This window comes from Alligator mississippiensis, chromosome 15, assembly GCF_030867095.1.
Source record: "Alligator mississippiensis isolate rAllMis1 chromosome 15, rAllMis1, whole genome shotgun sequence".
NCBI classification, from domain to species: domain Eukaryota; kingdom Metazoa; phylum Chordata; order Crocodylia; family Alligatoridae; genus Alligator; species Alligator mississippiensis.
In genome coordinates this window covers 24,945,434-25,212,284 of record NC_081838.1, presented here as the reverse complement: position 1 = coordinate 25,212,284, position 266,851 = coordinate 24,945,434, and the positions used below count along the sequence as shown (strand labels likewise).

The 266,851-nt window shown below is 58.5% G+C and overlaps 23 protein-coding genes, 2 long non-coding RNA genes and 6 other non-coding genes across 59 annotated transcripts in view; 15 read left to right on the top strand and 16 right to left on the bottom strand.

Annotated features, from left to right (window-relative positions):
• Positions 1-18,221: 18,221 nt before the first annotated feature.
• TRNAR-CCU (transfer RNA arginine (anticodon CCU)) lies at positions 18,222-18,294 on the bottom strand. The gene has a single exon. It is a non-coding gene; the product is annotated as a tRNA-Arg (tRNA).
• A 10,079-nt stretch (positions 18,295-28,373) lies between these two features.
• On the top strand, positions 28,374-28,455 carry TRNAS-UGA (transfer RNA serine (anticodon UGA)). The gene has a single exon. It is a non-coding gene; the product is annotated as a tRNA-Ser (tRNA).
• Positions 28,456-29,593: 1,138 nt separating this feature from the next.
• On the bottom strand, positions 29,594-31,482 carry ADAT3 (adenosine deaminase tRNA specific 3). 2 transcript variants are annotated; one of them, XM_006271851.4, is made up of 2 exons: positions 31,347-31,482; positions 29,594-30,693 (listed from the first exon to the last, which is right to left on the bottom strand). In XM_006271851.4, exon 2 carries the CDS (start codon positions 30,677-30,679, stop codon positions 29,687-29,689), a length of 993 nt encoding a protein of 330 aa, XP_006271913.3. In that variant the 5' UTR covers positions 30,680-30,693; positions 31,347-31,482; the 3' UTR covers positions 29,594-29,686. The 2 variants fall into 2 exon arrangements, with proteins under 2 accessions (XP_006271913.3, XP_059575332.1); XM_059719349.1 differs by having other exon boundaries at positions 29,594-30,690.
• Positions 31,483-31,583: 101 nt separating this feature from the next.
• Positions 31,584-42,145, top strand: LOC102562897 (dnaJ homolog subfamily C member 3). The gene is made up of 12 exons (XM_006271852.4): positions 31,584-31,716; positions 32,105-32,215; positions 32,380-32,504; positions 33,772-33,846; positions 33,999-34,142; positions 34,848-35,029; positions 35,308-35,427; positions 35,759-35,864; positions 37,785-37,905; positions 39,413-39,545; positions 40,281-40,429; positions 41,256-42,145. The coding sequence occupies exons 1-12, from the start codon at positions 31,611-31,613 to the stop codon at positions 41,396-41,398; spliced, it is 1,515 nt and encodes a 504-aa protein (XP_006271914.3). The 5' UTR covers positions 31,584-31,610; the 3' UTR covers positions 41,399-42,145.
• Positions 42,146-42,585: 440 nt separating this feature from the next.
• Positions 42,586-46,177, bottom strand: CLDN15 (claudin 15). The gene is made up of 5 exons (XM_019485314.2): positions 45,943-46,177; positions 44,939-45,103; positions 43,904-43,985; positions 43,709-43,822; positions 42,586-43,622 (listed from the first exon to the last, which is right to left on the bottom strand). The coding sequence occupies exons 1-5, from the start codon at positions 46,160-46,162 to the stop codon at positions 43,526-43,528; spliced, it is 678 nt and encodes a 225-aa protein (XP_019340859.2). The 5' UTR covers positions 46,163-46,177; the 3' UTR covers positions 42,586-43,525.
• A 7,943-nt stretch (positions 46,178-54,120) lies between these two features.
• FIS1 (fission, mitochondrial 1) lies at positions 54,121-64,819 on the bottom strand. Its single transcript, XM_014601685.3, has 5 exons — positions 64,711-64,819; positions 55,433-55,565; positions 55,151-55,227; positions 54,544-54,649; positions 54,121-54,458 (listed from the first exon to the last, which is right to left on the bottom strand). Exons 1-5 carry the CDS (start codon positions 64,753-64,755, stop codon positions 54,364-54,366), a joined length of 456 nt encoding a protein of 151 aa, XP_014457171.3. The 5' UTR covers positions 64,756-64,819; the 3' UTR covers positions 54,121-54,363.
• A 76-nt stretch (positions 64,820-64,895) lies between these two features.
• On the top strand, positions 64,896-66,106 carry LOC132245664 (uncharacterized). The gene is made up of 2 exons (XR_009457365.1): positions 64,896-65,046; positions 65,373-66,106. It is a non-coding gene; the product is annotated as an uncharacterized LOC132245664 (long non-coding RNA).
• A 95-nt stretch (positions 66,107-66,201) lies between these two features.
• Positions 66,202-67,944, bottom strand: ZNHIT1 (zinc finger HIT-type containing 1). Its single transcript, XM_006271844.3, has 5 exons — positions 67,835-67,944; positions 67,432-67,602; positions 67,192-67,271; positions 66,478-66,647; positions 66,202-66,299 (listed from the first exon to the last, which is right to left on the bottom strand). The coding sequence occupies exons 1-5, from the start codon at positions 67,854-67,856 to the stop codon at positions 66,278-66,280; spliced, it is 465 nt and encodes a 154-aa protein (XP_006271906.1). The 5' UTR covers positions 67,857-67,944; the 3' UTR covers positions 66,202-66,277.
• A 679-nt stretch (positions 67,945-68,623) lies between these two features.
• On the top strand, positions 68,624-80,737 carry PLOD3 (procollagen-lysine,2-oxoglutarate 5-dioxygenase 3). Of its 2 annotated transcripts, XM_014601683.3 has the most exons (19): positions 68,625-68,759; positions 69,962-70,053; positions 70,257-70,393; positions 70,795-70,961; positions 74,735-74,847; positions 75,035-75,098; positions 75,202-75,299; positions 75,598-75,699; positions 75,934-76,065; positions 76,677-76,798; positions 77,169-77,273; positions 77,348-77,473; positions 77,660-77,801; positions 77,894-78,007; positions 78,960-79,025; positions 79,278-79,382; positions 79,530-79,676; positions 79,839-79,964; positions 80,302-80,737. In XM_014601683.3, exons 1-19 carry the CDS (start codon positions 68,654-68,656, stop codon positions 80,455-80,457), a joined length of 2,220 nt encoding a protein of 739 aa, XP_014457169.1. In that variant the 5' UTR covers positions 68,625-68,653; the 3' UTR covers positions 80,458-80,737. The 2 variants fall into 2 exon arrangements, with proteins under 2 accessions (XP_059574331.1, XP_014457169.1); XM_059718348.1 differs by lacking the exon at positions 79,839-79,964 and having other exon boundaries at positions 68,624-68,759.
• A 101-nt stretch (positions 80,738-80,838) lies between these two features.
• SLC25A35 (solute carrier family 25 member 35) lies at positions 80,839-83,471 on the top strand. The gene is made up of 5 exons (XM_006271846.4): positions 80,839-81,688; positions 82,018-82,083; positions 82,251-82,403; positions 82,489-82,623; positions 82,914-83,471. Exons 1-5 carry the CDS (start codon positions 80,963-80,965, stop codon positions 83,088-83,090), a joined length of 1,257 nt encoding a protein of 418 aa, XP_006271908.3. The 5' UTR covers positions 80,839-80,962; the 3' UTR covers positions 83,091-83,471.
• Positions 83,472-83,976: 505 nt separating this feature from the next.
• PFAS (phosphoribosylformylglycinamidine synthase) lies at positions 83,977-95,702 on the top strand. Its single transcript, XM_059718347.1, has 29 exons — positions 83,977-84,054; positions 84,530-84,679; positions 85,055-85,190; positions 85,293-85,398; positions 86,205-86,391; positions 86,675-86,780; positions 86,947-87,087; positions 87,263-87,387; positions 87,498-87,626; positions 87,885-88,016; positions 88,142-88,270; positions 88,560-88,633; positions 88,916-89,072; positions 89,174-89,235; positions 89,567-89,728; positions 90,166-90,285; positions 90,437-90,568; positions 90,688-90,918; positions 91,440-91,620; positions 91,727-91,810; positions 92,160-92,315; positions 92,461-92,580; positions 92,906-93,051; positions 93,265-93,475; positions 93,656-93,747; positions 93,946-94,060; positions 94,168-94,338; positions 94,493-94,645; positions 94,752-95,702. Exons 1-29 carry the CDS (start codon positions 83,994-83,996, stop codon positions 95,072-95,074), a joined length of 4,092 nt encoding a protein of 1,363 aa, XP_059574330.1. The 5' UTR covers positions 83,977-83,993; the 3' UTR covers positions 95,075-95,702.
• A 5,933-nt stretch (positions 95,703-101,635) lies between these two features.
• On the bottom strand, positions 101,636-101,717 carry TRNAS-CGA (transfer RNA serine (anticodon CGA)). Its single transcript has one exon. It is a non-coding gene; the product is annotated as a tRNA-Ser (tRNA).
• Positions 101,718-107,955: 6,238 nt separating this feature from the next.
• KIF22 (kinesin family member 22) lies at positions 107,956-113,891 on the bottom strand. 5 transcript variants are annotated; one of them, XM_059717803.1, is made up of 14 exons: positions 113,811-113,891; positions 113,381-113,454; positions 112,191-112,376; positions 111,986-112,113; positions 111,591-111,751; positions 110,399-110,833; positions 109,923-110,076; positions 109,725-109,815; positions 109,449-109,623; positions 109,188-109,287; positions 109,006-109,070; positions 108,676-108,876; positions 108,410-108,469; positions 107,956-108,279 (listed from the first exon to the last, which is right to left on the bottom strand). In XM_059717803.1, the coding sequence occupies exons 3-14, from the start codon at positions 112,370-112,372 to the stop codon at positions 108,211-108,213; spliced, it is 1,821 nt and encodes a 606-aa protein (XP_059573786.1). In that variant the 5' UTR covers positions 112,373-112,376; positions 113,381-113,454; positions 113,811-113,891; the 3' UTR covers positions 107,956-108,210. The 5 variants fall into 5 exon arrangements, with proteins under 5 accessions (XP_059573786.1, XP_059573784.1, XP_059573788.1 ...); XM_059717801.1 differs by having other exon boundaries at positions 113,769-113,871; XM_059717805.1 differs by having other exon boundaries at positions 109,188-109,284; positions 113,769-113,871.
• A 1,817-nt stretch (positions 113,892-115,708) lies between these two features.
• Positions 115,709-115,780, top strand: TRNAA-CGC (transfer RNA alanine (anticodon CGC)). Its single transcript has one exon. It is a non-coding gene; the product is annotated as a tRNA-Ala (tRNA).
• Positions 115,781-125,059: 9,279 nt separating this feature from the next.
• Positions 125,060-137,704, bottom strand: PER1 (period circadian regulator 1). 3 transcript variants are annotated; one of them, XM_014610315.3, is made up of 23 exons: positions 136,770-137,702; positions 134,331-134,675; positions 134,093-134,191; positions 133,650-133,804; positions 133,420-133,541; positions 133,141-133,342; positions 132,949-133,000; positions 132,533-132,675; positions 132,364-132,442; positions 132,172-132,278; positions 130,718-130,871; positions 130,525-130,633; positions 130,307-130,438; positions 129,926-130,034; positions 129,676-129,832; positions 129,414-129,538; positions 128,959-129,153; positions 128,186-128,425; positions 127,271-128,031; positions 126,922-127,102; positions 126,453-126,648; positions 126,110-126,260; positions 125,060-125,789 (listed from the first exon to the last, which is right to left on the bottom strand). In XM_014610315.3, exons 2-23 carry the CDS (start codon positions 134,558-134,560, stop codon positions 125,595-125,597), a joined length of 3,894 nt encoding a protein of 1,297 aa, XP_014465801.1. In that variant the 5' UTR covers positions 134,561-134,675; positions 136,770-137,702; the 3' UTR covers positions 125,060-125,594. The 3 variants fall into 3 exon arrangements, with proteins under 3 accessions (XP_014465801.1, XP_019341169.1, XP_019341170.1); XM_019485624.2 differs by having other exon boundaries at positions 129,676-130,034; positions 136,770-137,703; XM_019485625.2 differs by lacking the exon at positions 128,959-129,153 and having other exon boundaries at positions 129,676-130,034; positions 136,770-137,704.
• A 2,761-nt stretch (positions 137,705-140,465) lies between these two features.
• VAMP2 (vesicle associated membrane protein 2) lies at positions 140,466-143,059 on the bottom strand. The gene is made up of 5 exons (XM_019496925.2): positions 142,881-143,059; positions 142,295-142,415; positions 142,030-142,188; positions 141,853-141,904; positions 140,466-141,435 (listed from the first exon to the last, which is right to left on the bottom strand). The coding sequence occupies exons 1-5, from the start codon at positions 143,042-143,044 to the stop codon at positions 141,419-141,421; spliced, it is 513 nt and encodes a 170-aa protein (XP_019352470.2). The 5' UTR covers positions 143,045-143,059; the 3' UTR covers positions 140,466-141,418.
• Positions 143,060-143,446: 387 nt separating this feature from the next.
• AURKB (aurora kinase B) lies at positions 143,447-146,015 on the bottom strand. 3 transcript variants are annotated; one of them, XM_019498403.1, is made up of 9 exons: positions 145,876-146,015; positions 145,614-145,665; positions 145,314-145,431; positions 145,165-145,222; positions 144,776-144,967; positions 144,530-144,668; positions 144,187-144,335; positions 143,925-144,099; positions 143,447-143,709 (listed from the first exon to the last, which is right to left on the bottom strand). In XM_019498403.1, the coding sequence occupies exons 1-9, from the start codon at positions 145,998-146,000 to the stop codon at positions 143,545-143,547; spliced, it is 1,173 nt and encodes a 390-aa protein (XP_019353948.1). In that variant the 5' UTR covers positions 146,001-146,015; the 3' UTR covers positions 143,447-143,544. The 3 variants fall into 3 exon arrangements, with proteins under 3 accessions (XP_019353948.1, XP_019353949.1, XP_019353951.1); XM_019498404.1 differs by having other exon boundaries at positions 145,356-145,431; XM_019498406.1 differs by having other exon boundaries at positions 145,892-145,967.
• A 166-nt stretch (positions 146,016-146,181) lies between these two features.
• On the top strand, positions 146,182-150,975 carry LOC109285908 (uncharacterized). The gene is made up of 2 exons (XR_009457584.1): positions 146,182-148,692; positions 149,551-150,975. It is a non-coding gene; the product is annotated as an uncharacterized LOC109285908 (long non-coding RNA).
• On the bottom strand, positions 150,050-158,048 carry TMEM107 (transmembrane protein 107). 6 transcript variants are annotated; one of them, XM_059719002.1, is made up of 6 exons: positions 156,921-158,048; positions 156,250-156,317; positions 155,876-155,976; positions 155,692-155,788; positions 155,002-155,156; positions 150,050-150,906 (listed from the first exon to the last, which is right to left on the bottom strand). In XM_059719002.1, the coding sequence occupies exons 1-5, from the start codon at positions 157,005-157,007 to the stop codon at positions 155,051-155,053; spliced, it is 459 nt and encodes a 152-aa protein (XP_059574985.1). In that variant the 5' UTR covers positions 157,008-158,048; the 3' UTR covers positions 150,050-150,906; positions 155,002-155,050. The 6 variants fall into 6 exon arrangements, with proteins under 6 accessions (XP_059574985.1, XP_059574989.1, XP_059574988.1 ...); XM_059719001.1 differs by lacking the exon at positions 150,050-150,906 and adding an exon at positions 154,778-154,924 and having other exon boundaries at positions 156,921-158,047; XM_059719006.1 differs by lacking the exon at positions 155,002-155,156 and having other exon boundaries at positions 156,921-158,046.
• On the top strand, positions 152,081-164,806 carry HES7 (hes family bHLH transcription factor 7). The gene is made up of 3 exons (XM_059719000.1): positions 152,081-152,196; positions 162,676-162,940; positions 164,137-164,806. The coding sequence occupies exons 2-3, from the start codon at positions 162,715-162,717 to the stop codon at positions 164,469-164,471; spliced, it is 561 nt and encodes a 186-aa protein (XP_059574983.1). The 5' UTR covers positions 152,081-152,196; positions 162,676-162,714; the 3' UTR covers positions 164,472-164,806.
• Positions 152,091-152,219, bottom strand: LOC132245939 (U8 small nucleolar RNA). The gene has a single exon (XR_009457637.1). It is a non-coding gene; the product is annotated as a U8 small nucleolar RNA (small nucleolar RNA).
• Positions 164,807-167,131: 2,325 nt separating the features above from the next.
• TRNAG-GCC (transfer RNA glycine (anticodon GCC)) lies at positions 167,132-167,202 on the top strand. The gene has a single exon. It is a non-coding gene; the product is annotated as a tRNA-Gly (tRNA).
• Positions 167,203-170,486: 3,284 nt separating this feature from the next.
• On the top strand, positions 170,487-203,868 carry LOC102564763 (zinc finger protein 789-like). Of its 5 annotated transcripts, XM_059718215.1 has the most exons (6): positions 170,487-170,643; positions 194,436-194,525; positions 195,707-195,859; positions 197,580-197,712; positions 202,128-202,244; positions 202,837-203,442. In XM_059718215.1, the coding sequence occupies exons 3-6, from the start codon at positions 195,851-195,853 to the stop codon at positions 203,103-203,105; spliced, it is 528 nt and encodes a 175-aa protein (XP_059574198.1). In that variant the 5' UTR covers positions 170,487-170,643; positions 194,436-194,525; positions 195,707-195,850; the 3' UTR covers positions 203,106-203,442. The 5 variants fall into 5 exon arrangements, 2 of the variants coding, with proteins under 2 accessions (XP_059574198.1, XP_059574197.1); XR_009457293.1 differs by lacking the exons at positions 170,487-170,643; positions 195,707-195,859; positions 197,580-197,712; positions 202,837-203,442 and adding exons at positions 178,703-179,874; positions 203,455-203,868; XR_009457292.1 differs by lacking the exons at positions 170,487-170,643; positions 195,707-195,859; positions 197,580-197,712; positions 202,837-203,442 and adding exons at positions 178,703-179,874; positions 203,452-203,868.
• LOC102564525 (interferon-induced very large GTPase 1) lies at positions 173,614-191,460 on the bottom strand. 2 transcript variants are annotated; one of them, XM_019493814.2, is made up of 7 exons: positions 191,394-191,460; positions 187,866-187,972; positions 187,428-187,775; positions 186,885-187,169; positions 185,136-185,276; positions 184,500-184,556; positions 173,614-178,707 (listed from the first exon to the last, which is right to left on the bottom strand). In XM_019493814.2, exons 2-7 carry the CDS (start codon positions 187,921-187,923, stop codon positions 174,026-174,028), a joined length of 5,571 nt encoding a protein of 1,856 aa, XP_019349359.2. In that variant the 5' UTR covers positions 187,924-187,972; positions 191,394-191,460; the 3' UTR covers positions 173,614-174,025. The 2 variants fall into 2 exon arrangements, with proteins under 2 accessions (XP_019349359.2, XP_019349360.2); XM_019493815.2 differs by having other exon boundaries at positions 173,614-178,704.
• LOC132243320 (gastrula zinc finger protein XlCGF57.1-like) lies at positions 203,249-205,423 on the top strand. The gene is made up of 2 exons (XM_059718118.1): positions 203,249-203,279; positions 203,861-205,423. Exons 1-2 carry the CDS (start codon positions 203,249-203,251, stop codon positions 205,054-205,056), a joined length of 1,227 nt encoding a protein of 408 aa, XP_059574101.1. The 3' UTR covers positions 205,057-205,423.
• Positions 205,424-212,243: 6,820 nt separating this feature from the next.
• GUCY2D (guanylate cyclase 2D, retinal) lies at positions 212,244-227,355 on the bottom strand. 2 transcript variants are annotated; one of them, XM_019493802.2, is made up of 21 exons: positions 227,269-227,355; positions 222,728-224,006; positions 222,263-222,564; positions 221,385-221,739; positions 220,962-221,046; positions 220,113-220,209; positions 219,597-219,704; positions 219,215-219,298; positions 217,728-217,808; positions 217,171-217,347; positions 216,938-217,097; positions 216,679-216,828; positions 215,950-216,098; positions 215,094-215,257; positions 214,602-214,794; positions 214,350-214,524; positions 214,003-214,101; positions 213,701-213,795; positions 213,459-213,544; positions 213,206-213,328; positions 212,244-212,848 (listed from the first exon to the last, which is right to left on the bottom strand). In XM_019493802.2, exons 2-20 carry the CDS (start codon positions 223,878-223,880, stop codon positions 213,241-213,243), a joined length of 3,801 nt encoding a protein of 1,266 aa, XP_019349347.1. In that variant the 5' UTR covers positions 223,881-224,006; positions 227,269-227,355; the 3' UTR covers positions 212,244-212,848; positions 213,206-213,240. The 2 variants fall into 2 exon arrangements, with proteins under 2 accessions (XP_019349347.1, XP_006271922.2); XM_006271860.4 differs by having other exon boundaries at positions 216,938-217,094.
• On the bottom strand, positions 227,191-234,377 carry CNTROB (centrobin, centriole duplication and spindle assembly protein). The gene is made up of 18 exons (XM_059718211.1): positions 234,084-234,377; positions 233,936-234,041; positions 233,787-233,859; positions 233,120-233,276; positions 232,812-232,928; positions 232,300-232,416; positions 232,094-232,192; positions 231,781-231,984; positions 231,405-231,539; positions 231,188-231,321; positions 230,902-231,027; positions 230,615-230,777; positions 230,191-230,344; positions 229,965-230,080; positions 228,415-228,673; positions 228,211-228,319; positions 227,992-228,079; positions 227,191-227,487 (listed from the first exon to the last, which is right to left on the bottom strand). The coding sequence occupies exons 1-18, from the start codon at positions 234,360-234,362 to the stop codon at positions 227,368-227,370; spliced, it is 2,556 nt and encodes an 851-aa protein (XP_059574194.1). The 5' UTR covers positions 234,363-234,377; the 3' UTR covers positions 227,191-227,367.
• Positions 234,378-234,435: 58 nt separating this feature from the next.
• TRAPPC1 (trafficking protein particle complex subunit 1) lies at positions 234,436-236,090 on the top strand. The gene is made up of 4 exons (XM_006271849.4): positions 234,436-234,620; positions 235,207-235,277; positions 235,478-235,616; positions 235,797-236,090. The coding sequence occupies exons 1-4, from the start codon at positions 234,522-234,524 to the stop codon at positions 235,923-235,925; spliced, it is 438 nt and encodes a 145-aa protein (XP_006271911.1). The 5' UTR covers positions 234,436-234,521; the 3' UTR covers positions 235,926-236,090.
• A 1,589-nt stretch (positions 236,091-237,679) lies between these two features.
• KCNAB3 (potassium voltage-gated channel subfamily A regulatory beta subunit 3) lies at positions 237,680-243,329 on the top strand. Of its 3 annotated transcripts, XM_019493809.2 has the most exons (15): positions 237,680-237,834; positions 237,968-238,011; positions 238,093-238,130; positions 238,210-238,289; positions 238,514-238,558; positions 238,937-238,981; positions 239,152-239,195; positions 239,407-239,493; positions 239,608-239,643; positions 240,353-240,438; positions 240,514-240,634; positions 241,299-241,393; positions 241,476-241,596; positions 242,220-242,308; positions 242,514-243,329. In XM_019493809.2, the coding sequence occupies exons 1-15, from the start codon at positions 237,824-237,826 to the stop codon at positions 242,601-242,603; spliced, it is 1,032 nt and encodes a 343-aa protein (XP_019349354.1). In that variant the 5' UTR covers positions 237,680-237,823; the 3' UTR covers positions 242,604-243,329. The 3 variants fall into 3 exon arrangements, with proteins under 3 accessions (XP_019349354.1, XP_059574195.1, XP_059574196.1); XM_059718212.1 differs by lacking the exon at positions 239,608-239,643 and having other exon boundaries at positions 237,681-237,834; XM_059718213.1 differs by lacking the exons at positions 239,407-239,493; positions 239,608-239,643 and having other exon boundaries at positions 237,681-237,834.
• A 76-nt stretch (positions 243,330-243,405) lies between these two features.
• Positions 243,406-248,594, top strand: RNF227 (ring finger protein 227). Of its 3 annotated transcripts, XR_009457295.1 has the most exons (3): positions 243,773-244,417; positions 244,729-244,973; positions 245,209-245,295. XR_009457295.1 is itself a non-coding variant. In XM_019493810.2 (2 exons), exons 1-2 carry the CDS (start codon positions 243,997-243,999, stop codon positions 245,424-245,426), a joined length of 639 nt encoding a protein of 212 aa, XP_019349355.1. In that variant the 5' UTR covers positions 243,406-243,996; the 3' UTR covers positions 245,427-248,594. The 3 variants fall into 3 exon arrangements, 2 of the variants coding, with proteins under 2 accessions (XP_019349355.1, XP_059574200.1); XM_019493810.2 differs by lacking the exon at positions 244,729-244,973 and having other exon boundaries at positions 243,406-244,417; positions 245,209-248,594; XM_059718217.1 differs by lacking the exon at positions 245,209-245,295 and having other exon boundaries at positions 244,729-245,011.
• A 9,104-nt stretch (positions 248,595-257,698) lies between these two features.
• CHD3 (chromodomain helicase DNA binding protein 3) overlaps positions 257,699-266,851 on the bottom strand; it is a 36,079-nt gene continuing 26,926 nt past the window's right edge. For all 4 annotated transcript variants that reach the window (XM_059718615.1, XM_059718618.1, XM_059718617.1 and 1 more), the window contains exons 29-41: positions 266,848-266,851; positions 266,280-266,424; positions 265,592-265,757; positions 265,362-265,468; positions 265,065-265,209; positions 264,477-264,581; positions 263,787-263,927; positions 262,223-262,331; positions 261,523-261,655; positions 261,065-261,260; positions 259,454-259,617; positions 258,431-258,557; positions 257,699-258,222 (exon numbers count right to left, since the gene is read on the bottom strand). The exon at positions 266,848-266,851 is cut by the window's right edge and continues 130 nt beyond it. In XM_059718615.1, coding sequence (XP_059574598.1) covers positions 258,119-258,222; positions 258,431-258,557; positions 259,454-259,617; positions 261,065-261,260; positions 261,523-261,655; positions 262,223-262,331; positions 263,787-263,927; positions 264,477-264,581; positions 265,065-265,209; positions 265,362-265,468; positions 265,592-265,757; positions 266,280-266,424; positions 266,848-266,851 — 1,646 coding nt within the window. In that variant the 3' untranslated portion in view covers positions 257,699-258,118. The remainder of the gene's footprint in view (positions 258,223-258,430; positions 258,558-259,453; positions 259,618-261,064; positions 261,261-261,522; positions 261,656-262,222; positions 262,332-263,786; positions 263,928-264,476; positions 264,582-265,064; positions 265,210-265,361; positions 265,469-265,591; positions 265,758-266,279; positions 266,425-266,847) is intronic.

Below are 266,851 nucleotides of genomic sequence, written 5' to 3'. Positions count from 1 at the left end.
GGCCAGGTAAAGGGCAACCTCCTGCCTGATTAACATCTGATAATCTGGAACATCAAGGTGTGGCAGGAGAGACGGGTGGTTGGCTTGTCTGGAAACAAGTAGGCAGGCTTAGATTGAGATCAGCCTGGGATGCCCACTTGTTACAGCCTCCATACAGGTTGAGTACATTGAGTATTTCACCATACCACAGAAGCCATCTCTCACAGAAGGCTGACATCAGTGAAGAAATACAACATAACCTCAAATGTGCAAGTGCAGTCTTTGGACACCTAAAGAAACAGGAGTTCAAAAATCATGACATTAGATCCAAAACCAAGCTCATGGTTTATCAAGAAATAATGATCCCCACTTTGCTGTATGAAGCTGAGACATGGACAATCTACAGGAGACATCTAAAGCTGTTGGAGAAGTACCATCAATGCTGCCTGTGAAAGAGCCTCAGAATCCAGTGAGAGGAGAGATCCACCCATGTTAGCATCCTCCTGCAAGCAAACACCATGAGTATTGAGGGTGATGATGACCTGACATCAACTTCATTGGGCTGGCCATACCATATGGATGTCTGACTCCAGACCCCACAAAGCAAGTTTTATTCTCCCAACTCTGCCAAGGCAGACCGTCAATAGGAGGGCAGAGAAAGTGCTTCAGGGACATCCTCAAGGCCAACTTTAAAAAATGTAATATCAATATCAACTCATGAGAGAATATCACTCAGAACTGCCCCAAATGGAGGAAGAATCGGCTATAGGGATCTCAGTACTTTGAAACTTCATGACAACAACAGGAGATGGAGAAGTGGTAGTGGCAGAAACAGAGCTGGTTGTGCATTTTCCTTACAGGTTATGCTAGGGAACAAGATAATTTTGAGCTTGGTATTCAGAGCAGAGATGGGAATCTGTAGTCAGCTCTTTTCTTTTCCTACATCAGATGTCCCATCATCACCGCAGACCAGAGCTGAACTGGTGAAGTTTCTTAATATAGATTCATAGTTTCATAGGTGCCAGGGTCAGAAAGGACCTCAACAGATCATTGAGTCCAACCCCCTGCCATGGGTAGGAAAGAGTGCTGGGCAGAGATGACCCCAGCCAGATGCCTATCCAGCTTTCTCTTAAAGACCCCCAAGGTAGGGGAGAGCACCACCTCTCTTGGAAGCCCATGCCAAATTTTGGCCACCCTTACTGTGAAGAAGTTTTTCCTGATATCTAACCTAAATCTGCTCTCTGTCAGTTTGCGACCATTGTTCCTTGTTACCCCTAGAGGCGTCCTGGTGAACAGAGTATCTCCAATCCCTTGCTGCATCCACTTAATGAGTTTGTAGGCGGCCACAAAATCACCTCTCAGCCATCTCTTGCAGAGGCTGAAGAGGTCTAGGTCCCTCATTCTCGCCTCATAGGGCTTGTCCTGTAAACCCCTTTTCATACAAGTGGCCTCCTCTGGACCCTCTCGAGTCTATCAACATCCTTCTTGAAGTACGGTGCCCAAAACTGGATGCAGTACTCCAATTGTGGTCTGACCAATGTCGCATAGAGGGGAAGTATCACCTCCTTGTATCTATTTGTCATGCATCTGCTGATGCATGGTAAGTGCAGTTAGCTTTGCTGATGATTTTGTCACACTGACGACTCATGTTCCTCTTGGAGTCCACTATGACTCCAATATCCCTTTCCGCTTCTGTGCTGCTGAGAGGGTCATTCCCCAGCCAGTAAATGTGCTGGATATTTTTGCACCTTAGGTACAGCACTGTGCACTTGTCTTGTTGTACTGCATCCTATTGTGTTCTGCCCACTTTTCTAACCTGTCCAGGTCTGCCTGCAATCGTTCCCTACCCTCCAGAGTGTGTACTTCACCCCACGGTATAGTATCATCTGCAAACCTGGACAGAGTACACTTCACACCCACATCCGAGTCACTGATGAAGATATTCAAGAATACAGGTCCAAGGACTGAACCCTGTGGGACCCCACTACCCACATCCTTCCAGGTCGATACTGACCCATCTACTACCACTCTCTGGGTGTGACCGCTAACCCAATTTGCCACCCACCGGAGTGTGTAAATGTCTATGTCACAGCCTCTTAATTTATTTATGAGAATGGGATGGGATACCTTATTGAAGGCCTTGCTAAAATCTAAGAAAATGACATCCACCTCTACTTCTGCATCTAAGCATTTTGTGACCCTGTCATAAAACAAAACCAGGTTGGTCAGGCATGATCTACCTGCTACAAATCCATGCTGGTTTCCCTGCTGCATTATTTTTCCTGCTGGACTCCCACAAATATGATCCTTCATAATCTTTTCTAAGACCTTTCCAAGGATGGAGGTGAGACTGACTGGCCTATAATTACTCAGATCCTCCTTCCTCCCCTTCTTGAAAATAGGAATCACACTGGCCCTTTTCCAGTCCTCCGGGACCTGACCCGAGCACCATAAGCACTCAAACAGCCGTGACAGTGGTTCTGCTATGACACCAGCCAATTCCATCAGTCCCCTCAGATGCAGCGCATCTGGGCCTGCTGACTTGAACATATCCAGTCCATCCAAGTGACTCTGCACCAAGTCAGCATCAACAGTTGGTGGGCTGGTGTCCCTCTGATACCCACCTAAGAACCCATGAGGAGACTTATCTTGAGCCCTGTTCAGGAACACTGAGGCAAAAAACTCATTGAATAGCTCAGCCTTGTCCCTCCTCTCTGTCACTAATTGCTCCTCCTTGTTCAGTAGGGGTCCTATGCTGCCCTGCACCTTCCTTTTATTCCCTACATACCTAAAAAAAAGACTTTTTGTTGTCTTTAATTTGTGTTGCCAGCCTCAGCTCTGTAGTTGCTTTGGCTTTCTAACTGCCTCCCTGCAAGTGCAGGCCAAGTAGGTACACTCCTCCTTGGTAGCTTCCCCCTGCTTCTACCCCCTATATGACTTCTTTTTTGCCCTTGGGCTTCCCTGGATTTCCCCGTTTAGCCAAGGAAGCTTTTTGGCTCCTTTTCCCCTTTTCTCTCCTACTGGGATAGTCTCCCTCTGTGCCCGAAGGATCGCTTCCTTTAGGAACGACCACCCTTCCTGGACTCCCATTTCTCCAATACTCTTCTCCTGCAGTGTGTCATTGGCTAGACTCCTAAGCACACTGAAGTTAGCCTTCCTAAAGTCAAGTGCTTCCACCCTACTAGTTATCTTACCCACCCGACACTACATTGGCCCTTTTCCAGTCCTCTGGGACCTGACCCGAGCGCCATGAGTGCTCAAACAGCTGTGCCAGTGATTCTGCTATGACACTAGCCAATTCCTTCAGTACCCTTGAATGCAGTTCATCCAGGCCTGCTGATTTGAACACATCCAATCCATGTAAGTGACTCTGCACCAAGTCAGCGTTGACAGTTGGTGGACTGGTGTCCCTCTGCTGCCCATCTAAGAACCCACGAGGAGACTTATCTTGAGCCCTGTTCAGGAACACTGAGGCAAAAAAACTCATTGAATAGCTCAGTCTTGTCTGCCCTCTCTGTCACTAATTGCTCCTCCTTGTTCAGTGGTCCTCTACTGCTGCTCAGCTTGACATTCAGCTGCCAAGAGTGGACAGGGGTAAGGGACAGATTTGGGGATCTGAAATCAAATCTATCTATTTATGTATTTAATAGTGTAAGAGTGATTATTGTCACTGTGATGATCCAGAAATGATGTGAGAGGCAAGCATTTCTTAGGGCAATGTCTTTTATTGAACCAACTTAGAAGCTGGGATAAACTTAGACAAGCTTTCAAATGCAAGTTCTTCCTCCAGTCTGATCACAAGGAGCCAGACACATGTATTTATTTATTAAATTTATATGCCACCCTTCCCAACAAAGGCCTCAGGGCAGATTACATTGGGTGCATCTACACATGCAATAAATTTGAAGTAAGTTTTCCACCTCAGGGAAAAAGCCTGCAGCATGCTCATAGGTTCAGCTGTGCTACACTCACTAGTACCACAGCTGAAAGAGACTTGAGGGTCGTGACTGACCACAAGATGAACGTGAGCCACCAATGTGATGTCGCAGCTGGTAAAGCAAACAAAACCTTGGCTTGCATCTATACATGCTTCTCATTTAAATCTCAGGATGTCATCCTCCCACTATACTCAGCCTTGGTGAGGCCTCAGCTGGAGTACCACATCCAATTCTGGGCTCCACAATTCAAGAAGGATGTGGAGAAGCTTGAGAGAGTCCAGAGGAGAGCCACATGAATGATCAGAGGGCAAGAGAACAGGCCTTATGATGACAGGCTGAGAGCCATGGGACTTTTCAGCCTGGAGAAGAGAAGGCTCAGGGGTGACCTGGTGGCTGCCTATAAGTACATAAGGGGTGTGCATCAGGATCTGGGGTAATATCTGTTCACCAGTGCACCCCAAGGGATTGTCACAGGGCACTAAGGTGCCTGCTCCATTAATGGCAGAAACTGCCTAGAGAGAGGGCCCTAGCAGTCAAGCAGGAACCCCACAGGTGCAGGTTACTGTGGCAGCAAGCTAATGAGGGAATTAGCCTGCACCTGCAGCCAGACAGCTGACCAGAAGAGGCAGGGCCCTGGGCCCATATAAACCTCAGGGCTGGGACTAAAGAGTCAGGTCCCTGCCAGCAGCCAAAGGGGAAGGAGCTTCCAGGAAGGAATCTCCCAGAGATGCTGCAGCTGCCCACTTAGAGCTAATGGGGCTTCAGGAGCTCACCAAGTACCCTTGCCTACAAGGCACTTAGTGCCAGGGTAGTTGTTTGACTCTTTTAAAGGGGCAGAGCACACCCTGAACTTTTTGTGTTATGTTATAGCCCAGGGGCTTATATTTTGGTTGCTGTCTTATAACACCGGTGGATTGGGCTGAGGCTATTGGGGAAGGAGGAGGCCTCATTGGGGACCCACTACAGTGTAGGGACCCCAGCGCCAATGGGGGCACTGTATTTGGAGTGAACAGACCCCAGCACCAGTGTGGGCACAGGATTTGGAGTGAAAAGACCCCAGCGCCAGGGGTGCAATGACAAAGGGGGTGTGCGGACCCTAGTGCCAGAGGGCGCCAAGAGAGAGAGAGACAGGGCTGTGGAGAGCCCAGTAATGACCAAAGGCCAAGCTAAATTAAGGCCTTGGAGGGACAATGAGTGAATGCCATCTGCGAGGCTTGGGGCATGGTAAAGGAGTGGTTTGGAGCCATGCATCTAGCCCATAAGGCTAAGGGTGTCCTGAGAGGGATCTATTTTTGGAGCGGGACCCAAAAAGGGTCCGAGAACCCACAGGATTCAGTGGGGTCCATCAGGACCGTGCCTGACATAAACTCAAGGGCAGCCTCCCTATTCATAATAATCACCAACAAGACATGGCAGGAGAGAAAGAGGGTGCCCATTGGGCAGGATTGGCACAGTCAAGGGAACCTAGAGGTGTCATGGCCATCCCTGAAGACCCCATCCCATGACAGGGATAACAAGGAATAATGGTCATAAACTCCTCCATGACCTTCAGAAATGGTACAGACGCCTACTCTGGATTCATTCAAGAAACATTTGGATGCTTATCTTTCTGGGATCCTTTGACCCTAGCTGACTTCCTGCTCCTGGGGCAGGGGGCTGAGCTTGATGATCTTCAAGGTCCCTTCCAGCCCTAATAGCTATGAAATCTATGAAATCTCTGGCTGTTACAGGCAAAACTTGTGACATAGGTGCTGGTGCAACTGTGTCTCCCTTAATGCTCAGTGGGGTAAAAAAACTACTGCAGGCCTGCTAGGCCCTGCTGCAGCCATGAAGCCTGCCAGCTGCCAAGGAGATTAGTACAGAGGGGTTCTGGGGCCCTGCACCTCTGGCCGTAGGCAGGCAAAATTCGTGACATCGGTGGGTGACACTGTCTGTGCTCAGGTGCGCCCTCCCTGGCGCTGGGGCCTCTGCACAACATGGCATTGTGCCCCAGTGAGGTCTTCTCCTCCCCTACAGCCTCAGTCCAGCCCACCACTGTAAATGGCAGCAGGTAAAAATAACATAGGTGGCTCAGCACCAATTACACCAGCAGCATCTAAGGTAGGCAAATGAAAGTGTCAGGCCCTTCTGAAGTAGGAGCATCTAGTGAGTAGGAGCATCTAGTGTATGTCTGTTAGGTGTGCCTTCACTGTGCAACTCTGTGTGTGTGTGTGTGTGTGTGTGTGTGTGTGTGTGTGTGTGTGTGTGTGTGTGTGTTCAGGTGCACCCTTCCTGGCACTGGGGCCTCTGCACAACACGGCAGTGTGCCCCAGTGAGGCTTCCTCCTCCCCTACAGCCTTGGTCTGGTCCACCACTGTAAACGGCAGCAGGTAAAAATAACGTAGGTGACTCAGCAGTTAGCACCAGCAGCATCTAAGGTAGCCAAACTGAACTGTCACAGAGCCTTTATTTTTATAAAGGAATTGACAGCAAGAAGTAAAGATATTGTGTTGGATATATGTTACTCATGGTGTGTGATGCCTTATCTTGTGTTTTTATGTTTATATGTTTATTATGGAAAAAAATTGAATAGTTAGAGAAATATACCTTGGAATGTTTTCAGGTTGAAAAATACTTTGCCAGGCTAAGGCAGTACCTGCAGTTGGTGTGTCTCCTGGTCCTGGATGGAAGGAATAGTGAAGAAGCCAGAGGCTGGCCTGGCCCGCTATGCAGGCAAGAAAGTCAGTCAGTGAAAATGGAAATGGAGGCATCAGGGGGTGAGGGACAGGCTGGGGTGGGGGGTGTGGCTGGCCAGTAGGGGGAGCTCCTGCGTTAAGCCTCCCACCTCACTATGCCCATCCACCTTCCAGACTCCACGTGTCTCTCCAGGGGCGCCTAAGCCCTGGCAGACCTCCTTTTGAGCCCCACCACTGAGTCTGGGGGTAACGTGTGCTGCCACCACCCTGAGAAGGGACTGTCTGGGTCCTGTATCCTCGGGGAAACACAGGCCTAATAGTCCTACCAGTACTCGACCCAATACAAGAACTTGGGGCACTTCCCCAAGTTGGGGGCTAAAAAGGATAGTCTCCCTTATTCCGCAGACCCAAGGGGCCTCCTAGGCATAATTAAACCCACCCCTCAATAAGTCTCCTACACCAGTCACAAAGGAGAACTTTATTGGTTACAGAGGGTAGGGTTAGAATAGGGTACAGGGTAGAGCAATATCAGAGAAATCCCATAGAGCAAACTCCTGTGGTTGGGGTAGCCTTTGATCACGCATCTGAGCTACTGCAAGCTATATATCTAGTTGGATCTCAGTTAGCTTACTCACAAGTATCATCCAGAGGCAGGTGGAGATTCCCTCTGGAGGCAGGCAGTTCCTTGATCATGAGTTTTGAGAGAGAGAGCAAGTTTCAGATGGCTCAGCACTTCTTTGGGGGCACATTCCTCACCAAAAAAACACTCTGCCTCCAGTCTCTCAGGTCCTGACAGAGAACAATTTACAAACCACTTTTCACAGCTGGGCCTATGAACTTTACTTCATCAGCCTCCTACGTACAGAAACTCATGGACTCAGTATAGATTAGACAATGGAATTCTGACACACTGCAACCTGCCGGACATCTGACTCGCCAGGTACCTCTGCACTTTTGCCTGCGCTACTACATCCCCCACCCCACCACCCCCCACCCCAGCACCACCCTGCCCGGTGAGCCAGTCCTGCACCAAGCAGTTCACGGCTGCCATGATCTCTGCTGCTGTGTGGGACTCATCATAGATTCATAGAGTCATAGATGTTAGGGTTGGAAGGGACCTCAATAGATCATCGAGTCCGACCCCCTGCATAGGCAGGAAAGAGTGCTGGGTTTAGATGACCCCAGCTAGATGCCTATTTAACCTCCTCTTGAAGACCGCCAGAGCAGGGGAGAGCACCACATCCCTTGGGAGCCCATTCCAGACCTTGGCCACTCGAACTGTGAAGAAGTTCTTCCTAATGTCCAGTCTAAATCTGCTCTCTGCTAGCTTGTGGCCATTATTTCTTGTAACCCCCAGGGGCACCTTGGTGAGTAAAGCTTCACCAATTCCCTTCTGTGCCCCCATGATGAACTTATAGGCAGCCACAATGTCGCCTTTCAACCTTCTCTTGCAGAGGCTGAAGAGGTCCAGGTGCCCTAGTCTCTCCTCATAGGGCTTGGCCTGCAAGCCCTTAACCATACGAGTGGCCCTTCTCTGGACCCTCTCCAAGTTATCCACATCCCTCTTGAAGTGTAGCACCCAAAATTGCATACAGTATTCCAACTGCGGTCTGACCAGCACCCGATAGAGGGGAAGTATCACCTCCTTGGATCTGTTCGTCATGCATCTGCTGATGCACGATAAAGTGCCATTACTTTCCTGATGACTTTGTCACACTGCCGACTCATGTTCATCTTGGAGTCCACTAGGACTCCAAGATCCCTTTCCACTTCCGTGCTGCTGAGCAGGTCGTTTCCTAGGCAGTAGGTATGCTGGACATTTTTCTTCCCTAGGTGCAGCACTTTGCATTTCTCCTTGTTGAATTGCATTCTGTTGTTTTCTGCCCACTTGTCCAACCTGTCCAGGTCTGCTTGCACCTGTTCCCTGCCCTCTGGCATGTCCACTTCTCCGCACAGCTTTGTGTCATCTGCAAACTTGGACAGAGTACACTTCACTCCTTCATCCAAGTCGCTGATGAAGACATTGAAGAGTATTGGTCCAAGGACCGAGCCCTGAGGGACCCCACTGCCCACACCCTTCCAGGTCCTGACCCATCCACTATGACTCTCTGGATACCACCCTCCAGCCAATTCACCACCCACCGGACTGTGTAGTCATCCAAGTCACAGCCTCTTAACTTGTTCACCAGTATGGGGTGGGATACCATATCGAAGACCTTCCTGAAGTCTAAGTAAACGACGTCAACCCCTCCTCCTGTGTCCGGGCGTTTCATAACCTGGTCATAAAAAGAGACTAGATTGGTCAGGCACGATCTGCCTGCTACGAACCCGTGCTGGTTTCCCCTCAGCATAATTTGTCCTGCCGGGCTCTCGCAAATGTGAGCCTTGATAATTTTTTCAAAGACTTTGCCAAGGATGGAGGTGAGACTGACTGGCCTATAGTTGCCCGGGTCCTCCTTCCTCCCCTTCTTGAAAATGGGGACCACATTGGCCCTTTTCCAGTCCTCCGGGACCTGGCCCATGCACCATGAGTGTTCAAATTTTACTGCCAGTGGCTGTGCAATGACATCAGCCAGTGCCTTTAGTACCCTCGGATGGAGCTCATCCGGGCCTGCCGACTTAAACACATCCAGTTCCTCCAAGTGTCTCTGCACCATCTCAGGGTCAATGCATGGAAGTCTGGAGCCTTGCTGCTGCCTCTCTACAATCCCAGTGAGAGCCTTGCCTTGCCCCTTGCCTAGGAACACTGAGGCAAAGAACTCGTTGAGGAGTTCAGCCTTGTCCCCCCTGTCCATCACCAATTGCTTCTGCCCATTTAGCAGGGGTCCTATTCCACCCTGGGCCTTCCTTTTACTCCCTATATATCTAAAAAACAATTTTTTGTTATCCTTAACTTGGGATGCCATCCTCAGCTCCATGGTAGCTTTGGCCTGTCTAACTGCCTCCCTACAAGCATGAGCAGAGGAGGTATACTCCTCTTTAATAATCTCTCCCCGTTTCCACTTTTTATATGCCCCCCTTTTTGCCTGTAGGCTGCTCTGTATTTTTCTGGTCAGCCAAGGAAGCCTTTTGGCCCCTTCCCCCCTTTTTCCCCACATCAGGATCGCCTCCCTTTGTGCCCGAAGGATCATCCATCACCTTGGCTTGAAAGAGAGCCCACCAACAGCCTGACTGTTCAAATCAGTGCCTTGTGAGGGAGAGGTAGGCATGATCTCCACCCCAGCTGCTCCAGATGTCCAAGGTGAAATGTAAGGCCACCTGTGGACCTGCCTTGTGCAGCTCCTCCCTCAAGTACTCCCTGCATGCCTCATACAGGGATGGCACCACCGTCCTAATGAAGGCAGGGCATGTGGGCATTTGATATGATGAGGCCACGAGCACCATGAGCCGTCTGAACCCTGGCTACTCAACTAGGGAGAATGGCTGGCCATCAATAGCAAGCACCTCCCCAGTGATCTGGGTGAGCTCGCTCGCCTTTGGAACGCACCTCACTTTCTGTCTGCTTTTCCCCCATGGATCCAGAGTGGCCTGCCTCTGCTTTGCGGGGACAGGGGCTTTGGAGTAAGAGGGGGACTTCCCTTTGGGCATGCTCCTGCTGGTGCCAGGCTGAGGAGGAGCAAGGGTAAGAGGGTGGTGCCTGCAGAGATGCATCAGCATCCCCATGGTGCTCATATATTTTGTTCCCTTGCCCCGGCTGGTTTTGGCTCAGCAGTGCAGGCAGATGGCATACGTGGGATCATCTGCCAGCTCAGAATGATCCCAGACTACACTACCCGCTCACTTCTGGGGTGTGGCTGCATCTGTGGATGCTGCTGTACTTTCCCTGTCTTTAGCAGGCAAAGGCACAGTAAGAGGAGGAGCAGACCGGCTACGCCGCTTGCCTCCACCTGTACAGGAACCTCCTCCAAAGTGCCTTCTGGGGAAGGAGACCTGGCTCTAGGGGAAACTTAAGGGATGTCAAGCACAAACTCAGCTGATTCCCACTCCTTCCCCAGAATTTCCCTTGCTATGGCACTGAGATCCAGTTCCAGCACCAGCTCTTCCTCTGGCACTGGAAGGCTCAGTATGGGAAGTGAAAAAGGGATGAAGTAAGCTGCCATGCTGTTGCTGGTGCTGATGCTTGTTGTTGCCATCATGGTGGTGGGGGGGGTGGTGCTCATGGAGTGGACGCAGTCTCGGGCACAGGCAGCGGCAGTGGCACTGCTCCCCTCTCCTTGCTGCTTGTAGCAGCCTCATCCCTTTTAGCTGGAGGAAAGAGGCTGTGTCTCAGTTTGCGGCGGGGAGGGACTTAAAACTCTCTCTCTACCTCCTCTTCCGCCCCTCCCTGAAGGCTGGCCAGTGTGGCCACCTGCCTTTCCACCATGCTTCATGGTGTGTTTCATGTCTTCCTTTTCTACAAATATATAAATGTATTTGCATTCCTATATAAATTCAAAAATGTAGGTGTCTGGTACAAATAAGAAATGTTAAATGGCAAGTTATATGGCTTAGCACCTGTATAAATTCAAAAGTGTGGGAGCAAGAGCACTAGTGGTAGTAGTAAGGGTGTGTGTGATGCAAATAAAAAATGTGAAATGAAACAGCAAGTATTGGCTTAGCCCCTGTGTGACCAGGTGGGGTTGACTGATGAAATCTCTCTCCCTGGGCTCTCCTGCCACGCTTTGGAATGATGGAAGAATAAGAAGTTAATTCCCCAGTGAGAGAGGGTGTAGTAAATCTCCCCAGAAGCAAGATAAAAGAAAATTGGTTTATTAGTAACTTCCCCACAGGTTGTGGAGAACCCTGGCTGTTCTCACAGCTCACGGTCTTCCTTTTGCCCTCCACCACTGTGCAACCCACTCCCCCAAGCCAGTCAGCTCCACGCCAGTCCCACTCTCTTTTCTCTTTCCTGCTGGTACCAGCAGATCCTTTCTCCATGGAACCTACTTTCAGCCAATCAGTTTCTCCTTTCTTCCTCACCTTGCTTTGCTGTTCACCGTGGTTACATACACAAAGTCGGCCAGTCTTATCAGCAAGTTGCTCCAGCACTGGGTCTGCCACTCCTGGCATCCCCACTGAATCTCTCCACACCGTGCCCCAGAGAGCAAAGGAAAACCCCTTTTGGGACTTAAGTAGCTGCTGTTTCCTAATCAGTTAACATTCACCCCGGGTGTAATCCCCTTCTCAACTGTGTTTACTAAGTAGTTAACTTTTCCCTGTCCCTGACCTGACTCTCCCCTGCACTTGCAACTTTGCAACATCAAAGGAACAGGGTTGTCTCTGCCCTTTTACACCCTGTATAAATTCAAAAGTGTGGGGGCAAGAGCATTGGTGGTACTAGTAGGTGTGTCTGTGATGCAAATAAGAAATGTTAAATGACAAGTATATGGCTTAGCCCCTGTATAAATTCAAAAGTGTGGATGCAAGAGTGAGATGCAAGGTAGATGTGTGGTGCAAATAAGAAATGTATAAAAGCAAGTAGAAATATGGCTATGTCCCTATATAAATTCTATAATGTATGCTGCAAAGCTTTACATGTATAGAAATAAAATATAAATGAATTTCACTTCCTATATAAATTAAATCCTACGGTAATCCTATCCAATATAATTATAGAATTCAAAAGAATGAATCAATTAATATAATAAAATAAAAGAGCCTCAAAGAAAAAGGTATTCTGAATCTGAAATCCCTCTTGCTAGCAAGTAGGGAATCCTTTAGAAGACCAGTGCTGCTAGCTGTAGTTGTCTGACACTGAGCTGCTGGAACATACAACTCACTAACTGACACCAAGGCAGAAAGCAGGGCAGTTCAAACAATGCGGTCTTTTATCCATCCCTCCCCCAGAGCACTGGGATTGGAAGGGACCTCAGGGAAGGATGACAGTCACTGGCCAGCTACACAGTCAATAATGAGAGCACTCCTTCCCCCCTCTTCCCCCTCCCTCTCCTTATAGTTTCTGTTTCCTTGCAGGCAAGCCCAGCTTGAGCTTCAAAATTCAAAACATTTCGAAAATGTCAAAACGTTTCGACTTGCCTCATTTCATTTTGAGGTAGTTTCAAAGCTCTCTGTTTCATTTTGATGTCACTGTTTTGAGCTTGAAATGAGTCAAAACAGCATCAAAACGAAAGTGCTGGTGAAATTTCACACAGCCCTACTGTCCAGCTCCACCAGGCTGTGGGTGGTGGCAGGAGGTGAGGGAGGGGATGTCTGCGGCACAAGGATGCAGAAAGCGTACAGTCATGTGGCTAGGCAGCAGGCAGGAATCTGGCCCCTGGCTGGCTGGGATGACTGGGTGCAATTTATAACTATGGTCAATGTCTTCATGTGTGTTTAATCATGATAAATTACCCCAGTGTAAAATAGCACTGTCCCTGACAGTACTATCTTACTGTGGCATTAATTAGTTTACTGCAGCTTAATACTGATGAACATGTAGACAGTGATGCTTTACTCCCTAGCTAATTAGTCTACTCTGTAGATAAGTACATGTGTAGATGCAGCCACTAAGAGAAAAACATAACTGATAAAACAGGAGAGCAAAATAATTTATACAAAAAAACCCACTGAAATAAAAAATAAAACAATACCCCTGTAATAGGGCGTCTCTGGCTCCCTGTTACTTTAAGGCAGGGATGGGCAAAATGATGGATCTGCCCATGCAACTCCTGGTCAGTCTCCATGGAAACTCTGGGATCATGGGGTCATGACAGAAAGGAGCCATGACACCACAGATATGGGGCTCTGCCCTGGCCTTAAGCTGTCATGGCCCCATGATCCCAGGATCTCCATGGAGACTGGCCAAGAGCCACACAAGCAGGGCGAGCAGCTAGGCAGGGAGCTGCTCCAGAACCAGGGCCAGGGCTGGGGCCAGGGCCAGAGTCAGGATCTGGGGGCCATGACAGCACAAGGCTGGGGCCAGGGCAGAGCCACAATCAGCTTGCTGCACGCCCCTGCCCATGGAACCCACGCTCATCTTAGGGGCATGTGGGGGGTAAATCACAGTTCTGCCCCAGCCCTGGCCCGACGCTGTCACGACCCCAAGATCCCGGGTCTCCATGGCCCTGCCCACCCACTTCGCTCCTGGCTGTGGCCCCGTTCCAGTCACTTGGCTGCATGCTCTACCCTCATGGGTCCCTCCCCCGTTGGTGTCCGAGAGAGTAGGGCTATAGGTCCTAGCCCAGCTGAAGATTTGGCCCTATTCGTTCTCTTGCAGAGATACGCCCCAGGTACTTCAAGAGGGAAGCTGGTCTGATGGGCTTTGGCAGCATGATGTCTAAAAAGCAGTGGTTTAGGGTTTAAATCTGAGGGGCCAAGGGTTACATTTTTGTCCAAGTGACATGTTTTGGGGGGCTTGGATGGGATGACCTCATGCGGCCTCTTCCTACTCAGCACTTCTGTGCTTTATGATTTACATCAGCTGGGTGCCTGGCCCCATGGATTAGAGACAAAAGGCAGAATTTATTTCCCAGGGTGAAAAATTCCCTCCTGAAACCTGGAGACATGGCTATTCATGGTGGGGTCCTGGACACCCCTCACCCCTAGTTGCTGTGCTGTGGGTGTCACTACATTCCTCCTCCAGATACTCTGATCCCAGAAGCAGTTCAGTCTGAATCACAGCCATGAGCAGTATGAGAGCAGGAGACTTTACACTGAAATGGTGCATTTATTTCTCATGCATGTGTGGGCCAGTGTGGTCATTACTAGGCACAAGCTTCTAACTAGCATCTAGCTGTTTAATCACATTGATGCATATACGTCAACCCTCTAGTTGGACAGACCAAACTCCTCTTTCTGTACCCCCTACATACATATCAGGGAAAAGTCTTCACAGTTAGAATAATGAGGCAGTAGACTAGATGCCCAGGGAAGATGTGGACACTCCATCACTGGAGCTGTTCAAGAAGAGGCTGGACAGACACTGATCAGTGTAGTGATATAGCTGTAGTGATGCCTCTGTTCTATGCAGATTTCCCAGGCTTCTGGCCTTTGCTGCTTGACCCCCTTCCCTTCTTTCTTGCAACATGAGTCATGGTGTTTGTAAGCCTTCCTCAGAGGCATTGAGTTTTTGCCACAGCCAGGGCTGGGGATGGGGACTGGGCTGTGCCAGTGCTTCTGCTAGGACTCACCCCCGAAGGGTCCTAGCTGGAGGGTCGTGCCCCCTCTGCTCATGGTCAGACCGATGCTGCACTGGGGTCAGGAAGGAATTTTACCCCCATAGCCACATTGGTACAGACTTTGGGGGGTTTCATAGATTCATAGGTGTTAGGGTCAGAAGGGACCTCAGTAGGTCATCAAGTCTGACTCCCTGCCCTGGGCAGGAAACAGCGCTGGGGTCAGACAACCCCAGGTAGGTGCTTGTTCAGTCTCCTCTTGAAGACCCCCAAGGTACGGGGGAGCACCACCTCCCTTGGGAGCCCATTCCAGATTCATAGATTCATAGATTGTAGGTTGTAGAGTCAGAAGGGACCACAATGGATCATCATGTCCGACCCCCTGCCCCTGGCAGGAAAGAGGACCAAGGTCAGATGACCCCAGCCAGGTGACTATCTAGCCTCCTCTTGAAGACCTCCAAGCTAGGTGATAGCACTACCTCTCTTGGAAGCCCATTCCAGATCCTGGCCACCCTTACTGTGAAACATTTCTTCCTAATATCTAACCTAAATCCACTCTCAACTAGTTTACACCCGTTATTCCTAGTCACTCCCTGGGGTGCCTTAGTAAACAGCACTTCCCCTATTCCCCGTTGACCTCCCCTAATAAATGTATAGGCGGCCACAAGATCTCCCCTCAGCCGTCTCTTGTGAAGGCTGAAGAGATTCAGCTCTCTCAACCTCCCCCCATAGGGTTTATCATGAAGGCCACTAATCATGCGAGTGGGCTTCTCTGGACCCTCTCGAGATCCACCGTGTCCCTCTTGAAGTGCAGCGCCCAAAACTGGACACAGTGCTCCAACTGCGGCTTGACCAGTGCCGCATAGAGGGGGAGCATCGCCTCCTTTGTTTTATTAGTCATGCACCTGCTAATGCACAACAAGGTGCAATTGGCCTTGTTGATGGCCTCGTTACACTGCCGGTTCATGTTCCTCTTGGAGTCAATTATGACTCCAAGATCCCTCTCTGCCTCCAAGCTGCTGAGAAGGACACTCCCCAACCTATCGGTGTGCTGAGGGTTCCTCCTTCCCAGGTGGAATACCTTACATTTATCTTTATTAAAGTACCATCAACCATGACACAACACAAGACGACACACCTGAATCTGCCACTAGCAACCCTTACCGTAAAAAAGTTCTTTCTAATGTCCAACCTAAATCTGCTGTCTGTCAATTTGTGGCCATTGTTCCTAGTTACTCCAGGGGGTGCCCTAGTCAGTAAGCATCTCCTATTCCCTGCTGCCCTCCCCTGATGAATTTATAGGCAGCCCTAAGATCACCTTGTGTCTGGGGGGGTTGCCTTCCTCTGGAGTTGGGGCCTGGCTTCTACCTGGGATCTCTTGAGCGTATGGAAACAAACTTTTGTAGAAGCAGGACATTGGCTGCCATGGTCCCCCTGCTTTGCCTGTGGTCGTCAGGTGTGTCGTCTTGTGTTGTGTCATGGTTGATGGTACTTTTACTGAGGGTGTGTCCACACATGCATTTAAGTGTGCCTAAATTTAATGCACATTAGCTTAATGCACATTAAGCAGGTTAAGGCTAGAGTCTACATGTGCAGGCTTTAAAGTACATTAATGCTGTGTGTGGACTGACTTGGGACTAAAGTTAGCCCCAAGTCAGTCAACACACAGGATTCATGCGTTTTAATGCGTCTACATGTGCGTTAATGTGCTTTAACTATTTGCACCTAAATTTGATACCTACATTTGCAGGTAGACTCAATTAACTGAGTCTGTTCCACATGCAAGCTGACGCACACTGTGCTGCATTGCGCGCAGTTGTATAAGTAGCAAAATGCGCATTAGTGCACAGAAAATGGTGGTGGTACACTTTTGAACTAAAACACCTTTGAGATGTTTCAGTTCAAAAGCACGCTGCCACCATTTTCTCAGCGCTGACACACGTTTCGCCACTTATACAGCTGCATGTGCCACAGCACCAAGCGTCTTTAAAAGTGCCTGGGGCTGCAGTGCAAGCATATGTACAAATGCCCAAATAGCCTAAATTCATCATTTTAATGCACATTAAAGGAGCACACATGTAGACACACACCCTTACTACACATTAATTTAGGCTAATGTGCATTAAAGCCTCACATGTAGACACACCCTGAAAGTTTAAATTATGGGTTTGTCTAGGGTGACTTGGATAGAGATATTCCCGCCTCAGGCAGGGGGTTGGACTAGATGTGACCTCTGAAGGTCTCTTCCAGCTGACTTCTCTAGGTTTCTATGATTTTATCATAGAGTCTAGCCAAGTTCACACAAGATTAAATGGTTCAGCGTTAAAGCTGGACACATCTGTATTAGAAGTAAGGCATACATTTTTCACTCTACATGGCACTAAACAAGTTCCTGAGGCCTTGCCCTGCCCTGTCATGGCTCCCCCTGTTGCATTTCAGAGATCCCTGGGCTGTTATACTGAACAGCACATCACTGAGGAGGAACCCAAGTGGCTCATTGCAGAGGTTCAAACTCCATCCATTTATATATACCATAAGTTTGAGATTGAGATAGACAGATAGGTGCAGTATCTTCCTGTTCAGGTTGAAATCCTCTTCCCCTCCCCAGTAGCACACCTGTTTTTACAGCAGCTTCCCTTCCGTGAAATTAGCCAGTGAGACCAAACCAGACCCTTCCTAAAAGCACTGCCTGCAGGATGTGCTGCTCTTTGATTATCCTGATCCAATCTTTATCCATGAATCCTAGTTTTGCCATTTGGGTAGTGCAGTGTCTGCAGTGTCTGGACATGACACAGAGTGGGTTCACAGAGACATGGTTCCAAATAATACTTGATTACCCAGGGGTATGCTTGAAACCTTCCAAGAGGTTTACACTATTCTAAACCATGTGGATGCTTGCAGTTCAGAGCACATAAAAATAGCCTAGGGGTTCCCTGCATCTGTACCGCCAACCTCAGGGGTCCCTGCTAGCAGCAGAGATTTCCACACCCCCCTCTGCGATTTCAGTACTTGCTATGCAAAATGTTATCAATTGTATTGGGAGCACCAAAGAGACCACAGAGATGAGCTGAGAGTGATTAGTACCTAAACCTGGAAGCTCCTGCCTATTGTTCCAGCTCAATCTGCATACTCACAGAGCTCCAAGTGCCTCAACACATGAGACTTTCCTGCCCAGGAGAACATCCATCACATCATCCTCCTGAGAAATATGAAATATCATAATCGGAAGGAAACATAGTTCAACATCCTGCTTGACACCAGAGAACATTGAAGTAAATAGACTGTTCTAACTTTTATGTGAGCCTAATTAGCACAAAATGAACTATTCCAAACAGGAAACCTTATAGCACCTGCAGCTTGCCTGTAAAATATGCATTTTCCACTTAGGAGAAAAGTTACAATCTTTGCATTCTCCTATTCCTGAGGAAGGCTGTGTGTGCCCAGAAGCTTTCAAATAATTAATTTTTTTGCAAAAAAGTTGACCTAATAAAAGATGCAACTTCTGCCATGAGTTCTAATTCCTAAAAATCACATCTTACCCCAGGTGGGACTTGAACCCACAATCCCTGGCTTAGGAGGCCAGTGCCTTATCCATTAGGCCACTGGGGCTACATGAAATATATCAATTATTTGTTGTACAGGCAATTTTCTTGGGTTGGATCAATCACATTTTCCCCTACACAGGACTTAGAGTAATGTAGACACTGCCTCTCACTCTTCTCTCCAGCCCCAGTGACCCTAGAGGACATCATCCCATCTCTTCCAAACCTCTGATAATGAGGCCTCTGACTCAGGTGCCTTCCAACTGCTCCTAGCTGTCCTTGTTCTGGGCTGTAGGCTGTACTGGGCAGGAAAGTTCAAACAAGAGTTTGCTGGGAAGTCATTGTTTCCCAGGACATTTAGGAGTCCCTTCTTCCTTAGGGCCTTGTCACACCTTCATTTGAGGTGGCTTCTGGAGCTCTCAAGCCCTGGATTGTCCACACATAGTTTTAACCACACTTTAAGCGGCTTAAATTTATGCTACTCCAGGGCAGACTTATCTCTGATCTGTGTTACCCAACTCCTGTTTCATTAATGTGTGGCCGCTTCCCACAGATGAGCTTCCCAAGTTGCAGTCCTCCAGCATCCCAGGATGCAGAGTCCCCTCTCCTACCCTCCTGTTTTGTGTAGGTAAACTTTCCACCCTCTGAACTCTACTGTCCAGGGGGTGGTTCTGGCACCAAACCAACTCCCTGACCCCAGAGTATGAGTTACCAGCCTCCAGGGTGCAACCCGTGCAAACAGGCTGTAGAGGACATGCCAGCTATCCAGGTTGCAGGACACAGACAAGTCCATAAGTGGGATCTAAGCTGGGTGGGGAAGGGGAAAGGTAGGGGGCTGGATTAGGTCCCCATGAGCTGGGACTTCCTTCCTGGGGCAGGATCAGTAGCTCCCCCAAAAGCACCTTCCCTCACTGTTCCCAGCTCACGGCCACCCTGGGCATGCAGGCAGCAGATCTCAGTTCTGCCCCTGCTCTGGACCACTGCCACAAGATCCCAGCCCCCGGAGTAGCTCCCCACCCAGCTGTGCACCCTGCCAGTGCTGCTGAATGGAAACCCTGGCCCCACATTGTCAGGACCCCACAGCTCCTGGGTCCCCATGAAAACCGACCACAGTGATGCAGGAAGGGACTGCTGGGAAATGGAATCTCACGTAGGCCTGATCTGGCCCATGGGCCAGACTTTGCCTGTCCCTGTCCTAACCAGTATCCCAGCCTGGCTTTGTTCACTAAAGGCCTGCCTGAAGAGGGGAGTTTCACAGTGCTTCTGGAAGATGCCCCGGCTTGGTCCTGGCAGCCTCAAGAGAGGGGGGTGTTCTGGAGCTGAGGAGTGACTGCTGAGAGCAGTCTCCCACGTTTGCAGGGAGCAGGCCTGGTGTAGTGATGGCACTTTCAGGTGGTTGCTTTGGGCTCTTACATTTTTTAAGATGATGTATCTGATGAGCTAAAGGAACTTGCCATTCAAAATGGTATCACATGCCCTAGGTAGGGGAGAGAAGAGACAGGTGAAAGAAACAGAGGAATGGATAACTCTACCTCTCACCTCAGGTGGGACTTGAACCGCTAATCCCTGGTTTAGGGAGGGATTTGGCCACTAGGGCTAAGGAAGAGAAGGATTATAAAAGGAGACTCCCCAAATGAGAAGGGAGTGAGTGACCAAGGGGAACAAACAGGGCAGTTTGCAAGGAGTTCACTGGGAGCAAGAGGAGGAAGGGGAAAAGGAGCCAGTGCCAGGCACCAGATCCTGCCCTAGGAAGGTAAGTGAGCCAGGGCTGCTTGTGTTTGGTTTGCTGAGTGTTAATTCAGCTGTGTGTTTGGGTGGACACCCTCCAGGTCCTGAGAGAAGGACTACCACAGGTCAGCATAGGTGACCAGGACCATCTGGAGGCTCCTCTCACCCTGGCTGACCTCTTGGATGCCCTCCACCTGCTGCCCACCAATGCAGTGCCAGGCATCAGTGGGCTGACTGCAGAGTTCTTCCACACATCTGGACGTCGTTGCATTTTGAGCCAAGTCTGAAAGGAATGGGGAGCTCCCCGCATGAATCAGGAGGACTCTGCTAAGGCTTCTGCTCAATAAGAAGGACCTCTACAACCTGAGGAACTGGTGTTCAAGCTCCCTCCTCTGCACAGACTGCAAGGTGGTAGTGAAGGCCATCTCATTGTGCCTGAAGTCCACGCTGGCAGTGGTGATCCACCCTGACTAGACATACACTGTGCTGGGGAGAACCATCTTTGACAACCCGGACCTGCTCCGGGACCTCCTGGAGCTCATGTGCCAGGAGGGCCCGTCATTCGCCCTCCTGTCTCTCAACCTGTCCCTTCCAGCGGCCCATTCTTTGCTCTTCGGGCCATAGGAATGTGGAAGGTGGGGCTGGTTTAAATCATCACTAAGGCCCTAGGGCAGCTCTCCTACATCACTGTCTGCCTCCCCAATGGCTTCCAGGCCCATGGCATTGAGTCTTTCAGGAACTACTACTTCAGGGATGATGCACTGAAGACATGGGAGGCCATGGAGAGGTGAGGGGATTGGTAGATCAGGCTGTTGGAGGGACATCAGGCCTAGAGAGGATTATCCCACCTGCCATGTACCCTGGCATCCTGGCTGTCCCAGCCCCTGGTCTCTCCCCAGCTTTGTCTCCAAGATCATGGGGTTCTACTACAGCAGCGATGCTCTGATGCAGGACAACCACAAGCTGCAGGCCTGGGTGGGTGAGGTCTTTGTCAAGGGCTTCCCAGGCAGACAGTCCTTCGGTAAGGCCCAGAGGTAGGTCCTCATGCCCAACAAGGTGCTGCCTCCAGGGTCCCATAACCAAGGCCAAGCTCAGCCTCCCCTTTCTTTAATACCAGCTGGTGGACCTTTCTTTAATAACAGCCCTTTCACAGCACCAAAGGTAGTCTCACATTTGGGTAACCACTGAATCCCCTGCAGTGCTCCTTTCCTCAACGGCTCAGTCAGTGGGGCTGTGATAGCCACAAATCATCGGATGAAATGCCAATAGCAGCTGGCCAAGCCCAGAAATGGCTTTACCTGCATTTTCATTGTTGGCACTGGTGCCTCCACCAAGGCCTTTACCTTGTTGACTAAGAGTCTGATTTTACCATTGCCTAGTATATGTCCCAGGTATTTAGTCTCATGGCTGCATCTACATGAGACACAAATTGCGTGGTTGTTACTGTGCAGTCTTTTAGTACTTGCTTACCCAAGTACTAAACAACTGTGCGGTAACCAGTGTTACTGCCCAGTAGCATCCCGGCATGGTTTCATGGTGATGCCGACTGCACAGTAGCTTGTTACTACCGCTCAGTAGCATCACATCACAGTTTATGCCCTGTGACGCTACTGCACAGTAGTAACAAGCTACTGCACAGTAAGCGTTTTGTGTAGACACAGCCATAATACCCCAGGTGATACTTAGCTGGATTAGCCACTCATATTGACTGCAACATTTCTTTCATCCGCTGGAAGTGGTCCACCCACATACTGGTAAATATGACCATGTCCATCCAGACAAACAGCCACTTCGTCTGTTGACTGTTGGAAGGTGACCAGGGCTCCATGTAGACTGAAAGGTAACGTCTTGAAGTAGTAGAGTCCCCAGGGTGTTGCAAAGATTGTAACTCCCCGAGACGCTGGATCCGGAGAGATTTGCCAGTGTCCCTTGGTGATTATATACTTTCCATTACATATTCCCTCCACCATTTCATCTATTCTGGGCATAGGTGTACACGTCACATTTCAAAACTGCGTTGACGTTTTGGAAGTCCTTGGAAAAAAGGATGGTGTGGTCAGGCTTTGGCAACAATGGGCTGCTCCACTCACTGCCCCATTCCTCAATTACCCCTAAGTCAAAGATCTTTTTATCTTCTTGTTTTAGCATTTCCCTCAGTCAGACTCAGATTCTCAAGTGTCCATTTTAAATTGCCCAGCCTAGCTTGAGGTTAATCCAGTGTTTTATTACTGTAGTCTGGCCCTGACGCCCAGTAAACACCTCTTTAAATTCTTCCAGGAAGCTTTTATTTCCATCCATTGAGTCTGGATCAACATCTCCCCTAGCTTGAGGCCCACTATCAGACCTGAGAGGGGATCCAGAATCCCTAGGCCAGCTTCCAGTAGACACATAGAGACCAGACAGGCCTTTTGGGCTTGGTTTTAGCAGGTTAACATGGTTTATCTGTGAACCCCACCATTTGCGCACGAGGGCAAATTTCATAATTTACCTACCCGCCAACAGGACCTCAAAAGGTCCTTGACACTTAACTAGTAACTTACTCTTGGAAGAGGAAAGTAATATTAGGACTCTATCTCCTGGCTGGTAGACCCAGAGCTGAGTATTTTTTTATTATATTGCTGTTCCTGTTAGGCGGCTTCAAGATGTTTCTTTGCAAGGGCCCCCACCAAGTCTAACCTCCCCCACAGTTTTAGAACATATTGAATAATGTTTTGTGTCATGGTCCCCTGGGCCTGCCAGGACTCTGGCAGGAGGTCCAGCATGCCCCAGGGCTGCCTCCCATACAGTAACTCAAAGGATGAAAAGCCCATGGAAGACTGTGGAGCCTCTCATGTGACAAACAAGTAGGGCAATTTTGAGACTTCTCTGAAACCAACTTCCTCAACATCCCTTTCAGTGTTTGATGAAACCTTTTGACTAGGCCATCCAGCAGAGGTTTAGAACAGATGGGATGATGTGCTCTAGGATCACTGGGGCTAGAAAGAAGAGTGAGAAGAGGTGTATGCATTGGCTGGGATGATCTAATTGGGGCTGGTCCTGCTATGAGCAGGCGGGTGGACTAGATGTGACCTCCTGAGGTCCCTTCCAACCCTCATTTAATACAATTATATGATTCATTGCTAGGGTGTGTGTAGGAAGGTGTATTCAATTGAATCAAAGACAGATGCCTACACAACAAATCATTCTTCCCCATCAAATTAAGCTTTCTATATAGCCCTGGTGGCCTAATGAATAAGATACTGGTTTTCTAAGCCAGAGATTGTGGGTTCAGGTTCCACCTGGGGGGAAATAGGTGCTTAGCTTCAATACTCTGAGTACAATTAAAAATATTTTAAATAGCAAGTACTAAGGGAGAGGTCAGAAATCTCAGGTGCTAGCAGAGTACAGACACGGAGGACACTTAAACTATTTTTATGTGCTTTTGAACTGCAAGCATCCAGATTCATAGATGTTTGGGTCAGAAGGGACCTTAGCAGATCATCAAATCCAACTCCCTGCACTGGGCAGAAAACAGTGCTGGGGTCATAGATTCATAGATACATAGATGTTAGGGTTGGAAGGGACCTCAATAGATCATCGAGTCCGACCCCCTGCATATGCAGGAAAGAGTGCTGGGTCTAGTTGACCCCAGCTAGATGGTTATCTAACCTCCTCTTGAAGACCCCCAGGGTAGGGGAGAGCACCACCTCCCTTGGGAGCCCGTTCCAGACCTTGGCCTCTCGAACTGTGAAGAAGTTCTTCCTAATGTCCAATCTCAATCTGCTCTCTGCTAGCTTGTGGCCATTATTTCTTGTAACCCCCGGGGGCGCCTTGGTGAATAAATCCTCACCAATTCCCTTCTGTGCCCCCGTGATGAACTTATAGGCAGCCACAAGGTCACCTCTCAACCTTCTCTTGCAGAGGCTGAAAAGGTCCAGTTTCTCTAGTCTCTCCTCGTAGGGCTTGGTCTGCAGGCCCTTAACCATACGAGTGGCCCTTCTCTGGACCCTTTCCAGGTTATCCGCATCCCTCTTGAAGTGCAGTGCCCAGAATTGCACGCAGTACTCCAACTGCGGTCTGACCAGCGCCCGATAGAGGGGAAGTATCACCTCCTTGGCCCTATTCATCATGCATCTGCTGATGCACGTTAAAGTGCCATTGGCTTTTCTGATGGCTTCGTCACACTGCCGACTCATGTTCATCTTGGAGTCCACTAGGACTCCAAGATCCCTTTCCGCTTCCATGCCACCCAGCAGGTCATTCCCTAGGCTGTAGGTGTGCTGGACATTTTTCCTCCCTAGGTGCAGCACTTTGCATTTCTCCTTGTTGAACTGCATTCTGTTGTTTTCTGCCCACTTGTCCAACCTGTCCAGGTCTGCTTGCAGCTGTTCCCTGCCCTCCAGCGTGTCCACTTCTCCCCATAGCTTTGTGTCATCTGCAAACTTGGACAGAGTACATTTCAGTCCCTCGTCCAAGTCGCTGATGAAGACATTAAAGAGTATCGGTCCAAGGACCGAGCCCTGTGGGACCCCACTGCCCACACCCTTCCAGGTCGAGACCGACCCATCCACCACGACTCTCTGGGTGCGACCCTCTAGCCAATTCACCACCCACCGGACTGTGCAGTCATCCAAGTCACAGCCTCTTAACTTGTTCACCAGTATGGGGTGGGATACCATATCAAAGGCCTTCCTGAAGTCCAAGTATACGACATCAACCCCTCCTCCTGTGTCCAGGCGTTTTGTAACCTGGTCATAGAAAGAGACTAGGTTGGTCAGGCACGATCTGCCTGCTACGAACCCGTGCTGGTTTCCCCTCAGCATAATTTGTCCTGCCGGGCTCTCACAAATGTGAGCCTTGATAATTTTTTCAAAGACTTTGCCAAGGATGGAGGTGAGACTGACTGGTCTATAGTTGCCCGGGTCCTCCTTCCTCCCTTTCTAGAAAATGGGGACCACATTGGCCCTTTTCCAGTCCTCCGGGACTTGGCCCATGCGCCACGAGTGTTCGAATATTCCCGCCAGTGGCTCTGCAATGATGTCGGCCAGTGCCTTCAGCACCCTCGGATGGAGTTCATCCGGGCCTGCTGACTTAAAGGCATCCAGTTCTTCCAAGTGACTCTGCATCATCTCAGGGTCTACGCATGGCAGTCTGGCGCCTTGCTGCTGCCTCTCTACAACCCCAGTGAGAGACTTGTCGTGCCCCTCACTTAGGAACACTGAGGCAAAGAACTCGTTGAGGAGTTCAGCCTTGTCCCCCCTGTCTGTCACCAATTGTTTCTGCCCATTTAGCAGGGGTCCTATTCCTCCCTGGGCCTTCCTTTTACTCCCAATATATCTAAAAAACAATTTCTTGTTGTCCTTTACTTGGCATGCCATCCTCAGCTCCATGGTAGCTTTGGCCCGTCTAACTGCCTCCCTACAAGTGCGAGCAGAGGAGGTATATTCGTCTTTGGTGATCTCTCCCTGTTTCCACTTTTTATGTGCTCCCCTTTTGTGCTCCACCACATACACCCCTTTTGTGCTCCCCTTTTGGGCCTTAGGCTGCCCTAGATTTCTGCGGTTAGCCAACCTCGGTTTTTCTGCGGTCAGATAACCTCAGCCAGGTGCTTGTCCAGCCTCCTTTTGAAGACCCCCAAGGTAGGGGAGAGCACCACCTCCCTTGGAAGCCCATTCCAGATTCTGGCAACCCTCACCAGAAAGAAGTTCTTTCTAATATCCTACCTAAATCTGCTCTCTGTCACTTTGTGGCCATTGTTCCTAGTTACTCCAAGGGGTGCCCTGGTAAACAGAGCATCTCCTATTTCTTGCTGCCCCCATCGATGAATTTGCAGGTGGCCACAAGATCCCCTCTCAGGCTTCTCTTGTGGAGGTTGAAGAGCTCCAGGGCCTTCAATCTCTCCTTGTAGGGCTTTGCCACCAGGCCCCTAACCGTCCGAGTGGCCCTCCTCTGGACCCTCTTGAGGTTGTCCACATGCCTCCTGAAGTATGGCGCCAAAACTGGATGCAGTGCTCCAACTGTGACCTCGCCAATGCCATGTAAAGTGAAAGTATCACCTCCCTAGACCTGTTCCTGACGCGCCTGCTAGTACACGATAAAGTGCAGTTAGCTTTACTGATCGCTCTGTCAAATTGATGACTCATGTTTATCTTGGAGTCAACAATGATCTCAAGATCTCTTTCCACTGCCGTGCTGCTGAGAAGGTCGTCCCACAGCCTGTAAGCATGCTGGTGATTCCTTCTCCTCAGGTGCAGCACTTTGCACTTGTTCTTATTGAACGGCATCCTATTCTGTTCCACTCACTTTTCCAATCTGTCCAGACCCACCTGGATTTGTTCCCTATCCTTTAGTGTGTTAACTTTATCCCATAATTGGGTATCATCTGTGAATTTGGACAGGGTGTTTTCCATGCCCTCATCCAAGTCACTGATGAAGATATTGAACAGCACGGGTCCAAGGGCCAAGCCTTGTGGGACTCCACTGCCCACATCTTTCCAGGTTGATACTGACCCATCTACCACCACTCTCTGGGTGCAACCCCCAAGCAAATTTGCCACCCACCTCACCACTTTATCTGTGAGAATAGGATGAGATACCATATCGAAGGCCTTCTTAAAATCCAAGAAGGTGACATCTACCTTGATTCCTGTGTCTAGTACTTGCTTAATGAAGTATTAACTAAATGTGCAGCAACTAGAGTTACTGTGCAGTAGCACCAGTGCATGGTTATTTTGTGACACTTACTGTGCATTAGCCTAATAATGCTATGCTATTAGCTATTCACACAGCTTTTAACTACAACTCTACTGCACAGTGTTATTAAGCTAATACACAGTAAGTGTCTTGTGTAGACGCACCCAGGGAGCACAGATGACATAAAAAGAAGCAGTGGGCTCAGGCTGCAGCATGGGAAGTCAAGGCAAGATATTAGAAAGAAGTTACTCCTAAGGAGGGTAGTGAAACACTGGAACCAGTGGAGTCTCCATCCCTGGAAGTTTTGAAGACCCAGCTAGACAAAGCCTTGTCTGGGATGATCCGGTTGGGGCTGGTCCTGCTTGGGGCAGGCTGCTGGCGTCCCACTTGGTGGGGGTAACAATGATGTTTCCAGTGCCCAGGGATGATGCTTGGGAGCTGAGGTAGGCAATGCCCAGTAGTACCTGCCTGTAAAGGCCCCAGACTTCTACAAGGCCTTCCTGCGGGTGGAAGCCCCAGACCCCAGAGGTGGCTGCACCTCAGCACTGCATGTGGGGTCCCTGAACACCCAGCCTGCAATGTTCCACCCCAGAGCCAGCTGCATCTCAGTGCTGCAGAGGGGCTGAACACTCAGCTCTCTGCCCACCCCAGAGGTGGCTGCATCTCCAAACTGGGTGAGGGGTCCCTGTACACCCCACCCCGCAATGCCCCACTCCAGGCACCTATCCAGCACCCACAGCTCCAGGCAGTACTCAGGGGCTGTAGGTGGCAGTGATGGTGCAGTGGCCCTGGCCCCATGTGGTCATGTCCTTGATCCACAGGGAATAGTTCCTGTGGCAAAAGAGGGTCCCAAACCCACTCCTGTGTCCCTGGAGCCCATAAGAAGAGACCAAGTGCCTCCTATGGCAACCCCAAGGTCCCCAACCCCCAGCCATAGAGCACCCAGACTCACCCTTTGCCCCAAGGAAGAGGAGGAGAGGACCACCCAGCCCCGTAGTTGGAGCCATCTCAGTGCTGTCCACGTGGCCAGATGGCAGGGGCTCTATTCTCCTTCCTTTTATGGCACTGCGTCACCTGGGGCCATAAAACAGTCTGGCTGAGGGAGTACCTCTTGCCTGACCTGGCTGACGGGCCATGGAGGTGTGGGCAGGGCCGTGGGAGCCCTTTCCCCATGACCGTGGTGCTGGGGCAGAGCTGGGCGTGTGGCCCTTTAAGGCTGTGGGCCCGCCCCACAGCCTCCTGGCTCCACCTCTTCCAGGGTATATAAGAAAGGAGGCGGCAGCAGGGAGGCCATTTGCAGTCTGGTGGAGAGGTGGGGTGCCTGCTGCTTGTCATGGGGCTGGGCAAGCTGGGGTCGGTTGCTGGTGCCACAGGCACTGCCTTGTGCTGGGGGTCTTGGGGCTCCACAGAGGCAGGTACCCAGATGCCTGGGACCCCTTAGCCAGTTGAGGGGCAGGTCCTGGAGAAACTGGTTCCAGGACTTGCCTGTCTGCACCCAGCGCCCTGCTCCAGCCCCTGCCTGTCACCTTCCTCTAGTCGCAGCCCCTACCTGTTTCCCTGCCTGAGATGCTCCCTGTTCTGCCTAGGGGAGAAAGATGTTATATCCTATACTGTACTAGGACAGCTGTGTGGAAGGGCCCCACCCTCAGTGCCCAATCTACACTAGGGCAGCGATGCAGGGGACCCTGCCCCCAGCTGCACTAGATAGACTTCCTTCCTCAGCTGCTTCTCACACCTCATGCCCCAGCTGTGATGGCCGAGTGGTAAAGGCGTTGGACTTGAAATCTGATGGGGTCTCCCTGCGCAGGTTCAAATCCTGCTCACAGCGGCTGTTAGTTTTGGGCTGTAGGCAGGGGCATTGACTGCCATTGCCTGCTCCTAGAGACCTCCTGGCTCCCTGTGGCCTCTACAAGCTCCCTCACCCTGCCCTTCTTGCTCTTTTTGTCCCGACTCTACTCTGCAGGAACTATTGCCTCCTCGTACCCCTCTGGCCCCTCCAGTGCATCCCTCTCCTAGCTATTCTCTGCACCCAGCCTAGACATCCAGGGACACAGCTTCCTTCGCTGGCACCTGCAGGCAAAGCCTCCCCCCTACAAATATGAGGCTCCCCCAGTTGTTCTCTTCCCTGCCTGGGTAGGAAGGGATTAGATCACAGGGCAAAGGTCACAGAAGGGGCAAGTAAAGGTCAAAAAGGAAGGAGCAAAGTCAGAAGGGAAAATGTCACAGAAAAGGGGCAAGGTCAGGAGGGCAAAGGAGGGGGAGGTAAGTCAGGAGGGCAAAGGTCACAGACCTGAGGTGGATCCCAGGGTGCCAGTAGAACTGGGAGCTGATGGCCCATGATGGGGGTATGGGGCACTAGGGCCTGGCCCACCAAGGAGCTCAGCCCGGGAAAGGGGTCCCACCCCGTGACTCTCCGATTCCCTCTAGATAAGCCCTGGATACAAGGTGCTGGACAAGGATGTAGGGTGCAGAGGACCCACCCCCATGTCTGTGAATCCTGAGACACCAGCCTCCAGCAGGCCCCTCCCAGCCAGCTTTTCCTCAACCTGGACCAGCAGCAGGGTCTTCCCCCTTCTCTGGGGCAGGAGAAGGAGGTAAAGGAACATTGGGACCCAGCCCTATCCCTACATCCTCCCCCCCAAAACCAAAACCCAGCTTCCCCACTGAATATGCACACCCCAATTCGGTTCATTTTCTGGAGGAAAGTGTACATGGTACACAAGGAAATACGGTAACGCCAGAACCACAGGAGCTCCAACAGCTGCTAGGCCCAGCCAGGTAGGTATCCCCCAACCATGATGAAGCTTGTTTCTCCCTGGGAAGCTGGGTGGGAGGAGCAGGGGTGTTTCCATAAGCCCTTCCCATCTCTCCCAGCCCTGAGAGCAGCAGGCATGGGCAGGAGGTGCAGTGGCAGCCGGAGGCCCCATTAAAACAACAGCTTGAATTAAAAAAGACAAGGCAAAAGATTGCAAACGAGCCAGCCGCAACTTTAAAACAAAGGGTTAAAAAAAAGAAAGAGGCACACAGCCCAGTGAAGGGCAGAGGAAGGGGTACAGAGGTCACTGGTCCAGCCTCTCCATACCCAGGCGCCGGCAGGGCCCCTCCAGCACCCCACGGAAGACCTCATAGCGGTGGTTGAGGTCGCGGCGGCTGTGCATGTGATAGCAGGAGCCCAGGGCGCCCTGGGGGGCCGGCACCCCATAGAATACCCGGCGGATGCGGGCATGAACAAGTGCCATGGCACACATGGCACAGGGCTCGCGTGTCAGGTACATGTCATAGCCAGTGCAGATGTAGGGCAGCCCCTCGTGGGGGGAACCATCCACCAGGGGCTGGAAGGAGCAGGAAGCAAAGTCCCGGTAGCTGTAGGCGCCGCCACCTTGTCCGTGGGCCACCAGGTCAATGCCCACCATAGCAGCATGCAGCAGTGGGTGCAGCCCCCGGCGGCAGTCGTGCCCCACGGCCAGTACACACCCCGTGGCCGGGTCCACCACGGCCACGCCAGCCGGCACCATGCCAAGCTCAGCCCCATGGCAGGCAGCGTCCAGAGCCTGCTCCATGTGCCTGGCCATGGAGACGCACTCCTGGGCCGTGAAGAGGGTCCCATCCAGGGCCCGGCTGGTGCGCTTGTTCTCGTGGAAAGCCGTGGGCCAGTGGGCAGCCGCCTCCTCGAACTGGCGCCGGGTGAGAGGCGGGCGAGCCGGCACCCGCACCAGGAAGGGTTCGCCCAGTCCGTGTGTGTGCACCCGGCTGTGGGGTAGCAGCTGAGCCAGTGTCTGCGGGATGGCCCCATCCTCAGCCAGGCACACCAGGACCTCCAGGCCAGTGGCTCGTGCCCGCACCCGCTTCAGGTGGGGGAGGCCGGTCAGGGGCAGGGCAAGTGCCAGCTCCTGGACCAGGCGCGAGGTCTCAGCCTTGAGCAGAATGGGGGCAGCGTAGGCCGACACCAGCTCCACGCCCCGCGACTCCAGCTCCGACAGCACCGGCTCCGGCACCCACGCCACAACCTCGCCCCCCGACTGCCGCCGCCGCCGCTTGCAGTCCGGCTCCATCCTCCTGCCCGCTGCTGGGGGGGGCAGGGCATTCATGAGGAGCCCCCCCTCCCACATGGACTCTCCAAGTTGGGACCCCCCCAGCACCCGAGACTTCCCCCAGGCTAGGACCCACCTCCTCCAGCCCAAGCACAAGGAACCCTGCCAGCCCCAGGGTCCCGTCCTGGGTCAGCACCCCAAACCCTAGAGACCCCCCACCCAGGGACCTCAGATCAGCACCCCAAGCTCCAGCCCCCACCTCTCCCCGCTGAAGCCCCATGCCCCCCCAGCCCAAGGACCCCCCCCCCGCCAGGTCAGCTCCCCCAAAGCCCAGGGACCCCCCCCCACCCCAAGCCCAGGGACAGACACCTCCCCCTGCAAGTCAAAACCCCCTAAACCTCAGCACCCCGCTGCTCAGCACCCCCAAACTCCAGGGACCACCCCGGTCAGCACCCCCCAACCTCCGCCCCCCCAGCTCCAGGGCCCAGCCACGCCCCAAGCCCGGGGGGCCCCCCAGGTGGGCACCCCCAAACCCACAGCCCCCCTGCCCCAGACCCGCAGGTCAGCACCCCCTCAAGCTCCAGCCCGCCCACCCCTCAAGCCCAGGGCCCCCAAACTCCAAGGGCCCCCAGCCCTGGGACCCTCCAAACCCCGGCACCCCCCACGTGGCTGTTACTCTCGCCCTCACCTGCCTTTGGAGGGGGGTGGAGCTCCGGCGCGGGCCCCGCCCCCTGCCGCCTATTCGCTAGCGGCGCCGTTCGTCCTCAAGGAGCTGGCGGCGATTGGCCAGGAGCCGCCAGGAGAGGCGGGACCACAGAGGCGTTCGGGCAGAGCGGCCCCGCGGAGGGGTGACCATCGAGCGGGGCGGGGCTGGGCAGAGCGGCGGCCGGAAGTCGGAAACGCGGCAAGCGGAAATGCGCGCGGGCCGGGCTAGGCCGTAGCGGGGCAGGGCATGGCGGTGGCAGCGGCGCGGGGAGCGGGGCCTGGCGGCGGCGGCGGGGCGCGGCTGATCTGGGCCGTGTCTCTGCTCTGCGTCCTGCTCGACCTGCAGCTGCCAGGTAACCGCTGTCATGACGATGGGCCCCTAGGCTGCCACGTCACGGGGTCTGGCCCCGCCCGCTCCCCCCACACCCGGTCAGATGACCCGCCTCCTGCCGGCGACTGGTGGCCCCGCCCCCTCGCGTGGTCCCTCCCACTTCCGCCTTCTGCCCCTGGCCCCGCCTCTTGTCTCCCTGGCCCCGCCCCTTGCCTTTTTCTCCCCGTCCCCAGTTATTCTGTCCTGTTTCCCTGGGACGCCGTGACCCCGAGTGACCCTGGCCTTCCGCGGGAGATACCGTGTGGCGGGGCAAGGCTGGCGGGGGCAGGGGAGGGGGAAGGAGGCAGGGCGCAGGATCAGGAGCGCGCTGGTCCCAGCCCATCCCTGAGCCGCCCCCTGGCGCCATGCAGGGCTGCTGGCGGCCGGGCAGGCGGAGATCGAGAACCACCTGGAGATGGGGCGCAAGCTGCTGGCGGCCGGGCAGCTGGCCGAGGCACTGTCACACTACCACTCGGCCGTGGGTGAGCGTGCGCGTGTCCTTGGCTCCCCCTTCCCAGTGGGAGCATTTCCCTGGGACGGGGTGGGGGTGAGGGGCAGCGGCTGCGGGGCGGGGCGGGCGGAGGTGGGGGTCGGTGGCAGAGGGGCTGGGCGAGGCCGGGACTCTGCTGACGCGCTTCCCCCCCAGAGAGCGACCCCAAGAACTACCTGACCTATTATAAGCGGGCGACCATCTACCTGGCCATGGGCAAGTTCCGCGCGGCTCTGCCCGACCTCTCCAAGGCCATCGAGCTGAAACCCGATTTCCTGGCTGTAAGTCCCATCCTGCCCCTGCCGCTCCCCACCCCCCTCCAGCCTGCACACAGCTCCAAGGCCCGGCCCCAGGGGGAAGCCTGGTCTCTGCACCCTGCGGGGGGGGCGCTATGCGGCTGCCAACACGCTCCTCCCCAGCAGGGGTACAGTCCCCACCAAGGCCCTGTCTCTACCCCAGTCCCCCAGACCCAGAGGGAGCCTGGATGTCCTGGCCCCTCCCCCCCCAGTAGAACCCAGGTGTCCACCCCCACCACCACCAAACTGAACCCAGGTGCCCTACTGCGTGGAGGGCTGGGGGGGAGGGGGGAGGATTGTGGGCAGGCTTCCATGTCTTGGAGAAACCCCAGGCAGAAATGGTGTCCTTTGCAGAGCAAAGCAAGGTGCCCTCACCCCCAGTCTGCACCAGTCTGACCATAGGGTAAAATCCCTTCCAGGCCCCAGTGCAGCATCAGGCTGACCCCGAGTAGAAGAGCAAGACCCTCCAGCCAGGTTCCTCAGGGGTCAAGTCCCAGCAAGGGCCCTGGCCCAGCCTGGGCACCATCCACATTAACGCTACCCTGGGGCAGTAAAGAAAACCCCAGACCTGTGTAGTAATGAGGGGGACATTCCTTCCTGGGGTAACCCCAGGGACCTGGGAGACCCCACATCCCTCCACTCTGCTTTATCTTGGACTTGCAGGTGTCTTTGCTGCTGCCAATGCTAGTACCAATCCCTCCTGCTAGGACTGGGTGTCAGGAGCCTGGTACCACTCCCTCCTAGCCCCCCCACACTGGGATTGGGCCTCAGAGGCCCAGTACTGCCCCCGCCCAGCCCTTTATGCTAGGATGAGGTGCTTGGTGCGAGGCTTGGGGCTGCCTGTGGGTCCGGAGACTGGGCAGCAGGTCAGTGGTGGAGGGCACCTAGCCAGGGTGGGCAGGGACAGGGTTGGATGTGGACCTGAGCTCCCACAGCCCAAGCTAGTGTCCTTCAGAGCCTGGTCCATCTCCTTCCTCCCCACCAGCCCATTATCCCCTTTGAGGACCTAGGGCAGACGAGCTGCCTGGTGCCCCATCTCCCTCCTGCCTGGCACTGAGCAGCCACCCATGGGGCCCTTGAGCCACAGTGGGGAGCTCCAAGCTGTTTCTCTTTTCTGCCGCCAACTCCTGACACAGCCTGGGGAGCCCCCCTGGTCCCTGCCACAGCGAATGGGAGGGGCCCATGAGGAGGTGGGGAGCCCAGGAGTGGCCTGATGCTGCCACCCCCAGAACATGCCCCCTCTGCCCTCCAGGCTCGGCTGCAGCGCGGCAACATCCTTCTGAAGCAGGGCCACACGCAGGAGGCCCGGCAGGACTTCGAGGCCGTGGTGAGCACCACAGGGGTCGAGCTGCCCTTTTGGGTCCCCTGGGACTTGGCCCCTGGCCCCAGCACTGCTTCTTCCCCCCCACCCCAACCAAGGGAGTTGTGGGGGAAGTGAGAGGCAGAGGGGGATAGCCCTTGCTTTACCTCCCCTGGCAGCTGCGGAACGACCCTGGGCATAAGGAAGCTGAGAGCCAGCTAGCCCGAGCCACCGAGCTTGAGGTGTCCATGCAGGAAGCCCAAGCAGCCTATCGGAGAAAGGACTACGCTGGAGCCATCGGCATCCTGGGACATGCCATCGAGGTAGTCACCAGACTGGGGAGTGGAGCACTGCCTGGCTCTACCGGCCCCACTTCTTCGTGGCCTTTGCCTCTTGGTTGGAGACTATCTCCCACCAGTCCCCTGCCAGGTGGTGGCATGAGACTAAATAGGGAGCCCAGCCCACAGGGATCAAGCTTCAGCCCCCATAAGGCACCGCAGCTGTACTCCCTGACAACAACCTGGCAGCTCCTCCCCCCCCCCCCCCCCCCCCCCCCAAAAATTAACTCCTGGGGTCACTGCTGCTCTCAGCCAGATGCAGAACTGTGGCTGCTGCCCTGGTGGATGGGGGCCGGGAGAAGGGAATAGGTCTGTCATGACCCAGATGCTGCCTGGGGCAGGAATGTCTGTAAAGTAGATGGGCGCAGGAGCCGGTGTGGGCTGAGATGGACAGATGGAATGGAGCAGGGAGGCTGGGGAGTGCCAGGATCCTGTTCCAAAGGTGGCAGAGCAGGGGCCAGAGGTCTACTACCCCCTGCCCCAAGCTGCTTCCAGTGCTGCTGCAGCAGCCAGGGGATTGTCTAGTCTGGCTGCTCTTCTCCAGCCAGGCCTTGGGGTCATTCCCCAAGGGCAGTAGTGGCTCCCAGGAGGCCCATGAGCAGCACGCCCCTGTCCTGCCCACCCCAGGTGGGTCTCATTCTCTGGGGTGGGAGGAGCAGTCATCCTTATGCCGGGTGTCCTCCACCACAGATCTCACCGTGGGACCCCGAGGCGAAGGAGCTGCGGGCCGAGTGCCACCTGCACCTGGGAGACCCCACCAAGGCCATCCTGGACCTGAAGCCCACCACCAAGCTACGCAGTGACAATCGGGCTGCCTTCCTCAAGCTGAGTCGCCTCTACTACCGCCTGGGCGAGCACGAGGAGGCCTTGGCGTGAGTCGGGAGCTGCAAGGGGGGGAAAGCAGGTGTGGGAGTCTGGCAAGTCAACCTAGAACAGTGCTGGGAGCACAAGAGGACCCCTTCCCTGCCCCTCTGTATCCCTCAGTCTAGTTCCATGGGGGCCCAAGGGAATGCCTCTCAGCCAGGAGAACCCCGCTGCCTTTGTGTGCATGGCCAGTGTTGGCTTCCTGGGGGCTGTTCTGGCTCTGAAATGGCTGTGGCACCCTGCTGTGCCATTACAGTGATGTGGGATCTGTCCCTCCCTCCCCCAGCCAGGTGAGGGAGTGCCTGAAGCTGGACCAGGATGACAAGGCCTGCTTCTCCCACTACAAGCAAGTGAAGAAGCTGTCCAAGCAGCTAGAGTCTGCGGAGGAGCATGTCACGGCACAGCGGTGGGTGTCACCCCTGGCCCCTTTTCTGGAGGGGCAGGGGGGAGCATCTCTATGGCACTTGGGCATCCTTCCACTTTGGTGTTGCTTTCCCAGGGTGCAGCCCTTGCCTCCCACTGGTACCCAAGGACCCTTCGCGTGCTCCAGCCTTGGCATTTCCATCTCCAGCGGCTCTGGGCTTTCTTGTGCAATTCCCCAGCATCCTGGGCTGGTTGGCACCTGGCTTGTTTTGGGCATTGATCAACCCCCCCCAGTCCTGCTGCTGCCAGCGCCTCCTCCCCACCCCATTTCAAAGCTCCTCTATCAACATGCGTCTCTGCTTCCCTGCCGACAGGTATGAAGATGCCATAGAGAAGTACAAGGCAGCTATGAAAACTGAGCCCAGCGTGGAGGTCTACACCACCAAAGCCAAGGTCCGGATCTGTCACTGTCTCTCCAAGGTGAGCCAGGCTGCTCCCTCCTCTCCTACTCTTTTCCCTCAGCCCTGACCCCTTCTTGTCTGGGCCAAAGGGGACAGTGGAACATAGGGACTGGCTGCCTGAGGAAGCCACAAGCTCTCCCCCTGGTGTGGGGTGGCTCAGGGACTGCATTTCCCACATCTATGTGGGAGCCCAGAGGTATTTTCCTGCCCCCAGTGCGGGGTCTGCACACGCAGCACCATGACTGCAGCCCCACGCAGGACCTAGATGTTCTTACAGCACAGGGCCACTAGGTGGCATAGCCGCTCGTTTGCATGGAGCAGGCAGCTGGTACACGTGAACGCACACGTATGCACACACGCACCCACTGTATATAGTGTATGCACTGACGCATCCTGCACTCCATGTAGGCATCTTCCCCGGGGGTTTTTCCCCCTGGGACTGGCCATGTGTTGGGAGGGAGCATGCTGCTGCATGTCCGAGGCCAGAGGAGGAGGTTTGCTCATCTCTTGCTCCTGTCCAGTCCTGGTAGGATCGGGAGCTTTCCCCAGCTCACTGTAAGCTCTTTCTAGCTTCTGCAGCGTCCAGGATGTCTGAGTGTGCATGGAAAACTCAAGGGCATCTCTCCAGCCCGGTTGGGGCCAGAAGGGTTGTACCCCTGGGTCAGACCAGTGAGGCCTGTGAGGTCCCTGACCTCTTCTGCTTCCATCTGCTGTGTGTCCCTGCTGGGCATCTTCCTCTCTCAAGACACATAGCTCCCAAGACTCTTGCCCCCCATCCCTCTCAGTATCCCACAGCCTGCGAGAGGCAGAAACTCAGAGCAAAGGCTGGGCTGGGGTAAGGAGAAGAGAATCCCCACTGACCCTGATCTCTGTGATGCTCCAGTTACAGCTGTTCTGGTCCGAAGGTGCCTACTCCTAGTCTGGCTCTTGACACCAGGGCAGAAGCAATGGCTGAGCCTAGGAAAGAATTACAGACCAGCTTGATGGGGGAGAGGGAGGGGGAGTCACATCTCATCCAATCCTCTTCTCGGGGCAGGACCAGCCCCAGCCAAACCCTCCCAGGCACGTCCTTGTCTGACCTAGTGCTGGCACACCCCCCAGCCTCATTCACAGCTCTGAAGCCCAGTGGATATAGAGCAGGGGGCTCTGGGCCAGGGGAAGCTGGGGCCAAGTGCTGGCCGTGCCCTGCTGTTGCTCAGGGCGGGTCCACACCCTCGAGAGACGTGAGGCAGAGGCTGTGCCCTCCTCTGCAGAGGAAGACAAAAGCTCTCACAGACCAAACCAGTCTGCCCCCAATGCAGCATCAGTCTGACCCTGAGCAGAGGGGCAAGACTCTAACCAGGACTCTCCAGGGTTGAGTCCCAGCAGGAGTATCAGCACAGCCCATACTCTGTCCCCAGATGGGCTGCAGCCAGCACCCAGTGTCTCTGGGGAAAGCAAAATAAAACCCCTGTAGCAACAAAAGGGAGGGAAATGGCTTCCTACATATTGACCCACTGAGCGCAGTACAAAGTCCCTCCCTGCCAGCACAGCCATCATCATGCAGGTGGTGTATGGCCAGGCAGTGTCTACACGGGGGCATCGGGAAGGCAAGAGATTCCCTGCCAGGACGCATCCTCAGCCCTGGTAACAGAGGTAGTCTCAGACCCACTAGATTTTTTTTCTTTTTGGTAGGAGAGGATAAACACCCCACAACTTTGCAGCGGATGGAACGGGGGGAGGGGGGGAACCCTCCAGGTGCTTGGGAACTAGGGGTTTCACCAAGAGGCAAAGAGGGGGCTGTTCTCTAAGCACTGACAGGGCCCAGAGGTTTATTCTGCCCCCAACAGCCAGTGGGATCTACTCGGGGACAAGCCAACAGGCCCCAGGTGTGTGCATAGCTGCCCTCCCCCACCTCCGACTCAGCCCTGCCACTCACTCTCCTCTTCCCTCCCCCCAGAGCAAGAGACCCCGGGAAGCCATCGACATGTGCACAGAAGCTCATCAGCGGGACCCCCGCAATGTTTTCGTGCTACGTGATCGGGCTGAGGCCTACATCCTAAATGAGGAGTTTGAGAAAGGTAGGGCACAGGCATGGGCAGGGAAAGACCGGCTGGAGAGCTGTGGGACCACAGGGTCTTCCCCCAGACTCCCTCCCTCTCCCTGGGAGCCTTTGGGGTGCCCTGCCAAGGCAGCCTGGGGCCTGGCAACTGTCTAAGCACAGTGCTTGGGAGAGGACACCTTTGCAAAGCATCAGAGTGCTGGAATTGGGACTCCCCTGGATTTGTCTAGGAGGAGAAGGGAGATGTGGGACTGAGAGTCAGGACACCTGGGTTCTAGCTCTAGTTTTGCCACTGCCAAGGATGACAGCGTGGCCCTGACACTGTCCCTCTAGGGTCAGGCCTTGGCCTGGCACCAGTGACAGGCTCCAAGGAGCTCTTCCTATAAGGAGAGCCAGGATAGGGGGACCCCTACCATTGGCTCCCTTCATGCATCATGGGAAATTAGAGGCCGACTGAGAGACTTGGCCTGGAAATGGGGGTGAAGCAACACGGCCGGGTAGCGGGAGACAGCTTGCGGCTTGAGAGCAGCCTTCAAGTCCCGGCAGGGCTGCCGAAAAGAGGGGAAGCTTCTTTTGTCTCTTACTGTGGAGAGGAGGACACAGACCCATGGATTAAACTTGCAGCCAGTTGCAGGGAGAAAATTCCTCGCTGGCAGAGCAGGGAGGCGGTGGGAGACGCCAGGGGCATTGTGAGCTCTCCATCACTGGAGGGGTTTGAGAAAAGGTTGCACAGCCACTGGTCGGGGATGATCCAGGCGTAGTGATAGTAGGTATAGCTATAGGATTTCCCAGACTTCTGGGCTTTGCTGGTTGCAGCCCCCCTACTTCTGCTATGTGTCACGGTGTCTTTTAAGTCTCCCTCAGAGGCAATGGGTGTTGGCTGTAGCCCAGGCTGGGGATAGCAACTGTCCTGGACCAACACTCAAGCTGGAGGGTCCTGGCTAGAGGCTCTTTCTCCTCCACTCTGGGTCAGACCGATGTCAGATTTCAGGTTCAGAAGGGATTTTCTCCTTGAGCAGACGGGTATGGACTGGGAGGGGAAGTTTTGCCTTCCTCTGTATCAGGTCTCTACTTGGGTTCTCTTGAGCATAGATTCATAGATACTAGGGTGACAAGGTTCTCTGAATAGATGTGATATATTAGGCCAACTGAGTAGTTGGGGGGAAAAAAAATATTTTAATTAGGTGACCCTAATTAGATGTTAGGGTCACCTTTTACAGAAGCAGGATGTTGGTGGCTGGAGTCCCCTGCTCTCTCTGGGGCAGGTTCAGATTTGATGCCTGGTGCTGTCTGGGGTGACAGTTGCTTTGCTCAGAGGTTGGATAATGGGTTTGTCCAGTATGCTTTGGACAGGGCTGATCCTGCCTCAAGCAAGGGGTTGGACTCAAAGTGACCTTTGGAGCGCCCTTCCAGCCCCACTGCTCTAGAAGTCTATGGTTTGCTCCTCAGAAGAGGTCACATTGGCTGGGAAAGCAGTTGACAGTCACCCTGCATGCATGCCTAATGCATGTTTTGCATGTTTGTAGCTGTGGATGACTACCAGGAGGCCAAGGAGTTTGACATGGAGAATGAGGAGCTGAAGGAGGGGCTGGAGAGAGCCCAGAAGCTGCTAAAACAGTCCAAGAAGCGTGACTACTACAAGATCCTGGGTATCCGGAGGTGGGTATGCAGGCGCTGCCCCACGTCATACACTGCCGCATTCCTCCCTCTTCACCCCCCCCCCCCCCTTTGCTGGGCACAACGGTCCAGGTTGCTGGCAGAAGGGACGCCACCGCCTCCTGGCTCTGCGGAGGTGACTCAGCTCCCGTCACACTCCACTGGGGCCCCACTGAGCTCTGCACAGCCTTTCCCCCAGTGCCCCCAGCTGCAGAATCTCAGTGCTGAGGCCTTTCAGCTCTCCGCAGCGCCTGGCAGATTGTGCAGAGTTAGCACTTCCGCCTTTCCACGGGGTCAGAGCAGTGCGGGGTTCTCCTCAGCCTGCCATGCCCCAGAACTGGCTGCATTGGGCATGGGCTGCTTCTGCTACGGGGGGCACGGCCTTTGTCTGGGGTCTCTGCAGGGACAGCCCTCGGCCCTGGCTTTGCCTGGCAGCCATACACAAGGAAAGCTGAGCATCAGGAACAAATCAGACCAGGACAGGTTCAGGCTGCTGTGATGAGGCCTGCCTCTGCCCTGAGATGGAGCTTGAGGGCCCAGCCCACCCAACTATGCTATGCCTATGAAAGGGGTCATGGGAAGTTGCTGGCTGAGCTGGCTTATTGGTGGCCACAGCTCTGCTCCAGGCCTGGGCAGGCAAGTGCCTGATCCTCGATAGGTTCCTCATTAAGCTAATGCGGGGCTGGGCTGGCCTCTGGGCATCCCATCACCCCTGCATCTTTTCGGGGGGCTCCATAGAAACGCCAACAAGCAGGAGATCATCAAGGCCTACCGCAAGCTGGCACAGCAGTGGCACCCGGACAACTTCCAGTCGGACGAGGAGAAGAAGGAGGCAGAGAAAAAGTTCATCGACATTGCAGCCGCCAAGGAGGTGCTGACAGATCCAGGTACAGTGATACCGGGGGGGCGGCGGTGTCATGCACCCATGGCACCCAGTGACATTCACTGAGCCTAGACAGCAGTATGTGAGCAGGGCCCAGAGACGGGAAGAGACTTACCCAGAACCTAGGTATCCTCACCACTGGCACAGCCCCTAGTCCCTTCCTATTACCTGTCCTAGAGGTGGGGAATTCTTGATGCTGTAGCATGCCAGGCTGGGCCACAGTCCTTAGGAGCATAGACCAACCAGGACAAGACCCACATGGGCTCCTGGCCTTGTAGCACAGCCCTGCACCCATATTCCCTCTGGATGACAGAGCCCACACCTTCAGATGTGTTCTTCTTCCTCCATAGATATGGGTGTAGGCTGTATCCCAAGCTGGGGCTTCCCTGTGAGCAGAGACTAACAAGGCCAGGCCCATTCCCTGTGGAAAAACACACTTGCGGGGGGAAGAGTAAGGCAGCAGGGACTGATCGTGGCCTGTCTTGCCACACGAGACCTTCTTTTCCACCCCCCAGGGAATTCAAGGCTGGGGCTTCACCCCCGTGCACCGAATCCAAGAGCTTGGCCCAGGGCTGGGACATGTGCTTGGAGGAAAGGGGTAATGGGAGGTACCAAGCAGGGGGTGAGGGACACGAGAAGCGCCTTATTCTTCAGCTGCGCCAGGGACACATCACAGGGTGGGGAGGGAGTATTTGGGAGCCACGTGGCTGGCTGCAGCATGTGAGGGCGCTTCAGAAAGCATTTACAGGCAGGTCAGACGGGTGCTGGGCTGGCTGGGGCCTGGCTCGACTCTCAGTGCATCCCCCCCTCACCTCCCCTTCTCCTCACAGAGATGCGGCAGAAGTTCGACTCCGGCGAGGATCCCCTGGACCCCGAGAACCAACAGGGAGGTGGGGGCCATGCACACCAGTGGCCTTTTGAATTTAATCCCTTTGGCTCTGGCAACTTCCACTTCAAATTTCATTTCAACTAACTCCAGGGCCCATGGGCCCTGCCCCACCCCACACCACGGTGACATGGGGGAGAGAGAGAGAGAGAGCGGGACGGGAGGCAACCACACGCTCCCTGTCTCCATCCACGTGTCAAATGTTCTTTGCCATATTCCTGCCTGTCGTGGGGCACCAGCTGTTGCACTTGGCTGGGACGCAGAAAGAGTCGGAGGCTTCACTGCACCAAGGTTTGGGTGGAGGCCAACAGCCTCTCCCAGCACCCTAGGATCTCAAACTTAGAGGAGAGAGGTCCCACCGGTTGATGTTGGAGAAGTGCCGGGTGCGACTGGCCGCTATTGAACGTCTGGAGGGGGCCGTGGCAACGTCCAGCAGTGGAAGGGGTTGTTGCCTGCCATGGGGGCTCCTGTTTCCTAGCCAGACCCCAAATACTGTCCTGGGCCCTGCTGTCTTCCCCTGGCACCTCCTGCTGCTACTGCCCTGCTGCATGTGTGGAGAATGGGGTGCCGGTTGCCCCACCTACCCCCAACCCCTTCCAGTCTCCAAGCTGGGCAGCGGGGGATGACTGGAAAAGGCGCCTTGGCTCCTCACCAGCCTCCAAGGAGACCCTAGTGGCATTCCCCCACCTGTCACCCCAGCAGTGGGGGGCTGAGGACCCGTGTGGAGCTCTCCCCACCTCAGGCTGTGCTTTCTCCTGCTCTTCGATACTGCCCCAGGGGGTAGCTCAACTGAGCTTCCCCCTGGTTCTTTTGTAGATACACTTTGGACTCTGGGTTCTCGGCTCTGCTGGTTTGTGGGGTGGTAGAAGCGTCCCTAGGGCTGCCTGCAGGGGCTTTAACTCTGCCCCCTGGCCCGGGAGTTTTTCCTCTGTCCTCTGCGTCCTAGCCCATGTCCTCCCCCAGAGTCCAGATGGTGCTGGGGGCAGACCACTGGCCATGGGGCACTGCCCATCTTCCCCACTGTGCCAAGCCGCAAGCTCTGTACCACCAAGTGCCTTTCTCCAAGAGGTCATCTGGGCCTTGGAGCACACAAGCACGAAGAAGGCCAGTTACCCTCCCAGAGCCAGGATGCCACCTGGACCCTAGCCCAGAGCCAAAGGGCTGCACCAGGAGTCAAACATGGTAGGGAGGAGTTGTGGGGAGGGTCTTTGTGAGGTGATGCTAGCTGCTTCCTCCCCCACACACACATGCACATAGAGCCTGGTCCCCACATCTCCACTAAAATAAAACTTTTATTTTGTACAAAACTCCAGGCCGGTGGCACCTGGCACAAGTCCCCCCCTTCCAGGGTCAGGTTTCGTGTCACCTGCTGGAGGGAGGGGAGATGCAGAGACCACCCGCCTACACACTCTGCTCCACAGAGCACCCCTGGGGCAGGGGGCGGGCAGCAGGCTGCGGGGCATGAGCACGCACAGGCATTGGCACACAGCCCCAAAGCCACATATAGGCACTCACAGGTATGTGCACATGTAGCCATATGCAGGTGCCCATGTGCTTGCACATGCATGCACTAGCAATGTGGGTACTTGCGTGCTCACCCATTCACTTGTGTGCACACAGCCATGCATGCACTCCTGCACAGGCATGTGTGCACGCACATGCACTCGGGTATACCCACAGGCATACACCCATACATGCAGGCCCTTGCATGTGCACACAAGCATGCACTTGTACGCATTCACACCACACATACGTGTGCGCCTGTGTACATACTGGTGCCCAGCAAGCATGCAGTCACATGCCCTCGCATGTGTGCACGCAAGCATGTACTTGCATGCATTCACGCCAGCACACACACACATGTCTACACATGCATACAAGCATGCAGTCACATGCCCTTGCACACATGCACACAAGCATGCATTCACACTAGCACATACGCTTGTATATACTCACATGTACATGCAAGCACGCAGTCACATGCCCTCACGTGTGCGCACAAGCATGCACATGCATTCATGCTGGCACATATATATACTCATGTGCATGCACACACACACACGCACTCATACATCCAGGCACACACCCTCACAGGTGTGTGCCAGCTCCCCCTGGCATGATGCCCCTTCCCACCCACCCCTCCAGCTTCTGCAAGGATCAGGGCCATGGCAGGGGCAGCCCGTGGGCGCAGACGGGCCCCCACATGCCTCCCCATCAGACGTAGGCGTTCTTGCCGTATCGCCCCATGCTGCTGGCAGCAGAAGCACCTGTTGCAGGTGCAGGGGCACCATGATGGTAGCTGTAGCTGTAGCTGCAGGGCAAGGAGGATCAGTGGTCAGTGCCAAGTGTGACCCCCCCACCCAAACCTCTCCCCCCCCAGCCTCACCCCTGCTTTACCTCTTGTCCTGGGGGCCATGGGCAGCCCGGCAGGAGCCCAGCAGGCAGCTACCCCCCACCATTGCCAGCAGGGCCCCACTCCAGCCCAGATACAGCGCTGGCCCGATTTCATACCTGCAGGGGCAGGACACGCGTGAGACCATTGGGTGGGGGGTAGCCCTTGACCCCCCCCACCCCACTGCCATGGGGACTCACTTTGTGCCAGGGTAGAGCGGGTCGAAGAAGTCCCGTGTGATGTTGAAGGCATACCATGACAGTGCCACCATGCCGCACAGCCCTGCAGGGGGCCAGGAGAAGGTTGTCATGCAGTGTGGGTGTGGGGTGGGCTGCCCCCAGACCCTTCCACCACTGTGGGGTGTCCCCCATGGCCATGAATCCTGTGGGGTCTGCCTCCACCATGTGGGATATCCCCTGTGACCTGTAGGAGGTCTCCCCTACCTGGGTTGGTGTCCCCCATGGCCCTGATTCTCCCTATGGGGTCTTCCCCGCCCTCTCATGGGATGTCCCCCATGGTGTGGGAGGTCTCCCTGCAGCCCCAACCCACTGGACCCTGTTCCACCATGTGCAGGGTGTCCCCGGGGCCGTGATGCCCCTCCATGGGGTCTTCCCCTCCTTATAGGATGCCCCCTAAGGCACTATTCCCCTGCATGGGAGGTCTCCCCAGGGAACGCCCCCTGTGTCTGCATCTCCCTTCCACATGTAGGGTGTCCCCCATGGCCTGTTCCCTGTGACTGATTTGGCCCTGTCCCTTGGGAGCATGTACCCTCCTGCATATGGGGTGCCCCCCATGGCTGTGATTCCCCCCATGGGTCATCATGGGATGTCCCCCATAGAATGCCCCTGGGATCCTCACCCCCTTGCACATGAAGTGTACCCCGTGGGCTGTCTCCCATGTGGGGAGGCCCCTGTGGCTGTGATTCCTCCCATGGGTCATTGTGGGATGTCCCCCGTGGCCCTGTCCCTCGTGACTGTGTACCCTCCGGCATGTGGGGTGTCCCCTGCAGCCATGATCCCCCCCATGGGTCACCATAGGATGTCCCCTGTGGAACGCCCCCTGGGACTGTGACCCCCATGCACATGGAGAGTACCCTGTGGTCTCTTCCCCTATATGGGGTGTCCTCTGTGGCCATGATGCCCCCCGTAGGTCATGCCCCGTGACTGTGACCTTCCCCCTGGCATGAGGGGTCTCCCTGCCCCCCCTGACCGTGTGCCCCCTGTGGCCATGCTCACCAGCCAGCAGCAGCAGGGCTCCGGCAGCCACTGCCATCCGGGCCTTGAAGCCAGGGCTGCCCTCAGCCACACGTGTGCAGCGCAGTCCCACGGCGCCGGCTGCCAGCCCCAAGAAGCCCAGCACCAGCGCCGCAATCATCAGGGCCCGGCATGCCTGCAGGTATCCTGTGTGGGGAGGGGGGTAATAGGTCACGCATGGGGGCAATGTCCCACTGCAGAGCTCTCTACCCCCCGCCCCAAGCCCATGTGGGACACGGGGCAGGAGGGGACCCCAACCCCCAACCCAGGACAAAGCGGGGGGGCAGGATACCTGGGTCCTCCGGGCCCCGTGCCAGGACACCTAGGTCCCTTCCCAGCTCCAGGCACTGCCCCCCACGCGCCACCGGTCCCGTTCCCACGGGGAGGGGGAGGGGGAGCAGGGTCGGAAGAAGGATCCCCCCAGCTGGATGGGGTCCTGCGTGTGGGGGGATCCCTGGCTCCATGTGCCCCATGCTGGTGGGGGGAGAGAGGGGGTCCCAGCCCCACGAGTGTCCCTTGGACCTGAACAGGGACGCATGGGGAGAAAGGGATGCCACACACCCTGGGGGGATCCCTGGCCCCACGTGCCCTATGGGGGGTTCCTGGCCCCACCCGTGCTGGGACCCCACGCGTGTCCTGTCACGGGGGGCAGAGGGAAGAGGGGGGTTTCCCAGCCCCACGCGCCCACTGGGGGCTTTCCGCCAGAGCCCCACGAGTGTCCGGCGGGCCGGGGTGGGGGCCAGGAGGGGCGTTTCCCGGTCTCGCGCCCCGTGGGGACGGGCTCCCTGGTCCTACGAGCGGCAGCCCACCATTGCCAGCCCCACGCGTGTCCCGTGATCAGGGCCAGGGGGCCCTGCGGGTCCCACGCGCCCTGCCGCGCAGGTGAGCGGCCCCGCGCGTGCGCAGCGGGCAGGCGGGACGGGACGGGACGGGACGGGACGGGGTGGGGGTCCCCGGCCGCGCGTGTCGGGGGCGCGGGGCGGTACCGGAGAGCGCGAGCAGCGAGGGGAAGTCGCGGCAGTTGTACACGCCCGTGGAGTCGGTGGCGCAGCTCTGCCACAGGTTCTCGAAGAGCGTGGACGTGGTGATGACGCTGCCGTCCACGGTGGACACGCGCCAGTAGCTGTTGGGCAGCGTGAGGCCGAGCAGCCCCCAGCCCACGGCGCCCGCCAGCAGCCCGCCCGCCTCAGCCGCCGCCGCCGCCATCGCCCCGCGCCCGCGCCCGCGCCCGGCTCCGGCTCCGGCTCGGGCGCCCGGCCCGGGTCAAGGCAGCGCCGGGGCCACCCCCGGGCGGGGCTCGCCGGCCCCGCCCCGCCCCGCCCCGCCCCCGGGCCTGCACCGCAGCGCTGCGGGGCGCCGCCCGCCGCCCCCTGTGCCCCGGCGCCAGACCCCCCCGCCGTGCGGAGCCCGGGAGTGCGGGCTGCCAGCCCCGCGGCGCTGGGGTCAGGCCTGGGGGCACGTTTCCTTCAGGGCCTTTTCCTGTCAGTCCCTTGCCGCCCCCGGGAAGAGTGGCCTTCCCCAAGCCCCCAAGTGGCAGCAACGGCCGGGCAACACCCCACGCTGATGGGGGCCCTGTGGGCCCGGACAGACCGGTCGCCCGCCCGGAGACGTGGGTCAGGCAGGGGGTGGCTGACGGGAGAGCTCTTGTTTCGGAGGAAACCCTCGAGGCACGGGGCAGGGCCGGCGCTGGGCTCTGGAGGCCGGGGCTGTACAACAGCCCTGTCATGGACCTTAGCGGAGAACTGGAGCAGGGCTTTACCGACCTGCAGGTCATTATAGACATGGAGAACGTCATTATGGACCCAAGGAAGGTCATTACAGACCTGGAGACAGTCCTTATAGACCTAGACAAGGTCGTTATAGACCTGGAGAAGGTCGTCATAGCAGTAGAGCAAGCGATCATACACCTGGAGAAGGTTATTTCAGAACTAGAGACACTTATTATAGACCTAGAGAAAATGATCATAGACCTGGCAAAAGTGATTACAGACCTAGAGAAAGTTACTGAAGAACTAGAGAAAGGTGTACAAGAATTACAGAGAATGATGAATGCGAGAGACGCGCCTCACGGAAGAACATGTAAACGGTGACACTACTGTGCAGTAAATTTACCGCACCAGAGACTAATCTGCTGCACAGTTAATGCCCTGCATGTGTAGACAGTGACGCTTTACGGTGCTGTAGATTAGTCTAGTGTGCAGCAAAGTGTCTCAGGTGGACAGGGCCAGAGAGAGTTATGGAAGGACGAGAGAACTGGGCTCTGTCCCTGCAGTGAGGGGGGCGTGGGGGCTGGGAGGACCCCGCACGCCTGGGATCTCTCCCCACTCGGGGAAGGGAGGGTGCGGGTGAGTAGGTAGACAGATGGATGAGAACGGACAGATAGGCGGACAGGTAGGACAAGCAGCGAGATGCAGGGGGTGGGAGCGCGTGGGGCAGACAGACAGACACACGCCGGCCTGTTCTGGGAAGGGTGCTGAGGACATGGGCCCGTCACAGCCCCTGGGCCCAGGGCAGCCACAGGATGTCTCGGTGGCAGCGTGTCATTAGCAGTGATGGATGGGCCTGTGCCTGCGGGCCCCGCCGGGGGGGGGGGGGGGGAGAGGATGGATGGACACGGCCACTCCTGCCTGTCGGCGCCCCCGGGGCTGGAACTGCAGCTGCACCGCGCTGCCCAGGAACCATCTGGCCGTCCCCAGCGGGCCCCGCGCTCCCGCCGTCCCCTGCTTGTCCCAGCTGTTTGCTATCCAGCTTGTCTGTCTGTCTGTCCTCAGCTTCACCCCCTCACCCACCGTCTGTCTGTCTACCCAGGTGGCCCCCTACCCGCCCACCAGCCGCTTGCTCGTTCGTTCTGTCTTCCTTCCTTCCTTCCTTCCTTCCTTCCTTCCTTCCTTCCTTCCTTCTGTGGTTCCTCTCACCCTGCCGCACTTCCACCTTCTGTTTTCACATTTTTAAGATGTCCAAGCCTCCCCCCCCCCCCCTGCCCATGGCAGCCCCCAAACGCGGGGCCACTTCTGCTGTGAGAGAAGCGAGAGACAGACCCTCGGTGCTGGGGGACACTGGGTGCCCCCCCCGGTCTCCCCTTGGCCCAGGTGGAGGGGGGGAGGTGCCCATGTCACTGCTGGGCTCTTCAGGGTTGATCATGGTTGAAGTGCTGGGCGGTGCCCCAGCAGAGGGGGGGCATTGGGTGGGAGCGGCAGGATCTGGAAGGCCGGACACCCAGGTTCTCCCTGCTCTGGGAGGGGAGCGGGGCCGGGCGAGCTAGGAGGACTGGCTCTAGGTGCCCGACACCTGGGTTCCCGCCCCAGCTCGGGAAGGGTTGTGGGGCCCAGCAAGTCTGAGCAGGGGGAGCTGGGCGCCTGGACACCTGGGTTCCTCCCCAACCAGCTAGGGGTACTGGGGGGTCAGGGAGGTTCGTTAATTAACAAAGTGCTGGCGTGACCAGTGAGGGGTTTACACATTAATCCAGACCCAGCTGTTCCCTGCCTGCCCCCCTCCCCCGGGGGTCAGCAGGGAGGTGGTCACGTGCACACACGTGTGCGCCCGGCGGGTACAGGCTGTTCGGTTCCGTGTGGCTGGCAGTGCCCACAGCGGGCAAAGGCCAACAGCTCCCCCCAGGCTGCACCAGGCCGGAGATGACCAGCGCCGGCTGCTCCTTTCCTGTTTCGGAGGCCGTGGCAGGGACTGGGGGTGGCGGGGCAAGGGGTAACGGCCCCCCAGGGTCCCACAGGCCTGGGTTGGGCCCGAGCCTACGTTGTCCGGACCTGGCCCATCGCCAGTGGCTTGTTACGTTCATCAGCGCTGGCGACGAGGCCCCCACCCAGCCCGTGGGGGTACTGGGACCAGCCCCTGCTCCCAGCACCACCCAGTTGGAGGCCCGGACGCCTGGGTTCTCTGAGATCAGAGGGACTGGGGGGCGAGAGCAGGGGGGCTGGGAGCCTGGATGCCTGGGGTCTCTGGGATCAGAGGTGGGCTAGCACTGGGACGGGGAACCTGGACGCTTGGGTTCACTGGGAGGGGAAGGGGCTGGGGAGTGAGAGCTGGGGCCCCAGGAGCCCGGACACCTGGGTTGTCTGAGATTTGGGGGGGTCCGGACACCTGGGTTCCCTCCAGCTCTGGGCCAGGCCCACCGAGATGAGGCCAAGGTCATGGGCGACACCAGAGGAAGCACACAGGTGTCCCCACTCCCTGGCTCTGGCCTCACCACAGCTCCGCCCTTCCTCCCCGCCAGCACCTCGGCCCCTACATCCTGCCCACAGGCAGTTCTCTCTTCTCGCCTGGCCCCAGCCCCAGGGTCAGCCCTGTCCATCCCTGCCCCTGCAGACCAGGCATTGCCTCCTTCACTGAGCTTCTAGGACAAGGTCGCCAGCTTCGGCAGCCACATGCCCTCCCAGAACCCCTACTTGCCCACCCCCTGCCGCCTTTCATTTCCCAGGGAGGCTTTTATTTCAGGAAGGATGAAAGGAAAAGGGACAGACAAGGTAAGGGCAGGCAAAGGGGATCCGAAGCCTCGGGCCAGGCCCAAGAGCTCGTGTGTGAGGCCAGGCCCTGGTAAACCCCTCGTCCCCATTGTGGGGCACTCAGCGCTGGTGCCAGGACCGAAGGGAGGGCAGGGGAGTTGCTGCTCGGGAGCCTGGCTGGGTCTGCCACAAGCACAGCTGGGGACGGGGGCGGCCGTGCTTCTCTCGCCATCCTTGGCCTCGCTGCTAGCATCATTGTCATCAGCAGCATCCTCCACCTCATTGTTCTCGCTGCCGGTAGTGTTGTTCCTACCCCGGTGCCTCAGGCACGGAATTGGAGCCCAGGGACCCAGTACGCACGCACACACACACCACATGCACACGCACACACGTGAACATGCACACACATGTTCATGCAAACATATACACATGCATGCACACACCCACATGTGCAAATATACATGCACATGTGCACACACTCCCAAGTGTACACACATATGCACATCCACAGCCACATGTGCGCACACACATACACACACATGTGCATACATGTGTACCTTGTCTGGCTATGCCCTTAGGCCAACATAGCTGCAACAAACAACCTTACACACACATGCACACACACGTGTACACACATGCACACACACATATGCACATGCATGCGTGCACACACATGCCCACATGTGACACAGGCACACGCACAAGCCCATGTACATAAACACATATGCACATGCATGCACCCCCACACATGTGCATACCCATGCGCACGTGCACACATACACACCCCCCTTATGGCTTTGCCTTTTTCAGGAAATTTTCCCCCTGAAAAAAGGCGCTGGCCTTTGTGAGGTCCAAGTCCCTGCCACGGGGAGCCAGCACGGGAGCCCAGCGTCTCTGTCTTGGTCTCCCTGTAGCAGGAACCCCTGGGCTTGGTCTGTGCTGCGCGGCATGGCCTGGGGGGACACAAACCCCTGCCTGCCTGGCTGCAGCAAAGCACCTGGGGGGTTTCCAGGCAGTCTATCGCAGGCTGCTGGGCCCGGCTGGTGCCACATGGGGCTGGGAGGGAAGCTCCTGCAGCGACCAGGCTGGGCCTGTGCCCCTGCTAGGACTCAACCCCGGAGCAGCCTTTTGTGGCTCCCATAGGTCTCACTGGGGCCACCATGAAACCTCGAACTGCAGGACAGGCAGACAGGATGCGCTGCTCAGGGGCCAAGGAAGGATACTGCCAATGTCGCCTGTTCTCAGGCTACCGCAGCCACCCACGGGTGGAGAACGACCAGACAGACAAACAGGGGGATGGACGGACAGTGCAACCATCCTGTAACTGGAGGGAGGGATGGGTTGGGGGCTGGCTGGATGGATGGTTGGGTGGGTGGGTGCCAGGGTGGCTGGATGTATGTGTGCATGGGTGGATTGGTGCACGGGTGACTGCCTGGATGGATGGAGGGAGGTATGGCTGGATGAGCAGGTGTATACACTGGTGGGTGGCTGGATCGGTGAGCGGGTGGGTAGATGGATGGGTGAGTGGGTGGCTGGCTGGGTAGATGGATGGATGGGTGGGAGGCTAAATGGATGGATGGGTAGTTGGGTGGGTGGGTAGACAAGTGTGCGTGCAGGTGGCTGGCTGGGTGGCACAGCCAGGTTCAAAAAGGGCCCAGCCCGATTCTCAGCACCTGGCTCCGCTCCTGGCTTTGGAACAAGGTGGAGATAGTGTCGCTGGCATCTCCAACCCTGTGGCGGCAGCTTCCAGGGGGGTGCTAGAGACGAGCTGGATTGTGCCGACACTCCTGGACCCCTTAGCCCTCCGGGGCGCAGCCCCAACCCTGCTGGAGTTTGCAGAGACCCTGAAATGTCTGCTGGGAGATGGGGAAGATGAGGCAGAGGGGGTGGGACTGAGAGCTGGACCCCCGCTGGGGCTGCCAGATGACCCAACCCCACTCCTCCGTGGCCCCTGCCCCACCTCAAAACCCCTCCCCCCCAGCCACTGCCTGGGCCAGGACAGCACAGGATGGGGACCACTTTTAGCCCAGGGCGAGGTCCACGGCTGGGCCCAGAGGGTCTGTCAAACCCCACCACCACCAGAGCCTGGCAAGAACCCAGGCATCCAGGCTCCCAGCCCCCTCTGCTCTGGCCCCTACTGCCCTCCTCCCCAGGCTGGGAGACAAACCCAGCATCCAGCTGGCAGGGCCCCAGGGCCCTTCCCCCCACCCTGGGAACGCTGGGCTCCCTCCCGGCTTCCCTCTGTCTCCGATTACTTCCTCAGCTCCCCGGGTTTTCCCTTGTCAGCACCTGGGCCCCATCCAGCCCCAGTGCAAACACCCGGTGGCTGGAGGGAGGGGTCAGCACTGGCCCTGCCCCACCCACTGCCCTGTCCCCCCTGCCCCATCCACTGTTCTCATCTCTGCCCCATTGGCTGCTCCGCTCTCCGCCCTGTACTCCCTGCCCCACCTGCTCCATCCATTGCTCTATTCTCCACTCACTGCCCTGGCCCCCCAGCCCCATCCACTGCTCCACTCTCCACTCCCTGCCCTAGCCCCCCTGCCCCATCAGCTACTCTCATTTCTACTCCATCCGGTGCTCCGCTTTCCACTTGCTGCCCTGGCTCCCCCTGCCACATCTGCTGCTCTGCTCTCCACAACCCACCTGCTTCTCTCCCTGTTCTGAAAAGGGAAGCAGGGGTCTTCCAGGCTTAGGGCAGGGAGGCCAGGCAGCCTGGACACCTGGGCCCCACTCTCACCCTGAGCTCAGGGAGCAAGGTCAGGTAGGTGGAAGCCAGGCACCCAAACCTGGGTGGGGGGCAGCAGGGCCTGGGGGTGAGCGCAAACGGAGGGGGCTGAGAGCCCAGACGGCTGGGCTCCCTCCAGCTCTGGGTGGGCAGTGGGACCTGGTGGCTTGGAGCAAGAGGTGCTGGGAACCTGGACACCTGGGTTCTCTGCCCTCGGGGGGGGGGGGGGGGGGGGGGGGGGGGGGCGGATCTGGGCATCCCGGTCCCGGAAGTGGAGCAGGCCCGACCCCGTGGCCTTGGAGGCTCCACAAGTGCCGCATTGTCTGCCCCGAACCGGCTGGACCGGCCCTGTCAGCTCAGCCTTGGCCTGATGGGGGCGGGAGGGAGGGGGTGGGGGGAAGCCACACAAGGGCAGCTCTGTGCCCTTGCGTCTGAGCCCCTGCACCGCCCAAGGAGAGTCCCTGGGGCTAGGCCCAGCACGGTTGGGGTCACCCTGAATTCCCAGCTTCCTTCCCGGATATCCAGGCCACCCCTCCCCGCTGTAACTACCCAGCCTGACTACCCTCCCACACCTGGAGAGAACCCAGGCATCCAGCTCCCAGCACCCACTGCTCCAACCCCCAGCCCTCCCCGAGCTGGAGAGAACCTGGGTGTCTGGGCTCCCACCTCCCCCGTGCTCTGCCCACCAGGCCCCACTGCCCTCCCCGAGCTGGAGAGAACCCAGGCATCCCTGGCAGCCCCCCACCCCACCCCACCCCACCCCACCCCACCCTCCAGCCCCACTCCCTGAGGCTCTGGCCTCCCCGCTGCATGCTGGAGGCCAGTACCAGGTCCCGCTGCAGCCGGACACCTGGGCACTCTGCCCTCGCATGGCCCAAGGACTGAGCCCTGGGCCCCGGAACACCTGGGCTCAATCCGGCAAGGGCGGGCTGGGGAGGTCACAGCAGGGAGGCTGGGAGCCCAGCGCCTGGGTTCTCTCCAGCTCTAGGAGGGCAGTGGGGCCCATGGGGTTCGAGCAAGAAGCTCCCAGACAATGGGGTTCAGTCCCAACCCTCTCCATGCTACAGCCCCCTCTGCGGGGACATGGGCAGGGCCTGTAAGGCCCCACTTGCCCCCTGGGCATAAATAGGGCTGGCACAGGCCCCTCTGCCCCTTCCCTCCCCCAGGAACAACGAGGGACCAAGGCTCAGAAACTCTCGTCCTATCCTAGTAAGGAGTTGCCCACTGGTGTAGTCTCTAGGTTCCAGAGTGAACAGGTGAAGCACCAGAGTGAACAGGATGAGTCAGTAGGTTACAGAGTAAAAAGGGTAGTCTAGTGAACAGGGCCGAAGCAGCTCTCACACCCCGTTTGGCCCCTGGCACTCACCCACACGTGTGCAGGAGACGCGTGAGCAACAGCCTGGATCCAGCCCCCACCCCCAGGGCCCATGGGAGAGGCCTCGAAGCTGCTTCCAGAAGCCTCTGGAGCCTACCGGGACAGGTGCAACAGACAACACCCAGATAAGGGGATGCCTGGAAGCCGCCTCCCTCAGCCCGTACCAAGCCTGGGGCAGGGCCAAGCCAGGGGCGGCTGAGGATGCTCCCTGCCAGCCGCAGGGGAAGGGTGTTTATCTCTCCTCCCCTCACCCCCTCAGGGAGACAAATTCAAGGAAATTCAGAGCGGCAATTCCCAGCTGGCTGCACCAGGGCCCTTTGGGGAGATCTGAACCCTGCCCCAGGGCCTGAGATGGAAGCCTCCACCAGACAGGGGGGGGGTGTAAGGAGGCACCGACTGCTGCACCTGGGATCCAGAGAAGCCCCAAAGCAGCTGTCTTCACCCTTCTCCTGCTCCCCTGGAGCCGGGGGAGCACGGTGAAGGGGCAGGACAACATTTGGGCGTGATCTTGTCTTTATGGCCCAACAGTCTGCGCGGGGCCAGGGTCCAAGGGCAGCGGCAGGGCTGGGCCGTGTGGGCAGGGGGATCGAGGAAGAGCACAGCCCCATGAAATCCTAAACAACCTTTATTTACAGCCGCAGGGCGGTGAGGGGGCGGGGGGGAAGAAGGCAGCATGAGACTGAGACCAGAGACTCGAAACGGTGAAGAGGTCCCACACTGCCGACCTCCATGCCTCCCCCCCCCCCGATGTCATGGTCCAGGACCAGGACATCCCAAGAGCCCCTACGCCCGGCCCTGGAGGCACCAGAGCCAGAGAGCCGAAAGGAAGGTCCGCAGGGAGGAGAGGCCTTTACTTGGACTTGGAGACAGCCAAGCCAATGAGACCAGCCAGGCCAGCAACGCCCAGGGCCATGCCGCCCACGATGGCCATGCCCACCAGGCCATCTGTGGAGAGAGCACAGGGTTACTGGGGGGACAGACCGCCAGGTAGGGGGTGGCCAGCCCAGCAGGGTGGACAAGATTCCCTGACCTTTCTGCATGGCCTTGTTGATGAGCTTCTCCAGCTCCAGCGCCTGCGTGTTCTGTGGCTCTGTCTTCAGCAGTCCCCGGATGTACTTCAGCGCCTTCTCATACTCCTGGGATCAGTGTGGGAAGGAAGATGTGGGGAAGGTTGGACCATCGAACCCTGCCCTCAGCCCCCCACCACAGCTCTTAGCCCAGTGGGTGTTCCTCACTCCAGACCCAGTCCCCACTGGGCCCAATTGGTGCCCCTCACTCCCAACCCACAGCCCCCCTGGGTCCTGCCGTTGCCCCTCCCCCCCAACCCGCAGCACCTCCCCACAGCTAGTGCCCCTCACTCCTGACCCCCAACCCTGGCCCCCACCCCCCATCACACTGCCTTCTCCCCCAACCCCGGGCACTGTGCCCAAGGCCACCCGCCCTTATCTTGGCCCTGCTATCAGGTTTAATGAGCTCCTCAGAGTCCATAAATTCCTGATAAGGGGCCCGGGAATGAAACCAAGGCCTTTTCCCTTGGCACGTTCGCAGGGAAAGTCTTGGCCTTGGTCTTGGTCCAGGATGCCCTAGTCCTGCCTCCCACCCCCCCATGATCCTGATACCCCACGGCTTCCCCTCACCTTCAGGCGGTAGTTGGCCACAGCCAGGTAGAAGATGTAGTCACGCTGCTCCTCCTTGCTCCCTTTGGGCATCAGCTCTGTAGGGTGCAGGGGACCCCATCACAAGGGAGAAGCGACCCTGGGCCCCCTGGCACAGCTGGGTCCAGCACCGTCAGCTCCGCAGGGTCTTGGTACTGCCCTGACACCCCAACCCCATCCCACTGGGGGGTCTCAGGGCTGGTGATGCCTGCCCTGCCCCGGGCCCCATGCCCAGCCCACGGGAGCAGGGCCAGGCCGCCTCACCCTCGAGCAGCACAGTCCCCTTGCGGATATCATCTGTGTACTTGCTGCGCACCAGGCACCAGGCATACTCGAACTGCGTCCCCCGCGACACTGAGCCCTGGCTCTGCTCTGCTGCGAACTTCTTCTCGAACCGCTGCAACAAAGGGGGGGGGGGGAAGGTGGTCAAGGTGAAGACAGGAACAAGTCGTGACAGAGACCCCTGCTCTATCCTCTTAATGACCCCCGACCCCTCCAGAACCTCCTGTCCAGCCCCCAAACACCTCCCCTGACCCCCCCCCCCCCAAACATCCCCCTGATCCCCACCATGATCCTTTGGCCAACCCTCCCAGCCCAAAAAAGTCCCTGATCCCCCATGACCCTGAACCAGCCCCCAAACACACCCCTGACCTCCCACAGTCCCAAACACACCCTTGATCCCCCCAGGAGATCTCAGGAGACCTAGCCCCCCAAACACAGCCTGACCCCTCTACAACCCCAAATCCACCCCTGCCCCCCCCCACTCCCTGCCCAGACCCCCAGTTCCCAAACACACCCCTGACCCCCACAGGATCCCCTGCCCAGGCCCCCCAAACCCACCACCGGCTGGCCCTGGGGGCCTGGGGCAGCCATAGGGTTAACAGGGAAGTGGCTGGGGCCACCAGATCCAGTGACCTCACACGTGGCCACCACTGGCACCTGCACCTGCACAACCAGCCCAGCTGGCCCCATGGTGTCCCCGCCCCCCACGTGGTCCCAGGCCTGCCCCTCCAGCCAGGGGGGCCCTGTCCATGGCAGCCCCCCGGCGCAGAGCCAGACTAGGCTGCCTTGGCTAGGGAACCCAGGAGTCCAGGCTCCTAGAGACCCCCAACATCCCATCAGACCCCGCTCCCCTCCCTGAGCTGGAGAGAATGCAGGCGTCCAGGTTCCTACAGACCTCAAGGGGCTCCAGGCCCACCCCCGGGTCACGTGTAGCGCAAGCCGTAGGGCACGGGGCTGTCAGCACCTGGTCCTGATTCCCCTCCCTCCCCCACCCGCCTGCCTCTGATGCCAGAGGATGCCCATGGCCCCCCCCGCCCCTTGGCCCCACGCCAGGGCCTGCCCAGGTGGAGCTGTTGCCTGCAGGTGCCAAGCCAAGGCCCAGTCCACGTGCCAAGGCAACCAGGGGAAGGGAGGGGAGGGGGGACCGTCCCCCCCACACGCTAAGTCCTTGTTTAGCAAACAGTGGCGATGAAGGGCTCCTTTCATGCCAGCCCCGCCCCCCCCCACCCTAATCCAGGTTTGCCCCTTCCAGGGATGATGCCAGGGCGGAGACGCTGGCGTAAGACAGGGCACCAGCATGGAGGCCCTGGATGGGCGCACACACAGTAGCCCCCTGCCCCCCTCAATGTACACACATCCACCTGTGCTAACCTTTCCCACCTTGTGCACACGCTAACCACCCCCAATGCACGCACACAATCCCTCCCCCAAGTGTGCACAAGCATGTCATGCACACTTGCTAGCCCCCACGCACATGCATGCCCATGAGCCAAGTTCTCCCCACGTACACACCAGCTATTCCATAACATGCACACATATGCATGCAATAACCCCAAAACCCACACACACATGCATACGCTAACCCTAACACACGTGCAAACCCCAACACACGTGCATGCACACACACACTAAGATGCCCCAACGCACGCACACAGGCTAAGCCTCCCCAATGTGCATACGCAGCCCCCCCCCCACAATGCACTGCACACACGCACTAATCCCCCAACATATATGCACACCCCTTGTTGACCTCCTATGCACTCATGCACATACACATCCCCATAATGCACTGCATACATGCATTAATTCCCTACAATATGTATGCACAACTCTTGCTAGCCCCCCCAACACACTCAGGCACACACCCAATCCCCACAATGTACTACACCCCACCCTCCACAATGCACTGCACACAGGCACTAACCCCCCCAACAAGCACCCGCACCCGCACCCCTTGCTAACTCCCCCACACACTCATGCATACACGCCCACAATGTACTGCACACATGCACACCCCCTGCTAAACCAACACACTCATGCACATGCACAATCCCCACAATACACCGCACACATGCACTAACCCCCAATGTACATGCACACCCCCTGCTAGCCCAACACATACATGCACACACACAATCCCTACAATACACCGCACACATGCACTAACCGGGCCCCAACATGCAAGCACACCCCTTGCCAAGCCCCCCTATGCACTCATGCACACATGTACACCACCACCACAATGTACTGCACACATGCACTAACCCCCCAACATGCATGCACACACCGTGCTAACTGCCCCCCCCCCCCCCCCCCACACACACACACACACACACACACCCTTCTGGAGAAGGGCTCTGGTGCCCCCTTGTGGCCACTCCCTCCCCACTGCCTGCAAGCTGCTTTTCCCAGGGAGCCTGGGCATGGGCACAGATGCTCCGGGTGCCCTGGGCCTGTATCCTGGTGCACCAGGGAGCTGCAAGCCAGGGGCACCAGGGGCAGCTGGGATGGCAGCAAGAGCCCAGCCATGCTCCGAGTAGCAGGGGCCATACGGGGCAGCGCAGGCCAGGAGCTTGGAAGAAGCCCCAAGCCCAGTGGTGGGTCCAAGCCAACAGCTGGGGGTACCCAGCCCCCACTGCTCCCAGGGGGAGGCCTGCAGGGCCAGGGAGATCCCGACCCACAATGGAGCAAGGAAGGAAGGGACCATAAAGGAGAAGCTGCCGCATGCAAGGTCCATTGGATCAGAATTCAGTGGGGTCAGACCAGGTCTGCGGGACCTGCATCCAGGCCAAGCCCCCTCCAAGGCAGGACTGGCCCCATCCAAACCAGCAACACTACAGCAACAGCCTGCTCCAGGCATCACCCCCAGCCACAGGGAGAGCAGCCGTGGTCTGCTGCTGCAAAGGGGAATCCAGGCCAACGTGGGCAAAGCACCAGGGGCAGAGTGCAGAAAGGACCTGGATGGAGCCCAGCTGGGTTCAGCGTCAAAGGCAACGAGGCAATGCAACGGTTCATCACAGCTGCCTCTTCCATCTGAGGCAGAGGGGACTGGCCTCGTGGACAGGGAAGGATGCATGGCCGCAGATTTCTGCCTAAACCGAATCCTGGACTCAGATTAGCGACCGTATTGGGGATGTCAAAGGGGTTACTAGACCCCACCCCAGCCCACACCCAGCTGGGCTAGCAGCACTGGAAAGAGAGGTTTAAAACAGCTGCTACCCCCAAGATGTCTCTCTGGAGAATTTTATTTCCTCCAGAGAAGAATGAGAGAAGCCAAAGAAAGTTGCTCTGAACTAGATGCCAGTTATTGGGCTATCTGCCATCGAGAAATGAAACCCAGCAGAGATGCACTTGCTGCCGGGGGGTGGGACAAGATCCCAGCTAAAAACCCCTTTGGCATGGAGATTTATATCGCTTGGGTCCCACCGTCTGTAACCCCGGAGACAACAAGCTCCGGGCCAAAGGAGAAGGGAAACCAAGTCATGACCTCTAACCATGGCCCTTTCCCGGGGTCGCCTCCTTAGCGTGGGGTGTGCTCATTGGGGATGGGTGTGCAACTCTGTTCCCTGGACGCTGCCCCCCACCGGCTCTCGCCTGCCAACGGAGACAATTTGGACCCAGCTATTGCTGGGATCAGAGTGCAGGGAAGAGGAGGGTTGCAGCGACACCCCCAGGGGTGAAAATCGGGACACCCCCACACAGCCATGGTGGGAGAACCCGGAGGCAGGCAGTGGATGTAAAACTGTGGCAGAGAACAAGCTGGAGTCTCTGGAGACAGGGCCAATGGTGCCAGACATGGTGAGGAGAGGAAATGGTGCCTGCGGGAGCACAGGGGGTGCCCCTGCCGCACTGCCCTGCATTTGGGGGGCCTTGCCTGCAGGAGCCCATCCCCCTTGGGATGCCACAGGCCAGGGCAGAGCAGGACCCACTGGAAAGCAACAGGAGACTATTAGCACTGCCCTGCCCTAGGTCAGACCCCAGCTCCGGGCTGCCTGGTCTCCTGCTTCCCCCAGTAGCAGAGCATGAAGGCTGGAAGGGAGAGAGCCTGGGTCTGAGCAGGGCTTTCCCCTCCCCACCCCATCCCTCTCCCACTTACAGACCCCGGCATTTCCAGTCCAAGCAGTCCCCATGTCCCTCACCCCCTGCTCAGTACCTCCCGCTGCCCCTGTCCTCCAAGTACGTGTCCCAGCCATGGGCCAAGCTCTCGGCTTCCCCCACGTCCCTTCCCCGCAGGCTGCAAAAGCAGCATTAACCCTCCTGGTTTCCTGCTGTGAGCCCCAACTCCCATACTATGAGACAGGTAAGGATCAGTCCCTGCTGCCTTGTTCTCAATGATCAGCACCCTGATCCTGCCCCACACCAGCAGGATATGACCAAGCCTCACTACTCACTCTTCACAGGAAAGCCCCATAGTGCTCCAGAACAACCTTGACACACTGCCAGATTGGGCCAAAACCAAGCTCATGAGGTTCAACAAGGACAAGTGCAAAGTCCTGCATTGAGGACGGAGCACCTCTGGGCCCCAGGGCAGGCTGGGGACCACAGCAGCTCTGCAGACAAGGACCTGGGGGGAGACAGGGGATGAAGAAGTTGAGTAGGAGCTAACAGGGTGCCCGGGTTGCCAGGAAGGCTCAGGGCATCCCAGGCTGCATGGGGAGAAGCGGTGCCAGCACATAGTGGGCAGCGATTGTTCCCCTCTATGGGGTACTGGGGAGGCCACATCTGAAGTCCTGTGTCCAGCTGTGGGCAGAAACGATGGCAGAAAGTCCAGTGGAGGGCAATGAAAGTGGTTCGGGGGCTAGGTGAGGAGGGGGCTGAGGGAAATGGGCTGATTGAGCTGCAGAAGAGAAGACCGAGGGGGGATTGAATAGCAACCGTCACCTCCCTGCAGGGTGGCTCCAAAGAGCATGGAGCTGGCCTGTCCTCTGATGACAGACCAAGGAGCAACGGGTTCAGGCTGCAGCAAGGACAGTTGAGGTTAGATACAAGGAAACACTTGCTCTCGAGACTAGAAGAGGCTGCCCAGAGCGGTGATGGAGTCTCCACCCTTGGAGGTTTTGAAGACCCGGCTGAGCAAAGTCTTGGCTGGGCTGATGTAGTTGGGGCTGGTCCTGCTTGGAGCAGGGGGTTGGATGAGATATGACCTCCTGAGGTCCCTTCCAGGCTCAATTTTCTATGATTTTAAGCCCCGAATCAGCTTTGCTGCCCTTCTCCGCACCCTCTGTGCCTATCGGAGGTCCAGCAGACAAGCCCGCAGGGCAAAGGCACAAACTGAGTGGGCTTTATGTGGAGAAAACGAGGTAGAGGGGACATCCTCCTTGGAGTTGGCAGCTCTCACCTACCAAGGGTGCAGCAAGAGAGGTGGCTAGGCCTGCGACAGGAGGGCACACTCCACAATGGGTCCATGGGCCTTGCCCTGACCCCACCTCCCAGCCCCTGGAGGGGACCTGCAGAGGTCACATCTAGAGCCCTCCCAGCCCTGCCCCAGGGGATGCCAGGGGGGGCGTGCAGTGCCCTGCCACCCCTAGCAGGGTTTAAGGCACTTAAGAGACCCCATTAGAGACTTGACAGATCCAGACAGAGGTGAAACCCCACCAAGTCCATACCAAACTGAGCCCGGGAGTGGGCAACTCCTCCCTTTCAGCCCCAGGAAAAGACAGCAGGTAGATCACCCACTTCCACAAGGCAGAGGCAGCTAGCGTGCTGGACACAGCACCCCAGGGCCTGGAGGATCCCTCACGATATCTTCTACCGTGCTTCTCGGTGACTAGAGGGCCAGGAGGCGGCCATGTCAGGAAAGACACAGCTCGGCAGCAAAGCAGCCACAGAGGTGATGCGCATACCCGCTAACACCCCCAGCATTCACACAAATCCCTTGCTACCCGCCCCCCCACACTCATTCATGCATGCACACAATCCCCACAATGCACTGCACACATGCACGAACCCCCCCAACATGCACGCACATCCCTTGCTAATCCCCACCCCACACACTCATGCACACATCCCCACAATGCACTAACACATATACATGAATCCCTGAACATGCACGGACACCCCTTGCTAATCACCCCAACCAACCCACACATGCACCCCTCCTGGCAAAGGGCTCCAGTGCCCCATTTGTGGGCGCTCCCTGCCGCCCGCAAGCTGCCTTTCCTGGGAAGCCTGGGCACAGACGCTCCTGGTAGCTCAAGCCTGGCATCCAGGCCCCCTCCTCAACCCCAACAACCTACAAGACCACACTGCCCTCCCTGAGCTGGAGAACTCAGGCGTCCAGGCTCCTAGAGACCTCCCCACATCCTACTAGACCCCATTCACCTCCCTCATTCACACAAGGCCATAATGGCTGAAGCATTTAGTGCCACTTTTGCTCTGCTCTTGGCTGCAGGCGTTATCAGAGCCAGCACAGCTGGTGCCCCCAAGACAGGGTGGAAGCCAAAGCGTTTGGTGCCACAGTGGTTATCAGACCCAGCGCAGATGGGGCCCACACCCAGAAGGGACAGGGGGAGGACCCAGAGGAGCCAGTGCTTTTTCCAGTCAGCTGGGCCCGGAGCAGACAGAGCACTGCGAAAGTGGCTGCTGAGGCATCAGCGATGACATGCGAGCCTGCATGGGGCGGGCAAAGTTCAGAAAGGGTCTAAACAGAGCCCAGCCAGGCTCAGACATCAAAGGCAATGAGGTGACACAATGGGCCACATACACATCGCGTCACAGCCTGGGGCAAGGGGGACCTGCCATGTGGGCCAGGAAGGACGCCGCACGGCTGCAGGTATCTGCCTGGACCCCATGCACATGACATTAGTGGCTGCACTGTGGGGCTTCAAAGGGGTTTGGCCCCCCAGGGAAGATCTAGACCCCCCAGCCCACACCCAACTGGGCTACTGCCACCAGGGAGGGGGTATAAAGCAGCTGCTACACCCCAGACGGCTCTCTGGAGACTTTTGTTTTGTCCAGAGAAGGATGAGAGAAGCCAAAGCAAATTACTCTGAACTAGACACCAGTTATTGGGCTATTCACCAGAGAGATGGAGCTGCAGCTGCAGGGGGACGCAACTACGGCACCCATGTAGAAACGCCACCCTCCGCCCCAAGGAAACTGTAATAGAGGAAGGCTGAATAGGACCTTCCTGCTAGAAGCTACAGTTGAGAAGCGCTGGAGATGGCAGAACATCAGGCAAGCAAACTCAAGGGTGGAGCCATCCCCCAAGGCTCCCAAACCCCCTAGGTCACTACATAGCCAGTAACACACAGGAGCTCGGGCCAGAGGAACCAGTGGCCCCTGAAGCACAATGTGTTCTGCTCCCCTGCATGGGAAGCCACCCCCCAGCACAGCTCCTGCCTGAAGCTTTGTCAACAAGCCCCCAGTGTCAGCTGCGGCAGCCGGCGCTCAGCCCCGCCAGGCCAGGGAACAATGAGCCCTTCATGCCCACGGGTTGTTTACAGGGGAGCCTCTTGGACACACAATGGGAGGAGGTGTCGCAGCTTTGGGAGCCCCGCGGAGGAAATTTGCCCCGTGGAGGAAAGTATCTGGAAGAAGCCAGGGCCAGGACCTGAAACATGGGCAACAGGGACAGCTCGGCCCCAGCACAGCAGACAGCAATCCTAGCAGGGCCTGGGGTATCGTTTCCCTTCTCCAGGGTTCACACCTGAAAGACCAACTCGTCCAGAGGCTTTTGCGGACTGCAGCCAACTCACGGGTACAGGCCAGGAAGGGCTGTGAGGCTGGCGCCCAACGCGCTGCAGGTCTCACCCAGCGACACCCGCATGTTTAACTAACACACCCTCAGCAAGGCCCCAAGGATGGCAGGAGACGCAACAAGAAGGGGCCTCACCTCTCACACAAATTCACCTTCTGGCTGCTGTTCCCGGTGGGGCTGGAGCATCCCTGACTGTGGCGGGGATCGCAGAGTCCTAGAGCAGTGGAGCTGGAGGGGAATCTGTGGAGGTCATATTGAGGCTGGCCCCCTTCCCGAGGCAGGATCAGCCCTGTCCAAACCGCCTGCCCTGGACAAACCCATGGTCTCAACTCAACTGTCAGCCCTGAAATGGCATCAGGCATCGCACCCAAGCCTGCCCCATGGAGGGACACAGCTGGGAAATGTGGTCACCAGACACTCGAGAGGCCCTGGGTAGAGACCATGCCCCTGCTATAAAGGAAGGCAAACCCCCACCCCAGTCCATACCAATCTGATGTCTGTCTGAGCCTGAGAGGAGGGGCAAGACCCTCCAGCCAGGACCCTCTGGGTTGAGTCCCAGCTTCAATACCTCTGAGAGAGGCTTAACCACCCCCACCCCTGTGTTTTCTTCTTTATCTGTCCCAGTTGCTGCCTTCTACCTGCAAGGCAGCTCCACAGAGCACGGACCTGGACTGTTCTCTGATGACAGAACAAGGAGCAATGGGCTCAGGCTGTAACAAGGAAAATTGAGGTTGGATATTAGGAAAAACACTCTCCCCCTAGAAGGGTGGTGAAGCACTGGAACAGGTTACCTAGAGAGATGGTGGGATCTCCATCCTTAGAGGTTTGAAGACCCAGCTCAACAAAGCCTTGGCTGGGATGATGTAGTTGGGGCTGGTCCTGCTTGAAACAGGGGGTTGGATGAGATGTGACCTCCCGAGGTCCCTTCCCACCCAAATTTTCTCTGTTTCTATGATTCCCAGCAGCCTGCATTTTTAAAGGGGGTGCTTATAGACGCAGAGGGTGGGCCTAGGCCCACATTTGCCGCCACCAAGAAGCCCGTTTTCCTGCCTCAGGCAGCTGAGGGACACCATTTACTTAAGGGCTCCTTGTTCTTCACTCCCCAAGCATCAACCGGCCCCTTTCCTTGTAGCTGGAAGCTCCCTGACACAAGCAACCCTCTTAAGGCCATTTTTCTGGGTGCCAGCTTGAGGCAAAACAGGAAGGGGAGCCAACTGAAGATGAGACTATAGGTCCTCACAAGCCTGGTTTCCACCCCCTATGTGTGTTATATTGCACGGCATGTGTATACAAGGCAATACCAGACCCCACCCTTGCAAAGTAAGGGGCATGTTATATTGCAGGACAAGTACATACAAGGCAATATGGGGACCCCCCCTTGCAAAAAGAGGAGCAATATACAAGGCAACACAGGACCACCCGCTGCAAAATAAGGGTATTATACTATGGTGCGCACATATGCAGAGAAATACGCCCCCTTCTTCCAGCCCCCTACAAGAGAGGGAAGCCCCCCGGGGGGCGGGGCGGGGCCTCGGGGCACCAATGAGAAGGGGGCACTCACCAACAAGTCTTCCACCGCCACCACCTCGCTCAGCACCGACTCCATGGCTCCCTCCCGGAAGCTGCCGCCGCCTGCACCCCGGAAGTGAAGGGGAGCCCGGAAGTGGGATCCCACGGGAAGTGGACAGAAGCCTTAGTCTTCCGATGGAGGGGGGGGTAGGCCGCATGCGCGGCAGGGATGGGGGGGTTGGCGGCCCGCGGCTACAGTTTCCGCCGCGCCATCTACGGGGAGGGGAAAGGGTCAAGAAACATTCGTGCGTGCCGGCCAATGAGAGCAATGAAGCCGTTTCCATGGTACCTGAGGGCACGCAAGGAGGGGGGATGACCGAGAGAGAGGGTGAGTCGCGCCTGCGCAATGCTGGTGAACGCGTCACGCATGCGCAGTCTAGATCTGGTGGTAATGGGAGCGCGCGGAAGCCGGGTCATGGCGGCGGGAAGGGAAGGAGCTCAGGGTGCGCATGCGCAGCAGGGAGGTGGTGGGTTCGAGTCCCGGATCCGGGGCAGTGTGGCCCTCACCCTGGCTGAGGCAGGGCGGGGCTGCCCCAAACCCCACTCCCTTTTCCCGCTTAACTAAAACTGAAATGCTAGATGCTGCTGTTGCTGCTAAAAACTGGGGCCCGGGGCCACAGCTGCAGTTTAAAAGCCAAAAAAAGTGTCTCTAAGGTCACAAGAGGAGAAGGCCAATGCCCCAGCGCAGGCAGCACATCAACGACCATTAAAAAGGAGAGAGGAGGCTGCGGAGTGAAGAGCAAGGAGCCCTCAGGTCCACGCACCGGGGGCAGGAATCGGGGGGGCGCGGCGCTTTCCCAGGCAGAGTCAGCTTCCTTATTTTATTACCCGCAGCCACACGCGGGGTGGGGTGGGGCAATATGGGGGCTCCCAGCACCTCCCTGCCTCGCTCTCTCCCCTTCACCCCACAGGCTCCATCCTGCAGCCATGATGCTATTTCCTGCCCCCCCAGCTCCATCCAGCCCCAGGGGGACGAGAAACACCAGCCAAGAGCTGCGCCTCGAGAGTGAGGGGCACCCGCAGAGATGTGGGGGGAGGGGGGTTGTAGGCCAGGAGTGAGGGGCACCAGGTCAGCTTGCCACCCCCCTCCCCATCCCAGGGCACACGCATGCAGCCCAGTCCCAGTGCTCGCGGGAAGGCGTGTTCATTGCAGCGCGAACCCCCCGGCCGAAGCAGAGCTATCCCACCTCTGCCACCACCCTGCCCCCTCGCTCAGCCCCCAGGTCTGGGTCAGAAAAAGAGCGTGGCCCTGGCCCTGGCGGTGCCTGGCTGGACCCCCCCCTTTCCCCAGCCCTAACAATTGCCATATTTACTCACATAGAAGATGAACCCGACCCTACCTTGACAACTACAATATTTACTCAAATATAAAATGAGCCTAAATGTAAGTGAACTTCTCAATAATTAGATTCTGTATGAGACCCCCACCCCTCACGGCGCTCCGGGAGGGGGTGGGGCAAACAGCAGCTGGCAGGCAGGTGTGTAAGGTGGGGCGGAGTTTATTGTCATGACAGCAGTGCCTGGCAAGGGGGGTCCAGGATTGGGGGACTGCAGCTCCCCTAGACTGTCCACTTCAGACACCTGCAATGACACAGACATATGGGGGGGTTCAGTGCCTGACCCAAGCACCCAGCCCCCCTGAACTCAACACCCCCATGCCCTCCCCCCACCCCAGCACAACTCTGTCCCCTGGGTCCCTGTTCTCGATTGGCACTCCTCCCCCCACCCCGAACAACCCCACGGTGGGCAGGTCACGAACCGTGTCTCCTGGTGGGTGGTGAGGCAGCGCACACAGCAGTAGCGGGCACCACAGCAGACGCACGTGTAGTGCGACGGAAACCCGCAAACGGCGCAGAAGTGGCGCTGGGGCCGCCCCGAGGGTGCCGCACAGGCTGACACGTAGTTGGGGCCCTCACTGGCGTTCAGGTTCTGGGAGGCAGAGGGCACAGGTCAGAGGCCGGGCGGGGATCAGGCACGTGCAGGCTAATGTGGTTGGGGCCTTATGCTCCAGATCTGGAGGGAGAGGTCAGGCAGTCAGGCACACAGAGGCTAACATGTTGTTGGGGCCCTCACTCGTGCTCAGGTTCTGGGGGGAGAGGTCAGGGAGCGCGCGGGTGGTTGGGGTCAGGCTCACACAAGCCAACACAAAACTGGGGCCCTCACTCTGGTTCTGGGGACACAGAGCAGGGATCAGACATTGTTTCCACTCATGCTTGCACTCAGGTTCTTTGGGGACAGAAGAGAACAGGGGTCAGAGTACAAGCCATGATGTCACAGCCCTTGCTTGTGCTCAGGTGCTGGAGCAAGGGTCAGGGGTCGGGGGTCAGGGATCAGGCCCATACACAGCCAGGGCCCTCGTGCGTGCCCAGGTCCTGGGAGCAGGGTACAGGGTCAGGCCGGCACAGCTTGTGCTCGGGTGCTGGGGTCAGAGGCCAGGGGGGCATTGGGGCGGGGGGGGGGGGGGGGGGGGTACCTGCTCCTCCAGCAGGGCCTGGAAGTTCTTGCGGAAGCGCAGCTTGAAGTGGTCGCCGCGGGTCTTCTTCTTCTTCTTGCCTGGCACGGGGGGCAGGGTCACGGGGTCGGCGCCCCACAGCCCGGGTCCTCCCACCCCACAGGGCGCAGGAGAGAGTCCTGCGTGCCCTGCTCTAACCACCCCCAGCCCCAAGCAGGGAGGCAGACCCACACCCCCTCCGGGAGCTGGACGGGCACCCACCGGTGTCGGCGTCGTCGTGGAAGTGGGGCAGGCGCTTGGCCAGCTGCGGCAGGTTTGCCTGCGGGTCGTCCTGGAAGTTGTCATTCTCCAGCGCCTCCAGCTGGCGGTTCAGGCGCCGCTGCCGCGTGGCGCGATCCAGCACCCGCCGCTGCCCGGGGTCCTGCGACCGGGCTGTGCCCACGGGGAGGGGAGGGCACGGGGGTCGGCATCCCCACCCCGCCCACGCCCTGATCCCAGGGCACAGGCAGGGGTCGTGCCCCGCACTCTGCTCCGACCTCCCCAGTGACCCACCCTCTGTCCGCCAATGACCCTGGCCACAGGCAGGGGTCGTGCCCCCACGTCTGACCCCAACCGCCTTCCCCCACTGCCTTCGTGCCCCAGCCCCTAGGCACAGCCCCCCTACCTGACACCTTCTTCTCCCCCATCGCCGCCTCCTACCCCGCAGCGGCCACAGCCTCGGGGCAGCGCCACTTCCGCCCCGACACCAAGGCCTGCCCGCCCGCGCCATGTGTCTCGGGGCATCTCTACTTCCGCCCTGTTAGGCGCCATCTTGCTCGGGGCAGTACCACTTCCGCCCCGTTGCGACCGCCATCTTGCTTGAGGCGGAGCCACTTCCGCGGGGGCCATTTTGCTCGGGGCACAGCCACTTCCGCCCCGCTGCGGCCAGCTTGGTCGGGGCACAGCCACTTCCGCCCCGCCGCCGCCATCTTGTTCGGGGCAAACCCACTTCCTTCCCGTCACAGGCCACGCCCCTCGATGCCACGCCACGCCCCTTTCCTTACAGACCCCGCCTCCAGGAGGTAGGAGGGGCTGGGTCAAGACCCCTTCCCCAATGCCTCCAGCAAGCCCCACCCCCTCCTCCAGGCCCCACCCCCTTTCCCAGCGCCGGTCTGGATCCGCCTCCTGCCCACAATGCCCCTGTCCCTGCTCCCCACCCCCGCGCCCCCCTATTTGGCAACGTGGCAGCCGGAAGCCACACTTCCGGCGCCTGGAACTTCTCTCCCCCGCCCCCCCCGCCTCGGGAACTTTCTAGGGCGCTGATTGGCTAGGGAGGGGTGTCCCCGGGGCCGCTGATTGGTTCCCCGGCTGTCCCCCACGTGGGCGCGGCGGGGGATTCCCCAGGGGGAGGAGTCAGCCCGCCAGGGGGCGGGGGCTGGAGCTGGAGCAAGGGGGAGGGGCTGCCGGGGAGGGCGGGGCCGGGGGGGCTCCCAGCAGAGGCGCCATGGAGCGGCCCCAGGCAGCCGCAGCTCCGATCCTGCTCCTGGTTCTGGCCCCGATCCTGGCCCTGGGCTCGGAGCTGGAGCCGATGCCCGCGGTGCTGAACCCCGGTGAGTGCTGGGGGGCGTCCGGGCCACTGCGACCGGGGGGCTCAGAGCAGGGGGCTGGGCCCGGACCCCTGGGTCCTGGGAGGGAGGGAGGGAGGGAGGGAGGCTCAGAGCAGGGGGCTGGGGGCTGGGGGCCCGGACCCCTGGGTCGTGGGGGGGGAGGGAGGCTCAGAGCAGGTGGGTGGGGGCCCGGACCCCTGGATCGTGGGGGGGGGAGGGAGGCTCAGAGGAGGGGGTTGGGGGCCCAGACCCCTGGGTCCTGGGAGGGAGGGAGGGAGGCTCAGAGCAGGGGGGTGGGGGCCCGGACCCCTGGGTTGTGGCGGGGGGAGGGAGGCTCAGAGGAGGGGGCTGGGGGCCCAGACCCCTGGGTCCTGGGAGGGAGGGAGGGAGGGAGGCTCAGAGCAGCAGGGTGGAGCCCGGACCCCTGGGCTCTCTGGGGGCAGAAGGAGGGGCTCACAACGAGGGGGCTGGGGTCTCGGCCGCCTGGGCTGTCTGTGAGGGCGGTGGAGGGGCTGGGGGCTCGGGCTGGGGCTGTGGGCATGCCGGTTGGCTGGCAGGGGCCCGGGGGGCCTCAGAGTGGGGGCTGCCGGGAGCTCGGCCGCCTGGGTTCCTGTCCTGGCGGGCACCGGGGTTTCAAGAAGCTGGAGGAAGTGGGCGGGCCAGGCGCCAGGACGCCTGGATCCCCTGTCCAGGGGGGCCTGATCCGGGGTGACAGGCGGGAGCCCGACACCTGGGTCCTGTTGCCCCCCACACCCCCAAGGGCAGGGCTGGGGGGACTGGGGGTGGGTGGGTGACGGCCCAGCCAAGAATGCAGACCTGGGGCCAGGCCAGGACTCCAGCTGCCTCCGGCCCAGCCAAGATGCTTCCTGGCCCTCGCCGCCAGACAGCACTGCCCTGCCACAGCCAGAGACCCCAGGTGTCCAGGACCCCAGCTCTCCCCCCTAGGCCCCGCTGCCTGCCCGTGGATAGAGGACCCAGGTGTCCGGGCTCCTGGCTGTCACCACTGGGCCCCACTGGCCATCCAGACCCAGAGAGAACCCAGGCGTCTGGGCTCCAAGAGCCCCCCTTGCTGACCCATGGGGTAACAACCCAGCACTGCTGCCTGGAGGGAGAGCTCCAGGGCAGGGAGGTGGGGGAGTGGATCCCAGGTCAGGGGACGGGTTCCCCACAGGCTGACCCTTGACCTTTGACCCCTGCACCCACAGACAAGCTGCTGGTGATCACTGTGGCCACAGAGCAGACGGAGGGATACCAGCGCTTCCTGCGCACCGCCCGGTACTTCAACTACACTGTGCGGGTGAGACGACCCCCCCCCCCCCCCCACAGCCCCCCACGGCCCCAGAGAACCCAGGCATTCGGGTGTCCCGCTCTCGCCCCCACCCCACCCCCACCTCTCCCAGAGACCCTGGGGGTGAGAGCTCAGCACCCCACACTCCTCCCAAACACTGGGCTTGGTGAGGGCTGCCCCCCACTGACCTCGTCCTCCCTTTCCCCCTGCAGACGTTGGGCCTGGGGGAGCCGTGGCAGGGGGGCGATGTGGCACGCACGGTCGGGGGGGGGCAGAAGGTGCGCTGGCTGCAGGCCGAGATGGTGCAGCATGGCGCCCACCATGACCTCGTCATCATGTTCGTTGACAGGTGAGCAGGGTTGCGGAGGGGATCTCCGTAGGACTGGGAGCAGCTGTGGGGAAGTGGGGTGTCTCATGGTTTTTCTTCCCTCCCACCAGATCTGATGTGGTGCTGGCCAGGCGTCAGGGGTGGTCTCCATGCTGGGTGGGGAAGGGTCTTACAGCATCTCTTTCCTCCCAGATATGAGGTGGTGCTGACCTAGGGGGTAGTCTCTGTGCTGGGGGGGGGTCTCACGGTGTCTCCCCCCACCCCCCCCAGCTACAAAGTGGTGCTGGCCAAGAATGGGGGTCTCATAGTGTCGTGTCATCGTCGTTCCCCGCCACCCTCCCGGCTACAATGTGGTTCTGGCTGGGGACCTGGGAGGCATCTGTGTGCTGGTGGGGGGGGTCTCACAGTGTCTCCCCCCACAGCTACGACGTGGTGCTGGCTGGCAGCCCTGGGGAGCTGCTGTCGCGCTTCGCACGCTTTGGGCGCCGTGTCGTCTTCTCAGCTGAGAGCTTCTGCTGGCCCGACTGGGACCTGGCACCTCGCTACCCCTCCGCGCCCGCCGGCACCAAGCCCTACCTCAACTCTGGGGGTATGGCTGGGGGAGCAGTTTGAAGGTCTGGGGCAGGCTGGGAGGGCCTGAAGGGCTGGGGACCCCTGGCGAGGGGGGTCTGGGCAGGGGCTCTTCACTAGGGATCCAGGTTAAGAAAATCCCAAAGTTTCTGACTTAAAAAAATCCTTATTTTTCTGTGATTTTAAAATGAAATACCATTGTGTTGTCCCCCACATGTAATTAATTAGCAATATTTTATGTGCGCACACACAATTAATTAGTGATGTTTTATATATATGCGCACAGGTAAATTCATAGTCGTTAGGGACTGGAAGGGACCTTACAGCTCATGGGGTCCAGCCCCCCTGCACTCGGGCAGAAAAGACTGCTGGGGTCAGATGACCCCTGCAAGGTGGGCATCAAGACGCTTTTTGAAGATGGCAGGGTGAGTGACTGGACCAGCTCTGGGGGGAGCCTGTTACAAGCCGACTGTCTGGAAAGAAGTTTTTCCTTATGTGCAGTCTGAAGCAATCTTCAATCAGTTAATGCCTGTTATTTCTTGTTGCTCCCCTGGGGGGGTCCTTGGTGAAGAGATGCTCCCCCCGGGCCGTGATGTATGTCCCTGATATACTTATAGGTTGTCACCAAGTCCCCTCTGAGTCTTCTCTTCTCCACGCTGAACAGTCCCGGGTCCTTCAGCTTCTCTTTGTATGGCCTGTTCTTCAGTCCTTGTATCATGTGTATGGCCCTCCTTTGGACTCTCGAGCTTCTCCACATCCTTCCTGAAGTGCAGCACCTTGAACTGGACGCAGTGCTCCAGCTGTGGTCTCACCAATGCCAAGCAGAGCAGGAGGATGACATTCTTAGTCTTGCTCAAGATACATTGGTAGATCATGCCAGTGTTTGATTTGCTCTGCCAGCTGCGGCATCACATTGGTGGCTCATGTTCATTTTGTTGTCTCACGACACCCAAGTCTCATTTGGTTGTGGTTCTGGCGAGAGTAGCACTGCCAAGCCTGTAAATGTGTTGTGGATTATTTGTCCCTAGATGGAGCGCTTGACATTTCTCCATAGTAAATGACATCAGGTTGAGGTCCGCCTACCTCGTGAGCCTGTCCAGGTCGGCCTGTATTGCCAGCCTGTCTTCTCACGTGACCACGTTCCCCCATAGCTTGGTGTCACAAGCAATCTGACAAAGTTTGCTGATAATACCTGAATCCAAATCGTTAATGAACATGTTGAAAAGCACCGGTCTGAGTACTGAGCCCCGAAGGACGCCACTGGTCACCCTCTGCCCTGATGACTCAGTTCTGTCAATCAGTCCTCTCTGGGTCCTACCACAGAGCCAGTTACCTAGCCACTGGACTGTGAAGTAGTCGAGGCCGCATTTTTCCAGATAGTGACGTTTTATATCTGTGTCTATAATTATGCGTGTGTATAATTAGTGATGGCAGACAAGGTTCCTTGGGTGAATTTGATATCTTTTATTAGACCAACCCAAATGGTTGGAGAATAGTTGTTAAGCAAGCTTTTGGGTTCAAAAACCCTTCGTCAGGCTAAGGACGCTGCTGCAGTTGCTGCGTGCTCTTCCTGGATGGGATGAAAAGTGAAGAAGCCCGGGGCTGGGCTGGGCTGGGGAGTCAGTTGCCAGGCAGATTGTAATGTATCAAAAATCCAATGTCTGTGTTTAGTCCCTGATCTCTAGTATCCAGCAAGCTGATGAAATGGAGCTCATAGGCTCGTCTCTGGGAAGTGTGTAAATTTCCCTTGAGGATCAGGACTGAGAGATTGGAGAGAGAGTGGCCCTCCTGTGAGAAATGTGCCCCCACCGGTAATTGGGTGTTTTTGTCTTTGATGGATTTCCGGTGTGCGTTCGTTCTGGTGCGCAGTTGTTGTCTGGTCTCTCCTACATATCTTCCATCAGGGCATTTGGTGCATTGGATGAGGTATATCACATTCCTGGAGGTGCAGCTGTAAGATCCTGGGATGCTGATGGCTCTGTTGAGGGGTGTAGTAACAGTGGGGGTGGTGGAGATGTGTTGGCAGGTTTTGCATTTCTTGTCATGGCACGGGCTGGATCCTTTTGGTGTGTTCTGGGGCTGAGGAAGTTTGCTTCTTGTGATGAGGTTGGCGAGGTTCGGTGCTTGTCTGAAGGCTAGGATGGGTGGCTCTGGGAAGATTTTTTTAAGAATAGGGTCTTTTTCTAATATGGGTTGCAATTTTTTGAGGATTTTCCGTATAGGTTCAAGGGATGGGTGATAGGTCATAACCAGCGGTGTGCGATTTGTGGGTGGTTTTTCTTCTGTACTGCAGCAGTTCTTCACGTGGTATCCAGGTGGCTCTTTCAAACGTGCGATCTACCTCTCTGAAGGAGTGTCCTTGCTTGGTGAAAGCCTTTTTCAGATTGGCGAGGTGGCGATCCCGGGTGTTCTCTTCAGTACAGATGCAGTGGTATCTGAGGGCTTGGCTGTATATCACAGCTTTTTTGGTGTGTTTTGGGTGATGTTTTATATACACACATACATAATTAGTGACATTTTATATCTACACAAGCACACAGTTGCACAACTTATCAATTAGCTCAAATGATTACCAAGACCTTATGAGGGGGATAAGGCAAGATGCCACATTTATTGATTATAACATTCAAAAGAGTACTTATACATTCACACACACATTCGCTCTCAATTATTCTGCAGATGTTATAGTTACCAAAGTGCGTTGCTCACTAGGTGGCCAGCCTAGTTAGTATGAGATCAGGATTAGGGGATACAGATGTGTCTGTGTTGCAGTGAAGTTTGCAGTGTTACCTCACTTCTTGCTGCTAAGTCTCTCTCCTATGTAGGCTTGTCAAGTTGGTGTTGGGTGACTGGTCTGCCTTTCCTGATTCTGTGGCTCCTTTGTTTGAAATCTCAGTACTTTTCCATCCTGACAGGCAGTTAGGCCCATGCATCATTGTCTTGAGGTGTTGCTCTTCAATCACTGTCTTTACAACACTCTTCCATTATCGCTGGCATGGGCTGTGCCCGGAGTTTCTCGCTTTGAGGTGTTGCAGACTGTGTCTTCAATCTTATCTTTTCAGTTTATCTTTATTCTTCACCTGGTACCGACTGGATTCTGAATTTACCGCTTCAGCCTCATAGCATAGCTCACCATGCAATCACTTGTTTGTTAACACATAGCTTATTTCTGCTTTTACCGATCACTTTGCACTCATTCACCCATACATCCAAGGATCATAAAAAAAAAAAATGCAAAAAGAAAGTATACTTGTTTTGCTATATAAAAATACAGTAACAAAATATTAAAATACAATAACAAGCTTAATTCATAATAGCAAACTTAAAATTGCTAACTTAAAATTCCTACACAATTAGTGATGTTTTATATACACACGCACGTAATTAGTGACGTCTTATATCTACGCACACAATTAATGAGGTTTTATATACACACAGTGACATTTTATATCTATGCACACGCCCAATTAGTGAGGTTTTATATACACGCACATAGTGATGTTTTATACCTGCGTGCACACACGTAACTAGTGCCATTTTATATACAGCTGTGTGCACAAAATTAGTGACATTTCCGTGTGTGTGTGTATATATATTACAAACATAATTAATTAGTGATGTTTCTGCATGTGTGTGTATAAGTATAAAATATGTAACATTCATTTTAATCATGAAAAAGTGTAGATTTTGGGTTATTTTTTTTTAATCAGAAAGTTTGGGATTATTTTTATCGGAGAAGACCAGGATCTCTGCTCATTACCCAAGTCCCCTTGCCCCCCCACCCCCCAACAGGCTTCATCGGCTTCGCGCCTGCGATCCACCGCCTGGTACAGCTGTGGAAGTACAAGGACGACGATGATGACCAGCTCTTCTACACCCGCCTTTACCTCGACCCTGCTCTGCGCGTGAGTCGGGGGGGAGGTGGGCCAGGCCCCCCAGGAGCTGGCAGGACCCCCAGAGCAGGGGGTGGTGCCCTGGGCTGGGCTGCACCGAGCAGGGTTGGCGCCCGGGGGGGCACCTGGGGGGTTGCACCGTGGGGTGGGCTGAGCAGGGCGGGGACCTGGACCGAATACTGCGCCCCCCCCCCCCCAGGAGAAATTCGGGCTGGCGCTGGACCACAGGTCCCAGATCTTCCAGAATCTCAACGGAGCCATCGGTGAGTCCCGGCGGGTCGTGAAGGCGGGGGGGGGAGGACACGACGACTCACTCCTGGGCTCTCTGCCTGCTGACCCACCCCCCCCCCCCCCCCAATGCGGTAGATGAGGTGGTGCTAAAGTTCGAGAAGGACCGGACCCGGGCCCGCAATGTAGCCTACGACACCCTGCCCGTCGTCATCCACGGCAACGGGCCCACCAAGGTAACTGTGGCGACCAGCTACCCCCCCACAACTGTCACTGTGATGACCAGCCATTTCCCCCTCACGCACCTCCAAGGTAACCGCACCCTCCCTGTGGTCCCCCCGCCACATTTTCCATGTTGCAGGCCCCCCCCACGTCTAACCTGTTTCCATGTTGACCAACCCCCAGCAAGGCCATTTCCAGTCCCCATCACTCCTCCCAAGAGAACAGCCCCATTCCTTACCATGGTAACCACCTGTTGCCCCCGGTAATGGCGGGCAGGGGGGCCGTTATGACTCGCCCCCTCCCCTGCCCCAGCTGCAGCTGAACTACCTGGGTAATTACATCCCCAACGCTTGGACCTATGAGGGCGGCTGTGGCGTCTGCGACCAGGACCTGCACGATCTCACGGGGGTCCCAGTGAGTTGGAGGGGGGGGTGGGGGGGGGCGGTGGACCCCTAACCTGCCCCCACTAGGGGGTGGGGCTGGAGAAGGTCCAATTCCCCTCTGTAGGAGGAGGCGGGCTCCTACAGGGATTGTGATATCCCTGCTAGATTGTGATATCCCTGACCCCCCTGCTAGAGGTGAGGGTGCTGGGGGTGGTTTGGGGGTGCCTGACCCTCCCCACCGCCCCCCCATTATCCCTGGGTGCAGGATGAGGCCCTGCCGCGGGTGCAGGTGGGAGTGTTCATCGAGCAGCCGACCCCGTTCCTGCCCCTGTTCCTGCAGCGCCTGCTGGGCTGGAGCTACCCCTACGCCCGCCTGCACCTTTTCATCCACAACAGCGTGAGTCTAGCACACCCGTGTGCATGCGTGTGTGTACACACGTGTCTCCTGTACCTCCAATTCTCCTACAACACACCCTGTACCCCAGGACCGGGGCTTCTACATCCGCCTATATATTTTTATCCAAAACAGTGTGAGTTTGCGCATGCCTGTACACGTGTGTGTGTGTGTGTGTGTGTGTGTGTGTCCTCCTCCTCCTCAAAGTTGTCCTGTAAGAAGTCACATCCTCTGGGCCTAGAGCCCATCCCCTGGGCCTACACCCACCTGTACCTCTTCATCCACAACAGCGTGAGTCCATTCACATGGGTCTGCACACGTGTGTATGTGCACGCATGTGCCCCCTGCAACACCCCATGCAAGACGCACACAAAAACACACATACACATTCACACAGGTATACGTATACAGTCGCATTCGCACATACATGCATATGCACACACCCATCTGCACACATGCATGCATCCCTATCTCTGAGACCGGAGCAACCTCTACGCTCCCTTGTGTCTTCACCCACAACAGCATGAGTGTGCACACGCGTGTATATATGTGTGCAGGTGCATGTGACCCCCTCCCTCACTTACTGCCCTGGATTCCCCCCACCCCCCCAACAGGAGGTGCTTCATGAGCAGCATGTACAGGCGGCCTGGCCCCAGCTCCGTGCTGCCTTCGCCACCATCAAGATCGTGGGCCCGGAGGAGGATCTGAGCGAGGGCGAGGCCCGGGATATGGCCATGTGAGGGGCCAGGGCTGGGGGCGGGGCCTGTGACATGACCAGGTGGAGGGGTGAGGCTGGGGGTAGGGCCTGTAACATGGCAATGTGAGGGGTGGGGCTTGGACTGGAGGTGTCTGACAAGCCATTGGGGGTGGGGCCTGTGATAGACCATGTGGGGGTGTGGCCTGAGGCGACCATGTGGATGGGGTGGAGCTAAGGGGTGGGACCTGGGCACTGGGGGTGGGGCCTGAGACAGCTGCATGGAGTGGTGTGGCCCGGGTGAGATCCAGACAGTCATGTGAGGGGCGTGGGGCCACAGGGGAGCTCACAGGCAGTGCAGGCAGGCCCTGTGTGACCCCCACCTCTCGCATCCCACCCTGTGCCCACCCAGGGACACCTGCCGGCAGGACCCCAACTGTGACTTCTACTTCAGCCTGGATGCAGACGTGGCGCTGACAGACCCCCGCACCCTGCGCCACCTCCTCCGCCTCAACAAGTGAGAGAGCCCCCCCACCCCACCCCCCTACATTTCAGCCTGGGAGGCAGGTCTAATGCACCCCCCCATCCCAGGAAAGTGGTGGCGCCAATGGTGTCGCGGCCCGGGAAGCTGTGGTCCAACTTCTGGGGGGCACTGAGCCCTGACAGCTACTACGCCCGGGCAGAGGACTACGTGGATGTTGTGCAGGGCAAGCGCATGTGAGTCCTCCCAGGGGTTGGGGCCTCTGCCCTTCACCACGTCCCCAGAGTGCCCCCCCCAGCTCGAGGTTTTTTTAGCTCTTTGGTCCTGCCCCCATCCCCACCCCTGTGATCCCCCCCCCACACACACAGCTCCTGGCTGATGTCACATATCTGTCCATGTCCCCCTGTGCGTGCTGGTGGCAGCGGGGTGTGGAATGTGCCTTACATCAGCCAGGCCTACCTGGTGCGTGGCACCGTGTTACGGGTCGAGCTGCAGGACCGGCACGTCTTCACGCTGGAGGACACGGACCCCGACATGGCCTTCTGCAAGAGCCTGCGGGACAAGGTGGGGTCATCCCCCTCCCTTCCCCCCCCCTTTGCGTACGTGTGTGCGGCTGGGCCATGACGTGACTAGGGTCGGGGGGGGCATCCCCACAGGGTGTGTTCCTGCACATCACGAACCAGGAGGACTTTGGGCACTTGCTGGCCACGGCCAAGTACAACGTGTCACGGCCCTACCCCGACCTCTGGCAGATCTTCGACAACCCCCTGGTGAGTGCCTGACCCCCCTGCCCCCAAGCTCAGCTGGATTTTGGATGCTTCCCTGGTAAGTGCCCTGACTCCTGCTCCTGACTTCTGCCAAATCTTTGATACCCCTCTGGTGAGTGCCTGACCCCTGCCCCATGACCTCTATCCCTGACCCCAACTAGAATTTGTTAGGATTCCCTAGTAAGTGCTGTGACCCTTGACCCCTGATCCCTGTTCCTGGCCTCTGCCAGATCTTCAGCACCCCTATGATGAGTGCCAGACCCCTGACCCCTGCCCCTGACCTCTGCTAGATTGTTGATACTCCCCAGTGACTGCCCTGACCCTTGATCCCTGCTTCTGAACTCTGCCAGATCTTTGACACCCCCCTGGTGAGGGCTTGACCCCAACCTCTGCTAGCCTTTAGTTACTCCTCTCGTGAGTCCCCTGACCTTTGACCTTTGCTCCTGACCTCTGCCAGATTTTCTGTACCCCACTGGTGAGAGTCCCTGATTTCTCTCCTCCGAACCCTGACCTCTGTCCCCAATTTCCAATCTCTGCTCAGTGACCTCTGGCAAAACATTAACAGTCCCTTGGGGAGTGACCTGACCTCTGATCCCTGCTCCAATCTTTGCCAAATCTTCAACAGTCTCCTAGTGAGTGCCCTGACCCCTGATTTCTGACCTCTGTCCCATGACCTCTATATCCCTGATTCCCCTGCTCCCTGATCCCACCACCAGCCTCTGGCAGCTCTTCAGCATCCTCCTGGTGAGCGCCTCTGACCCTTGACCTTTTCAACCTGATCTCTGATCTTTGCACTGGACCTTGGGTAGATCTCTGACAACCCCCTGCACCCTCCCATGCTTCCCCACCCGCACTGCGGGCAGTTTCGAAGGGAGAAGAGGTAGGGCTGGGCTGGCCGGACCTAATGGGTGGATGGGGGTCAGAGGTCAGGACCTGACACGGGTCTGCTACCCAGGACTGGCAAGAGAAATACATCCACGAGAACTACACCCGTGTGCTGGACGCCGACCTCTATGAGCAGGTGGGCCCCCCCAGTCAGTGCCCCTCACTCCTGACCCACAGCCCCCCACCACTCAGTTGGTGCCTCACTCCCAACCCGCAGCCCCACCTCTCCAGACTCATCGCTCCCTGCCTCCCCCAGCCTGGCTGGTGCCCCTCACTCCTGACCCACAGCCCCCAGGAAGCAAAACACCCCCTCCCCGTCCTGCCCCTGTCCCTCGGCTCCCACCAGACCAGGGTACTAACCCCCCACCCCCATGTCTTGCCCCGACAGCCATGCCCAGATGTGTTCTGGTTCCCACTGGCATCGGATGCATTGTGCGACGAGCTGATCAACATCATGGAGACCCACGGGGGCTGGTCAGGGGGGCGTCACGAGGTCAGTGTCAGGAGGGGGTGGGGGCTGAAACCCCCCTGCCCCCTGTCTGAGCCCCACCCCTGCCCACACACAGCGCCCCCTGTTGGCAATGGAGGGGTGGAGCAGGCCTGTGAGTGCCCTCTGCTGACGGTGCTGCCACCGCCACAGGACGCACGCCTATCTGGGGGCTACGAGAATGTGCCAACGGACGACATCCACCTGGCGCAGGTGGGGCTGGAGCGCGAGTGGCTGCAATTCCTACGCCAGTTTGTGGCACCTGTGACTGAGAAGTTCTTCCCGGGTTACTACACCAAGGTTCGGGGTGGGGGCACTGCGGGTTGGGAGTGAGGGGTGCCAGCAGGGCTGGGAGGGGCGGGGGCCTGCAGGTCAGGAATGAGGGGCAGTAGCAGGGCTGCGGATGCTGTGGGAGGTTGGCTGCACCGCCCCCCAGCCCCAGGTTGTGACCCCTGCCCCCAGGCACAGTCAGGGCTGAACTTCGTGGTTCGGTACCGGCCCGAGAGCCAGCCAGCACTGCGCCCCCACCACGACGCCGCCACCTTCACTGTCAACATCGCCCTCAACCACAAGGGGCAGGATTACGAGGTCAGACCCCTGCCCTGCCCAAGCCAGGGCTGCAGGTTGGGAGTGAGGGGCACCGGCAGGCCTAGGGCGGGGGAGGGCGGGCAGGGGGCTGCAGGATGGCAGTGAGGGGCACCAGGAGAGCTTGTGGGGGGCAGGGGTCTGTGGGTCAGGAGTGAGGGGCACCACCAGCTTGAGGGGATATGAGTTGGGAGTGAGGGGCACCGACAGGACTGGAGGAGGCAGGGGATGTGGGTCAAGAGTGAGGGGCACTGTGGGCCTGAGAGCTGCGGGTCAGAAGTGAGGGGCACTGAGGCTCTGTGCCTGTGGCTCCCTGTGATCCAGTGCCCCCTCCCCCCAGGGCGGTGGGTGCCGGTTCCTGCGCTACGGCTGCACTGTGTCAGCCCCACGCAAGGGCTGGAGCCTGCTGCACCCTGGGCGCCTGACGCACTTCCACGAGGGGCTGCCCACCACTGCTGGCACCCGCTACATCGCCGTCTCCTTCGTCGACCCCTAGGGATCCAGGCATCCGGGGGACCCAGGGGTCCGGGCCCTCCGTCCACTGCCGTCACCTTGGCTGACTGTTCGTGCCCCCCATGGGGACCCAGGCGTCCAAGGCCCACAGTCCCACATTGGTCCTCTCCATGGACCGCTACTGGGGGGCTGGCACAGAGCCCCGCCCCAGGGGGTGGGGGGCTTCTGGGCCAGGGGGGGACAGGAATCCAGGCAGGGCTCCGCGCAGCTGCTTCTCTGTACAAAGTGCATTAAATTATTGGGGCGCCCATGCCCCCCCATCATCTGTCTTCTCCACCTTCACCCCCCTCCCTGAAAACCTGGGTTCTCTGAGAAGGGGGGGTCTGCACCCCATCCAGCCCCATCGTTCTTCAGCCCTCTGTCCTGCGTTGGGGGGGCTGGAGACCCTGAGCTGGGGGGGGGGAATGCAGCCCGGATGCCTGGACTCTCTCCAGCTCGAGTAGGGAGGAGCTGGGAGAAGTGACTCAAGATGGGATTAGCCAGGATTAATGAGGTGCGGCAGCCACAAGAGGCCGGGAAAGGACCCAGGCGCCCAGCTGCCCGCCCCCCCACACACACACACACACACCTGGAAGGGACTCGGGTGTCTGGGAGCCACGCCCCCCCCAACCACAGAGGGAACCTTAAGCCTCTGGAGCAGCCCCCTTTCCACTGCTGACACCACCCAGAGGGGGCGTGGCCTAAGGGGCATGCTTGCAGGGGATGCTCCCCATTGGCTCCCTGGCAGGCAGGAGGCGAGGCTGCCGGCAGAACACCGGTGGGCAGGGAACGGGCAGCCCAGTGGTGGCGACCTGGAAAGTGGGAGCTCCCCTGGCCCCGACCCCCAGACCAGGGGAGGGGGCATGGACTTTGCACTGGGGGGGCTGGCAGCCTGCGGCGCCTGCCTGCTGACCAACCCACTGGAGGTGGTAAAAACGCGCATGCAGCTGCAGGGGGAGCTGCAGCCCCGTGCTGGCGCCCGGCCCTACCGCCATGTGCTGCAGGCACTGGCCGCCATCGCCCGGGCCGACGGTGCCACTGCGCTGCAGCGTGGCCTGGCCCCGGCCTTGCTCTACCAGTTGGCCATGAACGGCTTGCGCTTGGGCATCTATGGCCTGGCTGAGAGTGCCGGCTGCACCCGCCACCCCGACGGGCACCTCAGCCTGCCCCGCTGTGCCATTGCTGCTGCCTTGGCAGGGGTGCTGGGGGCCGTGGCTGGCAGCCCCCTCTACCTGGTGAGTCCATAGGGGGGGCCTGGCACTGGGAGCACTCTCCAGATGGGGAGTCCCTAGGTGGGCACAGGAGGGCTGGCTGGGGTCTGTGGCTGGGAGCATCCTTTAGTTGGGGAGTCCCTGGGTGGTTGCAGCGGGCATAGGCCGGGGTATAAAAGTGGCTAGCTGACACCTCTTGCTGGGGAGACCCTTGGTGATCACGGGGGATCTGGCCGGTGTCCTGGAGGCCGTGGCTGAGAGCACCCTCCACCTGGGGAGTCCCTGGGCGGGGGTCACAGGAAGGCTGTGGAAGGGTGGTGGGGTTAAGCTCATGTGCCCATCCATCCGGGCAGGTGAAGACACACATCCAGGCACAGTCAGCTGCAGAGATTGCTGTGGGGCACCAGCACCAGCACCAGGTGAGGGGGCCGGGCCAACCCCGCCCCTCCCCTCCCCCATCATGGCCCCTGAGCCCACCCCCAAATCCCAGCACCTGATAGCTCAGGGCCAAATGACTGGATCTCCTGAGCTGGGGGGGGGGGGAGACCTGGACTGCCCCTTGACCCCTGTCCCGTGCCAACCCCAGGGCATGGTGCAGGCGCTGAGGCAGATCTGGAGGGCACAGGGTGTGGCTGGACTGTGGCGTGGGGCAGGATCAGCGGTGCCACGTGTGGCCGTGGGTTCAGCCACCCAGCTCAGCACCTTCTCATCTGCCAAGGATATTGTCGACCAGCTTGCGGTGAGCACCGGGCAGAGGGCAGGGAAGGGTGAAGGTTCCCTGGCCCCTCCCCAAAACTGATTTCCACCCCCTTCCCCCGCCCCAGGTGTTCCCAGCGGGTGGCTGGCAGGTGGCGCTGGCGGCCGGCATGAGCAGCAGCGTGGCTGTGGCCGTGGCCATGACGCCCTTTGATGTGGTCAGCACCCGCCTCTACAACCAGCCCGTCGGGCCCCGCGGGCAGGTGAGCAGGGCGGGAGCGGTACCCCTCACTCCTGACCTGCAACCCTCACTGGGCCCAATCGGTCCCCCCCCTTTCCCAGTAGCTCTGGGCCCAGCGGGTGCTCCTCACTCCCAACCCACAGCATCTCCCCACAGAGCGTGCCCCTTACTCCCAACCTGCAACCCCTAGCCCAGTGGGTGCTCATCACTCCTGACCCCTACCGGTGCCCCTCACTCCCGACCTGCAGGGCCCCACCGCGGGTGCCCCTCACACCCAGCGCCATGGGCCACCTCATGCTGTTGTCCCCGCAGGGGCTACTGTACCGGGGCGTGGCCGACTGTTTCGCCAGCACCGTGCGTGCTGAGGGCATCCTGGGCCTCTACAAGGGCCTCGGGGCCTGCTACTTCCGCATGGGGCCCCACACAGTGCTGAGCCTCCTCTTCTGGGACCAGCTGCGCCGGCTCTGGGCCTGCTACGGCCAGCGGTGACCTGGGGCTGGGCCCTGCCCGTGTCAGTGACGGGCGCAGGCTCCCTGCACGCTGCGGCGGGGCCATCTGCACCCCCCCCTCCGCTCCATCAACTGCGAGACCAGCCTGGGGTCATGCCCCCAGTCTTACCCGTGCCCCCACTCCTGACCACAGCCCCCCATTGGTGCCCCTCACTGCCACCCCACACACCCCATGTGGGGTCCCACTGGTGCCCCTCACTCCTGACCCACAGCCCCCTGGGGCCACCGTGCTGCCCCTCACTCCCAACCCGCACACTCCACCTGCCACCTGGGGCCCCACTGGTACCCCTCAGGCGCCCCGCAGCTCCCTGCCCCCTCCCTGGCGCCTGCTGTAACGAGCTGAATAGAAACTGAATCTGCATCCGCTGTGTCTGCCTCTACCTCTGCCTGCGGCGATGCCCCCCCTAACTGCCCCCTCCCCACCGCAGGTGCCCCCTGGTAGGAGCCCCCCTGCCCTGGAGGCCCCACCCCCCTCCCGGTGGCGCAATGGGAGGCAGAAGTGGGGGCAGGGGGCAGTGACCGCTGGGCCGCAGCAAAGGCCTCTGGGTAGATTGGGAAACTGGGGCGGGATTGGGAAACTGAGGCAGAGAACCTAGGCGTCCTGCCCTGCCCCGCCCCCCCCCCGCCCCAGCCGGGCAGCGCGTGACAGTCACGGTGCCCCCGCGTGAGCCGGGCCGCTGCCTCCCCGCTCCAGTCCCCAGCTCCGGGAGTCCCGGGATGCCAGAGCGGGGGGGCCCGGCCGCCCGGGCTCCCTGCCCGCGTGGGGAGGGGGCGGGGCCGCGGCCGCGCGGGGTCTTTGAGCACGCGGGGGTGGGGCGCCTGGGTCCGGCCACGATCGATCCAGGCGGCTCCCACGTGCGGGGGGCGGGGCCAGGACCCTCCAATGGGCGCCGCCCCCCGCCCGCGCCTCCCTCGAGCCAGCACTCGGCGCGGAGCCGGCGGAGGTGCGGGGCGCGGGGTCGCAATGCCGGGCGTCTAGGAGCCTGGACGCCTGGTGCCCTCTCCGCGGAGGGAGGGGGGTGCTGGGAGTTTGGGCTCCCGGTCCTTTCTCGGGGGGGCGGGCTCGATCCTGCCTGGGGGCGGGGCCCGGACTCCCGGGTCCTTTCTCAGCACGGGGAGCGCTGGGCGCGGAGGTCTAGGGCCCGGCCTCCTGGGTCCTTGCGGGGGGCGGGGAGGGGCTCGGAGAGGCTGGCGCATGTTAGCCGGAGGAGCGGTCCCGGGGGGCTGGGAGCCCGGACATCTGGGTCCCAGGGGCTGGGCGGGGGGAGGGCTGTTGAGTTGGGCTAGGGGCATGGGTTCAATTGGGGGCGGGGGGAGCTTGGACGCCGGGGTTCCTTGGTTCATGGTGGGCGGGGGTCTCGGTGCTGGGGGGGCTGTGCTGTGGCCCCCGTTGACCCCCGTCTCTCTCACCACCCCCAGCAGGCGCCATGGGGGTGTTGCACTACTATGTGCGCCCGGGGGGGTCCGGGCTGGAGCAGGGTCCCGGGGCGCGGCTGCGGGCAGCACGGGGGGCACTGGGGGGGGCTCGTGCCGTCGCCCTCGAGCTCTGCTACAACGTCAGCTGGACCGGTAAGGCGGGAGGGTCTGGGTTGGGGGCAGGCAGGGGACAGCTGAGAGCTGTAGTGCATGCTGGCCAATGCCCCCCACACTGCAGACAGGGTAGCAGGGAGTCTTCCTGGGTGGGAGGGGTGCCAGGGTCCTGGTGCATGCTAGGTAACGACCCTCTGGTGCAGGGGGGGAAGGTGGGGATGCTAGGACCCCAGTGCATGCTGGGTAATACCTCCCTGTGGTGCAGGGGGGCAAGGTGGGGACTCTTTCTGGCATGGGGTGCCAGAAGCACTAGTGCCTGATGGTTAATAGCCCCTCTGGTGCAGGGCGGGTGGTGGGGACTCTTCCTGGGTCAGGGGTGCCAGTGTCCCAGTGCATGCTGGGTAACTCCTGCAGGCTCCTCGCCACCGGACTCACGGGAGACACAGGTGCTGCACTGGCTCTTCGGCTGCCCCTTTGCCGTGGACGATGTCGCCCCCAAGTCCTTCCTGCGCCCCGAGCCCCACGACCTGCTCATTGAGATCGGGCCCCGGTGAGTCCCTGGGTGGGCACGGCTGTGGGGGAGGGGTGATCCCACTCCCCAGTTTTTCCTGGGGTGGGGGCAGGGCCAGGTTTAACCCTTTCCCGGCCCCAGGCTGAACTTCTCAACCCCGGCCTCCACCAACGCCGTATCTGTGTGCCGCTCCGCCGGACTGGATGCCGTAGACCGGGTGGAGTGTTCTCGTCGCTATCTGCTGCAGGTGAGTGGGGAGGGGGCTGGGGGCAGGGCTAGCCATTTCCCTACCTCACCACCCCCATCAAATCCTTTAGCCTTATGTTCCTGGTGTATTTTCCAGATTTTTTTTTTTACTGACAGTCAAACTTCTTTTACTGGCGCACGTTTTCACCAACAGGTGTTTTTTCCAGAGGACACTGGTCTCACCTGGACTGGCCCCACCTTGCTGCTAGGCACCGCCCTGCTGCCCAGCCTCAGCTGGGAGGGCTGGGGTCCAACACTGGGGCCTCACATTCACTAGTCACAGAAGTAAAAAGAATTGAGCATTAGGAAAAAAAAATGGGGGTTAAAAAACTGTTCTTGAGTCAGCAATAAAAAACTTGGCTTCAATGATGGGTTTGCATGATGCTGTCCTCTGCTCACCCATCACCAGGGTCCCCCTACCTGTTCCCACACTACCTATTCCCACACCCAGATACACACAATAACCCCTGCTCTGACCGAGCCATATTACAGGCAGCTGCTGCAGCAGCACAAGGCTGCGTCCCAGCATGGACACCAAGGGACACTGCTGTGTTTTCTCCATTAGAGATACCAAGTGTTTTTACTGACACCTAAAATATTTTACTGACTATGCTGATGTTTTTAGCTCATTTTTCTCTTTTTTTTTTTTTTTTTTTATAGGTAGCCAATAAATGGTCTGGCAGTAGCCAGCTTGCTTCCCTACAGGCCCATTGTGTGTTGGGGGAGTATTGCCTTGGTTTCGGGCCTCCCTGACTTTGCACCGTGGGAGGGAGGGACTAGGTCTGACCCCTCTTCCCCTCCCCACAGTTCCCAGAGCACCCCTCCCCTGAGGAAGAGGCACGCATAGTGGAGGCGCTGGGTGATCGCATGACGGAGCAGCGCTACCTTGAGCCTATCGCCAGCTTTGCTGTCGCTGCCCGCCCTGCCCCCGTGTTTCCCGTGGATGTGCTGGGGCAGGGTCGCACCGCTCTCAAACATGCCAATCAGGAGCTGGGTATGTGTCCCAGCACCGGGGGAGGGGGGGCGGACACATCAGTGGGATGCCCAGTGTGGGACCCATCAGTTCTGCTATAACATCAACTGGACCAGTTATGGGGAGGGGCTGGGGGTGGCAGGGGATCCTGGGAGCGGGGGAAAAGGGGCTTATGGGGGACAAATGGTGTTGGGAGAGCACATGGCTCCTCCCTCCCTGGTACCCCAGATCCATGCTTCTTGGGGCTTTGTCCCCTGACCGACCTATCACCCCCCATTTCCTCCTGTGCACCTCCCACCCCCAGGGCTGGCATTTGACGAGTGGGACCTGGACTTCTACACACGGCTCTTCCAGCGCGTTGGGCGCAACCCCACCAGCGTCGAGTGCTTCGACTTGGCCCAGTCCAACAGGTGCCTGTGGTAGCAGCACATGGTTGGGGGGGGAGCGGTGGCAGTGGCGTCACTTGGTTGGGGGGGAGCAGTGGCAGTGGCAACACATTGTTCTGGGGAGGTAGGGCTGGTGTCCGTGCATCCTTGCCTGGCCCAGTGCCCGCTTATCCGTCCATCCCCCTGCCAGCGAGCACAGCCGGCACTGGTTCTTCAAGGGGCAGCTGCGGGTGGATGGGCAGGAGCTGCCGCAGTCGCTCTTCCAGGCCATCATGAGCACCCAGGACTCAAGCAACCCCAACAATGTCATCAAGTTCTCCGACAACAGCAGGTGCCTCCTGGGGACACCAGGCGAGTGGTGTCCGGGGCAGAGGAGGATCCATCCTCCTTCGCTGCCCTGGGGCATGATTCGGTTGGTGTGGGAAGGGGTATGTGGCTGGTGGGGAGGGCATGGGGGGCCGGGTCCCAGCAGCTGTGGCTGGACCCTCCACACCACGTACCCCCAGTGCCATCCAAGGCCGAGCTGTCCTGGCGCTGTGGCCCAGTGACCCCACACGGCCGAGCCCCTTCGAGAAGCGAACGACTACACGGCACGTCGTCTTCACTGCCGAGACCCACAACTTCCCCACTGGTGTGTTGGGGGTGGGGGCGGAGCAAGGGTGGCATGGAGGGGGCAGAGCTGGTGGTGGGGAAGTGGGGTCTGCCCATCCCCCAGCTCACCCCATGCTGCCCCCACGGCAGGCGTGGCCCCATTCAGCGGCGCCACAACAGGCACGGGCGGGCGCATCCGGGACGTTCAATGCACAGGGCGTGGCGCCCACGTCATCGCCGCCACCGCCGGGTACAGCTTTGGCAACCTGCACATCCCCGGTAAGGGGCCCCCTGACTCTTTTGTCTCCTGTTCTCTCCCAGTCCTGCCCAGTACCCCTTCCCCACCTCCACAATCCTCCCAGCCCCCTTGCCCAGGCTGTGGCCATAATGCCGCCCATCCAGGGACGTTGCTTCTAGCCACATGCCAGGCTCCCCCCAACATCAGGACCCAGACAAACTTGGGTGTAGGGGAGAAGGCTGTGGGGCACCCCAGCATCTAGGCACACCTGACCTCCCTCTCTTCACTGCCTCCCACAGGCTACCCACTGCCGTGGGAGGATGCAGCGCTGCCCTACCCGGAGGCCTTTGCTCGCCCACTGGAGGTGGCTATTGGGGCCAGCGATGGTGCCTCTGACTATGGCAACAAGTTTGGGGAGCCTGTCCTGGCCGGTGAGCCTCAGGGTAGGGGTAGGGTGAGGCTGGGGGGCCTAGGCTAGCACTGAGGGCCTGGGTGGGGGGACCAAGGGAGCTGGGGGTCCACAGCACTAATGTGCTGGGCGGCCTGGTGGGCGCAGGCTTCGCACGTTCCTTTGGGCAGGTGCTGGCGGACAAGCGGCGCCGTGAGTGGATCAAGCCCATCATGTTTAGCGGTGGCATTGGTGCCATCGAGGATGCCCATGTGCGCAAGGAGCCTGCCCAGCCTGGTGAGAGCTGAACCCCTCCCCCCGCTTCCAACCCAGCGAGACCCCGACACCACAGCTCCCTTCTGGTATACATTTCATATATCATGCAACATGATCAACTGAGCTGCGCCGTAAATGCAACATGTGACCTTGAAACACTCCTGTATACCCCCCAGGGCTCCCTTTTCCTGGGCTTTAGCTTCCCCAGGGGCTGGGGGATATTCAGGGAAGCAGGGGCTGTGGGGCCTCAAGTTCCCTGTCCCCCCTGTGTGCATGCCTGGGTCTCACTGTCCCCAAACCCCGCCCCCAGGCATGAAAGTGGTGAAGGTCGGGGGCCCTGTGTACCGCATTGGCGTCGGGGGCGGTGCCGCCTCCTCCATCCAAGTAAGAGCTTGGGGGGGGGGGGGGCAGGACAGGAGGGAGCAGAGGTCCTGGGTTGTTGCTATGATGAACTCCTCCCATATCCACACCCCAGGTGGAAGGGGAGAATGCAAGAGGTGGGGCACAATGCAGTGGGGGAGTTGGAACTCGGGAGTCAGGGGTTGTCATCATAACCCCCCCAGCTCCAAGAAAACGATGCAGTGGGGTACTTAGAGGTCAGATGCCGGAGTGTTGCTGTGGTGACGTGTGTGTGTGTGTGTGTGTGTGTGTGTGTTCCCGCTTCAGGTGCAAGGGGACAACACGGGGGAGCGGGACTGGGGCGCGGTGCAGCGTGGTGACGCCGAGATGGAGCAGAAGCTGCAGCGCCTGCTGCGCGGGTGTGTGGAGCTGGGCGACTGCAACCCTATCTGCAGCCTCCACGACCAGGGTGCTGGTGGCAATGGTGGGTGTGCAGGGGGGTCCCAAGGGTGGGGAGGGGCAGTACCCAGCCCTGGGTGACCACTCCCCCACCTTACTGTGCCTTCCTCCCCCCCCCCCCCCAAGGGAACGTGCTGAAGGAGCTAAGTGAGCCAGCCGGGGCCATCATCTTTGCCAGTCGTTTCCAGGTGCGTCATCCATCCCCCTCACCCCCAGATGCCCCAGCCTCTCCCCCTCCCCTACCAGCCAGCAGCAGATTCAGCCCCCCACAGATCTCCCAATTCTTCCCCCACCTCCTCCAGGTGTGCATTGTAGGCAGGACAGTACAGTACCTGCTTTGTAGCTGGGCTGTGAGCAGGGGACAGAAGGGCCCATGTGTCCCCCAGCCCTGCAGCTCCCCCTGCTGGCCTGGGGGTGTCCATGGCACACCCCCCTGCTGGCCTGGGGGTGCCCCCTACCCCCTCCAGTACCCCCGGGTCTCCCCCAGACACAGCCCAGCATGCACCCCTCTCCCAGCAGCTGGGAGACCCGACGCTGAGCGTGCTGGAGATCTGGGGGGCTGAGTACCAGGAGTCCAATGCGTTGCTGTTGCGTCCCCCCCACGCTGAGCTCCTGCAGCGCCTGGGTCAGCGGGAGCGCTGCCCAGTACAGCTCGTCGGCACTGTCACTGGTGATGGACGGGTAAGTGCCGGGGGCAGGGGGGAATGGACTGGGGGTCACATGGGGTGTGTGGACCTGGCTTGGGAGCATGTGGACAAAGGCAGGTCTGTGGAGGCACAGGGAGGATGGGTTTGGGGTATATGGGCCAGCCTTGGGGCAGGCATTGAGGTATGGACCAGGTGTAGGTGGTATGGACTACATAGGAAGGTATAGACCGAGGAGGCCAGGCAGGTATTTGGTGGGGGGGGTGCAGTATGCGCTAGGCAGAGGGGTACAGTCCAGGTGCAGGGGCCTACGGCCCAGGCAAGCAGGCACAGGTTGGCCCAGGGTGGGTGGCGGGTATTGACTGGGCACGGGGTGTGCAGGTACCAGACATATGGAATGGGAAGGGGTAATGGGCATAGACCAGGCTAGGAGGAGATCGATTGCTAACCTGCCTTCTTCTTGACTCTCCTCAGATCATTCTGGTGGACGATCTGGCGGCGCCAGTGCAGGAGGGGGACCCAGAGGAGGTGGGAGGATGCCCCACCCCCGTTGACCTGCAGCTTGAGTGGGTGCTAGGCAAGATGCCCCAGAAGGTAGGCGATGCCTGTATTTCCCCCCTCACCCCGAGCTCTAGCAGTCAGAGCTGGGGACAGAGATGTTGGGTGTCCTACAGCCGTTCTGCTGGCCTGGGGGTGTCCATAGCACCCCCCACAGGCAGTGACCCCACAGGCACTTGCGTTGCAGGAGTTCGAGCTGGCACGGGAGCAGTCTGTGCTGCGGCCACTGGAGCTGCCGCTAGGGCTCTCTGTGCACCAGGCCCTGGACCGTGTTCTGCGCCTGCCTGCCGTTGCCAGTAAGCGCTACCTCACCAGCAAGGTACATGCCTCTATGCCCATGGTGACCTTTCTGTGCCCGACTGGGGCCGACCTCATGCTCTCCCTGTGGCTGTGACCACCTCCTCACTCCACCCCCCCCCCCCCCCCCCCACAATGCAGGTGGACCGGTCAGTGACGGGGCTGGTGGCCCAGCAGCAGTGCGTGGGGCCACTGGCCACACCGCTGGCCGATGTGGCGGTGGTGGCACTGTCACCCTTCGAGACGCTGGGGGCGGCCACAGCACTGGGGGAGCAGCCAATCAAGGGGCTTTTGGACCCTAGTGCTGGTGCCCGCCTCTCGGTGGCCGAGGCCCTCACCAACCTCGTCTTTGCCCGCGTCACACATCTGCGCGTGAGTCTGGGGTAGTTGGCGAGGGTCTTGGGAGGCATGGGGTAGGGGCCAGGAGGCTGGGGAAGGGAAGAGCTGCTCAACTGAGGGGTCCCAGCTGGGGTAGGGTCCAGCTTGGGGGGTAGAGGCCTATGTCTGGGTGGATGTCCAGTAGGAATCGGGGTGGGAGTGTTGCCATAGGCTAGAGGGGGTCCTTGGGAGCGGTCTGATAGGGGGCCTGGGGGGGGATGTTCTTCAGGGGTTGGGGTGGCTGTCAGGGACTAAGGTTCAGGGGCTTGGTTGGGGGGGGGGTCCTTGTAGGATCCAGAAGGCACTGGAGGGTTTGGGAGGGGGTCCTTCAGGAGCTGGAAGATCTTGGGAGTCAATTGGGGTCTGAGGGGTCTGGTGGGGTTGTCCTGGTGGGGTCAGCAGGGGCTAGAGGGGGGTTGATGGAGTTTGGAGGTCCTGGTGGGACTGGTGGGGGGCCTGGGGAGGGGAGCTCCAGTCAACCCTGACTCCTCTCTCTTGGGGTGGGGGGAGACCAGGACGTGAAGTGCAGCGGGAACTGGATGTGGGCAGCCAAGGCCCCAGGGCAGGGAGCGGCACTGGCCGAGGCTGTAGGGGCGGCCGTGGCACTGCTAAGCCAGCTGGGCGTGGCCGTGGACGGTGGCAAGGACTCGCTCAGCATGGCCGCCCGTGTTGGCTCCCACACCGTGCTGGCTCCTGGTGAGAAATTCCCCTTCGTGACACCCCCCTCTCTGCCGTTCTGGGGCTCAATCCCCGCTTCCCACCCAGGCACAGGTCACTGATCCCCAATTACTATGACTCACAGGGACACTGGTGGTCTCAGCCTATGCCGTCTGCCCTGACATCACTGCCACTGTCACTCCTGACCTCAAGTGCCCTGATGGCAAAGGTGATGGGTTGCAAGAGGGAACTGTGGGGGGGGGACAGTTCTCTCTAGGTTCTCTAGCACACATAACATTTATGATGCAATGTCCTTTGGGAAGGGTGCCAAGAGTAGCAGCCATCCGAGTTTTCTCAGCCACGAGGTTGCTTAAAAGAGATGGAACATTTTCGTGGTTGGTTTGGGCAGCACCATCAATGAAACGTGTATTGGTGTTGGGCTCTGGGACTGGGACCAGAACTGGGATCTGGCCTGGACCCGCCCCGCCGGGGGTTGTAGATGGGAGCAGGGTTTGAGGTAACAGTGCATTGGGCCTGGTCCGCCTTGCCCCTGCTTGACCCCCTTCTCCCCTGCGCAGGGACCCTGCTGCATGTGGCGCTCAACCCGGGGCGGCACCGTCTGGGGGGCAGTGCCCTGGCTCAGTGCTATGGGCAGCTGGGAGACATCTGCCCCGACGTGGACAACCCCAGCATCCTGGCCGCTGCCTTCCGCGTCACCCAGGAGCTCCTTGAGGGTAAGTGGGGGAACCAGGGGAATTGCCCCGGATGGTGTTAACCCCTCACTACCTGGTGCAGTGGGTGTGGGAGACCATTAACCCCTCACCCACGAGGAAGCTATGCGGACCTCCCCTGTCCCACGCCGTGCCCATTCGCCCACAGAGTCGGCGCTGAGTGCAGGGCATGACGTGAGCGATGGGGGCCTTGTCACATGCCTGCTGGAAATGGCATTTGCTGGCAATTGTGGCTTGCAGGCCCAGCTCGACGCCTCGGGGGCCACCCGTGAGTACCCCCCGCCCCAACATCAGACCTCCTATAAGGACATCCCCTCACATCCCTCCCATTTTAGAACCTTTCAGTCCCCCCAACACCCCTCTACTCTGACACCCACCCCCCCCAGGTCCCCATCCCCAAGACCTGGCCTCAGTGCCCCCACCTTGCCCCAAAGCCTGGTCATGTCCCCCCTCCCCTTCCCAGTTGATTGGGCGGGGGCTGGTCTGACCATGAAAAGAATGCAGGAGGTGGAGTACAATGCAGTGGGGGAGTTGGAGGGCAGGACTCAGGGGTCATTGTCATTGTGACACTCCCCCGTCACCCCTTCTGCCAGCGCTGGAGGTGCTGTTCGCAGAGGAGCCAGGACTGGTGCTGGAGGTGCCACAGGCGGCAGCCGCAGACATCTGCCTGCGCTACCAGGAGGCTGGTGTCAGCTGCCTGCCCATCGGGCACACAGGCCCCCCTGGGCCTCAGGCCACGGTGAGGGAGCTGGGGGTCAGGAGTGAGGGGTACCACAGGGATGGAGGATAGGGGCTGTGGGTCAAAGGGGGGCAGGGGGCTGCAGGCCAAGAGTGAGGGGTACCAGTGGGTATAGGGGGCTGTGGGCTGGGAGTGAGGAGCACCAGCAGGGCTCGGGGGGCTGTGGGCTGGGAGCCAGGGGCCCAGCCCCCCCGACCCGTGCCCCACCCCCAGGTGAGCGTGCAGGTGGCCAAGCAGGAGGTGCTGTCCGAGCCCGTGGGGCTGCTGCGGGGGTGGTGGGAGGCCACGAGCTTCCAGCTGGAGCGGCTGCAGGCAGCGCCAGCCTGCGTGGAGCAGGAGGAGGCTGGCCTGGCCCGACGCACCGGCCCCACCTTTACCCTGACCTTCGACCCCGCCCAAGGGCTCCCCCTGCTGCACCATGTGGGTGAGTGGGGGGCAGAGGGGACCCAGGAGCTGCAGGTTGGGAGTGAGGGGTGCTGGTGGAGCAGCAGCTGTGGGTCGGCTGTGAGGGGCACCAGCAGGGCTGGGGAGTCCCAGATCCCAGCTGGTGGGGGGGAGCAACCTGGGGGAGGACAAGGCCCAACTGTGGGCCCCCCCAAACCAGAGCTGCTGGCGCCATGTGTGGCCGTCCTGCGTGAAGAGGGCAGCAACGGCGACCGCGAGATGGTGGCTGCGTTTGTCATGGCTGGCTTCCAGGTGAGCCCCGAGCGCAAGGAACCCAAGCGCCCCAGCTCCCACTGCTCTCCTTTCCCCTCCCCTGAGCGGGGAGAGAACCCAGGCATCCGGACTCCCAACCATCCTTGCTCAAAGTCCCCAATCCCCACTGCACCCCCCGGCCCATGAGCTGGGCCGAGGAATCCCAGCATCTAGGCTGAGGTAGCTGTGGCCCTGCAGGTCTGGGACGTCACCATGCACGACCTGTGCACCGGTGCTGTCTCCCTCGATGCTTTCCGCGGCCTCGTCTTCGTGGGCGGCTTCAGCTATGCCGATGTCCTGGGCTCTGCCAAAGGTCAGCACTGGTCCCCCGGATCAGGGCTGGGTCCTTGCCCCACCCCTCTCAGTACTCCCAAATAGGGCGGATGTGTTCCTCTCTGACCCTCAAGCTTCTTCCTCTAGGCTGGGCGGCAGCTGTGACCTTCCACCCTCGGGCCCGCGCCCAGTTTGAGGCCTTCCGGCGCCGCCGAAACACCTTCAGCCTTGGCGTCTGCAATGGCTGCCAGCTTATGGCCCTGCTGGGCTGGGTGGGCATCCCTGACTCTGACCTTGACCCTGACTCCCAGGGACCCGGTGAGCACAGGGATGGGACCAGATCAGGAGGTTGGGATGGAGGGGGCCAGCTGGGGATTGGGGGTAGAACTAAAGGGCTCAGCCTGGGTTGGGGGTCCAGGGCCCCACTGACCAGGCTGGGACCCCAGAGCTCACCCCATCTGTCCATCTGCAGAGGAGGTCCCACGGCCCGGGGTGCTGCTGGCACCGAACGAGTCTGGGCGCTTTGAGTCGCGCTTCGTGACGGTATCCGTGGGGCCAGGGCCAGCGCTCATGCTGCGTGGCATGGCTGGCTCCACTCTCGGTGTCTGGGTGGCCCATGGAGAAGGTACTAGCCCCCCTGCCCTGCCCTGCCCTGCCCTGCTGCGGGAGGACGGGGGTGAGTTCCCCTTGTCAGCGGGGTCCCTGGTCTCATCCCCCTCCCACACCCGCAGGCCGCGTGCAGTTCCGGAGCCCAGCAAGGCTGGCAGCAGCGGCCGAGAGGGGCCTGACCCCCCTGCGCTATGTGGATGACGGGGGCCAGCCCACGCAGGAATACCCACTTAATCCCAACGGCTCGCCACTGGGCATCGCGGGGATCTGCTCGCCTGACGGGCGCCACCTGGCCATGATGCCACACCCTGAACGCTGCGTGCTGCCCTGGCAGTGGCCCTGGATGCCACCGAGCTGGCGCCGTGACCTGCACATCTCACCCTGGCTACGCCTTTTCCAGAATGCCTATGACTGGTGCCTGTGCTACCCCCATGGCGAGCCCTGACCCCCCTTCCAGCCAACAAGGGCCACCACATTGCTCATGCCTGCCACCAGTAGGGTGACAGGGCACCCCCCCCAGCCCCACCCCCCCTGTCCTGCATTGGCCAATCAGTTCAGGTGGGGCTGAGGCCACACCCTCCACTGTACAATTGGCCAATCAGTGTGGGTAGGAATGAAGCCAGCCCCTTTCTTCCTGCAGTGCCTTGGGTGAAGCCACATTCCTGCCTTGCACTGGCCAATCAGTGCAGGTGGGGATGAGACTACGCCCCCTTCCTCCTACTGCGCCTTGAGCCAGGCCATGCTCCTTGTACTAACCAATCAGTGGAGGTTTCCCTACAGTGCTTGGGACCAAACCACACACCCTTTTTTGCCTTGGCCAGTCAATGGATTAAACTGCGCCCCTTTGTAGGTGTGGTCCAGGGCCAAGCCCTGCCCCCTCTGCTTTCATTGGCCAATCTTAAGTGCCTTAGAAACCAATCCCTGCCCTTCCCCTTGTTTTTCACCCACCCTGCATCGGCTCTTGGGAGCAGTCTAGGGTTCAACCCAGCCATCTTCTTCCTTGCTCTAGTCAGTCTGGCTGTAGGTGGACTAAGCCATGCCCCCTGAACCCTTGAATAAAAGGTCTGAGCCTGGCCTTGTGTCCTGGTGGTTGTCAGGGAGGCGGGGTAGGGGTTGTGTCTCCATGGGGGCCCCAGAGGCTGGGGCAGGGCTCCCTGGGGCACCCTCCCCCCCGGCCTATTGTCGCCCTTTCTCCAGGGTAGGCCCGGCTGAGCGCATACAGCCAGTGTGAATCGTGACCAGTAAATTGCATCCGAACTCGGTATCTCCTGCTTCCACAAAGCAGCTAGTAGGGACGGGGGTGAAGGGGAGTCTGGGGGCGATGTGGGCGTCTTGGTAGACCAAGTAGATACTTGATGACACTCCCTATGCCTGAAGAAGGGTGTTTGTGCCTGGAAGCTTGCAAAGAACAATTTTTCCATTTAGTTGATCTAATAAAAGATTCTGCATCTACCCAAAGGACCTTACCTGCCTTAGTAGACCCCAGACTCAATACAACTGCAGTGATGGCGATTGGGTTTTTGGGCTGCATTAATAGAAGCATCAGGTGCAAGGCATGGGAGGTGATATATCGCCCCTCTACTTGACGTGGGCTCAGCCTCGTCAATTGGTATTGTGCCATTCAGGACTCCATGGTTTAAAAAGGATGGGAAGAAGCTCAAGAGGGCCCGGAGGTGGCAACAAAGATCATGAAGGGCTTGGAAAGCACCCAGGAGGTGAGGCTGAAGGATCTGGGCAGGTTCAGCTGAAAGGAGGGACATGAGAGTGGCCTTCACATCATTGGAGGGCTTCTGGCAAGAAGAGGGGAAGCCCCTTGGCTGCAGAGAGGAGGATGGGGAGCAATGGCTTGAAGTTGGAGCAAAGTAGATTTAGGTAGGAAACCTGGAAACATTTCTCCACTCTTAAAGCAAGGGGGCTGTGGGATAGATGCTCAGGGGAATTGGGGACTCTCCATTGCTGAAGAGGTTCAAGGAGAGGCTAGACAGCCACTGGTCAGGGATGATCTAGGATGCCTGTTTTACTACAGAGATTTCCCAGGCTCTTCAGCTTTGCTGGTTGCTCCACGTGGCAGGTGGGCTTCAGACCTCCCCCAGACACCTGCAGAGGATGTTGCCTGCAGTTGGGGATGGGGCCAGGCTGTGCCAATTTTCTTCCTGGGACCAACCCCAGAGGGTCCTGCCTCAAGGATTTTGAGGGTCAGTCCAACACAAGATTTGGAGCCAGGACTAGTCAGGCTGGTATGGACTGGAGGGGGTTGGCCTTTCCCTGCAGCAGGGGCATGGCCTCTACCCGGGACATCTTGAGCATCTATTGACCACATTTCCTAGCAGCAGGACGCTGGCGGCCACGGTCCCCCTGATCTCCTTGTGGCAGGTTCAGGGAGGCCACATCTGTGCCATGGCAGGGTTGACAGTCATCTGATGTAGAGTTGGGATGAGGGGTTTGTCTGGGCTGGTTGCAGGCAAGACCCCACCATGGACCCAGTCCGCCTGAACAACAGCAGGTGGAAGCTTGGCCGGGAGCCACCACCCAGCCCCTACGTCCCTCAGGTCAACACTTGTCACCTGCATACGATGGCAGACATCCCTAAAGCTGTGGCCTGGCCACGGTGCATCTTCCATGGGGAGGTCTGTTACCCCACCAGGGCTCTGATTTCTGGAGAAGGCTGAGAGAAGCCAAAACAAAGTCATCCGGGCTGTGTGCTGGTTGCTTGGGATATCCTTGGGCAGGACAGCTACTTCCAGCAGAGGATACATGGATGCAGTCATGGCTGATCTGGGGCAGTCTCAGGCCCCTCCATGTCCATCCGACAGTCCAGCTTTGCCACCTTTACCTTGGAATGGGAGAGTTTTATCCCCTGCAGCTTCTTCTCTCTGTCTTGCTGGCCACATCTCTGAAAAAACAAGCTCTGGGCCAAGGAAGCAGGGAGACAGAATCACAACCCACAGCTCTGTCCAGGGCTCAGCTTCATGGCTGCCCTGCAGCTGGAGCCAAGGACCCTGCCAGCTCCAGGCATCTGCTCTGCAGGGGTGTAAAAGACAATTGAGGTCTCCCTTTCCATTGAAAGGACAGGCCTGGAATAGTGCTGGGCCACAAACAAACAGGGAGGAGCCACAATAGCCCAAAGAGGGAAAGAATTAGCTGCGAAAAACTGCCTATAGGTTTGGAACCAGACATGTAAAAGGGCAGGACAAGTTTCTTCTCCTCTCATCTAGCAGATGAAAAACCTACCAATGATTCAAGCCTTCTGGTCAATCTCACCAGCCCCGGCAGCTGGGGGCTTTGAACCTCCCTCCTGCAGGAGGAAACTCAGAAGAGCCATGATTCTATTGACTGCATCCATGTATCCTCTGCTGGAAGTAGCTGTCCTGCCCAAGGATATCCCAAGCAACCAGTGCACAAGCATATTGTTAGCACACTGATAGAGTCCACAAAGAGGAATATGCTTCACACTGCATATCACTGGGACTGTGCTATCTGTTGACGCTGCAAATCTATAATCGCTACTGCAATCAAGGAAATCCTTGGGGGTGTTGGACCTGAGTGAAATATTTTTGACAGTTCCACCAGACATTGGGCTGAAGGAGACCAAGTCCATTCTCAAACTCAGATGAAATTTGATATATAATTTGAAAAAAAAGCATAATCATTTTACATTTTGATGTTTTTAATAGAATTTTTTAACTGGGTTTATATATTTTTTTAAATAGTTATAATAGTTTACATGAAACATTTTAGGTAGCTTAACTTAGGGCCTTGTTATACAGTACATTTAGGTGGATTCTGGAGCTTCTAACCTCTGGACTGGCTGCATGTTAACACCTTTTAAGTGGCTTAAACCACTCATTATTTTGATTAAAGTTACACCATTCCAGGGCAGAATTATCTCCAATCTGTCTAATTTTGTTCCTGTTCCATTACTGTGTGGCCACATCCCACAGCTATTCTGCCCAAGTTGAAGTATTCCAGGATCCCAGAATGCAGTGGCCCCTCCTGACTTAGGAAGAGTGGGGACAGTGGGGTGCAGCAGGGTTGGACGTGGCACCTCATCCCCCAGGGACATCGGGAAGAGTGAGTGCTACAGCCTCCGAATGTCCAGCAGCTGCAGTGCCTTTATCCAGCCCAGGTCTGCTTCTGCCAGCAGTGGCACAAGGGGCACACACCACCTGAGCTCTGGAGAAAAATGGATCAGGCCCCACAGAATTCAGGCGGTGCCTGGCTGGTGGGAGGGGAGGGTAGTGGTCACCACCTGAGGTCCAGAGAAAAATTGATTAGGCCCCTTTGAACTCAAAGCAAGCAAGCTCCAATACAGCATCCCTGGAGCTCTCTAGTCTCACAGAAACTGTCATAGTGACTCTTCACTGAGAGGGTGCCTGCCAGGCTTCCCTGCTCTTAGCACAGAGTTGCTGTAAGTTGATGAGACCAAAGAGCCCCAGGGAAGCAGCTTGGTACTGTAGAGCTGTGGCAGCTCTGCACTCAGAACAGGACCAGATCAGAAACGCCATAGAAGCTGCTTCCTGTGAGTCTCTCTGACCATTGCAAGTGACACAGTGGTGGGCCCACTCTCTGTCCAGTAGGAGCAAAGAGATGATCCCGATCTGGTCCTTTGTTCCAATGGCCACAGACTTCCATTCCTCATTACCTGAGCAGGCAGAAGCAGTGGGGGAGCTGCTCATGCTGTTTCTGCTACACCTGCCTGCTGTTGGGGAGGAGTTGCAGACTTTGGTCCTTGGCCTCATAGTCCTGGGCAGCTGGAGAGGCCCTCTGGTAGGGCTGGGGGCCCAGACCTTTTGAAGGACTCCCGGTCCCAGCATTCACACTGCTGTCTTCTCATTTCTCCTGTCTCTGTATCCAGCAAGGGGAAAGAACAGCAGCACCATCATCTCTGGGCTCCAGAGCAACATGAAAGCAGGGGTCTAGGCAGACTCCACCATGATAAGCTGTGCAATCAGCACTCATTGTTCATGTAGAGCTCTGGCAAGAGCCTGTGCTAACCAGGCAGTGAGCTCAGAGCCCACTGTTCATGTGTGGGACAGCAAAAGTGGAAGGGCTTGCTCGGTTCCTGGATACACTAGTTAGTGGATCTCTAAGGAAGCTTATATTAGAAGCATAAGTTAGGACTTCACCTGTGCAACCCTAATTAAAGATATAATGGCCGCAAGCTAGCTGAGAGCCGATTTAGACTGGACATTAGGAAGAACTTCTTCACAGTTCGAGTGGCCAAGGTCTGGAACGGGCTCCCAAAAGAGGTGGTGCTCTCCCCTACCCTGGGGGTCTTCAAGAGGAGGTTAGATAGGCATCTAGCTGGGGTCATCTAGACCCAGCACTCTCTCCTGCCTATGCGGGGGGTCGGACTCGATCTATTGAGGTCCCTTCTGACCCTAACATCTATGAATCTATGAATCTACGCTAGCGAGATGCAGCCCCTCCCCAGTTTTATTCTAACCCTAGTCTAGTGGTTCACGAGTCACCAGCACCCTCTAGACATTTCAGGGTCCAGCCCAGGGATCCCTGCAAGTCCCCTCAGTGCGGGGCCATGTCTCTCCGATGCCACTTCAGTAGATGAGATGGTTTCTCCATTGCAGGTGGACCGATGCCTTCATCACTCAGCCATCACAGCTAGAGTGCAAAGGATTTGTAGGAGAAGACAGAGCAGAGGCCACTATGTCAGGCTTCAGGGCTGCCCTGGTGGAGATGTGGTAGGCAGGCACCTGGCCCATAATCACTTCGGGTCCTGGGCAGCTCTGGACACAACCCTGCTGCATTGTCAGGACTCCCAGACACATGCTGGTCCCAGCCCCCAGGGCAAAGGGGAGGGATTTGAAGTTGGTTTGCTAGTGTTTGCTTTGAAACAGCTTCTTATCCCTGCCAGCCTTGGCTCTGCTTCCCTGAAAACAGACCCTGCAGCTGTAGCCAGGGTCCCTGCCAGCCCTAGGTACCCAACCTGCTGGGGTGTAAAAGAAAATTAAGGTCCCCATATCCATCAAAAGGGTGGGCCTGGAATAGCACTAGTCCACAAGCAAACGGGGAAGAGCTGCAAGAGCCAAAGGGGGAAAGAATTAACTGCACAAAACTGCCCGTAGGTTTGGAGCCAGGTGTGAGCAAGCGTAAGACGAGTTTCTTCTCTCACCTGGTGGGTAAAAAAACCCACCGGTGATCCAAGCCTTCTGGCCAATCCTACCAGCCCCAGGTGTTGTGGGCTTTGAACCTTGCTCCTGTGGGGGGACACTCAGAAGAGTTATAATTCTACGCTAGCGAGATGCAGCCCCCCCCCCCCCCCCAGTTTTTTTCTAAACCTAGCCTAGTAGTTCATGAGTCACCAGCATCCTCTAGACATTTCAGGTCCCTCCCAGGGATCCCTGCAAGTCCCCTGAATATGGGGCTATGTCTTTTTGATGCTGTCTGGAGGTTGGTTCCCAATTGCAGGTGGACCACAGCGTGGGAGGTGCTGAAGACTGTACGTGATGTTCTTCCAGGTCCCTGGGGAAATTACAGCAGAAAATACCAGGCTCCATTGGTATGACAAGGCCCAACCCAAGATGGGGAACTCTGCTCCCCACCTAGAGACTGCCCCCCCCAGTGGAAATCCAAGCCCGGAGACTCTCCCTGCAGGGAATCCCAAAGCCGGGTAAACCTGTGAGGTGCAGAGATGGCTGCTAAAATGCCACACTGCCAGCTGCTGGGCCAGGAAAAATGATAGGGGAGGGGTTCTGTTTGCTGGGAAGAGGTTGAGATATTAAGGTGAGAGGAGACAAGGTGGACAAGTGGTGAAGGTGATGGACTGCTAATCCACTGTGCTCTGCACGCGTGATTTTGAATCCCACCCTTGTTGGAGTCTTTTGCTCAGTGCCTGGTGCCTCGGGGGACTGTATACCATCTGTCCCAGTACAAGTACAGGATGGAGTTTGCAGAGGGCTAGCATAGCTTTGCCCAAAGGTTTCCAGGAGAGGGAGGATGCTGCTCTCCATGCCTCAGCCTTCGTCTCCAGAGCCCTAAAACAAAGCACCGCTGTGAGCAGGATTCGAACCTGCGTGGGGAGCCCCCATTGGATTTCGAGTCCAACGCCTTCACCACTCGGCCATCACAGCCAGGATGGAAAAAGTCCCTAAGAGGAGGTAGAACAGAGGCCTCCATGTCAGGCTCCAGGATTGCCCTGGTGGAGATTGGGCAGGTAGTTAGGCCCTTTGGGTCCTGGGCAGCTCTAGACAGACATGAACCTGCCGCACTGTCAGGGCTCCCAGACACATGCTGGTCCCAACCCCCAGGGCGAAGCCGGGGGGGGGGGGGGGGGGGGGGCGGTTAGGATTTGGGGTTTGTTTGCAAACGGTTATCTTGAAATAGCTTCTTATCCCCACCAGCCTTAGCTTGGCTGCCCTGAAACCACAGCTTGCATCTATAGCCAGGGACCCTGCCAGCCCCATGTGCCCTCTCTGCTGGGGTGTAAAAGAAAATTTCCATCAGAAGGGTGGGCCTGGAATAGCAGCGGTCCACCAGCCAATAGAGAGGAGACGCAAGACCCAAAATGGAAATTAGCCATGCAAAACTGCCTATAGGATTGGAGCCAGGCATGAAAAAGGGCAGGACGTGTTTCTTCTCCGCTCACCCAGCCCATGAATTCAAGGCCTCTGGCTAATCCCTGGGGGCCAGACTTTTCAGGGCCCGGCCCAGGGATCCCTGCAAGTCCTCTGAGCGTGGGGCCATGTCTCTCTGATGCCATCCCTGTAGATGAAGTGGTTTCCCCATTGCAGGTGGACCACAGCATGGGAGGTGCTGACAACTGCACATGATGATCTCCCAGTTCCCCAGGGAAATTAAAACAGCAAAGACCAAGCTACATAGGTATGATAAAGCCCAACCCAAGGTCTGTATCCCACCTAGAGACCTGCCCCCCCAACGCCCACAGAAGGAAACCCAAACCCGGAGACTCTCCCTGCAGGCCTCACAGGGAATCCCAAAGCTGGGTGAAGTTGTAAAGCGCAGCAATGGCTGTTAAAATCCACGGGGCCAGGTGCTAGACTAAGAAAAATGCCCAGGCAGCAGGTTACAAGGTTGTAGGTTGTAGCTGTGTTGGTCTAAGGACATAGGCAGACAGGTTCTTTGGGTGAATCTGATATCTTTTATTAGACCAACTTAAATAGTTGGAAAACAATTATTAAGCAAGCAAAACCCTTTGTCAGGCTAAGAAACTTCCTTAGCCTGACGAAGGGTTTTTGAACCTGAAAGCTTGCTTAATAATTGTTTTCTAACTATTTAAGTAGGTCTAATAAAAGATATCAGATTCACCCAAAGAACCTTGTCAGGCAGCAAGTTCTGCTTCCTGGAAAGAAGCAGCTATCTCTCTCTCACGAAGGGACAAGGTGGCTGAGTGGTGAAGGCCCTGGACTGCTAATCCATTGTGCTGTGTATGTGTGGGTTTGAATCCCACCCTTGTTGGAACCTTTTGCTCGGTGCCTGGCACCCATGTTCCCTGCTGCTGATGTTCTCAGTGCCCCCCTACCCTTAGGGATCCCCCGCAGACTCACAGGGAAACCAACTCCCTAGTCTGTTTTATGGAGATATGGGCCATACCATATTTGCTCATGTACAACCTCCAAAACCAACTCCCTGCTTTTCTCCTCAGAGATGGGGTGGGGGCACCTTCAGTGAGCTCTAGCATATTTGCTCACGTACAACACCCCCCCCCAAATAAGCAACCCCACCCAATTGAGGTGTGTTTTATGTGGGGAAGCTGATTTTTTTAGCCCAAGCTAGAAGCCCTCTGCTTCGCACCCTGCTCCTCAGGGCAGCTGCTGTGGTATTGCTCTTCGGACAGCTAAGAGAGTCAATAGACCATTAATTGCCGCCCCCCCAGGATCCCCCCACTGGGGCAAGACCACGGGCAACTCTACAGTCTGGAAAAGTGGGTATATCACCCCCAACAATACAACACATGCCTCTCCAGGCAAAAAGAAAACAGAAGCTTTGGGACTACGCCAGGGACAAGCCCTGTGTTATTCAATTTACGATGGAAGCTAAAAATCTAACTTCATTGGCATGCACATTCAATTTGTTAGAACAGCCATCATGCATTTAAAAAAAACCCACAACGAACCAGCCAAAAAATAATCCAAAGCTGCTGTTTCTTTAGACCTATCGTCATTCGAATTGGATGCCTGGGTGTCTCTTTCAGAAGCACAAAAGACAACCCTGCCGTCTGAAGCATCTGGGCAGCGCCTCCACTGCTGTACTGAAAGCTGGTCCCACGCCTGAGTTAACGTCCCGCTTCATTCATGTTTCCACCTCTTAATTAATGGTTTCAGCTCAAGTTAAAAACAATCTGCAGGGCTGTGAAATAGGAGCAACGTGACCAGGAGCAGCCAGCAGAGTTGCAGGCAAAAGACTAGCTTCCTTTGTGGAACATTAAACCATTTTAAAAAAGGAGAGTTGTTCACATCTAAGGAGTGAAGAGTTTAGCAGGAATTGGGGAGATTGCAATGAGCCATGAAGTCTAGCAACTCCCACGCTTATGCCTGGATAGAAATGCCCCTGCTACTGCCAGCTTCTAGACTTAGAAAGTTTTAAATTAATTTAGATGTTTCTAAACTCAATTATAGATTTTAGAAGCTGAGTTGGTCTATAAACTGGGGTTTTTTTAAAGCCACCTTGTTGAGGGAAAACTCTGAAGGCTGGGGAGAAAAGAGGAGGCCAAGGAAGGCTGTGTCCAATGGTGAGGAAGAACAGAGATAAGAATCTTGCTCCCAGCAGTGTAATTTTTTTGACGATGTGAAACCCAGCTCATTGGCACTGTCCATATCCACATTGGTCCAGTCCTGTTATTTTCAGTGAAACAAATACATTGCAACAAATCCAATTTTTTGGAATATTAAGAATCAGGAACCTAGAAACATAGGGAGAGGCTGGAGGGATATTTGGAGACTCGGGTCATTCAGGAAGATCCATCTCCATACTAGCCTCACCCACCTCTCATGTCCCCCTGGCCAGGACTGGCATCGGAGGCAGCCAGAAAGACATTGGGACTGGCATTTTCTTTTGCAAACATCTAAAGTCCAAGCAAAGCCTGGGCCGGGCTGTGGACCTGCTCCTGCCTTGTTCCTCAGCAGCTGACCTGCAAGGGGAGCTGTGACCCAGGACCGGAGTGGACACAAGACCAGTGGTCAAGCCATGGGTGAGGCCCAGGGTCCATCATACCCCATGCCCTGTCTCCAGCAGTGCCAGGAACAGATGCTTCACAGTAGGAGTGGCCAATGCGTGACATGCATACTACAAGAAGCAACGGGCTGCCTTGGTGGGTGGCACGTGGCAGGCTGGAGAGAAAGCAGAGCAGATGGGGCACAGGATACAGGGAAGGAAGCAGAAAGCAGACAGGGCAGGCGGCACAGGGCAGGAAGCAAGACCCTCATGGGTTGAGTTGGACTTGGGCCTACCAAGGCATGGAGGTAAGGCCTCCATCCTATGGGGTTGGTTTCCACCCCTCCCCAGACCCTCTGCCTGCCCACTGGTGGCCCAGGCTTGAGGCCTCCTGGGCCTGGTTCCTTCCCAACCTGCAGCCCCTGGAGCAGCCTGCTCGACTTCCCCCTTACTTTGGCTCCAAGCAGAGCCACATCTGCAGCATGCTCACCTTCCCCCCGTTCCTGCTTAACCAAAGCTGAAACCCTAGCTGCTGCTGAAGATGCATTTTTTGTGGTGGGGGAATCTAGGATTCTAAAAAGAAGCAATGGGTCAGTGAAATAGAGGTGGGGAGCAGCCAGCAACCAAGCCTGAAAAGAGACCAGCATGATTTGTGGAACATCAAAAAAAGGAAAGATGCGCTTTACCAGCTGCAAATTGAAGGACAATGGGCCATTGACTCCCTCAGCTGCCTGAAGTGTCATATCACAGCTGCTACACTGCACAGCAGCAAGCAAACCAGGGTTTTTTTTCTTCCCAGTCCCTGGGAGAAAAAAATCAGCTTTCCTTCTTAATATATATATACACCAGATCTGATTTTTGTGTTGTATGCAAGGAAATACAGTAATAAGCTCAGGAGCGAGAGCTGAAACCTAGTCTGTGCCTCAGAAGGAGAACCAGGCCCCCATCCCACCGTGGGAGGCTCCCAGACTCGGCCCTCCATCTCAGAAGGCCCCGGGGGACAGTACCGGTGCCCTCCAGAGCCTCTTTCCTGGCTGACTCCCTCCACTGGCCCATGCTGAGACCTGCTGAACTTTCCTCCCTTGCCTCATTTGGTATTTATGGTTCCAGCTAAGCAGCCACGTGACCCTTCCTGGAAACATCAGGACACACGTTCTGGGACATTGCTACAAACCAACAGCCTGGAGGGCAGAGTTAGCACTGAGTGCTGTGATACAGGTGTGGGGGGCAGGCCTGGTGGACCACGGGTTAGGAGAAAAGATGCAACCCTGGCCAGCAACATGGAGACCACAACCAGCTGGCTCAAGGTCCTGGTAGGACCCCAGTATCAGCCTGTTCTCAGCTCTCCCAGCAGCCATAGGGCACCAGGAAGAAATTTGCTGTCCTCCTATTGCTACAGGGCCCCGGGGTGGGGGCTGAGCCAAGGCTCCTGCTGGGACGCAGGAGCCTGCACCTCCACTCAAGGGCCATCCTGATGCTGCAATGGGATCGGGAAGGAATTTGCCCATTTAGACTTGCCCGGTCCCCTGAAGCAGGAACACAGCCTTGGCCTGGGGTCGCTGAAGCACATTTCAACAGGACTTGCAGTAGCAGGGCCCAAAAGACCCCCAGCGTCGCCAAGGGCAGGGGCTTTTGGGATTGCAGGGCAACGGACCTGGGAGTTGGGCAACAGAGGCGTTGTGTCATTTTGGGGCTAGGTGAGACGAGGATGTCCCTGGGATGTTTGGACAGAGATGAGTCTGCCCGGAGCAGGGGATTGGACTAGACCAGGGGTGGCCACAAGCAACAGGCTGGGGAGGTTAGCTGCGGGGAAGGGAGGAATCCCCCAGGATGCAAAGGGGCAGAAGGGAACAGGAAACAGAGCTGGATGTCTCTTGCAGGAGCTGCAGAGCAAGGCAGGAGCAGGTGCCTTCCAGCCTGAAAACACACTATTTTCTACCTCTCCTGTCTTCCACCCCCACTCTCAGCACCTAATTTTGCATATATTTACATAACAAAGGTTTCTGGGGCAGGAGTGTCACAGGTGCTGGTGGTGTTCACCACATGGCATGCAAGGATGTTCTCCAAGGTTAGATGTATTCTTATGGCACGTGGTCTCTTTTTAGGGCTAGGGGGAAAGTGGGTGATGCAGTCCCTAGGACAAGCCACGACGATAGAAGGAGGGTCCAAGCCCCCAGCAGCCAGGGCAAGTAGAGGCAGCAAGAAGGGGGCTGGTGAGCTCTAGTAGCAATAACCATGATCATTAAGGGCAAAGCCAAAGGGGTGGTGGGGTTGTCCTGTAGCAGTGTTGAGGGACAGTGGCCCTGGCTACAGCAGTGGGAACCAATGATGACAATTGACTGTAGCTGTAGCAGGCTGTGGGTGTGATGGACAGTGCTGCAGGGAGTCCTGGAGACAGCAGCACAGTGGGCAACAGACCTCAGGCCCTGGCCACGATAGATGGTGGTCTAGCAGGACCTGACCCCAGCAGCCACGAGCTGGTGGCAAGCCATGGTAGACCTTGGCCATAATGGATGGCAGCAGGCCACAGTTGAACAGTGGGGCCTGGCTGTAGCAGACAGTAGGATCTGGCTATGTCACTCAGAACAGTGGTACCAAGACCCCATCCCATAGCAGCTGCAATAGACAGCAGGTCCTGGCAGCACAGCAGTGGTCGCTGGGGGCACAGCTGCACATGCTCAGCTGCTGGGTGACGCAGCTGGCACAAGCCACTCATGAGCCCTCCCAGCCAGCACACAGCCCTTCTACTGGTGGAGCTGGCACAAGGCCTCAGGGTTTGCCAGTCACAACTCTGAGCTGGTTTTCCTTCAGGTTGTGGATGTGGCCCAGTTTCCACTCTTGTAGCCTACAGCCTGCAATGTGGGGGTAGCGTGCTCACTTCACATGCCCAAAAGTCAGCGCCAGGTCTTGCACACTTCGGCCCTCACTTGGCAAAAGGCTGGCTATGGCACTGTCTGCATGTTGTTTCCAACGTGGCAGCTGGGGCCCCTGCCTCAGTCCTATCACAATGCCTGTTTTAGGTCTCTACCCTCTCGCCCTGCTACAAGGTGGCTGATCCAGCCAGTGCCAATTCCATGAGTTCAACAACACCTGTTCTGGTCAGTACCCCAGACTGCAATTGCAAGTCTCATTCCAACTTGAAGAGGGGGATGGGGCACGGGGGTGGGTCCTTTGGGTGCAGGAAAGCAGAGACACTGATAGCAAGTGGGAGGTTTATTAAAATCCATCGCATACAAAACTGGGAACACTGGGAGTGAGAAAACGTCCTGCAGGCAAGTCCTCACCATGGACAGGCTGGCAGAGGTAAGCATGGTGTCCTGTGCAGTTGGCACCCTAAGGTGCTGGCTCAAACTGCAGCTCCAGCTCCTGCTTCTGGCCCCTGGAGCTGCCCTAGCAAAAACCAGAAGTCCAGAAAAAAAGGCTAGTCCCACAGGCAAGGGCCAGGCCATGGCATTAACTGAATAAGGACAGGGCAGAGGGCCCCGGTGGCAGGAGCATCTGGATGCAGTCCAGAGTATTGGCCTGAGGGAAGAGAAGGGGGTGAGGGGGAGGAGCAGAGCCTGATGCCATCCACAGCACCACCCTGGACCTGCCCCCCCCCCCCCCCCCACTGCCTTTGCCCCCAGGACGTCCATCCTTCCCCCTGCATCACCTTGATTAAAGTGGCCACCTTCTTGGCTGTCATCGTTTCCATCCTCTGCAGGTCCTGGAGCTGGGAGCAATGGGACAGAATGGTCAACTCCCCAGGCAAGGGTCTTTGAGACAAACAGCTCCCTAGGCAGCCGCAATGCCAGGTCATAGTGCAACCATCTCACCGCCAGGTCCCAATGAGACCAGCCCCTCCCCAGAGGCAGTTACATCTCAGGGCCAAGAGCAGGGTCCCATACACCTGGTGCTCCCCCACCCACATGGTATTACCGTAACAAAAGGCCCATGCTGCTCACGCCAGGCCATGATTAGCTCAGCAGTCCTGGGGCCAATGCGCTTCAAGGAAAGCAGCTCCCTTGTGCTGCCGTGGTTCAGCAACTCCAGCAGCTTCTGGTGGCCCCGGACCGTGAGTTCCTGGCACCGCGTCAGCTCCCAGCTGGGCACCGCATTCTCTGTCCCACCTGGACCTGACTGCGGGGAGACAACGCAAAAGGCAGAAACTGTGCAGCCACCCCCCCACTTCAGCTGAACCCCCTATATCCCGCCCCTCCCTGCACTCCAGCCCCATGGCATCCCCCAGCCTCCGAGTCACCCCCTCACCCTCCTCTTTAGGACCAAGATGCCTTCATCTTCCGTAGGTGGGGCCCGTTTCTGGGGGATCGGCACTGCAGAGAGAGGGGGGGATAAAAGCAGCTGAGAATGACCCTTGGGTCTCACCCAGCTTAGGGGAGAAGGGGGGAAATTAGTGGCTGCCTGGACACCTGGGTCCCCACTGCTCTCACCTTGCCGCATGGGCAGAATGATAGCCTGTGGAGGCTCAGGCATAGAGGCAGCTCTCAGCAGCTCCTTAGCTTCCAGTTCCTTCTGCTGCTGCCTCATCTTCTGTGGAGGGAAGGCAGGAGGGGTCAGAGGAGGGAGGCCTGGGAAGGCAGCTCTGGGCTGAACCTCCTCATGAAGGGAGAGGCTAGGGCTCCAAGGCCTCCCAGGTGCTGTGCAAAGAGCTGCCCAAGGGCAGGAAGCACATTTAAAAAAATAGGGCCCACCTCCAACTCGGCCTGTGTCTCCTCAAGGCAGCGTAGCAGAGCCTTCCGCTCGGCCTTGGGGGTGCCCAGCAGGGGCAGCCCCCGGTGACCGGCACCTTGTTGCCGCTCCAGCTCCTCCAGGCGCAGCACGCGCTGCACTAGGCTGGGCTCCAGCTGGTCCAGGGGCAGAAGTGCACTGGAAGGAGGCAAAGATGGGGCGAGTTGGGCAGTGCCCATCTCACCCTGTCTGACACCCACACACTGTCCCCCGTCACCCTCCTCCCCCCACCATGGTACCCAAGGGGCTTCTCAGCAACCAGGGGACCTTCCTTGCTGGTAGACTGCTTCTGTTTGCCGCTGTTCTCCTTCTGCAGAGTCTTCTCGGCAGCTGGAGGGCAAGAATGGAGTCAGGAGCAACCAGGCCCTTACACCTGCCCACCCCTCCCCCCCGGCACCAGTGGGCCCTCCAGCACCCTCCCCAGACCCCCAACTTACCTGGCTCGGGCAGCGCCTCGGGGGCAAAGGGCTTGTTGACCACCTGCTTGGAGCGGGTGGCAAAGTTGAGGGTGGTGAGCGTGTCAAAGTAAAAGCGTTGCTCAGGGGCGACATGGGCAATGACCACACTGTGGGCCGAGCCACCCAGCGAGTCCTGGGTGGAGGGGAGAAAAGGAGGGACCCCAGGGTCAGCTGCCATCTCTGCCCACCAGAACCTCATGGGTCCCCTGTCCTGACCTTCTGGAATCAATGCCCAATCACCTGTCTGAGACGACCAGACCCCAGGCATCCAGGATCCCAGCCCCCTGCTCTCAGCCACCAGTCCCCACTCCCTGCCCAGAGAACCCAAATGTCCAGGCTCCCAGCCCCTGTAGACTCAGCCACAGAATCCGGGTACCCTGGCTCCCAGCTCCCAGACAACCCAGGTGCCCTGGCTCCAGCCCCCAACACTACCCCCTTCCTGGCCCAGGACGCACTTGGAGCAGGCGGGTCAGCTTGCTGTCGCGGTAGGGCACACGGGGCTGACCGAGGCGAAGGGCATCCACCACCTTGCCCAGCACGAGTAGCGAAGTGTTGATGACGCTGCTCTCACGCAGGCGCAGGCCACAGTTGCCAGTGAGCCGGTTGTCTTCACAGCCCGCTAGATCCACCAGCTGCAGTTTGGCGCTGCGGGCGGGGACCAGGGGCCGAGACTGGGCCACGCGCAGTACCAGGGCTGCATGGCTGCGGCTCGAGCGGCTGTTGAGACCTGTGGAGGCTACGGTGCGGTTGCGGCTGGCCGACAGGAAGTGCTTCTCAAAGTCGTGGAAGCTGCTCAGCTCCCGCTCTGTCAGCCCCGTCACCATAATGCTGTGGTCTGGCGTTTCACGCAGCACCAGGTCCCGCCCTGATGGCTCCAGGAGGTCCAGCACCTGAACAGGATAGGCACTGAGGGGAACCATACACCAGGGGATGGCAGTGGGGGCAAGAAGAGGGAGAACGAGTGGAGGAGTCTCTCCACCAGGCTTAGGGGGGTCATGGGGGTCCCACAGTGCCAGCAAGGACCCTAGGCAGCTGGTGGGGAATGTAAAAACCCAAGGCCTCTAGGAAAGCATCATTTTGAGGCATGGACCCTTTCCTGAATCACCAAGTCCAGGCTAGCCCCCCCTGAGCACCATGGCCCTCTCCTGTGCGCCAAATCACTAGGGCCTGCTCCCCACACTGTGGCACAGGAATTTTAAGCCACTTCCTCTGTCTCGCAACCGTTTCATCCGCTGCCCAGAGAGCTGCCGGAGGAAGCACTGAATGGAAAGTGTTTGGGGACCGCTCGAGGTCTCCAAACCCTCCAGGATGGCCTGTTGCTCCTCCTAGCCCAGCTTTCTGGGGTGTTTGCTGTTCAAGCTCACTCAGAGGGGGCAGCTTGTTACGGGGAAACAGGGACATAGATCTGTTTGCTGGGATTTGAGGTGGTTTGGATTGAAACCTGGGACAAAACAGGTCCCTGGACAGATGGGGAATGAGCTGGAACAAGCCTCGGCTCTTTTGCAGACTTTGCAGGTACCCCAAGGGGGCTGTGGCTTCCTTTGCTTGGACTCCAGCCCGAGTGTCTCGCCCCTATACCCTCCCCAGCACCCATGATCCTTCTCCCCTCAAAGCCTGGGAGCCCGCAGCCTGTTCCCCACCACATACCTTTTCCTGGTAGACTTCCAGGTAGGACATGGAGACAGAGTAGGAGCAGTTGTGCCCGTCAGGCCAACAGCCAGCCTCCCGCACCATGTGCAGGATGTCACGCACAGCCCGAGGGATCACACCAGGCTGCTGGGGGCTGCCCAACATGGTGTGCGTCTTCCCTAGGGGGGCCAGAGAGGCAGCACTGAGCCCCCACCACCACCCACAACACAGGAAAGAAAGAGACCTGTGTGCTGGTGGACTGAAGACCAGTCAGAAAATTCACCACCCCCCTCCCCAGCCTCAAGCTCAGCAAAGCGCACCGGAGCACGTAAGGAAGCTGAGGCAGATGGGCCTTGTGACAAATCCCAACCCAGGACAAACCCAGACACCTCTCTCCCTCACCACATGCTCACCCGCCCCGGTGGGCCCATAGGCCAGCACACTGGCGTTCTGCCCCTGCAACAAGTGGTGCAGGATGGGCTGCACAGAGCTGCAGTAGACATCTTGCTGGGTGGCTGTGTCCCCGTAGAAGGTATCGAACCTGGGGGGAACAGCAGGGTGATCACCACTGCGGGCTGCCAAAACCCCCCATTCCTCCCCCCTTTCCCCCACACGCACTGGTACTTGAAAGTCTCCTTAGCATTGCGCCAGTTGACAAGCTCGAGGGAGCGCGAGTCCAGGCCACGAATGCAGGGTTCCGAGTCTTTGCTGCAGGGGCGCAGACGGACACAGACACGGACTGGGACAGGGGTGTCGGGCTGGCGATGCTCCTTCATGCTGGGCCGAGGCTGGGACTGCATGGCACTGCAGAAAGAAGAGGGAACAGGGATCAGAAGCAACAAAACACATGCTTCACCCTCACCCAGCTCCCTTCCTACCTCCAACACCAATTTATTTCCCTTCAAAGTTCCCTCCACACCCTGCATGCCCCACAAAACTGCCTCCTCCAGCTCCTAGTCCCTACTCCAGGCCCCTCTCTGCCAACCTAGCACCCAGCCCCTGCAAAGTCCCTGGGCCCCACCATTGAAAGCACCAGCCCCAGCCCCCCAGCCTTCAATGTCTGCCTCCCCAAGGCCCCAGCTGCAGCTCCCCTTCCCAACTACCCCCATCCTGCCAAAGTCCCCAAGCCCAAATCTACCCTCCCCAAAGTCCCCGTTTTCAGCTCCCTTAGGTCCAGCCCCGCAGCTTTCCACCACCCATGCCCCACTCAATGCCATCCTTCCCAAATCTCAGATCTCCAGCTACAGCTCCCCTCCTCCGCTGCCACAAGGCCCACCCCACTGCAAGCTCAGCCCCCCATCCTCCAACTGCATCACCCCAAACCCAGCCATCCTCCACCCGAGCCCCCAGCTGCAGCACCAAGATGCCCTTAACCCAGCGCTCCACCAGCCCACCTCCCAGCCCCACTTTCCTATTCTTAACCATGAAGTTCAGCCTTCCCAAGCCTCCAGCTGCAGCCCCTTCCTCAGCAGCCCCCAGCACCACCCCCAAATCCATCCACCCCAAACCCCAAGCTTGAAGCCCCCCACCATCCCTAGACCCTAGCCCCCCAAACCCAGCCCCACCTCCAGCCCCTACCCAAATCCCCAGGTCCGTGGGGACAGTGGGATGGCAGAAGGGAAAGCCCATCGTGGCAGCAGGCTTGCCAGGCCAAAAAAGAGAGAAGAGAAAAAAAAATCTAGACATGAAGAAATCCCCAAGCTGATAACACAGGGCCTCCACCCAGCTCCATGGGTGTCCTCCAAACAGCGTGGCAAAAATAACTCCCAAATATCCAGGATGAATTGAGTGAATCAGACATAGCTCACCTCCCAACCACTACGCAACCATCAGCTCCAGTCAGTAAAATAACCCAATTTTATTTCAGTTTTCTGCTATTAACCTGAAAAAAATCAGAATAAATCGTTGCTTTACAAGGTCCCCTCTCCCCGAGTCGGCAACAACGCGGTTAATCCGCGTCACGCACCGAGGAAGCGCCTTTGGCAGAAAACAGCGATTAACCCAAGGCTTCCCGACCAGCGATTTAAAGCGGATTGATTCAACCAAACCCACGCGGCGCTCCCCCAGGCCCCCCCGCACCCAGCCCCTCCCCTTAAGCCCCCGGTGCCCGCCAGGCCCAACTCCACCCTCCCCCCAGCTGCCCCCCGGGCCCGGGCCCAGCTCTGCAGCCCCCACCGGCTGCAACACCGCCCTCACCCAGCCGCTTCCCTGCCGGAGCCGTTTGTTTTTAGCGCTCACCCCACCCCGCAACCAATCAGGAGCCCCCGTGGGGTAGGGGGCGGGGCTAGCACCACGCCTGCGCTTCAGGAAGGGGAGGGGCCGCGCACGCGTGTTGCACAGGCAGGAGGGAATCCGCATGCGCCTAGATGAATATGGGGGGGAGGAGGGTGTGCTGATCAGCATAGAGTGACCCCTCCCCCCGGCGTGAGGTTTGGGCGCATGCGCACGAGGGGAAAAAAAAAAAATCATGCCCGGTTGGCGCATGCGCAGTAAAGAGGAAGGGATAGCTAGCTAGCAGGATAAATGAATGGATGGTGGCGCTGAGGCATAGGGACAACAGTGCCTGGTGGCGCATGCGCATTAAAGAGAAAACCGAGCGGGGTGGGGCGCATGCGTCATAGGGCAACAAGTTGCCCATGGCGCATGCGCAGTAGAGGAAAGTGGGCGGGTGGTGGGATATCAAAATGGCGGCAGGGCTCTTTGTTTGCTTGGCAGCCTACCGTTTGCCCGGCCCCGTCCCTCTTAGTGGCCATGCCCCCTTCCCCCACTGCAGTCAGTGAGCTGGGAGCCCCTCAAATGTCCACCAGGGTGGCCAGCCCTGCCTTAGTGCCTTCCCTGCCTTGCCCTGAGGCAACTGCTCAAAATGGCTGCCGTGGCGGTGTGAGCCTGGCCTGTGGCTGGGCCCCAAGATGGCCTCGCTACTGCCTTGGCGTGTCAGGCTGAGGGCAGCGTCTGTCCTTGGGAGGGAGCCCCAGGATGGCTGCCGTCACCAAAGCATGAGTGGCCAAGATGGCCACTGCCATGGCATGCCGGGGTGGGGGTGCACCTGAGCCCCGAGACGGTCACCACTGCCTTGGTGCAACCGGGTGACGGCGACGCCTGCTGCAGACCTGAGCCCTAAGACGGCTGCCACTGCCTTGGCGTGACTGGGTGAAGGCGATGACTGCTGTCAGCCTGAACCCCGAGGTGCCCACCCCCACCTTGGTGTGACTGGGTGAAGGCAGCATCTGTCCTTGGGCTGAACCCCCAAGATGGCAGCCACCACCTTGGCGCGACTGGCATGAGTCCCCCTGCCAGCAGTGTGGGGGTCCCGGGCTCCAACCCCGGCCCTGCGGCCCCACGAAGATGCACAGCAGCACCTCCTGTACCCCATGATGCTGCGCTCCGTCCTCCTTTCCTCCCGCAGCACAGTGTGGGAGCCATCTCGGACACCTGGGCCCACTTCCCTCCCCCAAGAAGAAAAATCCCCTTGCTGCAGCTAGAAGACAAGGGCTTTTCCTCCCCACTCCTGCAGCGCCGCTACGAAACAGCCGCCCTTGCTTTGTTCTGGCTCTAGCAAAGCTCCAGTGAGATTTGAACTCGCACCCCTGGTTTATTAGACCAGTGCTGTCACCTCTGAGCTGTTTGTTTTTTCCCCTGCTTCTCTGCCACACACAGTAGATATAGCTACCTGCTCTTCCCTGGGAGACTTTAGGGGGTGCAAGGACCTGCTGCACCCCATTGCAGCTCCAGGGACCTGGAGCAGAGGCTTCCAGATGTGTCCCCAGGGTCTCCTGCCTCTGCCAGCCCCAGGCAGAGCTCATTGCAGGGGAAAGGGGTTAGAGACACGTGTGACCTGAACAGCCTCAGAGTTGACCTCTGACCTCCTGCTGCTTTGCCCCAGGGGCAGTCTCATGCTGAGGTTTCAGGCCAGGATCCAGGACCCTCAGCTGGGGCTTCCCCCCTGCTGGTCCCCTCAGCAGCCAGGCTCCAGGGCAGCTCCGCAGCTGAACTCACCAGGCCCCGGCCCCTCTAAGCCGGGCATGGGAACCCGCAAGCTTGGGACCCAGTAGATCTCAATACCGGGGGGGTGGGGGCAGGATTTCCAAGGGGAAAGTGCCTTGAAGTGGGACCAGACACAGACTTTATATGTGCTGGGGGATGTAGCTCAGTAGTAGAGCACCTGCTTCGCATGTAGGAGGTCCTGGATTCAATCCCCAGCATCTCCAGCTGCTTTTGCCCCTGCTCAGGCCTGGGATGGGCTGAGAGAGCCCAGGCAGCAGTGGGCACTCAGTCTGCCTTTTGGATATAGCTGGGCTGATTTTTCTTCCTCCTTGTAGGGTGAAAGCAAAGGCTCAAAAAGACTACCTGATCCCCCAGGGGTAGCCGACGCTCACCAAAGAGGCCACCCGTCCAGCTCTAAAACACTCAGGGAGAGTTTGGAGCAGAGGGAGCTGCGATGCCTGCAAAACCACCACCTGCCCAGGTAGGAAATATAAAAAAGGAGGTGGAGATTGAACTCAGCACTTCTTACATGGAAAGCAGGTGCTCTGCTACTGAGCTATATTCCCCAGGCCCATAGCCACCTCCACCCCATAGCACTGTGGACCCCATGAAACTCCCTCCCTGAGCACTGAGATCTGCTGGGTCTCAAGGCTGAGGGGAGGAGGCATCTGCTGGGCACCCGCATCTGTTGTCCCAGGGGTGCATCTCCTCCCTGGGCTCACATTCGACCAGGAGGTGCTGGGGGAAAAAAAGGAGCTGGAGATGCAACCTAGGGCTTCATGCATGCAAAGCAGGTGCTCTACCACTGAGCTACACAGCCTACCAGGGACTTATCCCAGGGACATTATCCCTGGATGTGCCCCCTGCCCTTGTCCAGCTGCACCCAACCCCACCCCAGACACTGGGCACATTTCACCAGCTGCACCCCAGCCTGAGCGACCCGCTGAAGCCCCTGCCTCTGCTGTGCTGGGCTGTGGTGGTGGGCAAATGCCCCTCAGAGACAGGGTTCAGCTAGCCCAGGCCGAGTTGCCTTGTTAACCTCATTGACCACCAGCAGCCTCCTGCTGCTCTGCCCCCATCTCCCCCACTCCCCACGGGGTTTTCCAGCCCCTACCCAAAATCTTCCCTTCATGCACCATCACCTCCACCCCCACCAGAAATTTGGAAGCAGGACAGAGGTGTCACCTGGCACCGCGGCTCTAAACTGCGAGTTACAGAACCATTGATTATCCAGCATCATTCCTGGGTTGGACTAGCTGTGATCTCCGAGGGTCCCTTCCTGCCCCACTTCTCTACAATAACCCACGTCTCTGTCGTTAGGACAATCATCGACCCCCAGAGTGTATGAGCTGTGGCTTTCATTCCCACCCTGTACAGCCAGTAATAAAATGACAGCCAAAGCTGGCACGGGCTCTGGAGAATGGGGTCAAATCTCACAGCATCAGATGATGACCCACCTAGCGTCGTAGAATCATAGAAAATTAGGGTTTGAAGGGACCTCACGTCACATCTAGTCCAACCCCCTGCTTAAAGCAGGACCATCCCCAAATAGTTATTGTCCCAGCAAGGGGAACCTGGCACCCAGCTGGCTTTAGTGCCAAGAGACCTTTGTATTGCACCAGACCTCCTGGCCCCTGCACTAGCCTAGGCTGCGGCCTGCGGTGCTCTCGGTTTCATGGTTTCCAAGGGACCCAATCCTGCTTTCCCAACATGTTTCGTATCAGAGGGAATATTTATTCTTTTGCAAACACTCCAACAATACCCAGTACACCAGAAAAAGGGGGGGGGGGAGAGAATAAACCCTCTAAATTTATTAAGGAAACTAAGACACCCAGGTTAAGAAACAGGACAGAAGAGGCAGGCAGGCTGGGGACTGCTGGAAAAGATACTGTACTTTCTCACATACAACACACCCTGGGATATAATGCGCCCCTTGATCTGAAAGGCAGACTGAAGGGGGAAAAAAAGCTCTTTCCTTGCCGTATTTCTCACATATAAGGCGCACCAACATTCCCAGGAGCTGTTTTCTGGGGGGGAAGTGATGTGGCATACCAGAAAGTACAGTACTCTTATGAGGCCTCTCCAGCTGCTCTGCACACATTAGTGTTTCACCTGCAATTGCCTTGTGCTACACAATGCCATAACCCCACGCTACAGAAACAAAGCCCAACACCAACCCCTGCATAACACAACGACAAACCCCTCTGCAAGCCAGGCCTGGGACGCAGCTGTCCACGGGGCCCTGGGCAGTACAGCCAGCACCCCAACGGTTGGGACTGTCTGTCGCCCCGGAGAAGATCCTGGAGAGGGGCCGGCCTCACTCCATGCCCAGACGCTGGCAGGAGCAGGCCGGCTGGGACCGGCTGAGGATGGCACTGACCAGGCGCTCCAGGAGCTGCCGGTCCTGCTCCCGCTGGGTCTTCTCATGCTCCAGGAAGCGCTCCATGAGCCGCTCCTCCTGCTCCAGGCGGGCACGCTGGATGGCCTTGTGCTCCTCACTGCGGCGGCACATCTCCGCGAACATGTCGTCCACGGCCCGCTTGCGCTTCCCCCGCAGCCGCACCGTGCGCTCGCTCAGCCGTGGGGGTGGGCTGGCCGGCTCCTCATAGGTCGAGCCACCTGGGTGGGGAAAGGGAACAGAGTGTTACGTGTACCCAGGCACCAGGGCGGGGAGACTTGAAGGATGGTCCCCCACAACCACACTTGACTTTTGATCAAGGAATATACTGCATGTATTCACATCCCATAAACCTTTGCCCCCTCTAAAATTAGAGAGTGCATCTTAAGCAGGAAAGCTGGTTTTCTTCCCTGGAATAAAGGCACTGTGCTATAACATTGCCGCTTCTCTGCATGCGGCAGGGGCGGAGTCCAGCCGTAACCCTTATCCAGCCTCTGCCCCATTGGCATTTGCTTCTGGCTTAGCAGCCAAAATCAGACACAGCTACACGTGCGCATTTAATGTGCATTAGCCCAATTTAAGGTGCATTAATGGCACCCTTAATGCGCCTTAAAATGGTGATCTGAGGCAGCGAGCCTAAATTTGATCCCCACAGCTGCAGCAGAGTGTAGGCCTAGATCACCCCAGTGATAGAGAGCCCTCAACAACCCGGGGGGCATCGCTGGGCCTCCATCACCCCCTCCCCCGGCCCTGCCAGCCTCCCCTCGAGCCCAGAGCCAACAGCTCCCCTAGCCCCAGGCCTCCCTCCACTGCCAGCACCTGCACCCCAGGGCCTGACCAGTCTCCATCACCACGGTCACCCCTTCCAGGGCCGCCTGCCTTCCCCAGCACCATCCTGCTGCCTGCCTGCTCGCCCCGGCCCTCCCTCGGGGGCGGAGACGGGTCCCAGCCGGGGCTATCCTGGAGGGTCCCGACCGCGGGGCTCACGCTCCTAGTGCAGGGTACAGACAGGCCCCAGCCCGGGGGCCCCGCTCCCGCTCCCTGCTCACCGGACTGCGGCTCGGCGGGCCCGGCCTCCAGCCCCTCCCCGGGCCCGGCACCGCCCGCCGCGGGCGGCGGCAGCAGCAGGAGCTGCTCGGCCGGGCTGGGCCCGGGGCCCGGCGGCGGCTCCTCGCACTTGAACGTGAGCCCCGCGGGGTGCAGCAGCGGGTCGTGGGACACGGCGGGCTCGGCGCGGCGGCCCCGCTCCGCGTAGCCGGGCCCGGGGCTCGAACCGGCGCCCCCCGGCCGCAGCATCTGCTGGAGCCGCTCCCGCTCCGCCCGCGGCACCGCCTCGTACGGGGGCAGGGGCCGCGGCCGGGGCCGGGGCAGGGGGCGGTGGCTCGAGTCCGGCTCCCGCATCCCGCGCCCAGCCCGCGGGAAGGGCGGCCGCGGCCCCGCCTGCTGCGGGGGGAGGGAGTCTGTGCGGCGGATGGGATGGTGTCCGGGGGTAGGGGAGTGCGTGCGGGTGGGTGGGAGTGTGTCCAGGGGGTGCTGTGAGCCTATCCAGACGGGATAGGAGTCTCTGCAGGGGGGTACATGAGTCTACCCCAGGGGTACGGGACTCTATGCAGGGGTCATGAGTCTAGCTAGGGGGGTGGGAGTCTACCCTGGGGAGCTGTGAGTGTGGCCCTGAGTCTATGAAGGGGGTGGTGAGTCTACTCCCAGAAGCTGTGAGTATGCAGGGGGCCGTGAGTCTACTCCAGGCAGCGGTGAGTCTATGCAGTGGGTGCGAGTCCACCTTGGGGAGCTATGAGTCTATGCAGGGGCTGTGAGTCTGTGCAGGGGGTCATGAGTACCCCAAGAAGCTGTGAGTCTGTGCAGGGGAGTGTGACTCTACCCTGGGGAGCTGGGAGTCTACCCCAGGGACCTGTGAGCCTGTGCATGGGGCTGGGAGTCTATCCCGGGGCCCCCCCAAGTCTAAAGAGGCTGAGAACTGCCACACTAGCACCAGGCCACAGGGATGAACCCAGCAATGCAGGAGCGGGTCGGCACGTCAGGGAGCTGGGTCGGCACGCAGGGGGTGGTGGGCTCAGAAGGGCGTAGGGCAGGCCAGGGTGGGCTGACAGCTGGAGCACAGAGGCCACGGGCTAACCATGCCCAGACCCACACTGCAGCAGGGGCAGGAAGGGACATCTAGGCCACCCCCTTCCTTCAGGCAGCACCATCCTCCAAGATATCATCCCAGCCACGGCTCTGTCCACCCAGGGGCTTCCAAACCTCCAAGGACGCAGACTCCAGCACTGCTCTGAGCAGCCTGTTCCAGTGCTTCACCACCCTCCTTGGGAGCCAGTTTCCCCTAATATCCAACCTCAACTTTCCTTGCTGCAGCCTGAGCCCATTGCTTCTTGTTCTGTCACCTGCCTTCCAACACGAGGGTCTCTCTCTCTCAAGCAAGAAACTGATTTCTGGGCCGGAATTGCAGCATGGAGACACTGTCCTGGCTGTCTTCTTCTCTCTATTCAGCAGAGGCGTCGGCCGGTGGCCTGGGCTCTGGAAATGAATGTTTCTTTCCTCTTCCTGCCTCCCCACAGCAAAAAGCAGGTCTCATTTTGGGGAGGGCGGGGTGTGGTGCACTAGGAAGTATGGTAATGGGTGTGTGGGGCACTGCGAAATTTGGTGGTTGAGGAGAACCCAGGGCTGGCGAGCCACAAACAAGGCACCGGACCAAACCAGGTAGGCACTAAGGGGCACACTAGACAACAAGGCAAAGGGGCTCCAAGAGCACCCATTGGGGGGCTAACGTGTCTTTACACAAATGCCAGGAGTATGGGGAATAAGCAGGAGGAGCTCACACGCTTACTTGCTAGCACCCAGTATGACCTAGTCGGCTTAACGGAAACATGGTGGGACTCTACTCACAAGTGGGCGGTGGGCATTGAGGGGTACAGGTTGTACAGGCGAGACAGTGGGGAAAAAAGGCAGGGGTGTAGCTCTTGGTTAGGGAGCAGTACACATCTTCCATCATCAAGGCGGGGGTAGAGGAGGGGAATACCGAGGCATTGTGGGTGAGGATACAGGGGGATCCAGGGGAAAAGGACTTGGTAGTGGGGGTACAGACCTCCTCATCAGGGTGACGAGCTCGACCTGGTATTCTCCAGGCAGCTCTCAGAGGCCATTCAGGTGAGAGAGGCGGTGGTCATGGGGGACTTAAATTACCTGGACATCTGCCGGGAGGAGCGGACGGCCAAATCAAACCACTCACGTAGGTTGTTAAACCTCCACCTAACCCAGGAGGTGTCCAGTCCCACAGGGGCAGCGCCTTGCTAGACCGGGTCTTAGCAACAGGGATGATCTCGTGGGGAACCTGCGAGCGCACAGTAGCCTGGGACAGTGATCATCACTTGGCCGAATTCACAATCCAGTGAAGGGCGGGAAAAATAACCAGCGAGGCTAAAGTGTTAAGACTTCAGAAGGGCCAATTTTAGGAAACCTAGAAGGCTAGTCAACGAGGTGGCTGAACTCAAGAGCATGGAGCAAATGGGGGTCCAGGAGGGTTGGCGGTTCCTCAGGGGAGTGATCCTTGGGGCACAAAAGGAGACTATTCCATTACGCAGGAAAGGGGGCAAGGGGACAACCCCCCCTTGGCTGAACAGGGAGCTCCAGGAAAGATGGGGGCGAAGAGAGAGATTTACAGGCAGTGGAAGTGGGGGGAGCCACCAAGGAGGCAGACACCTCCCTGGCGCGCTGTTGCAGGGAATCAGTTAGGCAGGGCTGGAGCTTAGGCTGGCTACAACAATCAAGGACAATAAAAAGTCCCTCTAAGGATACACAGCGAGCAAAAGGAAGGCCCAGAGTAGCATAGGGCCCCTGCCGGACAGATCAGGACAGCTGGTGGCTGACGCAGGGAAAAAGGTGGAGCGCTTCAATGAGTTCTTCGCTTCAGTATTCGTGAGTACTGGCCAGGACAATTCCCCCATCTTGAGCATAGACAGATGTCCGGGAGGCACTACAGCGCCAATGGTTAGTGCTGGCTTAGAGAAGGAGCACTTGGAGGGACTGGATGACTTCCACCCACGGGCACTGAAGGAGTTGGCCAGTGTCACAGCTGAGCCACCGGCACGGCTGTCTGAGCACTCATGGTGCTCCGGCCAGGTCCCTGAGGACCAGAAAAGGGCCAACGTGGTGCCCATTTTTAAGGGGACAAGGGATGAGCTGGGGAACTTTAGGCCAGGCAGTCTTACCTCTAGCCTTGGGAAAATACTGGGAAAGAGTGCGCATCCTGCCTGACAAACCTTATAGCCTTTACGACCAGGTCACGCACTGCCTTGACACGGGAGCTGAGGCTGATGTTGTGTACCTGGACTTTAAGAAGGCCTTCGACACAGTTTTGCATCCTAAACTCATAGGAAAGCTAACAGGCTGTGGAGTGGATGCCAACACAGTCGGGTGGATGGCCAGCTGGCTCAGGGACCGCAACCAGAGAGTGGGGGTGGACGGGTCGTTCTCGGCCTGGAAGGCGATGGGCAGTGGGGTCCCACAGGGGTCAGTCCTTGGACCGGTGCTATTTAATATCTTCATCAGCAATTTGGATGAGGGTGTGGAGAGCACCATGTCCAAGTTCACAGATAACTTTGCCCCATAACATGGTGTCAACACACCGGAGGGCAGGGAGCAGATACAGGCCAATCTGGACAGGTTGAGGAGCAATGGGCAGAATGAAACAGGATGCAATTCAACAAAGACAAATGCAAGGTACTCCACCTCGGGGGGAGGACTCCCCTGCACACCTACAGGTTGGGGATTGACCTCCTCAGCAGCTCAGCGGCTGGAAGGGATCTTGGAGTCATAGTTGACTCCAAGATGAACATGAGCCGGCAGTGTAACAAGGCCATCGACAAAGCCAGTCGCACCTTGTCGTGCATTAGCAGATGCATGACCAACAGATCGAGGGAGGTGCTGCTCCCCCTCTACGCGGCGTTGGTCAGGCCACAGCTGGAGTACTGCGTCCACTTCTGGGCACCGCGCTTCAAGAGGGACGCGGAGAAACTGGAGAGGGCCCAGAGGAGGCCACTCGTATGGTTAGTGGCCTCCGTGCAAGACCCTACAAGGGGAGGTTGAGGGATCTGGATCTCTTCAGCCTTCACAAGAGATGGCTGAGGGGAGACCTTGTAGCAGCCTATACGTTTAGCAAGGGAAGACAACAGAGAGTTGGGAACGGGCTATTTACCAGGGAACCCCCAGGAGTAACTAGGAATAATGGGTGCAAACTAGTGGAGAGTAGATTCAGGTCAGACATTAGGAAGACATTTTCACAGTAAGGGTGGCCAGAATCTGGAACGGGCTGCCAAGAGAGGTGGTGCTCTCCCCTAACTTGGAGGTCTTCAGAAGGAGGCTGGATAGTCACCTGGCTGGGGTTGTCTGACCTCGGTCCTTTTCCTGCCTGGGGCAGGGGGTCGGACACGATGATCCTTCGGGATCCCTTCCGATTCTACGATCTATGAATCTGGTAACGGGTGTGTGGCACACTGGGAAATACAGTAACGGGAGTGTGGGGCACTAGGAAATATGGCAATGGGTGTATGGCGCGCTAGGAAATAAGGTGAGAAGTGCGTGGTGCATTAGGAAATACAGTAACTGTGTGGTATGCTAGGAAATACAGTAATGGTTGTGTGGTACACTAGAAAATATGGTAACGGGGTGCGTGCTACACCAGGAAATACAGTAAGGCTGTCTCTATATATATATAAAATACACATAGACAACTGTATACACACCCGTATATAGTTGATACATATACGGGTGTGTATACACGTGTGATATGCATGTATATAGATATATATAGATATATATATATAGCACAAACATACACACAAAACACCGGGGGGGTGTATGTACACCCACACGCATATATCTCCACACACACACACACATGTATGTAATAGTCTGTGTATGTGGGTATATATATATATGTGGGTATATATGTGTATGCAGTTGTGCACACATATGAATACACATGTATCCATGTGTACATGTTCATATACATACACATATGTGGATGTATGTTTGTGTGTACCAGGTTCTGCCCCTACCCTCCTGCTCAAGCGATGCACCGCTGGAAAACCTGAGTCACCACGGCCATACCCCTGCAGCCCTCTAGAGAGAGGGAAACTGAGGCAGGGACCCAGGCCAGACACGGCTGCTGGGGGCTGGGCCGAGCTCCTCTTCTGCAGGTGGAGGCTTGGGAGGGGCACTGTGGGGCTGGAGCAGCCTTGCCAGTGGCATGTGCATGTGGTCACATCTTGTATCAGGTCATTGTTCATGCGCCCATGTCTGCCTGTGCACACATGCCTGCATGTTCGGGTGTGTGTTGGCTCACGTCGGTGCATGTTCCTGTCTGTTGTGTGTACGCATGTGCATGTGTGTCTGTGCATGTCTGTGCCTGTGTGCTGCTACCGAGACCCAGGCACAAACCTGCGACCTCCCCATGCGCAGCGTGTCAAGACACAGATCTGTGCATGTGTGCTCACACACTGCTGGTGGTTGCCCTGCACATCTGGGGCCAGGCCTCAGCAGTCGACATGTCCCACTGGGGTTGGGCCTGGCTACAGGCATTGCAGTAGCATTAACGGCAGGACAGCAGCAGCAGTAGGAACAGCGACAGCGATGAGGACAGTGTCGGCCATGACTTGGAGGGCGATGAGCGGGCCCCCACATAGTGGCTCTAGGTGCAGCCGCACAGCATGGAGTAGTGGGACTGCAGTGTGTGTGGATCTACTATATCTGTGTACATAAGTGCTCGTGTGTGTATCTACCTCCACACCCACACAACGTAACTACATCTGTGTGCAGGAGGGTGCCCACAACCCCACACCGGTGGGTGTCTCTTAGGCGGGGGCACAAGCCAGGGCTCCGGTTGGGGGGTTGGTGCCCGGGGGCTGAGCTGAAGACTCGCATCCAGGGCACTATGTCCCTGCTCTGGGGTCTGTGGCCCACCCAGGGATGCCGTCAATCTCCAGAACCACCTTGCACAGGCACAGGGCTCATGGGCTGTGCCCAGCCCCAGCAGCACCAACCCTCCCCAGGGAAGCCAAGCATCCTCACCGCTGCATAGCAGAGGCAGGGGTTGGCAGTGCCGGCCCAGGGCAGCGAAACTTTATTGCCTGTCTCCAGGCCGGGCTGCAGCTTTGTACAAAACAGCATCCAAAATAAATACCGAGGGGACACGGCTGAGTCCATGTGCCCGTGCTCCACCTGTCCGGGCACGAATGGCCCGTGCCCATGCACATGACTGTAGTCTCTGGGGATTCGGCCGGCCACCGAGGGGTTGGCACCCATGGGCACATCCGTGGTCCAGTGCTTCCGTAGTGCACCTGTGGTCCATGTGGGCTCACCCAGCACCTGTGTGCGTGTCCGTGCATCATATCCGTGGGTGGCGCAGGCTCACCAGCATTCATGGAGGCCACAGGGGAGGACTGGTGCCTGTGGGCATGTCCGTGGGCTCACCCAATGCTCATGTGCATGTCCATTTAGCATGTCCATGGCCCACGCAGGCTCACCCGGCACCCGTGCATGTGTCCATGTAGCATGTCCGTTGCCCATGTGGGCTCACCTGGCACCCATGCGTGTGTCAACGTAGCATGTCCATGGCCCATGTGGACTCACCCAGCGTTCGTGGAGGCCATGGCAGGGGGGCCAGCACCAGTGCCCGCCTCCTCCTCCTCCATGGCAGCGTCAGGGGGCGCAGCGCCCTCGTCCATGGGCTCCAGCAGCCCACTCAGCTCCAGGTCATGGATCTCGGCATCGTATGGTGGTGGGTCCTTGGCAGGCGCACTGCTGCCACAGTCAATGCAGGCCTGTGAGGGGGTGCAAACAGGGCATCAGGGAGACCTGGATGCCAGAGTTCTCCCCCTGCTGTGGAGGGAGAGTGGCACCTGTGGGGGGAGAGTGGGGAGCCCAGATGCCTCGGTTTTGTAGGAGAGCAATGAAGTATGGGGGCTGGATTAGATCCCGGATGCCTGGTTTCTCTTCCCCACTCTGGGAGGGCGGTAGTATCTTGGGGGTTTGGAGCTCCAGGAGCTGGGAGCCCAGACACCTGGGTTCTCTCCAGCTCTGGGAGACCGGGGGAGACAGGGGGTCTGCATGCCTGGGGTCCCTCCAGCCTGGTGGTGCTCACCGAGACATTGATGGCGCGCGGCAGCAGCCCCTTGGCCACCCAGGTGTGCACCTCAGCCAGCTCCTTGCGCTGCTCCTCTGTGAAGCGTGGCTGCTGCTTCTGCATCTGCTTCAGCTTCTCCCGGTCCTGCTGCAGCACGGCCTCCAGGTCCCTGTGGGCCCCACGCGTCACCTGGTGCCACCACAATGGACGCTCCTGGCCCAGGATGGACGGATCCCTGCCTCACCCCTGCCCGGGATGGATCACCCTGCCCCAGGGCAAAGAGGCCCCCTGGCTCTACCCAGGACAGACGTGCCCCCAAGCCCTGGTGCCCTCCATGTGCCCCACGTCCACAGGCACCCACCGGCCAGGCAGCTGGTAGGTCATCATGACTTTGTCATCCGTGTTGGCCATAAGCAGCCAGATGGGGTCTTGCAGCACGTACTTCATGAGGTGCTCATTGGCCCCAGCCCCCGCTCCCGGCGGCTGCTTGGCCAAGTCGGTCTCCGAGGAGTCCACACTGCCAAAATACTTGCTGGTGTGGCTGCTCTTGCTGCTGGCTGTGGAGGGGGATACAGGGGTGAGCACTGGAGCCGGCACCAATCACGTGTCCCTCCCAGCCCCAAGGCCCCACATCCGGCCTGGCCTATGCCCCATGAGCCAAGGAGCCGTAGATGTCCTGGCTACCCAGACCCAGCCTCTCCTGCCCACCCACGGGGGACCCAGGCGCCCCAAGCCCTGGCCAGGGAAAGAACCCAGGCATCCTGACCCCCAGCCAGGGGAGGAACCTAGGCATCCAGCCTCAGCCCAAGCCCCTGCCCACCCCGACTCACTAGTGCCGCTGGCGGAAGTGCCACTGGCTGACATGCTGCAGCCATTGGAGCCGGAGCCTGAGGAACCGGAGCCGGAGGCAGCTGAGCCAGTGCCTGAGCGAGAGTCCTCCTGCAGCAGCAGGTCCAGCAAGTCACTGGAGCTTGACAGTGCATCGTTGTTGGACGAGTCCTGGGCCTCGGCCTGCAGCCAGGGGGAGAGGGGATCAGTCTGAGCATGGAGCGGCCTGCCCGGGATAGCCACTGCCCTGCCCCTACCCCTCCAGACTCAGGGGAGAACCCAGGCGTCCGGGCAGCCAGCCACCCCTCTACTGGCACTGAGAGAGATCCCCAGTGTCCAGACACCACTCACCATGCAAGCCTCCTTGGGGTCACCATGCTCTCTGGGCAAGGGGGTACCAGGGGGGGCGGTGGCAGGCGTGCCAGGTCCCGGAGTGGTACCAGGTGGGTCAGGGCGCTCGCAGGCCTTGGGTGCCTCCTCCATCTGCAGCAGGTTGAGCTGCAGTGGGGAGCTACAGCGCGAGTTGAACAGCGGCGACTCGGCTTCCGCCCGCTCGGCCTGGCTCAGCGAGTGTGGCGTGGTGGAGCGCGACGCCTCTGCTGCTGGTGGCCCACCCGGGGATGCCACCGGGGTTGCTGCTGCTGCCAGGCCCCCAAAACCGAAGCCAGGGGCGCCGGCAGGGCTGTAGGCTGCAGCACCAGGGAAGTAGGCAGGGGGCAGGGCGCTGGAGCCAGGTGGGAACACATAGTTGGGCAGCACCAGTGCCAGCATGGGTGCCACCAGAGGCGTGGGGAAAGGCGGTGCAGGCAGTGGGTAGCGCGGTGCAGTGGCAGCAGCAGGCACCTCGGGCACGGGGGGCCGTGTGGGGAAGACGGGCATTGGGTAGGTGGGCACCATGGGGAAGGGCAGGGGGGGCAGGCTGGCCTGCAAGGCGGCTGAGGGTGGCCAGGAGGGAGGTGCGGGGGGAGCGCCTGGGGCAGGTGTGGTGGCGGTAGTCAGCGGCGAGCTGGTACTGTCTGACAACCGGTTCTGCTTTGCGCGCTTGGCCTTAGACTTGCCACTGCGCCCACGCCGGCCTGGTCCACGGGGGGGCTGCCGAGGGCCTTGGGAACCTGTGGTGGGGAGGGGCACAGGTTAGCTGACAGCCCGGTGGGGAAGAGAGATGGTCCCACACCTTTTCTGGGCTCCAGCACTGCCCCCTGACTTCATTCAACTCCCACAGCCCCTCTCCATGCCCCAGCACCCCCTGGGCCCACTCTTACCCACCTGCATGGGCACCAGGTATCTTGGGCCGGCCCGGCCCTGACGGGGTGTCGAAGACACGGAGTTGGCTGAGGCTGTGGAAGCGGGTGAGGAAGGCCTGCTCCTCCTTCTGTGTGTGCACAGACAGCACCTCCTTGGTGAGCCCCACAGGCCGGTACTGCTCACGGTCCGTGGCAGGTGCTGCGCTGGGCATCAGGGGGGCTGGCGGCATCACACTCAGTGCCTCCTCCATCATCACAATGTCTGCACAGGGAAGGCCAGGTCAGGGGGGGCTTCGAGGTGGGCCCCCCAAGAGGGGCCGCAGCCCGGGGTGCATGGAGAGCAAGGGGCAAAGCAGGAGACAGAACCCAGAAGTCCCCGACCCCGTGCCTCCACCCCCAGCTTGGACCCACTCTGCCCCACTCCCCTCCTGGAGCTGGGAGAGAACCCAGGTGTCCGGGTTCCCAGCGCGCACCCCCCCCCACAATAGCTGGGAGAGAACCCAGGCATCCAGGCTCCCGCCCCTGCCCTCAGAACTGGGGCACGGGGGTCCTGGCCCAGCTGCGTGGCTCCCCACAGTGCCAGGCTCAGGACAGCGTCAGGGGCAAATGTAGTCCAGGGAGCAAGCAGGAGAGGCAGGGTGGATGGCAAAAGTGTCCGCAGCAGGTCCCTGGCCCAGTGGCTGTGAGGGCAGGGGGGCCCTGGGGGTCCCGGCACCGGCGGGATCCGTGGGGATCCAGCCGAGCAGGCAGCCCCAGACACCTCCCCCTCCCCATGCCCTCGCCCCCCACCCCTACCCGACTCCGGGGGCTTCTTGTCTCCCACGTGGACGATGGTGCTGCTGAAGCTGCACTGGCTGGTGATGGAAACCACGCTCTCCGCCTTGCTGGGGGGCAGCGCCAGCGGGGCCAGCGGGGGCCCCACCACAGCCGCCGCCGGCCCGGGATCCTCCTCGCGCTTGGCCTGGCCGCCCACCGCCTCCTCTGCCGCATCTGGTCCAGGAGACAATGAAGTTAGCGGCGGCCCACAGCTCCCGCCCCTGCGCCGGGCATGGATGTAGGGGACAGCGGGGGAAGGCAGCTCTGGCGTGGACATAGGGGACAGTGGGGTACAGCAACTCTGGCACGGACATGGGGGATGCTGGGAGTGTCCGGAGGGCAGCGAGGAGGAGCCTGGGAGCTTGTGGGGCTGCCTGCTCGGCTCAGCTGGGCCCCAGGGGGGGGACGCGGGGAGGACAGGCAGGTGGCGGTACCTTTGCTAGGCGCCTCTTTGGCGACTGCCTTCTGCTTGTCGTCATCGGAGGTGGAGGAGGTCGTATAGGACGAGGAGCCACACTTGCGCTTCACGCGGCTCGGCAGGTTGCAGCTCTCTAGGTACCTGTGGGGCCCGGACACAGTGAGGAGGGGGCCACACCCTGACCCAGCCCTGAGGCAGTCGCCCTGGAGGACACAACGGCCAGGAGAAGGGCCCCGTACCACCACCGAGAGCCCCACGCTGTGCCCGGCCCCACTCACCTGATGATGCCGTCCAGGCAGTTGATCTGTTGGTAGGAATAGTTGGACGGCTCCTTCCGCACCGAGCCCTCGGAGGTGGGGGCACATGCCGGGCTCCGCTCAGGTTCCCGCAGCGCTTCCCGGCCCAGGACCCCACGCTCCAGGGCCACGTCCAGGCCTGCGGCACAGGGCAGGGGGCAGGGTTCAGAGCTGGGGCCATGGTGTCTGGGTCTGCTGCCCTTGCGTTGCTGTGGCATCCCCAGGCACTCACCGGCGCAGGGGGCCTTGGCGGCCTGCGGCTTGGTCCGTGACTCAATGAAAACCTGCTGGCCCTTGTTCTTTACCATGTGCACGTCCTTGCAGATCTGCTGGAAGGTCATCTGGAAAGGGGGGCAAGGGTCAAAGCTGGACTGAGGTGGGGCCCATGTATCCTCACTCCAGCCCCCTGCTCTCCCCCACCCACTGAGGTAGAACCCAGGCATCCCAGCCCATGGTGCCCTGTGATACCCGATGCCCCCTCCCCAACTAAGAAAGAACCCAGGCATCCCGGCCTGCAGCGCCCTATGATACCTAATGTCCCCCTCCCCAGTCGGCAGAGAGCCCAGGCATTCTGGCCCTGCTGCGCCCGGCCCGCCCGCTCCCCAGTGCTCACCGGCTGCAGGGCCTGGGCCTCATCGGCTGGGAGCCCGTTGCTGTCGCTGGACGAGGCAACGCTCAGGAACTGCTCGTGGGACCCATTGCTGCCCAGGCTGCAGAGGCCCAGGGAGCCAGTGCTGTGCACGGGCTATGGGGAAGCAAGCGGTGGGGGGTCAGAGCCTGGCACAGCAGCAGCAGGGGACAGCAGCGGGGTTCCAGAGATGGGGGTCTCACCTGGAGCAGCAGGCGATGGATCTGCTCTGACAGCTCCTGGATGTCAGGCTCCAGTGGCCGCAGCTTCTGGGTCTTGGGGGCCATGAAGACATCCTCGTTCAGAGGGCCCCTGCGCAGTGGGAAAGGGGCGTCAGCATGGGGGCCTAGCACCACTGCAGCCCCACCCACCCGCCCATGCACCCCCCCCACTCACGTGCGGACTTTGTGGCGGCCCATGATGAAGGAGACCTTGCGGCTCCAGGGGTTGACAAAGCTGGACCAGGAGGTGTCAATGGTGACGTACTCGCCGTGGCGTGTGTGGAAGCGCAGTGGGGAGTGGTCGAAGGGCTGTCCACCGTACTGCACAACTGTGGGGAGGGGACATGGGTTAGCATGCGCCTGTGCCCGCCCTGCTGCATGAGGGCACGCAGGTGAGCACATGCACACCTGTACATGCACACCCCTACTATGTGGCTGCAGGTGCACACGGGTTAGCACACACCATGCAAGCACCTGCACATGAATGCTGTACTGCATGGGAGGGGTGGGGACACATGGGATAGCATGCACCTGCCCTACTGTATATGCACACGGGTTTCATAGATTTCATAGACATTAGGGCTGGAAGGGACCTCAGAAGATCATCGAGTCCAGCCCCCCGCCCAAAGGGCAGGAAGTCAGCTGGGGTCATAGGATCCCAGCAAGATAAGCATCCAGTTTCGTCTTGAAGGAGTTCAATGTAGGTGCTTGAACCACCTCCGGTGGCAGGCTGTTCCAGACCTTGGGGGCTCGGACAGTAAAGAAATTCTTCCTTATGTCCAGCCTGAAACGATCTTGTAGTAGTTTGTGACCATTCGTCCTCGTCATCCCTTGGGGCGCTCTGGTGAACAAACGTTCCCCCAGATACTGGTGGTCACCCCTGATAAACTTGTAGGAGGCCACCAGATCACCCCTGAGCCTGCGCTTTTCCAGGCTAAAGAGCCCCAGGGCTCTCAGCCTGTCGTCGTAGGGTCTGCTTCCCTGACCTCTGATCATGCACATGCCTCTTCTCTGGACTCTCTCAAGCTTCTCCACATCCTTTTTGAATTGTGGAGCCCAAAACTGGACACAGTACTCCAGCTGCAGCCTCACTAAGGCCGAGTACAAGGGGAGAATGACATCCTGGGATTTGCTTGAGAAGCATCTATGGATGCAAGCCAGTGTTTTGGTCGCTTTACTAGCCGCAGCATCACATTGCAGGCTCATGTTCATGCCTGCAATGATTCAGGTCTCATTCAGGGTTAGTACATACCACACATGCACATGCTCATGCACATGTGCTGTAATGCACGACTGCAGGAGGGGGACATGGGTTAGCACACATCATGCACACCTGTTCTGAATAACTGCATGTGCACATGGGTTAGTACACATCACACACACACCTATACATATACACATGCTGTAATGCACAACTGCAGGAAGGGGACATGGGTTAGCACACACCACACACGTGCACAGGTATGCATGACTGCAAGTGGATCGCAGGAACGAGCACACACCATACAGACACGTGTGGCAGGGAAGTCAAGGTGAGCACATGCTGCACTGTTCTGGCCGTCCAGCACAGGGCAGGCATGGGGGGTTGGCACACGCCCCAGGGATCAGCACACGCAAGACGGGACTCACTTTTCTTATGGATGGCCAGCATGAGGGGCCGGTCCTCAGGGTGCAGGTACCAGAGCACGGGCATCCCGATCAGGTCCTGGGGCAGGTAGCCCAGCAGAGGGGCAGCCCTGGGGCAAACAAGGGCCATCAACAGGGGCTGCCACTGTGCCCGCAGCCGGGCCCGATCCCCACCCCACCTGGCCGAGCCCTCACCTCTCATCCACATCCTGGAAAAGGCAGCTCGGAGTGTGCCTGGTGGTGAATATCCGCTTGTCGGGGGGGATGCGGGGGGCTGGGGAAGAGAGAGCAGCAGGGTCAAGCTGGGTGCAGGCCAGACTGGGCCCCACGAGGGCGTGCTGGGGGGAAAGCCGGGGGCCATTACCTTCATAGCCGGAGTGGATGCGCTCAGCAATGAGCAGGCAACAGGGCTGGCCCTCGGCTCCGTCAGCCTCGCGCACCTTGGCCAGGTAGGGTGTCAGGCGGAAGGGGTAGTAGCGCAGCTCCCGGCCTCGCTCGTGGCCTCCGCTGAGAAACAAATGCCTGCAATAAGACCAGAGGCCAGAGGAGACCAGACCACCAGGACTGGGCAGGGGGAGGACCCCAGCTCCCAGCCTGCCTGGCCCACCCACAGCAAACAGGGCTGGGGGCCAGGGTCCCTTGGCGGCGAGCGGCTCCTGCAGCACAGGACAGGTAACGTCTTCCTCTGGGCGTGAGCAGCTGGTCCCTGCTGGACACGCAGCCCCTTGCCCCGGACTCCCACCCCCATCCCAGTGCCCCTCAGCTGCAACCGGCACTCACCTGATCCGGCAGAAGACCGACTTCTCCTGGGTGTAGTCCATGGCGGCTGCACCTGCAGGCACAGCAAGGGCAGGTTAGCGGTGTTCAAGGGAGCCCCACTAGCCTGCCCTCTCCTTTTCTCCAACCAGAGAACACCCCTCACCGCAACCAGTCAGAGAAAAGCTCTCTCCCAACAACTGCCCCCAGACTCACTGGCAGAGGTGCAGGCACTCCAGGAGGGCAGGTGGTAGGGGGCAGTGGAGCCGTAGAAGATGCTGACATCCTGTGGCGCCAGGAACTCGGCAAACGTGGCCCCCTGGAAGATGTCGTGCTTGCAGCGCAGGATGGTGCTCGCCTGCTCCGAGATGTAAACGATCCGCCCTGTCACGAACGACACAGCCACCGAGAAGGTGTCCTGCGCAGGAAGTGGGGGGTCAGTGAGGCACCAGGCATGTTCAGGGAGTCCACGTGGGCCGGGATCGGGGCACTCACTGGGTTTTTGAGGGTATACTCAGAGGTGATGTTCTCCAGCTCCTCCATGGTGTAGCTGGACATGTCCAGGGTGCAAGGCTGGCTGCCGTCCATTGCCCACTGCTGGTAGTAGTCCTGGCTGGCTGTAGCGGGGCGGGGGGAGCTGCTCAGAGCTGGGCCAGGGGTGCCTGGCCCCTGCTGGCAGCCAGGAGGCTGCGCCCACCGCCAACCCCCATGGGCCGTGGCCCTACCTTGGACCTGCTTGACACAGGAGAGGGCATACTGCAGCGTGGCCAATGTGCCCGACTTGCCCTTGCTGCGCTTCTCCGAGGGCAGCCGGATCTTCATCTCCTTCAGCGCCTTCATCAGCTCTTTCTGTGTCTTCACACGTGCCGACTGCTCGCTGCTGCAGAGGCGCAGGAGGGGCCCGGGGGGGGGAGGGGTGTCAAGCCGTGCCATGGTGGGGGGGACCTCATCTCGCCCAGGTCACCCCATCCTGCCCTGTGCCCCTCCTTTGGCTAGGAGAGAACCCAGGCATCTGGGCTCCCAGCCCCCACTCTAACCCAGTTCCCTCCCTGCACTGGGGATGGAACCCAGGCGTCCGGGCTGGGGCAGGGTGCCTGGGGGGGCTTTGCTCTGTCACTGCCCACCAGGGACTGGGGCCGGGGCCCAGACATGCAGGTTCCAGACCTACCTGCAGCCGCTGGTGGAGGGGTTGTCCTGCTCGGAGCTGGTGCTGAGCAGGCTGTAGGCGATGGAGCTGCTGGGTGGCGACGGGCTGTGCGAGTTGGTGCTGCGGGGACAAGGGGCCATTGACCTTCTGCCTCCCCCAGTGCCCCCTGCGCACCCAGTGACACAGCCAGCCCAGACCTGGGTGCCCCCAGAGGAGTCAGGCCCCCCCCCGACCCCCCAGCCCTGGCGCAGCCCCGTACCTCTTGTTGCTCTCAGTGGTCTCAATCAGGGCCGAATCCTTGCCGTTGCCGCTGCTGCTGTGGTCGCTGCGCAGGGAGCTGTCGCCATGCGACTCGTTGCCGCTGGACCCATTGCTGTTGGCGTCCATGTCATCGTTGGCCTGGCCCCGGGGCCGCCCGGTCCCCGGCCCCACCGCTGCCACACCTCTGCCCTCAAAGGGGCCCTGGCCTGGCTCGCAGTTGCTGCTCATGTTTGACAGGCGCCCCGGGGCATTGCCACCCCACCGGCACAGGGAGAAAGCAGGGGGCGAGATGCGGGCGGTGTCACCTCTGGGTGGGTGCAGGCAAGCCAAGAGTCTGGGGCACCTGCAAGACAGGGAGCAGGGTCAGGGCAGGGGAAACTGAGGCTGGGAGAGGTGCCCGGCTGTTCCCCATGCGGTGCTTGTACATGGAGCAGGTCCCAGGATGGCCCAACAAGTCCCCACACGGTGGAGGGAGTCTGGCAGAGAACCCAGGAGTCCTGGCTCAAACCCCCTCAGCCCCCACCCCGCAGACCCCTCCCAGAAGAAAACCCAGGCGTCTTGACTCCCCTCCCTCCATGTCCACTTTAACACATGCAGCCAGAGAACCAGGCGTCCGGTCCCTCCTCATGGTGTGGCACGTGCAGCCCCTTGGCCCTAAGCCAGGTGGGCACCACGTGGCCAGGACCATCTGGATTGTGCCCCCCTCCCCCCACCCCAGCTCCCTAATTACCCTCGAGATGGCTATTCTGAGCGCAAAGCCGGGCTATTGTTAGCTCCCTGCACTGCCTGTGGGGCTCAGCCCTCTGCCCAGGGGTTGCCCCCCCACCCCTGTCCTGCTGCCAAGAGCTCCCTGCCCCCACCCTGCCCCTTTGACTGGCCTGGCCTGGGTCCTGCAGCCTGGGCGTGTGAAGCGAAGCAGGAAGGGGCTGGCAGGGTGCCGGGGACAGGAAAACCCTGGGGCAGCTTTTGCCAGGACCAGGAGGAGGAGGAAGAGGAGGATCGGTACCAGCACACACATGGGCATGGCCCTGCCAGTGTCTCTACAGACCGGGGGGGGCGGGGCCGGCCCTGCCAACAGTGTGCACAGGGACCCTACCCACGCACACGCACGCGGGGCCGTTGGAGAGACGTGACTCCAGGCCCGGGCACACAGAAAGACATAGGCTCGGAGACCGGAGGGGGCCCTGCAGGCACAGATGCCGAGACGGGGGGGCCTTACAGGGTCCCTGCCAAATCATATGCAGAGACCAGGGGGAGTCCTGCTGGCGCATACACAAAGACGGGGGGGCCCTGCCAGCAGAGACCTAGAGACCAGGGACCCTGCTGACATGCAGAGACGCTGGGGCGGGGGCCTGCTGGCACAAACACGAGAGACTGGGGGGCCTGTGCCAGGATGTACACAGAGATCAGAGGCCCTGCTGACATGCACACAGACACTGGGGGCCCCTGCCATCAGAGACCCAGAGACTGGGGGGCCCCTGCTGACATGCACACAGACAAGGGCGGGAGAGCCTGCTGACATGTACAAAGACACTGGGGACACCTGACAGGTACAGACACCGTGGGCCCCTGCTGACATGCACACAGATATAGGGGGGACCCTACTGACCCGTACACAGAGACTGGGGATCCCTGTCATGCACAGACACTGGGGCCCCCTACTGATGCATACACAGAAACCAGGGGCCCCTGCTGACACATACTCAAAGATCAGGGGCCCCTGCAGCACGTACACAAAGGGCAGAAGGCCCTGCTGATGCACACAGATGGGGTGGGGGAACCCTGCCAGTGTGTACACAGAGACCAAGACCCCTGCTGACATGGACGAAGACACTGGGGGGAGGGGGCCCTACCAATGTATACACAGAGAGTCCCAGCTGTCCACAAGCCGGGTGGGGGGGAGTTCCCTGCATGCAGCCAGACCCCAGGGACATGCCTCATGAAAGCCCATGCACATGCATCCACACCACTACACGCCCCCCGCTCACTCGCCAGCCAGCCCCAACCTGTGGCCAGGCTCTTGCTTCAGCACTAACCCCCCCCCACCCCCAACATGCGTGTGAGAAGCATGTACAAAGCAAGACAGGCATGAGAGGCAGAGGACAAGGCCACTAGCTTGGGTAGCACGGGGGGGGGGCACATCCTGCTGCTGGTGCCAACCTGGAAACCCCCCCGCAAAGTGACGGGCTCCTGCCCAGCAAGGCAGCAGAGCCCCCAAACTCAGCCAGCAGGACCTGAGCGTGCCCCAATCCCTTGGGCTGGGCGGCCGCCCCACCTCCCCACCTCCTCCCCCGCCCCAACCGCAGGCAGCAAACAGAGCAACGCGGAAGGCTGGGTCTGCGCCGAAAGAACATCCTGTACCCAGGAACAAACAGGCGTGTGTCATCCCCCGCCGCGGGCGCAAGGGGGGTGGTGCTGAGGCACCCGGGATACTCACGGGGTGCTCTCGGGGCTGGCCCAGAGGTTGGCGCTGCCTCTCCGGGGGTCACAGGGCTGGAGCAGTGTCCGCGGGGGGGGCCTGAGTGCACGGGGATGGAGATGATTCTTCGGGGGTCCCAGGTGGGCGGGATGTCCTCAGGGGTCCCGTCACACGGGGATGGTCCTTGGTGTCCTGGGGGCAGGGGGGTGTCCTCAGAGGTCCCAGGTGTGGGGCTGTGTCCCCAGGGGTCCGGTCACACAGAGATGGAGGTGGGGGTCCGGGATGCAGGTGTCCCCAGGGGCCTGTCACACGAGGCCGGAGCTGAGTCCTCAGCAGTCCCAGGTGCGGGGGTTTCCTCAGGGATCCCGTCACACAGGGATGGAGCCGATTCTTCGGGGGTCCCGGCTGTGAGGGGGTGTGTCCTGGGGGGTCCCGTCACACAGGGATGGAGCTGCGTCCTCGGGGGTCCTGGTCACATGGGAATGGAGCTGATTCTTTGGGGGTCCCAGGTGTGGAGGGAGTGGGTGTCCTCGGGGGCCCTGAGCGCGGGGCTGCCTCCTCAGGGGTCCCGGACACGTAGCACCAGCACGGTGCCCTGTTACAGGGCACCGGAGCAGGGTCCACAAGGCAGGCACGGTGTCCCCAGGTCCGGGGGCCTCAGCGGTGGATGGCCTCTGGCTCGGGGGCCGCGGCAGGGGCCGGGGGGCTCAGACGAGCGCGGGGGTGGCGGAGTCGGGGCCCGAGCGTCCTTGCGCCAAGGGAGCGACGGGTGCAGTGAGGCGAGCAGGCGGCGGGTGCGACGCTGGCCCCCGCGTTGTGTAACGCCAGGCTGATGTCAGCACCACTTACACAGGCCGCACGTGGACTGTGGTGCTGCCGCCCCAGGTCTCGGGGCCGCCCTCATTGGCTGAGCCGGCGGCCAATGGGAGAGGGGCAGGTTGCATAGCAATGAGCCCAGCGTCATTGAGGAAAGACGAGGGGGGGGGGGGTTGCTGCTGATGCCAGGCGTTGGCATGGCAGCGAGGGGGGGCTGCTGCTTCCGCTGGGTCCTCGCCCACCCCCCAGGTTGCACCCCCCCCCGCCCCGCTCTAACCACTCGGATGCACCCACCCCCCCCCAACCACTGGGTTGCACCCCCCCCGCTCTAACCACTGGGTGCACCCCCCCCCCCGGCTCTAACCACTGGGTGCACCCCCCCCGCTCTAACCACTGGGTGCACCCCCCCCCCCGGCTCTAACCACTGGGTGCACCCCCCCCCGGCTCTAAGCATTTGGCTGTACGCCTCCCCGGCTCTAAGCACTGGGCCCGGCCCCTCGCCGGGGCCCTGGTGCGCGGCCGAGCCTGGCTGGCGGCTGCGCGGGGCGGGGCGGGGCGGGGCGGCGGGCGGGCGGGCACGGCGCCAGGGCCTGTTCGCGCACCGCCGCTGCGGGTGCCAAGAACATCGTGTTCCCGGCGTGGCCGCGCCAACCGCAGCCGCTCCCTCCTGGCGCCCTGCCCCGCGTGCTAATTTGTTCCCGACCTGGGACGTGATCCCGATGTGGGACACGGGGTGTGGGGGGACATCAGGACCCCCAGCGCCCCACAGCCCCAGGGCTCACATAGGCCGGCACAGCGCAGGCCGAGGGGTCGCGCGGGCTGGCCCAGCGGAGGCGCGGGCGGGCGTCGTGCCCTGGCCGGCCCTGCCCTGCCCTGCCCCGCCGGCGGTGCCGGGACAGGGTGTCCCAGCCAGGGCTGGAACATCGGGGCGGGGCGGGGCGGGGGGCGGCACGTGGAAGGCCACGGCCCGCGCCCTCTGCCCTACTGTGTGCGCTGCTGCCGTGGGAACTGGACGCGCCACGTACAGCGCCGGGCGCTGAGCCCGCACCCCGGCCACGGCTCTCGGGAGGGAGCGCGGATGCCTGGGTTTTCGGCGGGGCTGGGACCCCGGACACCTGGGGGGCGGGGGGGGAAGAGCGATGACGTCAGAGCCGCCGGCCCCCTTGCCCCCCGGTGACGTAAGCGGGGCTCCCGGCACCGCCCCCCCTCCAGTCCAGGAACCCAGAGACCCACCCCCCACCGCCGGTTGGCCCCGCCCCCTCACGTGGAGCCCCGCCCCCCACTAGGTAAGGAGGCCCTGTCCCCTGGGAAATGAGGCCCACACGTGGCCCCGCTCAGTCCGAAGGTAGTAGCCCTGCCGTCATATGGAGCTTAGCTTCACCCCCTGCATCCCCCCGCGCCCTCATTGGCCGCCACCGCGCGCCGACCCCTCCCCCCTCGGCGCTCATTGGCCGAATCCCGGGGCGGCCGTTGGCTTCGCCCCCTTCGCCCCCATTGGCCGGTGCCGAGCAGCATGCAGGAGCTCGCGTGAGCAGGCCCCGCCTCAGCCCGCCGCCCATTGGCCCGGGCCCGCTGGGGCCCCGCCCCCGGCCGCCGATTGGCCCGCGGGGCAGGTGGTGGGGACACGTGCGGCCCTGCTCACGCGGCCACGAAGCAGGGGTGGAAACGGAAGCGGAAGCTGGGGGCGGAAGTGGCCCCTCGGGTGTCTAGGTTTGCGCGTGGCGGAGGCGGGCCGCACTCGAGAGCTCAGGCGTCCGCCCCCCCCCTCCCCCTAGCCCGGGCACCAGCTCCCCCGACGCGCACGATCCAGGTGTCCAGGCCTCATCACACCCCCTCCCCCCGCGCGACCTAGGCCCCCAACTCCAGGGACTCAGGAGTCCTGGCCCCGACTTCCTCCCCAGGGCAGGCAGCCAGGACCTCCCCCAACTGCCCTCCCCGCCCCCTCAGGCATCCAGGCCCCAGCCCCCCACTCCCCCAGGGGTCCCAACTCCCACCCACCAACCTGGACTGGGAACCCAGGTGTCCCAGCTCTCCCTGCCCGCTCCCCCCACCCCCAGCTCGCCAGGGTGAGAGTGGCTGGTCCACAGCCCTAGGTGGGGAGCCCAGACGCCTGAGTTCTCTGTGCCCTGGACCCTGCACTTCCATGGGTGTGTGAATCCCGGATGCTTGGGTTCAATGTGCAAGTGTATGTGTGTGACAGTCCCTGACACTTGGGTTCTGTGCATGTGAGAAGCCTTAACTCCTAGGTTCCACGTGCACGTGCGTGTGACTATTCCCGACGCCTGAGATCTGAGCACCAGCTTCCCCCCATGCGCAGGATCCAGCTGTCCAGGCCTCAGCACCAACCAACCAACCCCCCCCACCCCCGGACCTAGGCATCCGGTCACGCTGGGTTCTGGGTGTGCTTGCATGTGTGAATGCCAGCTGCCTGGGTTCTACGTATGAGAAGCCCAGAGGCCTGGATCCCATGTCTATGCTTGTACGCGCATGAGAGTCCCAGACGCCGGGGTTCTGTGTGCACAAAATCCCGCACACCTGGGTTCCATGTGAACGTGCGCAAGTCCCGCACACCTGCATTCCATGTATGCACATGTAAATCCTGGACACCTGGGAATCCTGGCTGCCTGGGTTCCGTGCGTGAGGGGCCCGGACGCCTGGGTTCCGTGCGTGAGGGGCCCGGACGCCTGGGTTCTCCAGGAGTTGAAGGGAGTCCAGATCAATTCAAAGGCTTCCCCCAAACCTAGGCAGAGGGCAGGGACCCCTTCCTGAGGCTGGAGCAGGCCCCAGCTGTAGTTGGAGGACAGTGATGGTGCTGCCAGGGTAGGCCCCAATGCTGCCACCTCTGGCTGAGGCAGCAGCATCCCCAGGTGGGCTGGACAGAGGGACCAGAGGCAGTGCTCTCCACAGGACACCAATTTATTGTACATTTTCACAGCATCACGTCGCTCCCGGCTCCTCCGCCCCTGCCTGCCTGCCTGCTGAGGGGGGCCCCAAGAGCAGGGGGGTGACAGTGACACCCACCCCCCTGCTGGGGGCCCAGCCCCCCTCTCCCCCTTTCCCTCCGCCTGCCCAGGGGGTCCCCAGTGCCACGTCCCTCCACGCAGCAGCGGCGGGGATGCCCCTGGGCTCAGCCCCCCCGGAGCGCGGGTCCAGCGAAGTCATCACAGGGACAAAGTCACGAGTCACATCTGACATCTGCTAGGGGGGGGGCACTCACCACCACAACACACGAAGGGGGGCAGGATTGGGGCACCCCCTGCTGGCCACCAGGGACCCTAGTGCCCCCTGACATTGGCCACCAAAGGATTAACAGGGGACCCCCCCAAGCCAGGCCAGCCCCCCAACACCGGGGGGGGGGGGTGGAATGTGACCCCTCTAAAAGGGGTAGTTTGGGCAGGCTAGATCTGTGTGGCAGGAAGAAAATGCCCCCATTAAGGGGGTGGGGTGCAGGGGGGGCTTCCCCCACGCCCCTTGGTCTAATCAGGAATGTCACAGAAGCTGGGGGGATGGGGAGGAGACCGCGGCCCGGCAGGAGATGCAGCCACCTCTGAGGTGGGACAAGGGGGGCAGTATCATGGAACCCCCTCCCCCACTAGGGGGGTGGCTGGGGGGGCGGGGCAATTAAAAGACAATTAAAAACACAGCAGGGGAGGGGAGGGACACCTAAAAACCTATTAATAAATCTACAAACGGACAAAATAGAGCAGCTCTATGTGTGTATAAATAACCCGGTATGTACAGACGGCCAGGGGGGGAGGGGGGGCGCGGAGGGGGCACACGCACACGCACGCACACGCACGAGGGCTGGAAGAGACGGCCGGGCCAGGCTGGGCCGGCACCACACGGGGCCTCTAGGTGCTGAAGTACACTGCAAGCAGAGGGCAGCCGTCAGCTCCACGGGGCAGGGCTGAGGTACATGCAGCTGGGTCTGGGGTGGGTCCTGGCTGAGTATAACAGGGCTGTGACCCAGGGTTGAGATGCAGCTGGCTCTGGGGCAAGTCATGGCTGAGTATGACAGCCCCTGACCCAGGGTTTGATGCAGCCGGCTCTGGGGTGGGTCCTGACTATGTATAAAAGGGCTGTGACTAAGGGTTGAGATGCAACTGGCTCTGGGGTGGGTCAGGCCGAGTATAACAGCCCCTGAGTCAAGGGTGAGATGCAGTCAGCTCTGAGGTGGGTCACAGCCAAGTATAACAGACCCTGGCCCAGGTCTGAGATGCAGCCAGCATTGGGGCCCCTGCCAGGGCTTCCTGGACCACCCCCCTCCTCCCCCAGCAGGACTCACCGATGATGATGATGAGGATGATGGCGCATATCACCCCCAGGATGATCATCATCTGCAGGAGAGAGACCGTGAGTGCAGCAGGAAGAAACGGGGCTGAGTCGGGAGTGAGGGGCACTGGCAGGGCTAGGGGGGCAGGGGGCTGCAAGTCAGGAGCGAGGGGCTGCAGCGGGGCCGTACCTTGAGGTTCTTCCACCAGTACTTGCGCTTGAGCTTGGCGGCGCTGGTCTCAAACTGGGAGGCGCCAGCCTGGAGAGCGTCCGCGCGGTCATCCAGCTCCGACAGCTTCTGGTCCCGCTCCAGCACTTTGTCCACGTTCACCCGCATGATGTCCACCACCTGCGGGGCCGGGCAGGGCGGAGGTGTCAGGCCTGGGGCTCCCTACCTCCCCCCCACACTGGACCCAGGTGTCCAGGTGCCGTCCCACCCCCAGCCTATGACTCACCTCATCCACCTGGGCCTGGGTCTGCTGCAGCCTCCGGTTACTGGTGAGGTTGGGGGGCGGCGGGGGCGGGCCCCCCCCTTCTCCGGCGGCAGGGGGGGCGGTGGCAGCAGCGGGGGCCGACCTGGGCAGGGGGGAGAGCTCAGGCCCTGGCCAAGGGGCCCACAGTGCCCCTCACCCCCGCCGCCCCCATGGGCCCTGCCCTGCGCCAACACTCAGAGTCCCTGCGCTGCCCGGGGCGGGGCGGGGTGGGGTGAGGGGGGGCCAGTCAGGGTGACCCCAGGCCCCTGGGCTGGGGGCCGCACTTGAACGAGGCCAGAGGGGCCCTGTGACACGGTGGGCCGAGCCCCTACAGCCCCTGGGGCACGAGGCCTGCGGTCCCATGGGGGCAAAGCCCGCGAGCCCCGGGTCCCTTTGGGGGCAGCGGCTGTGGGGGCTGGTGGGCGCAGCCCCCGTGGGGGTCGGGCCCCCTGGTCCCGAGCGCGGCACTGGCGTCACGGCCCCGCCCCCCCCGCTAGAAACACCCGGGGGGGCCGGACCCCGGGGCGACCCCCGCTCCCCTCCCCTCCCCCGGCCCGTTGGCGCTCACATGTCCGGCGGCGGGACGGGACGGGGCGGGGCGGGACGAGGCGGCGCGCTGGGCCGGGCCGGGCCGGGCGGGCGGTGCGGGGCCGGGGCCGGGGCCGGGCCCGGGTGCGGGGCGCGGGCTCGGTCGGTGCCGGAGCGAAGATGGCGGCTGCTCTGCGCGCACATCCGGGCACCGCGGGGGGGCGGGGGCCATGGCAACAGCCCCACTGCGGGGGGGTAGTAGGGCCATGGCAACAGCCCCCGGGGCAGGGAACGGGGCGACCATGGCAGCAGGCCCGCAACGAGGGTCCCTGATGGAAACTACAGCACCAGCCCCGAGGAGCAGCAGCAGCAGCAGCAGCAGGGGGAAGTCATTGCAACAGCCCCTGGAAGGGCATGTCCCCCCTCCCCCGCAGGCTCCTTCCCTCCACCCCAGGGGCCTGCGAGGGGGGATCTTGCCCCCCCCCCCCAGCAGGACTGCGCCCCCGGGCCATGCAGGTGCACACACGTGTGCTAGCAGTGTGCCCACCCAGGGGCCCCACCCCGTGCCCCATGCCCCCCCAGAAAAACAGCACCTGAACCCAGCTGTAAAAATCAAGACTTTTATTAAACACAAAAAGATGACAACATGGGGGGGAGCCCCAGCCCACGGGGGTAGGACCAGGCCCCCACAGGGGAGCAGGGGGCTAGGGGGCATAGGCAGGGGGGAGCACGCGGCGGGAGTTGGCCCGCACCCAGGGGTGCTCGAGCACAGCGCGCAGAGGCAGGCGCTCAGCCGGGACGTGCCGCAGCAGCTTGCCAATGAGGTCGCGGGCACCCTCGGGCATGGTAGGCGGGAAGCGCAGGTCCACCTGTGGGAACACACATGGGGCCGGTGTCACCTGCGCGTAGCGCCCCACCCCCAGCGCAGGGGTGCAGCTGGTTCTGGGGTGCGGGACACACACGGCCCCGGTCCCCAGCACCAATGCTGCCACCCCGGGGGTTGGGCATAAAGCTTGCCCCCTCTACACATCCCTGCTGCCACGATGCAGCCAGCTCTGGGTGGGACACGTGGGGGCTGGCCGACCTTGGTGATGCGGCGGTAGGTCTCAGTGTGGGAGGCACTCTCGAAGGGCGGGTGCCCAACCAGCAGCTCGTAGCACAGCACGCCGGCGCACCACAGGTCCACCTTCTCGTTGTGCGGCTGCCCCTCAATCATCTCAGGCGGCAGGTAATCCAGTGTCCCACACATAGTCTTGCGCCTACGGGGGCAAGAAGGGGCTGTGAAAGCCTGGTTTTGGGGAGCCCCAGCCCACCCCCTGCGCTGCCCCCGCCCCCCTGGCACTGACCGCAGCGAGGGCGCATGGACCGACCAGCCGAAGTCAGCGATCTTGAGCTCGCCCTTGAGGCCCAGCAGCAGGTTCTCAGGCTTGATGTCGCGGTGGATCACCTTCTTGGCATGGCAGTAGATCAGCGCGTCTGCCAGCTCCTCCATGATCTGGGGGGGGGGTAAAGGGAGGGGGGGGTCACATAAGGCCCCCCGACCCTAGGGGGTCAGGCTAGCCTGCACCCCAGCCCCCCAAAATTACCTACTCCCCTCCTGGGGAGACCCCCCCCAGCCTCCTCGGTGCCTGCCATTGCCCAGAGCCAACCCGGCCTGCAGCAGGAGGGTGCCCCCACCCCCCGGCTGACCGTGGCACTGCGCTGCTCATCAAAGCGGCGGCACTTCTGCAGCTCCTTGTAGAGCTCGCCGCGTGGCGCGTACTCCAGGATCAGGTACACGCGGCGCCGGTCGTGGAAGTAGTTGTAGAGCCGCAAGATGTTGGGGTGCCTGGTGGGATAAAGAAATAAAGTGAGGAGGAGGTGAGACCACCCCCACCCCTCGCACCCTAGATGGAGCAGGGGACAACGGGGTGGCGCAGTCCCGTTGTGGCGCACCGGAGGTGGGCCTGGATCTCGATCTCGCGGCGCAGCTGGTGCTCCACACCCTCCTTCTCCATCTGCGACTTGAAGAGCACCTTGAGGGCTACGAGGAAATGCGACCCCTTCTCCCGCGCCAGGTACACGTTGCCAAACTTGCCCTTGCCCAGCGGGCGCCCGATCTCGAAGTCCTCAATGCTCAGCGTCTTTCTGGGGGGGAAGCAAGTGTGTGTCTGGGGGGGGGGTACAGCACCCCTCACACCCTAACACAGCCAGGGGCTTCCCAAGGGGGCATCAGCCTCCAGGACTGGTTCAAGGGGCAGTGCCACAGGGGCATCTGCCCCTCCCAGTGGAAGTGGGGGAGAATCCCAGCCCAACATACCCCCCACCCCAACATGGGCACTTACAGGGGGGGCTGCGGAGCGACCTGGGCGCCAGCCTCGACGGGCACCCGCCCGGGCACAGCTGCAGAGAGCAGAGTCAGTGCAACCCCAGCCGACCCCTACCCCCCCACCCCCCCAGCATGTGTGCACCCCCCACCTCGCCCCACCAGCACCTGCGAGGAGGGGGGGCCCAGCGGGTCGTGGCCCCGTCTTGCCTGTGGCGCGCTGGGCCAGCAGGGCCTCGGCGGGTGTCTCCTTGCGCGGCACACGCTGGGGGCCAGGCGCACCATACTGTGAGGGGGACACGGGGGGGGGGGGTGAGGTGGAGATGCCCCCCAGCCCCCTCCCCAGAGCCCCCCGCTCACCGCCGGGGCAGGAGCAACACGGGGCCCCAAATCGCAGCAGGATCCGCCAGCCCCGGAGGGAGCAGGGCCGTGACCCCCCAAAAGGGCAGAGACCCCCCAGGTGCTCACCTTGGCCAGGCTGCCCAGGGCCCCGGGGTTCACGTTCTCCTTGTGGGCCATCCTGGGGGGCGGGGGGCGTCAGTTCCATGGGGCCCCTCCGTCCCCCGCCCGGCGGAGTCAGGAGACCCCCCCCCGTGCGCCCGCATCACCCGCCCCGCGGGCCGGGCGTATCTTGTCCCCCCAACCCGGACCCCGATGCCAGCGCCAGGAGCAGCCCCGTCCCCTCCGCACGCCGCTCCTGCCCCGCGGCCCCTCATTACGCCCCCAGTACCTCCGCGTTCCCCTACCCACGGCTGCTGCTGCCGCCTCGCGCTTCAAATCCGCCCCGCCCCGCGCTCCCATTGGCTGCGACGGCCGCCGGGTCCTGGCCCTAGCCTGCGGCTCCCGCCGTTTCATTGGCCGCGCGCTCCCTCCGCCCTTCCCCCTTGGAGGCCGAGCCCTTTGCCGCCTGTGCTCCCATTGGCTCCTGCGGGAGGTGGCGGCTTCGGATTGGCGGCGCGGCGAGGTAGAAGTCCCGCCTCCCTCCGGGCGGAATCAGGCGCGCGCAAAAGAACTGGAGGGGCGGAACCTGGTGCGGGTTGGCCGAGCTGCCCGTCAATCCGAGCGGGGCGGGGGCGGAACTCGTCACGGGAGCTGGTCTGCCTGGTAACGGCGGAGAGGAGGCAGGGGGCGGGTGTTGAGTTGAGCTCAGCCAACGGCGGGCCGGGAGCTGGCGCCGCCAGCCAATCAGAGACGGGGCGAGGTGACTCCGCGTGCGAGGGTGCCGAAGCCGCTTAGCAGAATTGCCCTTTCGCAGAAAAGCGGCATTGACCGTTGCGGCGTAGCGGGGCGCGTTCTTCGGCTGGGTTTGTTTGGGGGCCGCTCGGGCACTCAGGTCCCCGAGTCCCTGCCCCCCGCCCCCGAAAACCCGGGTGCCCGCCCCCTGGACTGTGAGGGCCCCTGGGGGCGTCTGGCTCCAGCCAGGGGAGCCCCCCTCCCCGGTGCCGGGATGGCGCAGGAGGGGCTGCAGGGCCCTTTATGGGACCGGGAGACTCCCCCTCCTTGCTCCTGCAGCCGCACAGCCAGGGCAGGCGAAGCTCGGGGCAGCCGAGGCCTCGGGCTGGGCCCGCGGGGCGCCGGCCGTCGCAGGGTTTGGAAGCCTCTGAAGGCGCGGCGGGGCGGGGGGACACGGGACGCTTGCCGGTAGCAGGGCCACGTGTGGTCCTTGCGTGATTCGAATGGATTTGGGCCTGATCGGGCTAATTTGACCCGGGACACGAAAAAACCTCCTTAAAAATCAAGAAGAAATCCAGTGCTCGGGCCGGCGGAGGTTGCCGCGGCGCGGGGCGGGCGGGCGTTTTGCGCTCTGCGGTGCGAGTGAAGGTCTGTGATGGCAGGTGACTAGGTGGAGGTGCGAATAACTCTTACTTTTACGCATATACTAGCCAATTGCCTGTCAAGAATGACGGGGGTGGAGGGACAGGCGGGGACAGCCCTCCCCCCGACCTGCTCCTGCTTCCCTTCTGCTGCTTGGGTCTTGCCTGCTCCCCTCCCCACCACGGTGGGCCCGGGCCGCTCCCACACCCCGCATTACCTGCAGGGAGCGGGGGGACGGGACCCTGCCGGCCTCGCCCCCCACCCCCCTCCGTCCAGGCCGAGGGCTGCCTTCTGTGAGAATGTTTCTTTGCACTCTGATTGGCTGTTTGTCAGCCAATCAGAGCACAAATAAAGTGTTACAGGCAGGCAGACAGACAGACTTAGGCTTTTATAATATTTGAATAAAAACATACTTTTCTAAAAAAAAATTGTTTTAAATCCACCGCTTAGGCTCCACTCTCATGGGTCTTGCTGCCTTGCGGAGAGGCTGTGCAGCCACATGCACTGCTCCCATGAGGAGAAGCACTGCTCTGCTCTCCAGCCTGGATTCGTCCCAGCTGCTTTTACTTGCCCTTTCTTCTGCCGACCTTGCCATTTCCTTCCAGGGGCCGATCCCACCCTCCTCCCCAGCCCTGGGCTCCTGTGTTCCAGGGATGTGTATGGGCCACAGTTGTGCCCCATGAATGGAGCCTGCGAGCTGTCCCACTGCCCCGCCATGGGGTCGGCTCTGCCCCTGCCCAGCCTGGCAGCCCTCCACAGCACCTGCTCCTGGGGGCTGTGACCAACCCAGGGCCTGGATCTGCGTGTTTCGGGGTCTCACACTACAGCTCACGTGTGGCTGTAAGCTCTGCAAAGTCGGCAGCACTGGAGGCCATATGCAGTTTGGCTACGATGGGATAGACTTTCATCAGCTATGACCTGAGATTGCACACCTGGGTATCAGCCCCAACACAGGCCCAGGTCACACATGCCCTGCACAGGCCCTGCAGAGCAGTGAGTCCAGGTGTCACCGCCGTGCGCAGCACTGACTGGGGCACCGCTCCCCCAGGGAACGCCTGCCCCACCCCCCCCGTGTCTGGGGTGGCAAGCACTGTGTCTCGGTCCTGCCACTGGGTGAGACACCAGCACTGCTGTGGGACACAGTGTGCCCTGTCCCTGCCCTGGTCAGGCCTCCCAGTAGGCCAGAGCCCACAGGGTGTCCGTGCCCCAGCCGTGTGTCTGAGAACCAGAGATCGGCTATACTGGACCCTGTTCCTGTAGCCCCGAGCCCAGTGCAGCCATGTCTTGCGTCCCCTGTGCTCCTGCCCCAATGCTGTCTGTTCCTGCCTGAAATGGGAGCTGGAGCCAGTTTGTGTGGCTCAGCCTGGCCTCCTGGCAGGGATCCTGAGAGTGGTCCCAATGGTGGTCACTCTAATAGGTGTCTCCTCCCTTCCAGAGCGTCCAGTGGCACAGGTGAGCAACAAGCCATCATCCCCGGGTGGACACACCATCTCGTCCTGCTGGGTCCACGGCTTCTACCCCGAGAATATCTCTGGCGTCTGGCTGAAGAACGGGGAGGCACAGGTCCAGGACACGAGTCGCTTGGGGCTTGTTCCCAGCAGAGACAGGACCTATCAAACCTGGGCCACCATCAAGATCAAATGGAGCAGCAACCACGATTAGCACACCTGCAGTGTGGCGCTGGTGAGCCTGGGTGCTGCCTTGAGAGTAGCCTGGGACAAGAGCAGGACGGGTGAGTGACCCCTGCACAGGGAGGGAAAAGAAACCTGGAGGTCGGGGGAAGGGGCTGACTGACCCCGCTAAGCAGGGGAGGAATTGGGGGGGTCAGAGGATACAGGGGGCACCAATAGGGAGGGGGCACTTGGCCCATGCAGCGTGCCAGGTGAAGCCCTTAGGGCCAGGTCATGCCCAAGCCTTGGGGCAGGTGTGGAGCAGGGAGAGTTCATTACCCCTGTGCCTGGGACCTGGTGGGGGGGACGGGGGATTCTCCAGCTGCTCTGGGCTCCCAGGTCCATGTGCCCCCAGGGTGGCACCAGCCAGACTCCAGCGCCAGCACTGCAAGGCTGCCTTGCTGAGGGCCCCTGAGGGCTATTCTTGGGCTCCACATGAACTGTACCCCACCCCCGTCCTCCGGTGGGGGTGCCCTGGCCCCACGTCCTGGTCTGAGCCCAAGCTCCGTGCTGTGCAGGCAGCTCATTTCTGGGCTTTGGCCCGAGGTCAGAGCCATCCCCCCTTGTGGAAGCAGCCTCGTCTTTGGGGCCGCTCTTAGCATGCAGACCCCTGGGCTAAGGGGGCTACCTCACCCCTGCCCCATCTGCTGTGGGCTGGGGTCAGGTCTCACCTTCCCTCCTGTGGAGCTGGCAGCTGGTGTAGGCCATAGGGCTCCTGGCAATCCCACCCTCTCTGTATGAGCCCTGGGGGAGTGGCAGGGGGAGGGGGTCAGCCCAGGGGTGCAGGGCAGGGTTAGTGCTAAGGGCTCCTGACCTTACTGCCAACAGCTCCCATCTCCCTGGCTCTCCTGTGCCCTGGTATGGGGTGCAGGATGGGGGCTGGAGATGCTCACACAACCCCCTTCTTCCTTCCTGCACAGGGAGCAGCTCGGGCTCCAACACCGGGATCAAAGGTAAGTGCAGGGGTCTCCAGTCCAAGGGACCCTCCAGTGGGGACACTGTCCTTCTGACAAGCCAACCCTGGGAGATCCAAGTCACCCTGGGCCAGGGTGGCTGAGTACCAGGAGAGCTGCGTGGCTGGGTCTGCATCAGCCCCTGCACTCCTGGGGGCAGAGGGGCAGCGTGGGGCATGTCTGTCACCATCCTAGGCAGGCTGAGCTCCAGGAAAGGGGCTGCAGCCTGGGCACTGCCGGAAGCAGAGCTAGTGCAGTGCAGGGGACCCATCAGTGGGAGGTGTGTTGGGAAGGGGCATTTTTTTTGTAAAAATATGTTTTTATATATACATAAAATGCATATATACACCTTCCAGTCACCTTTTACTTCACTCACACCACAAAACCCATAAACCCATTACAAAACCCACACCCACAGGCCCACACTCCCATGCAGCCTCCCTATCCAGAACACGCAGTGCCTTAGTCCAGTGAATCAGTTTTTTAAAGTTTGTTTGCAACCCTTTCGTATACAGGCAGTCCTCAGACTTACACCACTATTGGTTCATGAAACTTTGTAACTCGGAATCGATTTTTCCCATAGGAAACAATGTTATAAATGGGGGATTGGTTCCTGAACCAAGGCCCAATACCCTATTTTCACCAAAAATAACCCAGAATTTTGTACTCTATCAATTATAGTTGAGTAATATAGCTACATTAATGCATTTATATTGTAGATAGCAATCATATTGTTTGGAAGGACTTCTTCAAGGTGACTTTGCTGGACTTTTTGAAGGGTTCTTGGCTGGAGTCTTCTCAGGAGTGCTGGCTGCAGGTTCGTCTGGAGTCTCGTCTGCTTTTTTAAAGAAAGTGTCCAAGGAGACGTTCTCCAGGGAGATGGGTGACGCAGCGAACATGTTCGCTGCCGTGGCTTGGTGTCAGATCAAGTGTTGTAAAGTCGAAACTGACGTCAGAAAGTTGAAACAGGGTGTCAATTTATAAACATTGTAAGTGTGAAACGTTGTAACTCGAAACGTTGTTAAGTCGAGGACTGCCTGTATTCTTGTGACCCACGGGCTGAGAACCGCTGCTTTAGTCCACCCCCTGGTTACGGGGTTTAAAATCTCAGTTCATCTGGTGTCAGTGTCACTGTCCCTCCCGCTGGAGGAGCCACTGCTGCTGTCCTCCTTTGTCCTCTTCAGTCTCGCTATCCGTCTCCCTGCTGGGGGAGGTCTTGGAAGATCCTGTGCCAGGTGGATTTGAGTGTGTCCTCACTGCCCTCTGCTATCAATTTCTGGTTGTAGAACTGGAGTTCACTTAGGACCATTTTCCCCCTGAAAGCTGTCAAAGAAAGATAATTTTTTTGTGATTTCTTAGTTGGTTGAATAAAAAGTATCATCTCTGACCCAAGAGTTCTAGAGTTTTGCATTTCTTTTTGTTTTGCACCAACACGGCTACCAAATGCATCCCTCTGCCACCTCTAGGCTCATGTGTCTGTATCTCAGGAGGTTCCTGGATTTCCACAGAGCGCTCCTGATGCAGGGCACAAACTGATCGAAGCGGGCCAACGGGCTCACTTGCCCAGCCCCTGGCCTGGTGGAGACCCACGCTGGGCTGGAGGGGCCAGGGGTTGGAGCCAGCACCTATGCACATGCGCACACGCACACACACACACACACACACACACACACACACACACTGAGCAGTGGGGTTCTCTCTCACACACGCATGCACACATGCATACACACACAGCACTGGGGTTCACCCCCACATGAGGCGCTGGGGTTCTCATACACTTAAACGCACACACACAGCGTTGGGGTTTTCTCTCACACACAAACATAGCATTCAGGTTCTCTGTCTCACGCACATACACACACACACACACACAAACACATACAGTGTTGGAGTTCACACACATTTACACACAGATTGTTGGGGTTCCCTTTCTCACACACAGACACACACAGTGTTGGGGTTCTTACGCACACAGAGTGTTCAGGTTTTCTCACACACACATAAACACACAGTGTTGGGGTTTTCACTCATGCATACAGTGTTGGGGTTCTCGCATGTGTGCATGTGCACAGTGCTGGGGTTCAGACACATAGCATTGGGGTTCTGTCACACACATGCACAAACACAGCATTGGGGTTCTCACAGGTGTGCACCTGCACACAGCATTGGGGCTCACATGCACACAGTGCTGGGTTTCTCAGAGGTGTGCATGTGACAGTGTTGAGGTTCAGACACACACACACACAGGACTGGGGTTCTCTCACAGCATTCAGGTTTTCTAACACACAAGCACACAGTGTTGAGATTCTCACATGTACATGTGCACACATACACAGCATTGGGGTCACCACAGGTGTGCATACGCACACAGCATTAAAGCTTACACGCACTGTTGAGGTACACGCAGATACACACGCAAAGCCCTACAGCTCTCACAGGGGCGCACACGCACGCACAAGTAAGCTGAGTTTCTCTCTGTACGTCACTACCACGCAACCGTCAGTGCGCTCAGACAGAGCAAGCGGGCGTTGCGGGCCCGCCGCCGAGAAAATTAATCACGGCTCATGCGCTCTCGCTCATCACGGCGGCCCCGCCCGCTTGGGGGCGGGACAGGTAAGGATGTACCTCACTGACGATACTCGAAGATTTCCGCCGCCGCCGGCCGCCGCCCCGCGCTAGGCACACAGGTCAGGGTGAGCCCGCGCCCCGCTGCTGCCGACTGCCCAGGTTCTCTCCGCGGCTGGTCTGCGGCCTCCCTGCCGGGGGTCACCCTCCCCGCACCCCCGAAATACCCCCCCCGGTGCTGCGCACCGCCCCGCTCCCAGCAGCCCCCGCGCGCCGCGCTGATTTGCATAGCTGCGGATTCTGTAGTCCGCAAGGTACAGGCCTGCCGTAATGGCGGGTGAAACGGCGCAGCAAAATTTGGAGAGAGGCGTCCGGGGAGAGGGGGTGAGTGTGTGTGTGTGTATGTCTGTGCGTGTGTGTGTCTTACATGCCTGGGTGTGTGTGTCCACCCCAGATGCCTGGTGTGTGTGTGTGTCTCCCAGCTGGGGGGAGAGGGGGCATGCATGACAGACTTAGCTTCTGTGTGTGTCCTGAATTCCTGAACTGTGTGTGTGTATCTCAGATGTCTGGGCCATATGTAGGTGCATGTATCCATCCCAGGTCCCTGGGTTCTGTGTGTGTTTGTGTGCGTCCTGGCTTCCATATGTGTGTGTGTGTGTGTGTGTGTGTGTATCCCCAACTCGTAGGTTGTGCGTGTCCCAATGCCTGGGGTCTGTGCATATCCTGGGCTCCTCTGTTGTGTGTGTGTGTGTGCATAGTTCAGCAGGTACCCTGGAGTGTGTGTGCATGTTCCAGGTGCCTGGGTCATGTGTGTGCCCATCCCAGACTCGTGTGTGTGCATGTGTGTGAGGCCATCCATCCTGCACACCTGGATTCCCTACATCAGTTCCAGATGCCTGAGTTACACATGTGTGCACACGTCTGGGCCTCTTAAATTCTGTGGGCTTGTTGTGTCCCAGACTCATGGGTTGTGTAGTGTGTGTGTGTGTGTTCACCCCAGATGCCTGTGTTTTGTGTGTGTGTGGGTCCCATATGTCTGGGTTTTATGTGCAACTCCTCAATTGTGCGTAAGGGATGTACCTGGTGCCAGGGCCCTGTGTGTGCGCGTCCAGTCAGGACTCTCAGGTGCTGTGTTTGCCTGTGTCCCCAATGCCTGTGGTGTGCGTGATGCCTGGGCTCTGTGTGTGCGCACATGTCCCAGACACCTGGAGTGTGTGTGTCCCAGATCCCTGGGTTCTGAGTGTGCACATTCCATCCTGGATGCCTGGGTTCTGAGTGTGTATGTGCGTGACAGACTCTTAGGTTCTGCATGTGTCCTGGACTCCTGGGCTGTCTGTGTGTATGTGTACAGTATCCCAGATGTCTGGATTGTGTGTAGATGCATGTCCATCCCAGGTGCCGGGGTTCTATGTGTGTATTTGTGTGTGTCCTGGGTTCCGTGTGTGTGCGTGTCCTGGGTTCTGTGTGTGTGCATGTCCTAGACTCTTAGGCTGTGTGTGCATGTCACCAGACACCTGGATTATATGTGTGTGACAATCCCAGATGCTTGGGTTCTGTGTGCATCCTGGACGCCTGTGTGTGAAGTTCAGTGGGTGTCCTGGAGGCCTGGGTGGTGTGTGCATGTTCCAGGTGCCTAGGTTGTGTCTGTGTCTACCCATCCCAGACTCTTGAGTGTGTGGGTGTCCTGGACCCTTTGGTTCACCCCTTTCTCTGTGTGTCCCACTCCTGGGTTGTGCGTGTGTGTATCCTGGGTTCCTGGGTTCTCTACATGTCTCCCAGACTCTTGTGTGTGTGTCCCCAGAAACCCGAGTTCAGTGTGTGCCCATCCTGGATGTATGGTCAGGGTGTACGTGTGACCCAGGTCCTACACGTGTGTCCTAGGCTCCTCTGTTCTGGGTGTGCATGTGTGTCTCAGACTCTTAGGTTGTGTGCAAGGCCCCAAATGCCTGGGTTGTGTGTGTGTGTCCATCCTGGATGTCTGGGTTGCGTGTGCATGTGTGAGACCCAGACTCTTAGGCTCTGTGTAAGTGGGTGTGCACATGTGCATGTGCCCTGGACTCTTGGGTTCAATGCTTACGTGTGTGTGTCTATGCATGTGTGACAGACCCCCCGTTATGTGTCTCTGTATGGGTCACATATGCCTGGGTTGTGTGTGTGTGTCCCAGATGCCTGGGGTCTGCGTATGTGTACCCCAGATGCCTGGGTTGTGTGTGTGCCCCAGATGCCTGGGTTGTGCATGTGTGCCTGACACCTAGGCTGTGTGTGTGCACCCTGGACATGTGCATGTGTGTGTGTGCCCCAGATGCCTGGGTTCTATGTATGTGCACCCCAGCTGACTAGGTTGTGTGTGTGTGCGCTGCGGACACCTGGGCTATGTGTGTGCGTGTGTGCTCTGGACACTTGGGCTATGTGTGTGTACCCTGGACACTTGGGCTGCGTGTGTATGCCCCGCACGCCTGGGTTGTGTGTGTGTGTGCCCCAGACACCCGAGTTCCATGTGGGCGCACGGCACAGGCTGCAGCTGCACAACGCTGGAGCTGGGAGATCCGCATGCCTGAGGCTGCAGCCAGCACAGGGCACCGCCCCCTGCCTCCCCCCCCACCCTCAACACCAGAGCTCAGGCACTGGCTCCAGGACTCAGCCCCATTTATTCTGGGGGTGGGGGTCCCAGGGCACCACTAGAGGAAGCTCGCAGCCCCGGCACTGTCACAGCGGCTTCTTCTTGAGCCCGAAGACGGAGACAAAGAGCAGGATCTCACCAGCAGCCGGCAAGGCGCTGCAGACATGGGGCAGGGGTCAGGATGGGGGGGCAGGGCAGGGGGCAAGCGACCCCTGGCCTGCTCCCCCGCATACCTGCAGGTGCCCAGGATGTACCAGTAGGAGGCACTCTCCCAGTGCGCGCTCAGGAAGAGGGAGAGGCTGATGGCTGCGCCACAATGCGCCCCCAGTGCTGCGCTTGCTTGTCAGGGAAAGCACCCGGGACCCGGACAGCCCTGATCCAGGGGCACCTGCTACCGGGGAGGGGAGGGGCAGAGTCCTTCCACCTCCAGGGGGCCCCAATCCGGGCCTGATCCAGGGGCACTTGCTGGCTGGGGTGGCAGGGGTCTTCCCACCTCCGGGGGCCCCGATCTGGGCTTAATCTGGGAGCACCTGTTAGCTAGGGGGGAGCAGGGGTCTTCCCACATCCAAAGGGGACTGATCCAGGGCCTGACTGGGGGGGCACCTACTGGTTGGGGGGGAAATGGGTCTTCCACATCCAGGGGGCCCCGATCTGGGCCTGATGGCAGGGCACAGATCTCTCCACATCCAGGGGCCCCCGATCCAGGGGTACCCACTGCCTGCAGGGGCGGTGGGCACAGGTCTTCCCACCTCTGGGAGGTGCTGGCCCAATCTGGGGCACCCACTGGCTGGGGGGGGGCAGGGGTCTTCCCACCTCCAGGGGGCCCCAATCCAGGCCTGATCCAGGGGCACTTGCTGGCTGGGGGGCAAGGGACAAGACCTCCCCGCTCCAGGTCTGGGGGAAGGGAGGTTGGGGGCACTGACCTGCCGCAGGCAAAGATCCCCCAGTAAGTGGCGCTGTCCCACTGCTCGAAGAGGACGAAGAGGAGGGCAAGGGCAGCGCCCACGTGGGCCCCGCAGGCTGGGGGGGTGTCAGGGGCCACAACCGGAGCTGCAGGGCAAGACCCCCCAAAAGAGACCCCCCCCCAAAAAAGAGGTAGAAGGATACAGAGCAGGCCCTGCAGAGGGTTGAACATGGAGACCCCTGAGAGGAAGCCAGCCAGCTCCACCGCGAAGAGCCCCAGCGTCACCGACAGGGCCACCACCAGCCTGCAAGGGTGGGGGAGGAAGAGGGTGGGCCCAGGATCGGGCCCCCTGCCCCTTGGGTGCCTGGCAAGCTCCCAGGCCTGGAGAGACCCCAGGTGTCCAGGCTCCCAGTTGCCCCCTGCTCTCACCCCCTGGTCCTCACTCCCGTCCCAGCACCCAGAGCAGGGGGGCTTTCAAGACCCCCCCCCAAAAGCAGAGAGGCCCCATGTGTCCAGGCTCCCAGCCCCGTCCTGCTCTCGCCCCCGGCCCCCCAGGTACGTCCGGGTGGGCACGCACTCGGTGTCGCGGCGGCCGTACTCCTCGGGCGTGTGGTCCAGGGGCAGCGATGCCCGGACGTTGTCCTCCTGCGGCACAGACAGAGGCACGCGGGTTGGGGGGGCCGCGCTGCAGGGACCCCGGGCATCAGGACCCCCCCCCACTTTCACCCGCCAGGCCCGTGTGTGTGCACAGCGTGCGCCTCTTCCCCCGGGTGCAGCCATATGGGCGTGCGGCATGCCCCCTGCGTGTAGGTGTCTCATGAGTGTGCACAGTGTGTGCACGCTGCCTGTGGTGGCAGGCAGTGTGCAACCCATGTGTGTGCAAGCTGCACGTCCCCTATGTGTGCACGACACAGGTGTGTCCCCTGGGGTGCATGATGCATGTCCATCTCCCCTGTTTGTGTGATGTGTGTGCATGTCTCATGCATGTGCATGATGCATGTGCATGTCCTATGAGCGTGCGTGGTGTGCACGTGTTGCCTGCAATTGCAGGCAGTGTGCGCCTCATGTGTGTGCAAGGTGTGCCCCTATATGTGCGCGATGTGGGGGTGTCCCCTGCGTGTGCATGTCCCACGTATGTGTGATGTGTGTGCATGTCCCACACGTGTGCACGATGCGTGTGCATGTCCCCATACGCGTGCACGATGCGTGTGCAGAATGCAGGCGCGTGGCGTGTGCAAGCCGCCCTACCCGGGCCCAGAAGGCGCCGATGACGATGACGAGATGGGCCACGAGCGCCAGGAACCGCCACGGGACCAGCGCCGCCGCCGCCGCCATCGGGCCGGTGCCCGGCAACGCCCCGCCCCCTTCCCGGCGGCCCCCGCGCCCCTCCCCCTCCCCGGGTAACGCCCGGCGCTCTGCTGGGGGGGCAAGCTGTGCCCTGCGGTGTGACGTCACCCCGCGCTGACGTCATACCCGGAGTGACGTGGCCGCCCCGAGCGGTGAAGGCGTCGGGCTCGAAATGCCCCGGGGGCTCCGCGCGCGGGGTCGGGCTGCCCCCCCATAGTTGCCGGGGAGGGGGGCATTTTTGGCACCAGCTCTCCCCCCGCAAGGGAAAGTCCCCCCCATGGGCAAATGGCAGCACCCCCCCGTGGAAGAAGGGTAATCCCTCGCCATGGGCAAATGCCCCCCCCTTGCGGGCTCTGGCACCTGAGGGGTTAATGCTGCCCCCCCCCCCACGGGGTGCTACGATGGGGGCCCCAAGCGCAGGACCCCGCCCCGCGACGGGGGCGGCTCACCCCCCGCCCCCCGCCTACGACGCGAAGTCTCCGGCTACCGTATTCCCCCGCCTACGACGCGCGCCCGCGAGCTGCGGGCAATTGCGGGCTCGGCCCCGGGGCTGGCGGGGGCGGTGTGCCGACCGCGCACGTGCCAGGACGGCTGCCAGGACACAACGCCATAGACGTCCCGCCCCCGCCCCCCCCCGTCCTGCCGGACCCCTGGGAGCCCCAGCTGGCCCCGGGCCCTGAGGCAGCCGCCGGAGTGCAGCCGCCACGGCGCGGGCACGCGCGGTAAATGTAACGTGATACAACTGGGCAAAAGCGGCCCTGCCTGGCGCGGCCCGGGCTTCCCGAGCCCCTGCTCCGGGTCCGCATCGTCCTCCTCGTCGCCTGCCTCGGCTCCCGTGGGGGGTCCCGCCTGCCGGGGCTGGGGAGGGGCCAGAGGGGAGTTCCGGGCGGGGGGAGCCTGCCCTACTGGAGCCCCCAGTTTTCGCACTGCTTGGTACACACACACACACATACTTGCTATCACACACACACTCCCCAGGCATCTCACACACACACATGCGCACACATACGGAAAGACACACAAGGGGCATGTCACATGCTCTCTGCCCCGTCCCCCTTAGATCCCAGCCCCGCCCCCCGACACTCCGGAGACCCCCCTCCCTGCTCCATCTGTTCACACCGCCCCGGGGTCCCTGGGTGGGAGCTCGTGCCGCCCCCCCAGGAGGCCCCGCTGCCCAGGTCACGTGGGGTGCCTGGCCCTGGAGGGGGGGTCACTGCACCACGTGTGCCCGTGTGTATGTATGGGTGGGTGTGTGGGGTGTCCATATGTATGTGTGCCTGTGGGTATGTGCATGTGTGTGCGTGTTTGTGCGCGTGTGTGTCCCAGATAGTGTATGTGTGCATGTATGTGTTCATTTTGGACACCTGAGCTCTGTGTGTGTGTACATGTGTGTGGGACACCTGGCGGGGGGGGGGTGTCCATGCCCTGGATGCCTGGGTTCTCTGTCTCCCAGACACCTGGATTGTGTGTGTGTGTCCTGGACGTCTAGGTTCTGTTTGTATGTGTGTGTCCCCCACAAATGCCTGGGTTTTGTGCGTGTGTCCCACACACCTGGGTTCTCTGTGCACATAGGTGTGCATGTGTGTGTGTCCTGGATGCCTGTATTTTTTCTGCATGCATCTGCGAGAGTGTGTGTGTGTGTCTGAGCCCCCTGGGTTACCTATGCCTGAGCGCACACGTGTGCATGCTTGTGCGTGAGTGCATTTCCACGCATGTATGGGTCTATGTCCTGGATGCCTCAAGAGTTTGTACACGCGTGTGTGTGTATGTGTGTGTCCTGGACATCTGGGGTTTGTGCCTGAGTGCATGTACTTCCGTCCGCCCCGGACACCTGGGTCCCATGGGTGTCCCTGGGGTCCCCACAGCCTTCCCCTCCCCCACCGCGCCGTCTCGGTGCTGCTGGCACCTGGGGGAGGGGGCGGGCAGCCCAGGCGCCCCCTCCTGAGTCTCAGTTTCCCTTTCTGCAAGGAGTGGGGGACGGAGTCATGGGGCCGCTGACAGCTCCCGTGGGGGGTTCACACCTGCTGGGAAGGGGCCAGAGGGGAGTTCCCGGGGGGAGGGGGTGTGCGCGCATGCGTGGGGGGGGGGAGAAGCCCTGCAGTACTGGAGCCCCCAGTTGTGCACACTTCCCAGTACACACATAGACCCACATATACATGCCATCACTCACTCACACACACAGAAACATACTCAACCTAGGAATCTCGCAAACACCCACAAAACCCAGGCACACAACGCAGGCATCACACCCTCACCCCCACATCACAAACACACACAGATAGAAACACAGACAAGCTATGCATCACACACAGATGCACACACAAACAGAAATATGCACAAGCCAGGCAGCGCACACACACAAAACCTAGGCATCTCTCACGTGCACAAGCACACACCCACCCCGAGCATCTGACATGCATGCACACACACGCACACATACCCTAGGAATCTCTCTTACACACAAACCCCAGACACACAACCCAGGTCTCATACATACACCCCCACACTCACATCACAAACACACACACACATAGAAACACACACGACCCAGGCATCTCACACACACACAATCCAGGTATTACACGCACAAGCACACAGAAACACACACAGCCAGACACACACATACAAAAACACACACAGCCCAGGCATAGGCAGGCAAGGTTCCTTGGGTGAATTTGATATCTTTTATTAGACCAACCCAAATGGTTGGAGAGTAGTTATTAAGCAAGCTTTCGGGTTCAAAAACCCTTCGTCAGGCTAAGGAAGTTTCAGCAGTTGGTGTGTGCTCTTCCTGGATGGAAGAGCCCAGGCATCACACAGACACAAACACACACGCACAAAACTAGGCATCTCTCTCTCTTACCCTCCTCCATGTCACACACATTCAGAAATACACACAACCCATGCATCACACCCCCTCACACACACTTCACACATTCAGAACCCCCCCCCCAAGGCACCTCACTCTTGCACGTGTGCACACCCCCCAGGCACCTCACACATGCACACCCCCCCAGGTGTGAAGCGGATCTCACACTCCCCCCCCCTCCGGACATGCGGGGCCGCCTGTTCACACGGGGGGGGGGGGAGAGGGAGGAGGGGAGCTCGTGCCGGCCATGGGAGTGAGGGACATATTGCACCTCGTGTGCCCATATGTGTGTGTATACACCCACAAGTGTGTGTGTGTGCCCAAGCCTGTGTGCCATGTGTGTGCCCTTCTGTGTGCGTGTGCATGCCCCTGTGTGTGCATGTCTGCATGTGTGTGCCTGCATGCATGTGCACATGCCTACCTGTGTGTGTGTGTCTGCATGCCCCTGTGTGTGCATATATGCGTGTGTATATGCCTGCATGTGCCCTTGCATGCATGTGTGTCTGTGTGTCCACATGTGTGTCTGTGTGCCCTTGTGTTTGCATGCGTGTGTGCCCATGGCATAAACATAACCCCCCCATGTGGGGCCCCATGGGAACGGACATGCAATGCTTGCACACGCGTGTGGTGGGGGGCAGGGCTAGCGGCTGGGAGGAGGGAGTGTGGGAGGGGGAGCCTCCAGTTGTGCACACTGCTCGGTATGCACACATGCACACACGTCACCCAGGTATTGCACACACATACACACAGAAACACACATCCCAGGAATCTCACAAACATGTGCAAAACCCAGGCACACAACCCAGGCATCACACCCCCACCCCCACATCACAAACCCACACATGTAGAAACACACACAACCCAGGAATACACCACACACACACATACAACCCAGGTATCACATGCACACACAGAGAGAAACACAAACAACTCACGTATCACACACATGCATACACATACAGAAACCCACACAGCCCAGGCATCACACAGACACCAACACACATACAGAAATCCTAGGCATATCTCTTTCTCTCTGTCTCTCCCCCACCCAGGAATCTCACACACCCACAAACCCCAGGCACACAATCCAGGCATCTAATCCCCCACACCCACGTCACAAACACACACACATACACACAACCCAGGCATCACACAGACATGAACACTCATTCAGAAACACGCCCCCCGCAACTCACACATGCACCCCACACCCAGGTGTGAAGCGGATCTCACACTCCTCCCCGCCCCCCGCGGCTCTGACACACTCCGGAGATGCGGGGCCGCCTGTTCACACCTGGCGGGAGGGGGGGGGGGGCTCGTGCCAGCCGGGGGGGGAGGAGCAGACCCCAGGACGCCCCGCGCCCAGGTCACGTGGGTTGCCTGGCCCGGGGGGGGGGGGTCGGGGAGCACTGTACCCCGTGTGTGTGTGTGTGTGTGTGTGTCCCTGTGCTCATGGACATGTGCCCGAGTGTGCATGTGTGAGCGTGTGTGCCCTGGTGCGTATGAGCGTGTCGGATTGTATGTGTTTGTGTGTGCCCCTGTGGGTCTGTGTGTGTGTGCACACCCGTGTGTGTGTGCGTGTCTGTGTGCCCGCATGTGTGTGTGTGTATGGGTGCCCGCGGGCGTGTGTGTGCCTCTGTGTCTGCGTGCCAGGTGTACATAGTGTGTGTGTGCCCCTGTGCTGTGTGTATGTGTGTGCCCGGGTGTGTGCATATACATGGGTATGTGTGTGTGCCCGCGCGTGTGTGCGCCTTTGGTCACATGTGTGCGCGTGCCCGTGTGTGTGCATGTCTGTGTGTGTACTCGTGTGTCCGTGGCACGAACGCGCCCCCCCCGTGTGGGGCCCCGTGGGCGCGGACGTGCGGCGTTTGCACACGCGTGTGGCCCGGGCACGTGCCCCAGCCTCGGTCCCAGCCCGGCCGGAGGTGTCCCCACCCTCCCCACCCCCCGCGGGCGCACGTGCGGCTTTGAAGCGGATCAAAGCGCCGCCGCCGCGGGTTCCCACGGGAACAGCCGGCGACCCCCCGCTTCCATCGCTGGAGGGGACCCAGGCGTCCGGGGCCCCCATCGCAACCTGGGCGTCTCACACACACACACACACACACACACACACACACACACACACACACCCAGATATTCGGGGCACATACACGTGCACACATACACACACACAGATATTCGGGACACGGGCGCACCCCCCCCCCCACACACACACACACACACGGTGTCCGGGTTCCCAGCCCGGTCCTGCCCGCCCCCACCCCACCCACCTCTTTCGGGGGAGGAGGGAGATGGGGCCGGGGGCGGGGGTGCGGGACAGCGTGTCCCGGACGCCTGGGTTCCGCGTGTGCGTGTGTCATTTCTCACGCCTGGGTTGTGGTGCCCCAGAGCCCCGGGGGGAGAGGGGGGGCGTGCTCCGGACTCCTGGGCCCCGCGCCCCGCACGTGCGGTGCCCCCGCCCCGCCCCGGCGGGGGGGGCGGGGGCCGGTACTTAGGGCGGGGGCCGCCCGGACCGCCCCGCACAGCCAGCATGAGCCGCCCGCAGCCCGCGCCCAAGAGCGAGCGCAAGGTAAGCCCGGCCCGGCCCCGCCGCCCCCGGCCGCCAGGACCCCCGACCCGACCGGCCCGCGACCCCCCGGGACCCCGACCCGACCCTCCAGGACCTCCGACCCACTGGCCCGCGACCCCCCGGGACTCCCGACCCGACCCGACCCGACCCGACCCGACCCGACTCTCCCGGGACCCCCGGCCCCCGCCCGCCGCCTCCTCCCCTCTCCCTCCTTGCAGCTCCTGAAGCCGCTGCTGGAGAAGCGGCGCCGGGACCGCATGAACCGCAGCCTGGAGCGGCTCCGCCTGCTGCTGCTCGACGCCACCGGCGACCAGGTGAGCCCCGGCCCCGCTCCCGGCCCCGCTCCGGGCCCCGCTCCCGGCCCCAATCCGGCCGCTGCCCCCCGCGTCTCGCCGCTTCTCTTGCAGAGGCTGCGCGACCCCCGGCTGGAGAAGGCGGAGATCTTGCAGCGCACCGTGCGCTTCCTGCGCGCCCCCCCGCCAGGTACCGCGGGCCCCGCCGCCCCGCCCCGCCCCGCCCCGGGACCGGCCCGACCAGCGGCCCCGCAACGCCCGCGCCTGGTTCTTCCCGGGGGGCCTGCGCAGGCGCGTGTGTCCCCTACACTAGACACCTGGGGGGGTGCGTGCCCTAGACTAGACACCTGGGGGGTGTACACTAGGGGGGGTGTCCCCTAGACTAGGCACCTGGGTGTGGCACGTGTGTCCTAGACACCTGTGCATGAGTGTGTGTCCTAGACTGCACACCTGGGAGGGTGGGGATGTGTGTCCTAAACTAAACACCTGGGGGGGGGGTGTATGCCCTAGACTAGAGACCTGGGGGGTGTACACTAGGTGTGTGTGTATGTCCCCTGAACTAGACACCTGGGGGGGTGTCCTAGCCTGGACACCTGGGGTGGGCATGTGTGTTCTAGACTAGACACATATGTGCATGTGTGTCCTGAACTAGACACCTGGGGGGGTGTCCTAGACTAGAAACCTGAGGGGTGGGCACATGTGTCCTAACCTAGACATCTGCAAGGTCCGGGAGAAGTTGTGTTCTAGACTAGAAACCTGGGGAGGGGGTGTCCTACACTAGATGTGTGTGTGTCCTAGGCTGGACACCTGGGGGTGGGGGGTGGGAGTTGGCACATCTGTCCTAGACTAGACACTTGGCAGGGGGTGTGTGAGCATGAGTGTCCTAGACTAGACACCTGGGGGGGGAGGTGTGTGTCCTAGACTAGACACAAGTGTGTGTGTGTGTGTGTGTGTCTTGGACATTTCAAGATTTGCCCGGGGTGGGGGAGGTGTCTGTGTGTATGTCCCAGACGTCCAGGTTCTTTTGCGTGTGTGTGGGCATGTGTATCCCAGACTGCACACCTGGGGGGAGGGGCATGACGTGCATGTGTACATGCGTGTGTGTCCTGGATACCTAGGTTCTGCGTGTGTGTGTGTGTATGGGACACCTGGGTTTTGTTTGGTCCTGTGTGTCCCAAACACCTGGGTTCTAGGTGCATGAGTGCACATGTGTGTCCTGAACACCTGGTTTTGTGTATGTGTGTGTGCGTCTGTGTCCCGGACGCCTGGGCTCCATGTGTGTGTCCCAGTCCAGGCCCTTCAGCTCTGGCCCCTGACCCTGAACCCAGGGGCTGGACCTGGGGGGCTGCCTCCCCCACAACTCACCCACCCCCCATGTCACCCCAGGCCCGGCCGAGCCACCGCGGGACCCTGAGGCCTTCGCCCAGTGCTACAAGAGCGGCTACTGGGACTGCCTGGCGCGAGCTGCCCACTTCCTTCGCGCCAGCCCGGCCGCGGGCACCAGCCCCGAGGCCTTCCTGCTGGAGCGCCTGGCAGCCCCGCCACCCCCCACCACCACATCTGTCCCCAGCCCCCCAGCGCCCCGTATGCTCACCAGCCATGGGCCCCCACTGCGCCTCGCCCCGGACCACAGGGACACGGCCGCACCCAGCAAGCAGCCCCGCGCCCCCGACCCCCCCAGCCAGGCCCCACCACAGCGCATCTGGCGGCCGTGGCCCTAGGACATGAACCCGTGGCGGGGGCTCCGTCCCTGCTTGCCAGCTCAGGGGCACCTCCAGGGTCCCGGACTTTGCAGGCTTCCAGGCCCTGGGCACCCATGTGCCTTCCTCCCTGGGTCCCCTGGGTGGGAGCCAGGGGGCTTTCCCCTTCAAAGCCCCCCAGGGTTCTTTGCCCCCCTGGGTCTGGAGCCCTGGAGAGTTCACGTCTGCGGTGCTGGCCCTGGAGCTGGGCATGGGGGGCTGGGCTGGGATGTGGCTCCTCTCTCTGCTTTCCCTTGTAAATGTTCCCTCCTTGTATTTCTGGAAGAAACGATTCAAATACAGACAGTGACTTCTTACACGCGTGTGTCGCATGCAAGTAAGGGGAAGGGGGGGGGCCGTGGAGGCACATGCGTGTACACAGATTGCCCAGCTCCGGGCTTGCTGTTGGCGGAAGAGCCTGATCCTGGGCAAGGAGCTCTGTCTCTGGACCCTGGGACATGTCCCCTCCACTCTGGGGACCCCGGGGTGAGTCTCTGCCCAGGCTGGGGTGACCCCCTGGATGCAGCTGCCCTGTGCAGGGAGCTGGATCAGGACCTGGTCGGAGCTGGGGACCGGAGGGGGGGGTCTGTCTCCCTCCGTAGCTGAAGGGGGTCCTGGTGGTCCCTTGTGGCCACAATCCAGCCCTGGAAAACAGGGATGGGAGTGGTGGGGGGCGCTTGGGGGTCACAGTTCCTGCCAGCTCCTCTCCTGGAGATCGCTGGGAGGGTTGGGGCTGGACTGGGGAGCACTGGGAAGCACCGGGGCCCTGCAGACCCCACCTCAACCTGGAGCCATGATGGGCTCTGGTGAGGCAAAGCTGGGGCCTGGAAATACCCCCTGCCCCTTTGCCACGTCTGTCAGGGGGTGGCGGTCTCCCGGTGCCATTGCACATGTGTGTGCAAGGGGTGCATGGCATGACTTTCTTGTGCCAGTGTGTTGGTTGCTGGTTGTGTTGTGGAGGGGGTAAAATGGTGTGTGGGCATGTGTGACTGCCTGAGCTGTGCACAGTGTCAGTTTGCACAGGCATGTGTGTGTGTGTGTATGTGTGTGCGTATGAGAGAGAGAGAGAGAGATGGTATGAACTGGGCCCACAAGCATGGGTGCAGGTGTGTTAGGTGTGCAGGAATGGGTGTCCACTGTAGGCATGTGTGAGTCCCTGTCAAGGCATTAGTTGCATGTGTTTGAGAGCTGGGGACACACTCACCTGCCCCCCGCACATGGGGCCACGGGAAGTGTCCCCATCCCTGAGGCTGTTCTCACCTCCGTTCACCCCCCACCTCGACCCTGACCCTGGGGGCAGCAGCGTGTGTGCACGGGGTTGCAGAGGGTGGTGCCCTTCTGGGTGGACACACACACACACACACACACACCCTCCCCTGACTGATGCGTGCACGGAGCGATGGAGTGGGGCCTGGTAGATGAGTAGACAGACCACCGGATGGATGCATGCATGAATAAACAGGCAGACAGATGCACAGACAGGTGGACAGATGGCCGGAGAGATAGAGCTAGAGAGATGGAGAGACAGACGGGCAGATTGTTGGATGGATACGTGGATAGACAGATAGACAAATACACACACATGGAGGGATGAGTAGAGAGATTGATGGATGGATGTATGGACAGACAGCTGGACAGATAGATATAGAGAGATGGATGGATGGATGGATAGAAAGATAGACATATGGACAGCTGTAGGTAGACAGACAGATCTGTTGATAGATAGATAGATAGATAGATAGATAGATAGATAGATACCTGTAGGTAGGCAGATACAGTACTGTAGATAGATAGACAGATGAATGGACAGCTGTAGGCAGACAGACAGCTACCGTAGATGGATAGATGGACAGACAGATGGAGAGAGAGATACAGGTAGATGGACAGACAGCTGCATAGACAGGTAGGTAGATGGATGGGTGGACGGATGGATGGGTGACTGGGTGGATGGACAGACCCAGAGATGGACACATAGCTGGACAGAGAGACGGACAGATGGATGGGTAGGTAAATGGATGATAGACAGACCGACACTGCAGCTGGGTGGACAGACAGGCAGACAGACGCCCGGACAGATGGGCAGGTATGTATAGACAGACAGGCAGCAAGAGGGATGGACGGACACATACGTGGGTCCCCGGCTAGGTGGCCGGACTGGTGGGTGGAGGGGTAGCTAGCCTGACGGCTTACAGACATGCAGACAGACAGGCCAACACATGGGGGAGACAGCTGGACAGGTAGACTGACAGCTGGGCCCTGGATAGACAGACAGACAGGCAGGGAACAAAGGGGCCAGAGGAAGCTCCCTCTGACCCCTGCCATCCCCCCATGCTCGGGCTCTTCTCTCCGAGTCCCAGCACCTTGGGGCTGCCTGTGCATGGGGGGCGGGGGGTGTCCTCCCAGCTGCTCTGCAACACCCCGCCTCCCCCCCCAGCCAGGGCAACACATGGCAAACCCCTGGGGGAGGCGCGGATTACAGCCCGCATTTGTCCCCAGCCGGATGCCCCCCTAGGCCCGGCCGGTGGGAATGGGGCCATCAAAGGGGCTTTTCACACCTTGATGGCAGCCGCCAAATAGGGGGAGACTAAAAAGGAACAGAAGAGGCAGGGCTGTCAATCCAAAGCCACGGGGGCGTTCCAGTTGCATTGGTGGTTCAGTGGTAGAATTCTCGCCTGCCACGCGGGAGGCCCGGGTTCGATTCCCGGCCAATGCAGCGGCTTCCTTTTGAGACCTGGAAATGATTCCCGGTGTCCTGAACCGGTTCAGTGCAGCGAGGATCGAAGCCGTGCTGCCTCTCTCCCTCTCCCTCTCACACGCACACACTTCCTGTTTCACTCACACACTTTCCGAGTCACACCCAATTTTTCTCTCAAATGCACTCTGCCCCACACGCTCAGACACTTCTTCACACACACACACACGCTTTTGTCACAATTTCTCTTACACACACACTCCCACCCACCACCTCACACACGATTTCTTTCACACACACAATCACACAATTACACTTTCACACACACTTTCTTTGTCACACACAGTCACTTACACACGCACACATGCACACACACCCACCACAGCCCCAACACTGCAGAGGAAGGTGGGACCCTGCTCCCCCACCCCAAGCAGCCAGCAGGTGGGGGTGGCAGGACATGGGATGAAGGCACCAGGAGGAGGAGGAGGAAGGAGCCAGGCCTAGACCTGCTGCTGGAGCCCAGTGCTGCTCACACCAGCTGGCACCTCCCTGCTCTCACCAGTCTGCAAGGTGCTCCCATCCGTCACATGTGTGTGTATACGTGTGTGTAGATACACACATATATATATCCTAACAAATACACATTATATATGTACATATACATATGAGTGTATATGTGTGTGCATACATAGACACACACATATCTATATATTTGTGTGTATGTATATGTTTATACACACACACACATATCCCAACACCAACACTCAGGGCTGGGATCAGGTGGAGCCCCAGGCTGGGACGCAGGCGGCTGTTGGGCAGTGCCACAGTGCCAGGAGAGGCACCACTGCCCCTGTGGGGCGTTCACTCTGGAGTGTACTGACAGCGAGCTCTCGGGGCCGGGCCCCAATGGTCTCCTGGAGGGCGGTGAACAGAGCAGTGGGCCATGGGGCTAGCACGCACCGTTTGGGGCCAGCTTCCCCATCCCTGTGAGGGCAGAGCAGCGGCCAGGCACCCCATGACCCTCCTACCTGCAGGGGCCTCACCCCGGGATCCAAAATCAGCAGACAAACAGTGACTTCTGCAGAACAGGTTTATTAGGCACAGCCTGGGCACCCCCAACTAGGGCAAGTAGAAGAGGCAGTTCTCCCACTGGTCATATAGCTCTGCTGGGAGACCATTATCCTGAAGGTCTAAAGGTCCCTAGTTCAGTTCTGGGCTTTGGCAAGTCCTTTTGGCCCTGGCCAGGGGTGGTGGTTTTCCGTCAGCACCAAAAGCTGTGGCCCAGGGCCTGATCTGGCCTGGCTTTATTCCCCGCTTGCCAAAGGGCTGCGGAGGAAGGAGGGTTGAAGCCAGTCTGATCTCTTCCCTCCAGCCGAGGTTGCCCACAAGAACTGGCTCCAGGCCCGGTGTGGGGCAGCAGCCAATGTCCCCTGCACCCGGGGACCCTGAGGGGACCTCATCCCTCAGCGTTGGGCATGGGACAGCCAGGTGTAGCTCCCCTCAGCTCCGCAACGCCATCGTCAGTGCTGGGCCTGGCTCTCCATGTAGGCGCAGAGGGCATCGCGCACCCGAGCGCCAGGGCTGGTGGGCTCAGCAGGGGCCTCGGGCCGGGCCTCGGGCTGCTGGAAGCTGGCACCCAGGCGCTGCGCCTCAGCCGCCCAGGCCTCGTCGAAGGGCTCACCCCGGCGCTCGCACAGGTTGTGCAGCACACAGCAGGCCGAGACCAGCCGTGGCAGGTTGTCCACAGCGCAGTCGTTGCGGGCTGTCAGGCAACGCCAGCGACCCCGCAGCCGTGCCAGGGCCCGCTCTGCCGGTTGCCGGCACCGGGCCAGTGCTGCGTCGAAGCGGCCCTGGGCACCCGCCGCCTCCCCAAAGGGTGTCATGAGCCAGGGTAGCAGCGGGTGGGCAGCTGAGCCTGCCACCACCAGGGGCACGGCCACACCACCCACCCGCAGGGGCGTCGCCCCCGCTGGAAACAGTGCCCCCTGCTGGCCGCGGCGATACAGCCCTGAGCGCCGCAGCACCCGGGCTGGGTGCGCCTTGCCCGGCCAGCCCGCACTGACATGGGTGAAACGCCCACGGTGGTCCACCAGCACCTGCAGCGCCATGGAGTAGTAGCCGCGGGCATTGATGTAGTCAGCCGCCTGGCGTGGTGGGCACTGGATGGGCGTGTGGGCCAGGCCCAAGGCACCAGCGCAGCGTGGCAGCCCCAGCGCCCCGAAGCCGGCCAGCAGCTCACGGGCGTCACCTGGCCAAGCCACGGCGCGCCGCAGCAGCACACGCTGGATGGCCCGGCAAACCTCCAGCACCACGGCGCCCGCTGTCGAGCGCCCCACACCGAACTGGGCGCCCACAGCGCGGTAGCAGGCGGCCGTGGCCAGCTTCCAGAGCGCAATGGCCACACGCTTCTCCACGCTGAGTGGCAGGCGCATGCGGGTGCGCTGCCGGCGCAGGGCGGGTGCCAGCTCCGCGCACAGCGCCCGGAAGGTGCCCGCGCTCATGCGGAAGCTCTGCCGCCACTGCCCGTCGTCCCAGGTCTGCAGCACCGTGCGGTCCCACCACTCCGTGCTGCGCGGCCGTGCCCAGGGCCGCCGCGCCGGGGCCGGGGTCGGGGCCGGGGCCGGGGCTCGCTCATCGCCCTCGGAGTCACGGCCGCCGCTGTCCCTGTCGCCGCTGCTGTCCCCGCCGCTGCTGCTGCTGCTGCCCGAGGCCCGGCGCCGCGCCCGCCGTCGACGCCGCCCCAGCGCCTGCAGCCAGGCCCAGCCCCGGCGGGATGCAGCGGCTGCCGAGGCCTGGCCCCGGGCACGCAGGGCGGCCACCAGCAGTGCACCCGCCTGGGCCACGCACAGCATCGCTGCCGCCCGGCGCCCCGGCTCCATGCCTGGCCCACAAGGTCCCGCGCCCGGCAGGGGCTGCGGCGGAGTGCGGGGCACCGGGGGGTGCAGGGGGCTGCGGGGGAGTGCGGGGCAGTGTGCGGCACCGGGGGGTGCAGGGGGCTGCGGTCGGGAGTGCGGGGGGGGGGTCAGCGGGCTGCGGGGGAGTGCGGGGCACCGGGATGCGGGGGGCTGCGGTCGGGAGTTCGGAGCGCGGGATGCGGGGAGCTGCAGGTGAGTGCGGAGCACCGGGGGATTCTGGGACCGGGGGCGGGGCCGGGAGCCCGGAGGCCTGGGTTCCCAGGGGTGGGGGAGGGGTGTGCGTGGGTGGGGGGGTCTGTGCCCCTCACTGCCGCCCCGCATCCCCCCAGGCAGCACAGTGACGTCAGAACCCCACCCCACAGCAGCGCCGGACGCCCACAAGGTCTTTAGGGCGTGCCGAGCACCCGTAGCGCAGTGATCACGTGGCGCCGGGAAATAGAGTTCTGGGGCTGGCGGCGCACCTGCGCATGCGTACGCCACCTGCTCAGCTCCTGGCGGACGTACCCGCAGTGGCTTCACTGTGTCCCTCTGCGCATGCGCAGCACAGGTATTGCTTGCGGGTGGGGAGTGCGGGCACCGCGGGTTTCGCGGGGGCGGCGGGCCGGGAGTGCCGTCGCCGCAGATCCGCTCCCGCGACCCCTGTGCGGTCCCCTCCGGGCCGGCAGCTCCGAGCGCCCCCGCGATGTCGGCCCGTGGGGTTTGCGCCCGCGCTCGTTGCGGGGCCGGGACCCCCGGGGCTTCCGGCTCCTCCGCTCGGGCCCGCGCCCGGGCCGGTTGCGCCGGCTGACACGGGGCAGGTCTGGCGAGGCGCGGGGGCCTTTTGTGGGACCGTCCGGTTGTGTCTGAACCGGCCCGTGGTTGCAGGCTCAGGGAAGGGCGCTCGTGCCGCGCCCGCGGTGGTCGGTGGGCTCGGGGCCGAGACGCCGGCCAGCAGCCCAGGAGAAGCGGCGGCACGCAGCGAGTCCGCGCGCTCGGGAGCCGCTCCTTTCGGGGTCGGCCCTGTCGCCAGGCTCCTTCCTTACCGAGAGGCCTGCGCCGAAGCTGCGAAGCGCACGGGCCAGCACCTGAGGGGCCTCGCGCGAAGCTTGCCATGCGACAGCCGGCTCGGTCTGCAAACGCACGCGTGACCGGGCGGGCGGGCGGGCGGACTCCGGCACAGCACGAGTCCCCAGAGGAAAGGCTGTGAGGAAGAGCCACGCATCAAATAATCCAGATGCTCGACCTCAGTGGCTTTTAAGCTGTGGACCCCCGGGGGTCAGCAGACTTCGCCGACGGGGTCACCCTCCCTTACCACTCGAAGGGGTCCGCGCCCCCCTTCGCAATGTTTTTAGGGGTCTGCAAATGGAAAAAAGGTTGAAAAAACCCAGTGCTGTAAATCACAGCTTTATCTCAAAACATTAGAAGCAGCGACTGATGTAACCCAATGCACTGAATGTTATTTTGTTATAATAGGTGGTATTTTGTTAGACTGCGTCGATGGCTTGTAAAAAAAAATGAAACAAAAAACCAAGCTACCTTGTCAGGCCATAAACTAAGGTGAAGAAGTAGCAGGCCTGTCAGTGGGAGAGGAAAAGAGGTAAAACATCCTCCCTTTTTGCTGTTTTTCATTTTTTCAAGGATATCAGTCCTAACTAATTGACACCTGCCAGGTCCGCCAGAAATCTGGTTCAATCCAGTTCCCAAAAGTTCAGTGAAATGAGTGCATTTAAATAAAAACAACTGAAGATCATTTATTAGACTGTTAGGACCAGCTGTCTATAAGTAACAAGCGTAGGCTGGAGGGAAATTCAAATGTCCGAATTTGGACTTCTCCAAAGGTCATCAAGCCAACTCAAGTCCCCAGGGGAACGGAGAACAGGCCAACAGACCCGTTTCTTCCCTGGATCTACCTAAGGAATGATCCAAATATGCCTTTTCTTGGTGTGTCCTAATATTGACTGGAGTAGTCTCGCTGGTGATCTGTCTCCAGTCACCCGCAATTGAAATCTAGCATAACAACCCCTCCCGGCACCTCCTCTCCTGCACGTACTAGCCAGGTGCTGAGTTGCTGAATGGAGGGGCAACGTCTTTCCATGGTCAGCAACACCCACGCAGCTGGCTGTGCCCTCCATGCAGGAGGACTGTGATTCATCCCTGTGCTCCCAGAGCAGGCTGGAAAGGGTCGTCGTTCTCACCATCACCATTATTAATGATTCACTGATACTAGCTGCGGCACCTGGATTAATGCTAATACTCCTAGAGAATGATCATCCATTATTGGGCTTCACAATCCTTTGCTGTTTCTCTGGGAGGTGGGTTTCAATGTTGCTAGTTTTTGTTCGCAGATCCAGCAGATGTCGGGGCTAATGTTGCCCATAATTTTCTAGGGACCCCCTCAAAAATATTGGGAATCCCTTTCAAACTTTGGTGGAGATTATAGCATATTTTAGGAGACTCAAATACCGTTGTTTTTTTTTCTTGGGGGTGGGGGGGTGTATTTTAATTCAATGTAGCTAACTTTCATCCACAGATCCAGCAGATTTTGGGACAAGTGTTGCTTGTGACTTTCTAGGCTGCCCCCCCCCCAATATTTGGAATCCCTTTCAAACTTAGCAGGGAGTTATAGCAAATTTTAGGAGACTAGAATACCTTTTTGGGGGCGGGGGATGTTACAGTGACTTGCAGGCTTTTTGGGAATTCATTACAAACCTAGGGGCAGGACGAAGGTGCTCCTGGTGACAAAGCCATGTGTACCAAGGGGCTGGGATCAGCCCCACCACGTGTGAGACCCTTGGTAAACTGTTTCTGGGGCAGGCTAGTTGAGTGTCTGCCCATGGAGATGCCTGGGCTGGGTCTCCTCACCCCACACCCAAGCAGAGGGAATGGGGTCCCCCCATAACAGAGAAGGGGTTGCTACGGGGGGTGGGGGGGACACAGCAGTTGCCAACCTCCCGAGAGGGCTGGCAGTAGAGTTTCCCCTTGCTTCTTGGGGTTCGCCAGTCTCCCCCTTCCCACCCCAACCATCACCCCCTAGCCAGGGCCCTGGGTTTAGAGTTGGAGTTATGGGTAAGGCTTTGGGTTTAGAAGCTGGTCTTTGGGATTGTAAGCCAGTGCTACATGCTATGGCCAGGACTGCACATTTTCAAGGGGCCTAAGCTGCAGAAATGCCCTGGAAGGCTGGTGTCTGAGTGCCTGTAAAGTGAGCCCTTGGTGATACAACTGCTGGCTCGGTCAGCTAAGCAAAGGAAGCCATCCATACGTGTAATTAGACCTAACCAAACACAGCACAAGGTCTAAAGGAGTCTGTGGCCACATCTACACAAGACATTGACTGCCATAGCTGGTTTATACAGGTCATTTTATACAAGTACTAAATGACTGTGCAGTAGTAGCTAAATGACAGCATCTCATGTAGATATGGTCAGTGAAAACAAAGCAACCTCATTGCACGATAGGAAGGAAAGGAGAGAAGAAATCTTCCTTATTGCTCCTTTGCTTTCTCAAGGATATAAACCCCAACTAATTGACACCTTCCGGGTCCAAGAAATGTAGTTTAATTCCAGTTCCAAAAGATTCAGGGAAACGCATTTAAATAGGACCGATCATTCATTAGAATATCAGACCCTCCCATCTATAAATACCAGGCATGGGCTGTGGATGATTTTGGGGACTTCTATGTGACACTTGTCAAACCATTGGGAGGACCCTCTGCTGGCAGAGACAGAGAGCCTGGCTAGCTTTGCTTCATAGCAGGCAACACCCGTCCCTCCAGATCATGCTTCTCTATTCATCTTGTCAAATGATCAATAAACCTCTCACGTCTGTCGGATTGACCCAAGGGTCTGCTTGAATCTATTACCTGTCCTCCCTGTTTAAAGTTTGTCAACAGGATGGGACACCTGCCTGACAATCCTGAAGGTCGTATGCAGTGCGTGGGGCATAAACACATACTATACACTTATGCTATACACTTTCTCTATGCTCTCCTGAGCCTGCTCCTTGGTTATCCTGTTCCAGTCATCTGGAAGATGAACTGGGTGAGTACTGTATTCCTCAGCGAATGCGTGGTTGAACTTCTTGGAAACAAACTTCCAGTAACTGGAGGCTTCAGCATTCACATCTGGGGAAATGATCCAGTCTGGGAAATAGAGACGGTAATCTCTGAATGGAACAGTTTTCTCTTTGGTGGAAAAGGAGGCAGCGGACTCCACAGCAGAGGAGCATATGGAGTAGTCCCGTGTTCTGGTGAAAAGATCCACACAGCGCTGCAATCCCTGGGGCCGATGCATATGTGCATAGTGGTGTTTGTGATCCGTGGTTTCTGCTTCACAGTGGACGCCACAGAAGGGACACTGCTGCCCACAGCCAAACACCCTCTTGAACAGCTCCTCCTCCGGCTTCACTTGAAGCCTGGAGAGCTTCTGCTCAAGGGTCACCTCCTTGAACTCCGAGGCCAGGCCCTGCTCCAACGTCAAGAGCGAGTCTTGAACGTCAGCTGAAAACTGCCGAATGCCAGCTGTGATTTGAAAGAGGGTCATTTCCACGCTGCCTCTGGGGATAGCTAAATCGTTCTCCAAGACTGTGCAGAAGTTGGTGATGAAGTCAGGGACCGCATTGCCTCCTTCATCTGTAGCCTTCTGTAGAGCTCCTCTGACTTTCTTTATGATGGCAGAAAGGATCTCAGCTTCCAGAACTTCAATAACTTCTTTTTTTTCGTAACGCTCCAAAATATCCCTCGAGATCTCATCTTTGATGAAACCATTGTAGTCATTAATATATTTCAGGTAGTCAGCGAAGTTCATCATTTCCAGCAGCCGTTTCAGTATAAAGAACTGAAAGGTAGCCCGACTGCTGTATCGATCAGTCTTCTCGTGTCTAGGAATGTTGTCTATTATTCTTATTCCCAGTTGCTTGTTGATGTGCTCCACTAGGGCGGGTTTGAGGCAGGTCTCGCAGAACCGCTTGGCCCTCTGCTGGCAGGTGTCCTTCTCCAGGTAAAGGTTTCTAAAGGTGGTGAGATATTCCTGTTTCAACATCTCCAGACGCAGTTGAGGGTCATTTTCTTGGATGAACTTTGTGTGCATCTCCTGAAACTTGCCAGCAGCTTCACCCAAAATGTGAAACTTCAGGTCCACTTCGAAATCGATGCTGGCATGATAGTTCAACACATCCTCCTGCTGAAGCCACTCGTTGATCATATGCAGCAGTTCCCGGCCATAGGTTTCATCGTAGTCTGCCTTGGAGTGGACCTTTTCTGCAGTATAACTATTGCACTCATCTTTTAAAGAGCAAACCAGCCTCTCGACCTTGAGCCACCAGTCCCATGGGGGTGAGCGGGTCACATCATTGAAATACGAAGAGTCTAAATATTTCTTGGCCATCACTAGAGGATTGGTTCTGTAATTACAAAGGCTTCCTGCATCTTGTAGCTTCTGCCTTGCGGCACTCCCCCGATTATCCAGGTCCCTCTTCAGCTGGAGCTCTAGATCCTGGGCCACCTGGCTTCTCTGCAAGTGAATGGGGTTTAAATCAGACACTGCTTCTTTCCACATACTTCCAAACTCTCTTTCTGTTTCTCTTTGGTCCAGTGGGTGTCTTCGGTTCCTGCAGTCTTCCAACAGGCTGACCACTTTCCCTTCAAGTACTTTCCTGTACTCAGCCTGGATGTTGTTGATCTTGTGGCAGCATTTCTGTATTTCAATAGCTTCTGTATACTTGCTGGTGGAGTAACCTTCAAGTTCCTTCTTGAGGCTGAATATGCTCCTGGTGAAATCTTCCCTGTATTTTTCTATCAAGTGCAAGTTTTTCACTCCGCTTTCGTAGTACTCCTGTAGGCAGTCCAGCATTTGCTTCTCTCCACCCTGAAGTTTGGCCTGCAGCTCTTCTTTCAAGCTCTGCAAATCTAGCTCCTGCGGGGTCTGGTTCTGGATCTTGTTTTCCTTCTTGCAGACCCAGAGGTGCATCTCCTTGCGGAAACGCCACTCCCACTCAGAGTACTTCAGGGCCAGCTGGTTGTAGGCCTCCGCCACCCGGCTGTTCCTGAAGCTGAAAAGGAAGTTCTCATGTTTGATGCCATTCCAGAGGTTTCTCACCCATTCGAGGAACTGGGGGATGTCTTCCAGGATTTGATTAGATGGCCAGTTCTTCAGTAATTGAATCAAGTGTTTTCTTAGCTCACACATACTCTCACTGTATCCCAAATTCACTGAAGCCATGGGTGGGACCCCATGCCACAGACTTGGGACGTACCAGTCGTGTTCTGCGGGGTTGTAGTTCAGGACAGCCGAGAATGTCAGGTCCTGGCTCAGTTTCTCCATCCTGGCAGCAGCTCGGGTCATGTCATTCAGCTGCTCCAGGAAGCGTTTCCTGTCCATCGTGTTTTTTTCGTGGGCCGACACATCGCTGACGTTCTGGTGCACAAACTGGCAGTTCGGTTTAAGCCCAATCTCCTTCATCCGGAGGAAGGCATGGACGGCTATCTGCAGGACATCCTGCATCTCGGTAGCGTTCTCCATGGCGGTATTAACGATTGTGATGTCACTCAGGCCCACCACCAGCGTGGCCAGCTCGTTATCATGCTGATAGCTGTCCTCCAGCTTTGCCAGCTCAGGGGCTTTCAAGCCTTCGGTGTCAATCAGCAGGATGATGTCGCAGTGCAGGTCCTCCCGAGCGTCCTCTGCCACTTGGAGGAGTGACATGAAGGCCCCTCGAGTGCATCGCCCGCTGCTCACCGGGAACTGCAGGCCAAACATGGTGTTGAGCAGGGTGGATTTCCCGGTGCTCTGCACACCCAGCACGGTGACCACCAGCATCCGGGACTTTCCCCTCAGCTTGGAGTGGAGCTCCATCATCACGTCCGTCACCCACTGCAGCGGGATGTTGGAGACGCCTCCGTCCACCAGCTCCATGGGGAACCCATGCAGCATCAGGTCTGCCACTAGCCCCGGGAGGTGGACCAACTTCATGTGGCTTTGGGGCAGGTGGTCTTCCTTCACCCGGGACTGCTCTGCCTCATAAAACTGCCCCAGCTCACGCAGGAAGTGCTCCACCCCCAGGGAACTCCCTGCTATGAATTCATCCAGTTCGGAGAACCGCTTTGTGCTATGGTTAGAAGCTCTCTCCATCTCTTTGTGCTTTGCCTGCAGCTTGGAACGGTTCTCCCTGGAAATCCTATCCAAGTAAAATGTCATCCACCTCAGGAAGTAGTGGGCTTTTCCATCCACTTCCTCTTCTATTGTTGCCTTAAACATCTCCACCCCACCTGTGAGGCCATACTTCTGCTGCTCTGTCCGCAGGCGCAGGCAATTCTGTCTCAGCTGGGATTTATAGTTCTCGGTCGGGGTCTCCCCTTGCTGCTTCATTTGGCAGAGCTCCCTTTCTACTTCAGTCAGGCACTTCCAGGGCTCCCCTTGCAGTTTCAGGGCTCTGTTCTTGTACTCCACAACATCTGTTATTTCCTTTGTGATTGCTATTGCTCTCTCCTTCCCCCTCTGGCATTTCTCACTGTCTTCATCTACCTGGATATCAAGTTTACGAGCTGTCCCAGCCATATCCTCCAGGCTCGCTGTCTTGTGAGGCTGCTTCAGGATGGACCGCAGGCTTTTCACAAGGTCAGAGTCATTGGTGGTGTTATATTTCACAAGCAGGCGGGACTGGTTGATCTTCTGCATGGGGACAAGGTTATCAAGGGATCCCTCTCCTTTTCCAAGTATATTAAGAGAGGGCGTGAGGATGAAGTAGAGTTTTCTCTCTGAGTCATCCAGGCAGGAAAAGCGGTGATACTGGCTCTCGCTGATGCTTTCAGCAAAGACAAAGACGGCTGCGGAGACTTCCATGAGGAAAGTGAACTGGAGCCAGTGCAATTCGACGTCCCCCCGCAGATTGGTCACGGCGATGGGCTCTTGGAAAGGCTCTGAGGTCTCTCTGCCCCCGGGGAAGTACCAGGCGATCTCCACCAGCCCCTCTGAGATCTGGCGAGGGACATCCCCACACTCCAGGCCCCTGTGGATGAAGAAGTCGTTTTGCTGCTGGGAAGGGCTGAGGACCTGGTTGAGGACTCTGGACTTGGAAAGGCTGCATGCCCCCAGCCTCACAAAGGAGAAGGTGGGCAGTGCTGCGAGCACCAGGCTCTCCTCTTGGAAGCCCTGGCTTTCCCTCAGCGCGGGCGGCCTCCACCTTTTCACAATGCCTCGCAAGGCCCAGAGTATGAATGTGGCCCTGGGAGTGTCCAGCGGTGGGAGGACCAACGGGAGGGCAAACTGGCACATGGACATCTTGAGCAGGGTCTCCTGCTGGAAGAGTGGGTCTGAGCAGCACAGGACCGCACACAGGATGTCCAAAGGGTTCTGGCACCTCTTGGGGGCCAGGGCTGTCGGAAGCACTAAAATATTGGGTTCCTGTTCACCCTCCCTGATGCCGTCGTCCCGCAGTTCTAGCTTAGTGCTTCTGGCTGTCCCGTTCAGAGCCATGACCTTCCTGAGGAAATGCCATGGTATTTCTCCTGTCGTCCGAGTGGGACCTTCTTTTAAACTCCCTTGGCTCACTTCCAGCAGGTCTCTCAGCTTGAGCTTTCTGCTTTGTAAGTTTTCCATTCCCAGACTTGCTAGGAATTCCTGCAGCGACTTCCTTTCTACTGCAAACAGAAACACACATCTGTTGTAGTCCAACTCTTTTTCTGTATATCCATTGCATTATTTAAGGTCCCCCCCAACGCGCCCCCGAGGTCACTTTCTCATTTCAGGAGACACGTAAAGAAGTGGAGCACCTCAGGGGTTGGTCAGTAACTTCATTAACGATCTAGAAGATGGGATGGAGTGCACCCTCATCAAATTCATGCATGACACCAAGCTGGGGGGAGTCATAGATACATGGGAGGATATGGATAGGATTGAAAGAGACCTTGACAAATTGGAGGACTGGGCTAAAAGAAATGTCATGAGGTTTGTAATCTCCCGTGCCTTTCCCCTGAACGCCGCGGGTGTGGGTTCTTCTCGAGCCCCATGGCTCCTAGGGCAGCATGGCCTGACTATTGGGGCAACTTCGGGTAAGTCCCCCAGGGCTCTCGCCTGCCATGTCTGTGATGGTGGTAATTGTTGTATCAGGAAAACTATGTCTGGTCCTGCCTCCCCTGGTGCCTTCCCTTGGTCGTTCCCGTTGTTCCTTCTTCTTGGGGCTCTGCCTCCCCTACACCCCACCTACTGCCAACTGCGATGATGTTACCTGCATCATTGAGGTAGATGATATGAACCTTCCTGGCGCTCGGTCTCTCGGAGTCTTCAGCCGCAGGCTAATAGTGATGTTTCTTTGCCGAGCGTCCCCTGTGGCCTCCTCCTTCCGGGCCTACACGGCGTCCGGCTTCGGCAGTGCTCCATCCCCTGGCATGTTGCCTTCTCCCCGGGTTTGGTACCTGCCGTCTGTCTGTTACATCTGGATCCTGACCCTGCTGGGTCCAGCTATACTCCAGTCGCTACTGCTGCCCCTTTTGGTCGACTCTGCAGCTAGCTCTTTGGGCCCTCCCTTGTCCTGCGCCCCTGTCGTAGCCCCTTTCCGGGGTCTCCACCAGGTCCCCTTGCTGGGACCACCCAAGTGCTCTGGCCTGTCCAGGCCAGCTGAGGACTCCACTTCCGGTCCTGCCAGAAAAAACATGCCCAGGGCGATGCGGGAGCTGCTCCCGCCTCCTCCTGACTTTGCCATTTTTTTCCCTTTTGATCTTTTTCTGCAGCGGCTCCAGCCACCGCGATTTCACTTTTGCCACGATTGGCTCCCAGCGCTGCGTCTTGCCGCCTCCCCATCTCTTCAGGTAAGTTTTCTTCACAAGGTTCAATAAGGACAAGTGCAAAGTCCTGCATTTAGGACAGAACAGTCCCATGCAGCGGGACTGGCTGGGGACCAACTGGCTAAGCAGCAGCTCTGCAGAAAAGGACCTAGATATTGCAGTGAACAATAAGTTGAATATAAGCCAGCAGCATGCCCTTGTTGCCAAGAAGGCTAGTGGCATACTGGGCTGCATTAGTAACAGCGTTGCCAGAAGAATGAGAGAAAAAATTATACCCCTCTGTTCTGCACTGGTAAAGCCACACCTGGAGTCCTGTGTCCAATTTTGCCTCCAGCCCCCCTGCAGAAAGGATGTGGACAAGTTGGAGAGAGTTCAGCAGAGGGCAACAAGAATGGTTCGGGGGCTGGGGCACAGGACGGATGAAGAGAGGCTGAGGGCACGTGCTGATTGAGTCTGCAGAAGAGAAGACTGAGGGGGGACTGAATAGCAGCCTTCAGCTACCTGAAGAGGATGGAGCTGGACTGTTCTCAGTGGAGGCAGATGACAGAACAAGGAGCAATGGGCTCCAGTTGCAGCAAGAGAAGTTGAGGTGAGATATTAGGACAAACTTTATCACATGGAGGGTGGTAAAGCACTGGAGTGGGTTACTTAGAGAGGTGCTGGGGTCTCCATCCTTAGAGGTTTTTAAGACCCTGCTCCACAAAGCCTTGCTTGGGATGATGTAGTTGGGATGATGTAGCTCTGAGCAGGGGGTTGGACTAGATATGACCTCTGGAGGTCCCTGCCAGCCCTCGTTTTCTATGATTCTAAAGGCAGCGGTAATGCCGAAGTGATGGCTCAAAAAAAAAAAAAAAGGCATTTATAAATACCATGTGCACTAGAATACCACACACATACCTCCCCCACCCCCCCAGAATTAGCCATCCAAAATTGGGGTCTGAGTCTTAAGCAAAGAAACTGTATCCTAGTTTGCTGGTTTGGAGGCATGGAGACACTGCCTGGGGCTCTTCTGGCTCCTAGACACATCAAGGAAGGACAGAGTCTACCCCTTGGTGTCATATGCCCTCCAGCTTCACAACCAGAGGTTTAACCCTCTCCCCATGACTGCCAAATTGGCAGTCACTTCAGGCAATTCACCAGTGGTGATGAGAGGGTTAAACCTTTAGCTCTGGAGCTGCAGGGGGAGCATAAGTGGGCACGTCTACATGTCTCTCTATGGCAACATAGGGATCATGTGTGTCTGCACATGATCACCGGCTATGTTGCCATAGCAGCGTGCTCCCCAGGTATAGTGCACCACTACGGCGATGTAACAGCAAAATTTACCCATGCGCCGTGCACATAGTGTAGTACCCACTTGTACTGTGCTGTGCTTTGGTACTTCCTAAAGGGAAGTCCTAAAGCATGGCGCGGTAGCAACATTGCCATGCTGCAACGTGTAGACATGCCCAGTAATGCTGAAGAGTGGCCTCCCATGTCGCAGCGTTCAGCCATGGTGAGCCCATGCTGCAGCAGATAAGACTGGAAAAACCTTTCTCCCTTCGTTCTGCCTTCCAAAAGTGAGGCATGTGGTATTCAAGTAGATATGGTAATGCACGTGGCATTCTCGTAGCCTGCTAATGTCTGATCTTTTAGGTCACACCTGGGTCCTGAGCTTTCAGGCTTCTCTTGGCAACCATGACTCCAGGGTGAACAAGTTAAGAGGCTGTGACTTGGATGACTACACAGTCCGGTGGGTGGTGAATTGGCTGGAGGGTCGCACCCAGAGAGTCGTGGTGGATGGGTCGGTTTCGACCTGGAAGGGTGTGGGCAGTGGGGTCCTGCAGGGCTCGGTCCTTGGACCGATACTCTTTAATGTCTTCATCAGTGACTTGGACGAGGGAGTGAAATGTACTCTGTCCAAGTTTGCAGATGACACAAAGCTATGGGAAGATGTGGACACGCCGGAGGGCAGGGAACAGCTGCAAGCAGATCTGGACAGGTTGGACAAGTGGGCAGAAAACAACAGAATGCAATTCAACAAGGAGAAATGCAAAGTGCTGCACCTAGGGAGGAAAAATGTCCAGCATACCTACAGCCTAGGGAATGACCTGCTGGGTGGCACGGAAGTGGAAAGGGATCTTGGAGTCCTAGTGGACTCCAAGATGAACATGAGTCGGCAGTGTGACGAAGCCATCAAAAAAGCCAATGGCACTTTATCGTGCATCAGCAGATGCATGACGAATAGGTCCAAGGAGGTGATACTTCCCCTCTATCGGGCGCTGGTCAGACCGCAGTTGGAGTACTGCGTGCAATTCTGGGCGCCGCACTTCAAGGGGGATGTGGATAACCTGGAGAGGGTCCAGAGAAGGGCCACTCGTATGGTTAAGGGCCTGCAGACCAAGCCCTACGAGGAGAGACTAGAGAACCTGGACCTTTTCAGCCTCCGCAAGAGAAGGTTGAGAGGCGACCTTGTGGCTGCCTATAAGTTCATCACGGGGGCACAGAAGGGAATTGGTGAGGTTTTATTCACCAAGGCGCCCCCGGGGGTTACAAGAAATAATGGCCACAAGCTAGCAGAGAGCAGATTTAGACTGGACATTAGGAAGAACTTCTTCACAGTTCGAGTGGCCAAGGTCTGGAACGAGCTCCCAAGGGAGGTGGTGTTCTCCCCTACCCTGGGGGTCTTCAAGAGGAGGTTAGACGAGTATCTAGCTGGGGTCATCTAGACCTAGCGCTCTTTCCTGCTTATGCAGGGGGTCGGACTCGATGATCTATTGAGGTCCCTTCCGACCCTAACATCTATGAATCTATGAATAGGGCCCGAAGCTTTAAGAATTGACAATATTACCAAAGTCGGCAGACCAAAGCAGGGCCAATGTGTAGGGGGTGCATACTGGTGCACATGCATCCCCTGAGCATGGCAGTGCACCCCCTGCAAAAAGGCAGCACTGACCCTGTCAGCAGTGCCTGCAGGCAGTCACCACTCGCTACCCTGCTGCCAACACTGCCGGTGGCATCTGCTGGTGGTCCATGATCGCTGCTGTCCACTGTTGACACTGCCGGCGGTGCCTGCAGGTGGTTGCTGACCCCTGGTCAGTGCTTCTCCTGCCACCGATAGTGCCAGCGATGTCTGTGGGAGCTCCATGCTTACCGTTGCCAGGCTCCCGCCACCGCACTCCTGCCAGCGCAGCCATGCCCCCCCAGCCACCAAGGGCACACACTGTTCATGGACCAAAGTGAAAACCAGAAGTAGTTCCCTTTCCGGTGGTCCCGGCTCAGAACAAAGTATGTGGTCAGTTTGCATGAGCTAAACGTGTCCTGAACACTAACGGCACTTGTACATGTTACCGACTTTTTCCAGCTAAAGATATCCTCCGGGTTTATTTGACTCTGGCAACGTACCACAACAATTGATGTTACTATTTTGCACTTAACACTTTTAACACTTGTAATTGGTTGGTGTGCTATTACTAGTAAAAGACACTAGAGGGCATCTCATAACCATTTTACCCTCTTCACCTACTACTAAATTACAGCAGGCAGCAGTTTAGGAATGTATTGTGTGATTTATTTTTTATTTTTTTCCGGGTGGCTTTTGGTTAGACCCCGTTTGAACTTTCCCTCTCCAGATCCCTCTCTCCAGATAAACCTACAGGCCATGACGAACAATGGCATCCAAGTGACGGTGGATAACAGAACATTATATATACTTTGCAAGTAGAATCGGAGACTCCTAGAAAATGAGAGTTGAAGGGACCTCAAAAGGTCACATCTAGTTCAAACCCCTGCTCCAAGCAGGACCATCCCCAACTAGATCATCCCAGCCAGGGCTCTGTGAAGCTGGGCCTTATAAATCGCCAAGGACGGAGACTCTACCACCTCTCTAGGTAACCCATTCCAGTGCTTCACCACCCTCCTAGTGATAAGGTTTTCCCTAATATCCAACCTTAACTCCCTTGCTGCAACTTGAGACCGTTGCTCCTTATTCTGTCATGTGAGAACAGTCCAGCTCCATGCTCAGTAGAGCCACCTTTCACGGAGGTGATGGCTGCTATCAAATTCCCTCTCAGCCTTCACATCTGCAGACTAAATAGGCCCAGTTCCCTCAGACTCTCCTCATCTGTCCTGTGCCCCTAAACCATTTTCATTGCCCTCCGCTGGACTCTCCAACTTTTCCACATCCTTTCTGTACTGAGGGGCCCAAAACTAGACACAGGACTCCAGTTGTGGCCACATCAGTGCTGCATAGAGGGGAAGAATCAGTTCCCTTGACCTGCTGGCAACACTCCTACCAGTGCAGCCCAGGATGTCATTAGCCTTCTTGGCAAGAAGGGCACACTGCTGGCTCATATTCGTCTTTCGTCCACTGTGATCCCCAGGTCCTTTTCTGCAGATCTGCTGCCCAGCCAGTCAGCTCCCAGCCTGTGCATGGGATTCTTCCATCCTAAGTGCAGGACTTTGCATTTCTCCTTGTTGAACCTCGTGAGATTTCTTTTGGCCTAATCCTCCAATTTGTCAAGATCTCTCTGAATCCTAGACCTACCCTCCAGCATATTTACCACTCCCCCACCTTGGTGTCATCCGTGAGCTTGTTGAGGATGACCCACTCAACTGATTTGTCATCACTGAGACGAACACCACATGGACTTCAGCTTGGGCATGCTTACCTTTTGGCTGTCTGGAGAGAAGCTCATCTTTCTCTTCATCACTGGTTTGATTTGAAGCTGAAATAAAGAAGACCGTTATGAGAGCCTGGCACCCAAACAGAAGGTTTCTTGTGGATGCATATTCTGCGATGAGTGTTGGTTACCCCATTGTCAAGCCAGGCCTCTCTTGGTCTGCTGTCTGGTACCATGGAAATCACTACAGCCTGTTCCATGGTGGGGTTGTCGGCAACTAAACTGGAGCCCCCATCTGGGCTAGCCTGGGTGAGGAGGGCATGTGGACACCCAACAGGACTAAAAACAAGACCTGTCCAAAGGCCGATGAGTTCCCTGCAAGCCAATGGCATCCACACCTGGAGAGGAGATGGGCACCACCAGGTCACTGCCTGAAGAATCACCAATGATGAAAAGCAACTCAACTAACGTAGGAGGATGGTTAAAGCATCTAGGGTGCCCCAATGGTCAGAGCGGTCTCAGGGCTAATTCTTTTATCCAGGGTCCTAGGCAGAGTTTGCTGGACCCCAGAGAGCTGTGGGCCACATGGTCAACAGCACCGGAGCTAGTGGGTATAAAGCTAGCTGGGAAACATCTACAAAAGTTGCATACACATCCCCACAGTGACTGCTATTTACAGCTTACCTCTCAGAGATTGCCGTCGTCTTTTCCAGTAAAATAGTCCAATGGGAATGAGCATGAATACGATCACTGTAGTTATCCCGACAAACAGTGCTACGTTCCTGACAGTGCTCTGGTGCCCAGCCTCAGCCTTGTTCAGGAAGGCTGCAACAGAACCAGAGACGAGAGCTCGAAAGCAACCTTCAACTCCCTGTAGAGTAGTTCCCAAGAGGATGGAGCTGGATGATTCTCAGTGTGGGCAGATTACAGAACAAGGAGCGATGGGCTCAAGTTGCAGCAAGGGAAGTTGAAGTTGGATATAAGGAAAAACTTTCTCACTAGGATAATGGTGAAGCACTGGAATGGGGGTACCTAGAGAGGTGGTGGCATCTCTATCTTTGAAGGTTTCAAAGTCCTGACTCGACTAAGCCCTGGCTGGGATGATGTATTTGGGGCTGGTCCTGCTTTGAGCAGGGGGTTGGACTAGATGTGACCTCCTGAGGTCCCGTCTCACCCTCATTTTCTATGATTCTATGACTCTAAAGCATCTTGGGAGGACAGCCAGGCCATCCCTTTCCCCCTAGAGAGGGAAATGAATTCCCAGAAGGTGTTTGGGTGATCTGCTCTTCCAAACCTCCAGTGGTGGAGATGCCATAACCTCTCAAGTGATCTGTTCCAGCATTCAACTGGCCCGACCAGTAGAGTTCCTCCTTGTCTTCAGCCTAAATCTCCCTGTTATCATCCCTCTGTTTTCCCTAAACTAGGGCTGTCCAGTTTCTAAGGGCCTTGCTACACATTTGAATGAAAGCTGGATAGAAACCAGCAGTAGAGTTGTTACACATTTTCAAAGACTAATCTAGTAGCTGATTGGTTCTTTTTAAGGTGGGATAGTCATTTTTATGGTGTGATAATTACTTTTCACATACGGCCAGTCTAAACGTATTGTGTGATTCACAAGTTCATTGTATGATCATTACTTTGCACATGTGGCCTGTCTACGTTTACTGTGTGATTCATCGGGTCATTGTGTAAAAATTACTTTGTGCTTCCAGCTGAGCTTACATTGCACATAAGGCCAGTCTATATTTATTGCATGATTCACCAGGTCCTTCTATGATCATTACTTTGCACATGTGGCCAGTCTTCATTTACTATACAATTCCCCAGTGAATTGTGCGATAATTACTTTGTGGTTGTAGCCAGTCTTGCTTTGCACATGCGGCTGGTTTACATTTATTGCATGATTCACCAGTTCATTGTGACATCATTACTTTGTGCTTGCGGCCGTTCTTACTTTGCACATGTGGCCCAGTCTACATCTATTGCGTGATTCCCCAGTTCGTTGTATGATAATTACTTTGCACTTGCAACCAGTCTTACTTTGCACATGTGGCTGGTCAACATTTATTGCCCGATTCACCAGTTCCACTTGCAGCCGGTCTTACTTTGCACATGTGGCCAGTCTACATTTATTGCGTGATTCACCAGTTCATTGTAATGATAATTACTTTGCACATGTGGCCAGTCTACGTTCACTGCGTGATTCACTGGTTCACTGTGTGGTAATCGCTTTGTGCTTGTGGCCGGGCTTCCTTTGTACATGTGGCTGGTCTACATTTATTGTGCTGTTCACTGGCAAATTTAGGTTTCCTGTGTCTGCAATGGCTTGTAGCAACCAGGAACCAAATTCTCAGCCAAAGTGTTGGCTAAGCCAAGTGAGGCATTGGGTGGCCTTTCTCTGCCCCAAGCTATACTTGTTCATCCTTCGCTTACCTGGGACTGTTTCGCAGACGCTCAGGTTCTGGCTTAGGGCTGAGTGCAGCAGGAAGCAACAGACCACGTTGTTCTGGTGGCCTCTTGCTGGCAGGTGGCTTTGCACTTGGAAGGTCCCCTTTTCGTCCCTCTGAAGCAATATAGGCTCTAACTGGTTCAGCTGGTTTCCCTTCCCATCGTACCAGCAGATTTGTGCTGCGGGGTAGCCGCCTGAGGACATGCACTGCAGGATCACCTCCCCACCGGCGTGGGAAAGGATTTTGATCTCAGGAGGGTGGTACGGGGCTGAGGGGCAAAAGACAAGCCTGAGGTAAAACCACATCGGACTCTGACGTGGACTCTGGATCCCGGCAACTAGGCACCACCCCCAGCTGCTCCTCACCAGGCCAAGTTCACCCAAGGGTGGACCTTGAAAAGTGCCCTGAACTTTACCAAAACCAACCGCCCACAATTTAGTGCCAAGAACGAGCCATCCATGACCCAGTTCTAATTGCACCTGGAGCATGAGGTAGCAACAACCCCTTGAGACAACACCCCGCCTACCTTTTACATGGAGAATCACGTTCCCGATGAGCACGTCTTGGCTGTTGATAATGATGCACCTGTAGTCCCCGCTGTCGGAGGGCTGCACCCTGCTCAGGTTCAGGGCGGCCACCCCCTGGCCGAGCTCCTTGAGGAAGAGCTGCGTCCGGCCCCTGAACTCCACGTCCTGGTCCTGCAGCTGGTCGGCGCTGTCATAGTAGCTGTGCACCACGGAGCCCGCGTGGTCCCGGAAGACATGCCAGTGGATCTGGAGCTTGGTCAGCAGGTAGTCGGAGGAGAGCTTGAACCGGCAGCTGAGGGTGACGTTTTCCCCAGCCACGGCATTCACCTTCAACTGATGCTCGAGATCTGGGAGAAGGAGGGTGCGATGCAGTCAGGCACCGGCACTTGTGGGCCACCAGCTCTCGGTCATGAGAGGGACACTGGTTTCTAACTCACCTGATCCTAAAGCAATGATGCAGCCCAGCCACACCGGAAACCACGCCAGGTGCCACATCACCAGGGGTCAGCAAACTCCGGGGTGGGGTCCCCTGGTGCTTGTCTTTCTGCAAGAGAGAGAGTCTGTGATTGAAATATTCACCCTTGTGGCATCAGGGACAAAAAATGGCCCTGGGAGATGAAAGATGATCCTTTTCGGGGTTTTCGTCCTCGGGAGAGGGAGCCTCCGTGGAGCAGGACCCCGGCAGGTGAAGAGGAGTTGACACCCGGCTGGCAGGGACTCAGATCGCTCAAGCCAGCCAGGGTTGAGTCCCTCAGCAGCTACACCTGCAGCAAACCTCAGCTAACGAACTCTGCGCGGGTTTAGGCACAGTGAGCATCCTGATTGGCTCCTGGGGGTGCACCAGCTGGGGCCCTGGCTTTGCAAGCCTGTCAACTCTTCTCACCCAGTTCGGCTGTGACAATCTCCCCAGTTCGGTTCCTGTACTCTGGCCTTCCTGGTTTGGGCTTATTTCTGGATTGCAGCTTTGCATTTCCCCATGGATCCGTCTCCTGGTTCTTGACCCCGGTCTGGCTCTGCTCTTGGACTTCCCCCTGTGTGTTATCCCTTGGACGGGTTCTCAGCACCTGATCCCCAGATCCTGGCCCTGGGCTGAGTTGTGGACTCTACCCCTGGACTTCCCTCTGGATATGGCTCCCATCGTCTGACCCAGGTCGAGGCCCCTCAGTGGTCTAACCAGTAGGCCAGACCGCTGACAGCCTGGTCCTTACATTGGCTTGCTTATTTCCCCACGAACCATTCAGCCAGCTCCTTCCTCTCAGTGCCCTTCCCTTCTTCAGCCGTTCCCAGCCCTGCTCCAACCTGGCCATCTGGCTTGTCGTATCTGCACCCGCTGCCCAGGCTTACAGGTGTACAGTTGTTGGGCATGGAGGGACCTCCAAGGGTCGCCTGGTCCAGCCCCATGCCCAGCAGTGGGGTGCAGTATTCCTAAACTCTCCCAGACAGCCACCTACCCTGAAACCCTCCAAGGAAGGAGACACCGCAACTTCTCTCAGCAGCTTGTTCCACTCTCTTGCTGCTTTCGCCATCGGGAAGTTTCTCTTGCGATTTGGCCTAAATATCCCTGCTCTGCTTCAACCCCCAACATCCCAGGAAGAGAAAGGAGTCATTCGGAGGTGCTGTGTCAGGGCGGATGGAGTTTCTTGCACCATAGGGTAGCAACAGATGTCACCAAATGAGGTGATATCGACTGTGCTGGGACATGTCATAGAATCAGAGAAAATGAGGGTTGAAGGGACCTCAGGAGGTCACATCTCATTCAACCCCCTGCTCAAAGCAGGACCAGCCGATCTGCTTCAGTGGGAGAAACGCATGTCACCTCCTGTCCTGCCAGTTGAAGCGGTGAGTCAGCGGGTGATGTATTCTCCGGGGGGCTGAGACGCCCCATCCTGCACGCTCCAGGATTCCCGGGCAAGTTCGGGCCCCTCGAGCCCTGGAAGTGCTTACCCAGCTTTCCCCAGTTTCCAAGAAGCACCTCTACAATCTCTGGGACACATCTCAGTTAGCAGGGAAAGGGTTTCCCTCTTTACTGAGATGCATCCGAGGACCTTGGGGGCACTTTGAGGAAGCAGGGAAGCCCTGGCTTTCCCCCAGGATTCCTGGGGTGTGCAGAATCGGGCCCCTCAAGCCCCCAGGGCACCTGGAGGGCGTGGGCAGCTCTGGGCTGCCCGTGCTCTCCCTCCATTAAGTAACCAGATGTCTGTCACTAAATAACAGTGCAGTTTGATACCACCTTTTGTCACAGCCACAATTTCTGCCGTGGACGTGTGGCAGCAGGGGGGTGTGGACGCCTGTTTGCTTGGCGTCGTGTCACCATAAAACTGGTGGCATAAAGGCAACCAGGGGCAACGCCTGTTTCTATCCTAAGAGACACAGAATGACTGAGCTCAGGCCAGGACTTGTGGGGTGTTGTCTGCTAGCCTCAGGGCAGAAATCCAGGTGTGTGAGCTTTCTTCCCACCCTGAGCTGCCCACAGGCTGGATTATTAACTAATGCCTGCATTCAAACTTGTGATCTACAGGTCCAAGTCCAGGTTTTCTGCCAAAGTTTCCTCATTGCTTTCGATTTCGTTTCATTTTGATTTTGTTTCTGTCCTCCTGGCTCGGGTTCGTTAGTCAGAGCCCTAATTCTCTGTCAGCTTTTGGAGAGGAGGAAGAGAGGCACCTTATGGAAAGGTACTCGTGAAAATGGCTAGTTAGAACAAGTAGAAAAAATGAACTCTTCAAAATAGCGTATAAAAAGAAAAGAAAAGAAAGAGTACATAAAAGAAAGAAAAACAGGGAGACATCACTTGTACATGTAAGCTGTAGGAACCAGCCCTTAGACAGATTTTTTTTCTCCACAAATACAATGTCCCTGATGTTGTCTGAAGCCTTTTCATCTCCAGTTTTCATTTTTATCTGGCAGAGATGACATTGCTATAGATCACAACGCATCAGTCAATGGCAACATATCAGGAGCGAAAACTGGGAAAAATATTTTGAGACTCGGTTCTGGTGTGTTTGGTTTTGTAATGTGAGGACACGTTATCTAGAGTTTCTTGGGAGGAAAAGAAGACTCCCCTGCTATGTATTGCTGCTTAATTGGTGTAGGGACAATTTGCAGCACTTTGCAGTTTCTTTAAACTAGTGGTTCTCAGCCTTTTTAGATTGAAGGCATCCTGGGGCCTTCTAGACTAGATGCCAGCCTCCGTCGGAAAATGCCAGCTTTAGGTTTCACTCGTTCCCTGATTACAGAAAAAAAACCTAGAGCAATTTTTCCATTGCGAAGACCTCAGAAAGGCCACAGCAGGACTGAATGTTTTTGACCCTCTGGATTCCTATCTGAAATTTCTGAATTGTGGGTAAATGTTTGCATACCTGCCGGTGCTAATATTTGCGCTGGACCCTTTAAAGGATCACAGGATCCCCTGGTTGAGAATCGCTGCTTTCGAATCGTGGAAGACGAGGGCTGAAGGGACCTCAGGAGGTCACATCTAGTCCAACCCCCTGCTCCAAGCAGGACCAGCCCCACCTACATCATCTCAGCCAAGGCTTTGCTGAGGCGGGTCTTGAAAACCTCCAAAGATGAAGAGTCTCTGGGCAGCCTGTTCCACTGCTTCACCACTCTTTGAATCCTAGCCTGACCCTCCAGCGTATCTACTACACCCCCCAACTTCATGTTATCCACGCACTTGCTGAGGGCGCGCTCCATCCCCTCTTCCAGATCGTTTATGAAGCTATTGAACAAAACCAGCCCCAGGACCAACCCCTGGGGCCTCTGCCTGAGACCAGCTGCCAACTAGACAAATATACAACGTTCTCATTTTCGCTTGAAGCTCAGAAGCAGGGCAACAGCATTTGGCTACGCAGAAATTACTAGGCTATGACAAGCAGCAGACAGCCTAAAGCTGCCCCTTAATACTCTCGTCCTACGCTCCGTACCCCATTCCAGTAATTTGACCTCAAAATATGAAATGAGCCGTGTACCTGCACATGGAGCTCTCCTTCCATTCCCGGCCCACCAGAGCTGGCTGCACCCACAGCTTAAAACAACAGAGTTATTTCCTTAGACGTTACAGACATACATTAATCATTGACAGAGCTGCATATAAGATATGAGCTTTTTATGCAAGATGAACTCTGCCTACTTGTTCATACACATAATTATCCATCTATTATCCAGGTTCATTAAGAAGCACAAGGCTTCTTAATGAATGCATCCGTGATGATAAAGACCTTGCCATTTTGCCCCTGGGCACTAGGGATGCATCTACACATGCACTTTAATGTGCATTAGCCTATTTTAATGTGCATTTGAGCATCACAAAGAAACCTGCATGCTGTCACTAAGGCGCATTAAAATAGGCTAATGTGCCTCTTCCTAGTACCTCACAATGGAGGTACACTTTTGGTAATGCACATTAAATTTAGTATTAATAGACACGTAGATGCACCCTGTATCCAGAGACTTTTGCTATCACAGACAAAGGCTGTGTAAGCTGGGCCTCCACGTCTACGTACCAACGACAAGTGGCAAAGTGGGGTAAAGCAGAAGGGCTTAAAGCTTGTGCCTGAGTGACTGTAGCGTGCATCTTTGCAGAGGGGGCAGCCAGCGTGGCTAGTGAACACCACCAATGGTTTGGGGGTTTTTTAAGACCTGGCTCAATATAGCCTTGGCTGGGATGATGTAGTTGGTGCTGGCCCTGCTTTGAGCAGGGGGTCAGAATAGATGTGATGTCCTGCAGTCCCTTCCAACCTGGATTTTCTAGGATTATATGACTCTGTGAGGGTAAATAAAGCACTGGAACAGGCTGCCCAGAGTAGTGCTGGAGTCTCCTTCTTTGAGGTTTTGAAGATCCAGCTAGACAAAGCCTTGGCTGGAATGATCTAGTTGGAGCTGGTCTTGCTCGGAGCAGGGGGTTGGAGTAGATGTGACCTCCTGAGGTCCCTTCCCAACCTCACTGACTCTATGACGTCTAAAAAGCTATAATTAAACAATGCGTTAGATTATGGCTTGATCTTAAAATATTAGAAGTGGTGCATGACCAAACGTATCCGATATTAGTTAGCCTACCCTCAAGATTTATCATTGACTGCTTTTTATATTTGAATAAATGGTCTCTGATGGGTTCTGTTTAAATGTCTTGTCTCCATGAAACTTTCAGAGCTGGGTTGAACCAGACCTTTTGTGGGCCTTGGAGGGCCTGGAAAAGCAAGAGGGGAAGGAAACGAGATTAGATAAAATATCCTCCATATTTTATCTTGTTTCCTTCCCTCAGTGTGGGAGGACCTGCAACTTCTTTGCTCTTGTTTGTGGTATTCTCTGCGCAGCCTGCTGTGTTTCTACAGATCATTTAAGCTCTTTAATAAAAAACACACCTATTATAAAAAAAGTAACCCCCAACCCCTGGGACTTCTCTGAATCTGAAATCCCCAGGAGAACAGAGAAGCCTTCCCAGCGGACCTGCTTCTTCTCTGGGTGAGGAGAGGATGAGGGCACGGGGCTGAAGGGGCCTAGAGGAGAGGAGACCCAGGGGGGATTGAATAGCAACCGTCACCTCCCTGAAGGGTGGCTCCAAAGAGCATGGAGCTGGACTGTTCTCAGATGACAGAACAAGGAGCAATGGGCTCAAGCTGCAGCAAGGAAAGTTGAGGTTAGAAATTAGGAAGAACTTTCTCCTTGGGAGGGTGGTGAAGCACTGGAACAGGCTGCCCAGAGAGGTGGTAGAGTCTCCATCCTTGGAGGTTTGGTGTTGACAAAGGGTAGTTTAGTTCAGACAAACCCGGCTACATCCCACAGCCTCACCTCATCCGTCTCCGAAACCACATTCGTTGCCCTCTGCTGGACTCCCTCCCGTCCTCTCTGCAGTGGGGGCCCTACAGCTGGACATAGGACTCCAAATGTGGCCTCCCTGGTGGCCAGTAGAGGGGAGCGATGACTGCTCCATGTCCTGACACCACTCCTACCCATGCAGCCCAAGCTGCCCTGAGCCTTCTTCCCTAACCCTAACCCAATACCTATCCCTAACCCTAATCCTAATCCTATCCCTAAACAGGACCTGCTTCATGTCCGCAGGGAGGAGTCCCCAGCCTGTCAGGAGCCAGGTAACATGTCAGGGGGCCGGGTGAGAGTCTAGTAGCCCAGCCATGTAGTATCTCAGCTGTCTAGTAGTCAGGCATTTAGTAGCCCAGTCATCTAACCAGCAGTCTAGTAACCCAGCTGTCTAGTAGCCCAGCCATCTACTAGCCCACGGTCTCGTAGCCCAGCCATGTAGTAGCCCAGCAGTCTAGTAGCCCAGAAGTCTACTAGCCTAGCTATCTAGTAGCCAGCTCTCTAGCACCCCAGCCATCTACTCGCCCAGAAGTCTAGTAGCCAGCTCTCTAATATCCCAATAATCCAGTAGCCCAGCGATCTAGTAGCCAGCAGTCCGATAGCCCAGCCATCTAGTAGCTCAGCCGTCTAGAAACCAACTGTCTAGTAGTCCACCCATCTAGTATCTAGCAGTCTAGTAGCCTACCCATCTAGTAGCTAAGCAATCCGGTATCCCACCACCCCTTTGTTTCCAAACTGGTTTATGCCTTTCATCGTTTTCCCTGTGCTGGTTGCTGCTGCTCCTGGCCTCTTAGAGGGTCCTCTCATCCCTGAGTTTTCACCACTGGGGATGTCTCTAAACCCCATCTGCAGAGACACCCCCAGCCACCCGGCTCGCCTTGCCGCACCCCTCTCTCTGCCTGTCCTCTCACTGTCCCTGGCCCCGTATCGGCTCGGACAAAGCTGCCACCACTTTGCTCTGCTTGAACCAGCTTTTTCACAAGCTCTGTGGCTGTGCCAGGCCCCGCCAAGGCTGACATGGGCTGGTTTGGTGGTCCTGATCAGTGCCAGAGGCCCAGTCACTCCTCGGTCATGCCCGCTGGGAGCCCTCTGTGCTCTACACTGGGCTGGTGCGGGTGTCCGGGCACTGGGGTTTTCCTAGTGACTTTGGGCTGGTTTTTATTCCTGGTTAAGCCCAGGCCTCTGTCCCATTGCAGATTCCCCCAGCGCGGAGGAGACCTGGGACTCATCGGCTGATGAAAGCCCCATGGGCGGCTTCCCCAGGCAAGACCCTTCGCTACGGGCAGGTGAGAGGCAGCGGCTGTCCTTTCCAGTTTTCATCTAAAAACCATGCTCTTTGTGTTTTGTTGGGCATCAATTCAGCATGAGGCCTGTTCACCCAGCACCCTCCTAGGACCCCCCCCCGAGAAAGTGGCCCTGTTCGTCCCCCCCTTCATCCTCCACATGAGGATCCTGAAGCAGCGTTAGGGTCCCCACTGCGTCTCCAGCAGGAAGCGACGACCATGGTTGCCCCTCCAATCATGAGACAGTCACTGGGCCTCATCTCCAGCTTCACGGCTGTGAAGATCATAGAAAATGAGGGTTGGAAAGGACCTCAGGAGGTCACATCTAGTCCAGCCCCCTGCTCCAAGCAGGACCAGCCCCACCTACATTATCCCAGCCCAGGCTTTGTCTAGCCAGGTCCACATGTGCCAAGTCACTATCACACAATTCACGGGCAAATCACGCAATAAATTGAGATCAGCCGCACGTGCCAAGTCATTATCACACAACTCACTGGCCAATCAGGCAGCAAATGGAGAGCGGCCACCTATACCTTTGGATGCCATAAAAAATGTCCACCCAGCTATAAAAAGAGCCAACTAGCTACAAAGTTAGCACTTGACAATGTGCAACAGCTTTATTGCTGGTTTCTATCCAGCTGTAATTTGAATGCGGGGCAGGGCCCAATGTCTCGGGGACTGCAGAGTTGGCAGAAAGTCACTGTGAAGAGATCCCAACGCTGGTCTTGTCTTCAAGAACGACCCCAGGCTCCTGACAGACTGAGTGTTAACTCGAATAGGCCTGTGGCAAGGCATCGGCACAAGGCTACACAGGCCCCATCAGGCCAATACACAGTCCCCTTTGTTTCTATTTCTCCTTTTATACAGCAGTCAAAGCACATTATGTGTGATGTTCCACCCATATCTTAACTATCTGGAGCTGACTTGTGCTGTGGGCTTGCTCCGCATCCTGCTCTGGGGGTTCCTGGTCCAGCTTCACCTGGTACTGGGCTTCTCCCTCTTGTGCAGCCTCTCCCACTCCTGTCCTCTGGCCCATGTAGCCAGGTTTTGCTTCTGCGAGGAGTTCAGGCATCAGTCCAGCTCACCGATCAGGCCTATGCTTCAGCAAAGCCTTTGTACGAGCAATATCTCTATATCCATCCGTGTTTCAGCAAGACCTGCAGATGCTTTTCCTCTTCTGGTAGCTATAGGGGTCCTGTGCACAGCCTCCGGAGGAAGGGCCTGTAAACCTGGAGCGGCTGAGACCATCCCCAGGGAGATCAGGGGTGAGGGGATTCCTGACACCTGGGCCAGGCGAAGTGCATGAAAAGCAGGGAGAGGACACAGCCATGAGCAAGGTACCGGTGTGTGAACATGGAGCAGCAGGTGCGGGGAAGCGCCAGAGCATCAGGGAGACCTGAAGAGCCCCAAGAGGAGCTCGCTACCCTGTCCATATCAGCTGGGACTGGAAGTGCCCGTCTCGGCCACTGTGGGTCCAGCACTACCTCGAAAGGCTGCTTCAACAGAGCATTTGAAGATGGGGCGTCCCAAGAGACAGCCTCAGTGGCCCCCAGCTGGCACCCAGGGTGAGGGTCTCCTCAGCTGAGGTGCCTCTCACTAGGGTTACCATATTTCCAGTTTCAAAACAGGACACCTGTTCGGGGGGGTAATATGATTGTGGGGGGTAGTAATATGCCTGTGCCCTGCCCCTCACTCCCAAGCCACAGCCCCCAGCCCTTCTGTTCTTGCTGATACTCCTCACTCCCAACCTGCAGTCCCCTGGCCCTGCCTGCGCCCCACGCTCCTGACCCACAGTCCCCTGCCCCCTTTAATGCCCCTCACTACAAGCCACAGCCCCCACTCAGCCTTTCCAGTGCCCCTCACTCCCAACCCGCAGCCCCCTGCCCCCCCCAGCCCTGCAATGCCTGTCACTCCCTACCCACAGTTCCCTGCAACCCCAGCCCTGCTGCCCCCGAAGAACCCCCCTTCCCCCACTGGAGGGGCAGGCACCTCCTCCGCCGTGCTGCAGCTGCAGCGCTGGAGTTGGGAGGACCCAAAAAAAGGGACACGGGGAGAACCGGACATGTGGTGACTCTACCCTGAAAACATGGAGGGGCTCTGCACCTCAGTCCAGCGGGGTCCCTCTAGCCCCAGGGCAGAATCGTGAGCCAGCCATGTGCTAGGTCTGAGCTCCTGAGTCCTGGAGGGAAATCCAGGATCCACTGATGGATTGGGAAGTGAATCCCAATGTCCTGGCACCACTGGGGTCGAGGACAGATTCCCAGAGTTGCTGATATCTGCAGGACCCCACCATCGCGAACCCCCCCCCCCCCCCCGGTGTGACCTGTGCCCAAAGGAAACAGACACTGGGTGAGGTGTAATATCTCCATCTCTGTGCCTGGAGTCAGAAAACCAATGGCCCCCTGCTTCCCCTCTCCCCTGCCCTGCTTCCAGGCTGAGTTTAGGCTGAGTCCTGCCTGCTTCATCCCATCCCAGGCCATTGGGGACCCTTGTTCCCCCTTCCTGACTCTGCTCCTTCCCCTGCCCTTCGTTTCCACCCCACAGCCGGATGCACCAGGGATGGCTACAGCCACCCTAGATCAGGTAGGTCACTGGCAGGGGGGTTCCCTGTGTTTTGTGCAGGGCAGTAGATCTGGGATTTGGGGCCTGCGGCGCTCCCCCCATACTCCCAGAGCTTCAAGGGGAAAAAGGGAAGACTCCTGACACCACCAACACGCGGGCGAGAAGGGTGAATCCCGTGTCTCAGGCAGGATGTTCTCCCTTGCAAGTCACTTCCATAAAAACAGCTACCCTAGAGGACACTCGGAGCACCTGGTCTGCCATCCCCACTGGTGGTATCGCGATGGCAGTGCTCTCCTTATAGACCAAGTGTATAGCCGCGGAGGGAACAGCTGCTGGATGACAACTCCTGGCATGACGGGAGCTAAAGTGGAGAAATGCAGTGCTCCATCCATGTCCATGTCAGGCCCCTTACCAGAGCACCTGCATCAACTGAGGAGGAAGACTCAGGTTTGTGAAGGTCAGGAGGAGGAGACACTGATGGGGTAATGCTTGCAGCTGCAGCTCCCAGAGGCCGCTGAGGACATTTCTGTGTACTTCACGCGGGAGGAGTGGGAGCTACTGGAGGATGAAGACAAGGAGCTTTACCAGGACCAGATGCTGAGGAACTACCAAGTCCTGGTTTCCCTGGGTAACGTTCTGGTTCTTGTTTTTCTGATCTGAAACGTCCCGTTCTTTCTCCCTCCTCCTTGACGGTCGTATCCTCTCTCGTGCATTTCGGGGGGTGTTTTCTATCTATTTTTGTTCCTTTGCTCTGGCCTGGTGTCTGCTTCATGTTTTCATACCCTCCTTTGCCCATTTCAGATACCTTTGCAGGGTCTTCCCCTTGATCTCACCCCTCTTGGCTCCATATCCAGCCATTTTCTTTCCAGTGTGATCCCCACTTTGCTGTCCTGGCATGTTTGTACCATCTTCAATTCATTCACTTGCCAACAACCAGCCCCAATTCACTCATTCGCCAACAACCACCATCTTCACTCACCTGCCTATTGTATCGAACACAGAACCATCCCAGCATGCAGTGCACCTTCTGCTGCTCTCTATGAGTGGAAACACACGTCGCCTGTCCTCACCCTCATGTCCTCCAAAAAAAAGAAAACTTTATAGAGGCACAAAAGCAAAGATCTCCGTGTCCTTTGTTGCACCACAAATGCCTAAAATTCATGGTGGCGATAATGCTGGTAATAAATTGTGCCACTTGATTGCAGCAGTCGTGTTTGCTGGTTGGCGGGAGAGCTTCTTGCGGTGCTCTGGAGGCCTGAGGGTCCCAATCCTGCCAACCCCATGGATGTCCAGGCGGGATTGGGTGCCTGGAGCCCCGACCTGGCTTTTCCCTCTTTAAGGGGGAATTTTGGGGTGACTCTCAGTAAATGGAGAAAGCCAGGATTTATCCACTTCTGGAGGACACTTCTTGGATCTCTGTATGTGGGGAAAGCCGTGGATTCCCCCACTGAGGAGACCAGCAGAGAGATACCAGAGACATGTCTCTTTTTGCAGTGCCCTGGTTACGGAGAGGTATGGATTCCCTGACTTTGGATTACACATTCCCTGGCTCTTCCACTGCGCCACGTGATTTGGTGACATCTGTTTCTGCCCTCAATCCCTTTTTTCCTCCTCTTGAGCTTACACCGGGCAGTCACCAATGGAGGCAGGAGCAGCAGTGGCTTTTGTAACCCAGGGCTTTTCCATGTCCTCAGCTTCTTGAGTGACACTTGTACATGTGACGCAACATGGGGGCTTCTAACGAGGAGCCTTGTAAGGTTCCTCCCACATTCCTTTCTACCCTCTTCATCACCGTGGACCATGCTGAACTTTGCCAATCTATAAAGATTTCTTTTTCCTGCTAGACCTGCTCCTTATATTGGGAAGGCTCTTTGCAAAAATCGCGTGATCCATGGTGCAAATTATAGGAAACAAGTGTGGGAAGGGACCTCGGGAGGTCACATCTAGGCCAACTCCTTAACCATCCCCAACTAGATCATCCCAACCAAAGCTTTGTCTAGCCAGGTCATCTAAACCTCCAAGGATGGAGACTCCACCACCTCTCTGAGCAGCCTGTTCCAGCGCTTCACCACCCTCCCAAGAAGGTTCTTCCTCATATCTAACCTCAACTTCCCTTGCTGCAGCCTGAGCCCATTGCTCCTTGATCAATCATCAGAGAACAGTACAGCTGCATGCTCTTTGGAGCCACCCTTCAGGGAGGTGATGGCTGCTATTCAATCCCCCCTTGGTTTTCTCTTCTGTAGGCTCACTCAGCCCAGGGCCCTCATCCTCTCCTCACCCAACCCCCAAACCATGTTCATGGCCCTCCACTGAACTCTCTCCCATCCTTTCTGCAGTGGGGGTCCACAACTGGACATGGGACTCCAGATGTGGCCTCCCTGGGGCTGACTAGAGGGGAAGAATCACTGCCCTCCATCTGCTGGCAACGCTTCTCCCCATGCAACCTGGTATCATTGAAGGTCTTCCCTGGTGACACCCATCCCTGAAATTACAAGGACATTGGCTGCCCTCATGAAAATGGGTTTTCACTTCCTAAGGACCTTTATTAAACAAGCTTGTTCGGACTGATGTGGCGGCGACTGTGCATAGCTTTTAGCGGTCGAGGTCCTTTTCTGCTGCTTTCATCCTCCTCAGCCTCCATTAAAGATCTTCCTCGGGCACCTGCCGGATGCCTGCAGGCCAGTTTCTTGGTTTCTTGGGCTTTCTTTGCTGGTTAATGCTGCTGTCCCCTTTTCTCAAGTCAAGCTACTTATCCTTGACCCATGTGTTCCCGCATACTTTGGGTGCAAGGATTTCTCATCAGGTTGGGATAAGAGGATGAGTCATTGTTGTTCTCCTCCCATGGGAGCTCTGGTGGTTACTTGCTGCTTGAGGGAGAAAAGGGTTATTATACTGTTCCTAAGCATATATGCATCTATGCATCACCTAGATCACAAGACCGTTTCAGGCTGGACATAAGGAAGAATTTCTTTACTGTCCGAGCCCCCAAGGTCTGGAACAGCCTGCCACCGGAGGTGGTTCAAGCACCTACATTGAACACCTTCAAGATGAAACTGGATGCTCATCTTGCTGGGATCCTATGACCCCAGCTGACTTCCTGCCCTTTGGGTGGGGGGCTGGACTCGATGATCTTCCGAGGTCCCTTCCAGCCCTAATGTCTATGAAATCTATGAAACCTCCTAGAATGATCCACCTAGGGTGGCCATCTTCGAGGACAGTCCAGTTGTCCTCTGTCCTCTATTGATACAAAACCAGACAGATTTATGTCCTCTTTTTTCCTCTTTAAGGCATCGGGTTTCATATCAATAGAGGACAGAGGAGCAGAAAACCAGAATATCCCCTATGATAGCCACCCTAGATCCACCCATGGGATGACAAGGCTGCTAGAGTTGCCTATACGGTTCTTATAACAGCATCCCTTTCTATACAGTGCCAAAAACAGATTACTTTCTCTCCCCTAAACAACCTTTTATTGTCGCCAGTCTGTCATAGGATCATAGGAAATGAGGGTTGGAGGGGACCTCAGGAGGTCACATCTAGTCCATCCTCCTGCTCAAAGCCAGACCATCCCCAACTGGATCATCCCAGCCAGGGCTTTGTGGAGCCAGGCCTTGAAAACCTCTGAGGATGGAGATGCCACTACCTCTCTAGGTAACCCAGTGCTTCACCACCCTCCCAATGAGAGTGTTTTTTTCCTAATATCCAACCTCAACTTCCCTTGCTGCAGCTTGAGCCCATTGCTCCTTGTTCTGTCATCTAAGAACAGTCCAGCTCCATGCGCTTTGGAGCCACCCTTCAGTGAGTTGAAGGCTGCTATTCAATCCCTCCTCGGTCTTCTCTTCTCCAGACTCAATCAGCCCAGTGCCCCCAGTCTCCCCTCATCCTGTGCCCCCAGCCACGATTCATTTTTATTGCCCTCTGCTGCACTCTCTCCAATGTGTCCACATCCTTTCTGTAGTGGGGGACCAAAATGGCACAGTACTCCAGATGTGCCCTCCCCAGTGCTGAATAGAGGGGAAGAATCACTGCCCTTAACCTGCTGGCTACGCTCCTACCAATGCAGCCCAGGATGCCATTAGGCTTCTTAGTAACAAGGGCACACTGTTGACTCCTATCCAGCTTCTTTTCCACTGTAACCCCAAGTCCTTTTTGGCAGAGGATCATTGACTCTTCACTTCCAAGACTCATCTCTGCCAACTTTTATTGAGAATAAACCCATTTCTAGTTTTTCTTTTCTGCCTGGAATTACCTTAAGAAGATCAGAGGGGTGGATGGCCACAAGTATGTTCACTGTCTCTCTCTCTTTCCAAATCAGTATCTCGAACATTTAGAAAAGCATTCTTCTTTCTTCCTCCTTGCACATCACAAATCACTGCATCTCTGCCCACCTTCTTTGGTGCCACTGTGAGCTTTTTGAGGGGTTTGTGCTTTATATTTCATACGACCATCGTACCACTTACTTGGGTGACTGAGGCCATGATGTATCAATGGTTTCTATCTGCAGTAGCTTCTCTTTTATCATAGAAACATGGGAAATGAGGGTTGGAAGGGACCTCAGGAGGTCACATCTAGTTCAACCCCTTGCTTAAAGCAGGACCAGCCCCACCTAGATCATCCCAGCCATGGCTTTGTGGAGTTGGGCCTTAAAAATCTCCAAGGATTGAGATGCCACCACCTCTTTGGGTAACCCGTCCCCTATTCTTCACCACCCTCCTCATGAGACAGTTTCTTAATATCCAACCTCAACTTCCCTTGCTGCAACCTGAGCCCATTGCTCCTTGTTCTGTCCTTAATATTCTCTTTTCCTTTTCCTCGTTAGAACATTGGAGTCCATTAGATCCTTTCTCCAAATCCCAATCGGGCCCAGTCTAGACACTCCCCAGAACAGGATACAGAGCTCCTGCACCAGCCTACATGTCCTCCTCCCTACGTGTCCTCCTTTCAGTCCCCAGTCGAATATTTGAGTCCATTGGATCCTTTCTCTGAGTCCCAGTGGGGTACTGGATAGTGGAATAACCAGCCTGTATCCGCTCCCCAACGCAGGATATCGAGGTCCCACCCCAGATTTGATCTGCTGCATCCAGCAAGGGGAGACGAAGCTCTGGGTCGACGATAATGAGGAAGGTGGGGAAAGCTGGTTGTCTGAAGATGTGTCCCCAGGTGAGTCTTGTAAATCCCTGCCCCCACTTCCAGTCACACCCCAGCTCAGAAGCTCTCAATACCCAAGGGGAGCTGGAAAACCAAAGTCTTGCCTTGAGCTGCTGCCACAAGGTCCTGACATCACACAGCTGGGCCAGATCTGTGTTGTTCAGGCAGTCCTTGCATTTCAGTGATGCAGCGACAGGCAACTCACCCCTTATTCTTCCCCTACTTAGGGCTGTTTAGGTAGGAAATCTGCCTTCAGCCCTTCAGATCCTCCTCTCCAGAGGCATTCAGGGAAGGGTTTCTGTCATTTAAAGGAGGGGCTGCCCATTGGGACATAATAAAATGCTAGGGACAAAGCCTAGCCTGCTGTCTTGATTTGAGACACAAATCTGGTACCATGAGATGAAATATCCATCTTCCCTCAGCGATACAAGAGTTGCTAGCCCTGCCCAAGGTGGCTCTTATGCCTTCCGGTAGGGCATGATCTTGTTTCAATGGCCCATGGCAGCTCTCAGAGGTGGCACAAACCTTGGTGGGTGGTATTAAGGATTGAGATGAAAAATTGTGCTACCCACCGCAATTAGATGTGTTGCTTCATTTTGAACAGGAACTCTGCTTCTCCAGTTCGAAAGACGAAGGGGAATAAAGGCAGCATTCAATGAATACCTCTGGCTGTATGAAATGCCTCTAGGTGCCGTTGGGATTCGCAAGCTTTCATGCTTGGGAGGGTACGAGCACCTCCTTGCTCCCAGCAGAATTGCCTATGGTCTGCTCCGTAACCAGGGCACTAGGAATACAAGCTGTGAGACCATGTCCAGAGTCCACCTGGAATCGGACCCCTTGTTCTCATGGGGTGCATCTACGCATGCACTTTAATGTGCATCAGCCTATTTTAATGTGCATTAAAGCATCACTGAAAAAGAAGTGCTGTTTAGTTCATGCACATTGAAGTAGGCTAATGTGCATTAAGCGTCACTTAAAAACCACGCTCTTTAGTTAATGCTCATTAAGACAAGCTAATGTATGTTCTCCTAGTACCTCACAATGGAGGTACTAGTTTTAATGTGCATTAACTGAAGTGCATTAATGCACATGTAGACGCACCCACATAGTACTTGAGGTCCAGCTGTCCTTTGGGGCACACCCCAGCACAGGGAAATAGCAGGTCTCTCCCTTTGCCAGCTGGACAGGGACTAATTTCTAGGCTCCTGTCTTCATCCAGCAGATGCTGAGAGCCTGGGCAGAGCGGAGCAGCAGCCTCCTGAGGAAGGACCAGCCAACCTGAAGTTGTTTCCAGCCAGAAACCAGCTCCCCACCCCACAGCGATGGAGAACAGCAAAGACCCAAAGAAACAGGGAAGGATTTGAAGGGAAGAGAGACCTGAAGAGCCACAAGGGCCCGGTTCTTGGGAGACAGGGGCTGCATATATGTGGAGAGCCCAGTGAGAGCTTTGGAGACAAACAAGGACTCAAGACCTACAGGGGAACCCACTGGAGGGAGAATACCCAGCCCTGTGCTGAGCACTGGGGCAGCTTCCACCATACGTGGCCTCTCTTCGAGCTCCAGAGAATGCACTCGGGGGAGCACCCCCACCTCTGCCTGCAGTGTGGGAAAAGCTTCATCTCCCTGAGCAACCTCCGAGTGCACCAAGGCGCATGTGCAGGGGAACCTCTGTACCGCTGTGCTGAGTGCAAGAAGAGCTTTGCCAGGTGGGATCATCTCCAGAACCACACGTGTGCATGCGGGGGAGAAGCCCTTCTCCTGCCCACAGTGCGGGAAGAGCTTCATCAAGAGCTCCACCCTCACGCAGCACCGGCGTGTGCACACTGGGAAGAAGCCGTTCTCCTGCAGCCAGTGCGGGAAGAGCTTCACACAGAGCTCCAAGCTCACACAGCACCTGCGCGTGCACACAGGGGAGAAGCCCTTCTCCTGCCTGCAGTGCGGGAAGAGCTTCACCGAGAGCTCCACACTCACCACTCACCTGCGTGTGCACACGGGGGAGAAGCCCTTCTCCTGCAGCCAGTGTGGGAAGAGCTTCAAGCGGTCGACGCTCACGCACCATCTGCACGCACACACAGGGGAGAAACCGTTTGCTTGCACCCAGTGTGAGAAGAGCTTCGCCGAGAGCTCGACGCTCGTGAGTCACCTGCACACGCACACAGGGGAGAGGCTGTTTTCTTGCACCCAGTGCGGGAAGGGCTTTGCCAAGAGGTCTACCCTCACGCATCACCTGCACATGGACGAGAAGCCACTCTGCTGCCCTCAGTGTTGGAAGAGTTTCCCCAAGAGGTCGAAACTCACAAAGTACCTGCGCCTGCATGCAAGGGAGAAGCTGTTTCCTTGCCCACAGTGTGGGAAGAGCTTCAGTGACAGTGCCATGTTTGCCAAGCACCAGCGCACGCATGCGGGGGAGAGGCCATTCTGCTGCAGCCAGTGTGGGAAGAGCTTCACGCACAGCTCCACGCTCACCAGCCACATGCGCCTGCACACGGGGGAGAAGCCTTTCTCCTGTGCCCACTGCAGGAAGGGCTTCGTTGAGAGGTCCAATCTCACAAAGCACCAGCGCGTGCACACGGGAGAGAAGCCGTTCTCCTGCACCTTGTGTGAGAAGTGCTTCACCCATAGGTCATCGCTCACCAAGCACCAGCGCGTGCACACGGGGGAGAAGCCATACCGCTGTGCCCAGTGCCAGAAGTGTTTCCGGCAGAGCTGTGCCCTGAGCAAGCACCAGCGAACCCACAAGAGCAGGGTCGTCACAGAGAACAGGGGGCAGTTTCCGTCATCCTCCCTGGGCCGTGGGAGTGAGGGTCCTGCCCCTGGACTGTAACGCCCCCAGCTCCCTCCTGCATCCATGTGGCATGTCCCACATGGGATATTATGGTAGCTTCTAGTGGCAGCTGGGACAGAGAAGACGACAGGTGAAGAGTTAAGTAATGGTGCCAAGTAACGAGGATAAAAGCTGGGAGGACAAAAAAACAAAGTTGCTCCCCAGAAAGATGTTCTTTTTTGAACAGTCAGTCCCAGGTTGCTACCTGCAGTAGCAAGTTGACCCCTTCCTTTCCCTTCCTATGATGTATAAGACATCACCCTTGTCATCTGTTTTTTCCCGTCCTTGATTTTTCTTGTCTAGTTCTACATCAGCCGCGAGAGAACTGGTTTGGATGGTTTGGATCAATAAAGCGAATATCCATGAATCAGTTCTCAACCGTTTTGTCCTAGTCCGCCTCAGTGATTCACTATTTTGCTTGTGACAGTGCTAGGACAGGCTTGGATATCAAGAAAATCTTATTTTGGGGGGTGAGGAATGGGACATTTGGGAATTAACTGTTTCTCACCATTCTAAGGAGACCTTGCCTCTGGCTCCCGTGATGGGAACACCTTCACAGCGACCACCCCGCTTCAGTCCCAACCCAAACTGGATGTGGCTGCAGAGGGGCTCTTTTTACATGCACCCAGGCTTCCCCCTGTCTCAATGCCTCTGCAACTCAGCCCTAGCTAGAAGTGCCGGCCAGGCTGAGCCTCATGATTCCTGGGTCGGTGAGACCATGTCCTGGGTTGCAGCATCACCTGCTGTCTCCACAGCCCTACCAGTGAGCTCCAGCTGGCTCTGTCCCTCCATAAGGCCAGGAGTGCCACTCAGGGAAGTGCAGCAAGACAAGTCACATGTCCGGTGCCAGCCATCATGTGCTGGTCAGCTGGAACAGAGTAGACACAGCCCTGGGGTCAAGGTCACCAGGTCTTGCAGCGTCCAGGTCAAAAGGGGAGCCTCATCCACTAATGCACCTTCCAGCCTCCTGCTGCCCGAGTTAAATAAATGAACCCAGATTAGGCCAGCCAGCACACACACCTCCCTAACCTTCACCCCCATGGTACGGGACAACAGGGTGCAGGGCAGGTGCTACTTTTACCGCAAGGCTGAACACATCAGACAGGTGGTTTGTCACCTGGTTTGGGTCAGAGGGAAGCCCAGAGTCTGCAAACTGGGTTAGAGTTCATGCCTAAGCCTTTGAGTGACTTCCAGTGACAAGCTTTCCTTGCTTTCTTCCAACCACATCAAGCAGGTCCTGCTCACTGGACCGGATCCAGGCCAGCTTTCCATCCAAGGTGGGGTAGCCTGCCACGATAAATCTAAACTTGCCATGATAAAAAAAAAAGTCACCGTGCATTTTCACAAGTGACTAACTTAGCAAAATGACAATTTTTGGTGCTGTTTCGTAATGTGCATCTAAACAATATAGACCGTGTACAAGTACCTGCCTTGTGCTCTTTCCCTTAATATCTGCCCACAGGTTCCTTGTTTCAGAGGGATACAACCACAACAGGACTTTGCTGACCTGGTCCCACCTACCTCATTTCAAAGCCTGTGGGGGAAAAGGGACCTGTGACTGAGTGGGGTCTCAAGAATTGTCAGAAATGGCTAGATCATCTGGGTCTTCGAGGTGAGGCTGATTTTTTTTCAGCAAGGCTTTGGGAAAGGCTGAGAGCAAATCAGCAGCACCAGCTGGAAGGCCTAAAGCATATTGCTATCAATGTACTTCATAAAGAACTAAAGCTGACTTTGACCTCTAAAAATACTCTGATTTTCCAAGGTTCTGTGGGTAGATATGACATCTTTTTTAGACCAACTGAATAGTTGGAAAAATTGTTCTTTGCAGGCTTTTGGGCACAAACACCCGTCTTCAGGGATAAAGAGAAGGGCGTTTGTGCCTGAAAACTTGAACAATTTTTCCAACTGTTCAGTTGGTCTAATAAAAGACATCACATCTACCCAAAGAACCTTGTCTGCCTATGTCCTTAGCCCAACACGGCTACAACCAACTACCCTGATTTTTCAATGAATTCATCTCTCAACAGCTTTTTAACCACCCTTGTGTCATACAGACGTGGACAGCTGTTGCCCCCCCTGGCTTGGCTGTGGTAGGTCAGCGTGTTTTTTTGGTGTCTTTACACCATATATAAGCCTTGTAGTTGTGTGACAGGATTGATTGTGTTGCTCTAGGGATCAGTGAGCCAGGGACTTATCTGGGATGGTTTGGATAGGGGCGACTGTGTCTCAAACAGGAGGTTGAACTAGATGAGCTGTGAAAGTCCCTTTCTTATTACTTTCCTTTGAAAGTAGCTCATCTAATCTCATCTCCTGCTTTTCCATGATCTGCTAATGAGTACGGTGTCACTGTAATTTCCCCCACAGAAATGCTAGGAAAGACTCTGGGAACACATCTACACATGCACAGTTACTGTGCATTAACTTAGGTTATTGAAAAATACTGTGCAGTATGGGCATGTGTCTACACATGCATGCCCATACTGTGCAGTAACTATAGCAACTTATGCCCACTAAGTTACTGCGCAGTAAGGCACATGTAAATGCCTTACTGTGCAGTAATACTGTGTGCGCAGACTGACTTGGGAGTAACTTTACTCCCAAGTTGGTGCACACAGCATTGTTGTGCTGTAGCACCTACACATATAGAGACGCCAGTCTAAAAACTGCTTACAGTGCAGTCACTGCGCAGAAAATTCACATGTAAACACGCCCCGTGTGTCTTGACAATGCCAGGGTCTCCTTCCACAACACTTGTAGAAGCTGTTGGGGTGAGGACCATGGGGTGACAGCATGGGTGAACTTTAACCAGACCCCAGCATGGACGAGAGAGGGGGAAAGGGGCTGGGAAACTCTTCTTATGGGTACTGTTTTGCCGGCAAGTGAGCATCTGTCCAGCAAACCCCCTTCCAGGAGCAAACTGGCCTGAAATGGTCCCCTCCACTCTTGCAGAACACAGAAAACTTAGCATAATGTAGTAGAAGACAAGATGAGGCTGACCGTTGATCCTAATCTCCATACGGCTCTATAACAGGAGCCCTAAAAGGGTGGGATGAGAGGCTGACAGCCAGCCAGTCCTCTGACCTGCTCATTGGGGAGTAGCCCACCTTCTCTCACCTCTTGCTGGGCACCACTTGAGCCATGGCCATGACGGCAGGTGGGGAAGTGCATTCACATAGCAACTGCATCCCTTTGAGAGAGGAAACCAGTCCCCACCATCACAGGTGACTGGTATAGGAGGTATGGGGAGGCGGGCAGGTGCCCACCCTGAGATTGGCCCCCGACTTGGCACCGCTCAGCATGGGGCAGTTTTTCTGCCACACGGGCCGGTGGTGTGCTTGTGGAGGGACAGGCACTAAGCTGCAGCACAGAAGTGGATGTGGGGCTTTTGGCCCACCCCCGGGCCCACCCACAAATTGTGCCCTCCCCCAGACTCAGGAGTCACCCCGCCAACCATGGCTTTGGCAACTGGCTGGAGGGGCCTATGCCAGAAAGATACCTGAAGGTCCCTTTGCTCCTGCCAACCAATGGCCCCCAAGACACCAACCATCATCACCTGCCTCCGAGATGTGATATCAGCAGAGCTGTCATTGGCATTTATGGCCCCAGGAGGTGGCGAAAAAGATGTGTGACCCAGCCCTTAAGCATCCTCTCATAGAGAAATACCTCTTCCTCCCATCCTAGACCTTCTGCTACTGTGGCCATCAGACCATCACAGCTATCATCTCCACTGCCTAAGCACCTCAAATTGTTGGGGGGACATTGGCACAGGTCTGAGGCGATAAGGGGGCAAGAGGCTTGTGGAGGGTCTACAGGGATTGGGGAGAGGCTTCCCTCTTTCAGGATTTGCCTCTTCTTTGAGACCTTCCAGGCTGCTTTCCTGTTCTGGGCCTTCTGTCAGACTTCCCCTGCAATCTCCAACCTCTGGGAAATGTTTCTGCTGTGTCTTTCAGCTCTTGCCTTGGCTAAAGTCATAGACTCGTAGAAAACGAGGGTGAGAAGGGACCTCAGGCGGTTGCATCTAGTCCAACCCCCTGCTTCCAGCAGGACCAGCCCCAACTATATCATCCCAGCCAGGGCTTTGTCTAGCCAGGTCTTCAAAATCTCCCAAGGATGGAGATGCCACCACCTTTCTGGGTAACCTGTTCCAGTGCTTCCCCACTTCATTGTGAGAAAGTTTGTCTTCATATCCAACCTCAACTTCCCTTGCTGCAGCCTGAGCCCATTGCTGCTTGTTCTGTCATCTGAAAGCAGTCCAGCTCCATGCTTCTTGAGCCACCCTTCAGGGAGTTGAAGGCTGCTATTTGATCCCCCCTGGGTCTTCCCTTCTCCAGACTAAATAAGTCCAGCTCCCTCAGCCTCTCCTCATACATCATGAACCATGTTCATTGTCTTCCACGGGGACTCACTCCAACTTGTCCACATCCTTTCTGTAGTTGGAGGAGCCCAAAACTGGACACAGGACTCCAGACCTGGGGGTCACAGTAGACAATAAGCTGGATACGAGCCAACAGTGTGCCCTTCCCAAGCGGCAGTAGTAGAAGCATTGCCAACAGGCTGAGGGAAGTAATTATTCCTCTCTATTCTTTACTGGTGGGGCCACATCTGGAGGCGTCAGGAAGCTCCTGGCTCAAGCCAGCGCTGGCAGGGAGTGACATCCCCCTGAGCTGCTGCATTGTGGGGCATTTCCTTGGGGAGCTGAGCAGGACCTGGCTCCGGGGGGGGGAGGGAGACGCTGCGGCCGTGACCCTGCAGGACTTGGCTGAGTATAGAGTTGACCCCGGCACAGCCATCCCAGTGTGGGATGGGAAGAGCTTCTGGCAGGAGACCAGACTCATCCACCAGGCATCCAGGGACCCGGCCTCAGCGTACACCACCCAAATGGGATACATCTCTGAGGAGACCCCAGTTGAGAGAAGCAGTGGCACATGATGGGGGTGAACGAGCCTGGGGGCCATGTCAGGCTACGGGCCCTCATCACAGGATGTGTGGAAAAACTCCATACTCTTCTCTTCTTAGTCTCTTCCTTTTTGCGTTTTTTTGTTATTGTCTCTCACCTGTCTGTCAGCCAACTGCTAAGCAACCAGCTCTGCCTAGTGACCTGGGCCAGGTGAGGGGGGGTGGGCCAAGCTCTCTATTGTGTTAGCATTGACCTCGTGGCATAGGGGCAGGGGCTTGACCCCTGTCACTCTAGGAGCTGACCACTACTTAGGTGACACTGTTTGTTCTAAGATTATTCTTTGATATTTCTCTAAGCTGTACCCTTCCCCAAGCCTGTCCTCTGTAACCAATAAAGCTCTTCACTGTACAAGTGTGGTGAACTAATTGGGAGAGGGACTGGGGGCATGCCTTCAAACTCCCTAACTCAGCTGACTAGGGGAGGCTACCTTTTGGTGCTTCAGGCTAAAGGAAGCACCCCAGGTTCTAGCAGTGGGTCAAGCACCCTCAAGGTCTACAAGGCCTGTGTAGCCCAGGGGGCACAGGGCCCCAAAACAGACCAGAACCCCTGGGTGGCGGCAGTGGTACCCCCAGGCTTGCGGGTGTACTCCAGGAAGGGGGTCAGCCAGATGTGAAGCACCCCTGGGGAGGCACTTGGGAGACTGGTAGGTGGTCAGGTGCAGTGAGGTGGGTGGCTCAGAGCAGGAGTGCCCCTACTGGCCCGCCACAGGATGCATCCTGGTTCTGGGCATCGTGGCCTCAAAGTGCACTTGTCCCCACTTCGCATGCCCCTGCCCAGATGGGCTGCGAGCCCACCAACCCCCTTGCACCCTCCAGAACCAGGTTCAATGGCTGAGGGGAGCCCATGACAGAGGCTCAGGCCAGCTGAGGCAGCGGTGGGGGGTATCTGCTCCCCAGGGATGGGGGCTACATGCTGAGACGCCATTCACCACCTCTTCCAGCCTGCTGTCCATACTGACTGGATCGGGGAAAGATCTCCCGGCCACTGGTCCCAGTACTGTGACCCTGCGGTGCCTGAGGATGGTTCTACCCCAGGCAGCTGGCAATGACCTGGCTCCCAAAGGGAGCATGAAAAGAGTCACCTAGGCTCGTGGAAAGCTCAGATGCCCACAGTATCCACACCCTTGCTGCACCCCAGTCGGGCAAAGGATGGAAAGTCCTGCAGTGCGGAGCATGAGGACACCAGGGTCGAGGCCCCATGCTGCACGGAGCATGAGAAGCAGCCAAAATCCAGGCTGCGGCCACAGTCTGTGCACACACACAGGCTGAAACGATGTGGCCATGACACCAGGGGCCATCCAGGAATCCATCTCTACCTAGCGACTGCAGAAAATGTCCGGTTTCAGGTTTGCAACGAGCTGCCCCGGGACCCCGCAGCCAGGAGAGACTTTTGGCCTGGCAAAAGGGCTCTTTGCCTGGAACAGGAGAGCTCCTTTTGCTTTGTGATGCCAGTGGGTACTGGATCCAGCCAAGGATGCACATGTGAAGGCTGGTTTGTGCTGGGAGGTGCCCAGGGAGCCTCAGGGAAGCTGGGGCACAGGCACTCAACACTGGCTCCCAGCCTCCAACTGACTCCCCCAGCTCAGATCCCATCTCTGGCCTAGCCTGGCAACTGCCCTCACCATATCATGCTCTCCCTATAGCCCAGACTAAAGCCAGCGGCACTGATGGTCACCTAGCCTGGTCTCCTTCCCTCCCCAGATTCAATCAGAGATGGGGCCTGCAGAGGTCACATCCAATCTGAGCCCTGCTAGAGGCCGGATCAGCCCCATCCAAACCAGCCTGGACAAACCCAGCAGCCCAGCTCTTCATAAGATGATCATCCAACACAGGAAAATCTCAGGAGGGTCCAGAGGTGGCCGAGAAAGGCGATCAGAGCCATGGAAAGCAAGCTGCACAAGGAGAGGTGGAAGGAGCTGAGGACTCTCCATTACTGGAGAGTTCAAGATGTTGAACAGCCACTGGTCAGGGATGATCTAGGCGCAGCTATGCCTATGCCCAAGGGAGCTGGGGACTCTTCATCACTGGAGGGGTTCCAGGAGAGGTTAAACAACCACCAGTCGGGGCTGATCTAGGCATAGTGATGCCTCTGTCCTACCACAGGGATTGGCAGGGGTTTTTGCCTGGCTCTGTAGCAGAGGTATGGCCTCTACTGACCGCAGCTATCCCTTTGAGAATCCTCCCTTTTTTTTCCCCCACTGCCAAACAAATATTCACTGACACAGAGGGTGTGCATTGACACGGCAGAACCCGTTCCTTTAAACCGGGCAGAATTTAATAGCAGCTCAATACGTCCAACTGTGGGTCAGCTACTGTGGGTGGCCACCCCTTTAAGGAGGGAGGTTGCCTTTGGTCCACAATTGAATTGCAACATCCCTTTAAAAGCGATGCCCCGTTCCCCCCACCCCCCAAGTATTTTGAGCCCATCCCCTGATAATCACTGACCCTGCCGATACGGCAGCCGGGGCAGGGGGGGCGGTTAACACAGTAATTAGAAGCTTCCACTTTAAGGTTGCTTGTTGCACTTCCTGAGCGTGGAGCCCTTTAAAAAAAACCAACTAATTTTTGTCCACAGACAAATAATAATCCCTGCTTAGGAGCCTATTCCAGGTAGGTCAGCATCCCATAATGTACCTGGGGGCCTGGGACAGAGTCAGGAGCCTATTCCAGGTCCGCCAGTGTCCCACAATGCACCTGGGAAGGCAGGAACAGTCCATAGAAAGGAGGACAGGGCAGGAGGCAGCACCCGTGGTTAGCTGCTTGGTTTCCAATCCCATGCGGGTGTGATGGTGGGGGGTGCCTGGAGCCTCCACTCAGGTCTCCTTGGCTCTTCCAGCTGGCGGAGGGAAAACCGAGTCAGGTGGGTTCCAGGACCCAAGACACTCTATGCCCCATCTCTATGGTTTGGGGGGCCTGGAGGACTCTGGGCCATAGGCTGACCTCTGATGCTGCTGTGAGCTGGCTACAAGGGCTCAAAGCAGGGCGGGGGGGCACTCTGGCCACATCTCTATGGTCTGTGGAGATGTGGGGGCACCCCGCCCTCAGTCCCCCACCCTGCCACAGGCAGGCGGGGGACCTGGCTCCAGGCCTCTCTGGGAAGCAAGTCAATCCTCTTGTGCATATGCGAATGTATGCAAACACATTCAAATAATGCATTTGCATAACATCTCTGGCTCTCCAGGGCCCAGCTCACCTGCCCTGGCTCCGCCTGGCTACGCGCAGCCTGGCCTACTTCGCCAAGCCCGGCCGCACCTTTTCCAGCTTCTTCCGGCGCTCCTCAGGGATCTCTGCCAGGCTGATGCCGTGGTTGCTCGCCCTGCAGTGCGGGGGGCTCCGCCATCAGTGAGGGTCCCCAGACCCCCGCTCCCACTGCCCTGCACCAGGAGAGAACCCAGGCATCCAGGCTCCCACAATCTCCCCCCCACCCAGGGTGAGGGAGCTCCTACCCAGGCACCAGGTCGGGGGGCGTTGGGATGGGCTTGTGGAAGCCTTCTCGCCCCACCAGCCAGTACGTATCCTCCGTGCCCTTGCCCTGTGGGACAGAAAGATGGGAGGGTTGTGGGGAGCTGCAGGTCAGGAGTAAGGGGCACCAGCAGGGCTGGAGGGAGGGCAGGGGGCTGTAGGTTGGGCGTGAGGGGCATCAGCAGGGCCAGGGGGACAGCGGGCTGGGAGTGAGGGGCACCATTACCTTCAGCTCAGTCTTGCCCCGAACTTCCAGCTTGAAGCCCTCATTAAGCAAACGCAGGATCTGTACCGTGCGGAGGCTCACATGGATCCGGTAAGCTGGAGAGAAACGGGGTGAGGGCCCCAGCCCCAAACACCCAGCTCCCAGGACCCAGGTGTCCAGGCTCCCAGTCCCCATGCTCCAACCATCCCCAAGAACCACTATCCCTCCCACAGAACCCAGCCATCTGGGCTCCCCGCTGCCTTGCCCTAACCACCCCCAGATCCTACTCCCCTCCCAGCTTCCCTCCCTGCCAGGTGCCTTACGCAGGCCAGTGGACTCCATCCGGGACGCAGTGTTGACGGTGTCCCCGAAAAGGCAGTATCGGGGCATGGTCAGCCCCACCACTCCAGCTACGCAGGGCCCTGGGGGGAATGGGGCACGTTCGGCTCTGAACACCAGATGTCCAATGGCCTTGGTGTAGTGCCAGGCACCGAGGCAAACCCCTTCCCTCCCATATCTGTAGCAATCTGACCTAGGGGGAGGAAAATCCCTTCCCAAATCTGGCCCCAAGTGAATTCATCAGACCCTCTATCCAGGACTTTAGTGCTAGCAGAATCGGCCCAGCCTGACGTGGCATAAAAGCCCTTTCTGGTGATGCCCGATGCCATACCGGAGTGGAGGCCAATGCGGATGCGCACGGACACCTCGGGCATGTGGCGCATGCGGAAGGACCCAACGGCACTGAGGATGTCCAGGGCCATGTTGGCGATCTCGCCCGCGTGCCGGTTCCCATTGCGCTTGGGCAGCCCGGAGGCCACCATGTAGGCGTCCCCAATTGTCTCCACCTGCCGCAGGGAACAGGGTCAGGGGCAAACCCATCCGCTGCCTCCTACCCCATGCCTAGAAACCCCCCACTGGGCACCTTGTAGACGTCATGGGAGCCGATGATGGCATCGAAGAGGCTGTAAAGATCATTGAGCAGGTCAACCACCTCAATGGGCTCACTCATGGCTGAGATGGTGGTGAAGCCCACAATGTCACTGAAGTAGAGTGTCACCTCCTCAAAGTACTCAGGCTCCACTGCTGCCCCCGTCTTCAGCGCTTCTGCCACCGACCTGTGGTCCCGGGGGTAAGTGGGGGGCTAAATCCCCGCCTTAGCCCCAGTCCCAGCCCAAGGGAACCCACCCTCCTCCTCCTGATGTCTGCCCCTAACCTGCCATGCACAGAGAAGAACATGGGGTCAGGCTCCCACATCAGCCCTGAGCTGGGGGTTGCTGGACTGGAGGATTAACCATCTGCTACCTGGTCTTCCCCATACCTGGCTCTGCCTCCTCTACCCCTATAGTGGAGCCCAGTCTGTGTTCCCCCCACGCCGGCCCAGGGGGACCCCCATGCCGGCCTTTCCCCCACTCACGGGGGAAGCATCTGAGTGAGGAGCTTGTCTGTCTTCTGCTTCTCGATTTCCAGCTCCTCTGTGCGCTCCCGGATGAGGTCCTCCAGGTTGGAGGAGTACTGCTCCAGCATGCGCAGCATCGAGTCGATGATGTTTGTCTTCCGCCCCTTGTTGAGGGTCTTGAACTGAAGGGGGACAAGGAGTCAGATTGGGAGCCTCCCTCCCGCAAAGACCCACCTACCAACACCCCAGCATGGAGGGCAGCGATTCTTCCCCTCTATTGCACACTGGGGAGGCCACCCAGATAGGTGAAGGAGTCTCCATCTTTGGACCTGGCTAGACAAACCCTTGTCTGGGATGATGCAGTTGGGGCTGGTCCTGCTTGGAGCAGGGGGTTGGACTAGATGTGACCTCCTGAGGTCCCTTCAGCCCTCATTTTCCATTACTATTTCCCTCTAGGACATGACCGCACAGCCTGGTGCTACTGAACCCATGCCAGAAAGTAGCTCAATCCCCCTTTATAAGCCCATGGTGCCTCCAGGCCTCAAACACCATGGCCAGGTCTGGCCCCTGCACCTCTAAAAAGATCTAGGAGAGCTAGAGAAGGGGAGGAGTGGTCTGAGCTATGCTCTGATGGCTGTTCTCATGAGACCCCTCCAAGAACCCTTTTTAGGGACACCCAACAGGGGTAGCTAAAGGTCGGGAGTGAGGGGCACCAACAGGGCTGGGGGGTGGGGTTGAGAGTCAGGGGAGCCAACAGAGCTGGAGGCACAGGGGGCTGAGGGTCAGGAGTGAGGGGCACCAGTAGGGCTGGGGGACACAGGGGGCTGTGGGTTGGAGTGAGGGGCACTGGCAGGGTGGGGCAGGGGGCGCCTACCTGGTCGAAGATTTGGTCGATTGTGGGCCGGCGCTCAGGCTGCTCACTCCAGCACTGCTTCATCAGCTGGATGCACTCCATGGGCGCCTGGTCCACGGACACCGACGGCCGGCACAGCGGGGGTGGGCGCTCCACCTTCCGGATGATCTCTGCAAGCAGGGGGGTGGGAGTGAGGGGTATGGTGGGGGTACAGAGGGCTGTGGGTCAGGAGTGAGGGGCACCATGGGGGCGGACTGTGGGCTGTGGGTTGGGAGTAAGGGGCCCTGCCGAGGAGGGCTGGGGACTGCAGGTTGGGAGTGAGGGGCACCACCATGGGGCAGGGGGCTGTGGGTGAGGAGTACCACAAACGACAGGGGGCTGTAGGTCAGGAGTGAGGGGCACCACCAGGGGGGCAGGGGTTGCGGCGTGGGAGTGAGGGACACCATGGAGGGACTGTGGGTCAGGAGTGAGGGGCACCATGTGGGTAGGGGCTGTAGATCAGGAGTGAGGGGCAACATGGCAGGGGTGCAGGGGGCTGCAGGTTGGAAATGAGGGGCACCACAGAGGTGCAGAGGGCTGTGGGTTGGCAGTGGGGGACACTGCCATGTTGGGGGCTGCAGGTTGGCAGTGAGAGGCACTACACTGTTGAGGGGCTTCAGGCTGGAAAGGAGGGGCACCACAACAGTGGTGGAGGGCCTGTGGGTTGGGAGCGAGGGGTACCGTGGCGGCTGGGGGTGGGTCAGAGTTCACCTTCGGGGGGCATGTCCAGCATGCAGAAGGGGGTGGAGCGGCAGATGACCTCCTGCATGATGATGGCAACACTGTAGATGTCCCCCCGAAACGTGCCACGGCGCTGGAGCCCCGGGTCCCGCAGCAGCTCCGGTGCTGTCCAGAACAGGTCTGCAGTGGGTGGCAGACGAGGGACACTCTCAAGCCCTGGCCCCACCCCCGCCCCTGGCCTCCTGGCCCCACACCCTATTTGCATAGCTGGCCCTGCCCCCACGCTGACCTTGGGCCCGGGGTGGCTGGCGTGGGACCTTCTGGGCCTCGAGGAGCTCACTGTAGCCGTGGTCCGTGACTTTGAGCACGAAGCGCCCATCCACCACGCAGTTCCGTGACTTCAGGCACCCGTGGATGACCTCCCGGTGGTGCAGGTACTTCATGCCCTGCTGGGGGAGGCGGAGCATCTATCAGACCCCGCCCCCTCATGCCCCACCTCCACAGACCCTCTACAATCCCCACCTTGATGAGGTCAAGGAGCAGGGAGGACTTGAACATCCAGTCGAGCTTCATGTCCTCGTTGCGGATCAGGTCCTCCAGGCTCCCACGAGAGCAGTGCTCTGACACCACGGCCAGCACCCCACAGTCATGGAAGAAGCCCAGGAAGAGGTTCACATTCTCATGGCGCAGGTCCCGGAGCTGTGTGGGGGAGGAAGGGGAGTGTCAGCAGGGCTGCAGGCTGGGAGTGAGGGGCCCCAGCAAGGCCAGGGAGGTGGGGTTGAGAGTGAGGGGCACTGACAGAGCTGAGCAGTGCAGGGGGCTGTGGCCTGGGAGTGAGAGGCACCAGAAGGGCTGGGGGGGACAAGGGGCTGCAGACTGGGAGTGATTGGCACTGAGGGGCACGGAGCTGCGGGTCGGGAGTGAGGGGCACCAGCAGGGCAGGGGCTGCAGGCTGGGAGTAAGGGACACTGGCAGAGCTTGGGGGCACAGGGGGTTGCAGGTCAGGAGTGAGGGGCACTGGCAGGCTAGGGGGGAAGGGGTCTGCGGGTCAGGAGTGAGGGGGATCCCACTGGCCCTACCTTGCAGAAGGCCATTTTGGTGGCCGGCCGGATCTCCGGGTGTGTCTCTCCGGGGAACTTCTTAAGCCAGACCCAGTCGCCCTGCGAGGGGGGGAGAGCAGAGGGCGCACAGTCAGCAGGAGAGAACCCAGGTGTCCGGGCTGCCCTGCTCTGACCCACCAGACCCCACTCCCTTTCCCCCACCCACCAATCCCACCCTTGCTCCTGCCAGACAATACAGGTCCAGTTCCACGGAGTGGGGCAGCCTGGGACAGGGGGAGGAGCGAGGGGAGAGGTGTTGCTGAGGGCTCCTGAGGCTGCGGGAACAGAGCAGAGGCACGATCATGGCAAGACCCCGCTGGGCAGAAGGCCCCAAGGGGATCCAGGGTGTGGATCAGGACTGTGGATCCCAAAATGTCAGCAATCCATCCACCTGAGGGGGATCTCCACCATGGGTCTTGAGGTGACTTAAGAGTCCAATCCACAGATGTTGGCTTCAGCAAGCGTTGATGTCTGTATGGCTGTCTTCCCGTTGGCTGCACAGGGTGTTTTGGAGGCCTCTCCAGGCTCTTACAATGATGATGGTAGCTCACCTGTGGAGAAGAGCAGGGACGGGGACTGCCTCATCAACCTGGATCTTGTCATCTTTCTGGACCACAATAAATGGAGGCACGCCAACGCCACTTCCCACTTGGGCACCATGATCTCCTCATCCATGTTCCCTCTCTGATGGCTACTGAGGTAGGGGAAGCACTCCATGACCACTAGGGTCTTTCCCTCCATGGTAATTTGAGGGGAGGAAGGGGTTACATTCACGGCCCAGAAGAGGGTGATAGAGCGCTCCAGTCTTCTAAATGTTGAGAAAAAGGCCCAACGTTACGTAGTCTTCTCTGAAAAGATCCTGTGCTCAAGGGTGGTCGTTGGCATATTGAAAGTCGATAATGGTTGTTCCAAATCCTTTGGCTTTCGACCAAAAAAAAACCCCCAGACTGAAGAGCCCTGCATCTGGTTGGCATGCTACACCAGTTCCAGGAGGATGGTGGTCATGATCGATGATCCACATGACCATCGAAACAAAATGGCTGGGCTGACGACACAACCCTAATTGACTCCAAATCCAGCGGACCCATCTCTGATCCACTGGGCAGGATGGTGGCAGTCGCCTGGCTGCAAAGACGCCTTGGGACCTCGCTGGACTTTTTTCAGGCTTCTGAATCTGGCTGGTCCTTTCCGCCAGCTCATGGACTTGAAGGCATTAAAGAGGTCAACGAAGGCTGGATCCGGTTATGGGATGGGGAAACTCCTAGGCCAGATGGTCTCTGATCTCTGTCTGGCCAGATGGGGATGTATCTTGGCTTGGAGGGGATGGGGATGGGGATGGGGATGGGTTGGGGCAAGGGGCCCACCTAGAAGGAGGGAGGAAGCCAGAGCAGGTGGTGGGTGAGGAGGGAAGGGAGGCACGTGGGGGTGGGTTAGGTGCATTTCTACAGCGACCCCGGGGCACTTACCTGCCAGGAGGCCACCAGGCCGTAGTGGCTAAGTAGGAGGAGGAAGAGGGGGGCCTGGATGGTCCCGGGGTGCTTCTCCACAGCCTACGGAGGGGCAGGAAGCAGCTGTCAGAAGCACACGGGAGAGCAGGGGGACACTAAGGCAATGCAGGGGGTGGGGGGAGAGCTATGCTAAGGGAGGAGAGGGAAGGGCTGGCATGGCAAGGGGCAGTGGGCAGAGCTGCCCCCCACACCCCAGCGGGCAATTAGCTGGGCCAGGAGGGGGTGGGCACGGAAGTGAGGTGCCTGGAGGTGTCTCTGCCCAGTGTCCTGGAGCCATGAGCCAGCTTAGCTGGGGGGGAGGGCCAGGGAAAGGGGGTAGGAGGCAGGGAACAGTGGGTACCTCGGAGACAGCCACGTTGGTGGTCTCAGGTGTGGCTCCCAGGCTCTTCACGCTCTTGGTGTCCGAGGCGCTGCGTCCCGCCAGACTGGTCCGGCTCTCATCCAGCTTCTGGGGGAGGGGGGTAAGAACTGGGCCTGCATTCTTGCCTCCCCCCACCATGACCTTTTGCCCCCTCAGGATGTCACCCTGACTTATGACTCTGGAAGAGCAGAAGGACCCCCCCCACCCCCATGGCCTTCACCTCTGACCCCAAGGGAGCAGGTACTGTTGACTTCCCCTCATCACCTTGTACTGGAATGACCCTTGGCCCTACCTCTCTGACCTTTAACCCTGAAGGAGCAGGTGCCAGTGCCCAGACCCCTAAGGCCCACCATGACCTTCCAACTTGATGTCGCTGACCTTTGATATTAAAAGACAGGTCCAGCTGACCCCACTGTTACCATCTGCAATGGGCTGGCCCCCTTGCCCCACCCACCTGACTTCTGACCTTCCCCTAGCCCTACCCCCTGGCCTCACCTTCTTGCTGCTCTGGGTATTGATGAACGTCAGGTCCTCCATGGTCAGGACAATTTTGTTGGGGCCCTTCATCAGCTGGCCATGCTGGATCCGGCGCCTGGAGGGACGAAGTGGGGAGATACCCCATCCCCAAGGTAGTGGGTTCAAGACAGGGGCAGTACACTGGGGCCACACCTTGGGCTCCCCCATTGTATATGTGATGCCCGCACGCTCCCCAAGCAGCTCCACCCAAGGGTCAGTTAATTGAGGGACCATCCCCTAAGGTCAGTTAACTGGGGGTGGTTAGCCAGGACTCAACATGGCCACCAGCACAGCCCCTGACCACAACAGGGGAAGACAGAATCCAACATAGCCACTAGTCAGGACTCAACATGGCTGCTGACAAAGGCCTCAACCACAGCAGGGTGAAAGAGGACCCAACACGGCTGCTAGACAGGACTCAATACGGCCACCAGCACAGGCCCTGACCACAGCAGGGCAGGATAGGATCCAACATGGCCACTAGCCAGGACTCAATATGGTGGCAGATGCAGTCGCCAACTGCAGCAGGATGGAACAGGATCCAATGTGGCCACTAGCCAGGACTCAACATGGTGGCAGACACAGGCCCCAACCACAGTAGAGTAGGAGAGGATCCAATATGGCTGCTAGCCAGGACCCATCATAGCTGCTAGCTAGGACCCAAAATGGCTACCAGCACAGCACCTGACCACAACAAGGCGAGACAGGATCTAATGTGACCTTTAGCCAGGACTCAACATGGCCGCCGGCAAAGCCCCTGACTACAAAGGGCAGGAGGGGACTCAGCGTGGCAGCCACTGGGCCCACCCAGGGATGCCGGGCGCTCACCGGATGTAGTAGGCAATGGCTGCTCCTGCCAGGATCAGGGCACACACCAGGATGAACATAAGCAGCACAAAAGTGGGGTCCACACCTGCCGGTAAAGAAGATGAGGGCACTGGGGGGCGGGCGCAGGGCAGGGGGGAGGAGACATGCTACCCCCCAGGACCAGGCTAGATCCGACCCACGAGCTCCAGCCAGCAGGGACTCCCTTGGGATGTGAGCGGCACAGGGGGTCTATGGCACACAGATGCCAGGACTCTGGAGCCAGCCCACATCGGGGAGAGTGCCAGGATCCAAAATAGCATCAATGGCATCACAGGACTGAAATGGCTGCCTGAACCATCACCACCCCAGCCCAGGAAGTGCTGGGAGCCAACATGGCCTCCAAGAGAGCCCTTTGCCAGGAAGAGGAGAGTGGGCCACACTCACCCCCGGAGCAGAGGGCGCTGGCGTTGAACCAGCAGCCAGGGTCGGTGCCAGGCCCGGTGCCATGGGGCCAGTGGATGGGGTGGCCCAGGTAGCGCAGGCCAGGGCCGCCCAGGTCCAGGCGGAAGGTGGGCCAGAGACGGGCGCCGCGGGGCTCCGAGTCCAGGACCACGTAGGCCACATGCGCCGCCCCATCCTCCCCAGCCGCCACCGGCTGGCAGAAACCATCCAGCTGGAAGGCACGGGCGTGGGCCACCACGCTGGCCCCCATCACCCAGCGCCCGGCCCGGCGCGCCTGCTCCACCGCCATGGCCAGGAAGTAGATGGAGTTGTAGATGGTGCCGAAGAGCGGGTGCACCTGGTGGGGAGGCAAGGGTCAGAGGGAAGCGGCTCTCCCTCCCGTTGGCTCATTGAACCAGCTGGCTCCCCCCCCCGGCACCCCATTAGATGAGGGGCGTCCCTCATCCAGCTCCCCAATGGATGAGCCATCTCCCAGCTCCCCATTGGACTATACATCTCCCTCCCACCACCCCATTGGATAATCCTTGTCCCCATTGGATGATCCATCTCTCTCCCCTTTGGACCATCCATCTCCCCATTGGACCAGCCATCTCCCTCACCTCTCCCCATTGGATGATCCATCTCCCTCCCCTCTCCCCACTGCATGATCCATCTCTTTTCCATCTCCCCATTGGCCCATCCATCTCCTCCTGTCCACGTCAGACCATCCACCTCCCTCCCATCCAACCGTCTATCTCTGCCCATCTCCTCATTGGCCCATCCATCTGCCTCCCCCTGGCCCATGGGGCCCCTTTCACCCCCCACCTTCCAGCCAGCCCATTGGCCCGTTCCATCCCCATCCTACCCCCCAATCAGCCCACCTGCTCAGGGTCGATGTGGGTGGGCACCTCATAGCCACGCTGGGCGTCACGGAAGGCCTCGTGGAAGGAGCGCTCGGGGCAGTCGATGGTGATGGTGAGGACGGCGTCGTAGGCGCGTCGGAGCTTGGAGCTGTTGGTCAGCGCGGCAAAGGGGCCGGCGCGGTAGGGCAGGCTGTAGGCCAGCGTGTCATAGGGCACAAAGACCACGCCCCCGTCTGCCAGCCCCAGGTCAGCTGCTGCCTCCAGCAGGAGGCGCTGGTCCTGCCCGCCCAGCAGCACTGAGTGCATGCACATCACCACCACTGCGGGGAGAGCGGGGGGGGGACAGTGTCAGGGCCCAGGGGGGCAACGCGAACTGCGTCCACCCCCTGCTGCCCGCCCCCCTCCCCCCCCGGTGTCCGGGCTCCTCTCCCAATGAGAACCCCAGAGTTCATCCCCCCACACACATTCCCCACACACACCTACCTCGGACCTTGTCGGCCGCCTGCACCTGGCGCAGGGCAGTGCGGGCACCCTCAGCGTGGGGCTCCATGGTGGCCACAACACCCACGGGCAGCCCCCGGGCCCGGAGTGCATCGGCCAGGCCGCGCCCAGCCTCACGCCACAGGTCCTGCTGGGAGCAGACCACGGCCACATGGGCCCAGCGGAAGAAGCGCAGAACGGCGTAGAGCACGGCGGGTGCTGGCGGCAGGGGCCGGGCCACGGGACCGCGCAGCCACGGCTCACCCCGCAGGCAGCCCCAGGAAAAGAGGGGCTTGTTCCAGGCGGCAGCCAGCAGCCCTGCCGCGCCACAGGCCGCCGGGTTGAGAGGGCCCACAAAGCCTGAGGCACGGCCCTCAGCCCGCACCAGCCCGGCCACGGCCTGCGCTGTGTGGCAGGCCTCGTCCAGCACCACGTAGTCGAACCAGAAGCCCCGGTTGACAGCCGGGTCCTTGTTGAGCCGTGTCACAGCCAGCTTGGCTGCCAGCTCGGGCAGGGCCCGGGTCAGCAGGGGGTCACAGCTCCACGGGCCCACCACGCCCACCTTGAAGGTGGCCCCATGGCCCAGGGGCGGCAGCAGGAGCAGCAGCAGGAGGCCAGGCCACCGAAGCGGGGCCGGGAGGCCACGGTGGCCTGGGGGCAAGGGGTTTAGGGCAGCCATTTTGTTACCGAGGGCAACCATATTATTGCCAAAGGTCACCCTCATGTTGTCAGGGGAAACCATCTTGCCACCAAGGGCAGCTGTCTTGTAGCCAAAGGTCACCCTCTTATTACCAGAGGCAGCCATCTTGGTATCAAGGACAAGCATCTTGTTGATGAAGGGCCCCCTCTTGTTGCCAGGGGCAGCCATCTTGCTGCCAATGGTGGCTATGTGGCCACAAAAGGTCACCCTCTTGCTACCTGAGACCGCCATTTTGCTATCAGGGGCAGCCATCTTGTTGCCAAAGGTCACCCTCTTGTTGCCAGGGACAGCCATGTTGCCATCAAGATCAGCCATCTTGCTGTCAGTGGTGGCCATCTTGTTGCCAAGGGTCATCCTCTTGTTACCAAAGGCAGCCATCTTGCTGTCAATGGTGGCCACTTGGTTGCCATGGATCACCCTCTTGTTGCCAAAGATCTTGCTGTCAAGGGCAGCCATCTTGCAGCTGGGAGCAGACAGCCGGGGCGCTGTGTACTTCCTCAGGAGGTGGCAGGCGACTCAGGTCTGAGCAGTGCCACCAGCATGGCAGGAAGGCACTGGGGGGTTCACCATGGGGTGCTGCTCCTGCAGGGAAGAGAGGTAAGGGGTCAGGACACCCGGGCTCCTGGTGGGACCCAGGACTCCCTATATCTGTCCCCAGCCCGAGACTAAGAGGCTTCCACCATCTTGGGGACATCTCACTGCCAGGGGTGGTCATTTGTTGCCGAGGGCAGACATCTTGCTGCTAATGGCATCCCCATGATAAGCAGCAGTGTTGCCTGGTGTTGCCAAGGGCAGCCACCTGGCTGCCGGCAACATCCCCATGGCAACCAGCCATGTTGCTAAGGGTAGCTAATAACAAGACCACTGGGAAGGTGGCTCCACCCCCTATTTCCCAGAACCAACCCCTCCCACCATGACATATCCTCCCCCCCACCCCCACATGTTGCCACAGCGATAGAAGGTCCCCCCCACAGGCCAGAGCCCAGCAGCTGGCTGTGGCCTCAATCCCATGCAATCCCATCATGCCTTTCAAGACTGAGCCTCCATAAACCAGGCTCCTCTCCTACCCTAATCCCCAAATGAGATAATCTTGGATTAACCCCTTGTTTGAGGCACCCTGGCACTGCTGGGGTGGGGGATGGGAAGGCGGCAGCACACATTGGAGGGAGCACACCCAGCACTTACTGTCCCAAACTCATGCGCAAGTCTTTGGGGGACCACAGTGAAACCAGCCCTGCCCCAACCCACCCCAGAGATGGCTGCAGCTCAGAGCATTAAAGGGGCAGGGGTATTTCAGCGCCACCCCCTGCTCCCCATCCAACCCACCAGGTCATCCAGGTCACCATGGCAGTGGCTTGCCCTGTGCACCCCCGCCCCCTCCTTAAGCCCTCGCAGTGTTTCTAAGGAAGGACCCCAGCTCCCCCGAGCATGGGGGCCCAGAATCAGGGACCTGCAGAGCTGGGAGCCCTCTAGGGGACTACCTCAACACAGCCAGGCCCAGACCCCGAGGGGATGCCCTGGAGAGGCTGTCCACACTGACATACCCTTCTCCACCACTGGGCACCCAAATCCTCCCTCCTGCTACATCCCTCCACCACCCTATGCACAGCCTCCCACACAGTCACGTGCCACCCGCCTGTCCATCCCTCTGCCCCCATGGCACTCTGCCTGTCCACCCACTCTTCCACCCACCTGCCTGCCCATCAATCCATTCATCCATCCTCCCCTAATGGCTCTCTGTGCATCCACCTATTTCTGCACCCATTCACCCCTCCATCCATGCCCCCCCAATAGCTCTCTGTGCATCCACCCATTCCCCCACCCATCCATGTCTCCTGGGCTTTGGCCCCTCACCAGCCCCACAGCTCCCTCAAGCACGGCCCTGCCCCTGCCAAGACCGAAACAACCAGGGCAGGAAACCCACCCCCTCCATGTGCTGCCCCATACCCCATTCTCCACCACTGATCCCCTGCCCCCAGCCCAGAGCTGCTCAGCAACCAACACAGCTGTGAGCCCAGCTTATCCCCAGGCCCTGGGGAGCAGGCTGCAGTGAGGCCCACCCTGGGACGCCTACTTCTTCGCTGCCTGCAGACTCCCAGCTTCCCTACTCTCCTCCTGCAGCAAGGAAGTAACCTAGACATCAGTCCAGGACTTCTGGCCCCCCACAGAGCAGGGAGAACCCTGGAGTCCCAGCCCCTTCCCTCCCCCTGCAGTCACCCCCTGCCCCCCTCTCACCTGGCTCCATGACCCATGACCTGGCATGGGGGTCCCGTCCTCTGATGCTCCCCGTGAGGGTGGGAGGGAAAGGTCCCAGCGGAGGAGGGCTGGCAGTGCAGGGGTGGCCTCAAGGGCAGGGCTGAGGGGGTCCCTGGGGAAGGGTTGGGGGGGTCCCGGGAGCCAGGCCCACGGCGCAGCAGCATGCAGTAGGGTTGGAGCTGGGGCTGCGTGGCCCGTTAACACCCTAATCCAGGCCGTGCTGCTGTGTGTTGATCCGCTTAGTGGGGCTGGGGGGAGGGGGAGGAAGGGGGTGGAGTATGCGTGCATGTGAGCCACTATGTGCATGCATGTGACTGTAATAATACAGGTGTGTGTATATATATGAGTGTGACTATGCATAGATGAGATCAGGTGGATGTGTATGAATGTGACTGTATACACGATTGTGGTGCTAGCATGTGTGGCTGCACATGCAACTGTATGTGTTAGTGTGTGACTATGCTCAACTGCATGTGCGATTACATGGCTAGCATTTGTGACTACATACATGTGCGACTGCATACAATGACAAAGGTTGGCATATGTGACAGTGTACATGCAACTGCATGTGATGTACTAGCATATGTTGCTGCATGCAATTACACATGCTAGCATGTGACAATGTGTACATGCAACTGCACATGCACTTACACATGCTAGGGTGTATGACTACAAGTGTGACCGATTTCATGTGCTAGCGTGTGTGACTAAATATGTGCAACTGTGACTGAGTACACACGCAAGCGCAACTGAATGTGTGTGCGTGACTGGAAACAACTGCATGTGCTAGTATGTACATGAACGAACATGTAGGTGTGACAGAATATGTATATGCAATAATGTGTTAGTGTGCATGTGGCTGAATGGGTGATTACGAGATTACATGTGCTAGCTGCATGCAAGACTGAGTGTATGCACACGATTATATGGGCCAGTGTGTGCATCACTGTATGCATGTGACACTGAGCGTGTGACTGTGCATGTGACAGAGTACAGGCAGTTACATGTGCTAGTGCACGTGACTATTCCTGTGCATGTGATATTACACATGCTGGTGTACATGTGACTGAATGCACACATGTAATTACATGTGCTAGAGCGTGCATGACTGTGAATGTGCCTGTGACAAAGCATTAGCACACCATTACACATTCTAGCACATATGAACGCGTACGTGACAGTGTATGCGATTACATGCGCTAGTGTGTGTGCGACTAAATGCGTATGTGCAACTGTGCATATGCCAACATGCGTGACTAAATATGCATGGCAGTGCGTGTACACAATTGCACACACTAGCACGTGTGACATGCGTCAGAGCATATATGTGACTGCACGGAAGTGCATGCAACTGCATGCATACAAGTGTGAGCGTGACAGGAGGGTGCCTTCACAAGTGTGTCTGGGAGACAAGGTGGCATGGGGAGGACGCATGCCAGTGGTGGAGCCTGGGGACAGTGGGCGGGGCCTGGGGCCAAAAAGGGCCAACAAGGGTCAGGGCCAGGCCAGCTACAAACACCCAAAACCACTTTATTTCAACCATTAATGAGGGAAGGGGTTGAACCGTTAACGAAGCGGGTTGCCAAACCTGCAACAAGGGGGCGGGCCAACCCACCCGGCCCCACCCCCACGAGGCGGACATCTTGCTCTGGCCACACCGGGAGTTCAATCACACAGTTCAATCAGCTCATCGCCAGGCGCCGCCCCCTGCCTTGGCGCTGCGGGCACCTGGTGGGGCGTGCGGGGCCGGCTTTCTGCCCACCTTCCCAAATGCCTGGGTTCGCTCGAGACGACGGGCTGGAGCCACCTGTGGGGAGAGCGGCCATGAGCAGCCGGATAGCGCGTCCCACCATGTCTGTCCCCCTGCCCACCACCCCACAACAGCACTGCTATCCCACACTACCCTGGGGCACCCCCTCCCCCACAGCACTGCTAATCCCACAATGTCCATGTGCACCCCAAGCCCCACAGCACTGCTATCCCACAGTGCCCGAGGGCACCCCCAAAACATCACTGCTATCCTACAACGCCCTGGTACACCCACTCCCCCACAGCACTTCTATCCCACAATACCCTAGGGCACCCCCCCACAGCACCACTATCTCACAGCACCCTGGGGCACCCCTGCCACCATGGCACTGCTATACCACAATACCCTGGGTCACACCCCCCCACAGCACTGGTATCCCACAATGCCCATGGGCACCCTCACCCCCAACAGCATTGCTATCTCATGATACTCTAGAAGACCCCAGTGCCCCCTCCCCATACATAACAGCTCCAGTATCCCACAATGCCCCAAGCCACTCACCTCCTTCCGTGGGGGCTCTGCCAGCCGGGGGTCTACGGCCCTGCGGGAGCCCAGGTGGGCCTGGTTCCCCTCTCCCTTCACCTCCAGCCTGGAACAGGGGTGGGGGGGAAAGGGGGATCACATGGAAAAGAACCCAGACGTCTGGGCTCCCAGACCCCCACAAAGCTGGGCATGGACCCCCCCCATGGGGGTTGAACCCAGGCGGGTGACAGTACTTACCGGGGCGGGCGGGCAGGGTCCGGGGAGACGTACAGCGCCGGGCGTGGTGCAGGGCGCAGCCGCAGCAACTCAGCCAGCTCCTGGGGGGACGGCACAGTGCCATCACCCGCTACCAAGAAGGTGGGGGGGGGAAGGGGTAAGCTGGAGGGGCGGGCCATGGCACGCCCTGCTGGCATTGGGGCAGGGGGCACGGGGGCAACTCACCAGGACCCCGTGGCCCAGGGTCAGCCTGGAGGACAGGCACCTTGGTCTTGCGGACTGCGGGGGGGGGTGCCAGGGAGGCCCTCGGGTGGCCCTCAAAAGGACCTGGGGGGCACATGGTGAGCGGAGGGGGCACCAAGACCCCTGGGGCACTGCAGCGCCACCCAATGGGCGTCCTCTTACCAGGCCAGGCGGGAGCACGAGGCTGGAGGCCACCCTCGGGCCCCCCAGTGAGGGGAGCCCCCGGGGACCAGCCCAGCAGCTGAGAGAAGTGGGGGCAGGGTAAGAGGGTACACCATGCACGCAATCTCTAATGGTCTGGCATACATGCACATGGTCCCTAAGGGGCCCTGCATACAGGCACACACAGCACCCAACGCCCCCCAACACACACAGTCCCTAACACCCCCTCCACTCTCCCCACCACAGAAAGTCTTTAATGCGCATGCACCATTACATGTGCAAGTACGTGTGATACAGAATGTGCGTGAGATGGTGAATGCATGTGTGACCGTGTGTGTACATGATTATACATGCTAGCACATGTGTGGCTTTAAATACGACTGTGCACATGCAGAACTACATGTGCTAGCCCATGTGGCTGCATGTGGGTGCAACTGTATACATGATTACATATCCTAGTACATGACTGAATGTGTGTGCAACTGTGTGTGTGTGTACACAATGACATGCTAGCGTGACCAAATATAAATGCAGTTACATGCAATTGTATGTGCCTGTAAACAAGTACATGTACTAGTGCATGTGACGTGTGTGCCTGTGCATACATAATTATACGTGCTAGCGCATGACAATGTGCACAAGTCCACAATTACGTACCCAAACTGTATATGTATACAATTACATGCAACTGTGAATGTGCGTATACAATTACATGTGCTAATGCATGTAACTGTACCTGTGCGTACGTTACATGTACTGTCCTTGACAACATACACATGTGCACACTGGTGTTACTGCACGAGTGAATCTGTGAGCGTCTACACAAATTACATGAAACTGAATGTGTGTATACACAGTTACATAAGATAGTATGGGACTGAATTCGTGTGTACATGATTACACATGCTAGTGTGACTGTACACGTGTACACTATTAGACATGCTAGAACAAGACTACAAACGTGCATGTGTGACTGTGCAATTACATGTGCTACTGCATGTGCAATGATGCTTACGTGTGACTGAGTGCGTGTATGTAATTACATATGCCAACGCGTGAAAAAATGTGTGACTGTTCACACATAATCGCACGTGCTAATGCACCTATGCCTGTCAACACATACTCATGACTGAGTGTGCACATGTAATCACGTGCTTGTGACAACATACATATGACCATACATAATTGCATGTGCCAGCGCATGAGACCATCTGCGCATGAAAATGATGATGTGCTCTGCTGGTGAATGTGCCTGCAATGACGCATGCTAGTAGGGGGCGTGTCCCTAAAGCCTCCTTGCCCTGAGCTGTCTCTGCACATGCGGCACCTAAACCCCCTTGCACATGGTCCCCAACACTCCCCCATCTCACCAGGGCCAGGCAGCGCTGCAGATCGGGGTCCCGCCCCCTCTCTGGGCTGCTTGGGATGGGGGAGTCGCCCCTGCTGCCCCTCCCTTTGTCCTCGGGGAACAGCTGCTCCATCAGGCCTGGGGGAGCAAAGGGAAGGGTCAAAAGGTGCCGGCCTGAGCCATAGCCCGGCCAAGACCCACTGCCGAATGCAGCCACAACGACCCCGCCCCCACCCCCCCCAACTGACCTGGGCTGGCACGGGGGCTGGGGGGCCCGGGCTGGGGCAGCTGGTCCAAGAGGCCCTCAGCTGGGGGACACTCAGGCTCTGAGGGGTGGGAGGCGGAGGGCCGTGGAGCAGAAAGGAGGCTGGGGGAGGTCACCCGGGCCCCCGCGTCTTCTCCCTGGAAAGGAAACAGGGTGTTCCCGGATGTCTGAGTTCTCTCCCCACTCTGGGAGGGGTGGGGGGCAGGACACCTGGGCTCTATTGCCCCCCTTCCCCCCAGAAACAAGTCAAGACTGAGGTGTTAAAGCAGCAAGTGCTGGAAGCCTGGACGCCTGGGTCCTTCCCAGCCCTGAGATATGGACAGGGTCTCCAAATCTAGCATGCAAGCAGCCTGGATGCCTGGGTCCCCGGGTCCCCCTGGGGCAGCGGGGAGGACAGCCCAACTCACAGAGCTGGCAGAGATGTCGCTGGAGCCCAACAGGAGCTGCAGGGCCTCGTGCCAATGTGCCTCCATGAGCGCCCGCAGGCGTGTCACTGTGTCAGCCCGCTGGGCTTCCAGCCGCCAGTGCCCAGCCCGCAACTCCCGTGTCAGCGCCTCCTGTTGTGCCAGCCTGAGAGGACACATGGGGCACAGGGCATATTAACACGGGCCCAGGAACAAGCAGGGACTTCCCCATCCGTGCACCACCCAGGGACGCCACAACTTGCTGAACCACATCCCCTTCCAGACCTGACCTGTCTTCATAGTCCTGGGCCTGGCGCCGGGCCCGCTCCTCGCGCTCAGCCAGCTCGGCCCGGCTCTGGGCCAGCTGCGCAGCCAGCTCCCGCTCGTGCTGCGCGCTCAGCTCCAGCAGCTGCTTTCTGTGGAGGGGGACATGTGTGGGGATGAGACTTTGCAGCTCCTGCAACACCAGCTCCATAAGGTGTCCTATCCTCCCGGCCACACAAGGCTGGAGGGACTCAGGTGCCCAGGTCCCTCGAGGGGCAAGGGGCGGTGGTGGGGAGCAGGGGGTCTCCTCACCGATGGGCCTCACGGGCAGCCCCCAGCTGGCGGAGGGCATCCTCGTGGGCCCGACCCAGGCGCTCTGTCACCTCCTGCTCTAACACTGCCCGGAGCTCGGCCTCACGTTGTGCCCTCTGTGCTGCCCCCCGCGCCTGCCACAGACACACTGGACAATCAGACCCTGGAGAACCCAGGTGTCTGGGCTGCCCCGCAACTCCCCAGGGCTGCCCCTCACCTGCAGCAGGCTCATCTCCAGCTGTGCCGTGTCACGCTCAGCCCGGGCCGCATCCAGCTCAGTGCCCAGGCGCTGGGCTTCAGCCTGGGCCTCCGCCAACTCTGCCTGGGCCTGGGCTGCCCGCTGCTCTGCTGCCTGGGGACAGGTTCGTGGAACGTTGCCAGCCCCCTCCCCACCCTCCCGAGCCTGGGGAACCCAGGCATCCGGGCTGCCTGTACCCCAGTGGAAAGAGAACCCAGGGGTCTAGGCCCCCAGCTCCCCTGTAGGCTAGAAGCCAAGGGGCTGCTGGGACAAGGTGCCATTACAGGGGGGCTGTGCAGGAGGTTGGGTGCCCCCGAGGAGGTGGGCGGGACCAAGGGTCTGGGGGGGGTCTCACCTCCAGGCGCTGGCACTGGGCGGCGCCCTCCTGCTCCAGGCTGCAGCACCGCTGGTCCAGCCACCGCTCGCGTTCCTCCCCGAGACTCCGCTGCTCCTCCAGCCCAGCCAGCTGGCCCCGCCCCTGCTCCAGCTCTGCCTCTAGGCCCCGCCCCCGCTCCCGCTCTGCCTCCAGGCTCCGCCCCTGTGCTGCTGCCTCCTCCTCCTGCAGTAGGGGAACCCCAAGTCATGCTGTGAGATAAAATCCTAGACATCATGGAGGTAGGGCTTATAGAGCCTGGGGTGCATAGAGGGCATGGCTTACAGCCTCCTACCAAGGTAGCCTTCTCCTGCCGCAGCCGTGTAGCCTCATCCCGTGCCCGCTCCAGCACTGCCTGCACCCGCTCCAGCTGCCCAGCCAGCTCCGATGCTCGCTGTGGGGAGGTGGTTTTTAGGGTGGGGGCAGGGCTTGCTGCCCCACCCCCAAACATTTGCCTTCTCCTGACTCCACACCCTCCACGTGTCCCGGCCCTGCTGCCACCTGAGTCTCCGCATTCAGGGCCAGGGCGCTGGCCTCAGCTGTGGCCTGTAGGCGTCGCAGCCCTGCGCTGCGCTCCGCATCCTGGCGCCGCCAGCCCTCCGCCACCTGCGCCAGCGTCTGGGGGGCATGGGACATGGCGGTGTCACTGCCACGTCCCCACCCCACCCCACCCCACGCTGTGGACTGCTGTATCATCTCCACCCTGAGACCCTCCTCCTGACAACCCAGGTGTCTGAGCTCCACCCCCCCCAAGAGAACCCAGGCATCTGGGGCCCCTAGAAACGCCCTTCAAGGGTCACCCTGAAGGCTATGACCCCCCCCTACAATCACACCCCATTCAGTCTGAGACCGCCTGCCCCAGTCACATCAAGGGCTGCGCCCCCTGCTAAGATCACACCCCATACAGGCTGAGAACTCCCCACCCTCCCCATGTCTCCCTCCCAGGGTCACCCCAAGGGCCATGCCCACCCAAGACCACATCCCCGAGCCCTTCCCCCCTCTTCCCACGTCACCTTGTCCAGCTGTTCGATCATTGAGTCCTTCCTTTGGTCAGCAGCCACGGCCACGGCCAGCTGCTGCTGCAGTGCCAACATCTGGGCCTGCAGGTCCTGGATCTGGCGCTCGCAATGCTGGGGAGGAAGGGGACAATGCTGGGGGAATCGGAAGAATTCCCCTCCTCCCCCTTGACCCACAGCAGTATGAAGTGCAAGACATGTGCCTGGCGAGAGAGGTGCGTGGAGTGGTCCCAGGCACCCAGGGTCCCAGCCCCCCCCCAGGCTCCCGGAGCTGGAAAGAACCCAGGCGCCCAGCTGCCCCTCACCCTGCGGCGGGCACGCTCCTGCTCAAGGACCTGGCGGGGGGGCTCCGGCTGTGCCAGGGTGCGTGGGGAGCCAAGGCGCAGGCTGCTGTAGCGGGGGAACAGCTCTTCCAGGCCGGTGGCCGAGCTGGGTGGGGATGCGTCCTGAAGGGGCCGGGCGCTGCGGGGGGGCCGGAGTTGGGGGCAGGGGTTAGCGTGTACCCCACTTCCCCAGTACCCCAGGGCCAGTCAAACACAGGGCGCCCCCCCACCCCATGTGTGGTGGGGTGCGCAACGGGAATCTAAAATGCGGCTGGCTCTAGGGTGGGATGTTGGGGCTGGGTGTAATGGGGACCTGAAATGTGACTGGCTCTGGGGAGCAGTGGTGGTGTCGGGGACGGATGTAATAGGAGCCTGAAATGCAGCTGGCTCTCCAGTGGGGTATCTACAGCTGAGTGTAACAGCGACCCGAGATGTGGCAGATGCTGGGGTAGGAATTTACAGCTCAGCATAACAGGGACCCGAAATGCAGCTGGCTCCGGGGCTGGGAATTGGGGCTGGGCGTCCTGAGGTGCGGCTGGCTCTGGGGTGAGGTGTCAGAACTGGGTGTAACGAGACCCTGAGATGCAGCTGGCTCTAGGGAGGGGTGTGATGGGCCCCCACACGGCAGCTGGCTCTGGGCTGTGCTCACCCCAGCAGTGCTGCAGTGCTGTCGCTGTCGAACGAGTTGTCGTCGTCGAAGCCGCGTTCGCCCAGCGCCCCCCCTGCGGCGGGACGGGGGTTAGAGCCGGGGGAGGGGCGGGGGGACCAGGAACCGGTGCCCCCCCGCGCCGCACTCACCACCTGGGTCCGGCAGCAGGCTGCGCAGACAGCGCCGCACGCCCTCCATCTCCTCGGCGTGGTGCGAGCCCCTGGGGGTGTCCTGGGGGCAGAGAGATCGTGACCCCTGACCCGAGACCCCTGCCCCCTCGGCCCTACCCCCCCTCACCTGCAGGCGGGCGCTGCCCCCCAGGCCGGCGCTCAGGGACCGGTCCAGCTCCTCCGCCAGGGCGGCGAGGTCGGGGTCGGGGTCAAGGGTCAGGGGTCGAGGGCTGGGGGGCAGTGTTGGCTCCATGTCGCCCCCCGGGTCCTGGGCGCGCGGGGGGGGCCCGGCTACGGCCCCGGGGATCGGGGAGCCCGGCTCCCCGTGGCCCCGGCCGCTGGCCCCGCCCCCGCAACGGCCGCCGGCCCCGCCCCCACCCGGGCGCGAAGCCGCCGCCGCCGCCATCTTGGGGCGGGGCCGGACCCGGACGTAGCGGCGGGAGCGGGAGCGGGAGCGGAAGGGGCGGGGCCAGAACCCGGAAGTAGCGACGGACAGAAGGGGCGGGACGGCACCCCCACGGCGCTGTGTGGCGCTGGGACTCAGGCCGCCCGCCCTTGCCCCCCCATGACGGTGCACAACCTCTATGTCTTCGACCGGGCCGGCACCTGCCTGCACTACAGCGAGTGGCACCGGCGCAAGCCGCCCGGCATCTCCCAGGAGGAGGTGGGCGGGGCGGGGCCTGGCCGTGGCCGGGGGGGCGGGGTCGTGTCTGGCCCTGGCGCCTTCCCTGGAGGTGGGGCCCGGGGGGCGTGGTTCAGTAAGCGGCGGTGCCCACGGGTGGGGGCGTGTTCATACCTGGGGGCCCCCCGGAGTTAGATTAGGGGCGGGGCCTAGGGGCGTCCCACGGGGACACCGCCTCAGTTGAGCAAGTTGCGGGGTCCCTGGGTGGTCGGGGATGGGGACTTCTGGCCATAGCTGAGCCCCCCCCCCCCGGGGGGTAGGTTAGGGGGCAGGCCTGTCTGCATCGGGGTGGCGGGATTGTGTCTGGGGCTCGGGGCGGGGCCTGGGTGTGTCCTGCAGGGGCAGGGACCCGAGCGGACTAGGCTCGGCAAATTGCGGCATCCCTGGGTGGTCCAGGGTTGGGGAATCCCGGTCATACCTGAGCGAATTCGGTTAGGGGGCGAAGCCTCTGTGTGTTGGGGGGCAGGGTTATGTCTGGAGCTGGGGGCAGGGACCCGAGGGGATGTGGTTCTGCAGGTGGCAGCGTCCCTGGGTGGTCGCAGCTGACCACCCCCCTCTGCCCCCCCAGGAGTTCAAGCTGATGTTCGGGATGCTGTTCTCCATCCGCTCCTTTGTGGCCAAGATGAGCCCTGTGGACATGTATCCTGCTGCCTGCAGGGAGCCAGGGAGTGGGGGGACCAGGATGGGGGTCTCCAGGGATGGGGGAGGGAGCAGGGGGACCAGGATAGGGATCTATGGGGATAGGGCAGTGACTGGCAGGGGACTGAGAGGCCAAGGCTGGAGATCCCCAGGAGTGGGCTGGGCAGGAATCCGGCGCTGGTGTGGCCCTTAGCATGCAGGCGCGACGGCTTCCTGTGCTTCCAGACCAGCAAGTACAAGCTGCACTACTATGAGACGCCAACGGGGCTGCGCTTTGTGCTCACTACTGACCTGGGCGTGGGCAGCGCCCGTGATGCCCTCCAGCACCTCTACAGCAATGTGAGCGTGCCCCACCTGGGGTCCCCCTCCGCCCCTCGGCAGCAGCACGAGCGTAGGGTCCGTTCCCCCACCCCAGGACCCATGGGGTCACATCAGTGGGGGTGGATGCTTGGAGTCTGTGCCTGGGGTGGGAGCCTGGATGCCTGGGTCCCCCCCTTGACTCCTGCCCCCCCTCCCCAGATCTATGTGGAGCTGGTGGTGAAGAACCCGCTGTGCCCGCTGGGTGAACCGGTGCAGAGTGAGCTCTTCCGTTCCCGCCTCGACGCCTTCGTGCGTGCCCTGCCCTTCTTCTCTGCCCGTGCTGCCTGACACCCCCCCCCCATGACACCGGAGCCTCCTGCACAACTGAGAAAGGAACCCAGGTGTCCTAGCCCCCTCCCTCCCCCCCGCCCCTCCTCCTCATCCTGGCCAGCACGAGGAGACCCAGGCATCCAGGAGGAGCTCTCACAGTCTAATAAAGCTCTCTCTGTGACATGTGACCTTTGACACTGGTTTTGATGTTGCGGGGTGGGGGCGGGCGCCATCCACTGGGGATAATCTCTGCTATCCCCCATCCCCTGCTCCCAGAGCAGGCAACCCAGGCATCTGGGTGTGCCCGGGTGGAAGGGGTCACCCTCTGCCCTCTGGAGCTGGGCAGAGAACTGGGTGTGTTGGGGGGCCCTGCTGACCCCACCCCTAGCGCTGCTCTGAGACGAAGGCAGGGGGTAGGGAAAGGGAACCCTGCACGCCTGGGTGCTCTCTGACCCCCAGATGGGTAACCCCCCCCCCTCTCCCCCCCCAATCATGGCCATGGGCCAGGTCCTCAGCACTCGCCTTCTTTAAGCAGCTTAACTCTTCCAGTTACTATGGAGATGGGGGCATGGGCCTGGGAATGGGGTGCGGGTGCCCTCCTCCCCTGCTGCAGCCATAAGCTGCAGCAGCTCTGGGCAGGCGCCGTCCCAGAGGGACCCAGGCATCCAGCGCGATGCTCGCGGCAGGGCGTGGGGCGCGGCTCAGCATCGATGGGCTCCCGACTGCCAAGAAGGGCCGGGGTGGGCGCACCGAGAGCCTCCGACGCCGCAGCCAGGGGGCTGGCACCACGCCTGGGCCAGGAGCGGGGCTGCGCCGGGGCAGTGAACTCCCACCCGAGCCTGCTGGGCGCTCGGCCCAGCTCCTGGCCCAGCCTGGGACCCATGGCATGAGTTACAGGTGGGTACGGCACCAGGCAGGGTCTGGGGGAGGGGGGGACACCTGTCTTGGAGGTGGAGATGGGCTCCAGGAATTGGGTGCTGTAGGGAAGGGCACCATGGAAACCTACCTCTCTTATCCTCTGACTGGCTAGGAGCCGCAAGGCTGGGTAGGTTCAGCCCTCCCTCAGCCAGCTCTGCAAACTCGTGAGGAGCTGCTGGTTTCTTCCCACCCTTGGCCTTGCCAGTGCTCCTTGCTCCTGACCCGCAGCCCCCTATCCACCCCCCCACCATGGCTCCTGCAGGTGTTGGGTGCTCTGGACTCTTCCCACAAGGCTGTGCTGTGCAGCACCCCACGAGGGAGTTCCTAAAGCAGCCCCTGCAGCCCAGAGCATGCTGGGCTACAGGCCCTCAAGGCAGGGGACCCTGACCGGGGAAGTCCTTCTGCTCTGCCCCCTCCCAGCCTACGTGCCCCTCTGCAGCAGTGGGGAACCCATGTGTCCGGGCTCCCTGATGGGCCCAATCCAGGGAGGCCTGGAGCCCCCTGCAGCTCTGGGATGCCCCCCAACCTGGGCACAGCCCGTTAGGTTTGGTGGGGCAGGCTTGGCAGTCCCCTGTCCCCCCCACTGGTGTTCCTCGCTCCCGACACTGTGGGGGGGGGCGTGTCACGCGGAGCCGCACGTTCCCATCAATGGATTACGGGAGGGGGGTTGCGGCCCCTTTAAGCCCCTGCTCCAGCTGTTGTGAACGAAACCCGGGGGCGGGGCAGGGGGCGGGGCCGCTATGAAAACTAGCCGTATGCAAATGAGGAGCGTATGCAAATGAGGGCCCGATCCGGCCGCGCCAATGCAGGTGTCCATCGCCTGCTCCGAGCCCCTGCGCGGCCGTGGTGCGGAGGAGCGGGCGGGGGGGGGCGGGCGCGGGGCCCCGATCCCGGGCCCCGGCAACGGGAAGGGGGTGCGGGGGGCCCCGCGGGACCCCGGCCCCGGCCTGGCCCCGACCCCCAGCCCGGCCCCGGCGCGGGGGGATGCGGGGGGCGGCATGAAGTACAGGTAGGGGGGCTGCCGCTCGCATGTGGGGGGCACCACTGCGGGGGCGGCGGGGCGGGAGTGAAGGGCACCGGTGCGGGGTGCCGGGCGGGAGTGGGGGCGCCAGCCCCAGTGCTGTGACCCGTTCTCCTCCCAGGAACCTGGGTAAATCCGGCCTGCGCGTGTCCTGTCTGGGGCTCGGTGAGTCGGGGGGCTCTGCTGGGGTCCCAGGGGGGCTGTGGGGGGACTGCCCCTCCCCCACTGACCGCTCCACTCCCGCAGGCACCTGGGTGACATTCGGGTCCCAGATCTCAGATGAGGTGAGTCCTGCTCGGGGGGGGGGGGAGTGCTGGGGGGTGTCCTGTGCTGGCCGCCCCTTCATGGTCCCCCTGTCCCCAGACGGCTGAGAGCGTCCTCAGCATCGCCTACGAGCGCGGCATCAACCTCTTTGACACAGCCGAGGTCTATGCCTCCGGCAAGTACGTGATCCCCTGTCCCGCAACCCCCCCCCCCCCAGCTGGAGAGACCCCGGGCGTTGGGGCCCTGGCTGCCCCACCTACTCTACCCCCAGCCTCCCTTGCCTCCCCAAAGCTGGAGGGGATCCAAGCGTCTGGGCCCCCAGCCCACCCCCAAGCCGAGGGGACCAGGCGTCTAGGCGGAGGTGGGTGGGGACCGGGCCTGCTCCTGTCTCTTGTCTCCCCAGGGCCGAGAAGACCTTGGGCAACGTCCTGAAGAGCAAAGGCTGGCGGTGAGCGTGGGCAGGGGGGGTGTCATCCAGCAGGGGGTGCTGGGCATGGGGGGCATTCTCCACCAGGGGGCACTGGGCCAGGGTGTCCAGCGGGGGCGCTGGGCTGGGGGGGGCATCCAGCAGGGGGCTGTTAGGGAGAGAATTCGAGAGAGAGAGAGCCCAGCTGTCAAAACCCACCATTTGTAGACCCCCCTTCCCCCCCATTTCCAGTTAGGATATGGGGGTCCATCACTGGCTGGGGAGCACACAGAGCTCTAGGTCATGAGTGAGGGGCACCAACAGGGCCTGGGGGAGCAGGGGGCTTTGGGCCAGGAGTGAGGGGCATTGGCGTGAGGGGAGTCTGGGTGCCCTTCTTCATCTTGCTCCTCCCCCCCACAGACGCTCCAGCTACGTGGTCACCACCAAGATCTACTGGGGCGGGCAGTGAGTCCAGGGGCGGGGCTCTGGGAAGTGGGCGGGGCCTCCCTGGGTAGGGCTGGGTGTCCCTGGGTCAGGGCAGGGCATACTGGAGGGTGGTGTCCCTCTGATGGGGCTCTGTGGGTCCTGGTCTGCCACTGGGTCTCAGCTGTGCCTTTCCCCACCCACCCCGACAGAGCAGAGACAGAGCGGGGCCTGTCCCGGAAGCACATCATTGAGGGTAAGGGGCACAGGGGTGGGTCGGGGCTTGCTGAGTGAAAGAGGCAGGGCTAGTTGGGTGGGGAGTGGTCATCTGGGTGGAGCTAGTTGGATGGAGTGAGGCTAGATGGGTGGACCAGGGATGTGGTGGTTGGTGGGCAGGGTGGAGCAGGGCAGGGGGCAGAGCTAGCTGCACCGAGGCCCCGCCCCATACCACCTGGTCCCGCCCCCAGGCCTGCAGGGGTCGCTGCAGCGCCTGCAGATGGACTATGTGGATGTTGTCTTTGCCAACCGCATGGACGCTGCCAGCCCCATGGAAGGTGAGGCCCTGCCCCCTACCGCAGGCTCCACCCTCTCAGGTGCCCTGCCCCATCACCAAGGGTCCAACCCAAGGGGTCTCCCCTTACCTCTTTGTGCTTTCCCCCCGCCTGCAGCCTCTGACCCGAGCTTCCGCCTCCTGCTGCTGGAAGGTACCGGAGACCCCGCCCCTAGCAGAGTAACCCCCAACACCCCCATGACCCCTGCACCCTAGAGCCCCTAGACCCTCCCTTGAGACCCCTGTAGCCCCTTCACCCCCCCGATACAAACGGTGATCCAACCTTGTCATCAGTAGGTTTCAGAGTGAACACTGGGTGGGAATATTACAGGGGGGCAACTCTGCCCCCGCAAAGGGGCAGGAGGGTCCACACCCAGCACTATGATTGGGTAGGGGAGGGATGTTTCACCCCTTCCGAGCCTCTTGGGGGTGGAGCCTGCCATCGGTAGGCTTCAGAGTCAATGCCTCAGCGAGGTGGGAGGGTCCAAGCCCCCATGCTGCCACACGGCACGTCAGGGGCAAGCTTGGCTCAAGTGCTGAGGCCCCGTTACTTGGTGGAAACAGCCAATCACAAGCTCTTGCCTTCCAGAGGATCTCAATGGCACTTCCATGGTGGAGTATTTCTATGCTGGAGCAAGTACGACCTCAGCTGCCAATTGGGAGAGAGCAGCGACAAGATTGTTTGGAGCACGGGATTGGGGAGAGAGAGAAAGGGTCATTAACACCTCCACAGTGAAGAGATTAGCAGGAATCTGAGGGCTAAATTGTGCCAGCTGCATTGGTCATCAGTAGGATTCAGAGTAAACACCACATTCAGCGCCAGCTCAACCCAGCCCCTTGACTCTGTTTCCCACCCCCCACAGAGATTGTCCGGGCCATGACATACGTCATCGATCGGGGCATGGCCTTGTATTGGGGCACATCGCGCTGGAGTGCTGTGGAGATCATGGTGAGTAGCAATGCGGGCACCTGGGATGGCTGGGAGGCTCCCCCACACACGTACACTCACCCCTCGCCATCACAGGAGGCCTACTCGGTGGCACGGCAGTTCAACCTAGTGGCACCAGTGTGCGAACAGGCTGAGTACCACCTCTTCCAGCGCCACAAGGTGGAGAGCCAGCTGCCCACTCTCTACCACCACATCGGTGAGCCAGGGCTGGGAGGTGCCTGGGAGCCCCCGGGGGTGGGGAGGAAGCAGGTAGGAACACAGCGGGGGTGGGGGGGCAAAGTGGCTCTGGTTTGGCCGTCAGTAGGTTTCAGAGTAAATGTCACATTCGTGGCTAGCTCTGCTCTCTGTGCTGCCCATCAGTATGTTTCAGAGGCAGCACTGCAGTCATGGCTGGCCCTGTTGTCCACAGCTGGCCCCAGCTGCGATTTTGGGCATCAGTAGGTTTCAGAGTAAACACCAAGTTTGAGGCTAGCTCTGCCCTCTGTGCGGCTACCCCCAGCTCTGTGTTGGCCATAAACACATTAGTGGCTAGTCCTGCCCTCTGTGTGGCTACCCCTGCCCTCCGTGTCGGTCACCTGTAGGTTTCAGAGTGAACATCGTGTTTGGGGCCAGCCTTACTGTCTGTGTAGCTAGCCCCAGCCTCTGTCTGTCATGGGTAGATTCCAGGGTCAACACCCCAATTACAGCTAGCCCCGCCCCCTGTGTCTGTCATCAGTAGGTTTCAGAGTGAACACCTGAAAGTGTGGCTCTACCTGTCGCCAGTAGTTTTCAGAGTAAATGCTGTGACTGTCGTGAGCACAGAGCTTGAAGGGAGGTTTATGGTGGGGGGCTAAGCCCCCTTCCCCCCCCTTCCTCCACAGGGGTGGGGGCTGTGACCTGGTCGCCCCTGGCCTGCGGGCTTATCACCGGCAAGTACGAGGAGCGGGTGCCTGAGAACTGCCGTGCCTCCATCAAGGTAAGGGGGGGGGCAGCGCTGGAGACCCCTGTGTGGCCCCCTCCATGTGGCTCCCCTAAGACTGGTTCCCCCTCCCCCGCAGGGCTACCAGTGGCTGAAGGAGAAGGTGCAGAGCAAGGATGGGCAGCACCAGCAGGCCAAGGTCAAGGAGCTGCAGCCACTTGCCACACGCCTGGGCTGCACTGTAGCCCAGCTGGCCATTGGTGAGGGCAGGGCTAATGGGATGCTGGGATAGGGGAGGTCTGGCTGGGAGTAATGGGTAGGGGGGCACAAACAGGAGATGCTGGGAGGGGGGGGGAGGAGGTCTGGTAGTGGGTAAGAGGAAGGAGAAGAGTTAGAGGGATGCTGGGATAGCGGAGGTCTGGTAGGGAGTAATTGGTGGGCAGAGGGTTAACCAGGTACTGGGATAGGGGAGGTCTGGTGTGGGGTAATGGGTAGGGGGAGCGTTAACAGGGGCTGCTGGGATGAAGGAGATTCACCGGGGATGGTGGGATGGAGTAATGGGTAGGAGGAGGGTCAACAGGAGATTCTGGGATAGAGGAGGTCCAATGGGGTGCTGGGACAGGGTAGGTTTTTGTAGTGGGTAACGGATAGGGGGAGGCCTAGCAGGGGATGCTGGGAAAGGGGAGGTCTGGTAGGGGGTAAATGAGCAGGGGAAGGGTTAACGGAATGCTGGGATAGGGGAGGTCTAGCAAGTAACAGGGAGGGTGGATGGGTTTCTGGGATAGGGGAGGTCTCCAAGCAGGGGAACAGGGGCTGCTGGGATAGGGGAGGCCAGCTCAGCACCACCCCGAGCCTAACCGTGCCTGTACCCGTGCCCACCCAGCCTGGTGCCTGCGCAGCGAGGGCATCAGCTCTGTGCTCCTGGGCGTGTCCAGCGTGGAGCAGCTCCTAGAGAACCTGGGCGCCGTCCAGGTGAGCCCGCCTGGCTGCCTGGGTCCTTTCCCCACTGCCAGCAGGGGAGGGGGCCTGGTGGCTCTAAAGTAGGCATCCCTGGGTGGAGCAAGGGAGCTGCACTCCTTGGATCCTTCCCTGTTCAGGGAGGCCTGGACACCTGGGTCCCTTCTGGCTCCAAGGAGCCAGTGAGGCCTAGTGACCCAGATGCCTGCGTGCCCCGCAGGTGTTGGCCCAGCTCACAGCGCCAGTGTTGCAGGAGATGGAGGCGTTGCTGGGCAACAAGCCAACCACCAAAAAGGAGTCCCGGGCGTAAGGACACGGCGCTCGGGGCTGGACCCGCCAGTGTCCCTGCCCCCCTGGCCCCTGGATTGGCTGTCACTTCGTGCATGAGCCTCCATCCCCCACCTGTACCGCTCTGGAACCGGGCAAGCAGCCCGGTTCCCCAATGGGAGCTGCTTGCACGGCGGAATTGGCCCCACCTCCATTCCTGCTTGCCTCTTAAAGGGGTGGCGCCCTCCATGGGGTTGAAACCCACCTGCAGGGTATCCCCTGCCAGTATCCCACAATCCCTTGCTCCACCCTCTGCTGGTAACTCAGGGTACTGCGGCAGCAGAGGGGACTCTGGGTTTTCCTCCTCTGACCAAAGGACACTTCCCTATTTATTACTATTTATATTAATTTACTCATTGTAGTTTGCATAGCTTTCATTTGCACATTTAATATACATATTTAATTTACATGCCCCACCCCCTGGTTTGCCACCTTCCAGCTTCAGAGCCCGCCCATTTTTATTGCTCCATCCCCTTGCCCTTACCCCAGTACCCCTCCCCCTGATTTGCCCCTTCCTCCTATATCCTATCCTGATTTACATAGCCCCACCCCCCCCCTCTTCCAGCAGAGCCATCTATTCCTTAAAGCAATAAGGCCCCGCAGGGCCCCCATTATGGCACAACCCCTGGCCCCCTACCCCGGGCAGACAGATGCTGCCGAATGTCACTTCGATGAGGTTTACTCTGTAAATAAACCAGCTCTTTCACCACCCTTGGCCTTGGCCATTTGTGGGGGGGGCGGGGTCTGGGGTCAAATTGGGGTCCATGGGGGGGTGCACGAAGCATCTTATTCAGGTCTTCACCCCAGACCTGGCTGCTGTTCTATGCAGCCGGTCGCATCCTAGAGCTGGTTGCAGCCTGGGGAGGAAGGGGCTGCCTGTGACTCAGTTTCCTTCCCCAGCCGTCAGCCTAGACCCAGGGCTCTGCGATGCCCGTGCTCTCCACCAGGGGCCGGGAGAGGGCCGCTAATCAGTTCTCTAGTCCGCTGGTTGTGGGTTTGGGCCTGAGGGGAGCGAGGAAATGGGAGCCAGACACCTCGTGGTGGCGGGATCGGGCCCCCGGGGGCCTTGCCAAGGGCCGCTGGGGGTGGGTCGACGCCTGGGTGCTTCCCTGTCTGGGAGGAGGATTTGTGGGCTTGGGGAGGGGGATGAGGATGGGGCTACCACTCAGCCCCAGGCGCCCGCGTCCCGCCCCCATTCCAGGGGGAGAACGAAGACGCCCGAGCCCCGCCCACTTCCGTTCGGGATCCAGGCCCCGCCCGTTTTTGTCCCTCTGTTGCTCCCAGGGGGCGGAGCCAGGCCATAAAAAGGCGCGAGCGCCCGACCGCAGCCTCCAAGAGCGCTGGAGACTGCCGGAGTGCGGGCGGAAGTGGCCGGCATGGCTCCGCGCGAGGACGAAAGCGAAGCGGAAGTGACCGACAGTGAGGGCGGAAGCGAGGTGGAGGCCGAGCTGGAGTGCGCCATCTGCTGCCTGCCCTACGACCGGGACGCGCGGGCCCCTCGGCGCCTGGGCGTGGCTCGCGGGTCGTGGCGCCCTGCGCGCTGCTGCCACGTGCTGTGCACCGCCTGCCTGCGCCGCCTGGCGCGCGGGACCGTGGTCACGTGCCCCTTCTGCCGCCGCCTCACGCGCCTGCGCACCCCACCCCTGCCCCCCGTGGATGCCGCCCTCTGGCAGCGGCTGCCGCGCGCGGGGGTGGCAGGGGCGGGCGGTGACGTCACGGCGGCCGCCGGCCAATGGCGCTGGTGGCAGACGCTGAAGCAGGCGTTGACGGGCGGTGACGCGCATGCGCCCTGCAACCGTGAGTGTCAGCCTCGTTCTGGGCGGGAGGCGGATCTTCCTTCTGGGTCCAAGGGTCCACGGGGAGGGGGAGGGGGCTCATCGGGGGTGTTCTGGCCCCAGGTCGGGCCATGAGCCCCTACATCCGGGCCCTGAGGGAGGGAGGGGAGCCCCTGAAGCACTTGCTGGAGGCGGACGCCCGCCACCTTCTGCCTCAGTTTCCCTCCCCGCGGGTGGGCGGGGGGCGATGGTCCCACTGGGGCTGTGTGAGGCCGAGGGGGTGCGACGGGCCCCAGGGGCTTCCCGCCTCATGGCTCTGCCCCGTGCCCGCAGCCTACAGTCTGGAGCGCAAGGTCGTCGCCTGCTGTAGCGCCTGAGGGCTGCGATGGACATGCCCGCTCCTGCTGCCCGCCTGCGAGGCTTCATCTGCCGGCCTTGGCCCAGGGAGCACGCGGCACCGGAGCCGGGCCCCTGCAGCACGGAGGCTCCACGTCCCGACTGCCCGCTGGCTCCCCGCGGCTGGTCCGGCGCGCGTGTTACTGCCGCATTTTTGTTTTTCAGTTGCGTTCATTTTACATGTCAGTTATATTTAATTTTAATAAAACTTCATGGCTCATTGGCTTTGCTTGCTCTGCTCTTTGGCCCTAGAGGGCTGAGACAGGCTGGTAGCTGGGCCCCTCTGCTGGAGGGAGCAGGGTGGTGGTGGTGGTAAGGGAGCTGGGGTACGAGGCTGGGTGGCAGCTGGCAACCGTGTGAGGCGCTGGACGGGCGGCTGCAAAGCATGGCCTAAACCGTGGTGATTCTCATCCTCAGCAAAGCAAGTCGTGAGAGGTCTTTGGCAACCAGTTCCCTCCGTAGCCTTGAGGCAGAAGCTCTCCGTCTCCTCACCACACCTGGGCTTCCTGCTGGCCACTGACTTGCCCTCGCCCCTGGCGAATGAGCCTTGCACCTCACGGACTGGGAGCACTGCTGCAGCACCGCATGAGGGGGGTTCACCATCCCTCCGGGCTGGAGCTGCCCGAAAGAATTGACTCTAACTGCCTGGCTCCAGGGAGACAGGATGTGACTAAGGCTTTGCTGGTTGATTCGTCCGGACACGCGCTGCCTAATTGCTGCTTCCTAAAGGAAGAACGAGCATGTGGACATTATGCCTATTTCATGGGCAAGAAATGATCGTGGAGAGGGGACTCTCCAACCAGAGGAGAATCCCTCTCCTTCGGCTGTTGGAACAACCCCTTGTTGCACCTCTTCTGGGTTGCGGCTGTTTCCGCCACCCATCATCTCTTCTGCTTTTTTCATCTCCCACGATGCATCTCTGGACCTTCACACATTGGGCGACAGGAATGTATGATGGTTTCTAGGCTCCTCTGAAGGGCAATGACTTCCAGGACCTGTGGCACGTGCCCACTTGGCTTTGACGTGATCTCAGCTGATTCACATGGTCAGTGACTGAGCCCTGAGTTACAGAAGACAACAGATTGTCCCCTTCCCTGACACCTGCTCCAGCGGTGTCCTGGGAGAGCTTAATTGCTGGCATTGTGAAGACACCTTCCAGGCGGAGTCCATCCTGACTTGTCTGCCGGAGTCAGAAGATAAGGAGCTGTTTTCAGCCTCCTATGCTCCCTGGGGGAGAAGTCTGGGATAAAAATAAACCCAGGTGACTGTTGTCTTGGCTTCAAAGGGCAAAGAACCAATTTTTATAGTTCGGGGAGGAAATATTTCTGCTGTGCCTTGAATGGAACAGCGGGAAAGTTCCAGCCTCTGGAGATAGGCGAGTTCAAGGTGGTTGACACAGCCCCTCTGCAGCATCCCTGCTGCTGAAGATCTGCCCCAGTGACAGCTGCGTTTGAACCCAGATGGCTAATGTAGCATCTTGGACACCTCCCCAGGCTGGTGGCCTGTGCTGGGCTCAACCCCAGTTGGGGGGCACCCAGACTGGTCTCAGAATCTGTGGGGACACTGGAAATGCTTTTCTGGGAGGCAGAGGTGACTTAGGAGCCAGAATTGATCTGGTTTAGGCCTCGTGTACACAGATCTCAGTACAGATACAACTTATTCATGTTTTTTAAGCCTTGCTTGAAACCAGCGAGCGCTACATCCAACCGGTGTGGAAGGGGCAGGTTAATGGAACTGGAAGAGTCCAAACAACTCCCGTGTTGGAGCATCTGCTGCATCTGTTTGATGCTTAAAAAGCCTTTCCCCATGGCAGGTTTGGATGTTGTGTCGAGGTGACGGTCATTTGACAAAGAGGTTAGATGATGGATTCATCTGGGATGGTTTGGACAGGGCTGATCCTGCCTCAGACGGGGGGGGGTTGGACTAGAAGTGACCTCTGGAGCTCCCTTCCAGCCCCACTTCTCTATGACTCTCTCTCCTCCGTGCTGCTGTTTGCCATGGTCCAGTCTCCCTCTTAACCTTTGAGCTAAACTGTTCCTGAATTAACCCACTTGAAACAAATAAAGTGATTACAGGTACCATGAAGGTCTCCAGCCTCCAGCAGGTGATGACCCACCCCTGGTGGGATCTGCCCAGGCTGCCTGGCCCTGCCTCCCATTCCCTTGAGTTGCTTTGGGAAATGAGCTTTTAAGCACTCAAGCAACTTGGCCTCTTTGTGAACCCTCAGGCTTTGTCTAGTCAGCAGGCAACAGCAGTCCGGCTCCTGTGAGATTTTTAGCTCACCATAAATCAGGCACAAACGGATCCAGCCTGTCAGCTTCAGTCCTGTTTGTCAAAGCAGCTTAGGATCCCGAGTTCCCTGACACTGTCTTCAGAAGCATCTTGTGCTGAGACACGAGCGTGGCCAGCTGGCTTGGCTTGAAAAGGAAGCCTTATATGAGGTGGGTGTTGAATGGAGGTGGCAGAGGGGAAAAGCTGAGCCCATAATCTCTCCCAACGAAGCTATTAAAATCCCCCCCAGGGTGGTGCTAGAGCAGCTGAGTTTGTGCCTAAAAGAGCGATGTAACTGGGTCAAATGCGGTTGTATCTGAGCTCTGGCAGGTTGGGAGGAAAGCTGCCAGCTGTTGGCCTGAACTTATTTCAGGTCCTTCGTTAGAGCCCAAGGGGTGGGAGTTTCAGGGCTCTGTTTCTGGATTCAGAGGCAGCCTTGACATAACTAATGCAAGGAAACCTAAAATAATGAGCTCTTCTGTCACCTATATGCTTTCTCCGGAGACTACCAAACAAGCATCTATTTTAACACATCCAGGAAACCCAATTTTGGGGCATCTCAGGCTGTCTCTCGCATGCAAATAAACGAATGTGACCAAGTAATTATAGTCCGCTAGGCTAAAAATCATAGAGGACAATGGAGGCAGTGATGTATTTGAGATGACGCCTGTCCAGAACTATTTGGTTGTTCCAGCCTCCGGGAATCGGCAGCTGTCTCTTCTGTAACAAAGATTAAGGCTCAGCCTGTCACCTGCTGTTACCTAAAGCCCAGAGCCAAACTTAGCCCTACACAAGCAAAAGTCAGTGGTGAGTCCTCTAAACATTAAACCTGTTACATAGGTGCCATGATACATGCTTTGTTGGGCTTCCAGCTCCTGAGCTTTGGTTCTTTCATCCAAAAAAGGGGCGGTTGAGACGAAACATCGCCCCCTTTTCTAGCTGAAGGAAAAAAACCTCACAAAAGTCTTATTCCACTTTGAAAATGATGTTTGTGGGGCACCGCTCACCTGTTATGGACATTTGAACAGTTCAAAAAAAAAAAAGAAAAGGTAATTTTGGTTTCAAAGCTGAAAATCAGTGTTTTAGAGACTATCCAAAAATGAAATGTTCTGGCTTTTTGTCTTTTTTTAATGTTTTCCAGCTTTTCTTTCTGCCAAGAATATCCAAAAACAAGGGGAAAAAAAACCCAGAGCATTTCATTTTTTGGATGTTGTCAGCAGAAAGAAAAGATGGAAAGCTTTAGGGGGGAAAAAAGGCTAAAACATTTCATTTTTTTTTATATTCTCGGTAGAAAGAAAAGTCACAAAATATTAGGAAAACAAGCCAGAATGTTTCAAATGTTTTCCAGCTTTTTTTTTCTGCTGAAAATATCAAAAAATGAAATGCTCTGGCATTTTTTCCTAATGTTTTGCAGCTTTTCTTTCTACGTAGAATATTCAAAAATGAAAAGTTATGGCTTTTTTTCCTCTAATGTTTTCCAACCTTTCTTTCTGCCGTGAACATCCAAAAATTAAACATTCTGATTTCTAGTTTCTAATGTTTTCCAGCTTTTCTTTCTGCTGAGCTTGTAAATAGCTCCTCCCCTCCCCCCTTCCCGGCCTTAATCTGCATCTTATTTTTGGCCAAGTAGTCATTAGAAAACTTCACCTGACTCAGCTGCTGATACCTACACCCATGAGACAGGAGGTGATGCCTAATTAAGAGGGCGTAGGCATCACCTTATTGGATTGATGGCATTCAGACAAAATTTTGTCCCCAGCCATGAGGCAGCATCCGGTGGTCAGGAAGATGATGGGAGAAGCCCTGTGTAAGCATACATTATTTTTGGCACTATAAATGTCCAGTTCCTTCTTGTTGTTTGGATCTCACTATATTTCTTTGGTCTCAGCACACATTACAATCTGAACCTGGGCAGGGAGTTGAACTTGATGATCTGTTCAGGTCCCTTCCGACCCTAGAAACTATGAAACAAATCTGGTGGGGATTTGTCCTGGCTTCGAGCGATGAAGTCACTTGCTCTCCTTAGGGTAACAAAGCCTCTTAGACTTATTTTGCCCTACTCCAGAACAAAAGCAGGTGTGAGATGGGCTGGGAACCCAGGGACAGGTCCAAAAAGGGACCAAAAAGCAGAGGTCAAGGCACGGGATCATACATCGATGATAGTACACCTGTGATCCCTGTATGTCAGCCAAGAGTACTCGGCGTAGGTACCATCAACCCGGAGCTGTGGGGCTCCTTCCCTCTTGAGGCCCGTCGGCTGAGCCTGGGCATCTTTCAGAGGCAGCAACACCTTTCTATTAGCAAACACAGCAAGGTGGGGGGTCTTGAGGTGTGTGTGTGGGCGGGGGGCGAGGGGGGGTCATGTCTTCCCATCTTACTAGCACTTGTCCTATTCTATAAATTCTTCTTTTGACCCTTGACTCTTAATAAGAATTAACTCTCACCCCCAGTGTGCTGGCCAATAGAGCTGTGTCATCTGGCCTGCTGGGCTCCCAACAGATGAAATAATTCCCCAGTCATGTGACCGAGTTATATAAAAATGAGTTCCATTCTCAGCTGCCCCAAGCTGCTGGTGGGAAGGCCAACAGTGAGCTCAGCTGACCAGTTGATCTCTCTGGTCAACTGATGAAAACACACATCAAACTGGGCTCTCAAGGACCTGGCTCCTTTCCCAGGTATGGATCTGAATGGCCACAGGATCGTGGCCTTGGAAATGGCTTGGAAGGTCCTGGTGCCTGACCCCTCACGATCACTCTGAAATATTTGGACAAATGCCCATCGTAGTTCCTTCTGGGAATCTCCATCGTCGGAGGTTTCTGTAGCTGCTAGCTCAACTGGAAGTTATTTTTTCTCCTTCTTGATCTAGGCAGGCATGTGTCTGGGGCAAGAAATGTCCCGTGGACCATCTCATTAGCTCAGCAAGTACAGGCTAAAGCCATCAACTCCAGACCCTGCTGTGCCTCGGGGCTCTTCAGCTCCCGGTGTTTGGCTGCTTTTTAAAGACACCTCATCCCTGCCACCCAGTGGACAGAAAGAAGCTAGAACTGCCAGAAAAGTTCCAGCTTGCTGTGGGGCCTTTCTCCTCCTGCAGGATTCCTGGCTGGGCCGTTGCTTGTAAGATGATCGGTACCCATGAGAGCTAGACAGCCCGGGCACGGGTGAGGCCAAATCTTCGAGCAGCCGCAGAGGAGCCCTGCACCTTCCTGGAGAAGGGTGCAACACCATGGCTCTCGACAAGGCCACCACAGCGCCATGCCACTGTGAAGGGTGCCACTGAATATTAGAAAAAAAAGACCACTCCAATGAGGTCATATTTGCTCCAGCGGAGAAATGCCCAACCACGGGGTACTAGAGGCACCCCCAAGACCCACAGGAAGGTGAGGTTTGGTGTCATTATCCTGAGTAAGGAGCCATTCTTTAACTTCTATGGCCAGGTGATGCATTGCCTCCATAAGGGAGACGAGGTTGATGTCATATATCTGGATTTAAAGAAAGCCATTGATTTTGGTCTCCCACAATGTCCTCATGGTTAAGCTGGAGAACTATGGCCTTGACCCTCTGACAGTCCAATGGCTGGGGAACTGGCTCCAGGGTCGGACCCAAAGGGTACTAGTTGATGGGAGCAAATCACCATGGCACAAGGTGACCAATGGAGTCCATCAGGGCTCAGTACTCAGGCCAGTACTCTTCAACATCTTCATTAATGATCTGGATTTGGGCATCAGATACAGACTGGTAAAGTTTGTGGACAACACCAATCTATGAGGGAAGGCAGTCACACTGGAGGACAGGCTTGGGATACAGGCTGCCTGGACAGGCTTGCAAAGTGGGTGGACCAAAACCTGATGGCATTCAATGTAGAGAGGAGCAGGGTGCTCCACCTGGGAGAAACAACCAGCAGCATACTTATAGGCTCCGCAGTGCTATGCTCACTAGCACCATGACCAAAAGAGACTTGGGGGGTCTTGATTGACCACACAATGAACATGCGCCACCAATGCGATGCCGTGGCTGGCAAAGCAAACCAAACACTGGCACACATCCATCGATGCGTCCCTAGCAATTGGCGGACAGGGGGGACAAGGCTGAACTCCTCAACAAATTCTTTGCCTCAGTGTTCCTAAGTGAGGGGCAAGACAAGTCTCTCGCTGGGGTTGTAGAGAGGCAGCAGCAAGGCGCCAGACTGCCATGCGTAGACCCTGAGATGGTGCAGAGTCACTTGGAGGAACTGGATGCCTTTAAATCAGCAGGCCCGGATGAACTCCATCCAAGGGTGCTGAAGGCACTGGCCGACATCATTGCAGAGCCACTGGCGGGAATATTCGAACGCTCGTGGCGCACAGGCCAAGTCCCAGAGGACTGGAAAAGGGCCAATGTGGTCCCCATTTTCAAGAAGGGGAGGAAGGAGGACCCGGGCAACTATAGGCCAGTCAGTCTCACCTCCATCCTTGGCAAAGTCTTTGAAAAAATTATCAAGGCTCACATTTGCGAGAGCCCGGCAGAACAAATTATGCTGAGGGGAAACCAGCACAGGTTCGTAGCAGGCAGATCATGCCTGACTAATCTAGTCTCTTTTTATGACCAGGTTACAAAATGCCTGGACACAGGAGGAGGGGTGGATGTCGTATACTTAGACTTCAGGAAGGCCTTCGATACGGTATCCCACCCCATACTGGTGAACAAGTTAAGAGGCTGTGACTTGGATAACTACACAGTCCGGTGGGTGGCGAATTGGCTAGAGGGTCGCACCCAGAGAGTCGTGGTGGATGAGTCGGTATCGACCTGGAAGGGTGTGGGCAGTGGGGTCCCGCAGGGCTTGATCCTTGGACCGATACTCTTTAATGTTTTCATCAGCGACTTGGACGAGGGAGTGAAATGTACTCTGTCCAAGTTTGCGGATGACACAAAGCTGTGGGGAGAAGTGGACACGCCGGAGGGCAGGGAACAGCTGCAGGCAGACCTGGACAGGTTGGACAAGTGGGCAGAAAACAACAGGATGCAGTTCAGCAAGGAGAAATGCAAAGTGCTGCACCTAGGGAGGAAAAATGTCCAGCACACCTACAACCTAGGGAATGACCTGCTGGGTGGCACGGAAGTGGAAAGGGATCTTGGAGTCCTAGTGGACTCCAAGATGAACATGAGCCGGCAGTGTGACGAAGTCATCAGAAAAGCCAATAGCACTTTATCGTGCATCAGCAGCTGCATGACGAATAGGTCCGAGGAGGTGATACTTCCCCTCTATCGGGCGCTGGTCAGACCGCAGTTGGAGTACTGCGTGCAATTCTGGGCGCCACACTTCAAGAAGGATGCGGATAACCTGGAGAGGGTCCAGAGAAGGGCCACTCGTATGGTTAAGGGCCTGCAGACCAAGCCCTACGAGGAGAGACTAGAGAAACTGGACCTTTTCAGCCTCCACAAGAGAAGGTTGAGAGGCGACCTTGTGGCTGCCTATAAGTTCATCACGGGGGCACAGAAGGGAATTGGTGAGGATTTATTCACTAAGGCGCCCCCGGGGGTTACAAGAAATAATGGCCACAAGCTAGCAGGGAGCAGATTTAGATTGGACATTAGGAAGAACTTCTTCACAGTTCGAGTGGCCAGGGTCTGGAACGGGCTCCCAAGGGAGGTGGTGCTCTCCCCTACCCTGGGGGTCTTCAAGAGGAGGTAGATAGGCATCTAGCTGGGGTCATCTAGACCCAGCACTCTTTCCTACCTATGCAGCGGGTCGGACTCGATGATCTATTGAGGTCCCTTCCGACCCTAACATCTATGAATCTAGCAAAACCAGGGATGTCATCCTCCCACTTTACTTGACCTTAGTGAGGCCACAGCTGGAGTACTGCATCCAATTTTGGGCCCCCCACTTCAGGAGGGACGTGGATAACCTTGAGAGAGTCCAGAGGAGAGCCACCCACATGATCAAAGGCGAAGAGAGCAAGCCTTACAAGGAGAGGCTGAGGGACTTGGCACTCTTCAGCCTGGAGAAGAGAAGGCTCAGGGGGGACTTGGTGGCAGCCTATAAGTATATAAGGGGGTGCAGCAGGAGCTGGCAGCTTGCTTCCCCCGCCCCCCCTCCACCGCTCTGGCGTGGTGCAAGCACCTACTCTGGACTCATTCAGAAGGCATTTGGATGTTTATCTTGCTGGGATCATTTGATCCCCGCAGACTTCCTGCCTACAGGCCAGGGGGCTGAACTCAATGATCTCATGAGGTCCCTTCCAGCCCCTAATGTCTATGAAATCTAACAAGGCCAGGGCTGAGACACCATCTTCTGACTGTTTTTTGCCTAGTTGTTTGTGCTTTCTGATGTTAGCTCAGTACATGAGCCAATTAGCACACATTCCCGTGGTCACACCAGGTTTTGATTGGCTGTTCAAACCAAATAACACAGCCCATGTCTCATTAGCAAAGCTTATAGTTTCTCTTCAACTGGAGGAAAATATGTGCTGTTCTATGAGAGGAGTGGGCCACACTCTGTCCCCCCTCCATGGACATGGCACTATCCTCAGTGCTGTGGTTCAGATGGAAAAGTGGCCTGGACCTCTTTGGGGTGTTGACGCTTAAGCCTACTCATAGCAAACAACCCCAGCAGGCATGGCCAGGGGGCAAAATTTCCCCTGCGTCAGCTCACAGCACTGGGTGGGGTTGCTGGAACCTACTAAAGGCAGCAGCAGCAATGGCTGCTATCGAGGGAGAGCAGTGACCTGCCTTTCCACAGGGAAGAGTCCTGACCAGTTTCTTCTGCTCCAGGTTCCTGCTTACTGGGGCTTTCCCTTCTCTGTGCACCCCCTGCCAGCCTTGCCTGTCTGAGCCTGGCCATGGCCTGCTGCCAGTCTCCAGAGCTTCTGGCCTCCTGCTGATCTCCCTGAATGGGGGTGATGTCTGGCTGCCCCAGTGAGCTTGGGGGGGGGGGGGGGCTCCTGTAGCTTCTACCCCCTCTACCCAGCAACCCTAGCAGGGCAGGGGGATTTGCCAAATTCCAGCTGGGTCCTTCCCACTGGGAATAAGAGCGAAACAGTGTGGCCCCCATAGCCAACTCTTGTCTTTGGAGGGGTTTACTGGGCCCAGTTACCAGCCTACCCTGGCCCCATTGCCCTGGCCATACTGGTCCCAGGTACAAACCTTTATTGGTCCTGGTTGCCAACCCTAATCGGTCCCAGCATCCTGGTCCTGCAGTTCCCAGTTACCACCCCCTACTGGTCTGTTACCAATGCATACTGGTCCCAGTTACCAACCCTCACTAGTCCCACTAACTCTGCCATATTGGTCCCAGTTACTGACCCATACTAGTCCCAGCATCTTGGCCCTATTAGCCCCAGTTACAAACCCTTATTGCTTCCAGTATTCTGGCCATACTGAGGCAGGGTCGGAAGGGACCTTGTAGATCTTCAGGTCCGACCCCCTGCCTGGGCAGGAAGAAAACTGGGCTCAACTGACCCCAGCCAGGTAGGCATCGAGCCACTTAACGACCCCCAGGGTAGGAGCCAGCACCACTTCCTTTGGAAGTCGGTTCCAGATCCTAGCCGCCCTGACTGTGAAGTAGTTCTTACGGATGTCTAATCAACCTACTCTCCAACAACTTGTGGCCGTTATTTCTTGCTATCCCTGGGGGGCGCTAGGGGAAACAAGGTCTCCCCCAAACCCTTCTGGTCCCCCCTAGTGAGTTTATAGACAGTCACAAGGTCCCCCCTCGTCCTTCTCTTGTGAAGGCTGAACAGGTTCAGGTCCCGTAGCCTCTCATTGTAGGGTCTGCCCTGCTGTCCCCGGATCATGCGGGTGGCCCTCCTCTGGACCCTCTCAATGTTGTCCACATCCCTCTTGAAGTGCAGCGCCCAGAACTGGACACAGTACTCCAGCTGTGGCCTGACCAGTGTCACGTAGAGGGGGAGGATCACCTCCTTGGCCCTCTTGAGATGTAACTGGTCCCAGTTACCAAGATATACTGGTCCTAGTAGCTTGACCTTACTGTCCCAGTTACCCAATCCCAATCCCAATAGTTGTCCCAATCCTTGCTCATCCCAATGCCCTGGCCTTACTGGTCCCAGTTACCAACTCAGGTGGGTCCCAGTAACCTGGCCCTATTGGTCCCAGTTAAAAAACCTTAATGGTCCCAGTATCCCGACCTTACTGTTCCCAGGTACCAAGCCATACTGGTCCCAGTGACCTGGCCCTACTTGTCCCCATCATGAACACTTATTGGTCCCAGTATCCTGGCCCTACTGGTCCTAGGTACCAACCCTTCCTGCACCCAGTGCCTTGGATAGACTGGTACCAGTTACCAATCCATATCAGTCCCTCTACCCTGGCCATAGGGGTTCCATTTTGTCCTCCCTTTCCTGTGTCTGGCCTGTAATGGTTGTTTTTCTTTTCAATCACCATAATTTTTATTTTTATTATTATTACTATTATTATATTTTTAAAGGAAAGGAAACATTAGATCATCCAAGCTCTTACTGGACTTCATCACATATCAGGCCCTGTGCAACAACTCCCCCCACCCCCCCAACCAAAAAACCCCCCAAACAAACATGGTAGGTAATTACAGTACTGGAGGGGGGGGGAACAGGTGCTGGCTCAGGTTTGCTGCTGCCAGCTGGCTCCGTTGCCATGCAAGAAGCAGCCAGGCGGTGCCTGGTAGGTGGGCTGGAGCTGGTGCCAAGCCCCTCCCAAGAGAAGCGGACAACAGAAGAGTGCGTTGTTCATGGGGGGGGGGTCCTGGAGGTGTTTCATGCTCACTGTGTAGGGCGTTTGTTACCTGGGGCAGGCTCAGGGAGGCTGGGGGCACCGAGCCGTCTCATTGTGTCTGAGCGTAGAGTTTTGGGATGAAGGCAGCCGCACCTTCAGCAGGCCTTACCCACCTGGCTTTCTTTGCCTACTCTTCACTACTCCCAAATTTGGGCTCGGATCTTACTCAACAGGTTTTTTGCTAGGTGGTCAGTTTGTCTTCCACAACAGAATTTGTCTGCTGACTATTTAGTTTATCTTAAATTTTGCTTTGGAAGATTTTTCCATACCACTGCGGTGACCTTTCTTTTACAGCCCCCTTTCAAAAGGCCTCTAGGGTTTTGATCTCTCAGAATATTTGCTTAAGGGTCATTTTTCTCTGGCCCTTAGGATAACTTGTTAGAGGCCTCTAGAGATAAGATCTAGGAGCCAAGACTTTAAACCCCTTCGTTGTAAGGCCAGGTAAAACAATGAACCTAGATAAGAAGATGAACCTCACCTTTTTCTAAACTGGCTAATGGGCAACTATTACTAGTGTTCAAACTATTATTACATTCAGTATGACATCCAAACTCGGCACCCAGCTGAATTCCAATAACAGCGGGACATGGCAACAGGAAGGATAAAGAATGATGTGAGCAATTTGTTGTCTGTCCCTTTAAATGGCCAGACATTGTTGGGGAGTGGGGGTGGGCCACTTTTGAGCCTTACGAGCCACTTGGCAGCAGAGAGGAATCCGCTTTCCTGTCAATCTGGGAGTTTTGGGGTGTTTTTTTAACCAATCAAACTATTTTACTGACTTTTTCCAATAACCAAACTTTTTTTTTTAACCAACAATCAAACATTTTTACTGATTTTTTTTTAACCAACATCATTTTAACATCACAATTGTTTTCTGGCTTCTGCCAGGCCCCAAGGCAAAGGGTTGGGTTCAAAGGTCATGGGGGAGGAGGGTTAAAAAAAGTTCAGTTGTTAGTAAAAAGTCCTGCTCTGAGGATGGAGCAACTGTTGGCCCCAGGGCAGGCTGGGGACTGCCTGGCTTCAAAGCATCTATGCAGACAAGCACCTAGGATGGCAAGAAACTGAATAGGAGCCAGCAGGGAGCCCTGGTTGCCAAGGCGACTGAGGGCATCCTGGGCCACATGGGGAGGACTGTTGCCAGGAGATGGAGGGCAGTGATTCTTTCCCTCTATTGGGCACTGGGGAGGCCACATCTGGAGTCCTATGTCCAGTTGTAGGCAGGAAGGATGGGAGACTCCAGCAGATGGCAACAAACATGGTTCCAGGGTTGGGACAAAGGACAGGTGAGAAGAAGCTGAGGGTCCTGGGCTGATTGAGCTGCAGAAGAGAAGACCAAGGAGGGACTGAATAGCAGCCGTCACCTCCCTGAAGGGTGGCTTCAAAGAGCATGGAGCTAGACTGTTCTCCAATGACAGAACAAGGAACAATGGGCTCAGGCTGCAGCAAGGGAAGTTGAGGGTAAAGATGAGGAAAACCTTTGACAGGCCTGTGCCCTGCTGCACCCACCTGCCCCTGCCAGGGACCATCTACTCCCCTCCCACAACCTGCCTCTTACTCCAACGGATCCACTCCCCGGCAAATCTGTGCCCAGATGCCAGTCCCAAAGCAGCCAACTGGTGACTCGGATACGTTACAGGCCAGCCAGGACCCAGCAGCAGCACATGGCTGGGATAATGCCCCACACAGGGTGCTGTAATCACATTCAGACACCAGGGGGCCCTGCTCTAGCCAAGCTACAGCTGCCTTGTATTTCTACAGAGGCTGCAGTTTTACTGCAGATTTTACTAATAGCCCTTTTGAGCTGTATTTTTTTTACTGACCATCAACAGCAACAGTGTGGCAGGGCACCCCGCCCCACCCAGGGCATCGGCCAATGATAGGCAGAGCCGGATTACATTGCCGAGCAAACGGCGCCGCTTTATTCTGCAAGGTTTAAACAAGAAGTGACTGGAACGACCCGGGTGCCCCCACCCCTCCCCCCCCTGCAGCCCCCCCCGCCCCGAGGTAGAAGTGCCCTTCCCCCGCCTGCCTCGCCCCAGGCTGCGGAGGGGCTGCCCCCACCTGGGAGGGGCTGGGGAGGCGGGGCGGGGGCAGGGCCCCGTACAGTATGTGTGTGTGTATATATATATATTCATATTTATAGTTGCCCCCGTCTGGTCCTGGGGGGGGAGGGGTGAAGGGGCCATGGGCCCCCTCTACCAATGCCCCACCCCCTATGCCCCTCCTCCACCGTGTCCTATTTACAGGCCCCATCCCCCCCGGGGGCAGGGGGGGGTGAGGGCAGGGGGCGAGGGCAAGGCAGGGCTGCGCCTCAGTCGTCGATGCAGATGACCTCGCTCCCGCGCGGCTCCTTCCGCTCCAGCCCGTCGCCCTCCCGTTCCTTCTTCACCAACACCGGGGGGCCATTGGCCGCAGCTGCAGTGGGGGGGAACCGGGGGCATGAGGGGGTGGGCAGGAAGCCCACATGTCTGGCCTCCCAGCCCTCCCTGCTCTAACCCACCAGGCCCCACTCACCTCCCAGAGAACCCAGGTGTCCAGGCTCCCAGCCCTGCCCGCTCCTTGCTCTCACCTGTTCCCCAGCCCCTCCCAGAGCCCAGGTGTCCACGTGGCCCCACCCCCTGACCTGTGATGAAGGACCCGGCTGGCATCTGGCTGTAGTTGGCGCCCCCAGTTGGCAGGACCCCGGGAGGGGCCGCCCCGAAGGAGCCCCCATAGCTAGGGGGGGTGGCATAGGGACCTGGTGGGAAGGCCTGGAAGAGAGCGGGGTAGGGGTGAGGGTCCATGACATCACAGAACTGGGGGATGGGGACGATCTACCCCTGGCACCATAGTGGCGAATATGCACTACCCCATGGTTACCATGGCAATCGGGGTTGGCTCACCCTAAAAATGGGGGGCAGGGTGTACCTCTCAGGATGTAGCCAGGCAACAGGGGGTGCCCTCCCGGTTACCACAGCAACCAGAGGTGAAGGATAAGGCCCTCTCTGCTCCAGGAGATGTTACCATGGCAATGGGTCCAACCCATTGATGCCACATGAGTCCAGTCCCCCCCCTCAGCCCCCTGTACATTACCATGGTAACTAGGGGGCCTTATCAGGAGACAGAGACAGGGCCCTGACTGTTACCGCAGTAACAGCCATGTCCCTGCTTCAGTCAGTCTATGAAGTGCAGGCTGACCCTGTCCTTGGCCCTCAGCTGGGAGCGGAGCTACTGGGGCAATGGGTGGGGCCAGGCCCTGATCCATTTCCAGGGCAACGGGTACAGGAGAAAGGCCCCTGAGCTCTAACTAGGCCAAGGGGCAACAGGAACTGGAGTCTCGGAGGAGGGGCCCGGCCACGTGGCTATCATGGCACTGGGGCGAGGCCCAGCCTGGTGGTTACCATGGGACTGGGGGCAGGGCCTGGCCTAGTGGTTACTGTGGCACTGGGGTGGGCCTGGCCTGGTGGTTACCACAGTGCCAGAGCAGGGCCGACCTGTGGCTGCTTGGTATAACCAATATCATTTCTATTCCCATGGGTACAGCTGCATTGGGGCAGGGCCAGCTTGTGGGGGCAGAGGCCAGGCCTGGCTGGCTCTTAGTACCCTTGCTGGTCTGGTGGAGGGGGAGGGTTGGCCGGGCTGGGTCAGGCGCAGGGCCAGGTGTTACCGGGGTGGGCTGGCTCTCGGTGCCCTTGCTGGCCAGGCGGCTGAGGATGCTGCGCTCCGACATCTGGAGGCGGGCGGCGATGGGTGGGATGCGGGAAAGCGTGGCGGGCAGGCGGGTCACATCGGCCTTCATGTCGCTGAGCAGCTCCTCCAGCTGGTTCAGCACTGGGGCGGGGAGACAGAGAGACGCAGGTCAGCCCGGGGAGGGGGCAGGGCCTCGGCCCAGCCCGCCCCCCCTGCCCTGCCCCCCCACCCGGGGAGAGGGGCCAGGGCCCAGGGGTCCGGGGGGCAGGGCAGGGGGAGTACGTTGCGGACAGACACAGCGGGAAACGGACGGACGGGTGGGGGGTACTCGGGAGTGGGGGGAGCACGAGATACACGGGAGATACTCACATGATACTTGGGGGGAAGGAGTACACAAGCGTTACCCAGAGCTACTCAAAGGATACTCGCGGGCCACGGCAGCTCCTCCGGCGGGGATCGGCGCTGGCTCCTCCCCCCCCCAGGCACGTGCCCACCCCCGAGGTGCTCAGAGGGCCCCCAGTACCCCAGAGCAAGGCCCGGGGGAGATGCTCGGGGCATGCTGCTTTGCTACTAGGGGTTTACTCAGAAGATCCCTACGGGATATTCAGGGGATACTCTGCAGATACCCCCCTAGGGTACTCGGGAATACCCCTCACATTCTCAGCGCATCCCCCAGGGATACGCGGAGATCCTCTAGACATACTCCTGTGATACTCAGGGCAGCGTCCAGAGGTACTCAATGCATACACCTTGCTCAGCCAACAGATAAATGAAGGACACCCTGCAGCTAAATGTGGGAGCCCAGTCCCCCTTTCAGATACTCAGTAGATGCACAGGGAATACTCAGCAGGTACTCCAGGGATACTCAGGGAATACCTCTCACCTACTCAGCATGTCCCCCCACAGCGACACACAGCAGATGTGAGATTCTCCTCTGAGACTTGGGCCAGAGCATGGAAGTACTCAGCAACACAGCAGAGATACTCAGAGGATGCACCAGAGGTACTTAGAGGATACTCAATGGATACACCAGAGATTCTCAGAGGATACTCAATGGATACCCAAGGATACACCAAGATGCTCAGGGGATGCATGAGAGTTGCTCAGTGGATACTCAGAATACTCAGTGGATACACCAGAGATACTCTGAGGATACTCAGAGAAATTTGGAGGATACATTAGAGATGCTCAGTGGATACTCAGCGAAAACACCAGAAATGCTTAGAAGGTACATGAGAGATACTCAGCAGATACACCAGAGATAATCAGAAGATACTCAGCAGATACTCAACGGGTACATCAAAGATACTCAGCGGATACACAAGAGGTACTGAGCAGACACACCAGAGATACTCAATGGATACACCAGAGATACTCAGCGAATACACCAGAGATACTCAGAGAATACTTAATGGATACACCAGAGATACTCAGCGGACACAGCAGAGGACACAGAGCCCGCGCGGAAGGAGACAACCGCAGACAGCGCCGTTTGCGAGCAGAGCCCGGTTTAATGGTCGCGCGGTCCCGGTACAGAGCGGCTACGGGGCCTGCGCGCGCGGGGCCCGGCGGCCCGCCCGCCGCTTACCCTTGTGCAGCACGGCGTTGGCCGGCTTGTTGCCCGCCAGCGACTCCTTGGACAGGTGCTGGTGGCTCTCAGCCAGGCATTCCACCTCTGCGAAGCGGGCGTTGAGGGCCATAGCTGGGTGACTCGGGTCCTGTGTCATGTTCAGGTAGGCAGCGCGCCGGAGCTGTTCCTCAATCACCAATGCCTGCTCCAGGAGCTGCGGGCACAGAAAGGTCAGCCCCGGGCACCCAGCCCTGCCCTCAGCTCTCCCCTGTGACCACGTTGCCCCCCCCCCGGCTTCACCCACATTTCTGCTCACAGGACAGGGACTGGTTAGAAGGTAACCAACCCTGTAACCAACAGCATCCCACAATGCCCTATTCTCCCTCTCCCCATCCCTCCCATGCTGGCTCCCCCTAGGCTGCAGGGGCATGGAGGTATACTCAGGCCCCACACCCTCCTTGCCTGGCCCTGCCCACCTTGAAGCGACGGGCCAGGAACTTGTTCTTCATCTCCAGGAAGTTGCCCTTGTTGGCCTCCGTCTTGAAAGGCTCGTTAATGATGGCGAACTGGGCATCATTCTGGATGTCCTGCCAGCGAGCGTAGCCATGCCTGCGGTGCTAAGGAGCACGTTGCCCCAGGGGACCCAGGCATCCAGCCCCCGCCCCCCCCAGCCCAGAGAACCCAAGTGTCCAGGTGGGCACCCAATAACCCCCTGGCTCTATCCCACAAGGCCCTTCTCATCACCCAGGAAACCCAGGTTTCCGGGCACCTGATCCCCCTCTCCAAGCCACTAGATCTTGCTCCTGACCCAGAGAACCAACCCCCAACTCAATCCACAGCCTCTCCCACCCTCTGCCACAGCTGGAAGGGGACCCAGGTGTCCAAGCTCCCAGACTACCAGCCCCAACTCCCCTGGTACAGCAGGGAGAACCCAGGCGTCTGGGTTCCCAGCCCCCTTGCTCTGACCACCCAGACCCCACTCTCCTCCCAGAGCTGGGAGAGAACCCAGCTGTTCGTGCTCCCAGCCCCCCCGCTCAATCCAATCTGCCAGCAAGTTGATAACCGAGGTGCCTGAGCTCCCCCCCACACCAGCCCCACTGCCCCCCCTTCCAGTGCTGGGGGAGAACCCAGGCGTTCAGGCTGCCCCGCACTTTCCCCACGTCAGCTACAGGATACAGTACGATGCCGGCCAGCAGCCAGTAGTCGTGGCGCCGGTGCCAGATCTCGTTGAGCTTCCCCGAGGATACGGCCGCCCGCTCCTCATTCTGCCACAGCGTATGCAGCTCTGGGGGAAAGAGGGGGAGAGGGACAGGATGGAGAGTCAGCCCCGGGCACTGCACAGGCTCCGAGGCTTGGATTGGGGCCTGACCCACCAGGTTCTGCGCAGAACCCAAGCCAGGATTGAGGCCAGGATTATGAACAATCAGTAAAATTTACAGATGGTAAGTAAAAAAAAAAAAAATTCAGTAGAATTTATGGATGGTCAGTTAAAAACAAACAAACGAAAACAGCCCCAAAACACCTGCCCATGAAGCCCATAAAAAATGGAACCATCAATAAAAAAAATAAAAACAATTAAAAAACAAAGCAACCCTGAGCTTATTTCAAGATCCCAGCATCAACCCCAGACACAGAGGGCAGAGCAGCACTCATTGGAGCCTCCACAGTTCCTCTTTCCACTCTCAATCCTAGCATGTCCAAGCCAGGATGGGGCTGGCAGGGGTACGGCTGGTGGTGGGGGCAGGCGGGCACCTCAGGGTTCTGGGGTGAGTAGGGGATCCCTGGGCAGGCAGCACCGTGTAAAACAGGGGCAGACAAAGTTCAGCCTGCAGGCCAGATGAGGCCCGCAGCAGACTCCATTTCCTGCCACATCGTTGTGGCCGGTTTCCATGAAGACCCCAATAGCAGTGGGGTCGTGACAGTGCATGGGCGGGACAGCACAGCTGGGCAGGGAGCTGCTCTGGGGCTGGGATCTTGCAGTGGTGACAGCATAGTCACCACTGTAAGATCCCAGCCCCAGGCCCAGAGCAGCACTGCTGGGGCCAGTCTCCACGGAAACCCTGGTGTCATGGCATCGATGCTCCTGGGGTCTTCATGGAAACCAGCCGCAACGCAAGCAGTGGCTGCTGGGAAACAGAGTCTGGCTGACAGCCAGCTCTGCCATTCTGCCCAACCCTGGTGTAAAACCACTGCAGGGCTGCTGACCCCAGAACATTTTTTTTTTTTTAATTTTATTTTTTTTAACACTGACAAACCTGCCAACTTTTTCCTAACGACCAAAATGACTGTTTGTGGCTGGTATTAAACCTCTGAGCCCAACCCCCTCCACTCTTGTCTCTGCCATCCGGGGCCTGGCAAGAAGGCAACCATTACATGCAGTAAAATAGACATTGGGGAAAAGGTTTTGTTATGAAAATGTTGGCACTGTCAGTAAAAAAATTATTATTTTTTAATTTACGGGGGAATACACAGGCCCCACCTCCAGGGAGAGCTGCCCTATACCCATTCTCCTACTCCAGCTTGCTCTAGGTGGCCTTCCTCTCCTACCTGTCACGTCTTGGCTTTTTGGTGCCAGGAAACCTCCTTCTGTCCCAGTCAGGCCATCCTTCAGGGCACTTACCCCTCTATTCTACCCTCTAAGACAAGCTTCCGTCCCAGAGCTCCATGCTCACCACTCAAGAGGACAGCATGCACCCATGACCCAGGTAGCACCCCGTCCCAGGGACCCAGCCACCCTCACCGGTGAAGCCGCCATCGGCAATGTTGAACATGAACCGGGGCTTGTCAGTCTTGTCATCCCGCCGCCCGTTGGCCCGGCCCTCGTCCTTCAGGCTCCCGCCCCTGGGCTCCTTGCCCAGCTCCTTCTCTGCCTTTAACTCTTCTGCAAGGCAAGTAAACAGTATACATTGCCACCTGTGACCAAAAGTTCCACCCACTGCTCTGGAAAGGAAACAGTCGCAAGGAGCATCTTTAGGGCTCAGAGTTAACGGCTTGATTGGGATGGGTGACCTGCCTCTGGCCAGAGAACAGGCTTGATGGGAATCTGCTATGCATCTGCTCCGACCATATGTGGGTCCAGAAGGGATTTCCCCCATCCAGTAACCTTCTCCATCCAGTTGTCAGTACCTCACGGAGCCTCCTTGGCTCAACCAGGGACCCTCTCATCCTCCTTGCCTGATCAAGCCCCCCAAAGACCCCCTCTCCCTGTCCTGACCCACCCATGACAGCTGGGTCCACCCACAATCCTGGCAAGGAAGCAGATTAAGGTTGACCAAAGTTGTCATCGTTAGGGTTCAGGGTCAACCATTAAAATGAGACAGATGACAGAGTTCTGCCCAGTTGGCAGGCTTACAGGGGAACTGCTCACCTACCCCCTGCCCTCCAAGGCCCCAGAGCCCCTGCCCAACCCACTCCCAACTCCCTGCCCCACCTTTCTTCACATCCAGCGTCTCGCCCACCCCCTTCTCCTTCAACTCCTCACTCTCCAGGGTCTTCTCTTCAGCCTTCTCCCCTGCCGGCTTCTCCCCGTCAGGCCCTGCAAGGTGAGCATGGAGGAGACACGTCAGGCTGAGGGCAGGGACGCCTAGGTTCAATGTGCCACAGCTTCCTTTCCCCCACAGTGAGATATGCCCAGGTGGGGAAACTGAGGCACAGATCTCAGGGAGAGGGAGCAGACTGCATGGAACAGGCAGGAGTAGGAGTGTACCCCACCCCAACTGGGGGGGGGGCGGGCTTCCCTTCCCAGCTGCTCAGACCCCCAGGCCGAGATCAAGACTGTGCCAGGCTTTACACAAATTCCCCCAGCCAGGATCAAGGCCACACTGGGCACTGTATAGACCCCCAGGCAGATATCAGGCAGGTGCCAGGCACTGTAAGGACCCCGTCAGCTGAGACTGGGGCTGCGCCAAGTGTTGTACACTCCCTGCAGGCTGCAACTGGGCCCTGCCACATTAGGCACTTGTGCATTTCCCCAGCGCCGGGCACTGCGCAGACCCCACTGTTCGGTGCCAGCTGTTACCACATTTGTCCCTGTCGTCACTGGTGGCACCCTCAGCTGCTGGCGGTTCCTTGTCCCTGCGCTCAGACGGCTCCTCCTCCTCTGGCTTCTTGGCCCCCTCAGACTCGGTTCCAGGGGAGGCAGGGGGGGCAGGTGGCTCAGATGCCTGTCCGGGAGAGGGAGATGTTTAACCCCTACCACCGAGGGCCACAGGAGGCCCTGGCCAGGATCAGGGCCTCGTTCCAAGCCCCAAGAAGGGGAAGGAGCTGCCTGGGGTTTTGGGGCATGAGGGAGGAGGCAGCCCCTTTGGGGACCCACCTCCACCTCCATCTTGTCGCCCTTGGGCTCCTTCTCGTCCTTCAGGTCCAGCTCATCCCGCTCGGGCGGTACCAGCCCTTCTCCCTTGTCGCTGGGTGCTGGTGTGGCTGGGATGGGGAGGAGGCAGTGTCATAGCAGGCTCCACTCGTGTGCCCCCATGCTAGGCCCTGCCCCTTCGTCTCCTGCACCCAAGACCCCCTCCCAGTACAGCCAGCAGCCCCGCAGCACACCAGGTTTGGAGGTGCAGGGTGTGGTGGTGCAGCTGGGCTCGGGTGTGGGCGTGGCTGTCTTGAGGGCAGGTGAGGAAGCGCGGGACGAGCGCTTGGAGTCGGCGCTGGCATCAGGCATCAGCTCAGGCAGGCTCCAGCGCCCGTTGATGTGCTCAAACTCCTGAACCTATGGGCACAGCAGCGGTCAGCCCCAGGCAAACTCCCACAGCCCACACTCAGCCCTGTTAGACCAGCCCAGCTCCTGGGCGACTCCAGGGCACCCACTGGCAGCCAAGGAATTGAGATGCCAGCCAGCTGAGAGGCAACACAGCTGGCCTGGAGCAGCTATGTCATGCCCAGAGCCCCTGGCCTGAAGCCAACTCCTTTGTGGGCTGCAAACAGGGTGCTCCAAGCAATGCCCAGGGGATTTAGCCACCAGCCACCCAGGAGCCTCATGCCAGCATCTCTGGGTACATAACAGAGTTGAGATGCAGACAGCTCTGGGGTGGGGCTAGCTGGGTATAACAAGGCTAAATGCAGCCAGCTCTGGGGTAGGGGTGGCCAGGTGTAACAGGGCACTAGATGCAACCAGCTGTGGGGTGGGGACAGCTGAGCATAACAGAGCCTGATGCAGCCAACTCTGGGGTGGACCTGGCTGGGTATAACAGTGCTTTCAGCAACCCCCCGCCAGGCTCCGGGGTCACGGTACCTTCTTCTTGACGAGGGACATGACGCCAATGCGGGTGAGCACCTGCTGGCGTGAGAGTCCCTCACGCGGGACCCCATCAGCAAAAGTCTCTGAGCCGTCGGCCCCTGGCTCGCACAGGTGCCGCATGAACAGTGACACGTAGGCCCTGTGGGGGGGCAGGCAGTGGGCACGCAGGCCATGTGTCCCCTGCAACGTCCCCCCCTCCCCAGGTGCTGCCATCAGCCAGGCCATCTCATCCTCATGGGTGCATGGGGTGGACATGTGCCATGCCCTGGCATGGGGGATGGGTGGAGGAGCTGTACTGAAGCACCCCGCCACCTGGGTGCCTGGCATGGGCAACTACTATGGGCCTAAGAGAGGGAGGCGTGGGGGGGCTTGGCCCCGCCCCCAGGAAAGCAGGCCCTGCCCACTCTGCTGAGTAAGGGCATCATCACTTGGCAGCAGGACCAGGAACTACAGGGGAGCTACATGGCCCTCTACAGACCTGGGGTCAGAGGTCACAGTGGTGCTCCACCCAGATCAGAGAGCATGCTGGGATTGGGGGCATCCAGGGGGTGGAGGCACCTACTTGA

What these genes read in the sequence shown, in the direction of transcription:
- TRAPPC1 (XM_006271849.4), top strand. Translation starts at nt 234,522, where the DNA reads ATGACGGTGCACAACCTCTATGTCTTCGACCGGGCCGGCACCTGCCTG. An exon ending in CCGGCATCTCCCAGGAGGAG is followed by an intron (nt 234,621 to 235,206) that starts GTGGGCGGGGCG and finishes CTGCCCCCCCAG; the next exon opens with GAGTTCAAGCTGATGTTCGG. An exon ending in AAGATGAGCCCTGTGGACAT is followed by an intron (nt 235,278 to 235,477) that starts GTATCCTGCTGC and finishes CTTAGCATGCAG; the next exon opens with GCGCGACGGCTTCCTGTGCT.
- VAMP2 (XM_019496925.2), bottom strand. Translation starts at nt 143,044, where the DNA reads ATGTGCGCGCAGAGCAGCCGCCATCTTCGCTCCGGCACCGACCGAGCC. An exon ending in CCCGTCCCGCCGCCGGACAT is followed by an intron (nt 142,416 to 142,880) that starts GTGAGCGCCAAC and finishes CCCCCTGCCCAG; the next exon opens with GTCGGCCCCCGCTGCTGCCA. An exon ending in CCCAGGCCCAGGTGGATGAG is followed by an intron (nt 142,189 to 142,294) that starts GTGAGTCATAGG and finishes CCGGCCCCGCAG; the next exon opens with GTGGTGGACATCATGCGGGT.
- AURKB (XM_019498403.1), bottom strand. Translation starts at nt 146,000, where the DNA reads ATGAAACGGCGGGAGCCGCAGGCTAGGGCCAGGACCCGGCGGCCGTCG. An exon ending in GTGGGTAGGGGAACGCGGAG is followed by an intron (nt 145,666 to 145,875) that starts GTACTGGGGGCG and finishes CCCGCCCCCCAG; the next exon opens with GATGGCCCACAAGGAGAACG. An exon ending in ATGAGCAGCGCAGTGCCACG is followed by an intron (nt 144,336 to 144,529) that starts GTCAGCCGGGGG and finishes CCCCCCCCCCAG; the next exon opens with ATCATGGAGGAGCTGGCAGA.
- PER1 (XM_019485624.2), bottom strand. Translation starts at nt 134,560, where the DNA reads ATGAGCAGCAACTGCGAGCCAGGCCAGGGCCCCTTTGAGGGCAGAGGT. An exon ending in TGCCTGGACGGCATCATCAG is followed by an intron (nt 129,539 to 129,675) that starts GTGAGTGGGGCC and finishes CGGGCCCCACAG; the next exon opens with GTACCTAGAGAGCTGCAACC. An exon ending in CACTTCCGCCAGCGGCACTA is followed by an intron (nt 126,649 to 126,921) that starts GTGAGTCGGGGT and finishes CCCCCTCCACAG; the next exon opens with CCAGCAGCAAGAGCAGCCAC.
- ZNHIT1 (XM_006271844.3), bottom strand. Translation starts at nt 67,856, where the DNA reads ATGGGGGAGAAGAAGGTGTCAG. An exon ending in GGGGGAGAAGAAGGTGTCAG is followed by an intron (nt 67,603 to 67,834) that starts GTAGGGGGGCTG and finishes CCGTGGGCACAG; the next exon opens with CCCGGTCGCAGGACCCCGGG. An exon ending in CCACGACGACGCCGACACCG is followed by an intron (nt 67,272 to 67,431) that starts GTGGGTGCCCGT and finishes CCCCCGTGCCAG; the next exon opens with GCAAGAAGAAGAAGAAGACC.
- PLOD3 (XM_014601683.3), top strand. Translation starts at nt 68,654, where the DNA reads ATGGAGCGGCCCCAGGCAGCCGCAGCTCCGATCCTGCTCCTGGTTCTG. An exon ending in ACTTCAACTACACTGTGCGG is followed by an intron (nt 70,054 to 70,256) that starts GTGAGACGACCC and finishes TTCCCCCTGCAG; the next exon opens with ACGTTGGGCCTGGGGGAGCC. An exon ending in ACAAGGGGCAGGATTACGAG is followed by an intron (nt 79,965 to 80,301) that starts GTCAGACCCCTG and finishes CCCTCCCCCCAG; the next exon opens with GGCGGTGGGTGCCGGTTCCT.
- CNTROB (XM_059718211.1), bottom strand. Translation starts at nt 234,362, where the DNA reads ATGGCGGCGGCGGCGGCTTCGCGCCCGGGTGGGGGCGGGGCCGGCGGC. An exon ending in TGATCGAACAGCTGGACAAG is followed by an intron (nt 232,417 to 232,811) that starts GTGACGTGGGAA and finishes CATGCCCCCCAG; the next exon opens with ACGCTGGCGCAGGTGGCGGA. An exon ending in CCCTGAATGCGGAGACTCAG is followed by an intron (nt 232,193 to 232,299) that starts GTGGCAGCAGGG and finishes ACCTCCCCACAG; the next exon opens with CGAGCATCGGAGCTGGCTGG.
- KCNAB3 (XM_019493809.2), top strand. An exon ending in CCGGAAGCACATCATTGAGG is followed by an intron (nt 239,196 to 239,406) that starts GTAAGGGGCACA and finishes TCCCGCCCCCAG; the next exon opens with GCCTGCAGGGGTCGCTGCAG. An exon ending in CGCTGCCAGCCCCATGGAAG is followed by an intron (nt 239,494 to 239,607) that starts GTGAGGCCCTGC and finishes CCCCGCCTGCAG; the next exon opens with CCTCTGACCCGAGCTTCCGC.
- RNF227 (XM_019493810.2), top strand. Translation starts at nt 243,997, where the DNA reads ATGGCTCCGCGCGAGGACGAAAGCGAAGCGGAAGTGACCGACAGTGAG. An exon ending in CGCGCATGCGCCCTGCAACC is followed by an intron (nt 244,418 to 245,208) that starts GTGAGTGTCAGC and finishes TCTCATCCTCAG; the next exon opens with CAAAGCAAGTCGTGAGAGGT.
- LOC102562897 (XM_006271852.4), top strand. Translation starts at nt 31,611, where the DNA reads ATGGCGGTGGCAGCGGCGCGGGGAGCGGGGCCTGGCGGCGGCGGCGGG. An exon ending in ACACTACCACTCGGCCGTGG is followed by an intron (nt 32,216 to 32,379) that starts GTGAGCGTGCGC and finishes CTTCCCCCCCAG; the next exon opens with AGAGCGACCCCAAGAACTAC. An exon ending in GAGCATGTCACGGCACAGCG is followed by an intron (nt 35,428 to 35,758) that starts GTGGGTGTCACC and finishes CCCTGCCGACAG; the next exon opens with GTATGAAGATGCCATAGAGA.
- ADAT3 (XM_006271851.4), bottom strand. Translation starts at nt 30,679, where the DNA reads ATGGAGCCGGACTGCAAGCGGCGGCGGCGGCAGTCGGGGGGCGAGGTT.
- LOC102564763 (XM_059718214.1), top strand. Translation starts at nt 179,146, where the DNA reads ATGTCTGTGATGGTGGTAATTGTTGTATCAGGAAAACTATGTCTGGTC. An exon ending in CCGCCTCCCCATCTCTTCAG is followed by an intron (nt 179,875 to 194,435) that starts GTAAGTTTTCTT and finishes GTCCCATTGCAG; the next exon opens with ATTCCCCCAGCGCGGAGGAG.
- LOC102564525 (XM_019493814.2), bottom strand. Translation starts at nt 187,923, where the DNA reads ATGTGGCACCTGGCGTGGTTTCCGGTGTGGCTGGGCTGCATCATTGCT. An exon ending in CATCATTGCTTTAGGATCAG is followed by an intron (nt 187,776 to 187,865) that starts GTGAGTTAGAAA and finishes TCCTTCTCCCAG; the next exon opens with ATCTCGAGCATCAGTTGAAG. An exon ending in TCTCTCCAGACAGCCAAAAG is followed by an intron (nt 178,708 to 184,499) that starts GTAAGCATGCCC and finishes TTCTGTTTGCAG; the next exon opens with TAGAAAGGAAGTCGCTGCAG.
- FIS1 (XM_014601685.3), bottom strand. Translation starts at nt 64,755, where the DNA reads ATGGAGTCGGTGCTGAGCGAGGTGGTGGCGGTGGAAGACTTGTTG. An exon ending in TGGCCAACTACCGCCTGAAG is followed by an intron (nt 54,650 to 55,150) that starts GTGAGGGGAAGC and finishes CACTGATCCCAG; the next exon opens with GAGTATGAGAAGGCGCTGAA. An exon ending in CAACAAGGCCATGCAGAAAG is followed by an intron (nt 54,459 to 54,543) that starts GTCAGGGAATCT and finishes CTCTCTCCACAG; the next exon opens with ATGGCCTGGTGGGCATGGCC.
- CLDN15 (XM_019485314.2), bottom strand. Translation starts at nt 46,162, where the DNA reads ATGGCGGCGGCGGCGGCTGAGGCGGGCGGGCTGCTGGCGGGCGCCGTG. An exon ending in AGCCCTGCTGCTGCTGGCTG is followed by an intron (nt 43,986 to 44,938) that starts GTGAGCATGGCC and finishes GGCCCCCTGCAG; the next exon opens with GGCTGTGCGGCATGGTGGCA. An exon ending in CCGCTCTACCCTGGCACAAA is followed by an intron (nt 43,823 to 43,903) that starts GTGAGTCCCCAT and finishes CTGCCCCTGCAG; the next exon opens with GTATGAAATCGGGCCAGCGC.
- TMEM107 (XM_059719002.1), bottom strand. Translation starts at nt 157,007, where the DNA reads ATGGCGGCGGCGGCGGCGCTGGTCCCGTGGCGGTTCCTGGCGCTCGTG. An exon ending in CCCTCTGCAGGGCCTGCTCT is followed by an intron (nt 155,789 to 155,875) that starts GTATCCTTCTAC and finishes ACACCCCCCCAG; the next exon opens with CCTGCGGGGCCCACGTGGGC. An exon ending in GGGATCTTTGCCTGCGGCAG is followed by an intron (nt 155,157 to 155,691) that starts GTCAGTGCCCCC and finishes CCCCGGTAGCAG; the next exon opens with GTGCCCCTGGATCAGGGCTG.
- PFAS (XM_059718347.1), top strand. Translation starts at nt 83,994, where the DNA reads ATGGGCGCCGCCCCCCGCCCGCGCCTCCCTCGAGCCAGCACTCGGCGC. An exon ending in GTGCCGCCTCCTCCATCCAA is followed by an intron (nt 88,634 to 88,915) that starts GTAAGAGCTTGG and finishes TTCCCGCTTCAG; the next exon opens with GTGCAAGGGGACAACACGGG. An exon ending in CGACGCCTCGGGGGCCACCC is followed by an intron (nt 92,581 to 92,905) that starts GTGAGTACCCCC and finishes CCCTTCTGCCAG; the next exon opens with CGCTGGAGGTGCTGTTCGCA.
- GUCY2D (XM_019493802.2), bottom strand. Translation starts at nt 223,880, where the DNA reads ATGGCTGCCCTTGACAGCAAGATCTTTGGCAACAAGAGGGTGATCCAT. An exon ending in GCTGGACATGCCCCCCGAAG is followed by an intron (nt 216,099 to 216,678) that starts GTGAACTCTGAC and finishes CCCTGCTTGCAG; the next exon opens with AGATCATCCGGAAGGTGGAG. An exon ending in CCGCATTGGCCTCCACTCCG is followed by an intron (nt 214,102 to 214,349) that starts GTATGGCATCGG and finishes CATTCCCCCCAG; the next exon opens with GGCCCTGCGTAGCTGGAGTG.
- HES7 (XM_059719000.1), top strand. Translation starts at nt 162,715, where the DNA reads ATGAACCGCAGCCTGGAGCGGCTCCGCCTGCTGCTGCTCGACGCCACC. An exon ending in CCTGCGCGCCCCCCCGCCAG is followed by an intron (nt 162,941 to 164,136) that starts GTACCGCGGGCC and finishes ATGTCACCCCAG; the next exon opens with GCCCGGCCGAGCCACCGCGG.
- KIF22 (XM_059717803.1), bottom strand. Translation starts at nt 112,372, where the DNA reads ATGCAGTCCCAGCCTCGGCCCAGCATGAAGGAGCATCGCCAGCCCGAC. An exon ending in TGGAAGTCTACCAGGAAAAG is followed by an intron (nt 110,834 to 111,590) that starts GTATGTGGTGGG and finishes TATCCTGTTCAG; the next exon opens with GTGCTGGACCTCCTGGAGCC. An exon ending in TCTTGGTCCTAAAGAGGAGG is followed by an intron (nt 108,877 to 109,005) that starts GTGAGGGGGTGA and finishes GTCTCCCCGCAG; the next exon opens with TCAGGTCCAGGTGGGACAGA.
- LOC132243320 (XM_059718118.1), top strand. Translation starts at nt 203,249, where the DNA reads ATGTATGTTCTCCTAGTACCTCACAATGGAG. An exon ending in CCTAGTACCTCACAATGGAG is followed by an intron (nt 203,280 to 203,860) that starts GTACTAGTTTTA and finishes CATCTCCCTGAG; the next exon opens with CAACCTCCGAGTGCACCAAG.
- SLC25A35 (XM_006271846.4), top strand. Translation starts at nt 80,963, where the DNA reads ATGAGGTGCGGCAGCCACAAGAGGCCGGGAAAGGACCCAGGCGCCCAG. An exon ending in GGCACCAGCACCAGCACCAG is followed by an intron (nt 82,084 to 82,250) that starts GTGAGGGGGCCG and finishes TGCCAACCCCAG; the next exon opens with GGCATGGTGCAGGCGCTGAG. An exon ending in ATATTGTCGACCAGCTTGCG is followed by an intron (nt 82,404 to 82,488) that starts GTGAGCACCGGG and finishes CCCCCGCCCCAG; the next exon opens with GTGTTCCCAGCGGGTGGCTG.